The sequence below is a fragment of the Gorilla gorilla genome, chromosome 21, assembly GCF_029281585.2.
Source record: "Gorilla gorilla gorilla isolate KB3781 chromosome 21, NHGRI_mGorGor1-v2.1_pri, whole genome shotgun sequence".
Lineage (NCBI taxonomy): Eukaryota > Metazoa > Chordata > Mammalia > Primates > Hominidae > Gorilla > Gorilla gorilla.
The window spans coordinates 9,732,993-10,010,000 of NC_073245.2; the positions used below are offsets into that span (position 1 = coordinate 9,732,993).

Sequence of the window (277,008 nt, forward strand, 5' to 3'; positions counted from 1 at the left end):
TCTACACTGCTATCTGTATAAACATGGAAATATCTTTACCACCATCTGTATAAAGATGGAAATATCTACACCGCCATCTGTATAAACATGGAAATATCTACACGGCTATCTGTATAAGGATGGAAATATCTACACCTCCATCTGTATGAACACGGAAATATCTACACCGCTATCTCTAATAACATTGAAATGTCTATACCGCTATCTCTATAAACATGGAAATATCTGCACCGCTATCTGTACAAACAAGGAAATATCTACACCTCTATCTCTATAAACATGGAAATATCTACACCGCTATGCCTATTAACTTGGAAATATCTACACCGCTATCTGTATAAGGATGGAAATATCTACACCACCATCTGTATGAACATGGAAATATCTACATTGCTATCTATATAAACCTGGAAATGTCTACACCACAAACTCTATAAACATGGAAATATCTACACGGCTATCTGTATAAACAAGGAAATATCTACACCTCTATCTCTACAAACATGGAAATCTCTACACTGCTATGCCTATTAACATGGAAATAACTACACCGCCATCTCTATAAACATGGAAATAACTACACCGCCATCTGTATAAACATGGAAATATCTACACAGCTATCTGTATAAACATGGAAATATCTACACCGCTATCTGTTTAAACATAGAAATATCTACACCGCCATCTCAATAAACATGGAAATATCTGCACCAAAATCTGTATAAACATGAGAATATCTACATCGCTATCTGCATAAGGATGGAAATATCTACACCACCATCTGTATGAACATAGAAATATCTATACCGCTATCTGTATAAAGGTGGAAACGTCTGCACCGCTATCTCTATAATCACGGAAATATCTACACCACTATATGTATTAACAAGGAAATATCTACACCTCTATCTCTATACACTTGGAAATATCTACACCGCTATGCCTTTTAACATGGGAATGACTACACCACTATCTCTATAAACATGGAAATATCTACACTGCCCTCTCTATAAACATGGAAATATCTACACCGCCATCTCTATAAACATGGAAATATCTACACCGCCATGTGTATAAAGATTAAAATATCTACACAGAAGTCTGTGTAAACATGGAAATATCTCCACCGCCATCTGTATAAACATGGAAATATCTACACCGCCATCTCTATAAACATGGAAATATCTACACCGCCATGTGTATAAAGATTAAAATATCTACACAGAAGTCTGTGTAAACATGGAAATATCTCCACCACCATCTGTATAAACATAGAAATTTCTACACCGCCATCTCTATATAAATTGAAATAACTACACACCTATCTGTATAAACATGAAAATATCTACACATATATCTCTATAAACATGGAAATATCTATACCGCTATGCCTATTAACATGGAAATTACTTAACCGCTATCTCTACAAACATGGAAATATCTACTCCACCATCTCTATAAACGTGGAAATATCTACACCGCCATCTGTATAAACATGGAAATATCTACACCGCCATCTGTATAAACATGGAAATATCTACACCGCCATCTGTATAAAGATGGAAATAACTGCAGAGCTATCTGTATAAAGATGAAAATATCTAGACCGCCATCTGTATAAAGATGGAAATATCTACACCGCCATCTGTATAAACATGGAAATATCTACACCACCATCTGTATAAAGATGGAAATATCTACACCGCCATCTCTATAAACAGGGAAATATCTACACCGCCATCTGTATAAACATGGAAATATCTACACCGCCATCTGTATAAACATGGAAATATCTACACCGCCATCTGTATAAAGATGGAAATATCTACACCACCATCTCTATAAACATGGAAATATTCACACTGCCATCTCTATAAACATGGAAATATCTACACCGCCATCTCTATAAACATGGAAATATCTACACCGCTATCTCTTTACACATGGAAATAACTACTCCGCTATCTGTATGAACTTTGAAATAGTAACAGCGCTATCTCTATAAACATGGAAATAACTACACCACTATCTCTATGAACTTGGAAATATCTAGACAGCCATCTGTATAAACATGGAAGTATCTACACCGCCATCTGTTGGAACATGGAAATATCTACACCGATATCTGTATAAACATGGAAATATCTACACCGCTATCTGCATGAACATGGAAATATCTACTCCACTATCTGTATGGACATGGTAATATCAACATCGTTATCTCTATGAACATGGAAAAACTACACCGCTATCTCTATAAACATGGAAATATATAGACCGCCTTCTCTACAAACATGGAAATATCTACACCGCCATCTGTATAAACACGGAAATATCTACGCCGCCATCTCTATAAACATGGAAATATCTACACCGCCATCTGTATGAACATGGAAATATCTACACCACTATCTGTATGACCTTGGAAATATCTACACCACTATCTCCATGAACATGGAAATATCTAGACCGCTATCTCTATGAACATGGAAATATTAACACCGCTATCTCTATAAACATGGAAATAACTACACAGCTATCTCTATGAACATGGAAATATCTAGACCGCCATCTGTATGAACATGGAAATATCTACACCGCTATCTCTATAAACATGGAAATAACTACACAGCTATCTCTATGAACATGGAAATATCTAGACCGCCATCTGTATGAACATGGAAATATCTACACTGCTATCTCTATAAACATGGAAATATCTACACCGCTATCTGTATAATCAAGAAATATCTACACATCTATCTCTATAAACATGGAAATATCTACACCACTATGCATATTAACATGGAACTAAGTACACCGGTATCTCTATAAACACGGAAATATCTACAACGCCATCTCTATAAACATGGACATATCTACACCATGTGTATGAACATGGAAATAACTGCACCGCCATCTGCATAAAGAAGGAAATATCTACACCGCCATCTGTATAAACATGGAAATGTCTACACCGCTATCTGTAGAAGGATGGAAATATCTACACGGCCATCTGTATGAACATGGAAATATGTACACCGCTATCTGTATAAACGTGGAAATGTCTACACCGCTATCTCTATAAGCATGTGTATATCTACACCGTCACATCTATAAACATGAAAATATCTACACCGCCAGCTGTATAAACATGGAAATGTCTACACCGCTATCTGTACAAGGATGGAAATACCTACATGGCCATCTGTATGAACATGGAAATATATACACCGCCATCAGTATAAACATGGAAATATCTACACTGCCATCTCTATAAATATGGAAATATCTACACCAACATCTGTATAACATAGAAATATCTGCACCGCGATCTCTATAAACATGGAAATATCTCCCCCGCTATGTGTATAAGGAGGGAAATACCTACACCATCATCCGTATGAACATGGAAATATCTACAACGCTATCTGTATAAAGATGGAAATATCTACACCGCCATCTATATGAACATGGAAATAACTACACCGCCATCTGTATAAAGATGGAAATATCTACACAACCATCTGTATGAACATGGAAATATCAACACCGCTCTCTGTATAAACGTGGAAATGTCAACACCACTATGTCTATAAACATGGAAATATCTACACCGCTATCTGTATAAACAAGGAAATATCTACACCTCTGTCTCTATAAACATGGAAATATCTACATCTCTATGCCTATTTACATGGAAATAAGAACACCGCTATCTTTATAAACATGGAAATATCTACACCGCCATCTCCAAAAACATAGAAATATCTACACCGTCATCGGTATAAACATGGAAATATCTACACTGCTATCTGTATAAACATGGAAATATCTTTACCACCATCTGTATAAAGATGGAAATATCTACACCGCCATCTGTATAAACATGGAAATATCTACACGGCTATCTGTATAAGGATGGAAATATCTACACCTCCATCTGTATGAACACGGAAATATCTACACCGCTATCTCTATTAACATTGAAATGTCTATACCGCTATCTCTATAAACATGGAAATATCTGCACCGCTATCTGTACAAACAAGGAAATATCTACACCTCTATCTCTATAAACATGGAAATATCTACACCGCTATGCCTATTAACTTGGAAATATCTACACCGCTATCTGTATAAGGATGGAAATATCTACACCACCATCTGTATGAACATGGAAATATCTACATTGCTATCTATATAAACCTGGAAATGTCTACACCACAAACTCTATAAACATAGAAATATCTACACGGCTATCTGAATAAACAAGGAAATATCTACACCTCTATCTCTACAAACATGGAAATCTCTACACCGCTATGCCTATTAACATGGAAAAACCTACACCACTATCTCTATAAACATGGAAATATCTAGACCGCCATGTCTAGAAACATGGAAATATCTACACCACCATCTGTATAAACATGGAAATATCTATACCGCTATCTGCATAAACATGGAAATATCTACAACGCAATCTCTATGAACATGGAAATATCTACACAGCTATCTGTATAAACATGGAAATATCTACACCGCTATCTGTTTAAACATAGAAATATCTACACCGCCATCTCAATAAACATGGAAATATCTGCACCAAAATCTGTATAAACATGAGAATATCTACATCGCTATCTGCATAAGGATGGAAATATCTACACCACCATCTGTATGAACATAGAAATATCTATACCGCTATCTGTATAAAGGTGGAAACGTCTGCACCGCTATCTCTATAATCACGGAAATATCTACACCACTATATGTATTAACAAGGAAATATCTACACCTCTATCTCTATACACTTGGAAATATCTACACCGCTATGCCTTTTAACATGGGAATGACTACACCACTATCTCTATAAACATGGAAATATCTACACTGCCCTCTCTATAAACATGGAAATATCTACACCGCCATCTCTATAAACATGGAAATATCTACACCGCCATGTGTATAAAGATTAAAATATCTACACAGAAGTCTGTGTAAACATGGAAATATCTCCACCGCCATCTGTATAAACATGGAAATATCTACACCGCCATCTCTATAAACATGGAAATATCTAAACCGCCATCTGTATGAACATGGAAATATCTACACCGCCATCTGTATAAAGATGGAAATATCTACACCGCCATCTGTATAAACATGAAAATATCTACACCGCCATCCCTATAAACATGGACATATCTACACCATGTGTATAAACATGGAAATAACTGCACCGCCATCTGCATAAAGAAGGAAATATCTACACAACTATCTGTACAAACATGGAAATGTCTACACCACTATCTGTAGTAGGATGGAAATATCTACACGGCAATCTGTATGAACATGGAAATATGTACACCGCTATCTGTATAAACATGGAAATGTCTACACCGCTATCTCTATAAGCATGGGAATATCTACACCGTCATCTCTATAAACATGAAAATATCTACACCGCCATCTCTGTAAACATGGAAATATCTACACCCCAATCTGTATAAAGATGGAAATATCTACACAGCTATCTGTATAAACATGGAAATATCTACACCCCCATCTTTATAAACATGGAAATATCTACACCGCCATCTGTATCAACATGGAAATATCTACACTGCCATCTGTACAAAGGTGGAAATATCTACACAGCTATCAGTATAAACTTGGAAATATCTACACCGCTATCTGTATAAACATAAAAATATCTACACCACCATCTCTATAAACATGGAAATATCTACACCGCCATCTGTATGAACATGGAAATATCTACACCGCCATCCCTATAAACATGGAAATATCTACACCACCATCTGTATGAACATGGAAATATCTACACCGCCAACTGTATGAAGATGGAAACATCTACACCGACATCTGTATAAACATGGAAATATCTGCTCTGCTATCTGTATAAACATGGAAATATCTACACCACCCTCTCCATATACATGGAAATATTTACACCAACATCTGTATAAACCTGGAAATATCTACACCGCCATATCTATAAACATAGAAATCTTTACATCGCCATCTGTATGAACATGGAAATTTCTACACTGCCATCTGTATAAAGATGGAAATATCTACTCCACCATCTATATGAACATGGAAATATCTACACCGCCATCTGTATAAACATGGAAATATCTACACCGCCATCTATATAAACATGGAAATATCTACACCGACATCTGTATGAACATGGAAATATCTACACTGCCATTTCTATAAAAATGGAAATATCTACACCACCATCTCTATAACCATGGAAATATCTACACCGCTATCTGTATGAACATGGAAATATCTACACCGCTATCTGTATGAACGTGGACATATCTACACCGCTATCTCTATGAACATGGAAATATCTACACCGCTATCTGTATGAACATGGAAATATCTACACTGCTCTATGTAAGAATGTAGAAATATCAACACTGCTATCTCTATAAACATGGAAATAAATACACCGTCATCTGTATAAAGATGTAAATATCTACACCGCCATCCGTATAACCATGGAAATATCTACACCGCTGTCTGTATAAGGATGGAAATATCTACACCACCATCTGTATGAACATGGAAATATCTACACTGCAATCTGTTTAAACGTGGAAATGTCTACACCGCTATCTCTATAAACATGGAAATATCTACCCCATATCTGTATAAACAAGGAAATATCTACACCTCTATCTCTACAAACATGGAAATATCTACTCCCCTATGCCTATCAACACGTAAATAACTACACTGCTATCTCTATAAACTTGGAAATATCTACACCGCCATCTCTATAAACATGGAAATATCTACACCACCATCTGTATAAACATGGAAATATCTACACCGCCATCTCAATAAACATGGAAATATCTACACCGCCATCTGTATGAACATGCAAATATCTACACCGACATCTGTATAAATATGGAAATATCTAAACCGCTATCTGTATAAACATGGAAATATCTACACAGCCGTCTGCATAAAGTTGGAAATATCTACAGCGCCCTCCGTATAAACATTTAAATATCTACACCGCCATCTCAATAAACATGGAAATATCTACAAGACTATCTGTATGAACATGGAAATATCCACACCGCTATCTCTATGAACATGGAAATATCTACACCGCCATCTGTATGAACATGGAAATATCTACACCGCCATCTATATCCAGATAGAAATTTCTACGCCGCCATCTGTATAAACATGGAAATATATACACCGCCATCTCTATAAACATGGAAATATCTGCACCGCTATCTGTATAAAGATAGAAATATCTACACCGCCATCTGTATAAACATGGAAATATCTACACCGCTATCTGTATAATCGTGAAAATGTCTAAACTGCTCTCTCTATAAACACGGAAATATCTACACTGCTATCTGCATAAACAAGGAAATATCTACACCTCTACCTCTATAAACTTGGAAATATCTACACCGCTATGCCTTTTAACATGCAAATGACTACACCGCTATCTCTATAAACATGGAAATATCTACACCGCGCTCTCAATAAACATGGAAATATCTACACCGCCATCTGTATAAACATGGAAATAGCTACACCGCCATCTGTATAAAGATTAAAATATCTACACAGCGGTCTGCATAAACATGGAAATATGTACACTGCTATCTGTATAAACATGGAAATATCAACACCGCCATCTCTATAAACATGGAAATATCTACACCATCTGTATGAACATGGAAATAACTGCACCGCCATCTGCGTAAAGAAGGACATATCTACACCTCCATCTGTATAAACATGGAAATGTCTACACCGCTATCTGTATAAGGATGGAAATATCTGCACCACCGTCTGTATGAACATGAAAATATCTACACCGCTATCCGTATAAACGTGGAAATGTTTACACGGCTATCTCTATAAGCAAGGGAATATCTACATCGCTATCTGTATAAACAAGGAAAAATCTACACCTCTATCTGTATAAACATGGAAATATCTACACCGCTATGCCTATTGACATGGAAATAACTACACCGCTATATCTATAAACATGGAAATAACTACACCGCCATCTGTATAAACATGGAAATATCTACACCGCCATCTGCATAAACATGGAAATATCTACACCGCCATCTGTATAAAGATGGAAAAATCTACACAGCTATCTGTATAAACATGGAAATATCTACACCGCCATCTGTATAAACATGGAAATATCTACACTGCCATCTGTATAAACATGGAAATATCTACACCGCTATCTCTATGAACATGGAAATATCTACACCGATATCTGTATGAACATGGAAATATCTACATCGCTATCTGTATGAACATGGATATATCTACACAGCAATCTGGATGAACATGGAAATATCTACACCGCTATCTGTATGAACATAGGCATATCTACACCGCTATCTGTATGAAAATGGAAATATCTACACTGCTACCTGTAAAAACATGGAAATATCAGCACCGCTATCTGTATGAACATGGAAATATCTACACCGCTATCTGTATGAACATGGAAATATCTACACCGCTATCTGTATGAACATGGAAATATCTACACCGCTATCTGTTTGAACATGGAAATATCTTCACCGCCATCTGTATGAACATGGATATATCTACACAGCCATCTGGATGAACATGGAAATATCTGCACCGCTATCTGTGTAAACATGCATACATCTTCACCGCTATCTGTATAAACATGGAAATATCTACACCGCTATCTGTACATACATGGAAATATTCACACTGCCATCTGTATAAACATGGAAATATCTACATCGCCCTCTCTATAAACATGGAAATATCTACACCGCCATCTGTATGAACACGGAAATAAGTACACCGCCATCAGTATGAACATGGAAATATCTACTCCACCATCTGTATGAACATGGAAATATCTAGACTGCCATCTGTATGAACATGGAAATATCCACACTGCCATGTGTATGAACATGGAAATATCTTCACTGCCATCTGTATAAACATGGAAATATCTACACAGCCATCTGTATGAACATGGAAATATCTACACCGCCATCTGTAGGAACATGGAAATATCTACACCGCTATCTGTATAAACATGGAAATATCTACACCGCTATCTGCATGAACATGGAAATATCTACTCCACTATCTGTATGGACATGGTATTATCAACATCGTTATCTCTATGAACATGGAAAAACTACACCGCTATCTCTATAAACATGGAAATATATAGACCGCCATCTCCACAAACATGGAAATATCTACACCGCCATCTGTATAAACATGGAAATATCTACACCGCCATCTGTATAACCATGGAAATATCTACACCGCTATCTGTATAAACGTGGAAATGTCTACACCGCTATCTCTATAAACATGGAAATATCTACACCATATCTATACGAACAAGGAAATATCTACACATCTATCTCTATAAACATGGAAATATCTACTCCCCTATGCCTATTAGCATGGAAATAACTACACCCCTATCTATATAAACATGGAAATATCTACACCACCATCTCTATAAACATGGAAATATCTACACCACCATCTGTATAAACATGGAAATATCTACACCGCCATCTCTATTAACATGGAAATATCTACTCCGCCATCTGTATGAACATGCAAATATCTACACCGCCATCTGTATAAATATGGAAATATCTACACCGCTATCTATATAAACATGGAAATATCTACACCGCCGTCTGCATAAAGTTGGAAATGTCTACAGCGCCGTCTCTATAAACATGGAAATATCTACACCGCCATCTCTATAAACACGGAAATAACAACAATGCCATCTGTATAAACATGGAAATATCTACACCACCATCTGTATAAACATGGGAATATCTACACAGCCATCTGTATGAACATGAAAATATCTACACCGCCATCTATATAAAGATGGAAATATCTACACCACAATCTGCATAAACATGGAAATATCTACACTGCTATCTGTATAAGGATGGAAATATCTACACCGCTATCTGTATAAACATGGAAATATCTACACCGCTACCTGTATAAACATGGAAATATCTACACCGCCATCTGTATAAAGATGGAAATACCTACACCGCCATCTCTATAAACATGGAAATATCTGCACCGCCATCTGTATAAACATGGAAATATCTGCACCGCCATCTCTATAAACATGGAAATATCTACACCGCCATCTGTATGAATATGGAAATATCTAAATGCCTATCAGTATATATATGGAAATATGTACACCGCTATCTCTATAATCATGGAAATATCTTCACCGCTATCTGTATAAACAAGGAAATATCTACACCTCTATCTCTATAAAAATGGAAATATTTACACCGCTTAGCCGATTAACATGAAAATAACTAAACCGCTATCTCTATAAACATGGAAATATCTACTCCACCATCTCTATAAACATGGAAATATCTACACCGCCATCTGTATAAACATGGAAATATCTACACCGCCATCTGTATAAACATGGAAATATCTACACCGCCCTCTGTATAAAGATGGAAATATCTACACAGCTATCTGTATAAACATGAAAATATCTAGACCGCAATCTGTATAAACATGGAAATATCTACACCGCCATCTCTATAAACGTGGAAATATCTACACCGCCATCTGTGTAAACATGGAAATATCTACACCGCCATCTCTATAAAGGAGGAAATATCTACACCGCCATCAGTATAAACATGGAAATATCTACACCGCCATCTGTGTAAAGATGGAAATATCTACACCGCCATCTCTATAAAGATGGAAGTATCTACACCGCCATCTGTATAAAGATGGAAATATCTACACCGCCATCTCTATAAACATGGAAATACCTACACCGCCATCTGTATAAACACGGAAATATCTCCACCGCCATCTCTATAAAGATCTAAATATCTACACAACTATCTGCATAACCATTGAAATATCTGTACCGCTATCTGTTTAAAGATGGAAATATCTACACCGCCATCTGTATGAAGATAGAAATATCTACACCGCTTTCTGTTTAAACATGGAAATATATACACCGCTATCTCTATAAACATGGAAATATCTACACCGCTATCTCTATCAACATGGCAATATCTTCACCGGTATCTGAACGAACATGGCAATATCTACAACCCCATCTATGTAAACATGGAAATATCTACACCACCATCTGTATGAACATGGAAATATCTACACCGTCATATATATGAACATGGAAATATGTACACCGCCGTCTCTTTGAACATGGAAATATCTACACCACCATCTGCATGAACATGGAAATTTCCACACCGCCATCTGTTTAAACATGGAAATATCTCCACTGCTATCAGTATAAAGATGGAAATATCTACATCTCCATCTATAGGAACATGGAAATATCTACACCGCTATCTATATAAACATGGAAATATCTACACCACCATCTCTATCAACATGGCAATATTTTCACCGGTATCTGAATGAACATGGCAATATCTACAACCCCATCTATGTAAACATGGAAATATCTACACCACCATCTGTATGAACATGGAAATATCTACACCGCCATCTATATGAACATGAAAATATCTATACTGCCATCTGTTTGAATGTGGAAATATCTACACCGCCATCTGTATGGACATGGAAATATCTTCAACGCCATCTGTATGAACATGGAAATATATACACCGCCTTCTGTATGAACATGGAAATATCTACACCGCTATCTGTATGAACATGGAAATATCTACACCGCTGTCGGTATGACCTTGGAAATATCTACACCGCTATCTCCATGAACATGGAAATATCTACACCGCTATCTGTAAGAACATGGAAATATTAACACCGCTATCTCTATAAACATGGAAATAACTACACAGCTATCTCTATGAACATGGAAATATCTAGACCGCCATCTGTATGAACATGGAAATTTCTACACCGCTATCTCTATAAACCAGGAAATATCTACATCGCCATCTCTATAAACATGGAAATATCTACACAGCCATCTGTATAAACTTGGAAATACCTACACCGCCATATGTATAAAGATGGAAATATCTACATCGCCATCTCTATAAACATGGAAATATCTACACCGCCATCTGTATCAACATGGAAATACCTACACCGCCATCTGTATAAACATGGAGATATCTACACCGCCATCTCTATAAACATGGAAATATCTCCACCGCCATCTGTATGAACATGGAATTCTCTAAATGGCTATCTGTATATACATGGAAATATCTACACGGCTATCTCTATAAACATGGAAATATCTTCGCTATCTGTATAAACAAGGAAATATCTACACCTCTATCTCTATAAACATGGAAATATCTACACCGCTATGCATATTAACATGGAACTAACTACACCGCTATCTCTATAAACATGGAAATATCTACACCGCCATCTCTATAAACATGGAAATATCTACATCGCCATCTGTATGAACATGGAAATATCTACACCGCCATCTGTATAAACATGGAAGTATCTACACTGCCATCTGTATATAGATGGAAATATCTACACAGCTATCAGGATAAACTTGGAAATAACTACACCTCTATCTCTATAAACATGGAAATATCTACACCACTATGCCGATTAACATGGAAACAACTAAACCGCTATCTCTATAAACATGGAAATATCTACTCCACCATCTCTATAAACATGGAAATATCTACACCGCCATCTGTATAAACATGGAAATATCTACACCATCTGTATAAACATGGAAATATCTACACCGCCATCTCTATAAAAGTGGAAATATCTACACCGCCATCTGTATAAACATGGAAGTATCTACACCGCCATCTCTATAAACATGAAAATATCTACACCGCCATGCCTATAAACATGGAAATATCTACTCCGCCATCTCTATAAACAAGAAAATATCTAAACCGCCATCTGTATAAACATGGAAATATCTACACCGCCATCTCTATAAAGATCTAAATATCTACACAACTATCTGCATAACCATTGAAATATCTGTACCGCTATCTGTATAAAGATGGAAATATCTACACCGCCATCTGTATGAACATGGAAATATCTACACCGCTTTCTTTATAAACATGGAAATATCTACATTGCTATCTGTAAAAGAGGGAAGTATCTACACTGCAATCTCTATAAACATGGAGATATCTACACTGCTGTCTGTATAAACATTGAAATATCTACACCACTATCTTAATAAACATGGAAATATCTACACTGCCATCTGTATAAAGATGGAAATATCTGCACCACCATCTGTATAAAGATGGAAATATCTACACCACTATCTGCATAAACATGGAAGTATCTACACCGCTATCCGTATAAAAATGGAAATATCTACACCGCCATCTCCATAAACATGGAAATATCTACGCCATCTGTATGAACATGGAAATATCTACACCACCATCTGCATGAACATGGAAATATCCACACCGCCATCTGTTTAAACATGGAAATATCTCCACCGCTATCTGTATAAAGATGGAAATATCTACACCTCCATCTGTACGAACATGGAAATATCTACACTGCGATCTATATGAACATGGAAAGATCTACACCGCCATCTGTGTGAACGTGGAAATATCTACACCGCCATCTGTATGAACGTGGAAATAACTACACCGCCATCTGTATGAACGTGGAAATACCTTCAACGCCATCTGTATGAACATGGAAATATCTAAACAGCTATCTGTATATACATGGAAATATCTACACCGTGATCTCTATAAACATGGAAATATCTACACCGCCATCTGTATAAACATGGAAATATCTACACCGCCATCTGTATATAGATGGAAATATCTACTCAGCTATCTGTATAAACTTGGAAATATCTACACCTCTATCTCTATAAACATGGAAATATCTACACCGCTATGCCGATTAACATGGAAATAAATAAACCGCTATCTCTATAAACATGGAAATATCTACTCCACCATCTCTATAAACATGGAAATATCTACACCGCCATCTGTATAAACATGGAATTATCTACACCGCCATCTGTATAAACATGGAAATATCTACACCGCCATCCGTATAAAGATGGAAATATCTACACAGCTATCTGTATAAACATGAAAATATCTAGACCGCCATCTGTATAAACATGGAAATATCTACACCGCCATCTCTATAAACGTGGAAATATCTACACCGCCATCTGTATAAACATGGAAATATCTACACCGCCATCTCTATAAACGAGGAAATATCTACACCGCCATCTGTATAAACATGGAAATATTTACACTGCCATCTGCATAAAGATGGAAATACCTACACCGACATCTGTATAAACATGGAAATATCTACACTGCCATCTGTATAAAGATGGAAATATCTACACCGCCATCTCTATAAACATGGAAATATCTACACCGCCATCTGTATAAACATGTAAACATCTACACCACCATCTGTAAGAACATGGAAATATCTACACTGCCATCTGTATAAAGATGGAAATACCTATACCACCATCTGTATGAGCGTGGAAATATCTACAGCGCTATCTCTAAACGTGGAAATGTCTATACTGCCATCTCTATAAACATGGAAATATCTACACCACCTTCTGTGTAACATGGAAATATCTACACCGCCATCTCTATAAACATGGAAATATCTACATCGCTATCTGTACAACGATGGAAATATCTACACTGTCATCCGTATGAACATGGAAATATCTACAGCGCTATCTGTATAAAGATGGAAATATCTACACCGCCATCTGTATGAACATGGAAATATCTACACCGCCATCTGTATAAACATGGAAATATCTACACCGCTATCTCTATAAACATGGAAATATCTACACCGCTATGCCTATTAACATCGAAATATCTACACCACTATCTCTATAAACATGGAAATATCAACACCGCCATCTCTATACACATGGAAATATCTACACAGCCTTCTGCATAAACATGGAATTATCTATACCACCATCTGTATGAACATGGAAATATCTGCACCGTCGTCTGTATAAACATGGAATTATCTTCACCGCCATCTGTATGAACATGGAAATATCTACACCACCATCTCTACAAACATGGGAATATCTACACCACTGTCTTTATAAACATTGAAATATTTACACCTCCACCTCTATAAACATGGAAATATCTACACCGCCATCTGTATGAACTGGCTAGCCATATGAAGAAAGCTGAAACTGGACCCCTTCCTTACACCTTTTAAATTAATTAACTCAAGATGGATTAAAGACTTAAACATAAGATCTAAAACCATAAAAACTCTAGAAGAAAACCTAGCCAATACCATTCAGAACATAGGCATAGGCAAAGACTTCATGACTAAAACACCAAAAGCAGTGGCAACAAAAGCCAAAATTGAGAAATGGGATCTAATTAAACTAAAGATAGCTTCTGCACAGCAAAAGACACTATCATCGGAGTGAACACACAACCTACAGAGTGGGAGAAAATTTTTGCAATCTATCCATCTAACAAAGGGCTAATATCCAGAATCTACAAGGAACTTAAACAAATTTACAAGAAAAAAACAACCCCATCAAAAAGTGGGAAAAGGATATGAACAGACACTTCTCAAAAGAAGACATTTATGCGGCCAATAAACACATGAAAAAAAAGCTCATCATAGGCTGGGCGTGGTGGCTCACGCCTGTAATCCCATCACTTTGGGAGGCCAAGGCGAGTGGATCACAAGGTCGGGAGTTTGAGACTTGCCTGGCCACTATGGTGAAACTCTGTCTCTACCAAAAACACAAAAAAAAACTTTAGCCAGGCGTGGTGGTATATATCTGTAATCCCAGCTACTCAAGAGGCTAAGGCAAGAGAATTGCTTGAACCCATTAGGTGGAGGTTGCAGTGAGCCGAAATTGTGCCACTGCACTCCACCCTGGGTGACAGAGTGAGGCTGTCTCGAAGAAAAAAAAAAAAAGCTCATCACTCCTGGTCCAATGAGATACCATCCCTCGCCAGTTAGAATGGCAATCATTAAAATGTCAGGAAACAACAGGTGCTAGAGAGGATGTGGAGAAATAGGAATGCTTTTACACTGTTGGTGGGAGTGTAAATTAGTTCAACCATTGTGGAAGACAGTGTAGCAATTCCTCAAGGATCCAGAACTACAAATACCATTTGACCTAACAGTCTCATTACTAGGTACACATCCAAAGGATTATAAATCATTCTACTATAAAGACACATTCACACATATGTTTATTGCAGCACTATTCACAATAACAAAGACTAGGAACCAACCCAAATGCCCATCAATGATAGACTGGATAAAGAATATGTGGCACATATACACCATGGAATACTATGCAGCTATAAAAAAGGATGGATTAATGTCTTTTGCAGAGACATGGATGAAGCTGGAAACCATCATTCTCAGCAAACTATCACAAGAACAGAAAACCAAACACCACATGTTCTCACTCATAAGTGGGAGTTGAACAATGAGAACACATAGACACAGGGAGGGGAACATCACACACTGGGGTCTGTCAGTGGGTAGGAAGGAAAGAGGAGGGATAGCATTAGGAGAAATACTTAATGTAGATGACGGGTTGATGGGTGCAGCAAACCACGACAGCACATGTATACCTATTTCACAAAACTGCAAGTTCTGCATATGTATCCCAGAACTTAAAGTGTATGTATGTGTGTATATATATATACACAAATGTAAATGTAAATGTAAATAAATTGAAAATGGTAAAAATAGAAATATGTTTCCTACACAAATAGTGACATAATAAAGCAAGATAGAATGTATGTTTGAGTTAAAAAAAATTGCTTAGAAGACAACTTGAATTCCATTCCAAGGAACTAGTTTTCAAAAGTTTACAACCAGATTTCAGTTTGGCAAAAGGGAACAATGCTGTTTTGAAAATAATTTCTGAAAAGAGCTTCCCCAGCAGTTCCAAATGGCAGTCCTGATACAAGGAAGTAGGGGCAATTTTGTTACCACCAGGAACATTGAATTTATTTTCAGACCTTGAAATTCTGGGAGGCCCTCGAATAATAATCAACTACAATATTTTATTTTACATAGAAATATTGTTTTAATGTTAATATAAAAGCTTGTATATGAACTAAAATTGTCAATCTGCCACTTTTAAGAAAGAAGAATCCATTATGTCCCTAATCTATAGTGAGTTGATATGTTCCATAAGCAGTTCTGGAAGGAGGCTACACTTAGAGCATAAATTGGTATAGATCGCTTTGCTCTCACAGATAGCGACACAATATTTTCTGCTGAATGGGAAAAAGTTTGAAGGCATAAATCAAGATAAAGCGATCATCTGACAAAGAATTACAAAGAGGCCCCATACCTTTTTCTTAGTGAACGCCATGTGACACATTGATTTTCCACTGAAGATAAAAGCCAAAATCATGTGTCATCAATAGAAAGCAAGCAAAACTATTTGGTTCAATATGTTATGGTACTTAACAAAAAAAACTTCCAGAGAAAAGACAAATCTAAAATGTTGCACATGATTCAAACAAGTCTGGATCAGAAGAGACATTTCAGAGGTCACCGCTAGAGAGTCAAGGATACATTAGAGAGAAATAAACTCCTGCTTTTTTGTTTATCTACTTACATACACAGATACTGTCTGATGAAGATGATTGATATCAGGTATGGTATTTGATGGTATAGTCATTTACAAAATAATTCATCCCTTATGATCTAATGCAATTTTCTTCATATTACACGTGTATATTTAAATACTTCCTTGTGAAGTGGAGGCTAGCCAGGCTGCTGTTAGCATATCCAGTACATTTCTGCAAATTCCAAAATGGCAAATCCCACAGTTGAAATTTCAACCTCTCTAGCGTCCCTCGGCTGGAGTGCATAATCACGGCAAAAATCTGCAACATCAGAGGTGGCCGCCACAGACACAAAGTCTATGTTTCTCATTCCACTCTACCAAATCTAGTCAGCAGTCTGGGTGAGGGGGCTTGGCAGTACCTATGAGCAGAAAGCATTCAAATGGCTGGTATACGTGCTTCCGGGGAAACTAAGGGAAAAAAAGAGAGAGGGAGGGAGGGAGGGAACAAGAAAGAAGAAGGAAACTCAAGGAGAGAGGAAGGGAAGGAGGCTGGCGAGAAGGGATGGAGGGAGCAAGGGAGGGAGGAATAAAGGAAGGAAGTTACACCAAGTTTCAAAACTGGCCACGGACTGAGAAGGATTAAGAGACAAACTGAATTGAAAGCATTTATGTTCATACTCGGTATTTTTCTTACCCAGTCTTGCAAATTAGTAATTTAAAAATTTTCATTTCCACAAATCCACGTGTTTTCTTGTTCCTCTCTCTCCGCTCTTTTTCCTTCTTTCCTTCCTGCCTTTCTTCTTTCTTTTCAACATAGGTTATATAAATGTGTGAGAGCTATCACTAGTCTACATTAATCATCAGGATTTTCCTGTATATTTCCAATTAAGATGACCCATAATAATATTCTACTGTAATTTTGGAGGGTCCAAAATACTAGATGGCATTTAGTGTTTTGGAAGTCATGACAAGTCTAACAGGACTTTAAAAAACCTATCAAGACATCTGATGTGTTTTCTTGCCCATACACTCTTTAATGAGGTCTGCTTGACCCTTTCTTCTTCCCTTCTCTAGTCATGGGTTCTTCACACTGAAAACTAAGCTTTGCATCAGTGTTTGACGAACAGGTGACATAATAAACTGCAGTTACATTTTAAATTCAGCTCAAGATGGTAGATGAGAAATCTAAGATTGCGAAGTGAGATTTAGCATGCTGTTCAGTATGCAACAAATCTGAGTGTTGCTCACACAGGATTCATACCAACAGGCTCCTTCCAAAACCTTTCAATGCAAATTCTAGCAAATGCACACTTGGAAGAAAAATGTTCCATGAAGTTGTATATGTAAATTTATACTTTCAGCATTTATGTATATAATTTCAGGGGAAGTGGGATCAACTTAACATTATTAAACATAGTCCAATGATATTTACAACATAACTTCAGAAACATTTTATTACTAGAAGTATTTTAAAAAGGATGTACCATTTAGGATTTAAGACACACCCCACAAATGAAAAAACAAATGAGATTATAAACAACATTTTTTAAAAAAATGATGCCATCTCTTCCACTACAAAATCCTCCTGGGGGAAAAATATCTTTTCCTTCATTATTAAAGGATGTTATCAGAGCACAGTGGAATTCTTTCAGATTTAGTCAGAAGGTTCTCTGGAGTTGAGAGATCTATTGGAGAATATTTTCTTTGAAAGTCCATGTCCTTTCCCCAGGCCTACATCATATATAAATAAACATTTCAGAAAAGGGGCCATGTTAGGAAAAAGTGGGTTGAAGATTGTAAGACCTGGTTCCTGGGTGCCAAATAATTCACAAGTTGGAATAAGCTGGGTTTCTGTAACACTTCTCTATGACTGCCATTGATACTGAACTATGCCAAGGAACTAAGTCCTACCAAGGAAAAGCAGGAGGAAAACAGGTGTAAGAAAACATTTCCTGTCCATTCCACACCACTCCACTCCATTCCACTGCATAACTCTCCAGTCCATTCCATTACACTCCATTCCACTGCACTCCAATCTGCTCCATTCCACTCCATTCCATTCCACTCCATTCTATTCCATTCCATACACTCCATTGTATTCCACTCCACTGCCTCCGATTCCATTGCATTCGACTCCATTCCATTCCCCTCCATTCCATTCCATTCCATTCCATTCCACTCCAATCCACTCCATTCCAAGCCACTCCATTCCAAGCCACTCCATTCCATTCCCCTGCTCTCCATTTCCCTGAATTCCATTCCCCTCCACTCAACTCCACTCCACTCGACTCCACTCCACTTCATTCCATTCTACTCCATTCCATTCCATTCCATTCCCTTCCCTTCCATTCCATTCCATTCCATTCCACTCGATTTGATTCCATTCCATTCCATTCCACTCCACTCCATTCCATTCCAGTCCATTGCACTGCACTCCACTCCACTCCATTCCACTCCACTCCACTCCATTCCACTCCACTCCATTTTACACCACTCCATTCCATTGCACTCTATTCCACTACATTTGATTCCACTCCATTTCTTCACATTCCACTCCACTCCGCTCCACTACACTTTTTTCCTCTCCAGTCCTCTCCAATGCACTCCACTCTACTCCAATCCACACCATTCCATTCCGGTCCACCCCACTTTATTGCAGTCCATTCCACTCCACTCCATTCCATTCCACTACACTCCACTTCACTAAATTCCATTCCACTCCACTCCATTCCATTCCACTACACTCCACTCAGTTCCACTCCATTCCACTGCATTCTACTCCACTCCACTCCATTTCACTACACTTCATTCTATTCCACCCCATGCCATTGCACTCCACTTCATTCCACTCCACTCCACTGTACTCCACTCCACTCCATTCCATTCCATTCCACTCCATTACTTTCCCCTCTCATTCATTCCACTCTACTCCATTCCACTCCATTTCATTCCACTCCATTCCATTTCCATTCCATTCCACTCCATTCCACTGCACTCCACTCCACGCCATTCCATTCCACTCCATTCCATTACTCTCCACTCCAATCTATTACATTCTATTCTACTCCATTAAGTTCCACTCCACTCCATTCCTTTCCACTCCACTCCGTTCCTCTCCACACCACTCCATTGCACTTCATTCCATTACACTCCTCTCCTCTCCACTACACTCCTATCCACTCCTTTCCATTCCACTCCACTCCATTCCATTCCACTCCAATCCGCTCCACTCCATTCCATTCCACTCCACTCCATTCCATTCCACTACATTCCATTCCTTTCCATTCCATTCCAATCCATTGCATTAAATTCCATTCCATTCCATTTCACTCCACTCCTCTCCTTTCATTGACTCCACCCAACTGCACTCCATTCCATTCCACTCCATTCCACTACACTCCATTCCATTCCACTCCACTCCACTCCATTCCATTTCACTCCCTTCCACCCCACTCCTCTCCTTTACTCTCTACTCCATTCCATTCCTCTCCAGTTCATTGCATTCGACTCCATTCCACTCCTCTCATCTCCATTCCACTACACTCCACACCAATCCTCTCCAATCCATTCCGTTCAATTTCACTCCATTCGATTCCACTCCACTCCTTTCCATTCAACTCCATTCCACTCCACTCGATTCCATTCCACTCCTTTCCATTCAACTCCATTCCACTCCACTCGATTCCATTCCACACCACTCCACTCCATTCCACTCCATTACGTTCCAGTCCATTCCATTCCACTCCATTCCACTTCACTCCAATCTACTCCACTCCATTCCACTGACTTCATTCCATTCCATTCCATACACTCCATTTTATTCCACTCCACTGCCTCCGATTCCATTCCATTTGACTCCATTCCATTCCATTCGACTCCATTGCATTCCCCTCCATTACATTCCATTCGACTCCATTGCATTCCCCTCCATTCCATTCCATTCCATTCCATTCCATTCCATTCCGCTCAACTCCATTCCATTCCAATCCACTCCATTCCATTCCCCTGCTCTCCATTACCCTGAATTCCATTCCATTCCATTTCACTCCACTCCACTCCACTTAATTCCATTCTATTCCATTCCATTCCATTCCACTCCACTCCATTCCATCCCATTCCAGTCCATTACACTGCACTCCACTCGAATTCATTCCACTTCACTCCACCCCCTTACACTCCACTCCATTCGATTGCACTCCTTTCCACTCCATTCGACTCCACTCCACTCGATTATTTTCCATTCCACTCCATTCCACTCCACTACACTCTTTTCCTCTGCACTCCTCTCCACTCCACTCTTCTCCAATCCACACCATTCCATTCCAGTCCAGTCCACTCCATTCCTTTCCAGTCCATTCCACTCAAATTGATTCCATTCCACTACACTACACTTGACTCCATTCCATTCCACTCCAGTCCACTCCACTCCATTCCACTCCAATCCATTCCATTTCACTCCAATCCTTTCTATTCCACCCCACGCCACTGCTCTCCACTTCATTCCGCTCCATTCCACTCCACTGTACTCCACTCCACTCCATTCCATTCCATTCCACTCCACTCCATTCCATTCCACTCCATTCCATTCCTCTCCAATCCATTCTACTCTACTCCATTCCACTCCATTCCATTCCACTCCACTCCATTTGACTCCACTACATTCCACTCCACTGTACTCCGTACCACTCCACTCCACTGTGTTCCACTCCACTCTATTCCATTCCGCTCCAATCCATTCCACTCCATTTCTCTCTGTTCCATGCATCTCCACTCCATTCCACCCAATTCCATTCCACTCCACTCCTCTCCATTCCACTCCACTCCTCTCCATTCCACTCCAGTCCATTCCATTCCACTCAACTCCATTTTATTCCACTCCACTGCCGCCCACTCCATTTCATTTGACTCCATTCCATTCCCCTCCATTCCATTCCATTAAATTTTATTCCATTCCATTCCATTCCATTCCACTCCACTACTCTCCATTCCAATCCACTCCATTCCACTCAAGTTCATTCCATTCCCTTCCATTCCACTCCACTGCATTCCAATCCACTCTGTTCCATTCCCCTGCTCTCCATTCCACTCAATTCCATTAAACTCCACTCCACTCCACTTCATTCCATTCTATTCCATTCCATTCCATTCCTCTCCATTCCAATCCATTCCATTCCATTCCACTCCTCTCAAATCCATTCCATTCCACAACAATCTACTCCACTCCATTCCATTCACTTCCACTCCACTCCACTCCAATCCACTCTACTCGACTCCTCTCCATTCCACTCTTCCATTCCACTCTATTCCTTTCCATTCCACTCAACTCCATTCCATTCCAATCCACGCCACTCTCTTCCACTCCAGTCCATTCCATTCCTCTCCACTCCATTCCATTCAATTCCACTCCATTCCATTCCACTCCACTCCATTCCATTCCACTGCGTTCCATTCCACTCCACTCCATTCCCTTCCACTCCACTCCTCCCACTACATTCCACTCCATTCCATTCCATTTCACTCCACTCCACTCAATTCCACTCCATTCTATTCCATTCCACTCCATTGCATTCCAGTCCTCTCCATTGCACTACAGTTCCTTCCACTCCACTCCACACCCCTCCATTCCATTCCACCCACTGCACTCCACTCCACTCGACTCCACCTCTCTCCACTCTACAACATTCTATTCCTTTCCACTACACTCCACTCGATTCCACTCCACTCCACTCCATTCCATTCCACTCCATTCCATTCCACTCCACTCCTTTCTATTCCACTCCGCTCCATTCCATTCCACTCCATTCTATTCCATTGCATTTCATACTATTCCATACCATTCCTTTCCTTTTAATTCCACTGCACTCCACTGCACTCCTTTCTAAACCACTCCATTCCACTCCACTACATTCGAATCCATTCCATTCCACTCCATTCCATTCCACTAAACTCCATTCCACTCTATTCCTCACCATTCCATTCCACTCCACTCAACTTCACTCCTATCCACTCCATTCCATTCCACTCCACTCCACACCACTCCTCTCCATTCCATTCCATTCTATTCCACTCCACTCCACTCCTTTCCACTCCACTATATTCCACTCCACTCCACTCGACTCCCCTCCACTCCATTCCACTACACTCTACTTCACTCCAGTCTTCTCCATTGAATTCCGTTCCATTCCACTCCAGTCCATTCCATTCCACACCACTTCATTCCATTACAATCCATTCGATTCCTTTCAATGCCACTCCAATCCATTCCACTCCACTCCACTCCATTCCAGTTCACCGCATTCCAATCCTCTCCACTGTACTCCACTCCATTCCACTCAATTCCATTCCTCTCCATGGCATTCCATTCCTCTCCATTCCATTCCATGCCACACATTTCAGTTCGATTCCATTCCTCTCCATTCCATTAAATTCCATTCCATTCCATTCCACTCCACTTCACTCCATTCAACTCCAATGCATTCCACTGCACTCCATTCAACTCCATTCAATTCCATTCCATTCGACCCCACTCCATTCCTATCCACTCCACTCCACACCATTCCATTCCATTAAAGTCCAGTCGATTCCATTCCATTACCCAACACTCCATTCCACTACTCTCCATTCCACTCTACTCCACTGTACTCCACTCCACTCCAATCCGCTCCACTCAATGCCATTCCACTCTATTCCACTCCAATCCACTCGTCTCCAGTCCACTCCATTCTATTCCTCTCCACTCCATTCTACTCCACTCCACTCCATTCCACTCCACTCACTCCATTCCACTCCACTCCATTCCACTCCACTCCAATCCATTCCATTCCATTCCACTCCATTCCCATCCAATCCATTCCACTCCACTCCATTCCACTCCACTCCACTCGATTCCACTCCAGTCCATTCCACTGCACTCCATTCCATGAAATTGCATTTCACTCCATTGCATTCCATATCACTCCATTCCATTCCACTCAATTCCACTCCACTTATTTCCCCTCCTTTCCACTCCATTCCACTCCACTCCACTCCATCCCTATCCACTCCTCTCCACTCCATTGCATACCACTCCACTCCTTACCACTCCTGTCTTCTCCATTCCACTCCGCTCCCCTCCTTTCCTTTCCAATCCTCTTCCAGTCAATTCCATTCCACCCCACTCCATTCCTTTCCACTCCACTCCACTCTATTCCACTGTATTAAACTCCACTCCATTCCATTCCAGTCCATTCCACTAAACTCCACTCTATTCCACTCCACTCCATTCCATTCCACTCCACTCTACTCCACTCCATTCCACTCGTCTCCACTCCACTCTACTCCTTACCATTCCATTCCACTCAACTCCACTCCATTACATTCCACTTCATTCCATTCCAATCCCCTCCATTCCTCTGGACTCCACTCCATTCGACTCCACTCCATTCTGCTCCCATCCACTCCATTCCACTCCACTCCATTCCATTCCATTCCCTTCCTTTCCATTCCATGCCACTCCTTTCCGTTACACCCCACTCCACTGCATTCCACTCCTCTCCATTCCATTCCACTCCACTCCACTCCACTCCACTCCACTCCAGTGGAGTCAGAATGACAGTTTGGGTGAAGCAGTATGTCCATGTAAAACCACTTTTCCAAACCTTGCAAATCCACAGTGGTGAAATGTGATGCAGTTATGGTCAATGATACTAAGCATAATATTTTTGGTGGGGCACCTGGTAAGAACCTTAAAAGAAAGGAAAAAAGTAGTTAAGAGGCATTGTCCATTAGCCTTTGCCTTTCTGCTTTCTTCTGCATGAAGCATGGTCAAAATGTTGGAGTCAATGCAGCCATCTTGCAAACATTCAGCAAAAGCACAGTCTAGGAATGTACTTAAAAAAAGACTAGAAATTGCCTCATACTTGATATCATTGTGAAGCTATTATAGCATTCCTTGATTTTATGTTATATAAGAATAATAAACCCCTAATTTATAAAAGGCAACATTTTTCATGTTTTATGTTTCAGCCTATTGTACTTGTGAATAGATTATGTGTTATAGATCAAATGTGATTTAGAAATATAGCCCTTTCTCCAATCTATCATTGATGGGCATTTAGGTTGATTCTGTCTTTTATATTGGGAATAGTGCTGCAATGAACATACGCGTGCATAGAGGATCAGGAAAGATAAACAATGGGTACTAGGCTTAATACCTGGGTGATGAGATAATCGGAACAAACCCCCATGACACAAGTTTAGCTATGTAACAAACCTGTACATGTACCCCTGAACTTAAAAAAAGAAATATGGTCTTTTCTTAAAGTTATAAAAGTGTTGTTTTCTTTCTTCGTTTTCATTTTCTTTAGTGTCTTCAGTTAAATATGAGGGGTTATCAATTATTTTAGGGCACCTTTATATGAAAGGTTATATTATTAAGTGAAGAAATGTAACTTAATAACTTTAGAAAGAGTATCATTTCAATTTTGAGAACAAACTAAAACCAAAAATTAGATATCTAGAATCTATTTTGTGCATATTTCTTGAGGTAACAGATCTGACGTTTTATTTTCTTGTGTGTTAAACTTCATCAACTATTTCTGTTTTTATGACTACTTTGTCTCTAGCTCCTTGACCAGAATAGGTAGAAGTAGGTACTCAATAAATACTTGTTGAAACAATAAAAACATGAATGTATCATTATTATTTACACACACACACACATAATACTCTATATTAGGGTGTAAACAATACTTTGGGGGAAGTTACTCAATTTCTTTTAGCTTGCCTGTCTTTTCGTATTTTTTAAAATTGAACGAGTTTTATTTCTGTCAGAATAAAATAAATAAAAGAAACTTCATCATTAATGATAAATTAGAAGAAACTGGAAAAATTAGGTGATTCTTTATTCCATGTATTATTGATCTTATAAGAGAAGATTATAATAGTCACCCGCTTTCAGTTTCAGCACTTTAATTTCCTTCATCCTTTTACCAAAATTAATTTTAGATTGATTAAGAGTTAAATGTAAATAATAAAGCAGTTGAAGAGCCAAAAGATAAATGAGAAGATTTTAGAATAAAATAATTTTGTAAGATTTCTGGGTGTAACATTAATATAAAAATTAAACACTTTCTTTAATAAAAATCTAGAAAAGGTGGCGGGTAATAGTGGACTGTACATGCACTGAAGTCTTATCTTTCACTCGAGTATTCTAGAAATGACAATGAAAACATAAAAACAGGCTGGGCACAGTGGCTTATGCCTGTAATCCTAGCACTTTTGTTGGCCAAGGCAGGAGGATTGCTTGAGGCCAAGAGTTCAAGATCCACCAGGCCAACATAGCAAGAACCTGTCTCTTTTTATAAAAAACAAACAGAAAAAAACATAAATACAAGTAAATTAATATAAAACCATGCTTAAACATATTTGATAGGAATATCATTGAAGCAGAGAATGTTTTTGAAAACATAACATTGATGAGATCAGATTGAAAAGATATTCTGAAACCTAGGAGGATTATGACAGAGTGCAACTGTAGGAAGTGGAGAAGGTGCTCTATCCACAGAGATGACACATGTTTGGAGGAGGAGATGCTGCGGGACCAACAACAGGAAATTAACTGGAATACTGAAGTAGAATGCTGCAGTTTGAAATGAGCATATCAAGCCTTTTCCATGAGACACTGCAACAGAGAAACGGAAAGTAGCGTCTGTCTCCAAAAAGCAGCAGTGGTGGAGCTTGGATGGCTGACATGCCCAGAACAGGTCCCAAGTAACATCACTAAGCAGCCTTTATCTCTAACTTCCTCTTACTAAAAATAGTGCAGAATATAAGAGAACAATAGCTCCCACTCTCTCCCTCATTAATTAGGCATGTAATTAATATATTCAAAAGGATAAGAGGATAGTACATCCATGAAATAAACCAGGTGCTCATGAAAAGGACCAGTATTGAGATATTAGTGATTAAAAACTTAACTGTTAAAGTATAAACTTTAATATGTATGTTAATTTTGTAATAAAGCCAGCTAGAGAGTAACTTATTAGGAAAAGCTGGATGGAAAAAATGCAGATTAAAAAGGAGGAAATAGAATAGAAAGTATGAAAAAATGTTAAGAAGTATGAGGAACAGATCAAGAACTTTCTAAATCAATTAAATAGGAGAGTGAAGAGGGGAAAATGATAGAATGGAGTGGAAGAAATCCTTAAACAAGAAAGAAAAATTTACAGAAATAAAAAAATGAGTTATCAAATTGAACCTGTCCACTAAGAGTGTGATAGGAAAAACAAAAACAAAGCAAATAAAATTGACTTCCAGATCCACTAAGATGAAATAGGGCATTTTTCCTAAGTCCTCCCTTTTACCTCTCAAAAATCCTGAACATAATACAATAAACAAGCATAGGAATACTCTGAAATGTGGAAAGAATACAGTGGACTACTTATAGTCCTCAAGACTTAAGGAACTCCGTGGGTCTCAGTTCTCTGGGTTTCCTTATTGTCTTGCATATATCCAGGACAGGTGCTACAAATATTCCAATGCAGAACAGAAAGGAAGCATCCTTCTGTGTCTGTTACCCCATGCAACAATATCAAAAGTTGAAATTATCCCAGTCCAGGGGGAGGGGATAGAGAGGGTTGGGCATAAGAAGTATTTGAAAAGAATGTCAGCTGAAGTAGTCCCAAATGTGGCAAAAGACAAAAACCTACAGATTCAAGAAGATGATCAAATCCAAATAGGAAAATCCAAATAAATGTATGCCAAGACACAACCTAATAAACTACTGAAACCTAAAGACAAAGAAAAAAATTTTAAAGCAAGCAGAGGGAAACAACACATTACTTATAGGGGAATGCCAATTTAAATGACAGTGGATTTTGCCTCTGAAACCATATAGACCAAAACTACTGTGGCACAACATTTATCAAGTTATTAGAGATATGACAAACCCACAGCCAACATCATACTGAATGGGCAAAAGATGAAGCATTCCCCTTGAAAACCAGCACAAGAAAAGGATGTCCTTATTCATCACTTTTATTCAACATAGTATTGGAAGTTCTGGCCAGGGCAACCAGGCAAGAGAAAAAAATAAAGTGCATCCAAATGAGAAGAGAGGAAGTCAAACTATCCCTGTTTGCAGATCACATGATCCTATATCTAGAAAACCCCATAGTCTCAGCTCAAAAGCTTCTTAAGCTGATAAACAACTTCAGCAAAGTCTCAGGATACAAAATCAAAGTGTGAAAATCACTAGCATTCCTATACACCAACAGTCAAGCCAAGAGCCAAATCAGGAATTCTCATTCACAATTGCCACAAAAAGAATAAAATACCTAGGCATACAGCTAACTAGGGAGGTGAAAGATCTCTACAGGGAGAACTGCAAACCACTGCTCAAAAAAATCAGAGATGACAAAGACCAATGGAAAAACATTCCATGCTCATGAATTCTTCCTAGAATGGATTGATTCTTCCTAGAATCAATGTCATTAAAATGGCCATACTGCCCAAAGCAATTTATAGATTCAATGCTATTCCTATTAAACTACCACTGACATTCTTCACAGAACTAGAAAAAAACTATTTTAAAATTCATATGGAACCAAAAAAGAGCCCGAATAGCCAAGGCAATCCTAAGCAGAAAGAACAATGCTGGAGGCACTGTGCTACCCAACTTAAAACTATATTATAGGGCTACAGTAACCAAAACAGCATGGTAATGGTACAAAAACAGATGCATAGACCAATGGAACAGAATAGAGAACCCAGAAATAAGACCACACACCTACAACTATCTAATCTTCAACGAAGGTGACCAAAAAGAAGCAATGGAGAAAAGATTCCCTATTCAATAAATGGTGCTGGGATAACTGGCCAGCCGTATGCAGTATATTGAAACTGGATCCCTTCCAGTTTAATATACAAATATTAACTCAAGATGGATTAAAAGACTTAAATGTAAAACCAAAAAATATAAAAACCCTGGAAGACAACCTAGGCAATAGCATTCAGTACATAGGCATGGGCAAAGGATTCATAATGAAAACACCAAAAGCAACTGCAACAAAAGCAAAAATGGACAAATGGGATCTAATTAAACTGAAAAGCTAAATTAAACTAATTAAGCTAAAGTAAAAAGCTTCTGCACAGCAAAGGAAACTATCAACAGAGTAAACTGACAACCTATAGAATGGGAGTAAACTTTTGCAAACTATGCATCCAACAAAGGTCTAATATTCAGCATCTATAAGGAACTTAAACTAATTTACAAGAAAAAACCCCATAAAAAAGTGGGCAAAATACATGAACAGACACTTCAAAAGAAGACATACACGTGACCAACAATCATATGAAAAAACCTCAACATCACTGATCATTAGAGAAATGAAAAATCAAAACCACAATGAGATACCACCTAACACCAGTCAGAATGGTTATTATTGGTTGGTGGGAGTGTAAATTCCTTCAACCATTGTGGAAGACAGTGTGGTGATTCCTCAAAGACCTAAATACAGAAATACCATTTGACTCAGCAATCCTATCACTGGGTATATAACCAAAGGAATATAAATCATTCTATTGTAAAGATACATGCATGCATATGTTCATTGCAGCATTATTCACAAAAGCAAACACATGGAATCAATCTAAATGCTCATCAATCATAGACTGGATAAAGAAAATGTGTTACATATACACCATGGAAAGCTATGCAGCCATTAAAAAGAACAAGATCATGTCCTTTGCAGGGACATGGATGGAGCCGGAAGCCATTATTCTTACCAAGCCAACACAGGAACAGAAAACGAAATACTGCATGTTCTCATTTATAAGTGGCAGCTAAGTGATGAGAAAACTTGGACACATAGCAGGAAACAACAAACACTGGGCCTTTCGGAGGGTGGAAGGTGGAAAAAGGGAGAGAATCAGGAAAAATAACTCATGGGTACTAGGCTTAGTACCTGGGTGATGAAATAATCTGTACAACAAACCCCCATGACACAAGTTTACCTATGTAACAAGCCTGCACTTGTACCACTGAACTTAAAATAAAAGGTTTAAAAAAAAACAAAAGCTTAACTGTAAATTCTATATCTGGTGACAGAATCTTTCAGGAATGAAGGAAAAATAAAGACATTCTTATACAAAGTAAAATGAAGAATTTGTTGCCAACAAATCTATCATTAAAGAATGGGTAAATAAAGTTCTCTCATAAGACAGCTAATAATAAAGACAAAGGTGTCTACACCTTCAGACAGAAGATCAGTATAGGGAAAAATAAAATTACTACAATATACTATACTTCCTATGAGTTTCTTACATAACATTTGATGGCTGAGGCAAAAATTATAATACCAAGTAATGAGGTGTTCAATGTGTGTACAGGAAATATTTAAAATAAATGTACCTTAAAGGTGGAGAGGTAAGAGACATAATTGTAGAAAAGTTCTACAGTTCACTTGAAGTGCTGAAATGTCTATGTCAGTAGACGATGATAAGTACCTTATAATACCTAGAGCTAACACTAAAAAAACTATACAAAGTGATATACTCAAAATCAATGGAAATAAATCTAGCCTAAGTCTAGACAAATAATAAATTGGCAGGTTTAAGCCCTGAAAAAACAATAATTACCTCAGATGTGTATGACCAAAATTCACCAATTTTAAGAAAGACACTGAAATAAATGAAAAAAACATGGTTCAAAAACATATTATCTACAAAAACTCATTTCAAATACAACGACTTAGGTAAATTAAAAGGATTAAAAAAATAAAAGTAACAGGATGAAAAAAGATACATGCAAACTTTATACAAAAATCAGGAGTGGCTATATTAATACAAGATAAATAAATTTTGGAGCAAAGAGCATGATTAGAGGCACAGAAGGACTCACATAATGATTTTAAAAAGTTAATCCACCAGGAAGACATAATAATCATAAATGAGTATTACCAAAAATTATAGCCGCAAAAAACACAGAAGAAAAATGTCCAGAATTGAGGCCGGGAATGGTGGCTCATGCTTATAATCCCAGCACTTTGGGAAACCGAGGCAGGTGGATCACCTGAGGTCAGGAGTTCGAGACCAGCATGGCCAACATGGTAAAACCCCATCTCTACTAAAAATACAAAAAATTAGCCAGGCGAGGTAGCACGTGCCTGTAGTCCCAGCTACTCGGGAGGCTGAAGCAGGAGAATTGCTTGAACCCGTGGGGCAGAGGTTGCAGTGAGCTGAGATCAGACCACTGCACTACAACCTGAGTGACAAAGTAAGACTCCATCTCAAAACAAAAATCACAAGATAAAAATGTCCAGAATTGAAAGTAGAAATAGAAAAAATCCACAATTATACTTAGGATTTTAACATCCAACTCTCAACAGTTGATAGAAGTAGTACACAGCAAGAATACAGAAAAACTGAACAACGCTATAAACAGGAATTCTCCAAACTCTTGGGAAATCATAAAACACACTTCTACATAATCCATGGGACAAACAGGAGGTCTCAAAGAAAGTAAAAATACGTTTGAACCGAATAAAAAATAAAATAGACTCTACCAAAGTATGTGGGCTACAGCTAAAGAGGTAATTAGAAGAAAATTTATAGCACTAAACACTTATAATAAAAAAGAAATATTCCAATAATCTAAGATCCTATCTCAAAACTAGAAAAAAAGAGCAAAATAACCCAAAACAAGCAGAAGAAATAAAATAATAAATATAAGAGCGAAACAAATAAAATGAAGAACAAGAAAACAAGAAAAACATAAAAAGCTGGTTCTTTAGAAATCAATGATATTGAAAAATTCTCAATTCACCAATATCAGCAACGAAACTGTGGCTATCACTACAGACCCTGGAACCATTGAAACTCTACACATTCTCTGCTGCTATCCTCAGTTCCCTGGCTTCACTACAAACACTTGTACCTCACATATCATTACCAGTGCAGCAGTCAGAATGCCAGCACCCCAGGCATCAGTGCTATTACTTCTCTGGAATACAGAGCCTTATCCCTTCCATGTGTGTCCATGCTTCAAGCCTCAGCTCTGAAGTTACTCCACAAGCACCACTTATTAGACAATGATGTCACTGCTACCATGAGCTAGACCAATGCCATGAGAGAACCCCTCAGGGACAATTTCCTGGTGGGAGTGAAAGAGATCAGGAGCAGCCATTACCACTGAAGGCTCAAAACAGCTCTTGTTGCCACCGCAGATATGCACAGTATTGACTGCTGAGGGCACTTGCAATTATCATCAACATTGAACTCAGCTGACATAGTTGCACCATCACTGTTGTCAGAATTGTAGCACCTCACCCAGCAAGTAACCTCACACCCACAAAGGAAGGACTTTCCAAAGCAAATCCAGCCTATAAAATCTGCAAGGGGTGATTATTTCATTAAATGCTCAAATATCACATAAGGAAACAAGAAACATAAAAAAACAAGGAGACATATCACCATCAAAAGATTACAATAATTTACCAGTAGCTGACCACAAAGAAATGGAGATATATGAACGGCATGACAAAGAAACCGAGTGACTTCAAGAAAATACAAACAATGCAATAAAAATCAGGAAAATAATAATCAAATAAAATTAGAAATTCAACAGAGACATTGAAGCCATAAAAGAAGAAATATTTGAGCTGAAGGGTACAATGAATGAAATGGAAAATGCAATACAGAGTATCAACAGCAGACTTATTTAAACAGAAGAAAGAATCTGTGAACTTATAGTTTAATTAAAAATATACAGAGGGGAAAAATGAAAAGGAATGAAGAAAGCTTATGGAATTTGTGGGACAGCATCAAAACAGCAAATACTCAAATTATAAGATTCAAGAAAGAGAAGACAGATAAAGGAGAAGAAAACTTATTTTAAAAAATAATAGCAGAAGACTTTCCAAATCTGTGAAAAGATATAAATATTCAGGTACAATAAGATCCAAGGTCCCCATTCAGATTCAATCAAACTACGCTGACATAATCAAACGGTCAAAAATCAAAGGGGGAAGAGAAATCAAAGACAAAAGTTTCCTGAAACCAGCAAGAAGAAAGAAGCATATCAAATATCAAATATAAGGGGATTTAAATAAGGTTATTACTAGATTTCTCAGCAGAAACCTTGCAGACCAAGAAAAAGTAGCATTTTTTTTATTCAAAGTGCTGAAAGAAAAAAAAAAATACCAATCAAGAATGCATTGCCTGGCAAAGCTATACTTCAGAAATGAAGGAGAATAAGGATTTTCTCAGAAAAAAAAAAGCAGAGGAAGTTCATCACCACTAGACCTGCCTTACAAGAAATGGTAAGCTGAAAGAACAGGATGCTAATTATTAACATGAAAACATAGGAAAGTATAAAACTCATTGGTAAGAGTAAGTACATAGCCAAATTCAAAATATTCTAATACTAAAATGGTGGTATGCAAATCACATATACTTAGTATGAAGGCTAAAAAATAAAACTATTAAAAATAATTATAGTTACAATAATTTGTTAAGGAATACACAATATAAACAGATGCAAACTGTGACATCAGAAACATAAAAAATGGGGGTGGAATAAGAGTATAGAGTCTTTAATGTGGTCAGAATTAAGTTGCTATCAGTTTAAAATAGCCTGTTATAAGTGTATTTTATATAAGCCTCATAGTAACCACAAGCAAAATCTATATCAAATACAGAAAAGATCTTTTTAAAAAAGGTTTTAGGCCAGGCGTGGTGGCTTATGCCTGAAATCCCAGCACTTTGGGAGGCCAAGGCAGGTGGATCACCTGAGGTCAGGAGTCCAAGACCAGTCTGGCCAACATGGTGAAACCCCGTCTCTACCAAAAAATACAAAAATTAGCTGGGCACGGTGGCAGGTGCCTGTATTCCCAGCTATTTGGGAGGCTGACGCAGGAGAATCGCTTGAACCCAGGAGGTGGAGGTTGCAGTGAGCTGAGATTGCGCCATTGCACTCCAGCCTGGGCGACAAGACTGAAACTGCATCTCACAAAAAAAAAAAAAAGGCTTTAAATTATGCCCTATGGATATCATCAAACTACAAAGGAAAGTAGCAAAATAGCAAGAAAGGAATGAAAAATCTACAAAACAACTAGAAAACAATTAACAATGCAGCAGTAGTCCTAATCTATCAATAATTACATTGAATGTAAATGGATTAAATTATCCAATAAAATCACATAGAGTGGCTAAATGAATTTTTTTTAAAGACCCAACTATATATCTCCTACAAGAGACTCACATCACCTTGAAGGGCACACATAGGTTGAAAGTGAAGAGATGGAAAAATATTCCATGCAAATGGACATCAAAAGAGAGCATGGGTAGGTATACTTACAACAGATAAAATAGATATTAAGCCACAAATTACATAAAGATACAAAGAAGGTTGTTATATAACGACAAGGGGTCAATTTATCAAGAACACATGCCAATTGAAAATATTTATGCATACAACATCAGAACAATTAGATACAGAAAGTAAATATCCATAGATCTGAAGGGAGAAATAGATGGCAATGCAATAATAGTAGGGGACGTCAATATGCCATGTTCAACAACGAACAGATCGTCCAGGCAGAAGATCAGAAAGAGAACAATGGAGTTAAACTACACTTTAGGCCAAATGGACCTAACAGACAGAACAGTAGATCCAAATGCAGCAGAATACACGTTTTTCTGAACTGCTCATGAATCAATATCCAGCATAAGTCATATGTTAGGCCACAAAACAAGTCTCAACAAATAAGAAGACTGAAATCACATCAACTATTTTTTTCTGACCACATTGGTATGAAACTAGAAATTAATGATTATAGAAATATTGTGAAAATTACATATATGTGGAAATTAAACAACATTCTCCTGAACAACTAATGCATTATAGAATAAATTATAAAGAAAATTTAAAACTATCCACAGACACACAAAAATAGAGACCCAACATACCAAAACTTATGGGGTGTAGCAAAAGCAGTTTTAAGAAGAAAGTTTATACCAACAAATTCCTTCATCCAAAAAAAAAAAAGAAATCTAAATAACAAACCTGCTTTACACATCAAGGAACTAAAAAAAGAACAAACTAAGCCCAAAGTTAGTAGAAGGAAGGAAATAACAAAGATCAGAACAGAAATAAATGAAATAAACACTAGAAGAACAGTAGAAAAGATCAACAAATTAAGTATTAAAGTTTTTAAAAAGATAAGTAAAATTGACAAACCTTTAGCCAGACTAAGATAAAAGAGAGAAGACTCAAATAAAATCAGAAATGAAATGGACACATTACAACTAGTACCATGGAAATACAAAGATCTTAAGAGGCTACAATAAACAATTGTACACCAACAAATTGGATAACCTAGAAGAAAAGAATGAGCTCCTAGAAACACGCAACCATCAAGACAGAATCATAAAGAAACAGAACACTTGAACAGATTGATAACAACTAAGGAGGTTGAATCAGTAATAAAAAGTTTACCATCAAAGAAAGGCCGAAAATCACATGGTTTCATGACTGGATTATCCCAGACCCTTAAAAAAGAACTAATATCAATTCTTCTTAAACTCTTACAGAAAATTGAAGAGAAGGGAATACTTCCAAACTCATTTTACAAAGCCAGCATTACCATGATACCAAAGCCAGATAAGGATACTACAAGAAAAGAAAATTACTGGCCAATATCCCTGATAAATATAAATGCAGAAATACTCAAGAAAATACCAGTGTACTGAATTCAGCAGCACATTAAAAAGATTATTCATTATGGTCAAGTGGGACTTGTCCCTGGTATGCAAGGATGGTTCAACATATGTAAGTCAATAACTGCAATGCACCACATTAACAGAATGAAGGACAAAAACCACATGATCATTTCAATAGATGCAAAAAAGTCATTTAACAAAATTCAGCATCTTTTCATGATAAAAATTCTCAACAAATAAATATAGAATGTACCTCAACACAATAAAGGCTTTATATGACAAGATCACATATATCATACTCAAAGGTGAAAAGTTGAAAGCTTTTCCTCCAAGATCAAGAATAATACAAGAATACTCATTCTTACCACTTATTTTCAACATAGTTCTGAAAGTCTTAGCCAGAGCAATTAGACAAAAGAAAGAAAGAAAGGTCATCCAAATCAGAAAGGAAGAAGTTAATGGTCTCTGCTTCAGAACACATGATCTTGTATAAAGAAAACACTAAAGATTCCACCAAATAAACCTGTTAGAACTAATAAAGAAATTCAGTAAAGTTGCAGGTTACAAAATCAATATGCAAAAATCAGCAGAATTTCAGTACAATAAAACAATCTGAAAAAGAAATCAAGAGAAACTATTTACAATTGGTACAAAAAATTCTTAGAAATAATTTAACCAAGGATATAAAAGATCTGTTCACAGAAACTTTGAAAACATTGAAGAAATTGGAGACACAAATAAATGTAAAAATATTTCACATTCATGAATTGGAAGAATTAATATTGTTAAAATGTCAAAAGTGGGGGATAAGACAGCCAACCAGACACAGCTGGGAGAAGTGCGTCTCCTACCGAGAGAAACCAAAATATTGAGTAAACTATCCCACTTTGAACAGATTTTTTAAGAGAAAAAACTGAAAGTTAATAGAGAGGTGACTCAGATCCAGAGGTGGAAGAGGAAGGAAGCTTGGAACCCTATAGAGTTGCTGAGTGCCAGGACCAGATCCTGGCCCTAAACAGGTGGTAAGGAAGGAGAGAGTGAAGGAACTGCCAGGTGACACACTCCCACCATGGACCTCTGGGATCCTAGCTTTAAGAGATCCCATCACCCACATGAACGTTTGAATTGACAGTGGGAGCTGCCTGGAGAGTAGGCAGATGCAGAGCTCAAGCCTGTGCAGAGCCCAGGTTTTGTGAGTGTGACAGTTGCAGCAAAACACAACCATAGGTGCCCATCCACCAAGGCAGGCTCTTCATCTTGCTCAGAGTGGCTCTAGCCCTTGCTGACTGCTGGGCAGGGAGAGAGCAGAGCTAACTTCCTCATGGGACCTGGGTGTGTCTGATCTGTGCACACCACTATCCAACTGATCCCGAGGCTCCACCCTGGCCACTCTTGTGTGCACACAGCACAGCCTCTACTGCTACACCTGAGTACTTTGCCAGTGGCCTGGAAGCACTTTGTCCCCCCTGGCACAAATGGTGCTGGACCACGAGGGACCAGAGAACAAAACCTTGGGCGTGGTCCCAACTCCCAAATGTTTGAACACACAAGTTGGAATATTGGGCTGAGATCTGTGGCCAGGGCCTGAGTAGGGGAGAAGCTCCCACTCTCAGAACACTGAGAAAAGTGAGGCATGGGTTTCTGGGCTGGTACAGGAGCTCAATGTGCTTCTCTCTACTAGACTGGTGAGGGAAAGGTGTAACCTGTTTGTCAGCCACAACATCTTCCTAAGGGAGCCTTGTGTCCGGGAAAAACTGACAGACCAGTGATCTGGGTGCAGAAGGCTTGAGACAAAACTAGCTGGTTGGGCCAGCTATGGGGCAAATGCTGGAAAGAAACCTGGTCAGGGAGCCTGAGCTGAGTGGTCTCCACAGTCATCTGCTTGGCAAGAAACCCTAGGTCGCAGGTGCTAGACCAGCTGCACACCCACAGCAACACTGCCATGCCCAGGATCCTCTGCCCTTGATCCTGAATCAACAGACCATTTGCAGATATACTTCACAACCCACGCTGACTCTGCCAAGCACAGAGAAGCATTGGGCCCCAGGGGAGCTGCGGGTCTCCTGGTCACCTAATCTTTTTTTTTTTTTTATACTTTAAGTTTTGGGGTACATGTGCACAACGTGCAGGTTAGTTACATATGTATACATGTGCCATGTTCGTGTGCTGCACCCATTAACTCATCATTTAACATTAGGTATATCTCCTAGTGCTATCCCTCCCCCCTCCCCCCACCCCACAACAGGCCCTGGTGCCATGGAATAGTATGCAGCCATAAAAAATGATGAGTTCATGTCCTTTGCAGGGACATGGATGAAGCTGGAAACCATCATTCTCAGCAAACCATCACAAGGACAAAAAACCAAACACTGCATGTTTTCACTCATAGGTGGGAATTGAACAATGAGAACACATGGACACAGGAAGGGGAACATCACACATCGGGACCTAATCTTAAGCTAAGTGTGGCTAAGAGCCTATCTGCTGGCCTTTACTATTAAGCACCGCCCACTGGATTGCAGCCTGAATTACACCGCCAAACAAATACTGTTTCAGCACACATTACCAGTGAAACCCAATGCAGGAACATAGTCAAAAATAAAGACCTGGCATAGAGACTTGGCCCTCTGAAAACACCCAGAAAAAAGCCAGCTATATTCAACATACATCACTGTCAAAATATCAAGGAAAATGAAGAAGAATAAAACAAAAAGTCAAAACCAAATGATAGTAACTTCAAAAAGATAAAGTAACACCAGCTGTCTTAGATGAGAAAGAATCAGCACACATTCTTGCAATTCAAAAAGTCAGAATGTCTCCTTACCTCCAAACAATCATACTAGCTCTCATCAGATTGAAATGGCTGAAATGACAGACATAGAATTCATGATCTGGAAGGTAAGGAAGCTCAACAACATTCAGGAGAAAGTTGAAACCCAGTCCAAGGAAGCCAGTAAAGCAATCCAAAAGTACAGAGATAACATAGCCATTTTAAGGAAGAACCAAAAGAAACTTCTGCAATTGACAAATTCATTATAGGAATTTTGTAATACATTCAGAAGCATTAACAACAGAATAGATCAAGTTGAGGAAAGAATCTCAGAGCTCAAAGATCAGTCCTTTGAATCAACACAGTCAGACATAACTAAAGAAAAAAAATTAAAAATAAAACCTCTAAAAAATATGGGATTATGTAAAGATACCAAACTTACAACTTATTGGCATTCCTGAAAGAGGAGAAAGAATAAGTAACTTGGAAAACATATTTGAGGATAGTCCATGAAAATTTCCCCAATCTCCCTAGAGAGGCTGACATGCAAATTCAAGAAATGCAAATAACCCCTGTGAGATAACTACAAGATAACTATCCCCAAGACACATAGTCATAAGATTCTCCAAGGTCAACGTGAAAGAAAAAAATCTTAAGGGCAGCTAGAGAAAAGCCTGAGGTCACTTATGAAGGGAAGCTCATCAGACTAACAGCAGACTTCTCAGCAGAAACCTTACAAACCAAGCAAGATTAGGGGCCTATTTTTAGCATCCTTAAAGAAAAGAAATTTCAGTGAAGAATTCCATATCCTGCAAAACTAAGCTTCATAAAAGAAGGAGAAATAGGCTGGGCATGGTGGCTCACACCTGTAATACCAGCATTTTGGGAGGCTCAGGCAGGAGGATTGCTTGAGCTCAAGAGTTTGAGACCAGCCTGGGCAACATGGCAAAACCCTGTCTCTTCTAAAAATACAAAAATTACCTGGGCAAGACTCCATCACAAACAAACAAACAAACCAAAACTATCAGGTACTATGCTCACTACCTGGGTGACAAAATCATTTTTACACCAAACCCAGTGACAAGCAATTTACCCATGTAACAAACCTGCATGTGTATCCCCTGAACCTAAAATAAAAGTTAAAAAAAAAAGAACTTTCATCAACATTTCTTGCAGTGAAGGTATGTTAGTGATGAACATTCTCTGCTTTTATTGCCTGAAAATATCTTTATTTTATATTCATATTTGACATATATTCTCACTGGGCATAAAAATTCTAAAGTACAAGTTTTTCCCCTTTTTTCTATTAAAAATTTCATTCCAATATCTTTCATATTGCCTTATTTGTAATGATGCCTTCTATCCTTCTTATCTTTGTTCCATTTATAAGAAGTGTTCCCCAACCCCAGACTGATTTAAAACATTTTTTTAATTAAAAAAGCAAAAGAAAGAAACATTTTTATCTGAAGCTGTCTCAGACTCAGACACCACCCAATCTTCAGATTTCAAATAGCTTATACTCAAACATTTGGTAATATCAGCTCCTTAATGGTCTTCCTGGAGGGCAGATGCATTCTAGAGATGAGAACACGATCATGATTACGAATGCTACCACCACTACACAAGCACAAAAGTCACTGGTGTGATCCTTTCTCAGAACATTGTGGTAACTTCTGGACATTCTCTGCTGTTATCATTGCTTCTTCCTTCTGGGTTTTTCCCCCCCCCTTATATGGGCAGATAATTTTCTCCATTGGAATGAAAAAGTCTTGCTTCATGCTCTTTAACTGTGTGACCTTGGGCATATTACTTTACTTTGGGGCAAACCATTTTCCTTCTTGAGGACCAAATGTGCTCTTTTATAAAATGAGCAGTTAGAATTAGATTGTCTCTCTGGACACGGCTTATGTTGACAACCTGGATCACATTAGAGGATCACACTGAGACCTTTATGTCGGCCTCAGTTTCTCCATCTGTAAAGTAGAGGTTGGGCTTAGATTATAGATGATAAAGACACCAACTTTCCTGGAAAGGATTCTGGAAACGATTCTGAACTTAGGCTCAGCCTCAGTAAGAAGGAGTTCTGTGATTAAACAGGGATGCCCACACATCAGCAACAGAAATGGGCAGGTCAACCATGTATGCTGTGCCTCAGTGAAGATTTTATGCTATGCTGTGCATTCGATATCCATTCTGTATATTTGATATCCAATCTAAGATTATCTAGAAGGTCCTTTCCAAGACACTGGTGAGATACATCTGTATAAATATATAACTCAGGATAAAAGCAACTTTTAACATTTAGCGTGTGCCTCTGCCTCTGATCTGATTACAGCCCACAGAGAAATATAAACAATACACAATACAGGCTAATGAAGAAGGGTGATAAGATTTTTTTTTCTTTTTTTTTGAGACGGAGTTTCACTCTTGTCACCCAGGCTGGAGTGCAATGGTGCAATCTTGGCTCACTGCAACCTTTGTCTGCCGGTTCAAGCGATTCTCCTGCCTCGGCCTCCTGAGTAGATGGGATTGGAGGCGCCCACCACCACGCCCGGCTAATTTTTGTATTTTTTAGTAGAGACAGGGTTTCACCATGTTGTCCAGGCTGGTCTCGAACTCCTGACCTCAGGTGATCCACCAGCCTCAGCCTCCCAAAGTGCTAGGATTACAGGTGTGAGCCACTGCGACCGGCCAAGGGTGGTAAGATTTTAAAAATTTATTTAAAATACAGAAATTTCAAAAAAAGAGAAGTGCAGTGATAGCAAAATTGATGCAAACTGTGCAAGCATGAAATCTATTTTATAGCTGAATCTACTTTTCTTGGTCCCGAGATTTTATTTCCATTGGTTTTCAAATAGTTAATTCTATTGATTTTTCAGGGAGATTACTAAAATCACTAATAATTATTTTCTTAGTGACACAAAATCTAAAAAGCACCATATATACCTTCTCTCTCCATCTCCCCTTATCCTTATGTCACCTTACCCTACCCCAATACTCCAATGGCAGAGTATCTACCCATGGCAGAGTAGAGAATATGTACACTAACAAAACCAGATGCACAGAGGTGGGGTATCCATCTCTGACTTGGCTGAGCTAGTGTAAGGAAGGAAGGCTCTGTGGCCATTGTCCTTGGAAGTCATTCTCACAGGTTGGTGGTATTCTCAAGTAGGTGGTGCTTGACTGGCCCAAGAGCACCCACATGCTGCTATGCATTTTTCTGACAACCTCTTTATGATCTCTGACTTTGGCAGATCATCTTGCATCTCTCAATTGGAGAGTCACTTTTCTTATCTCCACAGAAAATTCTTAATCAAGCTCCTGGTTTTCCTTTATAGCTTCTACTTTTTAAACTCACTTCTCCAACTTCACCGCTACATCTCTGACAGATGAGAACATTAGAGATTCCTTGTTTTTCAAAAACAAAACAAAACTCAGCAAAACTATAAATATACTAAGGGTAAGTCTGTATTATCTCCTGCCAAAATACAGCACCCTGCATTTTTTTTAAATTTTTATCTTTTGTAGGTACATAGTAGGTGTCTGTATTTGTTGGGTACATGAGATGTTTTGATACAAGCATGCAATGCATAATAACCACATCATGGAAAATGGGGTATCCATCCCCTCAAGCATTTATCCTTTGTGTTACAAATAATCTAATTATACTTTTTTATTATTTTAAAATGTACAATTAAATTATTTTTGACTATAGTCACCTCGCTATGCTATTAAATACCAGGTCGTATTCATTCTTTCTAACTATTTTTTGTACCCAGTAACCATCCTCACCTTCCCACACACGCCCACCACCCTTCCCAGCCTCTGATAACCATCCTTCTACTCTCTATCTCCCTTGAATTCAATAGTTTTGATTTTTAGATTTCACAAATAAGTGAGAACATGCAATATTTGTCTTTATGTTCCTGGCTTATTTCACTTAGCATAATGGCCTCCAGTTCCACCCATGTTATTGCAAGTGACAGCATCTCTTTCTTTTTTATGGCTGAATAATACTCCACTGTGTATAAGTTCCACATTTTCTTTATCCACTCATTTGTTGATCGACACTTAAGTTGCTTCTAAATCTTGGCTATTGTGAATAGTGCTGCAACAAGCACAGGTGTGCAGATATCTATTCAATATTCTTATTTCCTTTTGGAGGGGAGTGTGTACCTAGCAGTGGGATTGCTGGATTGTATGGTAACTCTATTTTCAGTTTTTTTAGGAACCTCCAAACTGTTCTCCATAGTGGTTGTACTATCTTACGTTCACACCAGTAGCATACAAGGGTTTCCCTTTCTTCAAATCCTTGCCAGCATTTGCTATTGCCTGTCTTTTGGATACAAGCCATTTTAACTGGAGTGAGATGATATTTCATTGTAGCTTGATTTGCATTTCTCTGATGATCAGTGATTTTGAGCACCTTTTCATCTGCCTGTTTGCCATTTGTATGTCTTCTTTTCAGAATATCTATTCAGATACTTTGCCCATTTTTAAGTTGGATCATTAGATTTTTTTCCTATAGAATTGTTTGAGCTCTTTATATTTCCTGTTATTAGTCCCTTGTCAGAAGGGTCGTTTGCAAATATTTTCTCCCATTCTGTGGGTTGTCTTTTCACTTTGTTGATTGTGTGCTTTGCTGTGCAGAAGCTTTTCAACTTGATGTGATCCCATTTGTCCATTTTTGCTTTGATTGCCTTTGTTTGTGGGTTGCTACTCAAGAAATTTTTGCCCAAACATCCTGGAGAGATTCCCCAGTTTCTTATAGTAGTTTCATAGTTTGAGATCTTAGCTTTAAGTCTTTAATCCATTTGATTTAATGTTTTGTATATGGTGAGAGACAGGGGTCTAGTTTCATTATTCTGCATATGGATATTCAGTTTTCCCAGCACCATTTTTTAAAGAGACTGTTTTTCCCCCAAAGTATGTTCTTGGCAACTTTGTCAAAAATGAGTTTACTGTAGATGTGTGGACTTGTTTCTGTGTTCTCTATTCTTTTCCATTGCTCTATGTGTCTGTTTTTATACTAGTACCATGCTGTTTTGGTTACTATAGCTTTGTAGTATAATTTGAAGTGAGGTAATGTGATTCCTCTAGTTTTGTTCTTTTTGCTTAGGACGGCTTTGGCCATCCTGCATTTTTAACCCTTTTCCCATTTTCACCCAGAATACTCGCTGGTGGCACTTGCAGCTGCAGGGTTTACCCTGAGATAACTTTGCCACAAAATATCTTGCCTTTATTATTATTTTCACATCGTTCTAATATATCGACTTTGAAAACACAAATCATCATTCTATTTATAGCATCTTGTTGTTAGCAGTGGTATTTCCATTTACAAAATATAGAAATTCTTGATCGCTGAAAATGTCAAATTCTAGAAAGCGTAGCATTACCATGTTAACATTGTTCTCAAACAGTTTTTGGCCAAAGAGTCATTTAATGAATCCGTTTTTTTCCAAAATAGATGATTCTGATTATTCAGATGATTCTGATGTTAGTTCTGTTTAAAAATAATTCCAAGAACAGTTTGTATATTGTATTTTCACACTGAAAATCAGTCAGCCTCCAGAGCATGTTAATGTAAAATTAAATGAACACGGGCAGTGAGCTACAGTTTTTTTTCTAAACAGTGCAGCTGTTTAGAAAATTTTTTTAAATTTTCCTGATTTCCTTGGTATCTAGTGGTATTAAACATATGTGGGAGAAATACAGCTCAGCAAACTCTTCCAGGAGATAAAATGCTGATCACTCCTACTGGGCAATTTCACAAATGTCTCCTATATTTTTCTCCTTTGGTAGTGGGGATGGGGGGCATAATGTTACATTGGGTCTCTCTCCTCTCTCTCTTTCTCTCTCCCTCTCCTTTTAAAATGTTTCCTCTCTCTCAATATTTCATTTCTTATTTGTATTTCTGAATGAGGGAAAAGAGTTGATGGGACAGCGGAACGGGAAAAAGAAGAGCACCAATAAAACCTGTTTCCCTGTTTTCACTATTTTCATTCCAAATTCCTTCTGTCTCATAATTGATGGAATCTTATGAACTTATTAGTTAAAAAGTGTCTTTCTTGTTTCACAGGAATTCATATTGGGGTGATCACTCAGAAGAAAAGGTGAATACCGGATGTTGTAAGCTATTGGACTGCCACAAGTGATATCTTTACACACCATTCTGCTGTCATTGGGTATGTACAAAGTGCTGCATACAGACAGAGGAGAAGGACAATTGAGCCCATCTAAAGTTAACAAAAACTTCCTCTTGGGGCTGTTTCTTTCCATCAGACCTTACAGTTCTACGGGATAATAGCTTATCTCATAAGGCCTCAGCTTTCTTTAATAATTTCTAGAAGCAGACATTATTGTGTCATGCACACTCAGTGTTGCAAATTAATAGTCTGGTGATCTGGGTGGCATGGCATTTTCCCCTTCTCTGGTTCATCACCCATGATAGACCAGTAAAGGTGACCACTTAAATTCCTTGCTGTGTAGTGTTCTGTATTCCTCAGGACACAGAGCTTCCTCTCTCCCAGGAGCCATGAATATCCTGATGCTGACCTTCATTATCTGTGGGTTGCTAACTCAGGTGACCAAAGGTAATGGAACCCTATAAAGCAGAGATGATGACTAGGATGAGTTGTTGCCCTTGGGCTCCCCTGGTATCATGATGGGAAGAGAGGGAATCTGCAGGAAAAATCTGGGCCAACAAAGCAGCAGAATGCTCGTATTTTGGCAGCTCCATGCCCCTAGTCTCTGAGAATCTTTCTGTTAGGGGCATCTAGCAAGCTGTCCTCTGAGGCGTTTCTCCAAAGACAAGAATTTCCTTAATGCTCTGAGCCACCCTATCTCTCTCTCTACATAACTATCCAATGTTAGTTCAGCCTCACTTCACTTCCATTTTGATTATTCTGTTGTATCTATTTCATTGTTGTGTCCTATTAGTTCTCCTAGCATCTTGAATTCTTCTTTGCCCGGAGAGTACCTTCAGAGGGAGGCCCTCACTTTCATGTTCTTAGGTACGGTGAACAAGTCCATTGACAGTTTGTAGATTCTGTAGCACTATCATATGGAAGAGACAATATATATGTTTGGGGTAGAAGTGGAAATAAGTGGAGTGAAGACAGGATAGACAGACTAGTGACCAATGGGAACCTTCTAATTTTAGATGAATAGGAACAGTCTGTTTCCACTATTTAATAATGCTACTTTTGAAAATTGTTAACTTTTTATTAAAAAATAATACTTGCAATTGACTTATGTATCAAGCATTCGATAGATTTATAGGGTTTAAGGAAAAGAAAAATGTTTGTCTGTCCAAGAATACCAGTTCTTCAGTCTTCCCCTTCAGAATCAATGTTACCAATTTCTTATATATCCTAGCAAATACAAATGTATTTATATTTGCATGTGTATACCTTTTAGATTTTTAAAAAATGCAATTGCAAATGCACCATGTGAATTGTTCTGCAATGTACTAGCAATATATTAGAGACATCTTATCCATACATAAACCTAGTTCATTATTTTTAATCAATAAGTAAAACTTTGAGGAGGAGCAGATGAGTTGCCTCACATTAATTACTCCGCTACTGATGAAAAATAGGTCTTTAATTATCAAAAACAATTCAGCAAGAAAAATTTGTAAACAAATGTATGTCTTTTCATTTATGACTGGACACGTGGACACACACACACACACACACACACACACACACACACACACACAGTCAAACCACCTACCAGAAAAGCTGAACTATTCTTCTCTCCTATCACCAGTTGCAAGAGTGTCAGCTTCCCACACCCTCATCAGTCCTTTTTGTTTTTTCTACTACATTCAGTTTTCTACTACATTCAGTTTTACAGTCTAATATGTGAAAATGAGGTCCTGATGTTTGAATTCATGACACTTTAGTTATAAATCAGTTTGAACATCCAGTCCATTAGATTTCTAAACTTTCTTAATTATCTTTATATACTAAGAAATTTGGCTTTTGTTAAATTTGGAGGTGTTATATGTTGCCTAGAAAGATGCTATTCATGTCTTTAGGTGGTTATAACTGTGCCTATGATCTGTTATGTCTTGATTCACATGTTGATGTAATGTGAGTTACAGAATTAATATCTACATTCATTTCTGATTATAAACTGCTGTATTTGTTGAAAATTTGGAAATTTTGAAATTGTAAAGAAGTAAAAAAATTGTAAAGAAGTTAAAAGAGACCAAATATTTTTGGTCTATTGTTCTTCCTCAGTTTTCTTATTTGAATAAAAATGTATAGCATACTTATAAATTTTCTATTATACTATTAGTATTTTCCCATTTACTAAATATTTTCAAAAACTGTATTTCCAATGACTGTATAAATTTTATAGAATGGATACTGTTTAAATTACTTAGCCAAATTGTTTTTGCATAAATAAGTGCATTTACATTTTATAGACAAGGATGGCTAGTATAACCTTTCTTATACAAAATCATTCAGCATAAAATTCCTGGAGATGTACTTTTTTCTGTCTGCTTCATGTATTATCAATTTCTGAATACTTGCCAAGTCCTAAAAATGAAATATTATATATAAATATTTAATTTTTATTTATGTCTGTGAGTAATGGGGAAGTCGAACTTCAAATACATGCTTAATGTATATTTAACTTTTCTACAAATTGTCCATGTCTCTCTTTCCCTTTTATTTTGGAGAGGTAGTTTTCATTTCTTTTGATTTAGAGATTTTCATTTTTGTGTTCTCTTATAGGTTTTGTTTTGAAATTTAGCTATTTAGTCTCTCTGGGCTTTATATTATGTGTTTTCAAGTGAGATAGCACCTGATGGCTTGTGAAGCAACTTTTTACCAAGCCAAGCTATCAGTGGACTGCTATCCATAGATATATTTTAAGTTGATGCTAGCTGATTATATATCTGGTATGTTTTAGAAAGAACTCCACACATGGGATAATGTTTTGGCTAGATGGCTCCCCTACTTAGAAACATACAATTGCTAGTCATATTTCTAATTTTAGGATTTTGAGATACTGGTGATGAAGATCACATGTCCTAACAACGTAATAGTTCCAGACTGAAGTTCTTTGAAAAAAATGACTGTTGTCACTCTAGAAAAAAAAAATTATGAATTTTTCCCAATTGCCATCATTCCACTGCTAAAACCAAATTCTTGGAATTATCTTTGATTTTTCTATATCCTACGACACTCATATCTATCAGGAAGTCTATTACATCTGCCTGCAAATTATATCCAGAATGCAATTATTCTTGTCACCTCCATTGCTACCACTCTGATTCTAGTCACCATCATCTCTCACCTGTGTTATTGCCATAGCTTCCTCATGATATCTGTCCTTCTGCTCTTCACTTCTACCATCTTGTGAAGACACATAGTGCATGATCCGCTTACACTGGAAGTCAGATCACGTACTTTTGCTCAAAACTCTGCTAGGGCCCCCTCTATACTCAGAGCGGTAACAAGAGTCCATACAGTGGCTCACCTGGCCCTGCAGGATCTGGCCCTTATGACCTCTCTCACCTCATCTCCTACTATTATAGTCCTTGTTCACTCCACTACAGCCACACAGGCCCCAGTGCTCTTCCCCAAACATATCAGACTTACTCAACCCATAGAGCTTCGTTTGTTTCCTCTGCCTAGAATGTACTTGCCTCAGATACTGGTGTGACTAATTCCTTTACCTCCTTCAAGCTGTTTAATCATCACCTTGTTACACAGGCTTGTGCAACTCCTGTTTATGAATCTTCTATTACCCTTAAATCTATTCTCCCTTCTTTCTGCAAACCATTTGTCACCTTTTCATCTACAAAATAATGTACTTTTTTATTAAGGTAAAATATACATTTAAAAATTACCATCCTTACCATGTTTTTACCATATTTTTATGTATACCTGTTGGCTGTTTGTATGTCTTCTGTTGAGAAATGTCTATTCAAATCTTTTGCCTGTTTTAAAATCAGATTATTTGTTTTTGTTTGCAATGGAGTTTTTTGAGCTCCTTATATTAATATACTTTTGGTTGTTAATTCCTCGTCAGATGGATAGCTTGCAAATATTTTCTCCTACTCTGTGGGCTACATCTTCACTTTGTTGATTATTTCCTTTGCTGTGCACAAGCTTTTTAGTTTGATGTAATCCTAATTGCCTATTTTTGCTTTGGTTGCCCGTGCTTTTGAGGTCTTACCCAAGAAATCTTTGCCAAGACCAACGTCCTGAAGTGTTTCCCTAAGGTTTTCTTCAGGTAGTTCCATAGTTTCAGGTCTTAGATTTAACTCTGTAAACCATACAGTCTAGCAGGGAGTGCATTTACTTTTTATTATCTGTCTCCCTCTGCTAGAAAGTCACCTCCATGTGATTTTTGTCTGTTTAGTTCACAGATGTACCTCAAGGGCCCAAAACTTTGATGACTGTGTGACTATAGCCTAATTTAAGAATGGAGGGGATAATTTAAAAGCAGTAGAAAGAAATGTAAGTGAGAAACAATTTTGAAGAATAATTGACAGAACAAGGCAATTCAAAGACAAAGGAGAAGAAGAGAGCCAAGATGACATATTTCAAGTATGGATAATGCTGGAGGAAAAAAATTAAGGTATAAATCTTTGTAGATGTGAGGAACGAAGAAGCAAGGTTAGAGTCTGTCTTGCACAAAAGAAGTGGAAGGTCTAGACTTGAAACTTATAGAAAATTCCACGAAGTACAAAGTAAAATCGAGCCAGTAAAATAACAAAGATAGAATAAATGACTCTAGAAGAGTGAAGGTAGAATAAATAATTGGTGAAGTTGGACTAGAGCCAACATTCCCCAGAGGATAAAATATAAACCAAATTATTGTGAGCCTAATATATACATACATACATACGTCTATATATGTTTTATATATATTATCACATTCAGTTCAAATGAGGTTGTGTAGAAAATTACTTGCTCTTCTGCACATATACCAGCCTTCCTCCTCCATAGAGCCTTATCTCTAGCTGCTTCCTCTGCCTAGAATACACTTATCTAGGTACTCCTTGGGCAATTGTCTTCAGAAAGATGATCATGCCGTTTACTGCTTGATAAATGAACATACAATGCAGCACACTAGTTTCCCTTTAGATTTATATCCTCACCCCTCAAATGAGTAGTCACACTGCTTGGAAATCCTACTGCATTTCTCTTGTAAATAAACCTTCTTTCTTTTTCCTTTTTTTTTTTTTTTGAGACAGAGTCTTCCTCTGTCACCAGGCTGGACTGCAGTGGCCCAATCTCGGCTCATTGCAACCGCCAACTCCCTGGTTCAAGTGATTCTCCTGCCTCAGCCTCCCGAGGAGCTGGGATCACAGGCATGTGCCACCACATCCAGCTAATTTTTGTATTTTTAGTAGAGACAGGTTTTCACCAGGTTGGCCAGGATGGTCTCGATCTCCTGACCTTGTGATCCACCCACCTCAGCTTCCCAAAGTGCTGGGATTACAGGTTTGTGCCACCACACCCAGCCATCTTCCCTCTTTTTTAGACAACTATTTTGTCCTGACCTTTGTCTTTTATTTTCCTGCTCCTCTCCTCTACATGGCTCTCCCCCTCAGCTTATCCCATGCCCCATTTATTTAAACAATTCAAATAGGAAGTTTTCACTCATTTCCTCTGTCCCCTTTGCCATAAATGGAGAAACGTGTCTTCTCCATCTAAAGATCAGTCTGCTCTGTGTGAATTTGTGACTGTGCCCTTCTGTCATCTCATCACCCTATTCTATATTAATCTCTCCTTTTCTGCTTTTTTTTTTTTTTGAGATGGAGTCTTGCTCTTGTTGCCCAGGCTGGAATGCAGTGGCACGATCTTGGCTTACTGCAACCTTCGCCTCCCGGGTTCAAGTGATTCTCCTGCCTCAGCATCCTGAGTAGCTGGGACTACAGGTGCTCGCCACCTTGCCCAGCTAATTTTTGTATTTTTTAGTAGAGAGAGGGTTTCACCATGGCCAGGCTGGTCTCGAACTCCTGAACTCAGGTGATCTGCCCGCCTCGATCTCCCAAAGTGCTGGGATTACATGTGTGAGCCACTGGGCCCAGACTGCTTGTTTCTTTTCTCATTGCTTGCAAGCACCATTTGGTATTTATCGTTCTTCAAAACAAACCTGAAAGCTTTCCTTTAACCTTACATTGCTCTCTAATAAGTTATTTATTTCTCTGCTTTTCTTTGGAGCTAAACTTCTTAAGAGTCTCATCTACAGGTCCTGCATTCACTTCTCTCTCATTCACATTTTGACCAACTGCAATTTGGTTTCTTTTTTCATACCACTCGGAAGCTGCTCTCCTCAGTATGAAGTTACCTTCATACTACTAAAAGCATGGACATTTTCCTGCCTTCATCTTTTTTTTAACCTCTCAGCAGTATTTGACTACAAAATGACCACTCTGTCCTTTAAGAAACAGTCTCCTCTCCTGCTTAATGTAGTCACATCTGATACAACTTTCCCCATAACCTTTTATGCATTTTCTGTTTTCATGCATATCAGCCCGACTTGCAACTGTCAGTATCTCCAGTCTTTCAACAACTGCTTGTGAAATACCCCCGTACAGGGCAATCCAGAAATGCCAGAAAATTATCAGCTGTCTCTGGATCATCTGTCAACTACGGGGGAAGCTGGATAAATAGTCCAGGTCCTTTGAGCCTCATGTAGAATAACTTTGAGGCTTGGTAATATTTTTTTTTCCTGTGGTAATTCACTTATTTGCAGTTCAAGGCTATTATGGGAAGAAAACATAAATGGATGTTAGTTCTTCAAGGTTTTTACTGTAACTGTGCACCCTTTCATTCTTCAAGGTTTTTCTGTAACACTGCACCTTCAGGACCTGATGCCCAATTAAACATTTTTTTAAGTTTTTTGTTTTTTTTTTAATAAAAACTAAATGCTATTTTTTCTTCTACTTTTAGTTGATGTGTAATAATTATTCATATTTAGAAGATGCAGAGTGATATTTTGATACATGTATACAATGTGTAATGATCAAATCAGGGTAATTAGCATATCTATCACCTCAAACATTTGTCATTTTTTTATATTGGGAACATTCAGAATCGTCTCTTCTAGCTATTTGAAAATATACAGTAAATGATTGTTAACTACTGTCACCCTACAGTGCTATAGAACAGTGGACCCCTTTTGGCACCAGGGACCAGTTTTGTGGAATACAGTTTTTTCGACAAGGTGAAGGTGGTGGTGGGGATGGTTTCAGGATGAAACTGTTCCACCTCAGGTCATCAGGCATTAGAGTCTCACAACGAACACACATCCTAGATCCCTCACATGCACAGTTCACAATAGGGTTCATGCTCCTATGAGACTCTAATGCCTTGGCTGATCTGACAAGAGGTGGAGCTCAGGTGGTGATGCTTGCACACCTGCTTTTTACCTTTTGCTGTGCAGCCTGGTTCCTAACAGGCCATGGACCAGTATCCATTGGCTGCACAGGGGTTGGGGACCCCTGCTATAGGATGCTGGAACTTTTTCCTCCTATCTAGGTGTAATTTTCTATCTGTTAACCAACCTCTCTCTATCCTCCTTTCCCTTCCCAGCCTCTAGTAATCATTATTCTACAGTCTACTTCTATGAACTCAACTTTTTTAGCTCCTGCTTATGAATGAAAACATGTGGTATTTATCTTTTTGTGTCTACTTCACATAACGGAAAGTAACATGTCCCCCAGGCTCATCCATGAGTCTGAGGCTTGTTTGTAGCCTGGCTGCTGGGCTTCCCTGTGGGATTGTCCTCTGAGCAAACAGAACACAGCCATCCTGCTGGCCAGCAGTTGATAGATGATCTCATGATAATAACAGGTTATAACTCACCTTTTCTTGGATTTCTTGCTCTCCTGATTTCTACATTTCTCCACTGATTTTTTTTAAGGAGGAATTGTCTCTCAACTAAACTATTATATTCAAATCTTTGCTGGAGCTCTGCTCTGCTGGGGGTCTGCTTTAAGACTCTAGAGTCTTATTCTCCTGTTTTGATCTGACTTATCTTATTGGTCCTTTTAAGTCGTTTCCTCTTATCTGATCTCTTATCTCTTAATATTGAAACTCACTAGAATTTAATTCTAGTCCTCTTTTTTTCTCATATTATTCCAACCACCATGGTTTACCAATTTCTGTACTTTAAATGCTATCCATAAGCAATCACATTTATTGATTTGCATATGTCAAAACAACCTTGCATTCCAAGGATAAAGGCTACTTGATCGTAGTGGATAAGCTTTTTGATGTGCTGCTGGATTCAGTTTGCTACTATTTTGTTCAGGATTTTTGCACTGATGTTCATCAAGGATACTGGCCTGAAATTTTTTTTTTCTTGTGTCTCTGCTAGGTTTTGGTCTCAGGATGATGCTGGCCTCATAGAATAAGTTAAAGTTGAGTCCTGCCTTCTCAATTTTGGGTGAATAGTTTCAGTAGGAATGATACCAGCTCTTCTTTGTATATCTGGTAGAATTCAGCTGTGAATCCATCTGGTCCTGGGCTTTTCATTTTCATCCTTTCTTTCTAGGTTTCGTATCAGTCCCATTATGCTCTCTATCTCTCCATCCCTCTATTTTTCTACATTTCTCCTTTTCTCCATACAACTTCTTTGATGGCACATAGCACAGTTTTAATATACACTTTTTGTTCTCCTGTTTGTCTCTTTCAATGGCTTTTTGTACTTGACATCATATTAGTCTAGATGTCAGTCAGTGTAAATTTTTGAACGAATGAAAAGTTATGTTGATGCCAGAGTTAAAAATTTGACCTATATTTTATTCTCTACAGGTAGCTTTGAACCCCAAAAATGTTGGAAGAATAATATAGGACATTGCAGAAGACGATGTTTAGATACTGAAAGGTACATACTTCTTTGTAGGAACAAGCTATCATGCTGCATTTCTATAATAATATCACATGAATATACTCAACGACCAGCATTTCCTATGATTCACCTAGAGGATATAACATTTGATTATAGTGATGTGGACTCTTTTACTGGTTCCCCAGTATCTATGTTGAATGATCTGATAACATTTGACACAACTAAATTTGGAGAAACCATGACACCTGAGACCAATACTCCTGAGACTACTGTGCCACCATCTGAGACCACTACTCCCGAGACTACTATGCCACCATCTGAGACCGCTACTTCCGAGACTATGCCACCACCTTCTCAGACAGCTCTTACTCATAATTAATTAACATTTACTTCTGGTATGGAAGAACTAGAAATACTGCTGGAAATAATATGCAAAGAGCTGATTCTACCAATCCAATTTCACCAGGAAAATTCCATCAGGGATTGGATGACCATGGGGATGGACATAATTGCTACTACCAACACAACAGCCAAGAGAGTTGCCTTACAATTAGAAATGTATAGACAGAAATGTATAGAAGATACAAGGATTCTCTTAATTGGACTTAAATTCTTTATCTGTCTTCCTCCGATGTACTGAAATATACGAGCTAATTTTTGTCTTAAGTGAACATTTGTATGTCTATGTATTTTTCCATGCCAAAAACAAAAACGAAGACCATTGTTTGGAGCTGCCTATTATGACTAAGACATGAAGTTTTACTTTAACAGTGCCTGGCCCACTACTATCATATATAGGAGAACATATAAAAGCATATAGAAAGTTCCAGATGAATGTTCCCTTCTCTACCCTCCACCTTTTATTGTAAGTTCTGACCCTAAATACCTTTCTGTGTCATGACGTCAAATTTTGTTTAAGGTTCTAGCTGGTAACTAACAGAGTCAGAAGCTAATTCTTTCATTCAGCACAAGCACTGATCTAACTGGATAGAGATAAAAGTGGGACTTGCCTTGAGAGTACATCATATTAGATTAAAAGCTGCATCTCAAATTCTACTTATCTTTCCAATCTTCTTTCCACTTAGAATTCCAACTTCCAAGTATGGCAGCCTCATAACATGCCTCTTCAGGTCTCTGTGCTGTCCATGAGTGTTAGTTGTGTGCAGTGTTTCTATGCTTTCTATGGCTGTACACATGTGACTGCTGTTTGTATGGCAACAGGTGGGTCAGTAAGTGTCTTCTATGATACTACAGAGAAGCGGTTATTAACTATAAAGTTGATTAGGTTTTTTTTTTTTTTTCGAGACAGAGTCTAGCTCTGTCGCCCAAGCTGGAGTACAGTGGCATGATCTCGGCTCACTGAAAGCTCTGCCTCCTGGGTTCACGCCATTCTCCTGCCTCAGGCTCCCGAGTAACTGGGACTACAGGCACCCGCTACCACACCTGGCTAATTTTTTGTATTTTTAGTAGAGAGGGGTTTCACCATGTTAGCCAGGATGGTCTCGATCTCCTGACCTAATGATCCATCCGCCTTGGCCTCCCAAAATGCTGGGATTACAGGTGTGAGCTACCGTGCCTGGCTGATTATTATTTTTTTTAAGTTCCAGGATAGAAGTGTAGAACATGTAGGTTTGTTACATAGGTATACATGTGCCATGATGGTTTGCTGCACCTATCAATGCATCATCTAGGTTTTAAGTCCCGCATGCATTAGCTATTTGTCTTAATGCTCTGCCTCCCCTTCCCCACACGCCCTGACTGGCCCCCATGTGTCACGTTCCCCTCCCTGTGTCCATGTGTTCTTATTGTTCAATTCCCACTTATGAGTGAGAACACGTGGTGTTTGGTTTTCTGTTCCTGTGTTAGTTTACTGAAGATGATGGCTTCGAGCTTCATCCATGTCCCTGCAAAGAGCATGATCTCATTCCTTTTTATGGCTGCATAGTATTCCATGGTGTATATGTACCATATTTTCTTTATGCAGTCTATCATTGATGGGCATTTGGGTTGGTTCCATGTCTTTGCTATTGTAAATAGTGCTGCAGTAAACATACGTGTGCATGTGTCTTTATAATAGAATGATTTATATTCCTTTGGATATATACCCAGTAATGGGATTGCTGGGTCAAATGGTATTTCTGGTTCTACATCCTTGAGGAATTGCCACACTGTCTTCCACAATGGTTGAACTAATTTACATTCCCACCAACAGTGTAAAAGTATTCTTATTTCTCCACAGACTTGTCAGCATCTATTGTTTCTTGACTTTTTAATAATTGCCATTCTGACTGGCATGAGATAGTATCTCATTGTGGTTTTGATTTGCATTTCTCTAATGATCAGTGATGTTGAGCTTCCTTTCATATGTTTGTTGGCTGCATAAATGTCTTCTTTTGAGAAGTGTCTGTTCATATCCTTTGCCCACTTTTTGATGTTTTTTTTCTTGTAAATTTAAGTTCTTGTAGATTCTGGATATTAGACCTTTGTTAGCTGGGTAGATTGCAAAGCGTTCCTCCCGTTCTGTAGGCTGCATGTTCACACTGATGATAGTTTCTTTTGCTGTGCAGAAGCTCTTTCATTTAATTAGATCCCATTTGACAATTTTGGCTTTTGTTGCAATTGCTTTTGGTATTTTCTTCATGAAGTCTTTGACCATGCCTATGTCCTAAATGGTATTGCCTAGGTTTTCTTCTAGGGTTTTTATGGTTTTGGGTATTACATTTAAGTCTTTAATCCATCTTGAGTTAATTTTTGTATAAGGTGTAAAGAAGGGGTCCAGATTCAGTTTTCTCCATATGGCTAGCCAGTTTTCTCAGCACCATTTATTAAATATGGATCAAATTCACACATAACACTATTAACCTTAAATGTAAATGGGCTAAATGCCCCAATTAAAAGACACAGACTGGCAAATTGGATAGAGTCAAGACCCATTGGTGTGCTGTATTCAGGAGACCCATCGCACATGCAAAGACACACATAGGCTCAAAATAAAGGGATGGAGGAAAATTTACCAAGCAGATAGAAAGAACAAAATAGCAGGGGTTGCAATCCCAGTCTCTGACAAAACATACTTTAAACCAACAAAGATCAAAAAAGACAAGGGCATTACATAATGGTAAAGTGATCAATTCAACAACTAGAGCTAACTATCCTAATATATATGCACCCAATACAGGAGCACTCAGATTCATAAAACAAGTTCTTACAGGCCTACAAAGAGACTTAGACTCCCACACAATAATAGTGGGAGACTTTAACACTCAGTGTCAATATTAGACAGATCAATGAGACAGAAAATTAACAAGGATATTGAGGACTTGAACTCAGCTCTGGATCAAGTGGACCTAATAGACATCTACAGAACTCTCCACCCCAAATCAACAGAATATACATTCGTCTCAGTGCCACATGACACTTATTCTAAAATCGACCACATAATTGGAAGTAAAACACTCCTCAGGAAATGCAAAAGAACTGATTAGTTATTAATAAATTGGGCTGAGGCTTGGGCGCTACTGAAAGCCACAATATCAGATGGCAGAATGTCTCAAAATCAAAAAGGTTTTTTCCTCTAATTATTTTTTATGTGATCCAAGCCAAGCTGCCAGTGACTATGGCTATAGTTTGGATGTTGACCATCAGACCACTGACCTTTCAGTAGACCTCACATTCTAATAGGTCTTAGACCGCCAGTTAGGGTGTCCATCATTCAGATTTGACTGGGACTGAGGGGCTTCCCAGAACATGGGAATTAGAGAGCTAAAATTAAGAAAATCCAGAGTAAATTGGGACAAGTTGATCACCCTCACTTCAGTGTACTTCTGTCTAGCAAGCTATTTTTCCATTTTTCATGGCTATACCTCATCACATAGGTCATACATTGGCTTTTCACAGAAACAGTCTAGGGTGCTCTTTTTCCATATTTTTGCGTCAACTGTCATTTCCTGAAACACACTCCTTGAGCATGCAGAGCACCTTCCATTCTACTTTGTATTATTTTCTTCCCATCATTTGAACTCTGAAATCATTTTGAGTATTTACTTTCTCTCTGATTTTTTTACTAACTTATGGCCTAACACCCCTGCTATAATGTACATATAGTCCTCATCTCTTGGTCTTGTTGACATATGTGATGGTCCATAATGGGCTGGGCATGTCTTATACTTACTGAGGAAAGCAGCTTTAATACTCCTAGATCTAATGGGCAAGAATATTTAATGCCTTGTTTTTTTCTCTCCCATAAGGCCAGCATACTGGTATGACCTAGTAAAACCTAGGTTGAGTGTCCAGAGAAGCACTGCTGGAATATATTCTGCATTGATTTAGGGATCAATGCTGAGACTTAGGAAAAGAGAGTAAGAAAAAATTTTTAAAGCAATAAATATTTAATATGAATTTACTGAATTGATAAGAATGGATCCTACTATATGGTTAAATAGTATTACAATGAGGCAATGCGGTCTATTAATAAAACATAGGAGGTGGCACTGTTCTCTCACTTGGAGCTAGGGCACAAAAAACTCTTACAATCTAAGTATTTTTTTCTTATTGGCCCAAATGTGAATGGTGATGTGTGTGACGCCCCTGGCCCCTTTTGTACATGACTTGGCTGTGCTCTCTCTGCCAATGTCTGGCTTCCATTACAGTCAAAGTCATTAGTGTACTAGGATTGGGTTCTATCCATGCTAAATGAACGTAGTAAGATCTTCAGTTCTACCCATAACTGGCGCTACTACTTGCTAAACGATCCATCTATTGCAAGGTTGTTACATAAGAAAACAGGGTCTAAAATTTCTCTGGGTCATTGACTCTCAAATCAGCTCAGAATTTATTTAGCTTCCTAAGGATTTCATGTTTGACTAAAACCAGTCCAAAGTGATCTCTCAACTCATTAATTCAAGGCCTAGCATTCTAAGGCAAGCATAATGAATAGGCCAACCTAGCTGTGTCCATTAAGATTCTCATCTTCCTTCTTAAAGAAGAGACCATTTGCAATATTCTTTAGGAAATTCAGAGTGCATACTTTTGGAATGAGATAAAAGAGACATATCTTAAAGTCCAGAGAAGAACAGGAAACCCAGCATTCTCTTTAAAGCAGGGCTTTTGGAATTTATTTTTTCCCTCTTTAAAAACAGTAAGTTTTTACCATCCACTAAATACAAGTTTATGTCTGATTTTTTTTGTTTGTTTAACCCTCTTTGATTAATTATTTTTATATAATATTTCATGCCACATTTATTTAAACTAAAAAAGAAGTTAAGTGAATATTGATGGTTTGGTGGTTGCTATCTTACAAAGAAAAATTCATATAAACAGGTGGTATTATCTGATTGAGGCAGGGATAATAAATGACCAAATAACAAGAAAACCCATAATACTTGTCAAAAAGAGGCAGAATTATTTAAATAGAAATGTAAACCCTGGCATATTCATTGCTAACACATATTTATTGAACAAGTACTACATCCCAGAAATTTTGTTGGACCCTGTAGACGCAAAAAGTAAGGCATAATCCTGACCTCAGTAGTTTACATTTTAGAGTTAAAATATGCATTAGGAAAATATATGCTCATTAGGAAAAAAGAAAATTAAACCCCACCATTATGTGTCCTATGGCATAGGTGTGCAGTTTTCACCACTGAAACATATAATAGGGACACTAAGCTCAGACTTCTATGGAAAACGGAGAGTCTTGAGTAAAAAGCAGAATTAACTCAATAAAAAAAGATTATGGGATAGAGGAAGATTTTCTCTATAGAGCAAAAGATAAAGACAAAATAAGGTGGAAATAGAATATATACAAATTTAAGAAACTACAAATAATAATTTAATACGGAAGATGTGAGGACAAGAGAAAAAATATGTACAAATATTTTTGTAATTTTAGGTGGAGACAAATTTCTAAAATTCTGCTACCACACCATATTAGGCACCAAAGGATGGAGGGGAAGTACATAGACCTTAGAGCCCAACTGCTGTGGTTCATATCTCAACTAACAAGTGTAACCTGGACGAATAAACTTCTTATGACATCTACACTTCTTTCTATTTCCTTATGTGAAATTGGTAATAATAAAACAACTTTTTTTTGCTGCATGCAATGTTGTTTTGAGGATCAAATGGTTTAATAACTAAAAGTTATCCAGAACAATATCTCATACATAAGTATTTAATAAATGTTAGGTATTACTAATATTAAAACTAGAAATCATGAAAAAATGGATATAATTGTGTATAGCACAAAATCAAATTTTATAGACATAAAACTGTACTGGCATGTATTGATTGCACAGGATGGGATAACTGAAGGGATTCAGGGCAAAAGACTGAGAAGTTGTCTCAAAACAAATTATTTTTCAGAACAGTTTTAGATTTACAGAATATTAAGCAGAAAGTACAGAGTTCCTTTAAAGCCTCTTATCTACACCCTTCCATTCCAGTTTCTCCCTGTTGTTAGTATCTTGCCTTATGTGGTACATTTGGTACAAACGATTAGCCAATACTGATACATTATTATAAATTAAAGTTCACAATTTAGATTAGGTTTCATTCTGTACCATGTGTGAGTTTTCACACTGTACAATGACATGCATCCATCATTATGATATTATACAGAAACATTTCACTGCCCTAAAAATTATCTGTGCTCCATTTATTTATCCCTCCCTTTTCCTTCCAACCCCTTACTAACTTCTGATTTTTAAAATATTCTCCATAATTTTATCTTTTCTAGAATGTCATAAAATTAAAATAATACAACGTGTAGACAGATTGGCTTTTCTTACTTAGCAATATGCATTTACAGTTCCCCCAAGTCTTTTTGTGACTTGATAGCTCATTGGTTTTTATCACGAAAAAATATTCCATTTTATGAGTGACCACAGTTTGTTTATCCATTCACCTGCTGAAGAACATTTTGGTGGATTCCCAATTTGGGGCATTATAAATAATATTTTATTTTTTAGGAGTGTTTTGGGCATAGAGACGATTTATTATTAAACTCTATTATATACATTATTACATAATTATTACATATTTCAGTTAACATAATAAAAATAAAATATCCAGTCATTAAAAAGGCAATATATGTCTCTGTGTTCATATATATCCTTACATATATGTGTGTATACATATTATGGATTCTTAAAAATATATAAGTATATGTACATGTGTTGTATGTATGTGTACACTTATTGGCATGTAACATTTTCTTGGCATATAGTTAGTGAAAAAAGCCTAGTCGTTACTATAAAAGAGGGTTCATAACCATTACAATTTTTGTAGATACGTAGGTAGAGATACAGGTAGGTGGATATGTAGCTAATATCTGAAATTATGTTGACCCAAATGCTTATAATATCTGCCTTGCGTTGTAGTTTTAAAATAAATCTTAACTTTCTTCTTTCTTCTTTTATTTGTAGGATGAATTTTCACCAGTAATTATCCTTTACATTTGCAAATAAAATGTATTTTTATTAAAAATATTGAAATGTAAGAGAATAAACTAAGAAAAGAAAGCAGAGAAGATTCCTAAATGGACAAAATATAGAGACTGAAATAATGCTTTTAAATCACAAATTGAATGTTAAATGTTGATGGAGGATGAACCTTCCAGAAAAAAAGTTACATATTAGAATAACATATATATGTTAAAATAACATATATAATAACATATATTATATGTAATATGTTATTTTATATAACATATCAAATATATAATATATGATATATAAATAATACATAAAATATTAACAATATAATGAATTGTTTCCATTAGGTTCTTCTGGAAAATAGATAAAATCTGAAAAGGAGTGTAAGATGACTTGAGATAAATCCCAATTGCCAGATCTAAAGCTGATGGCTCTGCCTTCTAATAAACTGAAGAACTTTTCTTGGTTTGTGATTAAGAAGACAAAACATAACCCTGTGAATTGATTTTTAAAGGAATGTGATGTCAGATCTTCACACATTGACTTTGTCACTGATAAGAAAATTTTTATGAGATTTAGTTAATAAATAAATTTTTATAACTCATGTAATTAGGAAAGACATTATATGAAAACAAATAAAATACCTACAGAAAGAGATAAACGGCAATGAGGTGAAACTACTTGAGCAAAGAAAAGGACAACTTAATGTCTCCCTGACTCAGCTTCTCACATCAGATAGCTTTTTATTTCAGAAAATCTTCCTATACAAGACCATAGAGAAAAATCAGTGTGTCAAGCAGGAATTTTGTTCCTATTTCCATATTGAGACTACGTAGGAAATAAAACATGAATTAATTTGAAATATATTCAAAAATAGCATGAACACATTAATCATTTTTAAAAAGAGTTGATGTGAAAAATTAGAATTTTGTAACAAGCCAATGTTGTGGGTTGAATTGTCATAACTCCTAGTAACTCAGAATGTGACCTTATTTGGACATAGGGTCTTTACAGAGGTTAGCAAGTTTAAATGAGGTTAGTAGGGTGACCTCTAATCTGATATAACTAGATCTTTATACAAAGGGACAATTTGGAGACAGAGACACATAGTAGGGAGATCTGAAGACACAGAGAGAAGACGCCTATCTACAAGACAAGGAGAAGGGTCTGGAACAGATCCTTCCTTCCCTCAGCCCTCAGAAGGAAACAACCCTGCCAACATCTTGATTTTTGACTTCCAGCCTGTAGCACTGTGAGACAATAAATTTTTGTTATATAAGTAACTCAGATTGCGGTACCTCATTTTGACAGCCCTAGCATATTAATACAGCCAATATAAAAATTTACCTTGAAATTTTAAAGGATATAGAGTTTTTTTTAAAAAGGCAAACAACCCCCCCCCCAAAACTTTCCACCAGTTCTGAGGCATAATCAGTTTTCAGAAATAATCTACCAAACATTTTGATTTTTTTAGATATGTTATTTTACTTTTTATGCAATTCTCTAAAATATAAAGGCCACTATCCAAGAAAAAAAGGTTAGAAACACAATTAGATAGGAAGATATGGATTATCTGTAACTAATTCCTTACAAATAGGCAAAGCATTTTGAGAAAAAAAATAGCGTTCTATAAGCTGAAGATTACAAACATAAAGAAAAAAAGTACATAACCAAGGGCAACTAACTCCAAAATGTAATATCCTCCCGAGGAAACTAGTAAAACTGTCGTCGCTTTTACAATCTTAGCACATATGTGCCTTTGAGTATTTCCACTGCCTTCCCTCAGGATATATCTCCTTAATAAACCACAACAGATAGCATTAAGTGGATACCAGAGATCTTCAGCAGGCTTCTCTGCATTTTTGAAGTTAGATAATGGCATTTCAAATACACATTGAGTTGCACATTAAATAATTTTTTAAATGTCCATTGACACACACACACACACACACACATCCTCAAGTAATTATGAAACAAGCATTTACTAGCTCAAGTCAAAGACAACAAAACACCTCAACTAAAAGGATAAAAGGAACCCCATATTCACAGTAACTGAAATGGGAAAAACAAAGCTGAAATCATTGAACTATATAAAGTGTCATTGATAGGGTTTGGCTGTGTCCCCACCCAAAATCTCACCTTGAGTTGTAATTTCCATAATTCCCACATGTCAAGGGAGAGACCAGGTGGAGGTAACTGAATCATACGGGTGGTTTCCCCCATGCTGTTACTGTGATATTGAGTGAGTTCTCACAAGGTCTGACAGTTTTATAAGTGTGTGGTAGTTCCTCCTGGGTTCATTCTACTTCCTGTCGCCTGTGAAGAAGTTGCTTTGCTTCCCCTTTGCTTTCCGCCATGATTGTAAGTTTCCCAAGGCCTCCCCAGCCATGCTCAACTGTGAGTCAATTAAACCTCTTTCCTTTATAAATTACCCAATCTTGGGCAGTTCTTTATAGCAGTGTGAAAATGGACTAATACAGTCATTTCATGAAATTATGGCTGTGGAGTCATAGCATATTTTTGGTAAAAGGTGTCCTTAATCTCATCTCAATGGGATAATATCAACTCAACATATATTGATTCAGAAAATGCAATTTTTTTGCTTAACTCCACACCACTGCCACAGATTTCCTTGTTTGAACTTACAAATAAGTTATCCGTAGAAGAGACTAAAAGGCATTCATACAAAATCATTTTTAAGAGACTTTCATATACATATGATTGCTATGTAGAACATAAGATGTGTTACCACCAAGGCAGGAGGCTCAACTGAGCCCAGGAGTTTGAGACCAGCCTGGGAAACATGGCCAGACCCCATCTGTACAAAAAATACAAACATTAGCCGGGCATGGTGGTGACCCCCTTTAGTCCCAGCTACTTGGGAGGTTGAGGTGGGAGGATCACTTTAGCTCAGGAAGCGGAGGCTGCAGTGAGCCATGATGGTTCCACTGCACTCCAGTCTGGGTGACAGAGTGAGACCCTGTCTTTAAAAAAAAAAAAAAAAAGAGACCAGAGATCAGGAAGAGCCTAGAAGGTATGGGCCAAGAGCCTAGATTAATGTATTAGAAAGGCATTGGAGAGTTTAAACATGGGAATAATATTCTCTGATTTATGTTTTTAAGATATCGTCTTTGATGTTCTGAGGAGAATGGATTGTAAGGGCGTGGGGAATAGACATCAATTAGAACAGTGTTTTATTCACTGCTCTACGTTCAGTGGTCAGCATAGAACAGGTGCTCAGTATTTGTAAAATCACTAAATGAATGAATTCCTTGATAGCAAGTGGTTTTACGAACAATCTATGGAATTGTATGTTTAAGAACACGTAGTATTTTTAAGTGTATCAAGCCTATCTCTATATACATTGCATAAGTACCAGGACATCTTTGGTAATGTGGAGAAGTCATTTGAGCAATGCCAATTAACTCTCCTGTTGGCAAAAATATACAAAAGAAAATAAAAACGAAAAACAGGAAGAACATGACCAAAATACAACAGCAATGTACAAGACCTATGAGTCAGAGGGAGCGGCATGTGAATTTTTAAGTGACTATTACACGTCTCTGAAATTATGAGTCTGCTATCTATGTGTCCCTGGGGATAAAACAACTTTTCTGTTAATGATGATTAAAATAGAAAGCATAATTTATCTCATTAAAATTTATTTAACAATCATTCAGCCACTAATATTTTTCAGGGACTGTAAAAAGATGACTAAAACCCAGTCCCTATAGTCCGCATCTAGCTCAAGTTAGTGACACCTCCAGACCCGGTCACCAGGGGCTCGCCTCCTGTGTCCCAAGCCTTATAAAGTTCACAAGCTTTGAAACATAAGGACTTTAAAAGATGGTCTTGTGAGAAAGTTATGGAACCACTTAGCAACCTATTGAACCAAAAGAAAATGCCGGAGAGCAGAAGTGTACCTCCCCCAGCAGTAGGATGGGGGGGACTGGGTGAGGAAAATGAAGATGAGTGGGGAGGTGTTAAGAGTGGCCAGAGAGAGGATGACGATGTCTTTTACATCCAACCACCCCAAATTCCCCAGTGCAGGTATCTAAGCCGGCCATCTCCCAAGATCATCCTGTTTCTGCCCTCCCCTCAGGCCCGGTGGCAGTTGTTTGGGAGGCATTTAGAATTGCCTGGAAAACCTGTTTAAAAAGGGAAGTTGGAAGGATGGAAAAAGACCTGGCTCCCAGCCCCACATCCTGGTTCAGGCAGTTCTCACCCTAGGCCCAGGCCACCTTTATTCTACTCTGCCCCAGCCAATAATGGGTACCCTTGAGGCTCATAGGCTGCAGGGCTGGAGGGAGATGAGAGGTGGTAGAAGTTGCACTTTTAGCTTTAGCCTGAGAAGGATGAGGGTGATGCTGGTGGAGCTGTCTGCAGGGCCTCGGGCTGAACCTAGTCTGGGCATGAGAGATAATTTAGAACTTTAAATATTTCAAGTGTAAATATATGAATATCTTTCTTTGCACTCATAAACATTCAATGAGCCTACTAAGGCGACTGGAGAAAAATGATCTTAATAAAACGTAATCAGATGAAACTGCATAAAAAAGCTGCACAGGGAATCCTTTCCCCATTGCTTGTTTTTCTCAGGTTTGTCAAAGATCAGATAGTTGTAGGTAAGCGGTGTTATTTCTGAGGGCTCTGTTCTGTTCCATTGATCTGTATCTCTGTTTTGGTACCAGTACCATGCTGTTTTGGTTACTGTAGCCTTGTAGTATAGTTTGAAGTCAGGTAGTGTGATGCCTCCAGCTTTGTTCTTTTGGCTTAGGATTGACTTGGCGATGCGGGCTCTTTTTTGGTTCCATATGAACTTTAAAGTAGTTTTTTCCAATTCTGTGAAGAAAGGCATTGGTAGCTTGATGGGGATGGCATTGAATCTGTAAATTACCTTGGGCAGTATGGCCATTTTCACGATATTGATTCTTCCTACCCATGAGCATGGAATGTTCTTCCATTTGTTTGTATCCTCTTTTATTTTGTTGAACAGTGGTTTGTAGTTCTCCTTGAAGAGGTCCTTCACATCCCTTGTAAGTTGGATTCCTAGGTATTTTATTCTCTTTGAAGCAATTGTGCGCGGGAGTTCACTCATGATTTGGCTCTCTGTTTGTCTGCTGTTGGTGTATAGGAATGCTTGTGATTTTTGTACATTGATTTTGTATCCTGAGACTTTGCTGAAGTTGCTTATCAGCTTAAGGAGATTTTGGGCTGAGACGATGGGGTTTTCTAGATAAACAATCATGTCGTCTGCAAACAGGGACAATTTGACTTCCTCTTTTCCTAATTGAATACCCTTTATTTCCTTCTCCTGCCTGATTGCCCTGGCCAGAACTTCCAACACTATGTTGAATAGGAGTGGTGAGAGAGGGCATCCCTGTCTTGTGCCAGTTTTCAAAGAGAATGCTTCCAGTTTTTGCCCATTCAGTATGATATTGGCTGTGGGTTTGTCATAGATAGCTCTTATTATTTTGAAATACGTCCCATCAATACCTAATTTATTGAGAGTTTTCAGCATGAAGGGTTGTGGAATTTTGTCAAAGGCTTTTTCTGCATCTATTGAGATAATCATGTGGTTTTTGTCTTTGGCTCTGTTTATATGCTGGATTACATTTATTGATTTGCGTATATTGAACCAGCCTTGCATCCCAGGGCTGGGAAAACTGGCTAGCCATATGTAGAAAGCTGAAATGGGATCCCTTCCTTACACCTTATACAAAAATCAATTCAAGATGGATTAAAGACTTAAACGTTAGACCTAAAACCATAAAAACTGTAGAAGAAAACCTAGGCATTACCATTCAGGACATAGGCATGGGCAAGGACTTCATGTCCAAAACACCAAAAGCAATGGCAACAAAAGACAAAATTGACAAATGGGATCTAATTAAACTAAAGAGCTTCTGCACAGCAAAAGAAACTACCATCAGAGTGAACAGGCAACCTACAACATGGGAGAAAATTTTCACAACCTACTCATCTGACAAAGGGCTAATATCCAGAATCTACAATGAACTCAAACAAATTTACAAGAAAAAAACAAACAACCTCATCAAAAAGTGGGTGAAGGACATGAACAGACACTTCTCAAAAGAAGACATTTATGCAGCCAAAAAACACATGAAAAAATGCTCATCATCACTGGCCATCAGAGAAATGCAAATCAAAACCACTATGAGATATCATCTCACACCAGTTAGAATGGCAATCATTAAAAAGTCAGGAAACAACAGGTGCTGGATAGGATGTGGAGAAATAGGAACACTTTTACACTGTTGGTGGGACTGTAAACTAGTTCAACCATTGTGGAAGTCAGTGTGGCGATTCCTCAGGGATCCAGAACTAGAAATACCATTTGACCCAGCCATCCCATTACTGGGTATATACCGAAATGACTATAAATCATGCTGCTATAAAGACACATGCACACGTATGTTTATTGCAGCATTATTCACAATAGCAGAGACTTGGAACCAACCCAAATGTCCAACAATGATAGACTGGATGAAGAAAATGTGGCACATATACACCATGGAATACTATGCAGCCATAAAAAATGATGAGTTCATGTCCTTTGTAGGGACATGGATGAAATTGGAAACCATCATTCTTAGTAAACTATCGCAAGAACAAAAAACCAAACACCGCATATTCTCACTCATAGGTGGAAATTGAACAATGAGATCACATGGACACAGGAAGGGGAATATCACACTCTGGGGACTGTGGTGGGGAGGGGGAGGGGGGAGGGATAGCATTGGGAGATATACCTAATGCTAGATGACGAGTTACTGGGTGCAGCGCACCAGCATGGCACATGTATACATATGTAACTAACCTGCACAATGTGCACATGTACCCTAAAACTTAAAGTATAAAAAAAAAAAAAAAGCTGCACAGGGTGCACAATATGTCAAAAGTGATGGTGAATCATAGCTGCCCTGCTTAATAGAGCTTTTAACTTTTGGAACGCATATTGCCTTTCTGGGTGTCCATTTCTTTCACTGTATGGTGGTAGAAACAATATCTGCTTCACACAGTGTGGGGCTGAGGATTGCTATCACAAGGCTGATACCATGTATTAGTCTGTTTTCATGCTGCTGATAAAGACATACCCGAGACTGGGCAATTTACAAAAGAAAGAGATTTATTGGACTTACTGTTCCACATGGCTAGTGAGGCCTCACAATCATGGCAGAAGGGAAAGAGGAGCAAGTCACATCTTACGTGGATGGCAGCAGGCAAAGAGAGGGCTTCTGCAGAGAAATTACCGTTTTTCAAACCATCAGATCTCATGAGACCCATTCACTGTCACAAGAACAGCAGGGGAAAGGTCCGACCCCATGATTCAGTCATCTCCCACCCGGTCCCTCCTACAACATGTGGGAATTATGGCAGCTACAGGATGAGATTTGGGTGGGGACACAGAACCAAACCCTATCATACCACTAGCCCAGATACTGTGCTTGGTGCGTATGACTATGGCCACTAGTGCCACCTCCCCTAATATTGGTGCTATGGGAAATGATGGGAGAGAAGTTCATTTTCCCCTGGGGTCTGAAGTCATGGAAGTCTTCAAAGAAAAGAGGTCACTTAATGTTGTCTTAAAAAGCTTTAGAAGAGAAATAAAATGAGCTAAACTCTGAAGTATGCAAAATGCAAGTGATTAAACTTAGGGTTGATTGTGGGGCTAGTGTGGAAGTTAAAAGAATCACTGGTGTGTGAAATGACATTTTTATAACATATAACATTAAGATAATACCACGTGGGCAACTAGATATTATTAAAACTTGTAAAATAATAGTAATAATTTAACTGAGAAATTGTTTTAGAAAGATAATTTCCACCTCAGGTGGACTTCTCCAAAAATAATTGTCTAGAATCAGTCATTTTCCGAATGGTGAAACAATCACAGCACCTACATCAGAGTCCCTAAAAGGTGCCTTCCCGGCCAGGCGGGGTGGCTCACGCCTGTAATCCCAGCACTCTGGGATGCCGAGGTGGGCGGATCACGAGGTCAGGAGATCGAGACCATCCTGGCTAACACGGTGAAACCCCGTCTCTACAAAAAATACAAAAAATTAGCCGGGCGTGGTGGCGGGCGCCTGTAGTCCCGGCTACTCGGGAGGCTGAGGCAGCAGAATGGTGTGAACCCGGGAGGCGGAACTTGCAGTGAGCCAAGATCGCGCCACTGCACTCCAGGCTGGGCGACAGAGCGAGGCTCCGTCTCAAAAAAAAAAAAAAAAAAAAAAAAAAAAAAAAAAAAAAAAAGGTGCCTTCCTAAGAGAAAAAATAATGCCAATGGGTTGAAGTGGGAGTGGAACAATTATGTCCAGGTAAAACCCAAGAGTTATTTGTAGGATGTACAGTTGAGTACGATATTTACATTTGGTTCCTTTGGTTTACAATTATGGTCACAGTTAATTTCCATATAATTTGTGTTTTAGACCTGATACCAATAAGTTTTCTATTTTAGACTCTTTACAACAGTAAAATTAAAATATTAGAAACTCAAAAGCAAGTACTTTTACTGTGATTGCAGTAGATATGTAAACAGCAAAATATCTAAAATTGCCAAGAACACGTGTGTGGTTTGGTTCCTAGAGCATTTCAGTTGGATTGGATTTCAGAGATTTGTAAATACTCTAGATTTTAATGACAGCAGTTTTGTTGCCTTTTGCTCCTCTGGCGGAAATAAGTTGCTTCCTATTTTATTTACTTTTCCTTTTCACATTCCATTTTACATAGTTTAAGCCCTAGGTTTCGAGTATAGAAAGAAAGTAGCAAAGAGAAAGAGAGGGAAGAAAGAATACTTAGGACTTCAGTGCTTAAGTGTTACAACCCACTGGTTTTGAATAATTTATTGTCTATAATATAAGACCCTTGGCTGTTTTCTAAGCACTGGATGCCAAACAGCAGATACGAATAACAAAATCCAACTCATTTTTATCACAACTTTATTGCCCCTCTGTGGCACTTTTCTTGGCATTTTATTGCTTTTCCACTTTTGTCCAAGCTAATAAAAGGGTCTGATACTTCTTTCCTAGCTAAACAGTCCAGCAGCAACTGTGAGGATAATAAAAAAGATGATTTATCATGCATTTGGATAATTTCTTGAAGCAGGTTTAGAATTGTCTCATAAGTCTCATGCTAATGTGAAATAACATTATTCATACAATCTTAACACTGGAGTCGAATTGAGATAGAAGTCTAGCACAAAAGTACCCTGTTAGATCCAGGTGGAGTGATGCCTAAATCATTCTAAAGAAAATTATTCTCTATCTTTTGCAAAATAAAATGAAAATATTTTAGAAAGTTTTGCCAATATGTGAACAGATATTAGAAAGACAAGGAAATGTACTATCCAACATAGGAAATATTTTTTCTGGGACAACATGATATGTCATGGTAAATCCTAACAAAACAGTACTTGCCATTCTAACTGATATGCATTTCCAAATATGTAACTATAGTTCTCCTTTCCCCTCTTGTGCCCATATAGTTCCTTCTGCACATATCATTTTCCTACTTAAAATTCCTCAGTGGCATCTTATTGTAATTGGAATTTATATCCAATATTCAACCACGTCTATAAAACCTACGTGATCCATTTTGTTTGTGCTTTCCTTCCCTTGACTGTTGTCGCTAAGACTGTTCTAGCTATTGTGGCCTTTTTCTGTTCCTTGAATTAGTCAAGCTGATATTTGCCACAGTTCTTTGTATTATTTCTGTGTGAATTACAGTTCTTCCGGGACTTAGCATGACCCGTTTCTTTTTCTTATTCAAGACCCTCTCAAATATGAGGACTCTGACCACCCAGAAGTCTTCCTGCCCCCTCAGTTCTCAGGCTCTTTCTATCTCATTGCTTTGTTTACTTTTTTTTGGTCATACTTAACACTAAATGAACTTTTCTCATTCATTTACTTGTTTGGATTAAAATATCCACTAAATTAGGGCCATTGTCTACATGGTCTTCTGCTGAATCACAGGCACCCCTAATCTGAACCACAGGCACCCCTAATCTGAACCACCGCATCATGTTTACTTGCCAAAGAATGGCTACATTAGTGAGTCAGTGGGTGGATATTATATTGCTCTGCTCAGCAGGGTCTATAAAAACCTCTACACAAACCTAAAACTACAATGAGGTGATGGGAAAATGAAGATCATATTCAAATGTGGCAACCAATTTAATTTGTAAGCGCTAAAATACTAGAGTCAAAAACAAGGAATTTTAAGATGAGTGCATTCTACGAGCTAGTATTTTCTTTCATTCATTCGTTTACGTATACATACATAGAATGATATTCATTAAAAGTATACTAAAATGTTATAAAAGGGGGTGGACAAGAAGCATAGCTTTGAATTATTTCATACTCTGTGAAGTGTATTTCATACTTTATGAAGTGTATTTCAAACTCTATGAAGTGTATTCCCTAAAATGGTAGCAGATAGTAATAAAAGATTTGCATAGATAAATGTAAAATTAAAACCTTGTAAACGTGACAAAAAAGAGCTACATGAAACTATGAGATTATATAACATGTGGAATTGATCTATACCATAATATAAATTAATATAATAGCAATCTATTAATATAATTTAATAGATTGCTAAAGACTTATTTTTTATTAAATATTGAGTAGATACACACTGATATTTGTAACATATAAAGAGAATGTGAGGTACGATAGTAATAAATACGTATAGGCTCACTATTTAGGAAGTCTTCTATTGTGCTTCCCTAAAACCAATAAATTTTCTGTTCCCTTGAAGGGACCCCTATCATGAATTTGATGTTTACAATTTTATTGCTTTAATTTATAATTTTGCAACATATATTTGTAACCTGAATGTTTCTGTTGTTTAGTTTGTGAAGTTTATTAATCACATCTAAATAGGAACTATTCTAAGACTTCTATGAGATTTGCTTTTCTTCCTCAATATTGTTCCTAAGAATCATCTATATTGCTTCTTATAACTGTACTTCATTCATTGTGTGCTGATTGTTATTTCATTGTAGAAATTTGCCACAAATTAATTTATCCATTCTACTCTTAATGAGCATTTGGATTATTTCCAGTTTGGAACTATTATTCACAGAGGCAACTACAAACATTCCTGTATTTGAAGTGCAAATATTTCCTTACAGTATATAACTAGATATGGCTTGCAGAGTGATAGTATATGCCCATCTTCATATTTGTAAAATAATCCAGAATAGTTTTCTTAGGAGTTTATTTTTATTCCTATCAACAGTGCACAGTTTTATATGTTGTTTTTTACATATTTGGAATGCTTGATGGTGACAGATTTTAAAAATCAAAAATCAAAAGAAGTTCTTTGTTAAAAACACCATTTGGCTTTAATTTGCATTTTCTTGGGAGTTGCTCTTCTCAAGTCCATGTTACTACAGCCTCTGTCATTTTGCAGTTGCTATCTTATTTAATGTAGTAGCATTTGACAGAGCTGATTTTTACCCTTTTTGAGACACTTCCTTCACAAGACACCATATCACCTGGCTTTCCTCCTACCTTTCTGGTTATTCATATTGAGACTCCTTTGCTATTTTACTAATCATGTGTCAGTCTTTACATTCGGTATAACTATGATCTAAACTACTGACCTCTTTCCTTTTCTATCCACACTTACTCCCTAGGTATTCCATTTAATCTCATTGCTTTAAATATCATCTAGAACCTGAGCATTCCTACATTTGTATCTCAAGTCCACATGTCCTCCCGAACTTCAGTACCGTATGTCCAGTAATCATCTACAATAGTTGATATATCTACATGGATGTCTAACAGGCATCTTCAATTTAACAGATATTCCCATTCCTTTCCAGAAACTGCTCTACTCTCTACTGTCCATCTCTTAATAATGGCAATTCAATTTTTTCTATTTCTGATGCTAAGAACTTCGTAGCCACCTTTGGCTCCCTCTTTCCCTTCAAAAGCCCCACTTATTCCATCAGCAAGTCCTGTAAGCTCTATCTTAAATTCACAATTCTAACACCCGTCACCAACCCAAAAGGCACCACTCTGATCCCAGCCCAGTGTTCCCTCTCTTCATTTTTTAAAATAAGCTCCCGACTTCCGCTCTTGTCTCTCAAGAGTATTCATAACACCTCAGTCACAGTAACTGTGTTAAAAGGTAAGTCTCTGCATGTCACTCCTCTACTCAAAATCCTCTAGTGTCTTCCTGTCTCAGAGTAAAAGGTAAATTCTCTACCACAGTCCACTAGAATGTGCGTGTTCTGCACCTCATTGTCTATCTGATCTGATTTTACTTTTCTTTCTATCCAGCCACATTAGCTTCCTATCTGTTGGTAGAAAAATCAGCCACATTCCCTCTTCAGGGTCTTTGTACATAAACTTTCCTCCATCTAAGATGCTCTTCACCAATACCCACAAGACAGCGCTCTTGTTTCCTTCAGGTCTTTACTCAAAAGCCACTTTCTCAGTGAGGCATTTCCCCAGTCTCCATTGGCATTTTTGATTGCTCCTCTTTGATTGTGGTGATAAATGCTATCAGGACAAACAAAACAGAATCAAAGAAGAACACTTGAAAATGCCAATGGAAATTGTTGCATCCATAGGCACGCTATCTATTTGCCCACCTCCATTTTACTCTGCAGTCAGTCTGACTTCTGTTTACACCACTCACATATAAAGGTTGCTGGTTAAGGTCACCAATGAGCTACATACAGACAATCCCCATTCTAGAGTTTCCAGCCTTATTCTATTGATAGTTTTAGAATATTTCACACAGTTTACCACTTCTAACACTTTCCTTGGCTTCTGTGACACTATATTCTCCATGCTTCCAATCAACAATTCTGGCCTACATTTCTTAGTTTCCTTTGCCATTTTATTTCTTACCTGATGTATCAATTTTCAGGTTTCTCAAGCATCTTTCATGATTTTCTTTGTATAAACCCTCTGCATGTTATATATCACACATTTCAATTGCGTGAAATTCCATCTATATGATAAAATGTACACTTACATCTGTAGGCAATGAACTCCTCAGGAATGGCAAGAGCAAAATGCCATTGGGCTCTTCTGGTTTTTACAGCACCATATGTATTTCATCTTTTCATGGTAGTTGCCATTATTCTGCAATATCACAGGTGATTGAAAGATATGTTAACTTGGTTGGAGGCACCAAATTCCCTAGGGAAAAAAATTAAGCTATATTATTTTCTCAGTTGTGCCTTTTAGTCTTATAGAGAGTAACAAGAAATTCTGTGTGTTGAGTCAAAGAAATTATGACAAATGTCCAACGGGAATATAAATATACACCTGAAAAGCTGTCTCTGAGTTTTGACACTGGAAGACTATTTGAGACAAGATATTGTATGTGACCATTCTGTATCATGGATGTTGTTTTAAAAGAGCATAAACTTATTCAGAGGTGGTCTCCCATTTTTTCACTAACTCAATACTATGTGATGGAAGACTACAAACAATATATTTTTTAATTTCCTTAATATTCTAAAAGGCATTACATATTTATTTTACCATCAGATAGATTCAACTTATATGCTATTTAATTCCATCCCTTAGAGAAATATATCATGTATTTTTATTAAGCTGTTTATTTTACCAAGACACAATGTATGTTGCAAAACTAATATCTTCAGAAGTTTGGAAAATTAAAGAGGAAAGAGGATTCCAAAAATCTCTAGAGAAGCTTGTAAATAATTGACTTTCTCTTAGATAATTTTCAACGGGTCTTCCTTTTCATTTTTTTTTTGTTATTTTTTCCCCAACATGGAACTGAAAAAAAAAACTCAGACAAATAGAAAAAACTAAAATTAGTACGTATATTATTGTACATGAAATCAATATGACATTCTCATTAAATTTAAGTTTAATTTTCCCAAATAGGTGCATTAGAAATCTAGACACTTTCCTTCATTCTTGCCTTATATATGCTATTTCATCTATCTTGATTGAAGCAGAGCATAATCTAAACAAAAGTTCAAGTATTTCTCTGCTTCAAGAAGAAACAGGCAACTTGTAATTTCCTGAGTAGATAATGGGGTTTATGTGAACTATAAACTGACACTGTGGTATTGACAGTTGTCAGCACAGTTAGCTTAGACACTTTTGGAAACCTAATTCTAATGGAAGGTGGGCCAGTGGAAAGTGGCCAATGTAGAAACGTTGCTTTATAATGATCATTGCAGAACAGATTTCTGTTAGTCCACAGTGTACTGTTAAGTTTTCCACAATATCAGCCACAGGAACATGGAAGGATGGAACATAGAAAAAGAGGACCAAGCAAGGAAATGAATAAAGAAATTAGTCTTTTTCAGTGCAGTCATTCATCTAGGGCTCAATGGTCCACAGGGGTCTTGGTCTTCTGTATTTAAGCCAATAGGTGTGGTATTATAAATGGATTTTGCTGCCTAACGAATGGAAACAGAATACTCTTCATTTGCCCTCATGCTTAAACACAGATAGGTATTAGAAATATCTCCAATGAGCTTGGCCTGCCTCCTCCAAAAGATACATAAAATAGGAAACAAACTGTAAGCCAACCCTGGATTTGGTGGTGGTGAGAAACAAGGAAGTTGGAGAATAAAGTTTGCCTGACAGCAAATGCTCCTTATGATGTTCCAATTCAAAACTGAACCTTGGGCCAGTGGAGCAAGGTATGGGAACTAAACTTGAGAGTTTACATCATGCTATGGCTTGAAGAAGGATAAAGAGCTGCCGTTTTCTTCCTTCAAACATGCTGACTTGAAGTACCGCAACCTCTAGCAAGAGTGGACATGCAACTTTTCTGGAAACAACATGCCCAATATAGCAACTGAAGAGCACATAGATGGACAATCAGCAGATATGAGTTCACAAGTATCACCAAAAACATGGCAGGCAAGTCACAAGACTGAATATCAGCACAAACAATAAACAGCTGAGCAGGCCCACAAAGAAATTTTGGGGATCAAACTGTTAGCTAGACACTGGAGAATTGCAATATAGAATAATTATGCATAACATGATTAAAGAAATGTGAGGTAGCATTTAGAGATTATCAAGAAAGAACAGACCAGGCAGATATAGATATAGATATAGATATAGATATAAATATAGATATAGATATAGATACATAGATATAAAATATATAACTAAATATAAATATATACACACACATATATATGTATACATATATGTGTATATGTATACATACATATATACACATATATGTTAGTATATGTATACATACATATATACACATATATGTTAGTATATGTATACATACATATATACACATATATGTTAGTATATGTATACATACATATATACACATATATGTTAGTATATGTATACATACGTATATATACACACCCACATATATGTGTGTATATGAATATATATGTATACATACATAAAATAGAACTTCCAGGCCAGGTGCGGTAGCACTTTGGGAGGCCAAGGTAGGTGGATTGCCTGAGCTCAGGAGTTTGAGATCAGCCTGGGCAACACGGTAAACCTCCGTCTCTATTAAAAATATCAAAAGTTAGCCGGGCGTGGTGGCGTGTGCCTGCAATCCCAGCTACTTGGAAGGCTGAGGGAGGAGAATTGCTTGAACCCGGGAGCTGGAGGCTGCAGCGAACTGAGATCGTGCCATTGCACTCCAGCCTGGGTGACAGAGTGAGTCTCCAACTCAAAAACAAACAACAACAACAAAAAAATAGAACTTCCAAAAATGAAAAGTATAATTGTTTAAGAATTTTTAAAAAGCCTCAGTGGGAAGATTAAACAGAAGACGAAACTGAAGAGGGAATTATTGAACGTAAAGTTGTATCTGAAGAAATTAAGCAGAATGCAGTATGAGGGCAGAGTGAGAAAAAAGAGGAAACCAGGTCATGATTACTTAAAATGTCTAATATCCATCATATTGGAGTTTCAGAAGAAAGAGGCAATATTTAAACAGAAAATGATGGTTCAAAACCATTGAAATTTCTCTTTATATTGTTTAGACTAATTTCATTTGGGAATCTAAAATATGAACCTACTGAGTTAAACACAAAAAGGCAATGGAAAAATTATTCATCAATTTAAGGATGGCAGTATTTTTCTCAAAAAATTACTTGCCCACAGTATGAAGATTAATATGTAAGTAGTTTTTAAAAATAAACAGTGGTTAGCAAGGAAGATCACTGTGAATGTTTTAATTAATATTACTATATTATTTTTAATAGAAATAATTCTGGAGGAATTACTGTCTAGCATTTCATTGCTGGTACTCTAAAGAAAAGGCATCTATCACAGTCAAATTGTTGGAATGATTTTTTTGTCCATTAGAGAGCACTACACTTACTCATTAAAAATGTTCTCTATTTTTATGATCTCTCTTTGTGGTATTATACTTTTTCATTCCACATAAACAGACATTTGGTTCAATATTATTTACCAAAGTGTTTGATGCTGTCAGCAGAACTGGGATTTATAAGGAAACGTGAAGCTCCTCTACATTCTAATACAACTTAAAGTTATTCTCCATTCAAATTCACTCACATGTAGTTCATTCTTTGTTTCCAACAAAATAAATCAGAATGGTAGAAACTCAGATTATTTCAGTCATGCACTTTTCTAAAATAAAGATATTTTAGATCCTAAATAATTTAAGTCCTGCTGATGACTGATAATTATGCAAAGTTTTCAATAGTCTTTTAACCTTTCTTGTAAGGTGACAATTGTTGCTGATATGACCAGTGTAACATTTACTTAACGAGGTATTATCAAAATTACACACAATTCTCTAGATACAATGGGGTTAATTACAGTGAAAATAAGCCACATCATATGGGGAAATATAGAGCAAATACATTTTTTAGAAAAAAATCTGTACTTAAGCTTTAAGTCTTTATCATAGGCACTCAAAAGTATCTACCAAACTAATAAATTAGTGAAAAGTAATTAGTAATTAATATCACTTAAAATATATTACTTAGAGCAAATTATGATTAGTGTTTCTTAGATATCTCAAAGATAACTGTATCATTGTAGCTCTGACCTTTCAACTAAATGAGCAAAAAACCCAACAATTACTAAATGTTTATTATTTACTATGTACCAGGAAATATTATAAACATGTTAAATATATGAATTCTTTTGTCTTTTACAAACCCATGAAGAAAATATTACCATTATATGCACCTTAAAAAAAGAAAATTGTGATGTAGTGAAGTGAAATATTTGGTTCCATTAGTAATTTTTTATTTGTATTTGTAACAACTCTAAAAGGTCACTTACCAGTCTTCCGTAGTTTTGACTCACATGCTTACCCATTTTTATAACTCCAAGAAAGATACTTATGTGTTCTAATTATGAATTTCCTCATCATACCTCTCTCACTTTTTATATTTTTTCATAAGGAAGATTATGGTATGAGCTGATTCTGGTAATGCCTTAGTTCAGTGCCTTCCCCCTAAAAAGCAATTGCTCCATTGGTGTCTGTGATGTTGATGATAATGAGGATGATGATGGCAAAAATTAGGATAACATAGAAGTGTTTTTTAAGCCCTAAGTAAGGCTTTATATATATATATATATATATATTTTTCGAGGCCTGGTCTCACTCTGTCACTCAGTCCGGAGTGCAGTGGCGTGATCTTTGCAGCTTTGATCTCCTGGGCTAAAGCAATGCTCCTGACTCAGCCTCCCTAGTAGCTGGGACTACAAGCATGTATCACCATGGCCAGCTAATTTTTTATTCTTTGGTAGAAACAGGATCTAGCTGTGTTGCCCAAGTTGGTCTCAAACTCCTGGTTTCAAGCAATCCTGATGCCTTGGCTTCCCAAAGCACTGGGATTACAGGCATGAGCCACCATGCCTGGCCACAGTTCTAATAAGTTTTAAGCTTCAGGTAGACTCTCTACAAATGAATTCCCAGAATTCTACTAGCAGTGAGTCACCTTTTTATTCCCTTGAGTACAGAATGTGTGCTAATGTGTGCAGGATGGGTGAGTAAAGAATACATAAACAGCTGCCGTACTGCAGGTAAAATAAAATTACTTTATACAGGGTAGCCAAAAGAAGCCCCAGAATGCTACAAGGCAAGACACATTGTCAGCTTTCATAAGAACCCAAATTTAATGGATGCAAAGAAGCTGGGGCCAAACAGTAGCAGGAAGAACAACATGGCCCATAACCACTAGAGAACTCCATGGTTCACTGTAGGTAAACCTTGGAGACAAAGAGAAGGGTGACTGTCATTATGAGTTTAGAGACAAAGTAAAATCAGTTGTCATTTGTATGCAACTGGACACAACTGCCTGTCATCTTTGTGGGCCTTTTAAATTCTCCCTGCACATACTGATAGCAACATTATCTGTAGGATGCTATCTGAAAATGAAGGACAATGGTATGTATATCAGTCCTTCTATGTTTATGCCATCGTTTAGGACTTTTTTCAAAAATTATTAAACTCACCAATATTCTTCAAGTGCTGAGAAGATAAGGGAAGGCACTGTAGCCTGTACGACACTGGAAAGATAAGACTATTCTTGATTATATAACAGAGTGTAATGACAGACAAGAGACTTAACTGTTTAAGGAAGAATATAAATTACATTTGCAACTATAATAAGATTGTGGTCACATTCATACCATAATAAAAGATGACATCTCACTTTGCCCAAAGTTTTCGTTGTGCTTGTGAACAGTTGTTAAAATCAACTTATTTCTATGCAAATGTACAACTGCATTCTGACAGGGACTGTTTCTCCTTGAGCTGGGAAATAACATCCTTGCTAAATTTAAGGCCCCACAATGAGAGAAGACTAAAATGCAAATGATTATGACTGAGGAGAGGTGATCGACTCTGCCTTAATTTTCAAAGCATCAAAGGAAAAGATATGCCCAGCTATAGAGGAATCCCTAAATCATGCTGATAGTTAAGTCACCAGTAGTAGTACACGTACATCCAATGTCATCCATTTGTTCTGTGGCAAATTTTACAAGACAGAAGACAAAATTAAATGATGTGGATAATGTGACAATAATGCCTATTCATTTTTTATGAGTTTTTCCCTTCAGTGGGAAAGGTCTTCATTTATATGACGCAGAAGGTCCCTGTTTTCCTCTGACTGCAGGGTCTGGCCCATTCGCTGCTCAAGGGCTTTTAACTCCTGATTAATTGGCAATTGGACAAAATTATACTTTTAATCGTACTCTAGGCTCTCTATATCAATTTAAGATGAATTGTCTTCAAAACAAACAGAACATTAGTTGAAAGTAACACACAAAAAAGTGCTTTGTGTTCTATAAAAGCTCTTTTTCTCCGTAAATGTAACAAACGTATTAACAATAAAAAGGAAACACAAGGACTGTAACAAATTGTCCTGCAATGGTCTATTCAAAATTCCACCGAAAGCCAGATGAAGATGTCTGTAGTTTCAGGCCCCGGGAGGCAATGGCATGTTTCATGATAACACTTGCCAGCAGCTCATCGTTTGTGCTGAGGAAGTGGTGGCCTCAGCCACAATGATCCCCCTGCCTTGGCCTCCCAAAGCCCTGGGATTACAGACGTGAGCCACTGCACCCGGCCTAGTCTTATAGTTTTCCTATCAATGTTCAGGAAATATGAAAACATCCTAGTATGGGTTGCAATACTTCACAACTTTTAAGATCACTGTGCATGTAACAGAAGGAAAAAACAAAAATCAGAAGCAGGACCCCTGGGTCAGGAAAGTAACATTTAAATGAGGTTCAGAGAAGAGTGAAGTTATGCAAAGCCAGACACAACAGGTATGGGAAGATCACTTGTGCCTCAGAAGCTGTTCTTGCCATTTAAGCAGTTAATAGCTAACTCAAGAATGCTGCTAATTAGCATCTAGGTAGAGGCTCTCACTTACACAACTAACCACCTAACTATTCTAAGAGTAAACAAAACGGTGTACTCCCTGAAGATAAAAGCATTGTATTCTATCAGTCCCAATGTCATTTTAAGACTTCCTACTACAATAAGTGTATTCAATTACAGCATCCCAGGAGGATAGTTTCCACAGTCAAAACATTTGAGAAAGTATGAGACAAAGTCACACAGGTCTCTTTGCTTCCTGCAACTTGCCTCAAGTCTTTAAGATGTTCACAAACACTGAGAACCTCTAGGAGGGAGACACAGGATGCAGTTGACAAAAGCCTACCAAAATTAGCCGGGCACGGTGGTGCATGCCTGTAAGTCCCAGCGACTCGGGAGGCTGAGGTGGAAGGATCACTTGAGCCCAGGGAGGTCAAGGCTGCGGTGAGCCGTGATCGCGCTACTGCACTCCAGCCTGGGTGAGAGTGAGACCTTGTCTCAAAAAAAAAAAAAAAAAAAGAACAATATAAACTCAACCCTAATGTAAACTAAAGATTTCAAGTGAGTATGATGTGTCAACATATGTGTAAGTTCATCAATTGTCACAAGTGCCGTAGTCTGGTGGAAGAAGCTCATGATAGGGGAGTTTGTGGGAGAGGGCAGAGGGGTTGATGGGAACACTCTGCACTTTTCTTCTCAAGTTTGCTATGAACCTACAACTGCTCTAAAAAAGTATTTTAAAAAAAGTTCTGGAGATGCATATTGGTTTCTAGGGTTTTGTTTTGTTTGAGATGGGGTCTCGCTGTTGTCTGCCCGGGCTGGAGTGCAATGGCACGATCTCAGCTCACTGCAACCTCTGCCTTCTGGGTTCCAGCAATTCTCCTGGCTCAGCCTCCCGAGTAGCTGAGATTACAGGTGCCCGCCACCATGCCTGGCTAATTTTTGTATTTTTAGTAGAGACAGGGTTTCACCATGTTGGCCAGGCTGGTCTCAAATTCCTGACCTCAGGTGATCCACCCGCCTCGGCCTCCCAAAGTGCTGGGATCACAGGCATGAGCCACCGCACCCAGCCAGGATATTGGTTTTTGTTTTTTGAAATGGAGTCTCGCTCTGTTGCCCAGCCTGGAGTGCAGTGGCGCAATCTTGGCTCACTGCAACCTCTGCCTCCTGGGCTCAAGCGATTCTCCTGCCTCAGTCTCCTGAGTAGCTGAGACTACAGGTGCATGCCACCATGCCTGGCTAATTTTTATATTTTTAGTAGAAACAGGGTTTCGCCATGTTGGCCAGGCTGGTCTCAAACTCTTGAGCTCAGGTGATCCACCCACCTCAGTCTCCCAAAGTGCTGGTATTACAGGCGTGAGCCACCATGCCCGGCCTGGAGATGGATATTGTTGATGGTCACGTAACAGTGTGAATATATGTAATGCCACTGAAATGAACACTAAAAATGGCCAAAATAGTAAATTTTGTTATACATATTTTGTCACAATTTTAAAAACCACAAGGACCGGGGGTGGTGGTTCACACCTGTAATCCTAGTAATTTGGGAGGCTGAGGTGGGAGGATCACTTGAGCCCAGGAATTCGAGTCCATAAGATCTCAGAGTGAGAGCTCATCTCTACAAAAAATAAACAAAATGCGCCAGGGGTGGTGACTCACACCTGTAATCCCAGAATTTTGGGAGGCTGAGGCAGGAGGATTGCTCAAGTCTGGGAGGTTGAGGCTGCAGTGTGCCAAGATCGTGCCACTGCACTCTAGACTGGGCAACAGAGTGAGACCCTGTCTCAAAAAAAATCTATATATATGTACAAAAATTTAAAAATAAATATTTAAAAATAATTTAGAAAACACAAATGGGACATGCCCTGCCCCTCTCAGCCCATGGTACTTTCCTTTTCCAACAGCATCCACTTGCTCTTGCTTACGTCCAAGGCCTGCCTGCCATTTTCCTGCAGCTCATCCAATCCACTGTATGTGCTAGTGACACAGCCCCAAGATTTAGACCCACACAGGACCCCATGAAACACTACAAGGAGATGGAAAACCACAGTCAAACCTGACTTTGACTTGCTGTGAGAACAGGAGACAGGTAGTGCTTAAATTTCACATAGATGATGGCCCCTAAAACATGCTTGGGCCGAAGCAGACCTGATAGATATCTACAGAACTCCCCACCCCAAGTCAACAGAATACACATTCTTCTTAGCGCCACAGAGCACTTATTCTAAAATCGACCACATAAATGGAAGTAACACACTCCTCAGCAAATGCAAAAGAACAGAAATCATAACAGCCTCTCAGACCACAGTGCAATTAAATTAGAACTCAGGATTAAGAAACTCACTCAAAACCGCACAACTACGTGGAAACTGAACAATCTGCTCCTGAATGACTACTGGGCAAATAACGAAATTAAAGCAGAAATAATGATGTTCTTTGAAATCAATGAGAACAAAGATACAATGTACCAGAATCTCTGGGACACAGCTAAAGTAGTGTTTAGAGGGAAATGTATAGCACTAAATGCCCACAAGAGAAAGCAGGAGAGATCTAAAATCGACACCCTAACATCACAATTAAAAGGACTAGAGAAGCAAGAGCAAACACATTCAAAAGCTAGCAGAAGGCAAGAAATAACTAAGATTGGAGCAGAACTGAAGGAAATAGAGACATGAAAAAACCTTCAAAAAAATCAATGAATTCAGGGGCTGGTTTTTTGAAAAGATCAACAAAATTGATAGACCACTACCTAGACTAATAAAGAAGAAAAGAGAGAAGAATCAAATAGACACAATAGAAAATGATAAAGGGGCAATCACCACTGATCCCATGGAAATACAAACTACCATCAGAGAACACTATAAACACGTCTACACAAATAAACTAGAAAATCTAGAAGAAATGGATAAATTCCTGGACACATACACCCTCCCAAGACAAAACCAGGAAGAAGTCAAATCCCTGAAAAGACCAATAACAAGTTCTGAAATTGAGGCAGTAATAGCCTACCAACTAAAAAAATCCTAGACGGATTCACAGCCGAATTCTACCAGAGGTACAAAGAGGAGCTGGTACCATTCCTTCTGAAACTATTCCAAACAACAGAAAAAGAGGCCAGCATTATCCTGATTCCAAAACCTGGCAGAGACACAACAAAAAAAGAAAATTTCAGGATGAACATCTATGTGAAAATCCTCAATAAAATACTGGCAAACCGAATCCAGCAGCACATCAAAAACTTATCCACCATGATCAAGTCGGCTTCATCCCTGAATGCAAGGCTGGTTCAACATATGCAAATCAACAAACATAAACGATCACATAAACAGAACCAATGACAAAAACCACAATTATCTCAATAGATGCAGAAAAGGCCTTCGGTAAAATTCAACACCGCTTCATGCTAAAAACTCTCAATAAATTAGGTATTGATGGGACATATCTCAAAATAATAAGAGCTATCTATGACAAACCCACAGCCAATATCATACTGAATGGGCAAAAGCTGGAAGCATTCCCTTTGAAAACTGGCACAAGACAGGGATGCCCTCTCTCGCCACTCCTATTCAACACAGTGTTGGAAGTTCTGGCCAGGGCAATCAGGGAGGAGAAGGAAATAAAGGGTATTCAATTAGGAAGAGAGGAAGTCAAATCGTCTGTTTGTAGACAACATGATTGTATATTTAGAAAACCCCACGGTCTCAGCCCAAAAACTCCTTAAGCTGATAAACAACTTCAGCAAAGTCTCAGGATACAAAATCAATGTGCAAAAATCACAAGCATTCCTATGCACCAATAAAAGACAAACACAGAGCCAAATCATGAGTGAACTCCCATTCACAATTGCCACTAAGAGAATAAAATACCAAGGAATATAGACCAATGGAACAGAGCAGAGGCCTCAGAAATAACGCCACACATCTACAACCATCTGATCTTTGACAAACCTGACAAAAACAAGCAATAGGGAAAGGATTCCCTATTTAATAAATGGTGCTGGGAAAACTGGCTAGCCATATGCAGAAAACTGAAACTGGACCCCTTTCTTACACCTTATACAAAAATTAACTCAAGATGGATTAAAGACTTAAACGTAAGACCTAAAACCATAAAAATCCTAGAAGAAAACCTAGGCAATACCATTCAGGACATAGGCATGGGCAATAACTTCATGGCTTAAACACCAAAAGCAACGGCAACAAAAGCCAAAATAGACAAAGGAAATCTAATTAAACTAAAGAGCTTCTGCACAGCAGAAGAAACCATCATCAGAGTGAACGGGCAACCTACAGAATGGGAGAACGTTTTTGTAATCTATCGATCTGACAAAGGTTTAATATCCAGAATCTACAAGGAACTTAAACAAATGTACAAGAAAAAAACAACCCCATCAAAAAGTGGTCAAAGGATACGAACAGACACTTTTCAAAAGAAGACATTTATGTGGCAAACAAACATGAAAAAAAACCCATCAATACTAGTCATTAGAGAAATGCAAATCAAAACCACAATGAGATACCATCTCACGCCAGTTAGAATGGCAATCATTAAAAAGTCAGGAAACAACAGGTGCTAGAGAGGATGTGGAGAAATAGGAATGCTTTTACACTGTTGGTGGGAGTGTGAATTAGTTCAACCATTGTGAAAGACAGTGTGGCGATTCCTCAAGGATCTAGAACCAGAAATACCATTTGACCCAGCCATCCCATTACTGGTATATACCCAAAGGGTTAGAATTAATTCTACTATAAAGACACAGGCAAATGTATGTTTACTGCAGCACTATTTACAATAGCAAAGACTTGGAACCAACCCAAATGCCCATCAATGATAGACTGGATAAAGAAAATGTGGCACATATACACAATGGAATACTATGCAGCTATGAAAAGGATGAGTTCATATCCTTTGCAGGGACATGGATGAAGCTGGAAACATCATCCTCAGCAAACTAACACAGGAACAGAAAACCAAACACTACATGTTCTCACTCATAAGTGGGAGCTGAACAATGAGAACACATGGACACAGGGAGGGGAACATCACACACACACACCCCGGGGCCTGTGGGGAGTGGGAGGGGAAGGAGAGCATTAGGACAAATACCTAATGCATGCTTAAAACCTAGATGACAGGTTGATTGGTGCAGCAAACCACCATGGCACATGTATACCTATGTAACAAACCTGCACGTTCAGCACATGTATCCCAGAACTTAAAGTTAAAAATAAATACTTGGGCCGTTCAACAGTTCCCCTCCCCCACAAGCCTTTTTCCAGAACAGCATTGTTCAATAGGACCTTCTGAGATGAGGAAAGAGTTCTGTAACTTCACTGTCCCACCTGGGAGTTACTTGTGCCTAGGGAGCATGCATTTATTCGTTTATTTCGAGACAGGGTCTCGATCTGTCACCCAGGCTGTAGTGCAGTGGCATAAACACAGGTCACCGCAGCATCGACCTCCCGGGCTTAAGTGATCCTCCTGCCTCCACCTCCCAGGTAGCTGGGACCACAGGCACATGGGTGCCACCACATCTTGCTTTTTTTTTTTTTTTTTTTTTTTTTTTTTGCTCAGGATTGGTCTTGAACTCCTGTACTCAATACTCAAGCAATCCTCTCGCCTTGGCCTTCCAAGGTGCTGGGATTACAGGCATGAGCCACTGCACCTGGCCTATTGAGCGCCTTAAATGCCACTAGTGCAACTAAGGAACTTACCATTTTTACCGCATTCTAATCAGTTTAACTGTCAAGAGCCACCTGTGGCTAGTGGCTACCAAATTGGACAGAGTGGTTTTAGAATTTTTACAAAGAAGCCAAAGTGAGAGCTCTGTATCTTTTTGGTGGAAACATCAAAAAGCAGTGAGTGATGGAGGACGAATCCAGAAGACAGTGGAGGTGCTCATCTGTTTAGCCCAGGAACCCACTTACTGTGTATGTACTTTTTCAAACCTCTGAAAGCAATTCTAATGCACTGAGAAATGATTTACTCAAGACCAGGACAAGGTTAACCAAAGGGAGCTCATGGTACAGCCCAACATTCTAGGCCACCCAGGCCAGAGTGAGCCAAGGTGACGTGTCTGTTGTGTGGCTCCAGAATTGAAAGCCTGAGATTTGACGTCTGCATCTTCACAGTCAACCTGTTAGAAGGGCCCCCCGTGCACACACACTCCGCCCCAGGAAAAGCAAAAGCCACTGCACACAAATCTTTCAGAGGTGGCACCAGCAGGAAGGAGAGTGTTGTGTCTCATAGCAAAAGGAACATTTAACCGTTCAGAGAAGAGTCTGTTCAAACTCCAATTTTGGAGCAGAATGAATACAAGTTGAGAAAACGGCGTGGTTCTAGGTGAAGTGGACTCCTGAACGACTTTTCTAAAAAGATGTTGTGCTGAAGAGTATACTCAGTGTGGTCAGAAATGTCAGGAGAGTGCTTTCAATGGGTCCAGCTGCCACTTGTTTAAACAAGCCTGACTCCCCCCCTCCCCCGCCCTTCCAGCTGGGGAGAATTTGCTCTGCAAGAAAAACAGACCTGCGCTGCCTCCAGCAGAGGCTGAATCCTAATCATCCTAGCTTACTATTAGAGCACAGCAACTTCCCATATCCTATCTCATCAGCTTTTAGGTTTAGGGTAGGCACTGTTACTCCCTTTGACCAGAAACTGAGGCACAAGGACTCCCAGGTAATTACTGTCTCACATATAATGCTTCTGAGCTTCACCCAGGTGACAGAGGTTTGTCACCAAAGGTGCTGTAAGGGAAAAAACGTCAAGCAACAATTCATTCCACACCGAGAGAAACTCTTGCCAATCCAAAGTACGCTTCTTAAGGCTGGATTCTCAGGCACATTTATTATAGTGAGTTTAGAGACCTAGAGTCCCACTCCAGCAAAGGTGCCCCCGAACCCGTGAATGCTGTGCATTATGGGATAAAATATACGTCAACGCAGGGTGGTGGCTTACACTCCACCGTCAGTGTTTTGGGGACGAGAATTGAAGTGTGCAAAAGAACACTGGGTATTTCTAAGTAGAGGCAACACACACACACGTAAGACACCGATTTCCACTCCTGGCTGCAAAATGGAATCGCCTGGGAAGGATGACACTTCTAAGGCCTCGGTGCTTATGTCATTGGTCTGGGGTCCGATCTGGGCACGCAGAGTTTTAAAAGCTCCCCAGGTGATTCTAATATGTAGCCTGCGTTGGGACCCATGGCCGTAAGAGACCTGCCAGGAATGAGAAAGCAAAAGTTGGATAACTTGGGAGAAGGGGAGCTTGGTAGGGTCTGGGTTACAGGCTGTTTCTTGGGTTATCTGATGTTTAAGATGCCTGAAGAATCAAAGAGTCTAAATGCCCGTGGCCTCTATTTTCTTATCTGTAAAAGGGCACAATGTTAACGACTCTACCCTCCCCCAAAGGCAGGACGGTCCTGTTGGACGGATCAGGGGGCGAGAGGATAGGAGGGGGGCTAAGGGGAGGGGGATGAGAGGAAGGGGACTAGGGGAAGGGGAGGGGGACTAAGGGGAGGGGGACTAAGGGGAGGAGGGCCTGCGGGAGGGGGGACTGGGGGAGGGGGACTAAGGGGAGGGGGATAAGGGGAGGGGGACTAGAGAGGAGGGGGACTAGAGAGGAGGGGGACTGGGGGAGGGGAGGGGGACTGCGGGAGGGGAGGGGGACTAGGAGGAGGGGAGGGGGACGAGGGGGAGCGGGACGGGGGAGAAGGACGAGGGTGCGGGGCGGGTGCCCTGGCTCGTGTGAGGGTAGGTGAACTGGGACTGAGGTGGGGACGAAGCCGCTCTCACCTGCGTCGTAGAAGGCGTCGAGCACGGCCGTCTCCCCGAAGTCCAGCTCCCCGAAGGGCACGGAGGTGAGGTGACCGCCCTCGGCCTCGCAGGCTCGCAGCAGGCACTGCCGCGCCCCAGCCTCCGGGCCGCCGGCCGCGCCGCCCTGGGAGCTCTCACTGCGCACGTATACTGCCCGCAGAGCCCGCCGCGGCCCGCCCCCACTCTCGCCCTCGCCGCTGCCGCCTGGCGCGCCCTCCGCCGCCCCGTCGGGCTCCGCCGGCCCGGCCGCGCCCTCCACCCCCGGCGGCGGCGGGCACTAAGGGGACTCGCTCGCCGCCCCCAGGGCCCCCGCCGAAGCATTCCCACCGCCGCTCTCCATGTGCCCGCCTGCGCGCCCTTCCCCTGCGCGAGTGGCCAGCGGCTGCGATCCGCTAGGAGGCACAAGTTAGAGCAGCCGCGCAGGCGGTCCCGGCACCTGCTCCTGAAGCGCGGGACGCTGCGGAAATCGAGGGAACGGAGCGCACCGGGGGCCCCGCGGCGGGCCGAAGACGGCAATTCCCCTAGGCTGCAGCCTGAAGCTCAGGCCCCAAGGCCCCCAGCGCCCTTTGAAGGCCGGAGAGAAAGAGGCGGGGGCTGGGGACGTCAGGGCGAGCGAGGGGAGGGGAGGGGGCCGGGGAGGGCGGCGGGGCAGGAGCGGGGAGGGTGCCCCCTGCTGCCCCCTCCATGCAGCGCCCGCCCGCAGCCGGGAGACGCCGAACACGGGAACAGGAATTGGGGTTTTTGTTTTTTGTTTTTTGTTTTTTGTTTTGGCCATCCCTCTAGCCTGACCACCATTAGGAGCTCCAATTTCTTTTTTCTCAAAACAACTTGAAGCATTCGAGCAGGGTAAAAACTCTTTCAAAGCATCGGTTGGATGGAAATGTTCTATTCCCAACTCAATACAGACGTATTAATAGTTTTCACCCGGCATTGGGATGAACGGATGCTTCATCCCTGGTTGCCAAGCGCACGGCCCCCCGTGAGCCCTGTGCCGGAGGCGAGCTCGTCCTGGCTTTCGCCGTGACCTTGACAAGGCACAGGGAGGCACCAGCAACAAATTTTGTCTGGAAGATAGACTCCAAGTACGCTGCCTGCCTGACCTTTGAAAATGCCATGAACTCAAAGGGGTCCTCACTCGGATCTTAGGCACTTCACGAATTTGGACACAAATATTAAAAGAAAATAGTGTTACCACTGAGGGTAATACCATTATTCTTATTTTTTATCTTTTTTGAGACAAAGTCTGTCGCTATCGCCCAGGCTGGAGTGCAGTGGCGCGATCTCTGCTCTAGGCTCACTACAACCTCTGCTTCTCGGGGCTCAAGCGATCCTCCCACCTCAGCCTTCAGAGTAGCTGGGATTACAGGCACGCACCTCACCATGTCCGGCTAATTTTTTTTTGTTTGTTTTTTGTATTTTTAGTAGAGACGGGGTTTCACTATGTTGGCCAGGCTGCTGTCGAATTCCCGAGTTCAAGCGACCCGCCCGCCTCAGCCTCTCCAAGTGCTAGGATTACAGGCGTGAGCCACCTCACCTGGGTCATTGTTTTCTAAAAGATAGAATGCACCGGACGCTGTCACAGACTTGGAGGTTTTTCTTTTTTCAATTGCAATATTATTTTTAAACTTTATTTTTAATTGACAAATAATAATTGTATATATTTATGGAATACAATCTGTTGTTTTTCATTTAAGTTCAGGGGTATATATGCAGGTTTGTTACATAGGTAAACTTGTGTCATGGGGGGTTGTTGTATAGATTATTTCATCACCCAGGCATTAAGGCTAGTACCCATTAGTTATTTTTCCTGATCCTCTCCTTCCTCCCACCCTTCACCCTGTGATAGGCCGCAGTGTGTGTTGTTCCCCTCCATGTGTCCATGTGTTCTCATCATTTAGCTCCCACTTATGAGTAAGAACATGGGGTATTTGGTTTTCTGTTTCTGCATTTGTTAGCTAAGAATAATGGCCTCCAGCTCCATCCATGTTCCTGCAAAGGACATGATCTCATTCTTTTTTATGGCTGCATAGTATTCCATGGTGTGTATGTACCACATTTTCTTTATTCAATCTACCATTGGTGAGCATTTAGATTGATTTCATGTCTTGGCTATTGTGAATAGTGCTGCAATGAACATACACATGTATGTGTCAACAGAGTGAACAAACAACCTACAGAATGGGAGAAAATTTTTGCAAACTATGCATCTGACAAAGGTCTAATATCCAGCATCTATAAATAACTTAAATTTACAAAAAAACAACAAACAGCCCCATTAAAAAGTGGGCAAAGGACATGAACAGACACTCTTCAAAAGAAGACATACATGTGGCCAACAATCATATGAAAGAAAAGCCTCAACATCACTGATCATTAGAGAAATGCAAATCAAAACCACAACTAGATACCATCTCACACCAGTCAGAATGGCTATTATTAAAAAGTCAAAAAATAACAGATGGTGGCCAGGCTGTGGAGGAAAAGAAACATTTATACACTGTTAGTGGGAGTGGAAATTAGTTCAACCATTGTGGAAGACAGTGTGGCAATTCCTCAAAGACCTTATAACAGAAATAACATTCCACCCAGCAATCCCATTACTGGGCTTATACCCAAAGGTTTTCTTTTTTTTAATAACAGCTTTATTGAGCTATCATTCACATACCATACAATTCACCCATTTAGAGTGTACGATTCAATGAAAGTTTTTAGTATATCCACAGCGTTGTGCAGCTATGGCCATAATGAGTTATATAAAATTTTCATCACCCCACGCCCCAGTGCAAAAATCAATCAGTACCCATTAGAAACCACTCTCCCTCCTTCCCAACATCCCCAGCTCTAGGTAACCATAAGTCTACCATCTCTGTAGATTTGCCTATTCTGGACATTTCATACAAATGGAATCATGCAATGTGTGGACATAGGTTTTTGAGCATATACCTAGGAGCAGGATTTCTGGGTCACATGCTAACTCTACAATTTTTTTTAGAAAACTTTTTAATAGAGATGCGGTCTCACTATCTTGTTCAAGCTGGTCTCGAACTCCTGGCTCCTACCTCGGCCTCCTAAAGCACTGGGATTACAAGTGTGAGCCACCACACCAGGCTTACCTCTGTGTTTAACCTTTGGAGAAATTTCCACGGTTTTCCAAAGTGGCTGCACCGTTTTCCATTCTCACCAACCAGCAGTGTTCCAATTTCCCTACATCTTCACCAACACTTGTTATTGTTTTTGGATTATGACCATCCTAGCAGGTGTGAAATTGTACTTCATGATGGTTTTGATTTCTATTTCCCTGATGGATAATGACACTGGGCATCTTGTCATGTGTTAATTATTGGCCATTTGTATAACAACTTCTGAGTGATGTCTATTCAAATCCTTTGCCCATTTTTTAATTGAGTATTTGTCTTTTTATTATTGAGTTGTAAGAATCCTCTACATATTGTGGATAGAAGTTCCTTATCAGATATGTGATTTGCAAATATCTTCTTCCATTCTGTGAGCTGTCTTTTTACTTTCTTGAGGGTGTCCTTGGCAGCACATCACAAGCCATTTTGACACGTGCAGGATAGGACTTATAAAACATTTCAGCTTCTTTGCAAGCTTCAGTACTAATACAGTCCACCTCCCACCCCCAAAGAAAGCAGAAACTATCTGTATAAATCCATGAAGAAATCCTGCCCTCGTTCCAGCCCTGGCAGAAATCACAAGCAGCTTCCATGTGCATCCTCGTCTGTGGTCAACGAATGGAAAATGGGTTCTGAGGAAATCTGTGAGAACACACAGACCAGGCTGGGAAGCAGAAGAGCTCAGAAAAACTCTCCACACCTTGTTCTAAGACATTTTTTGTATGATGCTATAAAAGGACACATGTATTCTTTGTAACCTTGTAATGCATAATAATAGTAATTTTCCTAATATGCCTGTTCATCTGGAATTATTCCAGGGACTGCCACAGCCTTCAGAAGGGCAAAGATGCCCACTTAAAATCCCTTGCCAGCATCTTGCTGTTGTCCCCATCACAATCTTCGCGAATTCCTCTCAGCTCTCACTGGGGCCCTGCTGATGGAGTGAGACCCACGGGAGCTGTGAATTCTGGCTTGAATAAGAGCTTCCTCTAAATACAAACCCTGCTGAGTAAATGCTGAGAGAGCAGCATTTACCCAGCTAACGAGCACCTTCCCTGAAGTTGGGACACACAGCCCACCTTCTCATTGTGTGTAGCAATTTGCACACCTGAAGCATGCCCTGGCCTCTTCCCCCAACGTCCTTCCTACCTCCCCCCAGCCCCACTGAGAAGAAAATTGCAAAATGCTGGATTAATTCTGTTTAATTGAACAACTGTCTTGTTCTTACCTTCGCCTTGCCCCTTACTAAGTACATGCCCTGGAAACAACTTTGTCCGAATGTAGAGGTATCATGGAAAGTTCTTCCATATATTTAATTTTTTTTTTTTTGAGGCAGGGTCTTGCTTTGTCACCCAGGCAGGAGTGCAGTGGCGCGATCACAGCTCATTGCAGCCTCAACCTCCTTGCTCAAACAATCCTCCTACCTCATTTTTTTATTTTTTTTGTAGAGATGATGTCTCACTATGTTGCACAGACTGGTCTCCAACTCCTGGGCTCAAGCAATCCTCCTGCCTTGGCCTCTCGAAGTGTTGGGATTACAGACATGAGCCACCATGCCTGACCTCTTCCATATATTTAGAGGAAGTCCCTTTGTGAGTGCTACCCACTATTTTTTTTTTCAGACAGGGCCTTGCTCTGTTGCCCAGGCTGGAGTGCAGTGGTGTGATCATGGCTTACTGCAGCCCTGACCTTCTGGTCTGGGCTCAAGCAATCCTCCCGCCTCAGCCTCCCAAGTACCTGGGATCACAGGTGTATGCCACCATACATGGCTAATTGTTTCTGTAGAGATGGGTTCTTGCCATGTTGGCCAGGCTGGTCTCAAACTCTTGGACTCAAGCAATCCTCCCACCTCCGCCTCCCATAGTGCTGGGATTACAGTTGTGAGCTACTGTGCCTGGCCACACTCACTGGTTCCAATTTAATTATTCTTCCACATGGCAACTGTCCAAGAATTCTCCTTAAGTCTTCTCTTTTGCAGGTGATACCCCACCTCCCAGGCCCTTTGATCATTTCTCCATGGCATCATTTCCAGACTACTCTCCACCCTGATGACCCTCTCCTAGAGGATTCCATATTTGTCTCTATTGTTGTTTTGTGTATGTAAAAAACTTTTTTAATTAAAATGTTTTATTTTGAGATAATTGTAGATTCACATGCAATTATAAGAAATAAAACAGAGACATCTAGTGTACCCTTGATCCAGTTTGCCCCAATGTTAACATCTTGTTGTACACTACCATAACCGAGACATTGACCTTGATACAATCAAAATACAAAACAGGGCCGGGCACAGCGGCTCACACCTGTAATCCTAGCACTTTGGGAGGCTGAGATGGGCGCATCACCTGAGGTCAGGAGTTCAAGACCAGCCCGGCCAACATGGTGAAACCCCATCTCTACTAAAAGTACAAAAATTAGCCAGGCGTGGTGGCACGTGCCTGTAGTCCCAGCTACTCAAGGGGCTGTGGCATGAGAATTGCTTGAACCCGGAAGACAGAGGTTGCAGTGAGCTGAGATCATGCCACTGCACTCCAGCCTGGGTGATGGAGTGAGACTGTGTCTCAAAAAAAAATATATATATATATATATATGTGTGTGTGTGTGTGTGTGTGTGTGTGTGTGTATACACACAAGGATTGGTTCTGTCACCCTTTGATAGCCACACCCATCACCCTTCTCAACCCCCATCCCTAACTGCTGGCAAGCACTCATCTCTTCTTCCCCACTTGCCCCCTGTGACGGAGTCTTGCTCTGTCGCCCAGGCTGGAGTGTACTGGCGCGATCTCGGCTCACTGCAAGCTCCACCTCCCGGGTTCTAGCAATTCTCCTGCCTCAGCCTCCCGAGTAGCTAGGATTACAGGCGCCTGCTACCACATCTGGCTAATTTTTGTATTTTTAGTAGAGATGGAGTTTCACCATGTTGGCCAGGCTGGTCTCGAACTCCTGATCTCAAGTGATCCGCCCGCCTTGACCTCCCAAAGTGCTGGGATTACAGGCGCCCAGCCACATAACATTTTTGAAGTGGCAAAATTATAGAAATGAAAAAAAGGGCCGGGGGCATTGGCTCATGCCTGTAATCCCAGCACTTTGGGAGGACGAGGTGGGCGAATCACTAGGTCAGGAGTTCAAGACCAGCCTGGCCAACATGGTGAAACCCTGTCTCTACTAAAAATACAAAAATTAGCTGGGTGTGGTGGCACACACCTGTAGTCCCAGCTACTCGGGGGGCTGAGGCAGAAGAATTGCTTGAACCCGGGAGGCGGAGGTTGCAGTGAGCCGAGATCGTGCCACTGCACTCTAGCCTGGGCAACAGAGCAAGACTCCATCTCAAACAAACAAAAAGTTATGTAAATGGAATCACACAATATGTAACATTTTGAAATTCTTTTTTCATTCAGCATCATTCCTTAGGATTCATCCAAGTTGTTGCATGTATCCATAGTCCATTCCATTTATTGCTGAGTACTATTCCATGGCATGGATATACCACAGTTTCTTTAACCATTCACCATTTGAAGGACATCTTGGTTGTTTCCAGCTTTTGCCTATTATAAATAAAGCTGCTATAAACTTTCATGTACCAGTTTTTGTTGTTGTTGTTGATTCTTTGAAATGGAGTCTCACTCTGTCACCTAGGCTGGAGTGCAGTGGTGCAATCTCAGCTCACTGCAACCTCCACCTCCCAGGTTCAAGCAATTCTCCTGCCTCAGCCTCCTGAGTAGCTGGGACTACAGGCGCGTGCCACCACACCTGGCTAATTTTTGTATTTTTAGTAGACATGGGGTTTCACCATGTTGGCCAGGCTGGTCTCAAACTCCTGGCCTCAAGTGACCTGCCCACGTGGCCTCCCAAAGTGCTGGGATTACAGGCGTGAGCCACCATGCCTGCCCCCACTCTTTTTTTTTTTTTTTTTTACAGAGTCTCACTCTGTCACCCAGGCTGGAGTGCAATCTCAGTTCACTGCAACCCCCACCTCCCAGGTTCAAGCGATTCTCGTGCCTCAGCCACTGTGTAGCTGGGACTACAGGCGCCCACCACCACACCCTGCTAATTTTTGTATTTTTAGTAGAGACCGGGTTTCGCCATGTTGCCAGGCTGGTCTTGAACTCCTGACCTCAAGTGATCTGCCAGCCTCAACCTCCCAAAGTGTTGAGATTGCAGGTGTGAGCCACTGCGCCCAGCCATTTTCTAGTTGGATTTTTTTTTAACCCTTTAGTTTGTGTGTTCTTTGTATACTCTAGATACCAATCCTTTGGTGGATATGTGGTTTGCAAATATTTTCTCCCAGTCTGTAGCTTGTCTTCTCATCCTCTTAACAAGAACTGTCACAGACAGAACAAAAGTTTTTAATCTTGATGAGGTTCAATTTATCAATTTTTTTCCATTTATGGATTGCGCTTTTGGTTCCAAATTTAAAAACTTTTTGCGTAGCACTAGGGCCTGAAGATTTTTGCCTATGTTTTGTTCTAAAAAATTTTATAGTTTCACTTTTACATGCAAGTCCATGATCCATTTTGGGGTAATTTTTGTATAAGATGTGAGATATAGGTTGAGGTTTACTTTTTTGCCTGTGGATGTTCAAGTGCTTCAGCACCATTTGATGAAAAGCTTGTCCTTCCTTCACTGAATTGCTTCTTTGTCAAAAATCAGTTGTGCATGTGTATGAGTCTATTTCTGGGTTCTATATTGCATTGACCTGTCTATCCCACCACCATTACCACACTCTCTTCATTAGTGAAGCTATATAGTAGCTCTTAATACTGGGTAGAAGGATTCCTCCTTTACTTTTTTTCCAGGATTGTTTTAGCTATACTTGCACCTAGGTTCATGAGAAATATCGATCTGTAATTTTGTTTTAATTTTTTTGGTACTGCCTTTGCCTTGTTTGGATATCAGGGTAATACTAGCCTCATAAAATAGCTTGGAAACTATTCTGTTATCTTCTATCTTCTGGAAAAGATTGTGTAAAATTGGTGTCACTTCTTCCAATGTTTGGTAGAATTCTCCAGTGAGGTCATTGAGACTTGGAGATTTGCTTTTCAGGGTGATTATTTACAAGTTCAATTTTTTCTAATGGTTATATAACTATTCAGATTGTCTCTTCTATCTTGGTTGAGTTTTGGCCTATGTTTTTTCCATACGCATTTCAGAATAGGCTTGCCTATGTCTACAAAAAAAGTTTCTAGGATTTTGATAGGAAGTATATCAAACACAATAGATCAGTTCAGAGAGAATAAACATCTTTATTATGTTGAATCTTCCAAATTATGAGCATTGTATGACTCTCCATTTAGATGTTATTTGATTTCTTTCATTAGAATTTTTTAATTTTCAGCATACAGATCCTGTACACATTTTGTCAAATTTATACCCAAGAATTAAATTTTCTTTAGCGTGATTGTAGATGGTATGATGTTTAATTTCAGGCTTCACATGTTCATTGTTAGTATGTGGAAATGCAACTTTTTGTGTGAATTTGTATTACACAACCTTGCTGAGCTCACTTATTAGTTCAAGAGATTTTTGTTTTCTTGAAATTTACTATGTAGACAATCATGTAATCTGCAAGGGAGAGTTTTCTCTCTCTCTCTCTCTTTTTCTTTTTTTGTTGCCTTACTACTGTGGCTAGAACTTGCAGTACTATGTTGAAAAAGAGCAGTGAGAGTGGGCATCCTTGCCTGATCTTAGGGGAAAAACATTCAGGTCTTTCACCCTAAGGATGATGTTAGCTGTAAGTTTTTTGTAGGTGCTGTTCCCTCTGTTCCTAATTTGCTGAGAGTCTTTATCGTGCATGGGTATTGCATTTTTTTGCAAATGCTTTTTATGTATCAATTGATAGGACCATATGATTTTTTCTCTTTAGCCTGTTGATATGGTGGATTACACTGACTTTCAAATGTTGAGCCAACCTTGCATTCTTGGAATAAATCCCACTTAGTTGTGGCATGTCATTTTTGTTACACATTGCTGAATGTGACATGCTAATATTTTATTGAAGATATTTGCATCTAGGTTCATGAGAAATATTGATCTGTAGTTTTGTTTTCATTTTTTTTCGTATTGCCTTTGCCTTGTTTGTATATCGGGGTAATACTAGCCTCATAAAATAGCTTGGGAACTATTCTGTTGTCTTCTCTCTTCTGGAATAGACTGGGTAAAACTGGTGTCACTTCTTCAAATGTTTGGTAGAATTCTCCAGTGAAGTCATTGAGACTTGGAGATTTCTTTTTCAGGGTGTGTTAATTACAAGTTCAATTTTTTCTAATGGTTATATAACTATTCAGATTGTCCATTCTATCTTGGTTAAGTTTTGATAATTTGTGGTTTTCAAGGAATTGGTCCATTTGTTCTAAGATGTTGATGTCATAAAGATGCCCAAGATGTCATAAAGTTGTTCTTATTTACTATACTTTTAATGGCTGCCTTCTCTCTTTTTATCTTTTTCAGTTTTGCTATCTAGCCAAGTAAATGTAAATATTCAAGTCTACTGATGAGCCCATCAATGATAGTCTTCATTTCAGTTACTGTGTTTTTTTATTTCTAGCCATTTGATTCTTACAGTTCCCATCTCTGCTGAAATTACCTATCCGATTTTGCATGATGTCTACTTAGGTTGTGAGAGACTTTAACATAGTAATCGGGCTGGTCACGGTGACTCACACCTGTAATCACAGCACTTTGGGAGGCTGAGGCAGGCGGATCACTTGAGCTCAGGAGTTCGAGACCAGCCTGGGCAGCATGGCAAAACCCCATCTCTACAAAAAAATACAAAAAATTAGCTGGCTGTGGTGATGCATGCCTGTAGTCCCAGCTACTTGGGAAGCTGAGGCAGGAGGATCACTTGAGTCCAGGAGGTTGATGCTGCAGTGAGCCGTGATCACACCACTGCACTCCAGCGTGGGCTACAGAGTGAGACTATATCAAAAAAACAAAAACAAAAACAAAAAAAAACTAAAACTAAAACCATAGTGATCATAATTATTTAAAATTCCTGCCTGTAATCCCAGCACTTTGGGAGGCTGAGGCAGGCAAATCACCTGCAGTCAGCAGTTCGAGACTAGCCTGGCCAAAATGGTGAAACCCTGTCTGTACTAAAAATACAAACAAAAAATTAGCCAGGCATGATGGCATGCACCTTTAGTCCCAGCTACTCGGGAGGCTGAGGCAGGAGAATTGCTCGAACCTGGGAGGCAGAGATTGCAGTGAGCCGAGATCACATCATTGCACTCCAGCCTGGGTGACACAGCAAGACTTCATCTAAAATAAATAAAATAAAATAAAATTCTCTGATACTTTAATAGCAATGCCATATCTAAGTCTGAATCTGATCACTTGTCTCTTCAGAATGCTTTTTTTCTTTTGGCATGCCTTGTAATTTTTGGTCGAAAGGTGGACATTGTATATAGGGCAGCAGATACTAAGATAATAAACCTTTAGTGTGGGACTTTATGTTGATCCGGCCAGGAGTTGGGCTGTGTTGAGATTTGTTTTCCTATGTACATTACATACTTCAAATTCCTCTAGTGATCTTTTTTTGTCCCCCACCTCTCTTGGCTTTGGGGCTTCCCTTTGTGCTGCTCCCCAACGTCTGTCTCTTGCCGTCTTCCCTGCTATTGTTATTCCTGGAGGCTTGTTAGCATGCTGTTGGGGGATGGATTCTCTAATATTCTAAACTTCAGTCTTTGGAGTGCACAGTGGGCTTGTGTCTCGGGTGTAACTTTCACAGTTGTTTCTGTTTCTCCTCCAGGGACAGAGCTCCCTCCCATTCCCTTCTCCCAGCTGCAGTGGGTATCTACAAGTGTTTTCAGTCTATAGACTTGAAGCCCTTTTCTCTGAAGGTTGAATTGTTTTTAGTTGAGATGAAGAGCTAGAGTTGAGTGCAGTTCCCTCCCCTAGTTGCAATGGTAATTCACCAGGGCCCTCGGACCATGTCTTTCCCCATGCAGAATAGCCTTTTGTTCCTTAAGGGAGAAGGGTCTGAGTAGATTTCTCAGTGGTTCCTGAGCCAGCACCATGAGTTTTCTCTGGATTTCCCCTGATCTTCCCTGTGAGAACCAGGTGGGGTTCCTGGAGGAAAAGCCTGCAGAAGGATGACAGTCTTTCTTAGGAGCTGCACACTCTCAAGCTAGCCCACAGTTGGCTTCCAGAAATTGGTCAAATTTTCTAGCCTGACCTTTCTACCTAGTTCTATGGCATCTGGTGGTTTCTGCCCTTGGTAACCAAATGCTCAGATCCTGTGTCTTGCAGGAAGTGCCTAGCCTTTTTTTTTTTTTTTTTTGAGACAGGGTCTTGCTCTGTCACCCAGGCTGAAATGCAGTGGTGTGATCACGGCTCACTGCAGCCTCAAGGCTCGAGTGATCCTCCTGCATCAGTCTCTCAAGTAGCTGGGGCCACAGGCAGGCGACACTACACCTGGCTATTTTTTGTCCTTTTTGTAGAGACGGGGCCTTGGCATGTTGCCTAGGCTGGTCTTGAACTCACGGGCTGAAGCAATCCTCCCACCTCGGCCTCCCAAACTGCTGGGATTACAGGTGTGAGCCACCACACCTGGCCCAGATTTTCAAATGGCCATTTGCTCTTTGAACTTAGTTCTCTATTAATTTCCAGTCTGTCCAGATTTTTTCTTGTTGTTAGCACAGGAGGGGATTTCATGCAGCTCTTCCATATCTCTGAGCTGAAACTGGAAGTCCTATCTATTCAACCATATTTGATCTAAAAAAATGTTAGTTTCACATGTTTCAATCAAATAGACTACGGCATTATTTCTGAGTAGTGCACCTTGTTTTGCTTCAGCCAAGGACAATTAGAGATTTCTGGAAAAGATTGCTGTCAGCTACTCTACACACAACTCACTGGGAATGAGTTGATCCCCCCATGATGGTGGTCTTCAAACTTATGCATGCATCAGAATTACTGAGAGGACTTGTTAAAACACAGATTGTTGGGTTGCTTTCCAGAATTTCTGATTCAGTAAGTCTGGGACAGGGCGCAAGAATTTTCATTTCTACCAAGTTCCCCAGTGGTGATACTAATGCTGTTCTTTTGGGGATCACATTCTAAGAACCACTGCTCTATGGCTCTTCCTAGAAGCTCAGCGCTTATCTACCTTTCCCACTTACTCATCACTTTGAGAGCAGATGGTTTGCCCTGAGAGGGAGCAATTAGGTTCTCAGCTGACCTCAGAGAAGAATCAAGAGTCAGCAAAGAATTCCCTTTTTTTTTTGAGACAGAGTCTTGCCGTCACCCAGGCTGGAGTGCAGCCTGCAAGTCACCCAGGCTGGAGTGCGGTAGCATGATCTCAGCTCACTGCAACAGCCACCTCCCAAGTTCAGGTGATTCTCATGCCTCAGCCTCCTGAGTAGCTGGAATTACAGGTGTGTGCCACCATGCTGGGCTAATTTTTGTATTTTTTAGTAGAGACAGGACTTGTTGGCCAGGCTGGTCTCAAACTTCTGTCCTCAAGCAATCCACTCGCCTCAGCCTCTCAAAGAGCTGGGATTACAGGCATGTGCCACCATGCCCAGATAATTTTTCTATTTTTAGGAAAGATGGGGTTTCACCACATTGGCCAGGCTGGTCTCGAACTCCTAGCCTCAAGTGATCCACCTGCCTCGGCCTCCCAAAGTGCTGTGATTACAGGCTTGAGCCACCATTTTCAGCCCAGAATTCATTTCTTTTTTTTCCTCCAGAATGAGTATAGGAAAAAAAAAAACAACTTTACTTTCTAAAACAGAGGTAGCCACAGGTTTCTAAGTAGTGACTGGACGTCTTAGAGAAAATGGTGTTCAGATGACATGAACTTGGTTTTGAGAACCATCATAATGCAAGAAGCACTCTCCTTAGGATCTGGGTGTTGGCTGAGACTCATATAGAAGTAAAGTGCTCTGAAGGCTTTCTTTGTATCTGTTTCTTTTGCTGTGGAGCTTCCCTACTGCCCCAGTTTTGTACTAAAGTTTTAGTAAAGGTCAAACCGGGCTGCTCAAATGTATAGAATAAATTGTATTTGACATCAGTCACAATTACCAATTCATCTATTCAGTCAACTACATATCAAGTGATTACTATTAATATATATCTGTCAATGTTTTAGGTGCTGGGGATAGAGCAGTGACAGAAAAGTCACTATCCTCAGAGTGGTTTCATTCTAAGGGAGGGGAGATTGAAAACAGAAACAAAGCAAGCAAGGGAAAATAAATGAAGGAGGTATTGATATGGGGACTCTGGGGGTGGGTCAAGGCTAAAGTTGCTCTTTTATTTAGAGGGGTAGGGAGGGCCTCTCTGATGAGGTGACACTGGAGCAGTGACCAATCAGGAAAAAAGAGATCCTGACCTGACCCCCATCAGGATTTAGGCAAATGCAACTTTAAGGAAAGATGGGTGGTTAGTCACTTGTATATGCTAATGTTAATAATTAACTAAGTTTATAATTGGCCAAAAATGATTTTTGCTAAAAATATCAGGCAACTTATACTCACGTTCCACATTTTGGAATTATCTTAAGGATAGGTCAGAAATGTGGACATAGGCCAGGCATGGTGGCCCACGCCTGTAATCCCAGCACTTTGGGAGGCCAAGGTGGGTGGATTGCTTAAGCTCAGGAGTTCAAGAGCAGCCTGGGCAACACGGTGAAACCCTGTCTCTACCAAAAATACACACACACACACACACACACACACACACACACACACACACACACAAATGTAGCCAGGCGTGGTGGCGTGCATCTGTGGTCTCAGCTACTTAGGACGCTGAGGAGGGAGGATCCCTTGAGCTCAGGGGATGGAGGTTGCAGTGAGCCGAGATGGCACCACTGCATGCACTCCAGCCTGGGTGACAGAGTGAGACCCCATCTCAAAAAATAAATAAATAAATAAAAAGAAAAGAAAAAAGAAAAAAGAAATGTGGACATAGATTGATGCGTAAAGATGTCCATGACAACTTTATTTTAAAAAGAAAAAAATTAAGTTCGTGAGAAATGTGCTTCTTTCCCTGACCTTCCCTCCCCTCAAGGCTCCAGTGGGCGTGTCTCCTCTGTCACGCCAAAGCTCTGGGGGCTTTTCTATGTGGTTGTGTTTTGTATTGAGGAAGACTTGCCTGTTTACCTGCCTACTTCTGCCAATTTGACACCGAGCTCCTTCAGGGCAGGGACTCTGTCGCATTCAGCGCCTCTCATGGCATCTGGCACATCACCATAAGCACCCTATATATGTTAGATAAGAGATTGGTCAAATGCTTTCTGGAATATTTACAGATGGAATACTATGCAGCCATTACAAATTGTTTTCACAAAAAAAAGACAAAAAATGATATTAAGTATAAACAGCAGGCTATAAAACTATAAATACAGAATGACCTTCTTATCAGAGACCAAAATTAAAGGCTGTTTCTGAGAATGTCTGTCTTCTCTTTATATTTTGTATTTTCTACTTTGGGCATAAATATTCGCTTCATATTCAGAAAAAAAAGTTATCTAAAAATTATCAAGGTGACTTTGTTCTACATTTGAGACTACAGTCACCACTCTGGTGCTCTAAACTTTTTTTTTTTTGGCGGCGGTGGGGACACAGTCTCAACTCTCTCACCTACACTGGAGTGCAGTGGTGCAAACACAGCTCACTGCAGCCTCAACCTCCTGGGCTTAAGTGATCCTCCTGCTTCAGCCTCCTGAGTAGCTAGGACTTCAGGCACGCACCACCAAGCCTGGCAAATTTTTGTATTTTTTTTGTTTGTTTTTGTAGAGATGGGGTCTCCGTATGTTGCCCAGACTGGTACTGAACTCCTGAGCTCAAGCAATCCACCTCCCTTGGCCTCCCAAAATTCTAGGATTACAGGTGTGAGCCACCGTGCCCGGCCTAAACTTTTTTTTTTTTTGAGAGAGAGTCTCACTCTGTTGCCCAGGCTGGAGTGCAGTGGCACCATCTCAGCTCACTGCAACCTCTGCCTCCCACGTTCAAGCGATTCTCCTGCCTCAGCCTCCCAAGTAGCTGGGATTACAGGCACCCACCACCACGCCTGGCTAATTTTTGTATTTTTAGTAGAGACAGGGTTTCACCATGTTGGCCAGGCTGGTCTTGAACTCCTGACCTCAGGTGATCCGCCCGCCTCAGCCTTCCAAAGTGCTGGGATTACAGGCGTGAGCCACCGTACTCAGCCTGGCCTAAACATTTTTAAGACATGGAAGATTCATTGGTGACACTTTCATCGACAGGCCCATCCTCAGCATGTGAAGTGTCCTCAATTACCCTGAAAGTTGTCACCCTCAGCTGTACCGTTTTGTCTTCCTCATCACCCCTCCCAGATTCTCAGCACCACCCACACGCGTCCCTATCAAAGCAGATTAGTTCTACCTTCAGGCCTGAAGCTTCCTCTGATAATTCCTCTTTCAATTCATGTCCTTCTCCTCCTTCCAGATTCACTTCCTCCAAGAAGACTGCCCTGATTGAGAACAAAGAACATTTTCTGAGAGCTGCCTTGGGACGACAGCAGGGAAATGAGCAGGCATTTCACACAGGCATCCGTTTACTCCCTATTCATCTATTTCCCTTCGGCATTCAAGGGCAGAGCTTCAGCCCCAGCCAAATTCTTGGTTTTCTCAGATTGACTCTAAGAAATATTCATGAAGCTTGAAAAGAATCTGCTGTATGTCTCCTAAGACATCGCTGTTTTCTTTTTTTTTTTTTTTTTTGAGACAGGGTTTCACTCCAGTCACCCTGGCTGAGGTGCATTGGCACAATCTCAGCTCACCGCAACCTCCACCTCCCAGATTCAAGCAATTCTCGTGCTTCAGCCTCCCACATAGCTGGGATTATAGGCGTGCACCACCACATCCGGCTAATTTTTTGTATTTTAGTAGAGACAGGGTTTTACCATGTTGGCCAGGCTTGTCTGGAACTCCTGAGCTCAGGCAATCCACCCACCTTGGCCTCCCAAAGTGCTGAGATTATAGGCATGAGTCACCTCGCCTGGCCAGACATCTCTGTTTTTCTTTGGGGGAAATAACCTTGGAAATGTTATTGATTTCTTCATGTTTTTTCGTTTGGTTTCAGGATGGCTTTTACCAGCTGGGTTAGTTTAAAATTTGGTTTGTAAATCCCTTAAAACTTTTGTTTTTATTTATTTTTTTGAGACAGAGTATCACTCTGTCACCAGGCTGCAGTGCAGTGGCGTGATCTCGGCTCACTGCAACCTCCCCCTCCCAAGTTTAAGTGATTCTCCTGCCTCAGCTTCCCGAGTAGCTGGGACTACAGGCGTGCCACCACGCCCAGCTAATTTTTTTTTTTTTTGTATTTTTAGTAGAGACATAGAGTTTCACCATGTTGGTCAGGATGGTCTCGATCTCTTTGACCTCATGATCCGCCCACCTCAGTCTCCCAAATTGCTGGGATTACAGGCGTCAGCCACCATGCCCGGTCCTTTTTTTTTTTTTTTTTTTTTGAGATGGAGCTTCGCTCTTGTTGCTCAGGCTGGAGTGCGATGGCATGATCTTGGCTCACTGTAACCTCTGCCTCCTGGGTTCAAGCAATTCTCCTGTCTCAGCCTCCTGAGTAGCTACGATTACAGGCGCCCGCCACCACACCCAGCTAATTTTTGTATTTTTAGTAGAGACTGGGTTTCACCATGTTGGCCAGGCTGGACTTGAACTCCTGACCTCAGGTGATCCGCCCGCCTCGGCCTCCCAAAGTGCTGGGATTACAGGCGTGAGCCACCGCGCCTGGCCTTTTTTTTTTTTTTTTTTTTTTTAATAGAAGCTATAACGAAAATTTGCATTTCCAGGGCACCTTCCCATCAAAGAGCTCAAAGCTTGCAAACAAATCTTAGCTTTCTGAAGAACTGGTAATATTCTATGGGGTGGGTGGGAACAGGGAGCATTCAAGACTAAAATGACATTGTTACATAATTATCTGCATAATTTAATTAAACTTGTTGCCACTTAAAGAGAACAGCTCCATGAAGCTGGTTTGCCAGGAATTCAGTTTTTTTATTTTTGTTTTTGTTTTCTTTTCCCTCAGAAAATTCTAGCTACAACCTACTACATCACCTCGTTCTGTTGTTTGGTTGAAATAAGTTATCACCTATTGCTCCAACAAGAAAAAAGGAAGAGCCCATATTATTGTGAATTCCAAATTCACAAACACAGTGAGCACCCAATCATTTGTGGGAAGGGGCTGCCCCCACAGCCACTTCAATTTGGAATCAATTCAAAAGACATGAAATAGGCCGGGTGCGGTGGCTCACGCCTGTAATCCCAGCACTTTGGGAGGTCGAGGCGGGCGGATTACCTGAGGTCAGGAGTTCGAGACCAGCCTGGCCAACATGGTGAAACCCCATCTCTACTAAAAATACAAAAATTAGCTGGGCATGGTGGTGGGCGCCTGTAGTCCCAGCTACTCAGGAGGCTGAGGTGGGAGAATCACTTGAACCCGGGAGGCAGAGATTGAAGTGAGCCAAGATTGCACCACTGTACTCCAGCCTGGGTGACAGAGTGAGACTCCACTTCAAAAAAGAAAAAGGGCATAAAGTAAAACCACCATGTGGGAACCTGTACTGACTTCATGGATTCTTGTCAGTTGCACAGGCCGCCTCTGCTCCACATGTTGGGAACCAAGCCTTGGTGACCCTAGGAATAGGACTAGGAGTGACAGGAAAAGTTCATCCCCTTAAGAGACCTGGTCCCTGCCTGTCCTTACACCACTGATATTTATTTCTGGCTTGGCCGTTGTGCGCCTTCACTCGTGCTAATTTTGGGCACAGCATCTTCTTCCCTGGGTCCTAAGTGCCAAGGCTTCCCTCTGTCGGATGCCACAATCAGTCACGCTGAATGCCGGTCACCCACGCATGCGTGCTTTGTTATGGTTCTCGTTTGTACAAAATCAAAGAGGGAAGCTTTCACCAAGCCCCCTTGGTGCCAAAACATCTCGATGTTAATTTGTGCTAAAATAACTAGAGGACTAAAACCTAATCTCATACCACAAAAAGGAGACCAGGATGACCTCGTGTTACAATACAAAGGCCTTTGTGGGACCTGGGGATTATTTTTATACAGACCGTGGCGAATTTGAGCAATAAATTATACATCCTGCAGTTTTCCCATCAAGGAGCGGGTTATGAAAGGAAAGAAAACCCTGCGACTAATAAGCAAAGACACGTGTGAGGATACACACAGGATGTCCTTATGGAAGAAAACAAATTATGTACTTGAGTGTGCCACCTAGAGGACTGTGTGTGAATAAAAGTGGCTTGGCCAGGTGCGGTGGCTCATGCCTGTAATCCCAGCACTTTGGGAGGCCGAGGTGGGCAGATCACCTGAGGTCAGGAGTTCGAGACCAGCCTGGCCAACATGGCGAAACCTCGTCTCTCCTAAAAATACAAAAATTAGTTAGGCGCGGTGGCGGGTACCTGTAATCCCAGCTACTGGGGAGGCTGAGGCAGGAGAATCACTCGAGCCCAGGAGGCAGAGGTTGCAGTGAGCAGAGATCGCAACATCACACTGCAGCCTGGGTGACAGAGTGAGAGTCTGTCTCCAAAAAAAAAAAAAAAAAAAAAGTGGCTTTACACAGTTATTTGAATAATGACTTAAAATTTTTTACACTAAAAAAGAATTTATACCTAACTGGCATTTTCTGATTAGATATGAGTATAAAACTGAACAATTTAAAAAATAGAATTCACAGGCACAGATTTCACAGATTATTTCTGTTCACTTGGGAAAGATGGGGGAGAGGCACTATATTCCATGTCTTCTAAAGATATTTCTATAAGAGAAATCTAATTGTATAAAGTGGAGAAAAATGGTATTCCAAAAAAAAAAAATCATTCCTCTTGGACCATGACAACTTTGAACAAAACTATTCTCACAAAATTTCATTTTAATCATCTTCTTTACAAAGCACAATACTTAAGACTTTTCTAAATACAACTTTATAAAATGAAGCAAAAAAATAATCTCCATAGATGCCTGGTCGAGTCCATGCTGAATGCAAAATAATTTTTTTTTCAAAAGTGATACTTCCAAGCTTTTCAACATTCTCGATGGGTCCATTTTGTAAAGAGTAAAGATGGTGGCAGTTTGGGTAGTGGCTCCTCCAGTTCCTTGACACAGAATCCTCTTGCTGGGTAGCCCGAGGGGCAGCAATGAAGCTAGACATACCAACTTCTCCTTCCAGAATCACTTCTCCCTCTGCTTATACAAAGGAAGCCAATGGCCTCTATGAGGGGGAAGACATCAGCTCTCTACATTCCATGTTGCCAGTGCTCCATGAGGGTGATCCAACCTCTCAATTTCATCAACAATCCTACTCTGTATACACATTATATAAAACTATATAATTAGGGATTTTCATAAGTAGATGAGAAATTTGAACATCAAAGAATCCAATCTGCATTCTTAGATCATTAGGTCGTGGGGAATCTCTGGAATCTTCAAGTTTAACGCAGAAATGCTTATAACTGTCAAGGGGTACATGGATATTTTACGCTGCTCTTGGGAACCTGTCACTCCTGACCCCAAGCACACTGAACCCGAGGCTGCTGGAAAGGCAATATATCCAGGGATGGGAATGGAGGGTATGAGGTTTCCTTCCTTATACACTCCCTTCCCTTAATTATGCCCCCACCCAGGAAGACCAAGGTGTTTGGGCTCCTTAAATACTCGGAGGGAAATAACAGTCTCAAGTAGCAAGGATGAGCACATAGGTTAAGAGGAAGGCAGGAGGAGGGAGGGAGGAAGAGAAAGGAAGAGACATTTATTTGTAATACTATCAATGATCAATAATGTGATTTTTTGTTTTTGCATCGCTTCTTCAGTATTATCAACTCCCATTCTTTGTGGCTGTGCAAATCTATTAATGTTTAGTAGTTTCACTATTAAACTCAGGAAATAGACAAAGCAGCTTTTGAGAAACACATCCAACATCTTCAGGGGCCATTAAGGGACCACCCCCTCCATCCCTACCCCTGAACAGTCTCGCAATACAGTAGGCCCCTCATTTTCAGCTAAGGATGAGAAAACAGTTACATAGTCTAAGGCTGAACTGTTCATATACTACAAAGATAAAGCGGACAGGCAAACATCAGTTTCCTTGGGAAAGAAAAAGCAACTCCATAAATGCAAGAAAGTTCCAATGGCTACACTTCAACATGACCCTCCTCCCATTCTCTTGGACCTGAGGAAGGGGTTACAAGTGAGCAAGGCAAATGATATTATGTGAATACAGTTTAAACGATAACACACACGGGTAACCCAGTGCAGGAAATAATACAACTTTCCCTCCCTTGTTTTCATTTGCATCTTACTTTTATTTATTTTTGCTTTAATAATGCATATTCTGTTCACGCAAAAGGGGCAAAGGACAGAAAGCAGGGGTTTAACTTGGCTGATGAAAAATCAAGCAGGATGACATTTCTAGTTTCATGAACAACCTAAAAGTAGGAGAAATAGAAAAGTCACAGCTGGTACCACAGAGCACGCCCAACTTCACAGCTGTCTCCTCTTAGGACCTTTGGCTAGGGTGAGAGAAGCTTTGAAGACAGTGGCCTCTAGTGGACTTGGATAAGTGGCAGATTTTTTTTAATTTTTAATTTTTTTGAATCATGGTAGCTGCATCACAAAAGCTCCAATCAAGAGGGTGGTAAAAAGAAGGCACAGATCATTGCAAATACCAGACTTTCTCTTTCTCTTTTTGTAAATATACCATCATATATAAGCTAAAATTTCTCTTAGGGTGGTGGGGTTTGCTGGCAGGGAAAGGGACAGGTTGAACCTACAATTGCATATGTAATAGAATCCTAATGGGGGGACAAAGAGCGAGGCAGCTCTTAGCCTGAAGCAAAAGAAAAGGACACTCGCTTCTGACTACGTGTAGTACAAACACTAGGGAAGTCTGTGACAAAACGCGATTAAAAAATCATAAAATTATAAAGCTTGTAAATGAATAATCTGAAATTACATTTTATTAATGGAAAATATCATCAAAATAGTACCACTATGGACTAAACTGCCTGAGTTTTCATTTCACATTGAGATCTCAGAGTAGAAAAGCCTTTAGCACAATTTTGCTCTGTGTAAGTCACAACGAGTGCCAGCCCCAGGACTAAACCCTGGGGAAGATTCTCCTCTTGGATGGAATTTGTGTTGTGCTGTCAAGACTTTTGTGCTAATCTTTCAAACAGGGACATTTTGAGGCAAACCTTTAATCTTTTGGCACAAGATTATTTTGGCTGGGGCAGAAAATTTGAGTCTCGGACTCAGGATGAATAATGTGACATTTCATTGATCAAGTATTCATTTTGATTGTAGAGCTTTCTTTATGTCGTTCACTTCCATCTAGAAAGAGAAAAATAAGAATGGAACAAAGTCATAATGAATTGGCTGGTTTTATAGAAGCTGAAAGATTATCAACCTGGTCGACTGAAAGAAAACAATCAATCTGACAATTTTAAAGGTGACATGACATCTGAATAGACAATCAACAGCAATGCCAGAAGTGACATCAACACAGAACAGGCACACAGACACGAGGCACTAGGAAATGGTGCACATTTTGATTCTCAGGCTGCCAGGCTGCAAAGTTTGTCAAAAGCAACAATAATTCCAGTTTCTTAGCCAGAGGGTAGAGCAGGCGGTCTTAACAGGCTGGGCCATCTGGCAGTGTTGGAAGGCAGCTGTGGTTGGCCCAAGGGGGTGTCTGTCAGCACCCCCAAAATGATGGCAAGCAGCGACCTATCCTTTGTTAAGCAGCATGGGTCCCCATCACCACAAGGGCGCCAACTGGATGAAAGCTAAAAGTCTACCTTCGGTCAATCAGAACTCCCACGCATTCTCTGCCATTTGGTAACAGCAGTGTTGAATCAGAGGCTACAGGGGACAGAGCTCTAACACCCTGGCAGGACAGAAATGGCCATCACTGAGAAATCAAGAGCAAATGCCCCCGAACGTGGACAGCTGTGGCCCCTGGAGCCATAGTGACCACATATAGAGGCCTCTTGGAAATGGAGGTGGGAGAGGGGCTTTTCACAGAGATGTTTAAGATAAATTCCAGGCTGGGTGCGGTGGCTCACACCTGTAATCCCAGCACTTTGGGAGGCTGAGGCAGGCGGATCACCTGAGGTCAGGAGATCGAGACCATCCTGGCTAACACAGTGAAACCCCGTCTCTACTAAAAATACAAAAAATTAGCCAGGTGTGGTGGCACATGCCTGTAGTCCCAGCTAATCGGGAGTCTGAGGCAGGAGAATTGCTTGAACCCGGGAGGCGGAGGTTGCAGGGAGCCAAGATGGCGCCAGTGCACTCCAGCCTGGGTCACAGAGCGAGACTCCGTCTCAAAAAGAAAAAAAAAAAAAAAAAGATAAATTCCAAATGAGAAACCCAATTTGGGGCACATTTCCTAATGTTTCCCTTCCCCAAGACTTCCTGGGGAAACGATATGTAGTAAGCCCATACGATTCTAAGAAGATGGTCACAGGAAATGTATCCAGATCTGCAGAGAGGTGACAATCATTTATTTTTGAAATAAAAGCCCTGACAATGTCCTGCCCCACTGAGCCTAGGACTCACGGGCAGCAGAACCCAAAGGGACGCACCTGCAACCGAAGCCGGATTTTCTTCTCTTCATCCAACTCAGACAATAACTGTTTAATCTCTCGTCTGAAAAGCAAATGGCAATGAAATTAACCAAAATCCCAGACTTCCTTCATCAGAGATCAGAAATCTCTTATTATCACTACAAAATCCATCTGATCCTTTTTTACAAAGAAACTGTGGACAAAACATCATTATTTTCTTTGCATTGTTACTGCTTAAAATTTGTTTCAGACAGTAAGGCTCACCATTATTCTGGGGCCCCTAAAATATGTAGCCAGCAACTGGTGGGTGCGGAAGTGATCTTTGAAATCCCTTAGTCCAAACTTCTCTCAAAAGGATAAGATGGGGAAACTGAGGCCCAGCGTGGTGGCCTGACTTGCCCAATTACTAGACTTCACGTAACCTGTCAGAATATGACAGGTTCATATTCTGTCATCTTCCCCGTAACCATTCCTTTATTACAAAATCACTGGGCTTTAAATGTACTTATTATAATTTTTTTTTTTGAGACAAGGGCTTGCTCTATTGTTCAGGCTGAAGTGCAGTGGCACGATCACAGGTCACTGCAGCCTCAACCTCCCAAACTCTAGCGATCCTCCTGCCTCAGCCTCCTGAGTAGCTAGGACTACAAGTGCACACCACCATGCCAGGCCAATTTTTAAAATTATTTTTGTAGAGATGGGGGTCCATGTTGCCCAGGCTGGTCTTGAACTCCTGGGCTCTAGCAATCCTCCTGCCTTGGCCTCCCAAAGTGCTAGGATTACAGACATGAACCACTAAGCCTGGCTCTTCTTGTAATTTTTATTGCAGATGTTTTTACCACTCCATATATATTTCCTTTATTTTATTTATTTATTTATTTTTATTATTATTATTTTTTGAGATGGAGTCTCACTCTGTTGCCCTGGCTGGAGTTCAGTGGGGTGATCTCGGCTCACGGCAACCTCCGCCTCCTGGGTTCAAGCAATTCTCCTGCCTCAGCCTCCCGAGGAGCTGGGATTACAGGCACACACCACCATGCCTGGCTAATTTTTGTATTTTTAGTAGAGACAGGGTTTCACCATGTTGGCCAGGCTGGTCCCGAACCCCTCACCTCAGGTGATCAGCCCACCTCAGCCTCCCAAAGTGCTAGGATTACAGGCGTAAGCCACCGCACCTGGCCTAGTTCCTTTATTTTCAATAGGGTTTTTAATTGCTGAAAGGTTACTGGTATGTTTTCATGGATTCTCACAAAATCCTACACAGTAAGTCCCAAAAACTTGGGGGTAAAATAATTGGAGTAACGGTATGGCAATCATGTCTTAGAGAAACTGGCATGACTTAGGATCCACGGCCTAATGCCCTTTCCAACATGAAAAATAATGAAGTGCACAGCACTAACCATCCCACAAAGTTAGGGCTCTATACTTAGGACACTGCAACCATCCAAACACTGGGCAGAGAGCTGTCCTCCATTTTCAGGTATCCAACCCTCCATTTCACATGCATATTTTTACAGACTGGATTGGAAAATCAAGAAACAAAGATGCCTGAGACACCACAGTAAAATAAGGTGGAAGTTATATTGCATTTTCTCACTTCGGATGAGCACGATGATGGTCCCTATTCTCTGGAGCAGTGTCCCAGCTCTGCTGTCAACATACTGGGTTTATATCACAACGAATATGAACCAGTTGTGATTCATTACTGTATTTATTTAAGCACACATCATGCACCCATATCTCAGTGGGTACTACTTAGGGATTAGGAAGGAAGAAGGTGAGACTCCAAGCAAAGGCTCCAACCCCAGGAGACTGGCAGGCAAAGCCTCAAGCAGTCCAGCTGTGGGGAGTTAATTGGGGAAAGCAGTCCAAAGAAAGTCACTAAGTCTTGAACTAGTGAAATGAAAATGAGCGTAAGTCTATGAGGAGGAAGAAACACAGGGGAATTGACAGAGAAAAGCCAGAGAAAAGCAGGGAGGTGAGAACCAGCTTATTTGGGGATAAGGAGAGCTGGTGTGGACTTGAGTTGAAGGCTAACAGGAAACTGACATGAAGAACTAATACAAGAGACTAGTAGGGACCCACTGACTCTGGGCACGAAGGCCAGACTGACGTAGGCAGCAAAAGGCAGGCTTTGGGAGAGAGGCCACTGTGGGGTGTTGACTCAAGAGATGTTGGCTGGGGAAAGACAATTCCCACCAACTATTTGCAGGCTTCACAGTGTGGGAGAAACATGGTGTGGCAGCCCGGAAGCACAGGGCATTTCAGATGTTGCAGGCACCTCTCAGAGGGTCCAAACAGCTAAAGCCCTGAATTCAAGCCAGTCTGATGCCATGAAGGTCCTGTTCAGAAGGCAAGAACCAATGCTCTGGGGTATCCTGGGGCCTCTGGGATGTCCTGTCTAGGAAAGAGACACAGGTCACCTGGACGTGGATGGGGCCTTTGGGTACCCAAATGAGTAACCTCCAGAGCCAGATAGGAGCTGGGGACTTTAAGGGGTTAGAGGTAGCCTGGCTGGCCCCAGGATTCCTTCTCAAGTACCATCTGTCAGTCCTGTATATTAATCTGATGGATCTCTTCCAGGCTGGGGTAAGTCCAAGAGGCTTCAATTCCCTCCCAGCCTGAGTGGAACAGAACCCGCTTAGAGCCACATTACTCAAAGCGAATTCCATGGAACCCTCATCCTAGGATGCTCTGGAAAAAAAAGGTTCTGTGATTAAGCAGGTGTGGGACACCTTGCATATGCTATCCTCTCCATCCTCCCAATGCAAAGCGAAGGCTCTGAAGAGCCCTTCAGAAAAGAACTTAAGTTTGCTTAACCCAGTTATCCCCCCAAAGTGACCACAAAACACATTAGGACCCTCAAGCCACGTAGAGGGAGGCAGGTGACAGGGCTTCTGCTGACCCCAGACTGGCAGAGGGCTTCATCGCTGTAAGTCTCTGGCTGCATCTCCTGTCACCACCCCAGGCACCTCCAATCCAAGGAGGCCAGTCACCTGGGGATGTGTTGACCTCACCAGGCTGCCCCGTGTGGCCAGGAATCAACATGATGTTTTCGCTGCTGGAGTAGTGTGCTCTTGGCAATCCTAAATCATCGTTCAAAATCCTACCCGGGAAATAACTCTTTGAGATGCCTCCCTTGATTCTCTCAAGAAACAGCTAACTGATCCCTAAACTCCTCGAGCCTCAGTTTACTCAGAGCAGTGCCTCCCTACTTTTTTTTTTTTTTAGACGGAGTCTCGCTCTGTCACCCATGCTGGAGTGCAGTGGCGCAATCTTGGCTCACTGCAACCTCTTCCTCCTGGGTTCAAGCAATTCTCCTGCCTCAGCCTCCCAAGTGGCTGGGATTACAGGTGCACGCCACCACGCCCAACTAATTTTTTTGTATTTTTAGTAGAGACAGGGTTTTGCCATGTTGGCCAGGCTAGTCTCAAACTCCTGACCTCAGGTGATTCACCTGCCTTGGCCTCCCAAAGTGCTGAGATTACAGGTATGAGCCACCATGCCCATTCTCTACTTCTAATCCTCCTATGGGCTTTGTCATTGCAAACCACATCCTGGATGATAATGATGTATGATACTTATTTTTGTGTCCAGGTCTTTCTCCTCAACAAAGTGCTCCTTGAGGATTAGAGATGTGGCGAGAGTGTGTGTGCAGCCATGCAGGAAGAAAGACCCCCACTGCCCCGCCCCGCCCACTGCAGTCTCATGGTGAGAACATCTTACTGAGTGTAAAATCTTGGGCTTCAAGATTCCCTACATCTTCTTCATACATTACTTGTACCTCAATGCAGGCCAACTGCTTCATCTGGCAGCTAAGTGAAGAAATTGCCATTTTTCTGTTGCAAGAGGAAAAGCTAGCTGTTGAGCTTATTTAAGAAGTGGTTCATGTACATACTGTATTTTATGGGGGATTTAAATGCTTTTCTTCTTAGCAGCCTGCTGAGAGCATCAGTCCCTGCAATGGACTCATCCCTCTATGCCCCATGGCCAGCCCGTGCCCTTCCTGCACACAGTAAGTCCAGCAAAAACATGCAGCAAAATTTAGGTATAAATTAAGACTCTCGGGGTCTACACGCACTCCCACCATTGCTGCCACCATCACCGGGGAGACCAGGCCCGCCCTCCAAGGCAGGCTGGGATCCATGCTTTCAGAACTAGGTGCTGGCCTGGCAGAGAGCAACCTGGGTGACGGCCCCCAAGAGTCCCCAGGCACTCACTTCTGCTGGTCCTTCATGGTCTCGATGATGCTCCTCAGCTCGCGGACCTGTGTCCTTAGCCCCTCCATGGCCGCCTGGCTGCTGGCCGCAGGCTCCATCTTTGGTTTTCCTTCCGTGCCGAACAGAGACGGGGAGTTGGCTCTGTGTCCAGCTGTTCCCAAAGAGGATGACAGGGGGGAGGGCGCCGCTGAGGACAGAGGGGCTGGCCCACCGCCACCTGCTGCCATGGTCCCTGGCTTGGGCGGCAGGGATGCTTTGTTGTCAGACACCTGTGATGAGGGAAGGCAGGGAGGGTTCAGGGCCGGGGATTTGTGTGCTGCTTCTTTGTCCTGGTTAGTCAAACTCTCCGTTAACACCACTGTCCCCGCCTCTCTCCACACACTCCATTCACTTGTTCCTTCATCCACAAGCCACCAAGGGCCTGCTTGGTACAGGCATTTCCCCCTTACTCACATGCTGCCTTCTATGTATTTTAAATGTGACCTTCTTTCTGGACAGAGAGTTTCCGACTGGTTCAATATACACATTGAGATGCCCAACTACTTGCCAGGCACCACAAACTCTGAAGTGAACAAGACATGCCTTAATAGGCATTCTCCTGGTCTCCAGGGAGCTCAGAACCCAGTGGGGTGCAGACAGACAGACAGACCAACGCACTGAGATGGGGGGACGACTGCACAGAGGGAGGTGAGCATACAGAGCCCCAGAAACACAGAAAAGGGGCCAGCCATCCAGACGGGCAGGCATCGCAAGCAGGTGCTGACAGTCCCGTCTTGGAGGAGGACCAAGAAGTAGCCAGAGGAAAGGAGGGGCGCTTAGAGAAAGAAGCTGCAGCGGGAGGGAACACACCAGGCAAAGGTCTAGAGGCTGCAGAGCAAAATGCATTGGTGGGAAGTACTGCTAGACCGTCAAAGGGGGCAAGAGAGGGCCTTGGGGGCAGAGCTAAGGCTGGGAAGTACAAGCGGCTAGGCGAAAGGGTGAGAGGAGGGCACACGGTGCTGAGGACCATGCTGGCTGCAGAAAGGCTGAAGGGTTGGCAGATCTGGAGCTGGAGAGAACTGCTGGGAGAGTCTTACACAACGTAAGCTAGAAGCGGTCAGGGTTGGACCCAGGCAGTGGCTAGGAGGATAGACACAAGACAACTTTGAGTGATGTGGCGAAGGCAAGCACAGCCGACATAGAGCACCAGGCATTGTTCCCAGTGCTGGGGGCAGGAGTGGGCCAGGAGGATGGAGACCCTGCCCTCATGGAACAGGCGCCTTGTGAGCAGGGAGATGTGGTCCTGGACAGGATGCAGAGGGTGGAGGAGGAAGGACAGATCAGGGACCACGGGTGTGGTGCACACACCAGGCATCGAGATTGTACCTTTCATGGGAGAAACAGCAGATTGAAGAATCAGATAATGATTTCCGTTTTTGACACATTGGATTTTAGGAGCCCTTAGTGACTGGGAAAGAGGGGAGGAAGAGGGGATGAAGCAGAAGACAGGCCTGGAGGAGAGTCCAGAAGGAACGAAGTGGTTGCATGCGTGGGTGAAGGGTGCTGAGAGGAAAACTGGGTGGAGTCCACTTGATGGAGCCAGGGAGACAGAAAGCTGCTCCTGGCAGATGAGCACCTGGATGGGAGGTGAAGGTGTGGCCTGCAAGTTTAGGACTCTTTCCAGAAACTTGGTTAAGGCAGGAAGACGGGAGAGAGGGAGCATGCTCATGCGGAAGCTTCAGGGGGAGGTGGGATCAGGGAAGGGCTCTGTTCACTTTCCAGGACTGGGGAGATCCGAAGCTGCACGATACGCTGAGAGAAAGAGCCAGCGAAGGGCCAGGCTGAAGATGGAGGAGACTGGCGGGGGAGGCCTGATGGAGAAGTGTCCTGAGGAGGCCAGGAGGGCCGAGGAAGAAGGACAGTCATGGGCGAGAGAGAAGAGGGGTGCCCAGTAGGCCCCTGGGGGAGAAGGCACCAACAAGGGAGCTGGAAGGCAGGTGGCAAGGAGGGAAAAGAGTGGGACACGATGTTGGGAGGCGGGGGCGATGAGCAGCAGGGCAGAAGTAGAGGCTGGTGGTGAAGCTTGGCAACGCGGCCGTGAGACTCCCTCCAGCAGCAGGTACCCAGCAGGCTACCCCAGCGCAGGAGCCAAAAGGGGCTTGGCTGGCATGGCGAGGAGGCAGAGTCTGGATTCAGGCTGTGCTAGAGGGAGAGACTGGGCAGAGAAAGCCAAAAGCAGATGGGCCATCATTCCCAGCCTCTCTGCTCGCCTTTTTTCTGCCAAGTTACCATTGAGGAAAAGTGCTCTCTGCTGCCAGGAATAGCGCTCCGCCAGCCTGTGCTTTATCATTAGTAGGAGTCAGAGTAAGAGGGAAGAGGAACTGACATTTCTGGAGCAATGATCACATGCCGGACACCGGCTAGACAATTTGAGCAACGATCGGTTGGCACAAGCATTTTACCAAGCAGAAAACTGAGGCTTAGAGAAGTGGCTGAGTAGTTCCCCAAGACTCATAGGTAATAACTGGCAGAACAGGGGATCAATTCCCTATCAACTGGATCCCTCAAGTCCAGCACTGCGACTGTGGCTGCCTGAGTCTGAAGATTCGCACTCTCCTGTCCTCTCCTTTGCTTGTCACCTATTCCTGGGCTTATGCCTTTTCCTGTTGCCCATCCTGCATCCTTGCGGACCTCCCATACTCCTGTGACCCACCAATGCCTTTGCACTGACTGACTTCCAGACACTTCTTGAATCAATGCTTCTCTTGGCATTTCCTATATGACACGCTCTCCCGGCCCATTTCGGCTACTGAGCAATTTTAAAGCCCTCACAGAGTATAGGCCACCGCCCTCCCTGATCAAATTAGTTCAAGTGGAATTTCTAGAAGCACTGAAGAGCACAACATGACAACTCCGGGGAAGTGAAATAGGCTAATGGGATACAACTGTGTAAATCAGAACCACGAAAACCCACTGTCCAGCAGTAGATGTCACTGTAGAGACACCCCAGGGATGTCAAATGAAACTATACCTACGGTCACCAGAAAAAACGGGTCTAAATGCAATTTCTGCAGATGGAATCCTTTTATAAAGAAAGAATGCTTCGGTTTTTGAATAATTACAACTGATCTGTTGTATAGGATCACGTTTTGCTTACTGTATCAGATTTTTCAGAAAATCTATACATGTAAATTCTTAAATCTATGGAGAAGGAAAATTCCACGGTAACCTTTGATTTCTTTGTGCTATTCCTGCTTCAAGTGACTATAGTTTTCTGCTTTTAGACAGAAAGAAGTTGCTAATATGAAGAGAAAATAATTCCAATTGACTTGGTTTTCTTAGTGGGAGAAAATGGAATTTTAAAATCTTGGTTCGTATTCATAGGAAGAGAATTTGCACAAGATGCTCCTCAAAAGTTACATGCAGTAGCTAAAAGTTAAATGTCTTCCTTGTTTCTCATAAACTAATAAAGTATCTATACTATTCTCTGGGCATGGAATAAAATTAAAGTGTTTTTAGACTATAAATTTATCATAGAATGTGACTCCAAATCAATTTTCTTTAAGAGACCACATTAGTTATTTATATTTATGATCTTCCAACTATAATTTGTGACCAGCTTTGAACACAAAAGACAAGATCTGTGGGCAGAGGGCACAGCATTTAATATATTTAATGTCTTCTCTCTAGACGCCTCAAGGCATTTTAAATTGTTCTGGTTGTGGTGATGGTGGTAGTGTGTGAAGGTATTTGTGAATGTGTGTGTGATGGTATGAAGAGGAGATCAAACCACAAGAGAACAACATGGGAAATAAACAACTGAACTTGTATCTCAGGGATTCTGCCTAGTTTCGGAGACTGCAACATGCCTTGGGGATTTTGATGAGTAACAGAATCGCTGTCACTGAAGAATGACAAACACCTGCACTGTTTGTGTATCTTTGTTTGGTTTATAACCCATCATTAGCACATGCATGAAATGACAGGGACACCCTCGCCATGGCTGGTGACTCACTTGGGATATGGTAACAGTCTTGGAAGTTTTCTTTGACGCATCCACTCCTCTGTGCGCAAGTGAAATGTGTTCCTCCTTATCCTCTTCGGGACTTGGGGAATCGAAGATATCAGGGCTTGAAAGGGATGACTGATAAAGCCAAAAGAAAATGCTTTTGTCAGAATTACACCTTAGCTGACACCACTTTCGTTAATATAATGCTGTATGCTTTCCAAAGCACTCGACACTGCTATTTTGTCTTCTCACGATAACCCTGTGAGGCAAAAAAGTGTGCTGTTATCCACACGCTCAAGTCACATAGCTGATTAGTGGCAGAACTGCGACTAAGAAGCAAGGTTTCCTAAACCAGGGATCTTGCCACTGATGTCCATCAATCACTTCATCCTTGCAAGCATCCATCGTCCATCCTTTCCTGCTCCTTCCTCTAAACATTTGCTACCATGTGCCAAGCAGTGAGCTTGTACTGCAGACTTAGTGACATGCCACACAGGATGCCTGCCCTCACAGGGCTGACAGTCTACCAGGGAAGAACACACAGGTCAACAAGAGGCTGCTCTAATCTGCCTCTCCTCCATTCCCTCCTCTTCCTTTTCCTTGACCTTTTCCATGATCACTAAATCTGCTGCATACGGAAGTGCCCTAAAGGATGTGTCTGAGAGAAAACCATTTCCAGGGATAAGGGCTCACCAGGCTTGTGGTCCAGTGACCAGTGTTTCCTCAGCTTGAGAGCACAGCCCTGCTTGCTAGTGCAACAAGCTCATATCTCCTTTCGTACCTGCTGCTAAATCTCTGCCCTCATTATTGCTGACAGTCAACATTCATTTTGGAGTCTGTATTGCTATAGTATATTTACAGAATGGCAGCATCTTTTGGTAAAATATAGGACGACACCCCTGTTCTTTCTGCCTCACTGTGAAGATCACTATAAAGATAAAAAAGCCAGATGAGGCCAGATGCAGTGGCTCATGACCGTAATCCCAACACGGGGATTATGAGGCGGGAGGATCTCTTGAGCCCAGGAATTTGGGACCAGCCTGGGCAACATGGCGAAACTCCATCTCTACGAAAAATACAAAAATTAGCCAGGCATGGTGGTGTGCACCTGGAGTCCCAGCTACTCGGGAGGCTGAGGTGGAAGGGTCACTTGAGCCCCGGAGGTCGAGGGTGCAGTGAGCCATTGACATTGCACCACTGCACTCCAACCTGGACAAAAGAGTGGGGACCCTGTCTGGAAAAAAAAAAAAATTCTGGACCAATTCACTGGAATTCACCTGGTCACGGATGATCACTGGGCTAGAATTTCCCTATTTTGGAACAAAGCAAATTAAAATAAGAGTTCCTATAGCAAGGAATCCTTTATAATGAAGAATCTTCCACAGATCTCTTTGAGCAAGCTCATCTTCAGCTTCATCTCTATGCTTTCTACCCTGGTGGTAGAAAAACAATCCCATTTAAAGTCACCACTTGGCGTTATTATAGAAAAATTACACCCCAAAATATCGTATGTTTTCTTCTGTTTACTTAAGGCAGAAACCTAACGCATTTTAGGGAATTTTTAAGCAAATTTTTCAATTTAACAGGTTTTATTTGTTAATCTTCATTTAATCTGAAAATCCAATTACCTAGAATAACGTTTCCCCCACCACCAAGCCTTCTTATTAATCTAGGCTTAACTGCTTAGCCACCATACCATGCCTGAATCCTTTCATTTTGAGATTTTATTCAAAAAGCCAGTTCCCTCCATTACAACCTAGGGTTCATGAGCTGCCAATCAAAGCTTGCTCTTTGAGTCCTATAAACATAAAGAACTTCAGCTAGGGTCAGAGGCCCCAGGCTGGGGAATCATGACTGGTGCATTTCCTCCATCATTTCCCCCAGTGGCCTTTGAGGAATACGCCCATATCCACTAAGCCTCCACTTGCCTATGAAAAATCCACAGGTGCTAACTGAAGAAGAGTAAATAGGAATTCAATGTACACATCCAAGTAGGGATGAATGGGAATGAAGAGAATATAATATTTATACTTTAAAGCACAAATATATCCTTTTGTTTTAAGTCTGCAAATGAAATCACTTCATATAAAATGCCAAACTTCGAGTCATTGTGCCGTAAGCTTCCTGCAGGCAGTGACCATGTGCTTTTCATTCCAGTTGTATCTTTGGTACCTGGCACAGTGCCGAGCCCATAGGGGATAGATGTCTATAGAGTTGTTGAATGAATGAACAACTGTGTAGTCCGAAGGCAGTGAAGATGATATGTCCTCACCACATCCCCCAAATACATACGAACTCTCAGGCATGGGATGTATGGACCAAAGGTGGGACAAGAGATGGTAATTTAAACCTTTCTGTAATTCTGGAAGTCACAAGGCTCTCTAGACCTTGAAAAGTTGGGAAGAATTTGGAAGGAAGACAAAAATGATCAAGGATTTACAGAGAAGATGGAGGAGGTAGGATTGAAAAACAAAATATAGAGATACTAAGAACCAACTAAACAGGTCGTGGGTATAAGAGGGGTGTTGGGGTGGGGTGTGAAGAGGTGAGAGGGAGAAGGGAAAGAAGGTGGTGTTGACAGAGAAGTCTGTATAACAATAAAAAAAAGTCAGCTACTTTTAAAAGTGTTTCACCCAAAAAGTTGTCAATGCAGTTAGGTTTTTCATACTAAGAGGAAAAATAGGATGACTCAAACCATACTTCCATACTCTAGATATGAGAGAAGAGGTTCCAAGGAAGTGACATTCTTTTTCTTCTAAATGATGACACCTTAGGTGGGATCAGTGATGACATGAAAATAGGAAGTGTCCTGGGAAACCTGCAAAAGGTTAATTCCTTGGTTTATCTGGGTAGACGTTATAAGGACTTAGACTCACTGGAACAAGGCAATGTGCTATATGGAAATAAATAGAGAGAGAGAGAGAGAGAGAGAGATCGAACTTATACACAAACACAACTTGTGGAAGGTGAGCTTGGAGGGGACAGAACAACCTGTGGCAAAAGCAAAGCATACATTTCCCTTTGACCCACTTCCAGAAAATTTTTACCCAAGTCAATAATTTTAGAGCAGCATCAAGATTTTTCTGCAGTGGCATTCATTTGAGTGTTGTTTATAATGAGGAACTGGAAACAACATAAATGCCCAATAACAATACATTGGCTAAACGCTCACATACTCATAGGTTAGAAAAATGGGCAGCCATGAAATGTGATGTCAGGGAAGAATGTGTCATGACTGGGGAGAAAGGCACACAACAGAAGAGGAGAAAAGCAAGTTTCACAACGATGCGTACTACGTAATCCTATTTGTGAAGAAATAATTTTATATATACAAATAATTTTTTTTAAAAAAGCTAAGGCTGTATAACAAAAAGTTAACGGTTCTTTGCACTGGGGAGCAGGATTACAGATAACTTTCTTCTTTACACATTTTGTAGTTCAAATTTGGTACAATAAACGTGTAATAGGTTTGCAATAAAAAGTCATTCAAAACGACCAAAACAAAAATCTTCTATGGGTTATCCTGAGTGTTCCAATCAGTCTCTCCTTCATCACCAGGTGCCTCATATGTTTGAAAACAATCTCCTGAAGGTCTGTGTGGTATTCTGTGGAGGGGCACAGGCAACGGGGATTTGAGAGAGAAAGGTTCGGCTGCTGCCTGGCGCTATATAGGAGCAGATCTTTATTTAGTAAAGTTTTGTTTTGTTTACACACCAAACCAGCCTCATTCTCCTCTCCCCACCCATAAAACGTGATTTTTTTTCTTACCCATTTCATTTCAGGTTCAAATAACAATCAGTCTGGAAGGAAAGAAAAGGAAAGGGGGAATACAGAGCACCTACCTTGCTGGCAGAAACACAAAGAACAAATAGAAAGAAATGCCGCTCAAGTCAAGAAGACTGAAATCACTTTTGGTTGGCAGTGTATCTCATGGCCTCCCTCTCCCAGGGTGTCCACAAATCGGCTGCTTGCAGAAGAGTCCTTAGCTAGAGTTTCTAATCTGTCCTGCTTTTCCGCTGTAGAGAAGTAAGGGGACATACAGTTTGAGGAGACACTTACAGATGTGAGGGACTGGGACGGAGGCCGCCTCCCTGTAGCTTCTGGTCTGCTTGTGGTCGGATGACTGAGTTTCTCAGTAGATGATACCATGGAGTCAAAACCTTCTAAGTCTAAAACAAAAGTAAAACAGTTTTAAGAGCCAAAATAGGAGCAAAGACTCTTATGATATGTCATAAGCACCTCTCTTCCTCAATAATAATACTTTCTGTCTGGATTACACTTCATCTTTTACAAAGGCTGTTTACGTCCTTTGGTCATTCAGTAAACAGGATTCAAACTGAATGGAATAATCATGTCCTTCTTAGTTTAACAAGCTATTGCATGGAAGAGAGAGAAACAGGATTTTTCTTTTTCCCTTCTACAGCTATATCCATAAATCTTTAAAAAGCTACAGAAAGAGGATGAGAGGAAGAATCCTCTTTTTTCCACAAATCCAAGTCCATTTTAGTAGACAGAACACTCTGGCAGTCTCGACACAAAAGGCAGTTATTACAAGGTACAACAGCCACAAGCGAGTGGATGTCGGTCATTGATTCCAAAAGACAAGAAGAGATGGCAGTCCTGCTCCTCTGCATTTGTGACTGGTCTAGAGGCAGCTATGTAGTCCAATTTGAGTTACTGAGCAATATAGGGCAGTATACTGAGAGCCTGTGGGAAACAGATTTTTCTCTCTGTCCAGAGAGAGGCAAGTGAGAAGGCCTTTTGTGTTGCTGTTCCTCTTCTTTCCTGCTTGGGATGCTACTGTGTAAGGACAGGATGTCTGGAGCTGTGGCAGCCATCTGGTGACCATGTGGCCATCTAGTCACAGGATGGCAAGGGAGAAAAATGGAAAATGTTAACTGACAACCCCGATGGGTTGCAACCCTGGGATGATCTAGTGCCCAGACTTCTTGCCATGTGAAATTAACAAACGCCTGTTATTTCAGCCAGTTTTAATCAGATATTCTTTATTTGAAGCTAAAAACATCCTAACTGCCATAACTGCAGCTATACTGGCCCAGGACAGAGAAGTTAAAAAAAATGATGTGCATTTCCCCTCACTTTATTTTGGGGATAATTCTTTTGCTGATGGTTATAATAAGTGGTCTGGCTGTATGACAGCTTTATTCTATTAATGAACAGGCAGGTGTTATCTGCAAACTATTTTCTTTAGTACAATATGCAAAATCAAGCACAAGTCACTGGTCAGGAGAAGCCATTAAATTACACCTGGGATTATATTAAGTGACATTATCCTAGCACCTGATGATAACTCCTCTTATCAGGGCAAGGCAGGTATAATGAAAGGTTAACCATCCGCAGAGATGGCACAAAGGAAAACATCAGTGGTGCTCTGAAGCCAAGAGGGAGCCCATCAGCATCCAGTACCTGAATGAGGCTCATAAACACCCATCTCTCTAGCTGGGCTCAGCAGGGTGCCAGGAGGACCCTGGCCAGGGGAGGGCAAAGATTCCCCCTGCTAGAATGTGCTTCTCCAGTCCTGGCTCACTAAGCTGACCCCTCTCAGGGGCCTTCCCTTTAAGAGAACCTTATTATTATTTTTTCTTTCTTTCTTTTCTTCCCCTCCCTCCCTCTTTTTTTTTTTTTTTTTTTTTTTTTTTTGACAGGGTCTTGCTCTGTCTCCCAGGCTGGAGGGCAGTGGCACAATCTTGGCTCACTGTAGCCTCAACCTCCTGGACTCAGGTGATTGTTCCATCTCAGCCTCCCTACAGGCACGCAACACCATACCTGGCTAATTTTTGTAGAAATGGGGTTTTGACATGTTGCCCAGGCTGGAGAAACTTATTTTCTTAAAAGGTTCTCCTCCAGACTCTACCCTGGGACTCTCCTGTACTGAGTCCATGTTGTCTAAAATGAAAATTCCCCATTACACACTTGGATGGATGCTAAAAGCCACCATCTGACATGAACAACCCCCCCAATTCATCTTTTTAAATCACTTTCCCCTGATGATAAATGTAATACATGATCAGCGTATAATTTTTAAAAAACAAAACACGAAATTGTAACAATGAAAGAAAGTCAGCTATAATCTTACCACATCAAGACAAGCACTGTTAGTATTTTGGCATATTCTCCTCCAGGCTTCTTTTCCTGTAGATAGTATAGCTCATACTACATGTAATATTGCATTCTGCTTATTTCCCTTAACCGGATATGCCATGTCTCTAAAAATTCTTTGTAAATATTTTAATTGTTGTTGCACTGCAATTAATCAATCCCATTTGTTGGATAGCTAGTTTCCAAATCATTTCCCCCTCCTATGGTTTACCGTTTTGGAAGAGCGCCGCACAAATATCCTTGCATGTACTCTACACATAATGAGTTTAGCAGCTTATCCGTGCAGATCTCCAACTGTTCTGGAAGAAGGAAATAAGGCCCAGGACAGGGAGGTTTGTTGGGGGCCGGGCGGAGTGCTGGTTGGGGAGGACAGAGGCATAACGAGGGGCAGAGGAAGGCTCGGGGAGAGGAGAGAGGACAAAAACCCAAGAAGCAGATGCTGACTGGCAGCCAGTGAAGGAGATGGAAGAGGGGGCTGTTAAAGTTTCCAGCAAACAGGCAGCTGCCAACGGCCTTGGCTGGTAGCTACCAGGGGCAGAGCTGGACAAACCTATATCATGGCTCTGTCCAGGAAACTAAAACAAGCTCAGGAGCAAAAACTGAACAGGATGAAGTGATAAAAGAACAACGAAAGGCTAATTAACACTGCTTCTCCAACTCAGCTGCACAGAGGAATCACCTGGACAATTTAAAAAAACAAAACACCACTGCATCCCAGGAACTGACTCACCCCATCTAGGATGCATCCTGGGCACAAGCAGATGTCAATCTCCCCAGGGGATGTGAACATGCGGCAAAAGCTGAGAAGCACTGCTCTAGAAGAGGCTGGGGGCTGAGGGGAGGGAAGGGAGTGAGGATTTGGCCAAGCGGAGGAGTGGAGAGGCCACCAAGTGACTGAAGGGTGTTCCAGGGCCCAGTGAATAGAGAGCCTGCCTGGGCTCTCTAACAGTGGGTCCTCCCATGCTGGGCTGAGGAGCGCTGGCCCGATTTGGAGGGCCACAGAGGTGCTGGAGCACTTGACGAAAATGGTGGCCAAAGGCTCGAATAATTGGTGGCAGGTCAGACACACTGCAGCTGGAGCCAGGAAGAGGCCCGAGATGTGACCCAGCATAACAGTGGGGTGGGAGAGGAATGCAGGGAGCCAGGGGAGGGGATGGGACAGCTTTGGGCCCCTCTTAGGATGGACTTGGTAAGTCCACTTGTGTGCAGGGGTGGACAAGTTCACACCAGGAAACTTCTGCCAGGACTCCAGGGAGGATTCCATCTTTGCCATCCCCCGACCCTCCTGGGCCCACTGAATTAAGTCCACCTGGCAGTTTAGGATTTCAGAATGTGTGAGGTGGCAGTCTGTAATGAGTTATACTTTTAAAACAACCCAGAAGTATGATGTCTGTCTCCCGCACTTAGACTGTGAGCCCCAGGAGGGCAGGAACTCATCCTTGTGTTCTCAAAGTCTAGAATGTTCCTAGGGAAAACATGCTGGTTCCTCTGTCAATAAAGGAACAAGCGAACAAATGAACAAACTATCTCAAGAAAAAAACCAGGAATGTAGCTTATAGAAGTGGCTCCTAGCGGGATGTGAGTAGCTTCAAGGCTGAAGAAGCATTCTCTGCTATGGATGCAGAGAAGGCGGAATGGCCCATTCTGTTTTACTGGTTGAGGTTTGCACTAAGAAGACCTATGCACAGTGAAGCCTTGCCACGCTTAGCAAGAGTCTCCAGGACATATGGCAGAGAAGACTGCTCTATTTCTGTCACTCATGAGTAAGAGGAAGGTCCGAATACCTCAGTGGAAGCCACTCTTAACCTCTTAATGCATATATATATTATATATTAAAATATAATATATTAAATATTATATTTAATATTAAAATATAATATATTAAATATTATATTTAATATTTAAATATAATATCTAATTTAATATTTAATATTAAGTGAGTAGGGATGCACCCAACCCAGGTCTTAGGGTGCAGTCTGGCTTCTTGGAAGAGGCCTCAGTTGTGGCACTGAAGGAATTAGTCAGGAGAGGAAGCCCTGAAGGGACATACTCAGATGGAGACTGTACACCTCTCTGGTGGCAGCATGTGAATGGTAAGGGGCTTGAAGTGAGAAATCTATTAACAGTGGTTCCAGGCAAGAAATTCAGCGGCCTTAATAATCTGAGACAGGGTGTGGAGGAGAAGAGATGGCTTCCAGAGATATTGGGAGGTAGCGACATTGCCAGGTTTTAGCTGTAAGCAAACTTATATCCTAAAGCTCTGTTTAAAGTGCACAGCAACATGCTATAATGAATGCAGAGAACCATTTAGGAGCTCCCAAAGAACTCTGCTGGTGACAGCTAGCCTGACTTAGCCTTTTGACTGTTTCTCCTCTGTGCTTTCAGTGGATGTGCTTTACGTCACCTGCAGTCACTGGTACCATTGCTCCTATCCATGGAAAATGAGGCTACATTTTCTAATTGAACCAAATAGAGTGTGACTGAAGTTCATGGAAAATGAGCAACTTCATGTGCCATGAAGAGTCAAAGGCCCTTTCCAAGCCAACTCCATCGTGCCCAACATGAATTATCCCCGTATGTCTGCAGAGAGTTTGTTGTCCAAGTATCACAAAAGTAAAGGGCCTCTCGTCCTTATGAAACTAACTTCTTAAAAATACCCCAGCATTTGCCAGTTCAATAGTTTTGGAGTGACTTATGGGCATTAAAACCTTTTTCTCTTAAGAGGAAAAATTCCCAGCCAGGCCGAGAAAGCTCATATCAAGTTTCAGCTTGATTCATTTCAAAACCACCATGAAAATTGGGACATTTTCTCCACACCACAATGGGTTAGTCATGGAAATTCTGCCTTAATCGCAGCTACCATGGCCACAGCCAGGAAGCATGTGCTCTGTGCCTCTGAAAAGTGATGTGACAGTATTGGAGAATTTCTCCCCTTCGCTGTCGGAAAGCAGAAATGCATTACAGTTCATGGTCTATGGAAAAATGCCAGGGTAACCTGAGGTTCCGTTTTCAGCAAGCAATCTCATATTTGATACATTTTTTTTTCTGTATGGCAGTTTGGTTTGGTAGCTGTTTCCAAAAAGTGCTCTTTCCAAACTAAAACTATAGAAAGTTAAACTTAGCAGAAATGTGCATTAAGTTGGGTGTAGTGGTTCACGCCTGTAATCCCAGCACTTTGGGAGGCCGAGGTGGGTGGATCACCTGAGGTCAGGAGTTTGAGACCAGCCCGGCCAACATGGTGAAACCCCGTCTCTACTAAAAATACAAAAATTAGCCAGGTGTGGTGGCGCGTGCCTGTAATCCAAGCTCCTCGGGAGGCTGAGGCAGGAGAATTGCTTGAACCCGGGAGGCAGAGGTTGCAGTGAGCCGCGATTGTATCACTGCACTGCAGACTGAGGGACAGAGCAAGACTCTGTCTCAAAAATATATATATATTATATATTAATATAATATAATATATTATATAATATATAATATATTATATAATATATAATATATTAATATAATATATAATATATTGTATAATATATAATATATTGTATAATATATAATATATTGTATAATATATAATATATTGTATAATACATAATATATAATATATTAATATAATATATAATATATTAATATTACATATATTATAATATATTAAATATACTATATATTAAAATATATATTTAAAAAATATATTATACTATATTTTAATATAATATATATTATATTTTAATATATATAATATATTTTAATATAATATATATTATATTTTAATATATATAATATATTTTAATATAATATATAATATATTTTAATATAATATATAATTATATATTATATATATTATATATTATATTTTAATATTATATATAATATATATTATATATAATTATATATTATATAATATATATATTAATATAATATATAATATTATATTTTAATATAATATATATTTTAATATTAAGCTGAGTAGGGATTCTGAGTAGCAGAGTTCTTTGGGAGCTCCTAAATGGTTCTCTGCATTCATTATAGCATGTTGCTGTGCACTTTAAACAGAGCTTTAGGATATAAGTTTGCTTACAGCTAAAACCTGGCAATGTCGCTACCTCCCAATATCTCTGGAAGCCATCTCTTCTCCTCCACACCCTGTCTCAGATTATTAAGGCCGCTGAATTTCTTGCCTGGAACCACTGTTAATAGATTTCTCACTTCAAGCCCCTTACCATTCACATGCTGCCACCAGAGAGGTGTACAGTCCCCATCTGAGTATGTCCCTTCAGGGCTTCCTCTCCTGACTAATTCCTTCAGTGCCACAACTGAGGCCTCTTCCAAGAAGCCAGACTGCACCCTAAGACCTGGGTTGGGTGCATCCCTACTCACCCATCATCGTGATCTCGGCATTTAGTGCCCTGTACTGACATTTCCTGTTGACTTCTCTGCCTCCCCCACCAGCCAGGGAAGAAGCTACGGCTTTTCTCTCTGTTTCCCTGGACTTAAGATCACTCCTGGCTTGCAGCGAGTGTTCAAAAAATGATTATTAAATACATTAACAAACAACCTTTCTAGGCTTCAGATTTTCCAGCAGGAAAAAAATGAGAGAATTATCTGAGCCATCAGCTTCGTAAGGTTATTCTTTCGTAAATGAGAGACTATGTGAAAACCCTTTCAAATCATGCAGATAGAATTCTGTTTTCATACACCATTAACGGAGCTGTGGGATTTGGAAACAAGAATCTAAGAGCAAGGCTAGAAATCCCCTCTCCCCTACCTTTTTTTTTTTCCAAGGTCTAAGACGAGAAAACTCTAAACCCACAGGGCCGCAGGTACTTTCTCCGCATTGCAGAAACACCATGAGGTAGTCTGAATGGGAGGAGGAAGTCTTGCTCCATGCCTCAGTCATTTGACTAGTGTGGAAAATCTGTGCAGACTATCAAGATGGGCCCAATATTGGGGGGGGGGGGGGTCAAATGAGCACCTGTGTTAGCTGACTCACTAACTGAAATGATTAGCAATGATTAGATTCTGCAGGAAAATAAGCCCTCCAAAATGTGTAAGGATATAGGAGATCAGCTGTTGTGTTTTCATTTATAATCCAGGTGTGAAGTTTGCAGGACGCAAGCTGCTGAGAATAAATAAGTTTTCGGGGGTTTTGGTTTTTCTTTTTTTTAGAGACAGGGTCTTGTTCTGTCACCCAGGCTGGAGTGCATGCAGTGGTGTGATCATAGCTCATGGTATTATAGCTTCAAGCTCCTGGGCTCAAGCAACCCTCCTGCCTCAGCCTCCCAATTAGCTAGCTACCACACCCAGTTATTTTTTGTTTTGTCTTATTTTTTGGTAGAGATGAGATCTTGCTATGTTGCCCAGGCTGATCTCATACTCCTGGCCTCAAGCAATCCTCCTGCCTCAGCTTCCCAAAGTGCTAGGATTACAGACATGAGCCACCATGCCTTGCTATAAACAAGTTTGAGCTACTGTTTTGAACTCCATGTGCCAGCCATGCCATTACTAGATGCTTCGCATGCACACACCCTCATTTCATGTACACGAAACCCCATGCTGCGTGGGCATTACTATAATCCGCAAAGAAAGAGATGGAGGGCCAGAGGTTAGAAAACATGCCCAAGGTCACTACCAACAAGTAATAGGGTCCACACACAGATTCACATCCAAGGGATTCTTTCCACTGCAGAACGTTGCTTGTTTTTTTTCTATTTTATTCAAATGTGTTTTCAAATGGGCAGGAAAAGGGGCTGGCTTCTTCAAGCCACTCTGTGGCAAGAAATGTAATGTGTTAGGCAAGTTAAGAGAATGTTTGGCAATTTGGTACAAGCAACTTCTACATCAAAACGTGTAGCTCAAGAATAAGAGAGGGAGATACAGTGTTTATTTGCTCATTAATTCAATCAAACATTTCTTCAGTATTTACTTTGTGCCAAGCATAGGGATAGTTTTGAGAATGAATGTACAATCATCCTATATCAGCATTGTCCAGTAGAACTTGCTGTGATGATCTTCTATAATCTATACTATTCAAATCGTAGCCACTAGCCCCATGTGGCTACATAGTGCATAGATTATGGGTAAGTATAGCTATTTAATTAAATTTTAATAGTCACACGTGGCTAGTGGCAATGAAGATTGTGTATTATGATCCTGCATCTTGATATTTCCCCTCACTTAAACGCTCAGCCCATTCATTCAGTGGCTATTTTTCTGAGCATACACTATGAGCTAGGCACTGGGCTAGGCAAAGGGGGATACAGGGGTGGAAAATAGCCACATTCCCTGCCCACATGGAGCTAAGAACCCACTGAGGGAGACAGGCTTTTGCATGGATAATTACAAATTCTCTTAGTTACTATGAAAGAACGACAAAAGGTGAAATTAGCAATGATAGCATGGGGACCCAATTTAGATCAGAGAAAGGGGGGACACGTCTTACTGTAGTCTTGCTTCGAGGAGAGGTAGTGATTCACTCGGATTGATGACAAGCAATTCTAAGTGGGGAAAAGTAGCTCTCCACATTTGCATTCCTTTAAAAATTGCTCACTACAGGCCCAAATTTGCTATGCAAAGTGATCTGATAAATAATGTAATTCTCTATTGGAAACAGTAGTTACACTATTATCCACAGGAACATAAATTGGCACAAACTTTCTGTATGCCATTTGGCAATACCTATTACAAAATGTAAATGTGTACACCTTCAGATATATCAGTGTCACTTCTAGAAATTAATCCATAGAAATGTTTGTGTAAGTATAAAGTGATATATTTATGAAGCCAGTGTACTTGCTAAAATAATTTTGGAAACCCTTGTATATCCTCCTCACACATATCAAGTTGAAATCTAAACTTTTATGAAAGTTTTACTCACAAAGGATGTAATTTCTGTTATATTCTAAACATTGAGATTTTAAAATATAACTTACATAGATTTCTTAAATATATCCAATATATATTTGAATACTGCAGCAATTTAACCACCACCATCATCCATTTTAAAATATCATAAGATTTTAACAGTTGGAAATTTTACATCATTCCTTTTCCTCCTTAAATTCATATTTCCAACCCCTACTGCTGAATTTTATCCTAATCCATTTTCAAGTCCGTTGTTAACTATTTTATCATCTTTCTATTGTAAAAACATGTATAGAAATTGAAGTTTAAGATTTTTTCTTTCCTGAAATCTTAAGACTCTAAGTGTAAAAATTATTTTTCTTTTGGATTGAGTTCTCATTACATTATTATTAGTATACAAATGATCAGAACACATTTTGATAAATAATTTTTAAGCATGACAAAACAGAATTTTATTGGGCTTTTCCCTCAAACACTTCATGTGTGTATGATTATCACTTAATACCAGGAAGAGATGGTTTGGTATCAACTCTCTATTTTTCATTTTAGAGACGTAAGTGCCAAGAAAATTTGTTCACTTAAATAGAAGTAGATGGAATGGAGGCTGGGTGTGGTGGCCCATGCCTGTAATCCCAGCACATTGGGAGGTCGAGGCGGGTGGATCACTTGAGGTCAGGAGCTCAAGATCAGCCTGGCCAATAAGGTGAAACCCCGTCTCTACTAAAAATACAAAAAACATTTAGCTGGGTGTGGTGGCCCATGCCTGTAATCCCAGCTACTCTGGAGGCTGAGACAGGAGAATCGCTTGAACCCGGGAGGCGGAGGTTGCAGTGAGCTGAGATGGCGTCACTGCACTCAGTCTGGGTGACAGAGTGAGACTCTGTCTCACCAAAAAAAAAAAAAAAAAAAAAAAAAGTAGATTAAATGGAAACAATTTTTTTTTTCTTTTTGAGATGGAGTCTCACTCTGTCACCCAGGCTGGAGTGCAGTGGCACGATCTTGGCTCACTGCAACCTCCGCCTCCCGGGTTCAAGCAATTCTCCTGTCTCAGCCTCCAGAGTAGCTGAGATTACAGGCATGGGCCACCACACCCAGCTAAAAGTTTTTTGTATCTTTAGTAGAGACGGGGTTTCACCATATTGGCCAGGCTAGTCTCAAACTCCTGACCTCGTGATCCACCTGCCTTGGCCTCCCAAAATGCTGGGATTACAGGTGTGAGCCACTGCGCCTGGCCAGAATGGAAATAATTTTGTTATCAAGGTCACTCAATTCTCTGAACTCCTTGCAAATTATATACCAAAAACCAGACCGTAGTCTAGCATCACCAGGAATTATTATTTTTAATGGTCTACCACCAAACAACTTAGTGGGTACCTCCTTCAATGTCACTGGAAGCAAAGAATTACTAACCAACTGATTTGAAAATAGAATTTGCAACCTGGAACTTGCATCTATGTCAGGGTTTTCTCTAGGATCTCAAACTTATTTAGGAGGGCAAACATCCTACTCTTTTACATTTCCCTGTAATAACTTGGGTTAAAAAAATCAAAATAATTCTTTTAAAAGATGAATGAGTACTTTTTAAAACTTTACAAAAAGGTATGCTCATGAGCCAGGTGCAGTAGCATGCCTATAGTCGCAGCTACTCAGGAGGCTAAGGTGGGAGAATCACTTGAGCCCAGGAGTTCAAGTCTAGCCTGGGCAACATAGCAACACCCCATCACTAAAAATAAAAAAAAAACAGTTATGTTCATAACCCCTTAACAATTTCTTAAATCTCCATATGGCCAGCAAATCATTTAAAAGCAAAAAATCATTAAGCCAAAAAAAAAAAACCCTAGATTAGACCTTATAAAGGGCCAAATTATCAATTCTAGATTAAAAGGACTGACAGAACTAAAGAAAATGAAGTAAAGAGACAAAGGAAAGAATAAGCTGCTTAATTTCAAAGAGGATTCAGAGGCTACCAAGACAGCAGTTTTCTCAATGTCTAGAACACTCAGCTAAAAGAAATGGACAGGGTTAGAGAAACATAGACTGTGACGCTGTGCTGGGTCCTTTCTTTTTAGTATTTTTTGTAGAGACAGAGTATTTCCCTATATTGCCCAGGCTGGTCTCGAACTGCTGGCCTCAAGTGATCCCTCCTGCCTCCCAAAGTGCTGGGATTACAGGAATGAGACCCCATGCACTGCCTGAATTGGGTTATTTATGATCATGTCATCCAAGCCCCTGGATTAATGATGAAAAACCAAGATCCAAGGAGGTACAATGGTGTGCTTGATGGTCAGCTTCAGTGGGATGAGCAGCCAGAGCAGAGTGCACATTTCTTTTTGGAGAGCAAGATGTATGGGTCATTTCATCTTCTTTAACAGCACTTTATTTAGATATAAGAGGAGCAGGGCCAGGTGCAATGACTCATGCCTGTAATCCCAGCACTTTGGGAAGCGAGGTGGGAGGATTGCTTGAGCCTAGGAGTTTGTGACCAGCCTGTGCAACACAGTGAGATGCATTTTTACAAAAAATAAAAAATTAGCTGGGCATGGTGGTGCACACCTGTGGTCCCTGCTACTTGGGAGGCTGAGGTAGGAGGACTGCTTGAGCCTGGGAGGTTGAGCACGCAGTGAGCTGTGACTGTGCCACTGCACTCCAGCCTGGGCAACAGAGCAAGACCCTGTCTCAAAAAAAAAAAAAAAAAAAAGAGGAGCAGTCTGATACTCGTAATATAGAATTTTAATGCATATGTGAAACAATAATATTCTAATGTCCAGAATTACATGGAAGCCAAAATTACACTTACTACAAAATTTGAGGAGGAAAAACCTTCTGTCTCAAAGCCTAGTATGCTTTTTACTACCCTGGGAGAGACAAGAGTCCCCCAAAACTGCTAGAAAGGGCTGGCAGGCTCTCATTCACAAGCCTGGGTAACTTGATGAGCTATTTCTCATTTGTAGACATCAGGAGGGGGTAAAAAGGATTTAAAGTGCTCTGAAAAATCTGACACTCCATGACTTTTTCTTAGGAAAAAAATTACAAGTAATCCTATCTCTATCAAAAAAAAAAAGTTAATCTGCTAATTGTACATTTCTGGACACTAAGTTTTTACCTGAGCCACTGCTTCAACGCCTGACTCTCTCTAGGGCCTTTTCCTTGCCCCCAATATTTCTCTTTCCCGCCACCTTCCATCTTTGCAGATGTGAGCTGGACCTATGGTTTTCAAAAGAACTGGCATGTGTCTGCGCCAAGGTTATCACCAGTCATAATGCACTGAGAAAAAGGTCAACATTGTGAGTTTCCCATTAAGCTAAATTTGTTCAATTTTACACTTGGAGATTATACCCTTTCCAATAGGAGATGGCATTTGTTTATTTTGAATGTGCATCATTAATAAAAGAAAAATCAAGCCGTCTCCCAAATGAAAAGCCTTTTTTTTTTTTTTTTGATAAATGAGCCTGTGAAATTCCAAACAGTATGAACCTCAGGGAGACATGGCTAAGGCCTGGGGAGATGAAGAAAGTGTCACTATAGGTTATGCAAAGGTAAGCTTGGTTCTAAATCAGGGCATCCTGCTGACCTCCAACTCCAACCTTCGCTTGCCACCACCACATCCAATGACCTTTTAATGGGGCCCATCAATGTCACTCTCCAACTGCTAATCACTTTTCTCTTGCAATGAATCAAACTTTACAGGCTCCTAACCTTCGCCAAGGTTTCCAGAACATGCTTTAATGAGAGTCCATGGCTAAAAAAGGATTTTGATAATTTACTTAATAAAGTGATACCAGAACAAAATACTTAATAAAATGTCGTGTGTCCATAATGCTTTTAATGTGACAAAGGGATGCCTGAGCACAATTTTCTGGTAGATCGTACATTCCTCTGGATATTTGCAAGTAAAACGGAAGCCATAACCGGGCTCTGCCAATCCATGAGCCCACAGCCAGGGGACGGGGGGAGAGGGGCACCTCAAGCCAAATAAATGCCATGTGAGATCTGAGAGCTGAACATCACCTGTTCCCTTGCTTCCACATTCATTTTCAGTTCAGAGACCTCTGTGGTGTATACTGTGGATGCAGCAAAGGTCACTATATAAGTCTCTTTGTTCTATGAGACTACTTTGAATCCACTGGGTGTACCTCCAGATTTGCATTCTTAAATCTGTAGGTACACCCAGTACCTCCAGAATACGGCACTAGAATACGGTCTCAGCATGTAGCAAACATAGAGGCACTCAAGCCATCAGACTGAATGATGAACGAGAGCCCTGGCCACAGAGATGCAGGCGACATTACCAGGGGAGGGAGGACATGCTGACTCTGCACATAGGTGAGCATTTGGGGCTGCCTGCAAGTCCACACAGCTACCAGCCTCTGTGACCCTCTCCAAGCCAACAGCCATCTCAATTGATGCTCCCTAAATGTCCCTCCACCTCTCTCAGGTCAGCTATTTTGCAGGCTGGTGGGTATAGAGCACTAGGGTAGGACAGTATTAATTTGCTCTCTGTATATTGGAATAATTCATACCACCAAATGCACTGTTGCAGTGAGGTTCTGCAACATTTGCCATCATGTCCCCACTTTGACGTAACCTCCCCGTTTCTATAGCATTTGTGAGGCTTTTCCTACAGGCACTTTCAATGTTTACTGAGTTTGCGCTTATGGGATGTTATGGGGTAAAAGATGTTCGTGAAGACCCTCATAACTAAGCACAAAACCAGCCACCGTGATGGACCACCAAAGGCCAGCAGGACCGCCCTGTGCAAGGTGCACAGGCAGAGGTGAGCACCTCAGTTCTGGTGAGGATCAACATCTTTGAATGAGAAAGTCTAAGTGGAGATGCTCATTTTACACCCAAGATCAGGCCCTTCAAAGGGCCCTGAAGGACCATCTCCTGTAGGACTGGAGGATGCCTTTCGAAATGAGTGCTGGTTGCCAACTTGACCTTGTTTCCTCAGCAGCACAACTCCACTGTGAGCCTGAGAGGCTGGGAACCAGGGGAGGGCTCAAGGGCGATGCAGGGAGAAGGCCATCCACAGAAGCTGTTCTGAATTAGCTACGCCTCTGTAAGTTCGAGGAAGGAACCCAAAATGCTCAGAGGATTGCTTGGGTTAAAAATCCATCAATCAGAAGTGCAACCTGTTTCACTTCCTTTGTATAAAGCGTTTGACCCTCAGCACGATCTCTTTTGTTTTCTGTCATCACACTTGAGAAATGTATAGTGGTTTTCAGCTACTCCTGACAGAAATTTAAGTTTGATCACGATTTGTGTCCCTAGATAGGGACCGGAGCTGCACACGTCCACACATGGGCACCCCAGCCCGTCATATGCAGACTTGACTGTAGACCAGTAGCAACCATATCTCCTGTTCTTCAGCACAGGTAACATCAACCATGTCCTTGGTCCCATAGGCTGTGTCTGAAGGTTGCCAGTAAGGAGACAGTGTCTGTAGGAGCCAGCCATGGCTCTTCAGTGAAAGTTCTCATGTCTGAGCAACTAATCCCGAGAGAGCTGGAAGGTGCGGCTGTTGTTCACACACACGCTCAGCCAGTAGTCAATCTGGAACACTCCAAGTGTCATTCATGGGTTTTTGTGTTTTTTTTCAATGGCAGGCAGGACACAGTATATCTTGTTTTATTGAACCTGAGAAATTGCTCAATGATCTGACATGCTGCAAGGACCAATAACTGGCTCTCTGGCTCCAAAAGGGGAAGTTTAAAATATGTATTTTAAAAACAGGACAGAAAAACCAATAGCCCCAAGTCAGGAGATCTGAATTTTTCCTCAAAATTTGTATGAGAAACCCTTAGAAGTGATTTATTATCATAAAAGGTAGAAATTGCAAAATAAGGTAAGAATGTAATCACTTGTTTGTAGAGATTTGGTGTCACATTCACAAAAATGTTGTGTTAATGGTCGCTATTACAATTGCTCTCTCTTGCTCTCCTGTATAACTTTACCATACAGAGTACAGATTTAGAACTTAGTATTGATCAAATTTGTTATTGTCCTTTTATGTAATACCCGTTTAAACACTGGGTAGTTGATCTTTGGCAAATATCTAATCACAAATCCAATACTCTTTCTATTTGAAATCAGACTCAAATGGTATCATTTCACTTGCTGCAAGCCTTAAGATCTCCCCTCTCCCCTCTCTTCTCTCCCCTCTCTCTCTCTCCCCCCCTTCCTCTTTCTCTCTCACAAAGGTCACAGTCATGTCCTTGGTTGATGTTTAATTACTTCAAATATAATTACTTTTTTGTATATGAAATATTTTCAAACTAGGTTTTATAGAGATTCTCAGGAAATGAGACAGGCCACTCCAGGGAACACAAGTTGCACTTGCAGGGGAAGCCTGTCCTCTTCCTGTTCCTAACACAGACTGGGCTCTCTGGGCCTCGGTGCTATTGACATTTGGGGCTGGGTCAGTCTTTGTTGTCTATGGGGGCTATCCTACACACTGGTGGATGGTTAGCAGCATCCTTGGCCTTTATCCACTAGATGCCAGTAGCATCTCCACCCCCACCCCCACGATGTGACAGTCAAAAATGTCTCCAGACATTGCCAAATGTCCCCTTGGGGAGAGCAGTTGAGAAATGCTGATGTGGACCTAGAAGGTTTGGGCTCATGGGTCAGAGAGACCTGGCTTCAACTCCAAATTTTTTTTTTTTTTGAGGCGAAGTCTCACTCTTGTCCCCCAGGCTGGAGTGCAGTGGTGCAATCTTGGCTCACTGCAACCTCCGCCTCCCGGGTTCAAGCGATTCTCCTGCCTCAGCCTCCCAAGTAGCTGGGATTACAGGCGCCTACCACCACACCCAGCTAATTTCTGTATTTTTAGTAGAGACGTGTTTCACCATGTTGGCCAGGCTGGTCTCGAACTCCTGACCTCAGGTGATCTGCCCGCCTTGGCCTCCCAAAGCGCTGGGATTACAGGTGTAAGCCACCGCGCCTGGCCTTCAACTCCAATTTCTTACTAGCCAGATAATCTTGCTCAGTTTCCCCAGCTTGCTTTCTTCCCTGTTCCTTCACTGTAAAAACATGAGTCATTACACATCCTTCATAGGGCTATGGACGGTGAGAAAAAAATAGACAAAACATTTAGTGGGCACCCAGTGAATATTAGTTCTTTCTTTCCTTACTCTTGCTTGCTCTCACTGCTCTTATTTCAACACTAGAACCTCAGGACGATGGAAGAGGGGAGATGAAGGGGGAGGGTTTGTTCTCCACTATATTAGCAGAATGATTCTAACACGAGGATATTCCACACACAGCTCCTGTACTCACACTGTACCTCAACGAGGATTAAAAGTTATAAAGGCATGTTCTACCCCAAACATGCTTACAAAACACTCCTAATCCTTTCAAACGCTTTGGGATTATTGTTTCAACAGGGTTGTAATCAGCTACAGATCAATGCCCAGGTGGACCTTGATTTTTTTAAATGGTATAAAACAATACACACATTTAACACCCTAAGGGGACGTTTTACATTACAAAATGAACTAGGTTTTGGAGACCTTTTTTTTTTTTAAGATGGAGTTTTGCTCTTGTTCCCCAGGCTGGAGTACAGTGGTGTGATCTCGGATGACTACCAATCTCTTCTCTGTTGCTATAGACTAATTGTATTTTTTTAGAATTGTGTATAAAGAAAATCATATAGTAAGTTTTGTATCTGGTTCAGTGATTTTGAGACAGACGAATGTTGTTTTCTGATTCAGTATTACATTTCCTCTTATTGATTAGTGTTATTCTATTGTTAAAATCTACAAAATATTTTTATGCATTCTTTTGATGGACATTTGGGCTGCTACCAAATTTTGGCTATTACAAATAAAGCTTCCGTGAATATTCTTGTAGAAATCCATCTTTAGACATAAACTTTCATTTAATGCATTTATATTAATAGAAGTGCAGTTCTTACCTCAAAAAGTATGTGTATAATTGACTGTGTACGAAATTGCTAAAGCACTTCCAGAGTTTTAGTAATCTTTTATACAATCACCAGCAATCATCGAGAGTTCTATTTGTAACTTTTCACACATTTACTGTTGTCAATATTTCTAATTTTAGTCCTAGTGGGTGTTAGATGACATGTAACTATGACTTTAATTTACATTTTCTGATAACTCACATGCTTTTTTTTTTGGCCATTTGTGTATCTTCCTTTGTGAGAATGCTAACTCAAAGTCTAAAATAATCGCTCATTTTATATTGACTTATATGATAGTTTGGGCCTTCCAAAAAGCAAATGCTAAAATGAGATTAGACATGCAAGAGATTTATTGGGGAAACAACTGTGAAAAAAAATAGAGCCAAAGAAAGCAGGGCGATCTTTAGACCACAATGCTGGTCTGACACCGGTGAAGGAAAGGAAAGGAGAAGGAAAGTGAATTGGGTAGGAAGAATGTCAGACCACTGCAGCACCATATGGAAAAGACTCAGAAGAGTTGATGGGGAGTCCTGAAACCAAAGTAATCCACTAAGGAGTCCCCCATCTCATGGGAACAGGCCTGCATTAGCACAGCTGGTGTGCTCCATCACGGGTAGACACAGCAGTGACCAGCATAGCCTCAGGGAAAATGTGAGACAGCAGCAGGGGCCTGCAGTCAGTTGCACCTTCTCAGAAAGAGATTAGAGCCCCCACTTCCCACTCCACCCCACAAACCTTCTTTCTGCAGGTTCTAGCAATACTCCTGGTGCAAGTGCCTCTCCCTCTCTCTCTGAGGGAAAATGTAGAAGAGGAAAGTTGGTGGAACTAACTGCCGGCCTGTTTGAAAATTTATGCTCAGGGCCACACTGCTACTCCTTCTATTTCTCCTCCATTATCCATTTTAAAGTCTTATCCTCGTTCTCACCTTGGCAGGTCTTACTGGCTTATCTGGTGTAACCCAAACCATTTTCTCTGCAGTATCTGAGCCCTGGAAATCACACTCTTATCAGGCCAGTATTGCTATATGTATTTAGTACCCAGAGCCACCTAGTACATCACCTGGGTTCAGCACATCTACAGCCCCCTGCGCTCACTGCTTGGAAGCAGTGTTACGTCTTCTTGTCTACAAGAGTCAATTGCCTCTGATTTATGGTGACTCCTCTTCTCACCTGCTGGTTCCTCTGATTTATGGTGACTCCTCTTCTCATCTGCTGGTTCCTGGTCACAAAAAGTCCAAAGAGCCCTGGCAGTTGCCATAACTTGTGGCCCAGTGGAATTCTTTATTTGACTCTGGCAAGAGTGTGCCACACTGGGAACCACGACCTTCAGTTCAATGGAAATCGGAGTTGTGGGAATGCATAACACAAACCATCTCAGTCTTAGAGACTGATTGTATATCACTTTTCATTCCTTGGCATCCTTTTTTATTGAGGACAATGAACCATATAAATCTTTAATTTAATGCATGTAATGCACCCAGAAGGATAACACCCATTCTTTCAGAGTGTTGCCTCTAAACTGGCATTTTAACTGTGCTTTTAGAAGGCTGTGTCAGAGCTCTGTGGGGCCAGCTGCTTCAGGATAATGCATTATGTATTACAACCATTGCATTTCATGATCATAGACTACTTGAGGTCTTAGGCTGTGCAGTAAAGAAGGGAAAGCAATAATAGGCATAAAAATTAAAAAGGAAGATGTAAAAGTGTCTGTATAGAATGAATATGCTATCTTCTTAGTAGAATACGTTAAATAATCTGCTTAACGAAACCAATTGAAGCTATTAAGTTAGTTTAGCAGAGCAACAGGGCATAACAGCAATATACAAAAATCGATTGTAATTCTATATAGTGATAATAAACAAATGGCAATTTAAATTAAAATTACAACATAATCACATGAAAAAACATGAAATACTTAAAATATGCAACAAAATATGTGCAATGATATCAGCCAGCACAGTATTGACATAAGGCTATACATATAGAACAACGGAACAGGATGGAAGCAGTGATATGCAAAAAATTAACTTGAAAGAGATCATAGACCTGTTCAGAAAACCTAAAACTATAAATCTTCCATAAGAAAACACAGGAGAAGAGAATTGTCCTCAGCTTAGGCAAAGATTTATTAGGCAAAAAAAGCATTAAGTTAGAAAGTTAAAAAGCATTAATCATAAAAGAAAAAAATTATAAATTACACTCCATCAAAATTTAAAGCTCCTGCTTTTGAAAGATTCTAAACATGAAAAAGCAAAAGATATATCAGAGAAAATATATGTAATAATCTGTTAAAAAGCTCTAATCCAGAATAAAGACTTCTTTCTAACTCATTAACACGACAAATAATTTAAGAAAGAACTGGAGACAGAAAGAAGCAGAGATAACCAAGAAAGATATATAAATGGCAAAAAAAAAAAATCACACAAAACCCTGCTCAACTTCATTAGTTGAAATACAAGTTGAAACCTCAGTGAGATACCACTACACATGCTACAGAATGATTAAAATTAAAAAGACTGGTCAAGGCAAACATTGATAAGGATGACTTCTGGTGGGAATGCAAAATGGCACAGTCACTTTGGAAACTATTTTGTTAATTCCTTGGATAGTTAAACATATACTTGTCAAATGATTTACCAATACCACTTTTAGACATTTACCCAAGAAAAATGAACACACATATGCTCCCTAATGCATGTGAATGTTCATAGAACTAGAAAGTGGTGTGGGCATACCACAACTGGTCTATCACACATGAATAAGCAAAAAAAATGACACATCCATACAATGTAATACTGCTTAGCAATGAAAAGGAAGGGAATATTGATACGCACAATATCAATATCTTTTTGTGAAAGAAGCCTGACACATGAGACATTGCATTGTATAATTCCACTTATACAAAATTCTAGAAAAAGTAAAACTATAGTGAAGAAAGGTCATCAATTATTGCAAGAGATGGGAGTAGGACATTGACTAATGGGACGTGCAGAAACTAAGGGGTGATGGTAATTTCCCACATCTTTGATTCCGATGATATTTAACTGACGATATATATGTCACAAATCATCTAAACATATACATAAAATCGGTGAATATTTCTATGTATGTCAAACCACAGGAATGGTGATTTAAAACAAAAGCACATTATCAACACTGTCATAATGAACCTCCAGAGGGCTTCAGTTTAGCTAGAACTAATGAAAGCATACAAAATACCTTCCAGAATTACTGCCTAAGGACAGGTGACCAGAGCACTTCTCCAGCAGCTTTCAGCCCTTGTGTGGTTTGTTACTTAATCTTGTCCATCATAGCTATGTAGGTTCTTGGGACAAGGCCCTGGAGCAGACAGAAGAAAGACATCTGCTGTCCAGGGAGGCTAGATTCTTGTCTTCATGCTTGTCCTAATTAAAAAATATTATTTTCTTTCTTCCTGTTCAGAAAGTTGGCCCTTACCTAGATGAAGTCAGAGTCTTGGTTTATAGCCAAAATAAAAGAGGGTTAAAAATCAGGAGTTTTGCCACAATGAGATATCATCTCACACCAGTTAGAATGGCAATTAGTAAAGTCAGGAAACAATAGACGCTGACGAGGCTGTGAAGAAATAGGAAAGCTTTTACCCTGTTGATGGGAATGTAAATTAGTTCAACCACTGTGGAAGACCGTATGGCAATTCCTCATGGATCTAGAACCAGAAATACCACTTTACCCAGCAATCCCATTACTGGGCGTATACCCAAAGGAATATAAATCATTCTACTATAAAGACACATGCACACATATGTTTATTGCAGCACTATTTACAATAGCAAAGACATGGAACCAACCCAAATGCCCATCAATGATAGACTGGACAAAGAAAATATGGTACATATACACCATTCAATACTATGCAACCATAAAAGGGAATGAGATAATGTCCTCTGCTGGGACATGCACGAAACAGGAAACCATCATCCTCACAAACTAACACAGGAACAGAAAACTAAATACCTCATGTTCTCACTCATAAGTGGGAGCTTAACAATGAGAAAACATGGACACAGAGAGAGGAACAACACACACCAGGGTCTGTTGAGGGGTACGGGGCGAGGGGAGGGAACTCAGAGGATGAGTCAATAGGTGCAGCAAACCACCATGGCACACATATACCTATGTAACTAACCTGCATGTTCTGCACATGTATCCCGTTTTCTGTTGTTCTTGTTGCTTTTTTTTTTAGAAGAAATAAAAAAAAGAATCAGAAGTTTTGGTTGTAATATCAAATTTGCCACTAACTGGCTATATGTGTTGCAAGAAGTCAGTTTTATTTCTGTGTCAAATTTTTCTCATTTGTAAATACAGGGGTTGAGTAGTTGTTTTCAACATTTTTTAAAAAACTAATATTGGTGTGTTGCTCATCCAACCGAATTTACTCAACAATAATTTATTTGACCACCACTATTGAGGTGTGTGTTTGTGTGTGTATGTTTGTGTGTGTATATATATACACACACACAAATATATATACACATACATACATATATATTCACATATATACACACATGTGCAAATATATGCTAATGAGAACTTCAGATACGTGACAATTTTCATATTTCAGTGATATAACTACAGAAAAAAGCAAATAAACTAATCATTTAGTCTATACAGTTTTATCATGGCTAAATGTTCATTTTCCATTAGCGATTTTGAAATATTAAAAACCAGCTACTGAGCTCTTTCCATTAGTAATTATTGCCTTTCAGTAAGATCTTTCCACTTATAGAAACAAATATATTTGTAATCCCTAAAGACCCTTCCTCACATTTCTGATTATCTGCTTCTATGTCTCTTGATTGCTCTCCAAAGATAGATAAAAACAAAGTAAACTATGGATCTTATAAAATATAGCGTTTGTAATACAACAGTATTAGTAAATTCATGTAAAGAGGAAAACCATGAACCAATTCAATTGCATTTAATACAAAATGTCAACTATATTTCCAGTTTAGACACCCTCTGAAGAATAGATCAGAACTGTTTTGACTTGGACCGTTTGCTGTTACCTATAGGCTTTTGAGCATAGCATTATTTTCCCTCCTCTGTGACAAATTTCACAAGAGAAATGGAATTGTGGATGGGATTTTGTGTCATCTTCCATGCATTTGTTAAGTATAGATTTCCCATATTCTGCAACACCTTTGTGTTTTCAATTTCCTTATTTTCCTAAATAAAAAAGTGCTGCAGCTTATAATAATAAATACAGACAACTAAAAACTTGAGAACAAATCGGAGGATTATGCAGTGAGCTACAAAACCACTAACTGGGATTTTGGAGTGTGTGAATGGTTTTTCAAAAAACTAAAACGTCAAGCCAGATTGTAGTAGATAACTTCCATTACGACCCTCAGTGATCCCCACCCACTTCCTAGTATTCCCCTCTTTGTCACACCTCCTCCCTTTGAGTGTGGGCTACACCTAGTGACTTGCGTCTAAGGAGCAGGATTCAGCGTAAATGATTGGATGGCACTTCTGAGGTTAGACTTTTGCTTCTCTCTTAGATGATCTCTCTTCTTCTCTTAATTGCTTGCTTGGAGGGAAGCCAGTTACCATATTTTCACCTGCCCTACGGAGGGAAGCCAGTTACCATATTTTCACCTGCCCTATGGAAAGGCCACACAGCAGGAAATGAACTCAGAGAGATCTCCAGCTAATAACCAGCAAAATCCTGGTGTTTGACAGTAAGCATGTGAGTGAGCCTGGAAATGGGTCCTCTGAGGCCTGACAATGATCAGGTGAATAACCTTCAAAGCAGATCCTTCTTCTCCCAGGTGAGCCTTGAAAGGACTGTGGCCCTGGCCACAACCTTGATTTCGGCCTTGTGAGAGACACTGAACCACAAACACACAACTAAGCCACACACAGATCCCTGACCCAAAGAAATCATGAAACAATAACTGTTTATTATTTTAAGTTGCTAAGTTCAGGGATTATTTGTTCCACAGAAATAGGCAATGAATACACCTTGCTTCTCACAGCAAAAAAAAAATCACTCACACAAGATACATAGTTCCTGATGATAGCATCAGATACTGAAGTCTATTTCTGTATTAAAGAGACTGAAGCTTCAGCATTTTTATTCAGCCATTTGGGGCCAAGCAAAGAGAAAATGGCATTTAAGGCAGATTACTTTTTCTGTAAGTCTTAGCTCATTTGCTTTAACTGAGAGTTTGGCTAGTCTCAACCATTTTAGACCAATCTTAATTATTATAGTATTCTGTCAATAATACTTCGGTTCATTTATTGTAAATCTGAAGAAAGAAGCTATTTTTTGAAGATTCGTGTAGTTTCTCATAATTAGATAAATTAAACAGTCACCTGGAAAATAACTTGAGAATTTCTGCCTTTTAGCTTTCTTTTCCTAATAGATAAGGATAAATAATAATATTCCTTGTAATATTTTGGTGATCAGATATTCTATTTTATATAGAATGATTTAGACAAGTACTGGAAGTACATTGGAAGCTTCTGACCTTTTACAAGTACTCCCTGATCACCTAACTAGTGTGTATCTCTTGCAAAGTGTTTGTGTTGATTTGAGAATTAGCAAAGCTTAAATGACCTGCCCAGCTCTTACCATCACACTTTTCTGATTTTTAGCAGCTATGCTTTCTAACAATCAATGTTCACACTCATTCCCATTTGCGGCTCTATCATCATACCTGACCCTAGGAAAGCTAGTGGCAGGACACACACACACATACACACACATAAAGGAACACACAATCTTGTGCATTGCCTACAATCTCTACATTGAATCATTCTCCTATCTTGTCCCTTCTGACCTTGGGCACTAATTTCTAATTCTTCATTTCCTACTTTGTGTCCACATTACTTCTCCAAACTCTTCTCAATTATCAAGAGGTAGCATAAACATCACATGTTTTATTTGGCCTTTTAAAAATCTCCCACCCTCACACATAAAAAGAATTACTAAGTTCTCAGTACCCAGACATGTTTTTAAACTTTATTGTAGTATTTATAACATCTTGTCTTATTTTATAGATATTTACACATCTGTGTGTGTGTATATGTGTGTATGTGCGCATGCACATGCGTCCTGCATTAACCTATGAACCCCTTGAGGACAGGAACAATTTCTGAATCACTTTGTTTGTATTTGTATAGGTCAATTGTAGAGAGTTCCTTCTGATCACTCTTTTCTGTTCTATTTCTCCCTTTACTATGACATTGCATATCCTTCCATTTAAGTTTGTTCTTTTTGATTTTTTTCTAAACAACTTTGTGATTTTGGGTAAGAATTGTATAAAATGGCCTTCTTTTAGAAAAACACATCAGCTTGTGTTCTCAGTGCTCATAACTGGGACCCATCTCATCCACAATTTTTTTGTGCCATCTGTGATTCTTCAGCAACCAAAGTGCCTGCGCGTGTGGGTTAACCACAGATAATTCTTTGTCTTTTCCTATCAACTGCCACAAACTGCCTAATTACTGGGCCTGATCCTGTTACTATTGTCACAAGGCTGTCTTCAGCAATGTTGTCTTTATCTGCTTAGTAACTCCCTATGACCAGCTGAATGTCCTTTCTGCTATGCACTGATTACGATTTCTGGCTTCCCATAGGCACTGAACCAGCACAAATTCTAAAAATTACCTTACAGGCCTGTGTAGACTGTGTATGTCTCCTCATACTCTTCTGGGGTTATCTTTCAGAGCATCAATATGTTCTGCAAAAATAAGGGGTTAAGTAAATATATACATTTTTATTAAGAATAATCAATGTGACACAAAAACATGTCTTAGCCATTCTTAAAATTGGCACATTATAAATGCCAAGTGTCTTCCAATTCAGCAATTGGGTTATGAAAATTAAATCATGAATCTTATATTTTACATCAATTTCATTCTCAGTAGGGAATATTGCAATTGACATTAAAGCAAAATAGGAAAGAGTACACGGGGCATGGGAAGCACAAAGGAACAATTTATTAACAAGCACGTTACATTTTGCTGTTCTCTAATGTAAAATTGAAACATCATTTACAAAAAGAAATATGAAGTGAGGGATTTTACATGCTAGAATAAAGTAGTAGGGAACAAAGATTATGAAATCATATACACACGCATACATGTATATACATATATGTATATGTGTATAGCTATATAGATGATAAATAGGCAGATAGATACAAAATAATAAATAGATATTAAAGTAGGAGAGAGACACATCTGTCCCTGGCCTCCAGAGAGGATTGAAAATGAATAGATTAAGTTTCATAAATCTGAAGTCAAGGAAACGTGCCTGATGATTTTGTTCTTGAACAATGTTCCTGCAGAAGAAACTTCTCCATCTAACATGTTCATCCCTCTAGGGCAGGAGGCAACTGCATGAAATGGCATAGATGGAGGGCAGAGATGGCAGACGGGGTGTGGTGAGAGAAAACGCAGACTACAAGCTCCAATTCCTGACTGCCAGAAGCATCTAATGAAGGCTCTGTTTGCCTTGTTTGGGACCTTCTCGTCCATTACGTTTCTATTATAAGATGACATAAGCTTAGTTTTTGTTTTGTTTTGTTTTGTTTTTGTTTTTGTTTTTTGAGACAGAGTCTTGCTCTGTCACCCAGGCTGGAGTGCCGTGGCGCGATCTCGGCTCACTGCAACCTCCACCTCCCGGGTTCAAGCAATTCTCCTGCCTTAGCCTCCTGAGTAGCTGGGATTACAGGAGCCCGCCACCACGCCCAGCTAATTTTTTTGTATTTTTAGTAGAGACGGGGTTTCATCATTTTAGTCAGGCTGGTCTCGAACCCCTGACCTGGTGATCCACCCGCCTCGGCCTCCCAAAGTGCTAGGATTATAGGCGTGAGCCACCATGCCTGGCCGAAATAAGCTTAGTCTCTGAATAAGAGCAAGGTCTGGCCTGGGGATGCTCAACAGTAACACTCTGTAAAACTCTCTGGCAATGGCCATGCAATGATGAAAACAACTCATTGTATCCCTTTGCTGAAATCAAAGAAACCCCAGAATTCCCTTCAATATTTGAATGGCTCAAGCCATGCCAGTAGAACAACGGGGATTCTACTCCACAAAGCAATCTTGTAGTAGTATTAATAGTGAACATTATGAGTGCTCCTTTTTAGTATTATAGCCACGTCTCTATTATAATACAACACTTTATTGAAATTATTTGTGTATCTCAGGTAAGAGACTGCAAATTCTCAGGTATAGACCACTTCTAACTTATTTTCCTATTGTTGAAACCTAGTCTCTTCCATACATACAGTAGGGACTCAGTATTTCTGTTAAATGAATGAATAAAAGCTAGCTATGGAAGACAGGCATACCTCTCCCTGTAGATAAATATATACTCATATGTTTGCAGACCTTGCCCATACTGATGTTTCTACAATTGATAAGATTTTTATATTTGTAGTGTGTCTTTTTCTCTCAAAAAGTTGTTTTTAGATGGGTGGTAGCTTAGAGCCAGTATAATTAATATAGATATAAATAAATGAGGGAAAGAGATCATATGACTAATGAATATATCCATTTTTAGATTTTGTAAATATGAAAGTATTTACACAAATTTTTGTACATTTGTTTACTGGAAAATGACAGCACATTCTATACCATCAAATCCCACAAAATGCAGAATTAGAAAGATTTACAATTCATCTACTGCTAAAGTTAGATATAGTATGAACCTGATCAATTTGAAGAAATTGTTTCAGGCCAAAGAAAGTACCAATAGATGACTAAATAAAGAAAAATTATAGGCACAAAGAGTCTCAAATTTATAGACATACATAAATATTTTTAAAGTTTCAGGAACAATATTGTAAATGATCTAAGAATTTTCCACTGAGTCCTTTATTCAATGTTTAAGATATATTGTGTATAAATTATTCAAATATGTACTTTCATAATTTGTTATATATTTTACCTTATGGCATTTCCTTATTAGTGTGAACAAATAAATAGTATTTTCTGCTTCCCTTCCTACTAAATTTCTCTGTTCAATAAATACTTTCTTATTCCAACAATTTGTTCCTAGAATATTTATTATTAATGTGTTTCATTATAATGCCATAAAGCTGATATAAAACTTTTAATTTTTCATATACACATATAAGTCTAACAATATTTATAAAAATATGTATGTATATGCACCAGAATTATACATTATGCAACTCATGTATAAATTATTCCTAAACAATAAACATGGAGAGCGTATTAGAAGAAAAACTTAAAATTTATGAAAGTCTCTAAAGGACAAAGTAAAATGCAAATTAAATGCAGAGTTAATGTATTTTGAAAGTAATAAAAAGTATAGCAAGACAGAATATTAAGAAAAATTTTCCATTTAGTTTTTACTGTGTCAACAAAAAACAAATTTTTCATACTTAATTACTTTTCAGGCATTCTAATTCACTGGATTTTTTTAAATTATGGGAAATAAATAGTATTAATTACAGAGTAATAACATGTTTTTACAGTCTTTTTATGCACAGTGTGTTTCAAAATCCTAATTCCTTTTCTCTTGTAGAATTTAACTATATTCCCACCTAGAGACACTGTTGTCTACACACGACAATGCTATGAACTCCCGGATTCTTACTGATTAATAGCTTTTTATTTTGTTCCAGAAATAACAACAAAAGTAACCTGGAAAAAAAAATAAAGAGAAATGTTTTCCTCCTCCAATCTGGATAGCTCATTCTTTCTTATCCCCCTCTGGAAATTTTATTCTTATTTTTGCCAAAAATTCAGCTGACATTCAGCTTGATTTTTTTTATTTTAGGGAGCCCTTCTTCTACATGTATACATCATGTAATTGGACTTTCATTTAGCATTTTCCTTTCTTCTTTGTAATATGATTTCTATATCTTTTTATTCTTGGATTGCAAAGTCCAAAATGTCAGGCTGAACTCTTTTCCCTGTCCTTCCACATTTACTACACTGTGCTCCAAAGAGTTCATGCAATACAGATCTGCTGCATTCTTATTGCTATTTTATTTTTCCATCAGCATTGACGTGGAAAACATAAATTGTGCAAAGGATTTTAAGTACCATGAAAGAAAATTAAAGCAAAGCTCTTGCTTGAGAAGTTTACATTTTTCTTGGGTGACAAAGATACAAGAAAGAGTAGACAATATCGGTGCAATGTTCATTTAAAATAAAAACAGTATTATGATGTTAATTACAGGTTAATTGAATTGACCAGCATATCAAACTCTATACATGCTATGGTTAAATCTATAAAATACACATATGCATTTTAAATGTTTGTGATATAAAATTGAAGACACGGGGCCGGGCGCGGTGGCTCACGCCTGTAATCCCAGCACTTTGGGAGGCCGAGGCAGGCGGATCACGAGGTCAGGAGATCGAGACCATCCTGGCTAACATGGTGAAATCCTGTCTGTACCAAAAATACAAAAATTAGCCGGGCGTGGTGGCGGGCGCCTGTAGTCCCAGCTACTCGGGAGGCTGAGGCAGAAGAATGGCGTGAACCCAGGAGGCGGAGCTTGCAGCGAGCCAAGATCGCTCCACTGCACTCCAGAATGGGTGACAGAGCGAGACTCCGTCTCAAAAAAAAAAAAAAAAAAAAAAATTGAAGACATGAGGCACTATATTAGCTGTTGACTTTTTCTTTACTGTTAAAATGCATGTATATTTTAAAGTGTATTTACAGTTCATTAAATCAGTGTGCAGCGGGTTCAAAGAATCCAGGGAAGCCAGTCTCCATAGAGCATTATCTTTGGACTTAACAATTTGGAAATCCAAGATTCACTTGCAAAAACTATAAAAACTACATTATTTTTCCCTGACATTTCTGGGTCCTCACAGGTTACAGTGCCAGGACATTTTTTTTCCTGATTGCAAAACCCTCTCTAATCCAGCCAAATTCTTGAAAAACCCAGCCAGCATACGATGAATGGAAAACAATTGTGATATATTCCCTATCAATGAGATCCTTACTTTGACTTTCCCTGCTAGGGTAGATCCTCTAAATACCAATTACCTTGCTCTTGAGATAAAATACTTGATATGTGACCAAGGCTTTGTATGAACATCTTGTTATTGCACAATTGTGTTTCAAATATAATAATCTCAAATTCAAAATCTGATCTCTTGCAGTGAAACAATTAAGCCCCTTCTATCAACTAATATACCAAGATAACAACAAAATATAAATCTCAAAAATCATGTCTTTTTGTGGTCATACAGTTATATATTAGAAACATTTGAAAGAAAACAAGGAAGAGACTAGAAAAAGTACATTTGGGCCATTGAACACAACTAAAATAAGTAAGAATTTTATAAAAGTTCCACCAAGTAGAACAAATGAGATTAATGCCATATGTAGATATCAAAATTAACTAAAGTTGGAAGCTCTAAGTCTTAATCAATAGTATAGATTTCTTCATTTAGAAAAGAAGTATAGCATAGTATCAAAACACACTTAGTAATAATAATTTAAAAAAAACCTTTGGCTGCTTATATAGTAAAAAATTAAAGCTGTGTTTCAGCATACGGTTATCTCTAATTGGTGTGGTGTTTTATTTTTCCAAAGTTGTTATCACAAAACACTGATGTACCAAGATGTCTTCACAGCAGTGGTAGATACACTGCTATTTATTTCACCACCAGGGTAAAGTTCAAATAACTTAGTGAAATTGATTTAGGGCTCTGTCTGGGTCAAGTAACCTCTGTGATTGGTCAATTTACAGGTAAAAGGGGAACCATAAAACATAAATTTCATGTGGCTACAGTGTCAATAAAGTTGTCACGTAGCCGAGTGGGTGATATTCTTTTTAAAAATAGTACAGAGAGTGTTTCAAACCATCTATCCACATCCAAGAAAATGTTTCAGTGACTTTCCTCACCTATCAAATGGGAATTGGAAAGCTTATCATATAGATGTGCCGAGAGGAATAATAAGCCATCGGAATCGGTAAGATTACTTCATGTCTGTTATTCAAAATAGGTAACTGGGAAAAAATATGGACTCTTCTTGAAAGCATGTTAATCTTGGTAACAAGTTCACAAGTTTGGCTTTCTGCAAAGTCAAACCGAGACCTTTCCATTCAAGACGTTATGTTCTATTCACAACAGAATATGTGGTTATACAGGGGCTGTAAACTAAGTTCTAACTCTGAGGACGACCTCTGTTTTCTTGAAACGTTTTGCATGCCTGTCTGATGGCAAACACTGTAACTTTCTCATTTTCCCATCCGGGATCTCACTGTTAATCTCTCTCTTTCTCTGCCATGGCAGGTTTTTGATCAATTAAAGCATTAAGCATTCAGTAATTATTTCAATCCACAAGTGTTTACTGATTGTCACTTGCCAGCAACAGTGGCAAACAAAGCCAACTCATGAAGCTTACAGTCAAATGTGGAGACGGGTTTAAACAAAAATCACCAAAAAAAGTGACTAGTGCAATAAAATAGCAGTAAAGGGCATCATATGTTAAGAGCTCTACACTGCTGCCCGCAACTTTGGAGCATTCCCTTCGCACTCAAATAGCTTTATTTGACTATACAACATGAGCATAGTTTAGCAGTTATCAACAGAGATATTACTTTCCCCGAGGTGCATTCAGAAATGTGGGGACCAGCTTTCAGTTGTCGTAATGATTAGGATACAATTATTTTGTCACTCGGTGGGAAAATCCACTAATAAAATTGTACTGTAATGTGCAGAATTAACAAAGATGTGAAACAAAGGAAAATTTTATCCTTACTAGTGGAAATATGGATTAGTTAATCCACTTTGGAAAATTACTTGCCAGTATTTACTAATCTGAAAATGTTGCCGGTGGGCCGGTTCAGGTTCTTGACTTCATTCACCACACAAAGAATTTGATACCAAGTCCAAAGTAAGAGTAGGCAAAGAAGTTTACTGCAAAGCAAAAGTACACTCTGAGAGGCAGAGTGGGCTGCTCAAAGGGAGAGATAACAGCTAGTATCCTAAGAGGAATTCCTTTCATGGGAGTTGTACACAAACATTCATAAAATACCGGTGAGGTCAAGTATGCAAAGGCAGACCTGTGGTTGGTGAATGCGCTCAGCATCTAAATGCTCTCACATGCATTGCACGTATCATTAGCAGATAAAAATCTCCACGTAGGAGTGCGTTTTTTACCATTAAAATGAGGGAAAGGTCACTATAAGCTAAACCTTGAGCCTAGCTGCACATGTGGGATCCCGGAGACAACCCTACCCCCCCAAGGCAGGAATTGGTAGCTAATAGTTTCCTGGGCTTTTAGTGCTGACTGGCTGGAGATTGTGGGAGCTACATCAGGAGTAAGGGACTTCTGTTCTCTTTCCCAGGACATACCAGGTATCAGGAACTTGTAACCATTTGGTAATCTGCTGGTATACTGTAGGACTGGTTATCTTGCAAAAGAGTTACTTGCTGACGCAGGAAGGTGCAAGAGATGCAAAGCTTCCTCCAAAAGGGGTCCGTGGGGCATTACACAAGGGGACAAGTCAGCATGGCTCTGTAATCTTACTTATCCTGCCCCAAAAATACACGTAGCCAGTGAACCATCATTTTTCCTCCCATGTACATGCCTGACTAAAATGCATTAATTTGAAACCTCCACATACACAGGGTGAAACTCCAAGAAACCCAATGGAAAATAGCATCTGGGAGGCTGAGCAGGGATTGCAGCAGCCACATGATCTGAAAAGAAAGAGATTAGTCCAAGCCTTGTAAAGATGACGATATCTTTATAAATACAATGAGCTTTTACGTGAATCTCGAGAAGGACCATGACCCTGGAGATAGGGTCATCATCTATGATTATGACCCATGACTTCAAAGTAAGAGGAAATTTATAGGAACAACTCTAACAAAGTCTAAAATCAAACTTTGACAGAAGCAAGGTGACACACTGCTACTTTATCTCCTTGTTACAAAAAAATTTTCACATTCTCAAGTAAAAATCTAATGCCATGCAGAGATGCTACAGTTTCTTATTCTCAATGTCTGAAATCCAATAAAAATGTATGAGGCATGCTAGAATCCAAAATAACTAAAAACCAAGAGGAAAAAGCACATATTTTTGGGTATGTAATGGACTGAATGGTCCTGTCATGCTCAAAATTTATAGGTTGAAATCCAAACCACCAAGGTGATGATGGTAGGAGATGGGGCCTTTGGGACACCTCCCAAAGATTAAGGTCATGAGGGTGAAGCCTACAGGAACGGGATTAGTACCCTTATAAAAGAGACTCCAGAGAGTGTATGGGCCTCTTCCATTATGTGAGGACACAGCAAGAAGGCAATGTCTGTGAGCCAGAAAGCAAACCCTCAACAAACACAGAATCTCCCTTGATCTTGGGCTTCCCAGCTCCTAGAACTGTGAGAAATCAATTTTATTGTTTATAAGCTACTCAGTTTATGGTATTTTTTATAGTAGACTGAACAGACTTATGGTACAACATAATGAAGAGATCAAGAATGTCAATGGAAAATTGGAGTCTACATAAAAGCAATCTAATGAGTATTACATAAGCAAAAAATAAAATATCTGCAATAAATACACAATGGATGGGTTAAAAACAGTTTGAACACAGTTGAAGATAAGAGTAGTAAACTAAGAAAGTTCAGTAGCAAATAATCCAATTGAGGTACAGAGATAATAAAGGTACAGAAAAAAAGAAAAAATAACAGAATGAGAGAAACATATGGAATGCTGTCAAAAGTTTTATCAAAAATGTAATTGGATCTCAGAAAGAAAAAAGTAAATAGGCAAGAACAATATTAAAGACACAAAAACAATCTTAAAAGTACCCAGAGAAAATAGAAATGTTTTCTTCAAAGGAAAAGCAGTAAAACTTATGGCTCATTTTTCATCTGAAAAAGTAAAAAAAAAAAAGGGAATAATATCTCAAAGTGATAAAAGAAAAATAATCTTCTATATTTGAATCAACTACCCAGAGAAAATATCTTTCAAAACAAGAAAAGGTATGTTAATGTATTGCTAACAGATCTACTACAACAATACTAATAATAATAATACTGAAGGACTTGCTTCAGACTGAAGATAAATGATCCCAGATAGAAGTATGAACACGCAGGAAGGAAGAAAGTGTGAACACACAGGAAGGAAGAAAAGAGCACTAAAAAGATTTTTTTAAATGAGTAAATATAAACAATTTTTAACAAGATAAAACAAACACAATAATAATGTCTCATGGGCTTTACAACATGCAGATGAAAAAGAAATGACAAGGACAATGAGAGTGCAAAGGGTGAAAAGGAATAAACAATTGACTTAAACTATTGTAAGATATTTACATGTTTCAGTGAGTAGTAAATGTACCAATTTAATTAGACCATACTAAGACAAGAATCCACACTGAAATCTCCAGGATGACCACTCAAAATAATATAAATGTGCCTAACTTACAAGATTAAGGAAAAAATTGAATAACAGAAACATATTTGATTAATCTGAAAGAAGGCAAGAAAGTAGAAGTAAAGGAACAAGGAATGGACACTACAAATAGAAAACAAATAGCTAATTTTCAGGCTTAACCATACTTCTATCAGTAACTTTATTAAGTGTAAATAAAGTAAATGTCCCAAATAAAAGACTGTCAGATAAGATTTTAAAAAATGATTCCAATATATGCTGTATACGAGAGACATACTTTATAAATACAGCCATGGAAAAAGTTGAAAGAAAAAGGATGGAAAATGATGATAAGTTATATCTTGAAAAACATAAACAAGTGTGTATACCTATTCTGATATCATGTAAACTAGAATTTAAGGCAATAAGTATCACTGGAGTTTAAGAGAGTCATTTTTAATAATAAAACTTTCAATGCCACAGCAAGACATACTAATACTAACATTGAATACATGTGATGCCACAGCCTTAAATTAGATAAAGCAAAAGTTGACAGAACTAAACATAGAAATAGATAAGTTCAATGTCACAGGTGGATATTTTCATACATTACACTCAAAACGATATAAACAAGTAAGTAAAAGATCAGTAAGGGTACAAAATATTTAAACACAAAGTTGGACAAATTTCCATATGTAGAACCTTATATTCAACATTTACCTAATACACATTCTTTATAAGTACATGTGTGACATTTGCCGATGCGGACCATTTACCAAATTGACTATTCACCAATACTCTGCGATGCTCCAAGACATACAGAGATATTATACTTTACCATACACTAAGTTTCAACAAATTTTAACAGACTGAAATCATGTAGAGCATGTTATGTGACCACAGTGGAATTAAACAAGAAATCAATACTAGAAAGATAACTAGATCTTTAACAAAGGATTTCTATTTTGATAGTAGCCACACACTACCAAATAATTAATTAATTTGTTAAAGGGAAAATCAGCCCTGGTTGTTGTTATAATTTATATGACATCAATAAGAGTTTCTGTTGTTCTGCTTTCTTAATATTAATACTGTGAGAAATTTTAGCTTGTAATAATCCAATAGAGTTTAAATTATCAATATGGCTTTAATGGGCATTTAGTGATTAAGCAAAAATTAATATATTTATGCACTGAAAACTGTAAGTTTCCCTCTAAGCTCTGTTTTTTAGATGCATACTACACATTTTGATATCTTGTCTTTTCATTTAGTTCAAAAATATACATAATTTCATTTATGATTTTTTATGATTTTCCCTTTAACACATGAATTTTGCTCTATTTCCAACATATTGTGTTAAGAAAGTGACAATATCCTTGCAAAATGAAGTAAAAATGTTTTCACATTTTTCTAATATTAAGTAAATATTTATACAATATTTTATAACAGATGAATATTCATTCTGAGAATTATTTTCTAATTCAGATTTTAGTAGTCCTTTTGTGCACAAATTTAAATTTATCATACAATTGGTTCATGATACATTCTCATCGTTGATAATAAGTATGTCCCTCATTTTCATTCGTTGATCAACAATAAATAAACCTCATTTATCACCCATCACTCAGGATGAAAAACTTAACAAGAATTTATATCCACTTCTCTGCCCATTCCTCAAACTAGCCATCCTCCCAACCTAGTCATTCTTCTGTAGCCTGTGTTTGTGATTTGGTTTTAGATTACGATTTTCAAAGTCATGTCACTTTGCTTCTAAAAAATCTGCTGCTCAGTTTTAGTTTTTTTTTCTCTTTACAAAAAAAAGTTTCACATTTTAAATAACTCTGTTACTTTCTTCAATCAGTAAAACGAAAATAGTCACTTGTATTCTTTAATGCAGTTATATTCATTCATTTTGACTGCCATGTAACATTCAACTGTGTGAGCATACTAGGTTGTATTTACTCAGTTGCTTACCAATTGCATTGGAGTGATTTACTTTTTATATTTAAAGAAAATAAACTTGAAAAGCTATCTGCTCCCTATGTTAGCTTTGATAACATGTCTCAGATAGTTTTTAAGACGATTTATGCTCATGAACCTACTTTGACTCATATTTATTACTAAGTCCATCAAAATATGCATTAGTTTCATTCAAATGTGCACAATGGTCTTACAGAACATTGGTTCACATACATTACTTTTTGAAAATTTAAAAACAGGCCAGATGCAGTGGTTCATGCCTGTAATCCCAGCACTTTGGAAAGCCGAGACGGGTGGATTGCTTGACGTCAGGAGCTCGAGACCAACCTGGCCAAATTGGTGAAACCCCGTCTCAGCATGATGGCGCACACATGTAGTCCCAGCTACTTAGGAGGCCGAGGCAGAGAATCGCTTGAGCCTGGGAGGCAGAGGTTGCAGTGGGCCAAGATGGTGCCACTGCACCCCAGCCTGGGCGACAGAGCAAGACTCCATCTCAAAATAAAAAAAGATAATAATAAGGAAATTGAAAAAATATTGTCAAGCGCAAAAACAAAAACAGCTGTAATCATCTCATTTGGAGTTTCATCCTCCAAATTCATTAAGAAACATGTTGTTTCATATCTTTCCTGGCCTTTCTCTATGCATACATGTTTTTTTGTCGAAAAACTAAGTAATAGAAAAAATATAGTTTTTAAAAATAATATTTACTCCTTTAAAGAATAAAACTCCTGATTTAATTTTTCTTTGCTAATATCAGTGCAGTTTGTAATATTCGTGACATTGCAGGATTTAACTGTATGGATACAGCATAGCAGGGGAAATGTTATCAGACTTAGCTAGTTCTTTGATTACTAAAGCAGCTGAACATGTTTTTGTTATTTGTATTTATTTTGTGAATAGCTTTGTCATACACATTACTCATTTCCTTTTGTTATTACTTTTTAAATATTTAATGACTTTATATTTGAAGATATAGCTTCATATGTGTGGAAAATATTTACAGACTCTCCATTTGTTAATTTTCTGTAACTATTTATTTTTGTGATAGTTAAATATCTAGCTTTGTGTAGCAATACACAAATAATTTTAGTTATAATTTTGGATTTTGGTATCTGATTTACAATAATTATCAATACGTTTGCTTGTAGTAATTATGTAGGCAGGCTAAGAGAGGGATATGTCTCATTTAAGTCTGGATTCCATCAGCAGCTCAACCTCCATTCCAAGTGTGAGTCTGCCCCTCTCTGAAGTCTGCTGTCTGGTGTGTCAAAGAGTCATTGCCAGATCCATAGGTACAGCTGCAGCATCTCTCCTGGGGCCACAGTGCTGTTGCTCTTAAATGAAACTCTAAGATGACAAAAACATGCCAACAGTGGGTTCCCAATTTTGCCACAGCCTGCCCTAATCTGTAGCTCACACCTCCAGCTCCAGATTTTCAAGAATTAAAGACTTTCTGCCACACCCTTTAATATATCTCCCCCTGAATCTAGCACTTCAGCCATTAGTACTAAATTCATCCTCCAAGTACATTGTATCTAACAGGAATTCTTTTTCAATCCTCTCCTCTGGATAGCATTTAAGCTGATATATATGACACAGAAATATCTGACGCTTAAATTCCTACAGTTATTTCTATAGTTATATTTCTATCGAAATGATATATTTCTATTGATACATGTCATGTAAAACGTATTTGCCCTGCCTCCTTTTTCTCTTATTATATGCAAATGTGAAAATGGAAACGTTAAAATTTCATACTGAAATGCTAAGAGAGATTAGAAATTGGAAGAGTATTTTATACATCAAGGGAAAAGTTCAACAAAGATATAAAAATGAGCTCATTTAGTCTCAGAATAAGAATTTTTCAAAAACACTATAGTGAAAGGAAAGGAGAGGAGAAAATATAGAAGGGTGAAATCATTGTTTTACAAAGATCTTGATGTATTATTGAATGTTAAATTATATACATTGATGCAAACGATAAAAAACAGCCAAACATATATAGTAATTGTTTTGATTCCGTAACTAATTTATGTACATGTGCTATGGTTAAGGGACATAGATTTATATAAGAAGGCCCAAAATGGAGTTTTTTAAATTGAATCTGAGCTAAGGGAAAAAAATTAAATTTCCACATGTCTATTCTCTCTATCATTTTTCCACAACAAGACAATGTCCTTTTCAACAAATTTCTGCCCAATTTATCTAAAAGTAATGTGTGAGATATTTGTCCATATTGAAAAGAAAATCTCAGGCTGTTTCAGTTTTCACAGCTCCTGAATCTATAGAGATATCTTTGAGAGTCATGTAATGGTGGGACTGAAATGGTTCATAGAGGTGACAGTTTGCCTGAGCACACATGGAAAGGAAGTAATCTTGCTAAGACATAAATCCAGATCCTCTGCCCTGAGTCATATCTAACTGGTCAGCTGGTATTCACCTTTCTCCATATAGATTCTAATTTAATTGTTCATAACACATTTTCTAAAGAATGCATCAGAAAATTTGAATTCTGTAATTTCAAATGAGAGTTTTGCAGATAGTGTTTTGCAATTAAGTTTGTAACCACTTGTATAAAGTTAAATATTCTTTCCCATAGAGATATTCAGCAAGTCTCTAGGGATGAGCACTACGAAATCATTTAAGAGGTGCATGCAACATATTATGTTTTTGATATTTTGCTACTACAGAGAACTATTTCCGTCAAAGGACCACTTAACCTAAGGTACGTCTGGTCATATTGATACTCAGTAGAACACTCTTGGGATGTTGTCCAGTAGATCATGTGCACACTCCGATTAAAAGAGGATTCATCATACCATCTCAAAGGAACCTGTTTACTAAATTTTGAATTCAGATCTTCGACAAAGTACATTTTGTAAGTGCTTCTGACACAGGAGAAATTTTGAAAGTGAAAGAGGCTACTTAGGATATAACTATGAATAAATCACACACAGTTTCAGCCTTCATGGAGCAAATCGTTTAGCAAAGGACACAGACAGGAAACAATCTCACAAATCAGCATTTCGACAGAAAAATGCACAGATTAGTTGCACCATGAAAGGCTTGAAATATTCAGGTGCAATGATTCCAGTATATCTCAATTTACTATCAACACTTTAGCCCATGATGCAGAGTATACATTTGGGAAATTGCTAGTGGATTCTTATAATTTGAGTCAGCTGGGGACGCTACTTACAGCCTTGCTTTAGATGTTGTAGACTTTTTGGAGGATATTAATACAATCCCTCATAGCTGATATGCAGCTATTAACCTGACCCATGCATTTTTGTGCATTTTAAAAAACGGAGGTCATAAAAATTAGTTTCCTTTAACTGGTAGGAACAGCCATATACCATTAACATCTCATCTGTATAAACATGGAAATATTTACACCGCTATCTCTATAAACATGGAAATACCTACACCGCTATCTCTATAAAAATGGAAATATCTTCACCGCTATCTCTATAAACATGGAAATATCTACACCACTCTCTGTAAAAAGATGGAAACATCTACACCGCTATCTCTATAAACATGGAAATATTTACACCGCTATCTCTACAAGTGTGGAAATAACTACACCGCTATCTCTATAAACGTGGAAATAACTACAACGCTATCAGTATAAACGTGGAAATATCTACACCGCTATCTCTGTAAACGTGGAAATATCTACAGCGCTATCTGTATAAACTCGGAAATATCTACACAGCTATCTCTATAAATGTGGAAATATCTACAATGCTATCTCTATGAACATGGAAATATCTACACAGCTATCTGTATAAACATGGAAATATGTACACCGCTGTCTCTATAAACATGGAAATATCCACACCGCTATCTGTATAAACATGGAAATATCTACACCGCAGACTGTATAAACATGGAAATACCTAGACCGCTATCTGTATGAACATGGAAATATCTACATCGCTGTCTCTATAAACATGGAAATATCTCCACCACTATCTGTATAAACATGGAAATCTCTACACCGCTGCCTCTATAAACATGAAAATATCTACACCGCTATCTGCATAAACATGGAAATATCTACATCGCTGTCTCTATAAACATGGAAATATCTACACCGCTATCTGTAAACAAGGAAATATCTACACAACTGTCTCTATAAACATGGGAATATCTACACCGCTTTCTCTATGAACATGGCAATATCTACACCGCAGTCTCTATAAACATGGAAATATCTACACCGCCATCTGTATGAACATGGAAATATCTACACCGCTGTCTCTATAAACGTGGAAATATCTACACCGCTATCTGTGTAAATGTGGAGATATCTACACCGCTGTCTCTATAAACAAGGAAATGTCAACACCGCTATCTGTATAAACATGGAAATATCTAAACTGCTGTCTCTATAAACATGGAAATATCTACACCGCTATATGTATAAACAGAAATATCTACACTGCTATCTGTATAAACGTGGAAATATCTACAGAGCTATGACTACAAACGTGCAAATCTCTACAACGCTATCTGTATAAATGTGGAAGTATCTACACCGCTATGTGTATAAACTTGGAAATATCTACACCGCTATCTGAATCAAAGTGGAAATATCTACACTGCTGTCTCTATAAACATGGAAATATCTACACCGCTATCTGTATAAACACGGAAATATCTACACCGCTGTCTCTATAAACACGGAAATATCTACACCGCTGTCTCTATAAACACGGAAATACCTACACCGCTATCTCTATAAACATGCAAATAACTACACTGCTATCTGTATAAACATGGAAATATCTACACCACTGTCAGTATAAACATGGAAATATCTACACCGCTATCTGTATAAACATGGAAATATCTACACCGCTATCTGCATAAACATGGAAATATCTACACCGCTGTCTCTGTAAATATGGAAGTATCTACAATGCTATCTGTATAAACATGGAAATATCTACACCACTGTCTCTGTAAACATGGAAATATCTACACTGCTATCTGTATAAACATGGAAATATCTACACCGCTATCTGTATAAACATAGAAATACCTACACCGCTACCTCTATAAACATGTAAATATCTACACCGCTATCTGTATAAACATGGAAATATCTACACCGCTGTCTCTACAAAAATGGAAAAATCTACACCGCTATCTGTATAAACATGGAAATATCTACCCCACTGTCACTATAAACATGGAAATATCTACACCGCTACCTCTATAAACATGGAAATAGCTACACCGCTGTCTCTGTAAACTTGGAAATATCTACACCGCCATCTCTATATACGTGGAAATATCTACACCGCTATCAGTATAAACATGGAAATATCTACACTGCCTTCTCTACAAACTTGGAAATATCTACACCGCCATCTCTATAAACATGTAAAAATCTACACCGCCAACTGTATACACATTGAAATATCTACACTGCCATCTTTACAAACTTGTAAATATTAACACCGCCATCTGTATAAACATGGAAACATCTACAAAGCCATCTCTATAAACATGGAAATATCTACACCGCCATCTGTATAAACACGGAAATATCTACAACGCCACCTGTATAACATGGAAACATCTACAATCCCATCTGAATAAACGTGGAAATATCTACACCGCTATCTGTATTAACATGGAAATATCTACACCGCTATCTCTATAAACATGAAAACATTTACACCGCTCTCTGTATAAACATGAAAATATTTACACCGCTATCTCTATGAACATGGAAATATCTACAACGCTATCTCTATAAACATGGAAATATTTACACCGCTTTCTCTATAAACAAGAAAATATTTACACTGCTATCTCTAAAAACATGGAAATATTTACACCGCTATCTGTACAAACATAGAAATATGTACACCGCTATCTCTATAAACATGGAAATATCTCCACCGCTATCTCTATAATCATGGAAATATCTACACCGCTATCTATATAAACAAGGAAATATCTACACCGCTATCTGTATAAACATAGAAATATCTACACCGCCATCTCTATAAACATGGAAATAACTACACCGCTATCTCTATAAACGTGGAAATATCTACACCGCTATCTGTATAAACATGGAAATATCTACAATGCTATCTCAAACATGTAAACATTTACACCGCTATCTGTATAAACATGGAAATATCTACACCATCTCTATCAACATGGAAATATCTACACCGCTATCGCTGCAAACATAGAAATATCTACAGCGCTAATTGTATAAACATGGAAATGTCTACACTGCAATCTGTATAAACATAGAAATATCAACACCGCTATCTGTATAAACGTGGAAATATCTAGACCGCTATCTGTGTAAACATGGAAATATCTATACCGCTGTATCTATAAACATTAAAACATTTACACCGCTATCTGTATAAACATGGAAAAACCTACACTGCTATCTGTATAAACATGGAAATATCTACAACTCTATCTGTATAAACATGTAAACTTTCACACCGTTATCTCAATAAACATGGAAATATCTACACCGCTATCTGGATAAACTTGGAAATATCTATGCCGCTATCTCTATAAACATGGAAATATCTACACTGCTACCTGTAGAAACATTGAAACATCTACACCGCTATCTGTATAAACATGGAAATATCCAGAACGCTGTCTGTATAAACATGGAAATATTTACACACCTATATCTATAAACATGGAAATAGCTACACCGCTATCTCTATAACCATGTAAATATCTATATCGCATTCTGTAAAACATGGAAATATCTACACCGCTGTCTCCATAAACAAGGAAATATCTACAATGCTATCTGTATAAACATGGAAATATCTACACTGCTGTCTCTATAACCATGGAAATATCTACACCGCAATCTCTATAAACGTGGAAATATCTACACCGCCGTCTCTACAAACCTGGAAACATCTACACCGCTATCTCTATAAACGTGGAAATATCTACACCGCTATCTCTATAAACATGGAAATATCTACAACGCTATCTCTATAAACGTGGAACTATCTACAGCCCTATCTGTATAAACGTGGAAATATCTATACCACTATCTAAACGTGGAAATATCTACACCACTATCTGTATAAATGTGGAAATATCTACACCGCTATCTCTATAAGCATGGAAATATCTACACCGCTATCTGTATAAACGTGGAAATATCTAAACCACTATATCTATAAACATGGAAATATCTGCACCGCTATCTCTATAAAAGTGGATATATCTACACCGGTGTCTCTGTAAACATGGAAATATCTACACCGCTATCTCTACAAACGTGGAAATATCTACACAGCTATCTCTACAAACTTGGAAATATCTACACCGCTATCTGTATAAACCTGGAAATCTCTACATAGCTATCTGTATAAACGTGAAAATATCTACACCGCTATCACTATAAACGTGAAAATATCTACAACGCTATCTGTATAAACGTGGAAATATCTACACCGCTATCTCTATATACGTGGAAATATCTACACCGCTATCAGTATAAACGTGGAAATATCTACACTGCTATCTGTATAAACATTAAAATATCTACACTGCTATCTCTATAAACGTAGAAATATCTACACCGCTATCTGTATAAACGTGAAAATATCTACACCGCTATCTGTATAAATGTGGAAATATCCACACAGCTGTCTCCATAAACATGGAAATATCTGCACCGCTATCTGTATAAACATGGAAATATCTACACTGCCGCCTCTATAAACATGGAAATATCTTCACGGCTATCTCTATAAACATGGAAATATCTACACCACTGTCTCAAAAAACATGGAAATATTTACACCGCCATCTCTGTAAACATGGAAATATCTACACCACTATCTGTATAAACGTGGAAATATCTACTTCGCTGTCTCTATAAACATGGAAATATCTACACCGCTATCTGTAAACACATGGAAATATCTACACTGCGGACTGTACAAACATGGAAATATCTACACCGCTATCTGTATACACATGGAAATATCTACACCTCTGTCTCTATAAACATGGAAATATCAACACCGCTATCTGTATAAACATGGAAATATCTACACCGCTGTCTCTATAAACATGGAAATATCTACACCTCTATCTGTATAAACATGGAAACATCTACACCACTGCCTCTATAAACATGGAAATAACTTCACTGCCATCTGTACAAACATGGAAATATCTACACCGCAGTCTCTATAAACATGGAAATATTTACACCGCTATCTCTATAAACATGGAAATATCTACTACACTGTCTCTATAAACATGGAAATATCTACACCGCTATCTCTATAAACGTCGAAATATCTACACCGCTGTCTCCACAAACGTGGAAATATCTACACCGCTATCTCTATTAACGGGGAAATATCTACATCACTGTCTGTATAAACGTGGAAGTATCTGCACCGCTATCTCTATAAACGTGGAAATATCTGCACCGCTGTCTCTACAAACGTGGAAATATTTACACTGATATCAGTATAAACGTGGAAATATCTACACCGCTATCTGCATAAACGTGGAAATGTCTACACCGCTATCTCTGTAAACTTGTAAACATTTACACGGCTATCTGTATAAAGATGGAAACATTTACACCGAAATCTCTATAAACATGGAAATACCTACAACGCTATCTCTATAAACATGAAAATATTTACACCGCTATCTGTATAAACTTGGAAATACCTACAATGCTATCTCTATAAACACGGAAATATTTACACCGCTACCTCTATAAACATGGAAATATATACACTGCTATCTCTATAAACATGGAAATATCTACACTGCTATCTCTATAAACATGGAAATATCTACACCACTGTCTGTATAAACATGAAAATATCTACATCGCTATCTCTACATACATAGTAATATCTACACCGCTATCTGTATAAACGTGGAAATATGTACAATGCTATCTCTGTAAACATGGAAATATCTACACAGCTATCTGTATAAACGTGGAAATTTCTACATCACTGTCTCTATAAACATGGAAATACCTGCACCGCTATCTCTATAAAAGTGGAAATATCTACACCTGTGTCTCTGTAAACATGGAAATATCTACACCGCGATCTCTATAAACGTGGAAATACCTACACTGCTATCTGTATAAACGTGGAAATATCTACACCGCTTTCTTTATAAGCGTGGAAATAACTACACCGCTATCTCTATAAACGTGGACATAACTACACCGCTATCAGAATAAACGTGGAAATATCTACAGCGCTATCTCTGTAAACGTGGAAATACCTACACCGCCCTCTGTATAAACTTGGAAATATCTATAGAGCTATCTCTATAAACAGGGAAATATCTACACCTCTATCCCTATAAACGTGGAAATATCTACACTGCTATCTGTACAAACATGGAAATATCTACACCGCTGTCTCTATAAACACGGAAATATCTACACCGCTATCTGTATACACGTGGAAATATCTACACCGCTGACTGTACATACATAGAAATGTCTACACCGCTATCTTTATAAACATGGAAATATCTACACCGCTGTCTCTATAAACATGGAAATATCTACACCGCTATCTGTATAAACATGGAAATATCTACACAGCTGTCTCTACAAACATGGAAATATCTACACCTCTATCTGTATAAACATGGAAATATCTACACCGCTGCCTCTATAAACCTGGAAATAACTTCACCGCCATCTGAATAAACATGGAAATATCTACACTGCAGTCTCTATAAACATGGAAATGTCTGTATCGCTATCCCTATAAACATGGAAATATCTACTACACTGTCTCTATAAACATGGAAATATCTATGCCCCTATCTCCATAAACGTGGAAATATCTGCACCGCTGTCTCTACAAATGTGGAAATCTTTGCACTGAAATCAGTATAAACGTGGAAATATCTACACTGCTATCTGTATAAACATGGAAATATCTACACCACTATCTGTATATACATGGAAATATCAACACCGCTCTCTGAATAAACATATAATATCTACACCGCTATCCGTATAAACATGGAAATATCTACACCGCTATCTGTATGAACATGGAAATATCTGCACCGCTATCTGTATATACATGGAAATATCTTCACCGCTATCTCTATAAACGTGGAAATATCTACACCGCTATCTGTATAAACGTGGAAATGTCTACACTGCTATCTCTATAAACATGGAAATATCTACACTGCTATCTCTATAAACATGGAAATATCTACACCACTGTCTGTATAAACATGATAATATCTACACCGCTATCTCTACATACATAGAAATATCTACACCGCTATCTGTATAAATATGGAAATATATACACCGCTATCTCAGTAAACATGGATATCTCTACACCGCTATCTGCATAAACGTGGAAAAATCTACACCGCTGTCTCTATAAACATGGAAATATCTGCACCGCTATCTCTACAAAAGTGGAAATCTCTACACCGATGTCTCTGTAAGCATGGAAATATCTACACCGCTATATAATCATGGAAATAACTCCACTGCTATCTGTTTAAACGTGGAAATAACTACACCGTTATCTGTATAAACTTGGAAATATCTACCCAGCTATCTCTCTAAACATGGAAATATCTACACCACTATCTGTATAAACATGGAAATATCTACACCGCTCTCTGTATAAAAATGGAAATATCTACACCGCTATCTGTATAAACATGGAAATATCTACACCACTGACTGTATTAACATGGAAATATCTACACCGCTATCTGTATAAACATGTAAATGTCTACACCGCTGTCTCTATAAACATGGATATATCTACAACGCTATCTGTATAAACACGGAAACATCTACACCGCTGTCTCTATAAACATGCAAATATCTACACCGTTATCTCTATAAACGTGGAAATATCTATACCACTATCTCTGTAAACATGGAAATATCTATACCGCTATCTCTATAAACGTGGAAATATCTACAGCCCTATCTGTATAAACATGGAAATATCTATACCATTATCCAAACGTGGAAATATCTACACCGCTATCTGTATAAACGAGGAAATATCTACAATGCTATCACTATAAACGTGGAAATATCTACACCCCTGTCTCTATAAACATGGAAATATCTACAATGCTATCTCTATAAACGTGGAAATATCTACACCGCTTTCTCTGTAAACATGGAAATATGTACACCGCTATCTCTATAAACGTGGAAATATCCACACCGCTGTCTCTATAAACATGGAAACATCTACATCACTGTATCTATAAACACGTAAATATCTACAACGATATCTACATAAACGTGGAAATATCTACACCGCTGTCTCTAGAAACCTGGAAATATCTACAACGCTATCTCTATAAACGTGCAAATATCTACACCGCTGTCTCTATAAACATGGAAATATCTACACCGCTATCACTATAAATGTGGAAATACGTACAGCACTATCTGTATAAACGTGGAAATATCTACACCGCTATCTGTATAAACGTGGAAATTTCTATATCAATGTCTCTATAAACATGGAAATAACTGCAAGGCTATCTCTAAGAAAGTGGAAATATCTACACCGGTGTCTCTGTAAACATGGACGTATCTACACCGCTATCTCTATAAACGCGGAAATAACTACACCGTTATCGGTATAAACCTGGAAATATCTACACCACTATCTCTGTAAATGTGGAAATATCTACATCGCTCTCTCTATAAACTTGGAAATATCTACACAGCTATCTCTATAAACATGGAAATATCTACACCGCTATCTCTATAAATGTGGAAATCTCTACACCGCTATCTGTACAAACATGGAAATATCCACACCGCTGTCTCTATAAACAAGGAAATATCTACACCGCTATCTGTATACACATGGAAATATCTACACCGCTGAATGTACAAACATGGAAATATCTACACCGCTATCTGTATAAACATAGAAATATCTACACAGCTGTCTGTATAAACATGGAAATATCAACACCGCTGACTGCATAAACATGGAAATATCTACATCGCTGTCTGTATAAACATGGAAATATCCACACCACTGTCTCCATAAACATGGAAATATCTACACCGCTATCTCCATAAACATGGAAATATCTACACCGCTGCCTCTATAAGCATGGAAATATCTTCACTGCTATCTGTATAAGCATGGAAATATCTACACCGCTGTCTCTATAAACATAGAAATATCTACACCGCTATCTCTATAAAAATCAAAATATCTACACCGCTGTCTCTATAAACATGGAAATATCTACAACGCTATCTCTATAAACGTCGAAATATCTACACCGCTATCTCAGTAAACATGGAAATATCCACACCGCCATCTGTATAAACGTGGAAATATCTACACCGCTGTCTCTATAAAGATGGAAATATCTGCACCGCTATCTCTAAAAAAGTGGAAATCTCTACACCGGTGTCCTGTAAACATGGAAATATCTACACCGCAATCTCTATAAACGTGGAAATATCTACACCGATATCAGTATAAACGTGGAAATATCTACACTGCTATCTGTATAAACGTGGAAATATCTACACCACTGTCTCTATAAACATGGATATATCTACACCACTATCTGTATAAACATGGAAATATCTACACCACTGAGTGTATAAACATGGAAATATCTACACCACTGTCTCTATAAACATGGAAATATCTACACCGCTCTCTCTATAAACGTGAAAAAATCTACACCGCTGTCTCTATAAACGTGGAAATATCTACACCACTATCTCTATAAACATGGAAATAACTACACCGCTATCTGTATACACGTGGAAATATCAACACCGCTATCTCTATAAACATGGAAATATCTACACCGCTACCTGTATAAACATGGAAATATCTACACTGCCATCAGTATTAACATGCAAATATCTACACCGCTATCTCTATAAACATCGAAATATCTACACAGCTGTCTCTATAAAAATGGAAATATCCACGCTATCTCTATAAACGTGGAAATATCTACACCGTTTTCTCTATAAACATGGAAATATCTACACCGCTTTCTCTATAAACGTGGCAATATCTACACCGCTGTCTCTATAAACATGGAAATATCTACACCGCTGTCTCTATAAACAAGTAAATATCTACAACGCTGTCTCTATAAACGTGGAAATATCTACAAAGCTGTCTCTATAAACACGGAAATATCAACACCGCTGTGTCTATAAACAAGTAAATATCCACACCGCTATCTCTATAAACATGGAAATATCTACACCGGTGACTCTGTAAACATGGAAATATCTTCACCGCTATCTCTACAAACGTGGAAATATCTACACCACTCACAGTATAAACGTGGAAATATCTACACTGTTAACTGTATAAACGTGGAAATATCTACACAGCTATCCCAGTAAATGTGGAAATATCTACACCACTATCTCTATAAACATGGAAATATCTACACCGCTATCTGTATAAACAAAGAAATAACTACACAGCTTTCTGTATAAACATGGAAATATCTACGCCGCTGACTGCATAAACACGGAAATATCTACACCGCTGTCTGTATAAACATGGAAATATCCACACCGCTGTCTCCAGAAACATGGAAATATCTACACTGCTATCTGTATAAACATGGAAATATCTACACCGCTGTCTCTATAAACATGCAAATATCTACACCGCTATCTGCATAAACATGGAAATATCTACACCGCTGACTGTATAAACATGGAAATATCTACACCACTGTCTCTATAAACATGGAAATATCTACACCACTATCTCTATAAATGTGGAAACATCTACACCACTGCCCCTATCAACATGGAAATCTCTACACCGCTATCTCTATAAACGTGGAAATATCTACAATGCTATCTGTATAAACGTGGAAATATCTACACCGCTATCACTATGAACGTGAAAATAATGACACCGCTATCTCTCTAAACGTGGAAATATCTACATCGCTATCTGTACACACGTGGAAATATCTACACAGCTATCTCTATAAACATGGAAATATCTACACAACTATCTCTATAAACATGGAAATATCTACACCGCTATCTGTATAAACATGGAAATATCTACACAGCTGTCTCTATAAACATAGAAATATCTACACCGCTGACTGTATTAACATGGAAATATCTACACCGCTATCTGTATAAACAAGGAAATATCTACACCGCTGTCTCTATAAACATGGAAATATCTACAACGCTATCTGTATAAACATGGAAATATCTACACCGCTATCTCTATAGACATCAACATATCTACACCGCTGACTGTATTAACATGGAAATATCTCCACCGCTATCTGTATAAACTTGGAAATATCCACACCGCTGTCTCCATAAACATGGAAATATCTACACCGCTATCTGAAAACGTGGAAATATCTACACCGCTATCTGTATCAAAGTGGAAATATCTACACACCTATCTCTATAAACATGGAAATATCTACACCGCTATCTCTATAAAGGTGGAAATATCTACAGCCCGATCTGTATAAACGTGGAAATATCTATACCACTATCTAATCGTGGAAATATCTACACCGCTATCTGTATAAAGGAGGAAATATCTACACCGCTGTCTCTAAAAGTGTGGAAATATCTACACCGCTATCTGTATAAACGTGGAAATATCTACACCGCTATCTCTTTAAACATGGAAATATCCACACCGCCATCAGTACAAACGCAGAAATATCTACATCACTGTCTCTATAAACATGGAAATATCTGCACCGCTATCTCTATAAAAGTGGAAACATCTACACCGGTGTCTCTGTAAACAGGGAAATATCTACATCGCTATCTCTATAAACGTGGAAATATCTACAACGCCATCTGTGTCAACTTGTAAATATCTACACCGCTATCTTTATAAGCGTGGAAATAACTACACCGCTATCTATATAAATGTGGAAATATCTACACCGCTATCTCCGTAAACGTGGAAATATCTACAACGCACTCTGCATAAACTTGGAAATATCTACACAGCAGTCTCTATAAACACGGAAATATCTACACCGCTATCTCTATAAACGTGGAAATATCTACACTGCTATCTGTATACACATGGAAATATCTACACCGCTGTCTCTATAAACATGGAAATATCTACACCGCTATCTGTATACACATGGAAATATCTACACCGCTGATTGTACAAACATGGAAATATCTACACCGCTATCTGTATAAACATGGAAATATCTACACCGCTGTCTCTATAAACATGGAAATAGCTACAGCGCTGCCTGTATAAACATGTAAATATCTACACCGCTATCTGTATAAACATGGAAATATCTACACCGCTGTCAATATAAACATGGAAATATCTACACCGCTATCTGTATAAAGATGGAAATATCTACACGGCTGTCTCTTGAAACATGAAAATATCAACACCGCTATCTCTATAAACATGGAAATATCTACACCGCTGTCTCTATATATGTGGAATTATCTACACAGCTATCTCTATAAATGTGGAAATATCTAAACCACTGTCTCTATGAACATGGAAATATCTACACTGCAGTCTCTATAAATGTGGAAATATCTACACCGCTATCTCTATAAACGTGGAAATGTCAACACCACTATCTCTATAAACATGAAAATATCTACACCGCTATCTCTATAAACGTGGAAATATCTACAGCCCTATCTGTATAAACGTGGAACTATCTATACCACTATCTAATCGTGGAAATATGTACACCGCTATCTGTATAAACGAGGAAATATCTACACCGCTGTCTCTAAAACTGTGGAAATATCTACACCGCTATCTGTATAAACGTGGAAATATCTACACCGCTATCTCTGTAAACATGGAAGTATCTACACCGCTATCAGTACAAATGCGGAAATATCTACATCGCTGTCTCTTTAAACATGGAAATATCTGCACCGCTATCTCTATAAAAGTGGAAATATCTACACCGGTGTCTCTGTAAACAGGGAAATATCTACACCGCTATCTCCATAAACGTGGAAATATCTACACTGCCATCTCTGTCAACTTGTAAATATCTACACCGCTATCTTTATAAGCGTGGAAATAACTACACCGCTATCTATATAAATGTGGAAATATCTACACCGCTATCTCCGTAAACGTGGAAATATCTACAACGCACTCTGTATAAACTTGGAAATATCTACACAGCAATCTCTATAAACATGGAAATATCTATACCGCTATCTCTATAAACGTGGAAATATCTACACTGCTATCTGTAAAAACATGGAAATATCTACACCGCTGTCTCTATAAACATGGAAATATCTACACCGCTATCTGTAAACACATGGAAATATCTACACCGCTGACTGTACAAACATGGAAATATCTACACCACTATCTGTATAAACATGAGAATATCTACACCGCTGTCTCTATAAACATGGAAATATCTACACCGCTCTCTTTATAAACATGGAAATATCTACACCGCTGTCTCTATAAACATGGAAATATCTACACCTTTATCTCTATAAACATGGAAATATTTACACCGCTGCCTCTATAAACATGGAAATAACTTCACCGCCATCTGTATAAACATGGAAATATCTACACCGCAGTCTCTATAAACCTAGAAATATCTACACCGCTATCTCTGTAAACATGGAAATATCTACTACGCTGTCTCTATAAACATGGAAATATCTACACCGCTATCTCTATAAACGTCGAAATATCTACACCGCTATCGCTATAAACGTGGAAATATGTACAGCACTATCTGTATAAACGTGGAAATATCTACACCGCTATCTCTATAAACGTGGAAATATCTACACCACTATCTCTATTAGCATAGAAATATCGACACTGCTATCTGTATAAACGTGGAAATATCTACACCGCTGTCTATATGAACATGGAAATATCTACACAGCTATCTGTACAAACGTGGAAATAGTTACACCGCTGTCTCTATAAACGTGGAAATATCTACACCGCTATCTCTGTAAACATGGAAATATCTACACAGCTATCTAAATAAATGCGGAAATATCTACATCGCTGTCTCTATAAACATGGAAATATCTGCACCGCTATCTCTATAAAAGTGGAAATATCTACACCGGTGTCTCTGTAAACATGGAAATATCAACACCGCTATCTCTATAAACGTGGAAATATCTACACCGCTATCTGTATCAACTTGGAAATATCTACACCGCTATCTTTATAAGCATGGAAATAACTACACCGCTATCTCTATAAACGTGGAAATAACTACACCGCTATCTGTATAAACGTGGAAATATCTACACCGCTTCCTCTATCAACATGGAAATATCTTCACCGCTATCTGTATAAAGACGGAAATATCAACACCACTGTCTCGATAAACATGGAAATATCTACACCGCTATCTCTATCAACATCGAAATATCTACACCCCTGTCTCTATAAACACAGAAATATCCACACCGCTGTCTCTATAAACAAGTAAATATCTACAACGCTGTGTCTATAAACGTGGAAATATCTACAAACCTGTCTCTATAAACATGGAAATATCAACACCGCTGAGTCTATAAACAAGTAAATATCTACACCGCTATCTCTATAAACATGGAAATATCTACACCGGTGACTCTATAAACATGGAAATATCTTCACCGCTATCTCTATAAAACTGGAAATATCTACGTTATCAGAAAAAACGTGGAAATATCTACACAGCTATCTGTATAAACGTGGAATATCTACACCGCTATCTCTGTAAACGTGGAAATATCTACACCATTTTCTGTATAAACAAATATCTACACCGCTATATCTGTAAAGGTGTAAACATTTACACCGCTATCTATATAAACATGGAAGTATTTACAAAGCTATCTCTATAAACATGGAAATATCTACTCCGCTATCTCTATAAACATGGAAATATTTACACTGCTATCTGTATAAACATGCAAATATCTACACAGCTATGTGTATAAACATGGAAATATCTACACCGCTATATCTATAAACGGAAATATCTACACCACTATCTGTATGAACTTGGAAATATCTACACCGCTATCACTATAAACATGGAAATATCTACACCGCTATCTGCATAAACATGAAAATATCTACACCACTATCTCTATAAACATACAAATATCTACACTGCAGTCTGTATAAACATGGAAATATCTACACCACAATCTGTATAAAAATGGAAATATCTACACAGCTGACTGTATAAACAAGGAAATATCTACACCACTGTCTCTATAAACATGGAAATATCTACACCGCTATCTGTATAAACATGGAAATATCTACACAGCTGTCTCTATAAACATCGAAATATCTACACCGCTGTCTTTATAAACATGGAAATCTCTACAACGCTATCTCTATAAACGTGGAAATATCTACACCGCTTTCTCTATAAACATGGTAATATCTACACCGCTATCTCTATAAACGTGGAAATATCTACACCGCTGTCTCTATAAACATGGAAACATCTACACCGCTGTCTCTATAAACAAGTAAATATCTACTCAACTATCTCTACAAACATTGAAATATCTACACCGCTGTCTCTAGAAACCTGCAAATATCTACAACGCTATCTCTATCAACGTGGAAATATCTACACCGCTATCTCTTTAAACATGGAAATATCTACACCGCTATCACTATAAACGTGGAAATATATACAGCACTGTCTGTATAAACGTGGAAATATCTACACCACTATCTGTATAAACGTGGAAATATCTACACCACAATCTCTATAAGCGTGGAAATATCTACACCTCTATCTGTATAAACATGGAAATATGTACACCGCTATCTCTGTAAACATGGAAATATCTACACCACTATCTGTATAAACGTGGAAATATCTACAACGCTATCTGTATAAACGTGGAAATATCTACACCACTATCTCTATAAACGTAGAAATATCTACACCGCTATCTCTATAAACGTGGAAATATCTACAACGCTATCTGTATAAACGTGGAAATATCTACACCGCTATCTCTATAAACGTGGAAATAACTACACTGCTATCTGTTTAAACGTGGAAATATCTACACCGCTATCTCTGTAATTGTGGAAATATCTACACCGCTATCTGTATAAACTTGGAAATATCTACACAGCTATCTCTATAAACATGGAAATATCTACACCGCTATCTGTATAAACATGGAAATATCTACACCGCTGCCTGTATAAACATGGAAATATCTACACCGCTATCTGTATAAACATGGAAATATCTACACCACTGTCCCTATAAACACGGAAATATCTACACCGCTATCTGTATAAACATGGAAATATCTACACGGCTGTCTCTATAAACATGGAAATATCAACACCGCTATCTGTATAAACATGGAAATATTAACACCGCTGTCTCTATAATCATGGAAATATCTACACCGCTCTCTCTACAAATGTGGAAATATCAAAACCGTTTCCCCTATCAACATGGAAATCTCTACACCGCTATCTCTATAAACGTGGAAATATCTACACCGCTGTCTCTATATACGTGGAATTATCTACACAGCTATCTCTATAAACGTGGAAATATCTAAACCACTGTCTCTATGAACATGGAAATATCTGCACTGCAGTCTCTATAAACGTGGAAATATCTACACCGCTATCTATATAAACGTGGAAATGTCAACACCGCTATCTCTAAAAACATGGAAATATCTACACCGCTATCTCTATAAAGGTGGAAATATCTACAGCCCGATCTGTATAAACGTGGAAATATCTATACCACTATCTAATCGTGGAAATATCTACACCACTATCTGTATAAACGAGGAAATATCTACACCGCTGTCTCTAAAAGTGTGGAAATATCTACACCGCTATCTGTATAAACGTGGAAATATCTACACCGCTATCTCTCTAAACATGGAAATATCCACACCGCCATCAGTACAAACGCAGAAATATCTACATCACTGTCTCTATAAACATGGAAATATCTGCACCGCTATCTCTATAAAAGTGGAAACATCTACACCGGTGTCTCTGTAAACAGGGAAATATCTACACCGCTATCTCTATAAACGTGGAAATATCTACAACGCCATCTGTGTCAACTTGTAAATATCTACACCGCTATCTTTATAAGCGTGGAAATAACTACACCGCTATCTATATAAATGTGGAAATATCTACACCGCTATCTCCGTAAACGTGGAAATATCTACAACGCACTCTGCATAAACTTGGAAATACCTACACAGCAGTCTCTATAAACACGGAAATATCTACACCGCTATCTCTATAAACGTGGAAATATCTACACTGCTATCTGTATACACATGGAAATATCTACACCGCTGTCTCTATAAACATGGAAATATCTACACCGCTATCTGTATACACATGGAAATATCTACACCGCTGATTGTACAAACATGGAAATATCTACACCGCTATCTGTATAAACATGGAAATATCTACACCGCTGTCTCTATAAACATGGAAATAGCTACAGCGCTGCCTGTATAAACATGTAAATATCTACACCGCTATCTGTATAAACATGGAAATATCTACACCGCTGTCAATATAAACATGGAAATATCTACACCGCTGTCTGTATAAAGATGGAAATATCTACACGGCTGTCTCTTGAAACATGGAAATATCAACACCGCTATCTGTATAAACATGGAAATATCTACACCGCTGTCTCTATAATCATGGAAATATCTACACTGCTATCTCTATAAATATGGAAATATCTACACCGCTTCCCTTATAAACATGGAAATCTCTACACTGCTATCTCTATAAATGTGGAAATATCTACACCGCTGTCTCTATATATGTGGAATTATCTACACAGCTATCTCTATAAACGTGGAAATATCTAAACCACTGTCTCTATGAACATGGAAATATCTACACTGCAGTCTCTATAAATGTGGAAATATCTACACCGCTATCTCTATAAACGTGGAAATGTCAACACCACTATCTCTATAAACATGAAAATATCTACACCGCTATCTCTATAAACGTGGAAATATCTACAGCCCTATCTGTATAAACGTGGAACTATCTATACCACTATCTAATCGTGGAAATATGTACACCGCTATCTGTATAAATGAGGAAATATCTACTCCACTGTCTCTAAAACTGTGGAAATATCTACACCGCTATCTGTATAAACGTGGAAATATCTACACCGCTATCTCTGTAAACATGGAAATATCTACACCGCTATCTGTATAAACGTCAAAATATCTACACCGCTGTCTCTAAAAAGATGGAAATATCTGCACCGCTATCTCTATAAAAGTGGAAATCTCTACACCGGTGTCCCTGTAAACATGGAAATATCTACACCGCTATCTGTATAAACGTGGAAATATCTACACCGCTATCTGTATAAATGTGGAAATATCTACACCGCTATCTCTATAAACGTAGAAATCTCTACAACGCAATCTGTATAAACCTGGAAATATCTACACCACTATCTCTATAAACGTGGAAATAACTACACCGCTATCTGTATACACGTGGAAATATCAACACCGCTATCTCTATAAACATGGAAATATCTACACCGCTACCTGTATAAACATGGAAATATCTACACAGCCATCAGTATAAACATGGAAATATCTACACCGCTATCTCTATAAACATCGAAATATCTACACAGCTGTCTCTATAAACATGGAAATATCCACAACGCTATCTCTATAAACGTGGAAATATCTACACCGTTTTCTCTATAAACATGGAAATATCTACACCACTTTCTCTATAAACGTGGCAATATCTACAATGCTGTCTCTATAAACATGGAAATATCTACACCGCTGTCTCTATAAACAAGTAAATATCTACAACGCTGTCTCTATACACGTGGAAATATCTACAAAGCTGTCTCTATAAACATTGAAATATCAACACCGCTGTGTCTATAAAGAAGTAAATATCTACACCACCATCTCTGTAAACGTGGAAATATCTACACCGGTGACTCTGTAAACATGGAAATATCTTCACCGCTATCTCTACAAACGTGGAAATATCTACAATGCTTATCAGTATAAACGTGGAAATATCTACACTGCTAACTGTATAAACGTGGAAATATCTACACTGCTATCCCTGTAAACGTGGAAATATCTACACCACTATCTCTATAAACATGGAAATATCTACACCGCTATCTGTATGAACACAGAAATAACTACACAGCTGTCTGTATAAACATGGAAATATCTATGCCGCTGACTGCATAAACACGGAAATATCTACATGGCTGTCTGTATAAACATGGAAATATCCACACCGCTGTCTCCATAAACATGGAAATATCTACACCGCTATCTGTATAAACATGGAAATATCTACACGGCTGCCTCTATAAACATGGAATTACCTTCACCGTTATCTGTATAAACATAGAAATATCTACACCGCTGTCCCTATAAACATGGAAATATCTACACCACTGTCTCTATAAACATGGAAATATCTACACCGCTATTTCTATAAACATTGAAATATCTACACCCCTGTCTCTATAAACATGGAAATATCTACAATGCTATCTCTATAAACGTGGAAATATCTACACCGCTTTCTCTGTAAACATGGAAATATGTACACCGCTATCTCTATAAACGTGGAAATATCTACACCGCTGTCTCTATAAACATGGAAACATCTACATCACTGTCTCTATAAACACATAAATATCTACAATGATATCTCCATAAACGTGGAAATATCTACACCGCTGTCTCTAGAAACCTGGAAATATCTACGCTATCTCTATAAACGTGCAAATATCTACACCGCTGTCTCTATAAACATGGAAATATCTACACCGCTATCACTATAAATGTGGAAAAACGTACAGCACTATCTGTATAAACGTGGAAATATCTACACCGCTATCTGTATAAACGTGGAAATTGCTATATCAATGTCTCTATAAACATGGAAATAACTGCAAGGCTATCTCTAAGAAAGTGGAAATATCTACACCGGTGTCTCTGTAAACATAGACGTATCTACACCGCTATCTCTATAAACGCGGAAATAACTACACCGTTATCGGTATAAACCTGGAAATATCTACACCATCTCTGTAAATGTGGAAATATCTACATCGCTCTCTCTATAAACTTGGAAATATCTACACAGCTATCTCTATAAACATGGAAATATCTACACCGCTATCTCTATAAATGTGGAAATCTCTACACCGCTATCTGTACAAACATGGAAATATCCACACCGCTGTCTCTATAAACAAGGAAATATCTACACCGCTATCTGTATACACATGGAAATATCTACACCGCTGAATGTACAAACATGGAAATATCTACACCGCTACCTGTATAAACATAGAAATATCTACACAGCTGTCTGTATAAACATGGAAATATCAACACCGCTGACTGCATAAACATGGAAATATCTACACCCCTGTCTGTATAAACATGGAAATATCCACACCACTGTCTTCATAAACATGGAAATATCTACACCGCTATCTCCATAAACATGGAAATATCTACACCGCTGCCTCTATAAGCATGGAAATATCTTCACTGCTATCTGTATAAACATGGAAATATCTACACCGCTGTCTCTATAAACATGGAAATATCTACACCACTATCTCTATAAATGTGGAAACATCTACACCGCTGCACCTATCAACATGGAAATCTCTACACCGCTCTCTCTATAAACATGGAAATATCTACAATGCTATCTGTATAAACGTGGAAATATCTACACCGCTATCACTATGAACGTGAAAATAATCACACCGCTATCTCTCTAAACGTGGAAATATCTACACCGCTATCTGTACACACGTGGAAATATCTACACAGATATCTCTATAAACATGGAAATATCTACACAACTATCTCTATAAACATGGAAATATCTACACCGCTATCTGTATAAACATGGAAATATCTACACAGCTGTCTCTATAAACATAGAAATATCTACACCGCTGACTGTATTAACATGGAAATATCTACACCGCTATCTCTATAGACATCAACATATCTACACCGCTGACTGTATTAACATGGAAATATCTCCACCGCTATCTGTATAAACTTGGAAATATCCACACCGCTGTCTCCATAAACATGGAAATATCTACACCGCTATCTGAAAACGTGGAAATATCTACACTGCTATCTGTATCAAAGTGGAAATATCTACACACCTATCTCTATAAACATGGAAATATCTACACCACTATCTCTATAAACATGGAAATATCTACACCACTATCTGTATAAACATGGAAATATCTACACAGCTCTCTCTATAAACATCGAAATATCTACACCACTGTCTTTATAAACATGGAAATATCTACAACGCTATCTCTATAAACGTGGAAATGTCTACACTGCTTTCTCTATAAACATGGTAATATCTACACCGCTATCTCTATAAACGTGGAAATATCTACACCGCTGTCTCTATAAACATAGAAACATCTACACTGCTGTCTCTATAAACAAGTAAATATCTACTCAACTATCTCTACAAACATTGAAATATCTACACCGCTGTCTCTAGAAACCTGCAAATATCTACAACGCTATCTCTATCAACGTGGAAATATCTACACCGCTATCTCTTTAAACATGGAAATATCTACACCGCTATCACTATAAACGTGGAAATATATACAGCACTGTCTGTATAAATGTGGAAATATCTACACCACTATCTGTATAAACGTGGAAATATCTACACCACAATCTCCATAAGCGTGGAAATATCTACACCGCTATCTGTATAAACATGGAAATATGTACACCGCTATCTCTGTAAACATGGAAATATCTACACCTTTATCTCTATAAACATGGAAATATGTACACCGCTGCCTCTATAAACATGGAAATAACTTCACCGCCATCTGTATAAACATGGAAATATCTACACCGCAGTCTCTATAAACCTAGAAATATCTACACCGCTATCTCTGTAAACATGTAAATATCTACTACGCTGTCTCTATAAACAAGGAAATATCTACACTGCCATCTCTATAAACATGTATCTACACTGCTATCTGTATAAAGATGGAAATATCTACACTGCTATCTCAATAACCGTGGAAATATCTACACCGCTATCTGTACAAACATGGAAATATCTACACTGCTATCCGTATAAACATGGAAATATCTACACCGCAATCTCTATAAACATGGAAATATCTACACAAGTGTCTCTGCAAACATGGAAATATCTACAACGCTATCTCTACAAACGTGGAAATATCTCCACCGCTATCAGTATAAATGTGGAAATATCTACACCGCTATCTGTATAAACATGAAAACATCTACACCGCTATCTCTATAAAGGTGGAAACATCAACACTCCTACCTGTATAAACGTGGAAATACCTACACAGCAGTCTCTAAAAACATGTAAATATCTACCCCGCAATCTCTATAAATGTGGAAATATCAACACCGCTGTCTCTATAAACATGGAAATACCTACACCGCAATCTCTATAAACGTGGAAACATCTACACTGCTATCTCTATAAACCTGGAAATATCTACACCTCTATAAGCATAAATGTGGAAATATCTACACCGCTATCTGTATAAACATGGAAATATCGACACCACTATCTCTATAAACGTGGAAATATCTACACTATCTCTATAACCACGGAAATATCTATACCGCTGTCTAAACATTGAAATATCTACACCGCTACCTGTATAAACGTGGAAACATCTACACCACTAGCTCTATAAGTGTGGAAATATCTACACCGCTATCTGTATAAATGTGGAAACATCTACACCGCTGCCCCTATCAACATGGAAATCTCTACACCGCTATCTCTATAAATATGGAAATATCTACACCGCTCTCTCTATAAACGTGGAAATATCTACACAGCTATCTCTACAGACGTGGAAATATCTAAACCGCTGTCTCTATGAACATGGAAATATCCACACTGCAGTCACTATAAACGTGGAAATATCTACACCGCTATCTCTATAAACGTGGAAATATCTACACCGCTATCTGTACAAACGTGGAAATATCTACACCGCTGTCTCTATAAGTGTGAAAATATCTACACCGCGATCTGTATAAACGTGCAATTATCTACACCGCTATCTGTATAAACGTGGAAATATCTACACCGCTATCTCTGTAAACATGGAAATATCTACACCACTATCTGTATAAACGTGGAAATATCTACATCGCTGTCTCTATAAACATGGAAATATCAGCACCGCACTCTCTATAAACCTGGAAATATCTACACCGCTATCTCTATAAACTTGGAAATATCTACACCACTATCTTTATAAGCGTGAAAATAACTACACCGCTATCTCTATAAATGAGGAAATAACTACACCGCTATCTGTATAAACGTGGAAATATCTACACAGCTATCTCTGTAAACGTGGAAATATCTACACTGCTCTCTGTATAAACTTGGAAATATCTACACAGCTATCTCTATAGACATCGAAATATCTACACCGCTATCACTATAAACGTGGAAATATCTACACCGCGATCTGTATAAACATGGAAATATCTACACCGCTGTCTCTATAAACGTGGAAATATCTACACCACTATCTGTATAAACGTGGAAATATCTAAACCGCTATCTCTATAAACATGGAAATATCTACACCGCTATCTCTATAAACGTGGAAATAGCTACAGCCCTATCTATATAAACGTGGAAATATCTATACCACTATCTAAACGTGGAAATATCTACACTGCTATCTGTATAAACTTGGAAATATTTACACAGCTATCTCTATAAACATGGAAATATCTATACCGGTATCTGTATAAACATGGAAATATCTACACTCCTGACTGCATAAACATGGAAATATCTACACTGCTATCTGTATAAACATGGAAATATCCACACCGCTGTCTCAATAAACATGGAATTATCGGCACCGCTATCTGTATAAACATGGAAATATCTACACCGCTGCCTCTATAAACATGGAAATATCTACACCGTTATCTATATAAACATGGAAATATCTACACCGCTGTCTCTATAAACATGGAAATATCTACCCCGCTATCTCTATAAACGTGGAAATATCTACACCACTTTCTTTATAAACATGGAAATATCTACACCGCGATCTCTATAAACGTGGAAATATCTACACCGCTGTCTCTATAAACATGGAAGTATCTACACCGCTGTCAGTATAAACAAGGAAATATCTACACCGCTGACTCTATAAGTGTGGAAATATCTACACCGCTATCTGTATAAACGTGGAATTATCTACACCGCTATCTGTATAAACGTGGAAATATCTACACCGCTGTCTCTATAAACATGGAAATATCTACACCGCTATCTGTATAAACATGGAAATATCTACACCGCTGTCTCTATAAACATGGAAATATCTACACCGCTATCTGTATAAACATGGAAATATCTACACCGCTGTCTCTATAACCATGGAAATATCTACACCGCTATCTGTATAAACGTGGAAACATCTACATCGCTGTCTCTATAAACATGGAAATAGCACCGCTCCCTCTATAAAAGTGGAAATATCTACATCGCTATCTCTATAAACATGGAAATATCAGCACCGCTCTCTCTATAAAAGTGGAAATATCTACACCGGTGTCTCTTTAAACATGGAAATATCTACTCCGCTATCTCTATAAACGTAGAAATATCTACACCGCTATCTGTATAAACTTGGAAGTATCTACACCACTATCTTTATAAGCGTGAAAATAACTACACCGCTATCTCTATAAATGAGGAAATAACTACACCGCTATCTGTATAAACGTGGAAATATCTACACAGCTATCTCCGTAAACGTGGAAATATCTACAATGCTCTCTGTATAAACTTGGAAATATCTACACAGCTATCTCTATAAACATGGAAATATCTACACCGCTATCGCTATAAACATGGAAATATCTACACCGCTATCTGTATAAACATGGAAATATCTACACCGCTGTCTCTATAAACATGGAAATATCTACACCGCTATCTGTATAAACTTGGAAATATCTACACCGCTGACTGTATAAACATGGAAATATCTACACCACTGTCTCTATAAACATGGAAATATCTACACCGCTATCTCTACAAATGTGGAAACATCTACACCGCTGCCCCTATCAACATGGAAATTTCTACACCGCTATCTCTATAAACGTGGAAATATCTACACCGCTGTCTCTATAAACGTGGAAATATCTACACAGCTATTTCTGTAAACGTGGAAATATCTAAACCGCTGTCTCTATGAACATGGAAATCTCTACACTGCAGTCTCTACAAACGTGGAAATATCTACACCGCTATCTCTATAAACGTGGAAATATCTACACCACTATCTACATAAACATGGAAATATCTACATCGCTATCTCTTTAAACGTGGAAATATCTACAGCCCTATCTGTATAAACGTGGAAATATCTATACCACTATCTAAACGTGGAACTATCTACACCGCTATCTGTATAAACGTGGAAATATCTACACCGCTGTCTACACAAGTGTGGAAATATCTACACCGCCATCTGTATAAACATGCAAATATCTACACCGCTATCTCTGTAAACATGGAAATATCTACACCACTATCTGTATAAACGTGGAAATATCTACATCGCTGTCTCTATAAACATGGAAATATCTGCACCGCTATCTCTATAAAAGTGGAAATATCTACACCGCTGTCTCTTTAAACATGGAAATATCTACACTGATATCTCTATAAACGTGGAAATATCTACACCGCTATCTCTATAAACGTGGAAATATCTACACCGCTATCTCTATAAACGTGGAAATATCTACACCGCTATCTCCATAAACGTGGAAATATCTACACCGCTATCTCTATAAACGTGGAAATATCTACACCGCTATCTCTATAAACGTGGAAATAGCTACAGCCCTATCTGTATAAACGTGGAAATATCTATACCACTATCTAAACGTGGAAATATCTACTCCGCTATCTGTATAAACTTGGAAATATTTACACAGCTATCTCTATAAACTTGGAAATATCTACACCGCTATCTGTATAAACATAGAAATATCTACACCGCTGACTGCATAAACATGGAAATATCTACACTGCTATCAGAGTAAACATGGAAATATCCACACCGCTGTCTCCATAAACATGGAAATATCTGCACCGCTATCTGTATAAACATGGAAATATCTACACCGCTGCCTCTATAAACATGGAAATATCTTCACCGCTATCTGTATAAACATGGAAATATCTACACCGCTGTCTCTATAAATATGGAAATATCTACAACGCTATCTCTATAAACGTGGAAATATCTACACCGCTTTCTTTATAAACATGGAAATATCTACACTGCGATCTCTATCAATGTGGAAATATCTACACCGCTGTCTCTATAAACATGGAAATATCTACACCGCTGTCAGTATAAACAAGGAAATATCTACAACGCTACCTGTATAAACATGGAAATATCTACACCGCTGTCTCTATAAACATGCATATATCTACACGGCTATCTGTAAACATTGAAATATCTACACAGCTGTCTCTATAAACATGGAAATATCTACACCGCTATCTCTATAAACATGCAAATGTCTACGCCGCTGTCTGTATAAACATGGAAATATCTACACCGCTATCTCTATAAACGTGGAAATATCTACACCGCTGTCTCTATCAACATGGAAATATCTCCACCGCAATCTCTATGAACGTGGAAATATCTACAACACTGTCTCCAGAAAGCTGGAAATATCTACAATGCTATCTCTATAAACCTGGAAATATGTACACCGCTATCTCTATAAACATGGAAATATCTACACAGCTATCACCATAAACGTGGAAATATGTACAGTACTATCTGTATAAATGGGGAAATATCTATACCGCTATCTAAACGTGGAAATATCTACACCGCTATTTGTATAAACGTGGAAATCTCTAAACTGCTATCTCTATAAGCATGGAAATATCTACACCGTTATCTGTTTAAAGATGGAAATATCTACATCGCTGTCTCTATAAACATGGAAATATCTACACCGCTATCTCTATAAAAGTGGAAATATCTACACCGGTGTCTCTGTAAACATGGAAATATCTACACCGCAATCTCTATAAACGTGGAAATGTCTACACCCCTATCTGCATAAAAGTGGAAATATCTACACCGCTATCTCTATAAACGTGGAAATATCTACACCGCTATCTCTATAAACGTGGAAATATCTACACCGGTGTCTCTGTAAACATGGAAATATCTACACCGCAATCTCTATAAACGTGGAAATGTCTACACCCCTATCTGCATAAACGTGGAAATATCTACACCGCTATCTCTATAAACGTGGAAATATCTACACCGCTATCTCTATAAACGTGGAAATATCTACACTGATATCTCTATAAACGTGGAAATATCTACACCGCTATCTCTATAAACGTGGAAATATCTACACCGCTATCTCTATAAACATGGAAATATCTACACTGATATCTCTATAAACGTGGAAATATCTACACCGCTATCTCTATAAACGTGGAAATATCTACACCGCTATCTCTATAAATGTGGAAATATCCACACCGCTGCGCCTATGAACATAGAAATCTCTATACCGCTATCTCTATAAACGTGGAAATATCTACACAGCTATCTCTATAAACGTGGAAATAACTAAACCGCTGTTTCTATGAACATGGAAATATCTACACTGCATTCTCTATAAACGTGGAAATATCTACCCTGCTATCTCCATAAACGTGGAAATATCTACGCCACTATCTCATTAAACATGGAAATACCTACACCGCTATCTCTATAAACGTGGAAACGTCTACAACCCTATCTGTATAAACGTGGAAATATCTATCCCACTATCTAAACGTGGAAATATCTACACGGCTAACTGTATAAATGTGGAAATATCTACACCGCTGTCTCTATAAGCGTGGAAATATCTACACCGCTATCTGTATAAACATAGAAATATCTACACCGCTATCTCTGTAAACATGGAAATATCTACACCGCTATCTGTATAAACGTAGAAATTTCTACATCGCTGTCTCTATAAACATGGAAATAACTGCACCACTATCTCTACAAAAGTGGAAATATCTACACCGGTGTCTCTGTAAATATGGATGTATCTACACCGCTATCTCTATAAACGTGGAACTATCTACAATGCTATCTGTATAAACGTGGACATATCTACACCGCTATCTTTATAAGCATGGAAATAACTACACTGCTATCTCTATAAACGTGGAAATACCTCCACCGTTACCTGTATACACGTGGAAATATCTACACCGCTCTGTAAATCTGGAAATATCTACACCGCTCTCTGTATAAACTTGGAAATATCTACACAGCTATCTCTATAAACATGGAAATATCTACACCGCTATCTCTATAAATGTGAAAATATCTACACCGCTATCTGTACAAACATGGAAATATCTACACCGCTGTCTCTATGAACATGGAAATATCTACACCGCTATCTGTATACACATGGAAATATCTACACCGCTGACTGTACAAACATGGAAATATCTACACCACTACCTGTATAAACATAGAAATATCTAAACAGCTCTCTGTATAAACATGGAAATATCTACACCGCTGACTGCATAAACATGGAAACATCTACACCACTGTCTGTATAAACATGGAAATATCCACACCGCTGTCTCCATAAACATGAAAATATCTACATCGCTATCTCTATAAACATGGAAACATCTACACCGCTGTCTCTATAAGCATGGAAATATCTTCACCCCTATCCGTATAAACATGGAAATATCTACACCGCTGTCTCTATAATCATGGAAATATCTACACCGCTATCTCTATAAACATCAAAATATCTACACCACTGTCTCTGTAAACATGGAAACATTTACAACGCTATCTCTGTAAGTGTGGAAATATCTACACCGCTATCTCTCAAAACATGGAAATATCTACACCGCTATCTGTATAAACGTGGAAATATCTACACCGCTGTCTCTATAAAGATGGAAATATCTGCACCGCTACCTCTATAAAAGTGGAAATCTCTACACCAGTGTCCCTGTAAACATGGAAATATATACACCGCTATCTCTATAAACGTGGAAATATCTACACCGCTATCTGTATAAACGTGGAAATATCTACACCGCTATCTCTATAAACTTGGAAATATCTACAATGCAATCTGTATAAACGTGGAAATATCTACACCACTATCTCTATAAACGTGGAAATAACTACACCGCTATCTGTATACACGTGGAAGTATCAACACCACTATCTCTATAAACATGGAAATATCTACACCGCTACCTGTATAAACATGGAAATATCTACACCGCCATCAGTATAAACATGGAAATATCTACACCGCCATCAGTATAAACATGGAAATATCTACACCGCTATCTCTATAAACATCGAAATATCTACACAGCTGTCTCTACAAACATGGAAATATCCACAACGCTATCTCTATAAACGTGGAAATATCTACACCGTTTTCTCTATAAACATGGAAATATCTACACCTCTTTCTCTATAAACGTGGCAACATCTACACCGCTGTCTCTATAAACATGGAAATATCTACACCGCTGTCTCTATAAACAAGTAAATATCTACAACGCTCTCTCTATAAACGAGGAAATATCTACAAAGCTGTCTCTATAAACATGGAAATATCAACACCGCTGTGTCTATAAACAAGTAAATATCTACAACGCTATCTCTATAAACATGGAAATATCTACACCGGTGACTCTCTACACATGGAAATATCTTCACCGCTATCTCTACAAACGTGGAAATATCTACACCGCTAACAGTATAAATGTGGAAATATCTACACTGCTAACTGAATACACGTGGAAATATCTACACCGCAATCCCTGCAAATGTGGAAATATCTACACCACTATCTCTATAAACATGGAAATATCTACACCGCTATCTGTATAAACATAGAAATAACTACACACCTGTCTGTATAAACACGGAAATATCTACGCCGCTAACTGCATGAACACGGAAATATCTACACCGCTGTCTGTATAAACATGGAAATATCCACACCGCTGTCTCCATAAACATGGAAATATCTACACCGCTATCTGTATAAACATGGAAATATCTACACCGCTGCCTCTATAAACATGGAAATATCTTCAGCGTTATCTGTATAAACATAGAAATATCTACACCGCTGTCTCTATAAACATGGAAGTATCTACACTGCTATCTCTATAAACATCGAAATATCAACACCCCTGTCTCTATACACATGGAAATATCTACAACGCCATCTCTATAAACGTGGAAATATCTACACCGCTTTCTCTGTAAACATGGAAATATCTACACCGCTATCTCTATAAACGTGGAAATATCTACACCACTGTCTCTAGAAACCTGGAAATATCTACAACGCTATCTCTATAAACGTGGAAATATCTACACCGCTATCTGTATAAACATGGAAATATCTACACTGCTGCCTGTATAAACAAGGAAATATCTACACTGCTATCTTTATAAATATGGAAATATCTCCACCGCTGTCCCTATGAACATGGAAATATCTACACCGCTATCTGCATAAACATGGAAATATCTACACCGCTGTCTCTATAATCATGGAAATATCTACACCGCTATCTCTATAAATGTGGAAATATCTACACAGCTCCCCTATACACATGGAAATCTCTACACCGCTATCTCTATAAACGTGGAAATATCTACACCGCTGTCTCTAAATATGTGGAATTATCTACACAGCTATCTCTATAAACGTGGAAATATCTAAACCACTGTCTCTATGAACATGGAAATATCTACACTGCAGTCTCTATAAACATGGAAATATCTACACCGCTATCTCTATAAACATGGAAATGTCAACACCACTATCTCTATAAACATGGAAATATCTACACCGCTATCTCTATAAACGTGGAAATATCTACACCGCTATCTCTATAAACGTGGAAATATCTAAAACGCTATCTCTATGAACATGGAAATATCTACACCGCAATCTCTATAAACGTGGAAATATCTACACCGCTATCTCTATAAACGTGGAAATAACTACACTGTTATCTGTTTAAACGTGGAAATATCTACACCGCTATCTCTGTAAATGTGGAAATATCTACACCGCTCTCTGTATAAACTTAGAAATATCTACACAGCTATCTCAATAAACATGGAAATATCTACACCGCTATCTCTATAAATGTGGAAATATCAACACTGCTATCTGTACAAACATGGAAATATCCACACCGCTGTCTCTATAAACATGAAAATATCTACACCGCTACCTGTATACACATGGAAATATCTAAACCGCTGACTGTACAAACATGGAAATATCTACACCGCTACCTGTATAAACATAGAAATATCTACACAGCTGTCTGTATAAACATGGAAATATCTACACCGCTGACTGCATAAACATGGAAATATCTACACCGCTGTCTGTATAAACATCGAAATATCCACACCGCTGTCTCCATACACATGGAAATATCTACACCGCTATCTCTATAAACATGGAAATATCTACACCACTATCTGCATAAACATGGAAATACCTACACCGCTGTCTCTATAAACATGTAAATCTCTACACCGCTATCTGGATAAACATGTAAATATCTACACCGAAATCTCTATAAACGTGGAAATATCTACACCAGTGTCTCTGTAAACATGGAAATGTCTACACCGCTATCTCTATAAACGTGAAAATATCTACACTGCTATCTGTATAAACGTGGAAATATCTACACCGCTATCTCTATAAACGTGGAAATATCTAAAACTCTATCTGTATAAATGTGGAAATATCTACACCACCATGTCTATAAACGTGGAAATATCTACACCGCCAACTGTATGAACGTGGAAATATCTACACCGCTATGTCTGTAAACGTGGAAATATCTACACCACTATCTGTATAAACGTTGAAATATCTACACCGCTATCTCTGTAAACGTGTAAACATTTACACAGCTATCTGTATAAACATGGAAATACTTATACCGCTGTCTGTATAAACATGGAAATATTTACACAGCTATCTCTATAAACATGGAAATAGCTACACCGCTATCTCTATAAACAAGGAAACATCTACATAGCATTCTGTGCAAACATGGAAATATCTACACCGCTATCTGTATAAACCTGGAAATATCTACACCACTGTCTCTGTAAACACGGAAATATCTACACCGCTATCTGTAAACATGGAAATATCTACACCACTGTCTCTATACACATGGAAATATCTACACCGCTATCTCTCTAAACATGCAAATAGCTACACCGCTGTCTCTATAAACGTGGAAATATCTTAAACACTATCTCTATGAACATGGAAATCTCTACACCGCAATCTCTATAAACGTGGAAATATCTACACCGCTGTCTCTAGAAACCTGGAAATATCTACACCGCTATCTCTATAAACCTGGAAATATCTACACTGCTATCTCTATAAACGTGGAAATATCTACAGCCCTATCTGTATAAACGTGGAAATATCTATACCACTATCTAAACGTGGAAATATCTACACCACTATCTGTATAAACTCGGAAATATTTACACAGCTATCTCTATAAACATGGAAATATCCACACCGCTATCTGTATAAACATGGAAACACCTACACCGCTGACTACATAAACATGGAAATATCTACACTGCTATCTGTATAAACATGGAAATATCCACACCGCTGTCTCCATAAACATGGAAATATCTGCACCGCTATCTGTATAAACATGGAAATATCTACACCACTGCCTCTACAAACATGGAAATATCGTCACCGCTATCTGTATAAACATGGAAAAATCTACACCGCTGTCTCCATAAACATGCAAATATCTACACCACTATCTCTATAAACATGGAAATATCTACACCGCTATCGGTATAAACGTGGAAATATCTACACAGCTGTCTCTATAAACATAGAAATATCAACACCGCTGACTGTATTAACATGGAAATATCTACACCACTATCTGTATAAACATGGAAATATCCACACCGCTGTCTCCATAAACATGGAAATATCTACACCGCAATCTGCAAACGGGGAAATATCTACACCGCTATCTGTATCAATGTGGAAATATCTACACAGCTATCTCTATAAACATGGAAATATCTACACAACTATCTCTATAAACATGGAAATATCTACACCGCTATCTGTACAAACATGGAAATATCTACACAGCGGTCTCTATAAACATAGAAATATCTACACCGCTGACTGTATTAATATGGAAATATCTACACCGCTATCTGTATTAAAATGGAAATATCTACAACGCTGTCTCTTTAAACTTCGAAATATCTACAACGCCATCTGTATAAACATGGAAATATCTACACCGCTGTCTCTACAAACATGGAAATATCTACACCGCTATCTGTATAAACATGGAAATATCCACACCGCTGTCACCATAAACATGGAAATACCTACACCGCTATCTGTATAAACATGGAAATATCAACACCGTTGTCTCTATAAACATGGAAATATCTACACCGCTATCTCAATAAACATCGAAATATCTACACTGCTGTCTTTATAAACATGGAAATATCTACAACGCTATCTCTATAAACGTGGAAATATCTACACCGCTTTCTCTATAAACATGGCAATATCTACACCGCTATCTCAATAAACGAGGAAATATCTACACCGCTGTCTCTATAAACATGGAAACATCTACACCGCTGTCTCTAGAAACAAGTAAATATCTACACAACTATCTCTACAAACATGGAAATATCTACACCGCTGTCTCTAGAAACCTGCAAATATCTACAACGCTATCTCTATAAACGTGGAAATATCTACACCCCTATCTCTTTAAACACGGAAATATCTACACCGCTATCACTATAAACGTGGAAATATGTACATCACTGTCTGTATAAACGTGGAAATATCTACACCGCTATCTGTATAAACGTGGAAATATCTACACAATCTCTATAAGCGTGGAAATATCTACACCACTATCTGTATAAACGTGGAAATATGTACACCGCTATCTCTGTAAACATGGAAATATCTACACCGCTATCTGTATAAACGTGGAAATATCTACACCGCTGTCTCTATAAGCATGGAAATATCTGCACCGCTATCTCCATAAAAGTGGAAATCTCTACACCAGTGTCTCTGTAAACACGGAAATATCTACACCGCTATCTCTATAAACGTGGAAATATCTACACCGCTATCTGTATAAACGTGGAAATATCTACACCGCTATCGCTATAAACGTGGAAATATATACAACTCTATCTGTATAAAGTTGGAAATATCTACACAGCTATCTCTATAAACACGGAAATATCTACACCGCTATCTGTATAAACATGGAAATATCTACACCGCTGCCTGTATAAACAAGGAAATATCTACACCGATATCTGTATAAACATGGAAATATCTCCACCGCTGTCCCTATGAACATGGAAATATCTACACCGCTATCTCTATAAACATGGAAATATCTACACTGCTGTCTCTATAATCATGGAAATATCTACACCGCTATCTCTATAAATGTTGAAATATCTACACCGCTTCCCCTATAAACACGGAAATCTCTACACCGCTATTTCTATAAACGTGGAAATATCTACACTGCTGTCTCTATATATGTGGAATTATCTACACAGCTATCTCTATAAACGTGGAAATATCTAAACCACTGTCTCTATGAACATGGAAAAATCTACACCGCTGTCTCCATAAACATGCAAATATCTACACCACTATCTCTATAAACATGGAAATATCTACACCGCTATCGGTATAAACGTGGAAATATCTACACAGCTGTCTCTATAAACATAGAAATATCAACACCGCTGACTGTATTAACATGGAAATATCCACACCACTATCTGTATAAACATGGAAATATCCACACAGCTGTCTCCATAAACATGGAAATATCTACACCGCAATCTGCAAATGGGGAAATATCTACACCGCTATCTGTATCAATGTGGAAATATCTACACAGCTATCTCTATAAACATGGAAATATCTACACAACTATCTCTATAAACATGGAAATATCTACACCACTATCTGTACAAACATGGAAATATCTACACAGCGGTCTCTATAAACATAGAAATATCTACACCGCTGACTGTATTAATATGGAAATATCTACACCGCTATCTGTATTAAAATGGAAATATCTACAACGCTGTCTCTTTAAACTTCGAAATATCTACAACGCCATCTGTATAAACATGGAAATATCTACACCGCTGTCTCTACAAACATGGAAATATCTACACCGCTATCTGTATAAACATGGAAATATCCACACCGCTGTCACCATAAACATGGAAATACCTACACCGCTATCTGTATAAACATGGAAATATCAACACCGTTGTCTCTATAAACATGGAAATATCTACACCGCTATCTCAATAAACATCGAAATATCTACACTGCTGTCTTTATAAACATGGAAATATCTACAACGCTATCTCTATAAACGTGGAAATATCTACACCGCTTTCTCTATAAACATGGCAATATCTACACCGCTATCTCAATAAACGAGGAAATATCTACACCGCTGTCTCTATAAACATGGAAACATCTACACCGCTGTCTCTAGAAACAAGTAAATATCTACACAACTATCTCTACAAACATGGAAATATCTACACCGCTGTCTCTAGAAACCTGCAAATATCTACAACGCTATCTCTATAAACGTGGAAATATCTACACCCCTATCTCTTTAAACACGGAAATATCTACACCGCTATCACTATAAACGTGGAAATATGTACATCACTGTCTGTATAAACGTGGAAATATCTACACCGCTATCTGTATAAACGTGGAAATATCTACACAATCTCTATAAGCGTGGAAATATCTACACCACTATCTGTATAAACGTGGAAATATGTACACCGCTATCTCTGTAAACATGGAAATATCTACACCGCTATCTGTATAAACGTGGAAATATCTACACCGCTGTCTCTATAAGCATGGAAATATCTGCACCGCTATCTCCATAAAAGTGGAAATCTCTACACCAGTGTCTCTGTAAACACGGAAATATCTACACCGCTATCTCTATAAACGTGGAAATATCTACACCGCTATCTGTATAAACGTGGAAATATCTACACCGCTATCGCTATAAACGTGGAAATATATACAACACTATCTGTATAAAGTTGGAAATATCTACACAGCTATCTCTATAAACACGGAAATATCTACACCGCTATCTGTATAAACATGGAAATATCTACACCGCTGCCTGTATAAACAAGGAAATATCTACACCGATATCTGTATAAACATGGAAATATCTCCACCGCTGTCCCTATGAACATGGAAATATCTACACCGCTATCTCTATAAACATGGAAATATCTACACTGCTGTCTCTATAATCATGGAAATATCTACACCGCTATCTCTATAAATGTTGAAATATCTACACCGCTTCCCCTATAAACACGGAAATCTCTACACCGCTATTTCTATAAACGTGGAAATATCTACACTGCTGTCTCTATATATGTGGAATTATCTACACAGCTATCTCTATAAACGTGGAAATATCTAAACCACTGTCTCTATGAACATGGAAATATCTACACTGCAGTCTCTATAAACATGGAAATATCTATACCGCTATCTCTATAAACTTGGAAATATCTACAGCCCTATCTGTATAAACGTGGAAATATCTATACCACTATCTAATCGTGGAAATATCTACACCGCTATCTCAATAAACATCGAAATATCTACACTGCTGTCTTTATAAACATGGAAATATCTACAACGCTATCTCTATAAACGTGGAAATAACACCACTATCTCTATAAACATGGAAATATCTACACCGCTATCTCTATAAACTTGGAAATATCTACAGCCCTATCTGTATAAACGTGGAAATATCTATACCACTATCTAATCGTGGAAATATCTACACCACTATCTGTATAAATGAGGAAATATCTACACCGCTGTCTCTAAAAGTGTGGAAATATCTACACCGCTATCTGTATAAACGTGTAAATATCTACACCGCTATCTCTGTATACATGGAAATATCTACACCACTATCTGTACAAACATGGAAATATCTACATCGCTGTCTCTATAAACATGGAAATATCTGCACCGCTCTCTCTATAAAACTGGAAATATCTACACCGGTGTCTCTGTAAACATGGAAATATCTACACCGCTATCTTTATAAGCGTGGAAATAACTACACCACTATCTGTATAAATCTGGAAATATCTACACCGATATCTCCGTAAACGTGGAAATATCTACAACGCACTCTGTATAAACTTGGAAATATCTACAAAGCAATCTCTATAAACATGGAAATATCTACACCGCTATCTCTATAAACGTGGAAATATCTACACTGCTATCTGTATAAACATGGAAATATCTACACCGCTGCCTCTATAAACATGGAAATATCTACACCGCTATCTGTATACACATGGAAATACCTACACCACTGACTGTACAAACATGGAAATATTTACACCGCTCTCTCTATAAACATGAAAATATCTACACCGCTGTCTCCATAAACATGGAAATATCTACACCGCTATCTGTATAAACATGGAAATATCAACACCGCTGTCTCTATAAACATGGAAATATCTACACCTTTATCTCTATAAACACGGAAATATTTACACCTCTGCCTCTATAAACATGGAAATAACTTCATCGCCATCTGTATAAACATGGAAATATCTACACCGCAGTCTCTATAAACCTAGAAATATCTACACCGCTATCTCTATAAACATGGAAATATCTACACCACTATCTGTACAAACATGGAAATATCTACACCGCTGACTGTATAAACATAGAAACATCTACACCGCTATCTGTATAAACATGGAAATATTTACACCGCTGTCTCTATAAACATGGAAATATCTACACCACTATCTGCATAAACATGGAAATACCTACACTGCTGTCTCTATAAACACGTAAATATCTACACCGCTATCCGGATAAACATATAAATATCTACACCGAAATCTCTATAAACGTGGAAATATCTACACCAGTATGTCTGTAAACATGGAAACGTCTACACCGCAATCTCCATAAACGTGGAAATATCTACACCGCTATCTGTATAAACGTGGAAATATCTACACCGCTATCTCTATAAACGTGGAAATATCTACAACTCTATCTGAACAAACGAGGAAATATCTACACCACCATGTCTATAAACGTGGAAATATCTATACCGCTATCTGTATAAACATGGAAATATCTACACTGCTATCTCTATAAACATGGAAATAACTACACCGCTTTCTGTATAAACATGGAAATAGCTACACCGCTATCTCTATAAACATGGAAACATCTACATCGCATTCTGTGTAAACATGGAAATATCTACACTGCTGTCTCTATAAACAAGGAAATATCTACAACGCTATCTGTATAAACATGGAAATATCTACACCGTTGTCTCCATAAACATGGTAATATCTACACCGCTATCTGTAAACATGGAAATATCTACACCACTGTCTCCATAAACATGGAAATATCTGCACCGCTATCTCTATAAACATGCAAATATCTACACTGCTGTCTCTATAAACGTGGAAATATCTAAAACGTTGTCTCTATGAACACGGAAATATCTACACCGCAATCTCTATAAACGTGGAAATATCTACACCACTGTCTCTAGAAACCTGGAAATATCTACACCGCTATCTCTATAAACGTGGAAATATCTACACCGCTATCTCTATAAACATGGAAATATCTACACCGCTATCTCTATAAACGTGGAAATATCTACAGCCCTATCTGTATCAACGTGGAAATATCTATACCACTATCTCAACGTTGAAATATCTACACCGTTATCTGTATAAATGTGGAAATATCTACACCGCTGTCTCTAAAAATATGGATATATCTATACCGCTATCTGTACAAACATTGAAACATCTACACCGCTATCTCTGTAAACATGGAAATATCTACACCGCTATCTGTATACACATGGAAATTTCTACATCACTGTCTCTATCAACATGGAAATATCTGCACCGCTATCTCTATAAAAGTGGAAATATCTACACCGGTGTCTCTGTAAACATGGAAATATCTACACCGCTGTCCCTATAAACATGGAAATATCTACACCTCTTTCTGTATAAACATGGAAATATCTACACCGCTGCCTCTACAAACATGGAAATAACTTCACCACCATCTGCATAAACATGGAAATATCTACACTACAGTCTCTACAAACATGGAAATATCTACACCGCTATCTCTATAAACATGGAAATATCTACTACGCTGTCTCTATAAACATGGAAATAACTACACCGCTATCTCTATAAACGTCGAAATATCTACACACCGCTGTCTCCATAAACGTGGAAATATCTACACTGCTATCTCTATACACGTCAAAATATCTACACCGCTGTCTCCATAAACGTGGAAATATCTACACCGCTATCTCTATTAATGTGGAAATATCTACATCGCTGTCTCTAAAAACGTGGAAGTAGCTACACCGCTATCTCTATAAACGTGGAAATATCTGCACTGCTGTCTCTACAAAAGTGGAAATATCTACACTGATATCAGTATAAACGGGGAAATAACTACACCGCTACCTGTATGCACGTGGAAATATTTACACCGCTCTCTCTATAAACGTGGAAATATCTACACCGCTATCTGTATAAACGTGGAAATATCTACACCACTATCTGTATAAACATGGAAATATCTACACCGCCATCTCTATAAACAAGGAAATATCTACACCGCCATCTCTATAAACATGTATCTGCACTGCTATCTGTATAAAGATGGAAATATCTACACCGCTATCTCAATAAGCGTGGAAATATCTACACCGCTATCTGTACAAACATGGAAATATCTACACCGCTATCTGTATAAACATAGAAATATCTACACCGCAATCTCTATAAACATGGAAATATCTACACAAGTGTCTCTGCAAACATGGAAATATCTACACCGCTATCGCTACAAACGTGGAAATATCTACACCGCTATCAGTATAAATGTGGAAATATCTACACCGCTATCTGTATAAACATGAAAATATCTACACCGCTATCTCTATAAAGGTGGAAATATCAACACTGCTATCAGTATAAACGTGGAAATACCTACACAGCTGTCTCTATAAACATGTAAATATCTACACCGCAATCTCTATAAATGTGGAAATATCAACACTGCTGTCTCTATAAACATGGAAATACCTACACCGCAATCTCTATAAACGTGGAAACATCTACACCGCTATCTCTATAAACCTGGAAATATCTACACCGCTATAAGCAAAAATGTGGAAATATCTACACCGCTATCTGTATAAACATCGAAATATCTACACCACTGTCTCTATAAACGTGGAAATATCTACACCGCTGTCTCTATAAACGTGGAAATATCTACACAGCTATTTCTGTAAACGTGGAAATATCTAAACCGCTGTCTCTATGAACATGGAAATATCAACTCTGCAGTCTCTACAAACGTGGAAATATCTACACCGCTATCTCTATAAACGTGGAAATATCTACACCACTATCTCCATAAACATGGAAATATCTACATCGCTATCTCTTTAAACGTGGAAATATCTACAGCCCTATCTGTATAAATGTGGAAATATCTATACCACTATCTAAACGTAGAACTATCTACACCGCTATCTGTATAAACGTGGAAATATCTACACCGCTGTCTATACAACTGTGGAAATATCTACACTGCTATCTGTATAAACGTACAAATATCTACACCGCTATCTCTGTAAACATGGAAATATCTACACCACTATCTGTATAAACGTGGAAATATCTACATCACTGTCTCTATAAACATGGAAATATCTGCACCGCTATCTCTATAAAACTGGAAATATCTACACCGGTGTCTCTTCAAACATGGAAATATCTACTCCGCTATCTCTATAAACGTGGAAATATCTACACCGCTATCTCTATAAACATGGAAATATCTACACCGCTATCTCTATAAACATGGAAATATCTATACCGCTATCTCTATAAACGTGGAAATAGCTACAGCCCTATCTGTATAAACGTGGAAATATCTATACCACTATCTAAACGTGGAAATATCTACACCGCTATCTGTATAAACTTGGAAATATTTACACAGCTATCTCTATAAACATGGAAATATCTACACCGCTATCTGTATAAACATGGAAATATCTACACCGCTGACTGCATAAACATGGAATTATCTACACTGCTATCTGTATAAACATGGAAATATCCACACCACTGTCTCCATAAACATGGAATTATCTGCACCGCTATCTGTATAAACATGGAAATATCTACACCGCTGCCTCTATAAACATGGAAACATCTTCACCGCTATCTGTATAAACATGGAAATATCTACACCGCTGTCTCTATAAACATGGAAATATCTACCCCGCTATCTCTATAAACGTGGAAATATCTACACCACTTTATAAACATGGAAATATCTACACCGCGATCTCTATAAACGTGGAAATATCTACACCGCTGTCTCTATAAACATGGAAATATCTACACCGTTGTCAGTATAAACAAGGAAATATCTACACTGCTGTCTCTATAAGTGTGGAAATATCTACACCGCTATCTGTATAAACGTGTAATTATCTACACCGCTATCTGTATAAACGTGGAAATATCTACACCGCTATCTCTATAAACATGGAAATATCTACACCACTATCTGTGTAAACGTGGAAATATCTACATCGCTGTCTCTACAAACATGGAAATATCAGCACCGCTCTCTCTATAAAAGTGGAAATATCTACATCGCTATCTCTATAAACATGGAATTATCAGCACCGCTCTCTCTATAAAAGTGGAAATATCTACACCGGTGTCTCTTTAAACATGGAAATATCTACTCCGCTATCTCCATAAACGTGGAAATAACTACACTGTTATCTGTTTAAACGTGGAAATATCTACACCGCTATCTCTGTAAATGTGGAAATATCTACACCGCTCTCTGTATAAACTTAGAAATATCTACACAGCTATCTCAATAAACATGGAAATATCTACACCGCTCTCTCTATAAATGTGGAAATATCTACACTGCTATCTGTACAAACATGGAAATATCCACACCGCTGTCTCTATAAACATGAAAATATCTACACCGCTACCTGTACACACATGGAAATAGCTACACCGCTGACTGTACAAACATGGAAATATCTACACCGCTACCTGTATAAACATAGAAATATCTACACAGCTGTCTGTATAAACATGGAAATATCTACACCGCTGACTGCATAAACATGGAAATATCTACACCCCTGTCTGTATAAACATCGAAATATCCACACCGCTGTCTCCATAAACATGGAAATACCTACACCGCTATCTCTATAAACATGGAAATATCTACACCACTATCTGCATAAACATGGAAATACCTAAACCGCTGTCTCTATAAACATGTAAATCTCTACACCGCTATCTGGATAAACATGTAAATATCTACACCGAAATCTCTATAAACGTGGAAATATCTACACCAGTGTCTCTGTAAACATGGAAATGTCTACACCGCTATCTCTATAAACGTGAAAATATCTACACCGCTATCTGTATAAACGTGGAAATATCTACACCGCTATCTCTATAAACGTGGAAATATCTACAACTCTATCTGTATAAATGTGGAAATATCTACACCACCATGTCTATAAACGTGGAAATATCTACACCGCCAACTGAATGAACGTGGAAATATCTACACCACTATGTCTGTAAACGTGGAAATATCTACACCGCTATCTGTATAAATGTGGAAATATCCACACCGCTGCCCCTATAAACATGGAAATCTCTACACCACTATCTCTATAAACGTGGAAATATCTACACAGCTATCTCTATAAACGTGGAAATATCTACACCGCTGTCTCTATGAACATGGAAATATCTACACTGCATTCTCTATAAACGTGGAAATATCTACCGTGCTATCTCTATAAACGTGGAAATATCTACACCACTATCTCATTAAACATGGAAATACCTACACCGCTATCTCTATAAACTTGGAAACGTCTACACCCCTATCTGTATAAACGTGGAAATATCTATCCCACTATCTAAACGTGGAAATATCTACACCGCTATCTGTATAAATGTGGAAATATCTACACCGCTGTCTCTATAAGCGTGGAAATATCTACACCGCTATCTGTATAAACATAGAAATATCTACACCACTATCTCTGTAAACATGGAAATATCTACACCGCTATCTGTATAAACGTAGAAATTTCTACATCGCTGTCTCTATAAACATGGAAATAACTGCACCACTATCTCTACAAAAGTGGAAATATCTACACCGGTGTCTCTGTAAATACAGAGGTATCTACACCGCTATCTCTATAAACGTGGAACTATCCACAATGCTATCTGTATAAACGTGGATATATCTACACCGCTATCTTTATAAGCGTGGAAATAACTACACCGCTATCTCTATAAACGTGGAAATAACTACACCGTTATCTGTATAAACGTGGAAATATCTACACCGCTATCTCTGTAAATGTGGAAATATCTACACCGCTCTCTGTATAAACTTGGAAATATCTACACAGCTATCTCTATAAACATGGAAATATCTACACCGCTATCTCTATAAACGTGGAAATATCTACACCGCTATCGGTACAAACATGGAAATATCTACACCGCTGTCTCTATGAACATGGAAATATTTACACCGCTATCTGTATACACATGGAAATATCTACACCGCTGACTGTACAAACATGGAAATACCTACACCGCTACCTGTATAAACATAGAAATATCTACACAGCTCTCTGTATAAACATGGAAATATCTACACCGCTAACTGCATAAACATGGAAATATCTACACCGCTGTCTGTATAAACATGGAAATATCCACACCGCTGTCTCCATAAACATGAAAATATCTACACCGCTATCTCTATAAACATGGAAACATCTACACCGCTGTCTCTATAAGCATGGAAATATCTTCACCGCTATCTGTATAAACATGGAAATACCTGCACCGCTGTCTCTATAATCATGGAAATATCTACACCACTATCTCTATAAACATCAAAATATCTACACCACTGTCTCTATAAACATGGAAATATCTACAACGCTATCTCTATAAGCGTGGAAATATCTACACCACTATCTCTTAAAACATGGAAATATCTACACCGCTATCTGTATAAACGTGGAAATATCTACACCGCTGTCTCTATAAAGATGGAAATATCTGCACCGCTACCTCTATAAAAGTGGAAATCTCTACACCGGTGCCCCTGTAAACATGGAAATATCAACACCGCTATCTCTATAAATGTGGAAATATCTACACCGCTATCTGTATAAACGTGGAAATATCTACACCGCTATCTTTATAAACGTGGAAATATCTACACCGCTATCTCTATAAACGTGGAAATATCTACAATGCAATCTGTATAAACGTGGAAATATCTACACCGCTATCTCTATAAATGTGGAAATAACTACACTATCTGTATACACGTGGAAGTATCAACACCACTATCTCTATAAACATGGAAATATCTACACCGCTACCTGTATAAACATGGAAATATCTACACCGCCATCAGTATAAACATGGAAATATCTACACCGCTATCTCTATAAACATCGAAATATCTACACAGCTGTCTCAACAAACATGGAAATATCCACAACGCTATCTCTATAAACGTGGAAATATCTACACCGTTTTCTCTATAAACATGGAAATATCTACACCTCTTTCTCTATAAACATGGCAATATCTACACCGCTGTCTCTATAAACATGGAAATATCTACACCGCTGTCTCCATAAACAAGTAAATATCTACAACGCTCTCTCTATAAACGAGAAAATATCTACAAAGCTGTCTCTATAAACACGGAAATATCAACACCGCTGTGTCTATAAACAAGTAAATATCTACAACGCTATCTCTATAAACATGGAAATATCTACACCGGTGACTCTGTACACATGGAAATATCTTCACCGCTATCTCTACAAACGTGGAAATACCTACACCGCTAACAGTATAAACGTGGAAATATCTACACTGCTAACTGTATAAACGTGGAAATATCTACACCGCTATCCCTGTAAACGTGGAAATATCTACACGACTATCTCTATCAACATGGAAATATCTACACCGCTATCTGTATAAACATAGAAATAACTACACACCTGTCTGTACAAACACGGAAATAACTACGCCGCTGACTGCATAAACACGGAAATATCTACACCGCTGTCTGTATAAACATGGAAATATCCACACCGCTGTCTCCATAAACAGGGAAATATCTACACCGCTATCTGTATAAACATGGAAATATCTACACCGCTGCCTCTATAAACATGGAAATATCTTCACCGCTATCTGTATAAACATAGAAATATCTACACTGCAGTCTCTATAAACATGGAAATATCTACACTGCCATCTCAATAAACATCGAAATATCTACACCCCTGCCTCTATAAACATGGAAATATCTACAACGCTATCTCTATAAACGTGGAAACATCTACACCGCTTTCTCTGTAAACATGGAAATATCTACACCGCTATCTCTATAAACGTGGAAATATCTACACCGCTTTCTCTGTAAACATGGAAATATCTACACCGCTATCTCTATAAACGTGGAAATATCTACACCACTGTCTCTAGAAACCTGGAAATATCTACAACGCTATCTCTAAAAACGTGGAAATATCTACACCGCTGTCTCTATAAACATGGAAATATCTACACCGCTATCACTATAAATGTGGAAATACGTACAGCACTATCTGTATAAACGTGGAAATATCTGCACCGCTATCTGTATAAACGTGGAAATTTCTACATCACTGTCTCTATAAACATGGAAATAACTACACGGCTATCTCTACGAAAGTGGAAATATCTACACCGGTGTCTCTGTAAACATGGACGTATCTACACCGCTATCTCTATAAACGTGGAAATAACTACACTGTTATCTGTATAAACGTCAAAATATCTACACCGCTATCTCTGTAAATGTGGAAATATCTACACCGCTCTCTGTATAAACTAAGAAATATGTACACAGCTATCTCTATAAACATGGAAATATCTACAGTGCTATCTCTATAAATGTGGAAATATCTACACAGCTATCTGTACAAACATGGAAATATCCACACCGCTGCCTCTATAAACATGAAAATATCTACACTGCTACCTGTATACACATGGAAATATCTACACCACTGACTGTACAAACATGGAAATACCTACACCGCTACCTGTACAAACATAGAAATATCTACACAGCTGTGTGTATAAACATGGAAATATCTACACCGCTGACTGCATAAACATGGAAATCTCTACACCGCTGTCTGTATAAACATCGAAATATCCACACCGCTGTCTCCATAAACATGGAAATATCTACACCGCTATCTCTATAATCATGGAAATATCTACACCGCTGCCTCTATAAGCATGGAAATATCTTCACCGCTATCTGTATAAACACGGAAATATCTACACCGCTCTCTCTATAAACATGGAAATACCTACACCGCTATCTCTATAAACATCAAAATATCTACACCGCTGTCTCTATAATCATGGAAATAGCTACACCGCTATCTGCATAAACAAGAAAATATCTACACCACTATCTCTAAAAAAGTGGAAATATCTACACCGCTGTCTGTATAAACATGGAAATATCTACAGCACTATCGCTATAAACATGGAAATATCTACACCGCTATCTGTATGAACATGGAAATATCTACACCGCTATCTGTGTAAACATGGAAATATCTACACCACTATCTCTATAAACATGGAAATATCTACACCGCTATCGGTATAAACGTGGAAATATCTACACAGCTGTCTCTATAAACATAGAAATATCAACACCGCTGACTGTATTAACATGGAAATATCTACACCGCTATCTGTATAAACATGGAAATATCCACACCGCTGTCTCCATAAACATGGAAATATCTACACCGCTATCTGCAAACGTGGAAATATCTACACCGCTATCTGTATCAATGTGGAAATATCTACACAGCTATCTCTATAAACATGGAAATATCTACACCACTATCTCTATAAACATGGAAATATCTACACCGCTATCTGTACAAACATGGAAATATCTACACAGCGGTCTCTATAAACATAGAAATATCTACACCGCTGACTGTATTAACATGGAAATATCTACACCGCTATCTGTATTAAAATGGAAATATCTACACCGCTGTCTCTATAAACTTGGAAATATCTACAACGCCATCTGTATAAACATGGAAATATCTACACCGCTGTCTCTACAAACAAGGAAATATCTACAGCGCTATCTGTATAAACATGGAAATATCCACACCGCTGTCACCATAAACATGGAAATATCTACACCGCTATCTGTATAAACATGGAAATATCAACACCGTTGTCTGAACATGGAAATATCTACACCACTATCTCTATAAACATCGAAATATCTACACTGCTGTCTTTATAAACATGGAAATATCTACAATGCTATCTCTATAAACGTGGAAATATCTACACTGCTTTCTCTATAAACGTGGCAATATCTACACCGCTATCTCAATAAACGAGGAAATATCTACACCGCTGTCTCTATAAACATGGAAACATCTACACCGCTGTCTCTATAAACTTGGAAATATCTACACAACTATCTCTACAAACATGGAAATATCTACACCGCTGTCTCTAGAAACCTGCAAATATCTACAATGCTATCTCTATAAACGTGGAAATATCTACACCCCTATCTCTTTAAACACGGAAATATCTACACCGCTATCACTATAAACGTGGAAATATGTACATCACTGTCTGTATAAACGTGGAAATATCTACACCGCTATCTGTATAAACGTGGAAATATCTACACCACAATCTCTATAAGCGTGGAAATATCTACACCACTATCTGTATAAACGTGGAAATATGTACACCGCTATCTCTGTAAACATGGAAATATCTACACCGCTATCTGTATAAACGTGGAAATATCTACACCGCTGTCTCTATAAGCATGGAAATATCTGCACCGCTATCTCTATAAAAGTGGAAATCTCTACACCGGTGTCTCTGTAAACACGGAAATATCTACACCGCTATCTCTGTAAACGTGGAAATATCTACACCGCTATCTCTATAAACGTGGAAATATCTACAACGCTATCTGTATAAACGTGGAAAATCAACACCGCTATCTCTATAAACATGGAAATAACTACACTGCTATCTGTTTAAATGTGGAAATATCTACACCGCTATCTCTGTAAATGTGAAAATATCTACACCGCTATCTGTATAAACTTGGAAATATCTACACAACTATCTCTATAAACATGGAAATATCTACACCGCTATCTGTATAAACATGAAAATATCCACACCGCTGCCTGTATAAACAAGGAAATACCTACACCGCTATCTGTATAAACATGAAAATATCTCCACCGCTGTCCCTATGAACACGGAAATATCTACACCGCTATCTCCATAAACATGGAAATATCTACACCGCTGTCTGTATAATCATGGAAATCTCTACACCGCTATCTCTATAAATGTGGAAATATCTACACCGCTTCCCCTATAAACATGGAAATCCCTACACCGCTATTTCTATAAACGTGGAAATATCTACACCGCTGTCTCTATGTGGAATTATCTACACAGCTATCTCTATAAACGTGGAAATATCGACACCGCTGTCTCTATAAACATGGAAATATCTACACCGCTGTCTCCATAAACAAATATCTACAACGCTCTCTCTATAAACGAGGAAATATCTACAAAGCTGTCTCTATAAACATGGAAATATCAACACCGCTGTGTCTATAAACAAGTAAATATCTACAACGCTATCTCTATAAACATGGAAATATCTACACCGGTGACTCTGTACACATGGAAATATCTTCACCGCTATCTCTACAAACGTGGAAATACCTACACCGCTAACACTATAAACGTGGAAATATCTACACTGCTAACTGTATAAACGTGGAAATATCTACACCGCTATCCCTGTAAACGTGGAAATATCTACACCACTATCTCTATCAACATGGAAATATCTACACCGCTATCTGTATAAACATAGAAATAACTACACACCTGTCTGTATAAACATGGAAATAACTACGCCGCTGACTGCATAAACACGGAAATATCTACACCGCTGTCTGTATAAACATGGAAATATCCACACCGCTGTCTCCATAAACATGGAAATATCTACACCGCTATCTGTATAAACATGGAAATATCTACACCGCTGCCTCTATAAACATGGAAATATCTTCACCGCTATCTGTATAAACATAGAAATATCTACACTGCAGTCTCTATAAACATGGAAATATCTACACCGCTATCTCTATAAACTTGGAAACGTCTACACCCCTATCTGTATAAACGTGGAAATATCTATCCCACTATCTAAACGTGGAAATATCTACACCGCTATCTGTATAAATGTGGAAATATCTACAACGCTGTCTCTATAAGCATGGAAATATCTACACCGCTATCTGTATAAACATAGAAATATCTACACCACTATCTCTGTAAACATGGAAATATCTACACCGCTATCTGTATAAACGTAGAAATTTCAACATCGCTGTCTCTATAAACACGGAAATAACTGCACCACTATCTCTACAAAAGTGGAAATATCTACACCGGTGTCTCTGTAAATACAGAGGTATCTACACCGCTATCACTATAAACGTGGAACTATCCACAATGCTATCTGTATAAACGTGGATATATCTACACCGCTATCTTTATAAGCGTGGAAATAACTACACCGCTATCTCTATAAACGTGGAAATAACTACACCGTTATCTGTATAAACGTGGAAATATCTACACCGCTATCTCTGTAAATGTGGAAATATCTACACCGCTCTCTGTATAAACGTGGAAATATCTACACCGCTATCTTTATAAACGTGGAAATACCTACACCGCTATCTCTATAAACGTGGAGATGTCAACACCACTATCTCTATAAACATGGAAATATCTACACCGCTATCTCTGTAAATGTGGAAATATCTACACCGCTCTCTGTATAAACTTGGAAATATCTACACAGCTATCTCTATAAACATGAAAATATCTACACCGCTATCTCTATAAACATGGAAACATCTACACCGCTGTCTCTATAATCATGGAAATATCTACACCGCTATCTCTATAAACATCAAAATATCTACACCACTGTCTCTATAAACATGGAAATATCTACAACGCTATCTCTATAAGCGTGGAAATATCTACACCACTATCTCTTAAAACGTGGAAATATCTACACCGCTATCTGTATAAACGTGGAAATATCTACACCGCTGTCTCTATAAAGATGGAAATATCTGCACCGCTACCTCTATAAAAGTGGAAATCTCTACACCGGTGCCCCTGTAAACATGGAAATATCTACACCGCTACCTCTATAAATGTGGAAATATCTACACCGCTATCTGTATAAACGTGGAAATATCTACACTGCTATCTTTATAAACGTGGAAATATCTACACCGCTATCTCTATAAACGTGGAAATATCTACAATGCAATCTGTATAAACGTGGAAATATCTACACCGCTATCTCTATAAACGTGGAAATAACTACACCGCTATCTGTATACACGTGGAAGTATCAACACCACTATCTCTATAAACATGGAAATATCTACACCGCTACCTGTATAAACATGGAAATATCTACACCGCCATCAGTATAAACATGGAAATATCTACACCGCTATCTCTATAAACATCGAAATATCTACACAGCTGTCTCAACAAACATGGAAATATCCACAACGCTATCTCTATAAACGTGGAAATATCTACACCGTTTTCTCTATAAACATGGAAATATCTACACCTCTTTCTCTATAAACGTGGCAATATCTACATCGCTGTCTCTATAAACATGGAAATATCTACACCGCTGTGTCCATAAACAAGTAAATATCTACAACGCTCTCTCTATAAACGAGGAAATATCTACAAAGCTGTCTCTATAAACATGGAAATATCAACACCGCTGTGTCTATAAACAAGTAAATATCTACAACGCTATCTCTATAAACATGGAAATATCTACACCGGTGACTCTGTACACATGGAAATATCTTCACCGCTATCTCTACAAACGTGGAAATACCTACACCGCTAACACTATAAACGTGGAAATATCTACACTGCTAACTGTATAAACGTGGAAATATCTACACCGCTATCCCTGTAAACGTGGAAATATCTACACCACTATCTCTATCAACATGGAAATATCTACACCGCTATCTGTATAAACATAGAAATAACTACACACCTGTCTGTATAAACACGGAAATAACTACGCCGCTGACTGCATAAACACGGAAATATCTACACCGCTGTCTGTATAAACATGGAAATATCCACACCGCTGTCTCCATAAACATGGAAATATCTACACCGCTATCTGTATAAACATGGAAATATCTACACCGCTGCCTCTATAAACATGGAAATATCTTCACCGCTATCTGTATAAACATAGAAATATCTACACCACAGTCTCTATAAACATGGAAATATCTACACCGCTATCTCTATAAACATCGAAATATCTACACCCCTGTCTCTATAAACATGGAAATATCTACAACGCTATCTCTATAAACGTGGAAATATCTACACCGCTTTCTCTGTAAACATGGAAATATCTACACCGCTATCTCTATAAACGTGGAAATATCTACACCGCTGTCTCTAGAAACCTGGAAATATCTACAACGCTATCTCTAAAAACCTGGAAATATCTACACCGCTGTCTCTATAAACATGTAAATATCTACACCGCTATCACTATAAATGTGGAAATACGTACAGCACTATCTGTATAAACGTGGAAATATCTGCACCGCTATCTGTATAAACGTGGAAATTTCTACATCACTGTCTCTATAAACATGGAAATAACTACACGGTTATCTCTATGAAAGTGGAAATATCTACACCGCTATCTCTATAAACGTGAAAATATCTACAACTCTATCTGTATAAATGTGGAAATATCTACACCACCATGTCTATAAACGTGGAAATATCTACACCGCCAACTGTATGAACGTGGAAATATCTACACCGCTATGTCTGTAAACGTGGAAATATCTACACCGCTATCTGTATAAACGTTGAAATATCTACACCGCTATCTCTGTAAACGTGTAAACATTTACACAGCTATCTGTATAAACATGGAAATACTTATACCGCTGTCTTTATAAACATGGAAATATTTACACAGCTATCTCTATAAACATGGAAATAGCTACACCGCTATCTCTATAAACAAGGAAACATCTACATCGCATTCTGTGTAAACATGGAAATATCTACACCGCTATCTGTATAAACATGGAAATATCTACACCACTGTCTCTGTAAACACGGAAATATCTACACCGCTATCTGTAAACATGGAAATATCTACACCACTGTCTCTATAAACATGGAAATATCTACACCGCTATCTCTCCAAACATGCAAATATCTACACCGCTGTCTCTATAAACGTGGAAATATCTAAAACACTATCTCTATGAACATGGAAATATCTACACCGCAATCTCTATCAACGTGGAAATATCTACACCGCTGTCTCTAGAAACCTGGAAATATCTACACCGCTATCTCTATAAACGTGGAAATATCTACACCGCTATCTCTATAAACATGGAAATATCTACACCGCTATCTCTATAAACGTGGAAATATCTACAGCCCTATCTGTAAAACGTGGAAATATCTATACCACTATCTAAACGTGGAAATATCTACACCACTATCTGTATAAACTTGGAAATATTTACACAGCTATCTCTATAAACATGGAAATATCTACACCGCTATCTGTATAAACATGGAAACACCTACACCGCTGACTACATAAACATGGAAATATCTACACCGCTGTCTGTATAAACATGGAAATATCCACACCGCTGTCTCCATAAACATGGAAATATCTGCACCACTATCTGTATAAACATGGAAATATCTACACCGCTGCCTCTATAAACATGGAAATATCGTCACCGCTATCTGTATAAACATGGAAAAATCTACACCGCTGTCTCCATAAACATGCAAATATCTACACCACTATCTCTATAAACATGGAAATATCTACACCGCTATCAGTATAAACGTGGAAATATCTACACCGCTATCTGTACAAACATGGAAATATCTACACAGCGGTCTCTATAAACATAGAAATATCTACACCGCTGACTGTATTAACATGGAAATATCTACACCGCTATCTGTATTAAAATGGAAATATCGACAACGCTGTCTCTATAAACTTGGAAATATCTACAACGCCATCTGTATAAACATGGAAATATCTACACCGCTGTCTCTACAAACATGGAAATATCTACACCGCTATCTGTATAAACATGGAAATATCCACACCGCTGTCACCATAAACATGGAAATATCTACACCGCTATCTGTATAAACATGGAAATATCAACACCGTTGTCTCTATAAACATGGAAATATCTACAACGCTATCTCAATAAACATCGAAATATCTACACTGCTGTCTTTATAAACATGGAAATATCTACAACGCTATCTCTATAAACGTGGAAATATCTACACCGCTTTCTCTATAAACATGGCAATATCTACACCGCTATCTCAATAAACGAGGAAATATCTACACCGCTGTCTCTATAAACATGGAAACATCTACACCGCTGTCTCTATAAACAAGTAAATATCTACACAACTATCTCTACAAACATGGAAATATCTACACCGCTGTCTCTAGAAACCTCCAAATATCTACAACGCTATTTCTATAAACGTGGAAATATCTACACCCCTATCTCTTTAAACACGGAAATATCTACACCGCTATCACTATAAACGTGGAAATATGTACATCACTGTCTGTATAAACGTGGAAATATCTACACCGCTATCTGTATAAACGTGGAAATATCTACACCACAATCTCTATAAGCGTGGAAATATCTACACCAATATCTGTATAAACGTGGAAATATGTACACCGCTATCTCTGTAAACATGGAAATATCTACACCGCTATCTGTATAAACGTGGAAATATCTACACCGCTGTCTCTATAAGCATGGAAATATCTGCACCGCTATCTCCATAAAAGTGGAAATCTCTACACCGGTGTCTCTGAAAACACGGAAATATCTACACCGCTATCTCTTTAAACGTGGAAATATCTACACCGCTATCTGTATAAACGTGGAAATATCTACACCGCTATCGCTATAAATGTGGAAATATATACAACGCTATCTGTATAAAGTTGGAAATATCTACACAGCTATCTCTATAAACACGGAAATATCTACACCGCTATCTGTATAAACATGGAAATATCTACACCACTGCCTGTATAAACAAGGAAATATCTACACCGCTATCTGTATAAACATGAAAATATCTCCACCGCTGTCCCTATGAACATGGAAATATCTACACCGCTATCTCTATAAACATGGAAATATCTACACCGCTGTCTCTATAATCATGGAAATATCTACACCGCTATCTCTATAAACATCAAAATATCTACACCACTGTCTCTATAAACATAGAAATATCTACAATGCTATCTCTATAAGCGTGGAAATATCTACACCACTATCTCTTAAAACATGGAAATATCTACACCGCTACCTGTATAAACGTGGAAATATCTACACCGCTGTCTCTATAAAGATGGAAATATCTGCACCGCTCCCTCTATAAAAGTGGAAATCTCTACACCGGTGCCCCTGTAAACATGGAAATATCTACACCGCTATCTCTATAAATGTGGAAATATCTACACCGCTATCTGTATAAACGTGGAAATATCTACACCGCTATCTTTATAAACGTGGAAATATCTACACCGCTATCTCTATAAACGTGGAAATATCTACAATGCAATCTGTATAAACGTGGAAATATCTACACCACTATCAGTATAAACGTGGGAATACATACAGCACTATCTGTATAAACGTGGAAATATCTACACCGCTATCTGTATAAATGTGGAAATATCTACACCACTATCTGTATAATAGTGGAAATATCTACACCGCTATCTGTATAAACGTGGAAATATCTACACCGCTATCTCTGTAAACATGGAAATATCTACACCGCTATCTGTATAAAAGTGGAAATATCTACACCGCTGTCTCTATAAAGATGGAAATATCTTCACCGCTATCTCTATAAACGTGGAAATATCTACACCACTATCAGTATAAACGTGGAAATATCTACACTGCTATCTGTATGAACGTGGAAATCTCTACACCACTATCTCTGTAAACGTGAAAATATCTACACCATTATCTCTATAAACATGGAAATATCTACACCGCTATCTGTATAAACGTAAAAATATCTACACAGCTGTCTGTATAAACATGGAAATATCTATGCCGCTGACTGCATAAACACGAAAATATCTACACCGCTGTCTGTATAAACACGGAAATATCCATGCCGCTGTCTCCATAAACATGGAAGTATCTACACCGCTGTCTGTATAAACGTGGAAATATCTACACCGCTATCACTATAAATGTGGAAATACGTACAGCACTATCTGTATAAACGTGGAAATATCTACACCGCTATCTGTATAAACGTGGAAATATCTACACCACTATCTCTATAAGCATGGAAATATCTACACCGCTATCTGTATAAACGTGGAAATATGTACAGCGCTATCTCTGTAAACATGGAAATATCTACACCGCTATCCGTATAAACGTGGAAATTTCTACACCGCTATCTATATAAACGTGGAAATATCTACACCGCTGTCTCTATAAACATGGAAACATCTACACCACTGTCTCTATAAACAAGTAAATATCCACAATGCTATCTCTATAAACGTGGAAATATCTACACCGCTGTCTCTATAAACATGGAAATATCTACACCGCTGTCTCTATAAACGAGTAAATATCTACACCGCTGTCTCTATATACATGGAAATATCTACACCGCTGTCTCTATAAACGAGTAAATATCTACACCGCTATCTCTATAAACGTGGAAATATCTAAAGAGGTGTCTCTGTAAACATGGAAACATCTACACCGCTGTCTCTATAAACGTGGAAATATCTACACAGCTATCAGTATAAACGTGGAAATATCTACACTGCTATCTACATAAACATGAAAATATCAATACTGCTAACTCTATAAACGTGGAAATATCTACACCGCTATCTGTATAAACGTGGAAATATCTACACCGCTATCTGTATAAAGGTGGAATATCTACACCGCTATCTCTGTACACGTGGAAATATCTACACCACTTTCTGTATAAACGAAGAAATATCTACACCGCTATCTCTGTAAATGTGTAAACATTTACACCGCTATCCGTATAAACATGGAAATATTTACACCGCTATCTCCATAAACATGGAAATATCTACTCCACTATCTCTATAAACATGGAAATATTTACACCGCTATCCGTACAAACATGGAAATATCTACACCGCTATGTGTATAAACGTGGAAATATCTACACAGCTATCTATATAAACATGGAAATATCTACACCGCTATCTGTATAAACATGGAAATATCTAACCCTAACCCTAACCCAACCCTAACCCTAACCCTACCCTAACCCTAACCCAACCCTAACCCTAACCCCTAACCCTAACCCTACCCTAACCCTATCCTAACCCTAACCCTCCCACTAACCCTAACCCTCACCCTAACCCTAACCCCAACCCCTAACCCTACCCCTACCCCTAACCCTAATCCTTAAGCCTTACCCTAACCCTAACCCTAACCCCAACCCCAACCCCAACCCTAAACCCTAACCCTAGCCCTAGCCCTAACCCCTAAACCCTAAACCCTAAACCCTAACCCTAAACCTTAACGCTGACCCTGAACCTGACCCTCACCCTGACCCTCACCCTGACCCTGACCCTGACCCTAAACCCTGACCCTGACCCTGACCCTACCCCTACCCCTGACCCTGACCCTGACCCTGACCCTAACCCAACCCCAACCCTAACCCCTAACCCAACCCCAACCCCAACCCTAACCCCTAACCCTAACCCAACCCCAACCCCAACCCTAAACCCTAACCCCTAACCCTAACCCTAAACCCTCACCCTCACCCTCACCCCTAACCCTAACCCCTAACCCTCACCCTCACCCTCACCCCCACCCCCACCCTAACCCTACATGAGGAATATGGCTGTTATATTTTGTGTGTCATGTGTGCATTAGGAATGCTACATTTGTGTTCCGACGCTGCAGTTGGACCCTGCAATGCAGCCCCTCGCCTTATGAGAATCTCGGTGCGCACGATTCAGAGAGGCTTTTGGTTTCCCCTTTTCCACACTGAACCGTTCTAACTGGTCTCTGACCTTGATTATTCAGGGCTGCAACCGTGAAAGATTTTATTCACCGTCGATGCGGCCCCAAGTTGTCCCAAAGCCAGGCAGTGCCCCCAACGTCTGTGCGGAGGAGAATGCTGCTCCGCCTTTCCGGTGCCCCCCAGGTCTGTGCTGAGCAGAACGCAGCTCCACCCTCGCAGTGCCCTCCGCCCGCCCGCCCGGGTCTGACCTGAGAACAACTCTGCTCCGCCTTCGCAGTACCCCCGAAGTCTGTGCAGAGGAGAACGCAGCTCCGCCCTCGCGATGCTCTCCGGGTCTGTGCTGAGGAGAACGCAACTGCGCCCTCGCAGGCGCAGAGAGGCGCGGCGCCCCGGCGCAGGCGCAGAGAGGCGCGGCGCGCCGGCGCAGGCGCACACAGCCGCGGCGCCCCGGCGCAGGCGCAGAGACACATGCTAGCGCGTCCTAGGGGGAGGTGCGGCGCAGGCGCAGAGCCCACGCCTATGGGCGAGGGTTGCGGGGCGCGTGATGCAGGAGCAAAGTCGCACGGCGCCGGGCTGGGGGCAGGGGGGGCCCCGTGCAGGCGCAGAAACGCACGTCGCGGCGGCGCGGCGCTGAGACGGGTGGATCCTCAGTAATCCGAAAATCCGGGCTCGACCGCCCCCTGCTTGCACCCGGGCACTACAGGACCCGCTTGCTCACGGTGCTCTGCCAGTGCGCCCCCTGCTGGCAACTAGGGCAACTGCAGGGCTCTCTTGCTTACTGTATAGTGGTGGCTTGCCACCTGCTGGCAGCTAGGGACATTGCAGGGTCCTCTTGCTCCAACAGTAGTGGCGGATTATGGGGAAACACCCGGAGCATATGCTGTTTGGTCTCAGTAGGCTCCTAAATATGGGATTCCTGGATTTAAAAGTATAAAATAAATATGTTTAATTTGTTAACTGATTACCATCAGAATTGTACTGTTCTGTATCCCACCAGCAATGTCTAGGAATGCCTGTTTCTCCACAAAGTGTTTACTTTTGGATTTTTGCCAGTCTAACAGGTGAAGCCCTGGAGATTCTTATTAGTGATTTGGGCTGGGGCCTGGCCATGTGTATTTTTTTAAATTTCCACTGATGATTTTGCTGTATGGCCGGTGTTGAGAATGACTGTGCAAATTTGCCGGATTTCCTTTGCTGTTCCTGCATGTAGTTTAAACGAGATTGCCAGCACCGGGTATCGTTCACCATTTTTCTTTTTCTTAACTTGCCATCAGCCTTTTCTTTGACCTCTTCTTTCTGTTCATGTGTATTTGCTGTCTGTTAGCCCAGACTTCCCGTGTCCTTTCCACCCGGCCTTTGGGAGGTCACAGGGTCTTGATGCTGTGGTCTTGGTCTGCAGGTGTCTGACTTTCAGCAACTGCTGGCCTGTGCCAGGGTGGAAGCTGAGCACTGGAGTGCAGTTTTCCTGTGGAGAGGAGCCATGCCTAGAGTGGGATGGGCCATTGTTCATATTCTGGCCGCTGTTGTCTGCATGTAACCTAATACCACAACCAGGCATGGGGGAAAGACTGGAAGAAAGATTGGAGAAAAGATGAGTGACAGGATCAACTTCTCCGACAGCCTAGGCCAGTAAGTAGTGCTTCTGCTCATCTCCTTGGCTGTGATACGTGGCCGGCCTCGCTCCAGCAGCTGGACCCCTACCTGCCGTCTGCTGCCATCGGAGCCCAAAGCCGGGCTGTGACTGCTCAGACCAGCCGGCTGGAGGGAGGGGCTCAGCAGCTCTGGCTTTGGCCCTGGGATAGCAGGTGGAAGATCAGGCAGGCCATCGCTGCTGCAGAACCCAGTGAATTGGCCTAGGTGGGATCTCTGAGCTGAACAAGCCCTCTCCAGGTGGTGGGTGCAGAGAGGGGAGGGGCAGAGCCGCAGGCACAGCCAAGAGGGCTGAGGAAATGGTAGAACGGAGCAGCTGGTGATGTGTGGGCCCCAGGCTCCTGTCTCCCCCGAGGTGTGTGGTGATGCCAGGCATGCCCTTCCCCAGCATCAGGTCTCCAGAGCTGCAGAAGACGACGGCCAACTTGGATCACACTCTTATGAGTGTCCCCAGTATTGCAGAGGTGAGAGGAGAGTAGGCGGTGAGTGGGAGTGGCGTCGCCCCTAGGGCTGTGCTGGGCTGGCGTCTCCTGTCTCCTGGGGAGGCTTGGATGCCCCTCCACACCCTCTTGATGTTCCCTGTGATGTCATCTGGAGCCCTGGTGCTTGCGGTGGCCTATGAAGCCTCCCGGTCTGGCTCCAAGGCCTGGCAGAGTCTTTCCCAGGGAAAGCTACAAGCAGGAAACAGTCCGCATGGGTCATCCCCTTCACTTCCAGCTCAGAGCCCAGGCCAGGGGCCCCCAAGAAAGGCTCTGGTGGAGAGCCTGTGCATGAAGGCTGTCAACCAGTCCATAGGCAAGCCTGGCTGCCTCCAGCTGGGTGGACAGACAGGGGCTGGAGAAGGGGAGACGAGGAAAGGGGGGCTGCCTGCCCTGTCTCCCACCTGAGGCTGAGGAAGGAGGGGGGGATGCACTGTTGGGGAGGCAGCTGTAACTCAAAGCCTTAGCCTCTGTTCCCACGAAGGCAGGGCCATCAGGCACCAAAGGGATTCTGCCAGCATAGTGCTCCTGGACCAGTGATACACCCGGCACCCTGTCCTGGACAAGCTGTTGGCCTGGATCTGAGCCCTCGTGGAGCTCAAAGCCACCTTTGGTTCTGCCATTGCTGCTGTGCGGAAGTTCAGTCCTGCCTTTTCCTTTCCCGAGAGCCTCCACCACCCCGAGATCGCATTTCTCACTGCCTTTTGTCTGCCCAGTTTCACCAGAATTAGGCCTCTTCCTGACAGGCAGCTGCACCATTGCCTGGCGCTGCGCCCTTCCTTTGCTCTGCCCGCTGGAGACGGTGTTTGTCATGGGCCTGGTCTGCAGGGATCCTGCTACAAAGGTGAAACCCAGGAGAGTGTGGAGTCCAGAGTGTTGCCAGGACCCAGGCACAGGCATTAGTGCCCGTTGGAGAAAACGGGGGAATCCCGAATGGTGGGTCCTGGCCATCCGTGAGGTCTTCCCAGGGCAGCTCCCCTCTGTGGAATCCAATCTGTCTTCCATCCTGCGTGGCAGAGGGCCAGGCTTCTCACTGGGCCTCTGCAGGAGGCTGCCATTTCTGTCCTGCCCACCTTCTTAGAAGCGAGACGGAGGAGACCCATCTGCTTCTGCCCTTTCTATAATAACTAAAGTTAGCTGCCCTGGACTTTCACCCCCTAGTCTCAATTTAAAAAGATCCCCATGGCCACAGGGCCCCTGCCTGGGGGCTTGTCACCTCCCCCACCTTCTTCCTGAGTCACTCCTGCAGCCTTGCTCCCTAACCTGCCCCACAGCCTTGCCTGGATTTGTATCTCCCTGGCTTGGTGCCAGTTCCTCCAAGTTGATGGCACCTCCCTCCCTCTCAATCACTTGAGCAAACTCCAAGACATCTTCAACCCCAACACCAGCAATTGTGCCAAGGGCCATTAGGCTCTCAGCATGACTATTTTTAGAGACCCCGTGTCTGTCACTGAAACCTTTTTTGTGGGAGACTATTCCTCCCATCTGCAACAGCTGCCCCTGCTGACTGCCCTTCTCTCCTGCCTCTCATCCCAGAGAAACAGGTCAGCTGGGAGCTTCTGCCCCCACTGCCTAGGGACAAACAGGGGCAGGAGGCAGTCACTGACCCCGAGACGTTTGCATCCTGCACAGCTAGAAGTCCTTTATTAAAAGCACACTGTTGGTTTCTGCTCAGTTCTTTATTGATTGGTGTGCCATTTTCTCTGGAAGCCTCTTTAGAGAAGAGAAGAACACACTGGCGCAGGCTGGCTGGAGCCGTCCCCCCATGGAGCACAGGCAGACAGAAGTCCCCACCCCAGCTGTGTGGCCTCAGGCCAGCCTTCCGCTCCTTGAAGCTCGTCTCTGCACAGTGCTGGTTCTGTCACCCCCTCCCAGGGAAGCAGGTCTCAGCAGCTTGTCCTGGCTGTGTCCATGTCAGAGCAACGGCCCAAGTCTGGGTCTGGGGGAGGAAGGTGTCATGGAGCCCCCTAGGATTCCCAGTCGTCCTTGTCCTCCTCTGCCTGTGGCTGCTGCGGTGGCGGCAGAGGAGGGATGGAGTCTGACACGCGGGCAAAGGCTCCTCCGGGCCCCTCACCAGCCCCAGGTCCTTTCCCAGAGATGCCTGGAGGGAAAAGGCTGAGTGAGGGTGGTTGGTGAGAAACCCTGGTTCCCCCAGCCCCCGGAGACTTAAATACAGGAAGAAAAAGGCAGGACAGAATTACAATGTGCCGGCCCAGGGCGGGCAGTGGCCCTGCCTCCTACCCTTGCGCCTCATGACCAGCTTGTTGAAGAGATCCGACATCAAGTCCCCACCTTGGCTCGTGGTTCTCACTGCAACGGGAAAGCCACAGACTGGGGTGAAGAGTTCAGTCACATGCGACCGGTGGCTCCCTGTCCCCAGCCCCATGACACTCCCCAGCCCTCCAAGGCCACTGTTTCCCAGTTAGCTCAGAGCCTCAGTCAATCCCTGACCCAGCACCGGGCGCTGATGAGAAAGCGGCTGTTTGAGGAGCCACTTCCCAGCCACCTCGGGGACAGGGCCAGGGTGTGCAGCACCACTGTACGATGGGGAAACTGGCCCAGAGAGGTGAGGCAGCTTGCCTGGGGTCACAGAGCAAGGCAAAAGCAGCGCTGCGTACAAGCTCAAAACCATAGTGCCCAGGGCATTGCCGCTGCAGGCGCAGGCATCGCATCACACCAGTGTCTGCGTTCACAGCAGGCATCATCAGTAGCCTCAAGAGGCCTCAGATCCAGTCTCTAAAAATCTCAGGAGGCTGCAGTGGCTGACCATTGCCTTGGACCACTCTTGGCAGTCGAAGAAGATTCTCCTGTCACAGTTTCAGCTGGGTGAGCTTAGAGAGGAAAGCTCCACTATGGCTCCCAAACCAGGAAGGAGCCATAGCCCAGGCAGGAGGGCTGAGGACCTCTGGTGGCGGCCCAGGGCTTCCAGCATGTGCCCTAGGGGAAGCAGGGGCCAGCTGCCAAGAGCAGGGGGTGGGCAGAAAGCACCCGGTGGACTCAGGGCTGGAGGGGAGGAGGCGATCTTGCCCAAGGCCCTCCGACCGCAGGCTCCAGGGCCCGCTCACCTTGCTCCTGCTCCTTCTGCTTCTTCTTCTCCAGCTTTCGCTCCTTCACGCTGCGCAGCTTGGCCTTGCCGATGCCAACTTATCGGATGGACTCTAGCAGAGTGGCCCGGCCACAGGAGGGGTCGACCACTTCCCTGGGAGCTCCCTGGACTGGAGCCGGGAGGTGGGGAACAGGGCAAGGAGGAAAGGCTGCTCAGGCAGGGCTGGGGAAGCTTATTGTGTCCAAGAGCCTGCTGGGAGGGAAGTCACCTCCCCTCAAACGAGGAGCCCCGCGCTGGGGAGGCCGGACCTTTGGAGACTGTGTGGGGCCTAGGCACTGACTTCGGCAACCACCTGAGTGCAGGCATCCTGTGTGCAGATACTCCCTGCTTCCTCTCTAGCCCCCACCCTGCAGAGCTGGACCCCTGAGCTAGCCATGCTCTGACAGTCTCAGTTGCACACATGAGCCAGCAGAGGGGTTTTGTGCCACTTCTGGATGCTAGGGTTAGACTGGGAGATACAACAGTGAAGCTGAAAAGAAAAATGTGTTGCTGTAGTTTAGTTTGTTATTAGACCCCTTCTTTCCATTGGTTTAATTAGGAATGGGGAACCCAGAGCCTCACTTGTTCAGGCTCCCTCTGTCCTAGAAGTGAGAAGTCCAGAGCTCTACAGTTTGAAAACCACTATTTTATGAACCAAGTAGAACAAGATATTTGAAATGGGAACTATTCAAAAAATTGAGAATTTCAATTTCACTTAACAAATCCACAGAAAATCCACCCGAGTGCACTGAGCACGCCAGAAATGAGGTGGCCTCAAAGAGCTGCTCCCACCTGAAGGAGACGCGCTGCTGCTGCTGTCGTCCTGCCTGGCGCCTTGGCCTACAGGGGCCGCGGTTGAGGGTAGGAGTGGGGGTGCACTGGCCAGCACCTCAGGAGCTGGGGGAGGTGGTGGGGGCGGTGGGGGTGCTGTTAGTACCTCATCTTGTAGGTCTGAAACACAAAGTGTGGGGTGTCTAGGGAAGAAGGTGTGTGAGCAGGGAAGTCCCCAGCCCAGCTCCCATCCCAGAACCCAGCTCACCTGCCTTGAGAGGCTCGGCTACCTCAGTGTGGAAGGTGGGCAGTTCTGGAATGGTGCCAGGGGCAGAGGGGTCAATGCCGGGGCCCAGGTCGGCACTGTACATGAGGTCGTTGGCAATGCCGGGCAGGTCAGGCAGGTAGGATGGAACATCAATCTCAGGCACCTGGCCCAGGTCTGGCACATAGAAGTAGTTCTCTGGGACCTGCAAGATTAGGCAGGGACATGTGAGAGGTGACAGGGACCTGCAGGGGCAGCCAACAAGACCTTGTGTGCACCTCCCATGGGTGGAATAAGGGGCTCAACAGCCTGGACTGGAGAGGAGCTCTGGCAAGGCCCTGGGCCACTGCACCTGTCTCCACCTCTGTCCCGCCCCTCCCACCTGCTGTTCCAGCTGCTCTCTCTTGCTGATGGACAAGGGGGCATCAAACAGCTTCTCCTCTGTCTCTGCCCCCAGCATCACACGGGTCTTTGTTACAGCACCAGCCAGGGGGTCCAGGAAGACATACTTCTTGTATCTACAGGAGCGACATGGGGGTCAGGCAAGCTGACACCTGCTGTCCTGAGCCCATGTTCCTCTCCCACATCATCAGGGGCACAGTGTGCACCGTGGGGTCCCAGGCCTCCCGAGCCGAGCCACCCGTCACCCCTGGCTCCTGGCCTATGTACTGTACCTGTGTCTGATGCCCTGGGTCCCCACTGAGCCAGGCCGGGCCTCCTGCCCACACCCCTCGGCCCTGCCTTCTGGCCATACAGGTTCTCGGTGGTGTTGAAGAGCAGCAAGGAGCTGACAGAGCTGATGTTGCTGGGAAGACCCCCAAGTCCCTCTTCTGCATCGTCCTCGGGCCCCAGCTTGGTGCTCACGCACACAGGAAAGTACTTCAGCTTCTCCTGGGAGGGCCAGGATGGCCAAGGGATGGTGAATATTTAGTGCCGGGCCTAATCAGCTGCCACCCCATCCCAGTCAGCCTCTTCTGGGGGACAGAACCCTTGGTGGCCCCGGCTCCTCCCCAGTATCCAGTCCTCCTGGTGTGTGACAGGCTAAGTTATGTGTGCGGCCAGCAGACCTGCAGGGCCCGCTCGTCCAGGGGGCGGTGCTTGCTCTGGATCCTGTGGCGGGGGCGTCTCTGCAGGCCAGGGTCCTGGGCGCCCGTGAAGATGGAGCCATATTCCTGCAGGTGCTCTGGAGCAGGGTACTTGGCACTGGAGAACACCTGTGGACACAGGGACAAGTCTGAGGGGGCCCCAAGAGGCTCAGAGGGCTAGGATTGCTTGGCAGGAGAGGGTGGAGTTGGGAGCCTGGGAGAGAAGAAAGCCCAAAGTACAGGTGGGCAGCAGGGCAGAGACTGGGCAGCCTCAGAGGCACGGGGAAATGGAGGGACTGCCCAGTAGCCTCAGGACACAGGGGCATGGGGACTACCTTGATGGCCTTCTTGCTGCCCTTGATCTTCTCAATCTTGGCCTGGGCCAAGGAGACCTTCTCTCCAATGGCCTGCACCTGGCTCCGGCTCTGCTCTACCCGCTGGGAGATCCTGCCATGGAGAAGATCACAGAGGCTGGGCTGCTCCCCACCCCCTGCACACCTCCTGCTCCTAACAGCAGAGCTGCCAGGCCAGGCCCTCAGGCAAGGGCTCTTAAGTCAGGGTCACCTGCTTGCCAGGGCTGATCTTGGTGCCATCCAGGGGGCCTCTACAAGGATAATCTGACCTGCAGGGTCAAGGAGTTGATGGTACTGAGTTCCCTGCACTCTCAGTAGGGACAGGCCCTATGCTGCCACCTGTACATGCTATCTGAAGGACAGCCTCCAGGGCACACAGAGGATGGTATTTACACATGCACACATGGCTACTGATGGGGCAAGCACTTCACAACCCCTCATGATCACATGCAGCAGACAAAGTGGCCTCTGCAGAGGGGGAATGGAGACCGGAGGCTGAGACTGGCAAGGCTGGACCTGAGTGTTGTCACCTAAATTCAGACGGGGAACTGCCCCTGCACATAGTGAACGGCTCACTGAGCAAACCCTAAGTCCCGACCACCGCCTCAGTGTGGTCTAGCTCCTCACCTGCTTCCATCCTCCCTGGTGCGGGGTGGGCCCAGTGATATCAGCTGCCTGCTGTTCCCCAGATGTGCCAAGTGCATTCTTGTGTGCTTGCATCTCATGGAACGCCATTTCCCCAGACATCCCTGTGGCCGGCTCCTGGTGCCCGAGGCCCAAGTGTCTGATGCTTTAAGGCACATCACCCCACTCATGCTTTTCCATGTTCTTTGGCCGCAGCAAGGCCGCTCTCACTGCAAAGTTAACTCTGATGCGTGTGTAACAACATCCTCCTCCCAGTCGCCCTTGTAGCTCCCCTACCTCCAAGAGCCCAGCCCTTGCCCACAGGGCCACACTCCACGTGCAGAGCAGCCTCAGCATTCACCGGGCACGAGCGAGGCTGTGTGGTGCGCAGGGATGAGAAGGCAGAGGTGCGACTGGGGTTCATGAGGAAAGGGAGGGGGAGGATGTGGGATGGTGGAGGGGTTGCAGACTCTGGGCTAGGGAAAGCTGGGATGTCTCTAAAGGTTGGAATGAATGGCCTAGAATCGGACCCAATAAGCCAAAGCCACTTCCACCAACGTTAGAAGGCCTTGGCCCCCAGAGAGCCAATTTCACAATCCAGGAGTCCCCGTGCCCTAACGGGTCTGCCCTGATTACTCCTGGCTCCTTGTGTGCAGGGGGCTCAGGCATGGCAGGGCTGGGAGTACCAGCAGGCACTCAAGCGGCATTAAGTGTTCCATGACAGACTGGTATGAAGGTGGCCACAATTCAGAAAGAAAAAAGAAGAGCACCATCTCCTTCCAGTTAGGAAGCAGGGCCACCACCCAGCGTGTGCTCCATCTTTTCTGGCTGGGGAGAGGCCTTCATCTGCTGTAAAGGGTCCTCCAGCACAAGCTGTTTTAATTTACCCTAGTTCCCAAGGCAGCCTCATTCTGCCTTGGGTGCTGACACGACCTTCGGTAGGTGCATAAGCTCTGCATTTGAGGTCCACGGGGCAGTGGGAGGGAACTGAGACTGGGGAGGGACAAAGGCTGCTCTGTCCTGGTGCTCCCACAAAGGACGGAAGGGCTGATCACTCAAAGTTGCAAACACCAAGCTCAACAATGAGCCCTGGAAAATTTCTGGACTGGATTATTAAACAGAGAGTCTGTAAGCACTTAGAAAAGGCCGCGGTGAGTCCCAGGGGCCAGCACTGCTCAAAGTGTACAGCATTTCTCTTTGTAACAGGATTATTAGCCTGCTGTGTCCGGGGAAAACATGCAGCACAGCGCATCTCCAGTCAGCAGGATTTTGACGGCTTCTAACAAAATCTTGTGGACAAGATGGAGCGATGGGGGTTGGAGGAGAGAACATATAGGAAAAATCAGAGCCAAATGAACCACAGCCCCAAAGGGCACAGTTGAACAATGGACTGATTCCAGCCTTGCATGGAGGGATCTGGCAGAGTCCATCCAGTTCCTTCAACACCTGGTTAGAAAACTGGGGCCAGCACACAGGGGAAGGGTAAGCTGGTTTCATGATCGAATCAAGGCTCAGACAATTTTCAAAGGCCAGAGGGTAGACTGCAATCACCCAGATGAAATTTACAAGGAACAAATGTGAAGCCCAACATTTAGGTTTTAAAAATCAAGCGTATAAATATAGAAGGTGGAGGGAACTTGTTTTAGACACAGTTCAGGTGAAGAAAGACCTGGAAACTTCTGTTAACTATAAGCTCAGTAGGGGCTAAAAGCATGTTAATCGGCATAAAAAGGCAATGAGATCTTAGGGCACACAGCTCCCCGCCCCTCTTCTGCCCTTCATCCTTCTTTCAATCAGGAGGGACCGTGCACTCTCCTGGAGCCACCACAGAAAACAGAGCCCTGGACTCATGAACGAATCCATGCCAGGCACCAGTCTCAGCCACAGTCACATCCCTTTAAACTGGATCCACACAGTAAGAGGACTCTGAACTCCCCTGCAGACTGCAAAGTCTGCCTCATTCACTGCTATGTCTCTAGCACCTGAGATGGGGCCTGATGTGTAACAGCCGCTGGCTGAACAGAAAATGACAAATGAGCAAACATCTCAAGGAGGGTGATGAGGATGGTGATGAGTGAGAAACTCCCGACATGTGAAGATAACTGAAGGATGTTCTGGCTAAAGATCAGAAGACTTTGAGAATATGATCATTCCCTTCGAATATCAAAATATCAAAAGAGCTGTCAGGTGGAGAAGTGAGTAAACTTGTATCAGGAATAACAGGCAGAGTTGCAAGGAAACAGATCTCTGTTCTGTTAAAAAAAAAAAAAAAAAAAAATTCCATAAACAACTGCATCACTTTGCAGAGCAATTAGGTTCCAGCTCACAAGCGCCTCCCGGGGGTGCCCCAAGGGTGAATCCTGCCTAAGGTGGAGGTAGAAGACATGACCCTGGGGCTCTTTCCTTAGCCAAGAGCCCATGAGACTAATGAACATCGTGCTTGTTGACAAAGCCCCCGGACAGTCTATTCTCTTACAGTCACAGGCTATGGTGCCGAGGACAAGTGCAGACTCAGGATCAGAAAGCTTGCAGCATATCTGCTATCTCCATGGACTAGCAGGATGGTCTGGAAGGCTGTGTCGGGAAGGCCCGTAGGCCTCACTGGGGCCAGGCCGTTGATGAACAATGTCCACCCTGAGGGTGGGGGAATGGTGCCATTTGTTTGTCATTCCTGGTCCAGACGCCCTTGGCTTGGTGGCCTACTTCAAGGTAGGTCAGTTTACAAGCTCAGTGCTGAAGCCATACCCTATGGCACGCTCGCCCAGCACTAGAGAGGAAGCTGCCTCTGTGGACATCAGGGACGGAAGTGGCTCACCCAGCCTGTTCTGTGCGTGGTCTCACTACGGGTCCATCTTCCTCTATCTGCCCCGGAGGGGACCAACTCCAAGCATCCCTTGCTTTCCTTCTCCCCCCTCCACCCCTCACTGTTCAATAACTTGAGTGCATCCCATTTGTAGAGCACATGCTGGGGCCGTGGGAGTGAAAGACAAATCAGACGACACACATCCACATTCAAAGGGACTCAGGGCTCCTGGGGAAGTAAGAAATGAATATCAATAACCACAACAACCCACAGGCCTGGGTTTCACATCTGTTTAGCAGCAGTGTGACCCTGGGGAGGTCACTAACTGGTCTTTGCCTCAGCTTCTTCCACTGAAAAACAGGAATGGTCCCTTCTACATCATGGGATTACTGTGAAGGTGAGAAGGAGCTGATCATGGCCCATCAACGTCAACACACCAGTCCCCCTAGAGGCTGCTGGGGAGGAAGAAGCAGGGAGCACCCACTCCTGACCCAGATTCACATTCACTGCTTCTCCTCCCCTGCCTCTCTCATGACCCCAGGGAAGCAGACGCTGAACCTGGGCTCTTGCTTTCACCTTTATCTTCTCCACTCTGGGATAATTAAGAATGACTTGCTAATTATGCAGTGATCTAGTGCAATGTGTAACCTTCGGGGCCACCAGGTGCCAATTGGTAGAGAGAACAGGGGAGAAGGAAGGATGAAGGAAGCGAGGACAAGGGGAAAGGGGAAAGGAGGAAGGGGAGAAGAAAGGAAGAGGTGGGGAAAAGGACAAAGAAAGAGATGGAGGAAAGGACCAAGAGCTTCGCAGAGAAAATCACCCTTCCCAGGGGGAAGGTGCTGGGCAGTGGCACTGCCTCTTGGGGGAAGAGATTGGGCAGGGGCTGACGGGCAATGGCAGATGACAGCATCCAAACTTCCACAAACACAGTCTGTTCCTTCCTCTTCCCCGTGCCATCCCAACTCCCTTCTGCCTTGTCATCTACGTCATGGGAAGCAGGTGACATATCTGGCAAGTTATTTTGGGGGCCTGGCTTCTCCCAGATGAAGAGGGAGCAGCTGGAGGGACAGAAAGAGGGGGCAGGGAGGGGATGGAGGGCACAGCTGAAGACAGCCTGGGAGGTGATTGTCATCCCCTCCAGTCTCTGCACACTCCCGGCTGCAGCAGAGCAGGAGGAGAGAGCACAGCCTGGAATGCTAATTTGCCAGGAGCTCACCTGCCTGCATCACTGGGCACAGACGCCAGTGAGGCCAGAGGCCAGGCTGTGCTGGGGCCTGAGATGGGGTGGTGGGGAGAGAGTCTCTCCCCTGCCCCTGTCTCTTCCGTGCAGGAGGAGCATGTTTAAGGGGAAGGGTTCAAAGCTGGTCACATCCCCACCAAAAAAGCCCATGGACAATGAAAAGCCCACTCGCTTGTCCAGTGCCACAGGAGGGGGCAAGTGGAGGAGGAGAGGTGGCGGTGCTCCCCACTCCACTGCCAGTCATCACTGGCTCTCCCTTCCCTTCATCCTCGTTCCCTATCTGTCACCATTTCCTGTCGTCGTTTCCTCTGAATGTCTCACCCTGCCCTCCCTGCTTGCAAGTCCCCTGTCTGTAGCCTCACCCCTGTCACATCCTGACTACAATAACAGCTTCTGGGTGTCCCCAGCATCCACTCTCTCTTCCTTCTTGTCCCTTCCGTGATGGATGCTTGAGGAACCTTCCCCAAACTCTTCCGTCCCATCCCTGCCCTGCTCAAAATCCAATCACAGCTTCCTAACACTCCTGAATCAACTTGAAGTCCTGTCTTGAGTAATCCGTGGGCCCTAACTCACTCATCCCAACTCTTCACTCACTGCCTTGCCCCACACCCTGCCAGGGAGCCTCCCGTGGCACCGTGGGGACACAAAGGAACCAGGGCAAAGCTCCCTCAGCCCCATTCAAAGAGGCCTGGCCCACAGGCTCACGGAAAGTCAGCCTCTCATGCCCCGAGAGCTGAGTGCAAGGCAGAGGCAGCGCTGTCTGTGCTTCCCATGCAGAAGCACCCCCCTCCCACCCCTGTGCAGGCCGGCCTTCGCGGCAGACCACCATACACCACGTTCCAAGCCACACTGAGGCCTCTCTCCAAGCCTGCGGCCCCCATTTCCAGACCCCACCAGGGCAACCTGCATATCCACCTCCCTACCCTGCCCCCCTCTTCCAGGAGTCTGCCCTATGTGGAGTAAGCACGTGGTTCTCCTCTTCAGCAACTATTTCCTTTGTACTCAAGCAATGGCCCCATTTCCCTTGGGGAATCCATCTCTCTTGCAGGCTTAGTCCCAGAGCTTCAGGTGGGGCTGCCCACAGAGCTTCTCAGTCTAAGCCAAGTGGTGTGTCATAGTCCCCTGGCCCCAGTAATGGATTCTGGGATAGACATGAGGACCAAGCCAGGTGGGATGGGTGAGTGTGGCTTCTGGAGAAAGTGGGGACACAGGAGAGCATTCTTTCCTGCTGGACCTGACCCTGTGTCATGTCACCTTGCTACCACGAGAGCATGGCCTGTCTGGGAATGCAGCCAGACCCAAAGGAGCAAACTGACATGGAAGGAAAGCAAAACCCGGCCCTGAGGACATCATTTTAGCCCTTACTCCGAAGGCTGCTCTACTGATTGTTTAATTTTTGCTTAGCTTGGTCTGGGGAGTTCTGACAGGCGTGCCACCAATTCTTACCGACTTCTCTCCACTCTAGACCCTGAGAAGCCCACGCGGTTCATGCTAGCAATTAACAATCAATCTCGCCCTATGTGTTCCCATTCCAGCCTCTAGGACACAGTGTCAGCCACATAATTGGTATCTCTTAAGGTCCAGCACGAGGTGGAGCACATGGTGGAGAGACAGATGCAGTGACCTGGAACCCAGGAGTGAGGGAGCCAGGACTCAGGCCCAAGGCTCCTGAGAGGCATCCGGCCCTCCCTGGGCTGTGCCAGCAGCTTGGAGAACCCACACTCAATGAACGCAGCACTCCACTACCCAGGAAATGCCTTCCTGCCCTCTCCTCATCCCATCCCTGGGAAGGGGACATGCAACTGTCTACAAGGTGCCAAGTACCAGGACAGGAAAGGAAAGATGCCAAAAATCCAGGGCTGCCCTCAGAGAAGGGCAACCATGCAGTCCCCGTCTTGGCAAGGAAACACAATTTCCGAGGGAATGGTTTTGGCCTCCATTCTAAGTGCTGGACATGGGGTGGCCACAATCTGGAGCTGATGGCTCTTAAAGACCTGCGTCCTCTTCCCTAGGCGTCCCTTGGGCACATCTAGCACAACGATAAGCACAAAAGGTGCATCCAGCACTTTCTGTTACTATTGGTGGCAGGTTCATGAATGGCAACCAAAGGCAGTGTACGGGTCAAGATTATCAACAGGGAAGACACAGCATTTCCTGAAGGCTTCCTAGGTGCCAGGCACTGTTCCATTCCTTTGCATGTTTTGATTAATTTAATATTTACAATAATTCTACCAGGAAGCTACCATTATTACCACAACTTCACAAATGAGAACACTGAGGCTTAGAGGGGTTGGGTTGTCCAAGGTTACAGAGGAAGAAAACAGGGGAGCTGGATCTGAGCCAAGGCATCAACTCCAAGGTAACCCCCCAGTCACTTCAGTGGGTGCCCCCTGGTTACTGGGACATTCTTGACAAGCTTGGGGCAAGCCGGTGAGTCAGTGGGGCAGGACTTTCAGGAAGAGGTGGGTTCCCAGTTGGTGACAGAAGAGGAGGCTGCAAAGTGAAGGAGCAGGGGCTCCAGGTCTGGCGACAACCAGGGAAGGGACAGGGCAGGGATGACTTGGACCATGAGAGGCACCCGAGTCAGGCAGTCACATACTTCCCGCTGGGGTCTACCATGTGAGGCATGGTGTGGGATCCTGGGAAGGAGACCAAGCCTCATTTCAGGTTGCTTATGGCCAAAGACAGGACCTGTGTACCCGACAACCCCTGGGACCTTTGCCAAAAAAACAGCAAACACCATTCACTCACTCATGTTAGATAAACACTGAGTGAAGTCACTGGAGCCCAAGGACTGTGCGAGGTCAGCGCTCCCAATACAACAAGCTGCACCCCTCCAGCTTGCCTCCCTCAATGGCCACTCCGTGCTCCAGCCATGCTGGCTTCCTTTTAGGTCCTCCACCTCCAGGCTGTAGTTCATGTGCTTCTTTCTGGAATGTTCTTCCCAACCTACCCACTCAACCCTCAGACTTTACCATAAATGTCATTTCCTCACATCTGCCTTCCCTGACCTGAGACCAAGCCAGGCTTCCCATGACGAGCCTCACAGTACCCCATCTCCCCTGAACAGATGCAGTAATAACCTACATAACCCGGGGCCATGATCTATGGCTTTGAATCCTGGCTCTGTCACTTGGCCAGGTCTCTCAGCCTTTCTGTGCCTCAGTTTCCTCATCTATAAAATGAGATGACGGCAGTGCCTGCTCATGAAGTGTGAGTTAATGCACTCAAATCAATGGTGGTGCACAGTTTATACTATATGAATATTAGTGATTACAAAATATTATCAATAGACCTTGTCACAACTGTTATTGAAGAACTAATCATGTATTGGTTATTTAGGTCTTTCTCTCCTGCCAGAATGTGCGCTCCAGGTGGAGAGGTATGTTGTCTTATCCGTGGCTGGATATATAGAGATTCCCACACTGCCTTGCACACGAGCACTACTGGGTAAATATTTGCTGGCTGCAGGAAAACGTGAAGGAATAGGCCCTCCAATGGGAGGAAAAGCACGAGTTGTGAGAGCAGAGCCACCACAGGAAACCAGGAGGCTAAGTGGGGTGGAGGGGACTGAGCTCTTGGACTCCCAGGAGTAAAAGCTTCCAAGTTGGGCTCTCACTTCAGCCCCTCCCACACAGGGAAGCCAGATGGGTTCCCCAGGACCAGGATTCCCCAAGGGGGCTGCTCCCAGAGGGTGTGTTGCTGGGATTGCCCAGGACAGGGATGGCCCTCTCATCAGGTGGGGGTGAGTGGCAGCACCCACCTGCTGAAGATGCCTCCAGAGACCTTCTGCAGGTACTGCAGGGCATCCGTCATCTGCTGGATAGCCTCCTCTCGCCGCAGGTCTGGCTGGATGAGGGGCACGGCATAGGTCTGACCTGCCAGGGAGTGCTGCATCCTCACAGGAGTCATGGTGCCTGTGGGTGGGAGCCGGAGCATCAGAGCCATCCACGACCACCTGCACCCACCCACCACAGGGCAGGGTGGTGTTGAGACAACACAGCCCTCATCCCAACTATGCACATAGCTTCGGCCTGCACAGATAGGGGAGTAGGGGACAGAGCATTTGGTGAGAGGCCAGGAGCGCATAGATGGGATTCTGCTGATGCCTGCTGAGTGAATGAGGGAAAGGGCAGGACCAGGGACTGGGGAATCTGTAGGGTCAATGGAGGAGTTCAGAGAAGGTGCAACATTTCTGACCCCCTACAAGGTGCTTGCTACCTGCCAGGCACCCTTTCCATACATTGTCTCAGTTCAGCTCCCCACCTTGGATAAACAAGAAACCTTGGTTGCAGAGGAAAAAAGAGGCTGGAAACAAAAGGGGTAGAAATGGGGTAGCGGGGGAGATTGCCTGATCAACTGCCAAATGGTACCCAGTTCTGGAAAAGCACAAAAAATGTGCACACATGGGTTCTTCCCACTTTAACCCCTGAGGAATTTGAGGCCTGCTCCTGAAACAGACTGGGCAGTGGCTAGTGACTCTAGGTATAGGCGTATCCAGCCCTGCTCACCCAGGCTAGAGCTTAGGGGGCCAAGAGGAAAGAGGTGCCTGTGGGGGTGGAGGACAGGAAGGAAAAACACTCCTGAAATTGCAAAGTGAGGGCAGAGTCTATTTATATTGGGTTTAATTAACTCCTCTCCCTGGTGCCACTAAAGCAGCAATCACACTGCAGACAGCACTGATTTGATTGGCAAGAGATGCACCAGGCAGAATATTAAGGGACCAGGCCCCTATAAACAGGCCTAATCACAGCCCCTCGCTGGAAAATGCTAAGGAAGACATTAATCAGGCCTGGCACTGTGCCCTAGGCCTGCTCCCCTAGGCACTACAGTGGGGCCCTTGGTTGCAACACAAGTAGGTAGGGATGGATGAGTGCGGCATGAAGGGGCCTAGGAGATCTCATTTGGGTTTAAAATGCTGTGACCTTGAGTAAGTTGCCGTCTCTGAATCTGATCCTTTCCATTTCCCATTCTCCAAACTGAGAACTAGCACTGCTGAGATGTGGTTATTCCCAATAACTTGTATATTTTACATAACGTACCACACCAACATCTTCACCCAGCTGGAGCCTACTCCTTTGCTCCCCCTGCTGGCTTCCCCAGCCCTCCCTTCTGCCCTCCTCAGGCCAGCACTTTTCAGTGAGTTCCTCCTTTGCATCCAGGCTTTCCAGATCTGTACTTGCCTTGAATACTCATCAGAGCCCAGGAGTTACTGAGGAGTAATAAGTGGGCACCTCCCACTCATTTTTCCTCCCATCAAATAACTAAAGCATGGCCAGCTGCTGCCCAGCCAACTGAGAAACCTAACCCTCTGAGACCACCACACGCCTTTCAAGCATGTTCCTCCCTCCCCTTCTTTGTATTTATACTGATGCAAGTTTGCTGGCTGTCCTAACTTATTTCTGTGCCTCAGTTCTCCCATATGTAAGATCACAAAGGGGGTAAAGATGCAGGATATTTCCTGTGCACATCTTCAGATGAATTTTTTGTTAGTGTGTGTGTGTTTGCTCACACATATGCGTGAAAGAGTACATACACAAATCTCCTCAAAAAGGAGGCAGCAAGCCCGTTCAAGAATGGGACTGAATACACCTGATGAGTGGTTTACTTTCTGTCTGCAAACATCTACTGATCATCTATTAGGTGCAGGCCATGATCACAACAAAGACGAATAAGACACTACACTAGCCAGGGAGAGTCTCAAAAACAACTAAACTCAAATTAAATTCATTCTACTCCCGTCATGAGTACAAAGCTAAGGAGTGACAAATCCCTTTTGGAGTTAGGGGAGTCAGGAAAAAGCTCTTAGCAGAATGTGTGCCTCTCGGCCGGGCACAGCGGCTCACGCCTGTAATCCCAGCACTTCGGGAGGCGAAGGCAGGCAGATCACCTGAGGTCGGGAGTTCGAGACCAGTCTGACCAACATGGTGAAACTCCATCTCTACTAAAAATACAAAATTAGCCAGGCGTGGTGGTGCATGCCTGTAATCCCAGCTACTTGGGAGGCTGAGGAAGGAGAATCACTTGAACCGGGGAGGTGGAGGTTGCAGTGTGCCGAGATCACGCCATTGCACTCCAGCCTGGGCAACAAGAGTGAACCAGGTCCAGGAAGAAGGTGCAAAGACAGCATTCCAGGTAAAAGAAACAGCTTGAAAAATAAGTGTATAGGGGAACAGCAAGCGGTCTTGAGTGCTGAGGGTACAATCATCCTTGGGGAAGTACTAGAAGAAACAATGATAAACAGAGGCCAGTTTGTTAAAAACACTCAAAGTTAAAGCTAGGAGTTTGGACTTGTGGCAGGAATGAAATCCTTAGACCTGTGCTGTCCAATATGGTAGCCACCAGGCACATGCAGCCACTGAGCACTTGAAATGTGGATAGCCTGAATTGAGATGTGCCATAAGTGTAAAATATGCACCAAATTTCAAAGACTAGAAAAAAAGAACGTAAAATATCTTATTATTTTATATTGATTACATGCTAAAATAACCATATTTGGGATATACTGGATTTTAAAAATATATTACTAATTTCATCTGTTTCTTTTTACTTTTAGAAATCACATATGTGATTTAAATATTTCTTTTCTTTTTCTTTCCTCTCACTCAGCATCCTGTGATTCCAAAGAAATGAGTCTCTGCTCTTTTTGGGCAGGAGATATCCTAGAATGGACTCTGACCTAAGCATCAAAATTAATCATCATAACGTTATCATTTTATGGCCCCTTCTTCCTATATCTGGTAGCTTTTAAATGATGACCATGTAGATAATCTTTATTGTCCCTCTTTCAGCAGACGGTATTTTCTTATGCTACAGTATGACTGCTAATAATACCTACATACGTTAGAACCATTCTGACTCCTCAAGAATCTCATTTAACTCTTATTATCAGTGAATTTATCATCATCCCCAATTTTAGATAAGGAAATGGGGTTAGAAAGACCAAATAACATTTTTTCAACATCAAAACACTAGCTTGAGATCAAGCCCAGACTTGGATCTGTTGTCTGAATTCCAAGCTTTTTGTTATTGATATGTTTTGTTGTTTTCATGCAATAATGCAAACCTTAGCCCAAACATTTTGTTAGTAGTACCAACTGTAAGTCACCTTATCTTGATACTTTGTCTTTATGTAAACCTAAATTAGATCTGTTTTTGATACTGAGGGAAAAACAAGGGAATCTAACACTAACCAGCCCGTAGTGTGTGGTCAACACTTTCGTTACTTTAGTATACATCACCCCAATTGTTTGTCTTCACCACACACTTTGGAGTTAGGTAGTACTATCTATTTTTACAAATAAGAAAATCCAGGCACAAAGGGGTTGATTAGCAATTATCTTTTGAAAAGCCTGTAGTGCTCATCTGAAGAAGTGACGGACCACCTCTTATTTAGTGGACAGACAATAACTAGTTGAGAAGACAGGGGATTTTGTTGGCGGAAAAAAAAAATTTATCAAAAGTCGTCTTCTATCGGAGTTTTATGAGAAACCCTAGCTCCTCAGTTCCACAGTGGGTAACTGCAATTCATTCTAGGCCTGCGATATTTCCTGCCTATCCACTTTGTTAACTCTTCAATGCATTCCACAAATGCCTAAGTATTCTTTAATAATGGTGTTTTGGTTTTTTTTGCATCTATGAAGTTTTTTCAAATTCTTTTTAAGTGACAAAACTTGTACATGTGTATCGCACAATATTTCTAGTCGACATCACTGCTTTCGAGAATGTAAACCGTGCACTCCCAGGAAAATGCAGACACAGCACGCCTCTTTGGGACCACGGTTTATAATTTCGTAGTGCTCGGAGCCCTTCCTCCAGACCGTTCTCCCACTCCCCGCTCCAGGGTCTCTCCCGGAGTTACAGGCCTTGCTGTAGGCCCCGGGAACCCAACGCGGTGTCAGAGAAGTGGGGTCCCCTACGAGGGACCAGGAGCTCCAGGCGGGCAGCAGCTGCGGAAGAGCCGCGCGAGGCTTCCCAGAACCCGGCCTGGGCGGGAAGACGCAGGAGTGGGGAGGCGGAACCGGGACCCCGCAGAGCCCGGGTCCCTGCGCCCCACAAGCCTTGGCTTCCCTGCTAGGGCCGGGCAAGGCCGGGTGCAGGGCGCGGCTCCAGGGAGGAAGCTCCGGGGCGAGCCCAAGACGCCTCCCGGGCGGTCGGGGCCCAGCGGCGGCGTTCGCAGTGGAGCCGGGCACCGGGCAGCGGCCGCGGAACACCAGCTTGGCGCAGGCTTCTCGGTCAGGAACGGTCCCGGGCCTCCCGCCCGCCTCCCTCCAGCCCCTCCGGGTCCGCTACTTCGCCCCGCCAGGCCCCCACGACCCTACTTCCCGCGGCCCCGGACGCCTCCTCACCTGCGAGCCGCCCTCCCGTGAAGCTCCCGCCGCCGCTTCCGCTCTGCCGGAGCCGCTGGGTCCTAGCCCCGCCGCCCACAGTCCGCCCGCGCCTCCGGGTCCTAACGCCCCCGTTAACCCTCCGCTGCGCCCTCCCCCAGCGCGGCTCCAGGACCCCGTCGACCCGGAGCGCTGTCCTGGCGGGCCGAGTCGCGGGCCTGGGCACGAAACTCACGCTCACTCCGAGCTCCCGACGTGCACACACGGCTCCCATCCGTTGTCTTCCGAGCGCAGGGCCGCCCCTACCCGTGCTTTCTGCTCTGCAGACCCTCTTCCCAGACCTCCGTCCTTTGTCCCATCGCTGCCTTCCCCTCAAGCTCAGGGCCAAGCTGTCCGCCAGCCTCGGCTCCTCCGGGCAGCCCTCGCCCTGGGTGCGCCCCGGGGCAGGACCCCCAGCCCAGGCCCAGGGCCCGCCCCTGCCCTCCAGCCCTACACCTTGACCCGCTTTCCTGCCTCTCTCAGCCTACCTGACCTTGTCTTTACCTCTGTGGGCAGCTCCCTTGTGATCTGCTTAGTTCCCACCCCCCTTTAAGAATTAAATAGAGAAGCTAGACGCAAAACTACAGATATCGTATGAGTCCACTTTTGTGAAGTGCCTAGAATAGTCAAAATTCACAGAGACAGAAGCAGTGGTCGCCAGGAATGGGGAAGCAAGGCGGAGATGGGCAGCTTGTGTTCAATGGGTAGAGTTTCAGGCTGGGGTGATGGAAGGGTGCTGGAAATGAGTGGTAGTGATGGCGGCGCAACAGTGTGAATCTACTTAATCCCACTGAACTGTATGCTTAAAAATGGTTTAGACGGTGAATTTTAGGTTATGTATGTTTTACCACAATTTTTAAAAAGCTAGTGAAAAGCTGGTAAAAAGAAAGAAAAGAGGCTTTCTTAAAAAGTTAAATATATAAAAAGAGCATCATCAGTCCAAAGTCCAGCAGTTGTCCCTCCTGGAATCCGTTGGCTTGCCTCCGGCATTTTTGGCCCTTGCCTTTTGGGGTTGCCAGATTAAAATACAGGATGCCCAGTTAGTTTGAATTTTAGATAAACAACGAATAATTTCGTAGCATAAATATGTCCCAAGCTTAGTTTGGGACATACTTATGCTAAAAAACATTATTGGTTGTTTATCTGAGATTCAAAATTAAGCATTTTATATTTTATTTGCTGCCTCTGGCCACCCTACTCTCTTCCTAACACTCTCTCCCTCTCCCAGTTTTGTCCGCCTTCCCTGCCTCCTCTTCTGGGGGAGTTAGATCGAGTTGTAACAAGAACATGCCACTGTCTCACTGGCTGCAGCGTGTGGTCCCCTTACCAGAGGTAAGGAAGAGATGGATCTCCACTCATGTTGTAGACAGAATGTTTATGTCCTCTCCAAATTCTTATGTTGAAACCCTAACCCCTAATGTGATGGTATGTGGAGATGGGCCTTTGGTAGGTAATTACGGTTAGATGAGGTCATGGGGTGGGGCCCTCATTATAGATCTGGTAAGAAAAGAGAGCATTGTCTCTGTCTCCCTCTCTCTCTCTCTCTCTCTCTATCTCATTTCTCTCTCTCTCTCTTTCTCTCCTCTGTCTTTTCCCACCAAGTGAGGATGCGAAGAGAAGGTGGCTGTCTGCAAACCAGGAAGAGAGCCCTCACCAGGAACCCGTCCAGCTGCCACCTTGAACTTGGACTTCCAAGCCTCCAGAACTGTGAGGGATAAATGTATGATTTTAAAGTCACCCAGTGTGTGGTATTTTGTTTTGACTAATACAACCTGAAAACATTTTCCCCTCACTCCACCTGAGCAATATCTGAGTGGCTTAATGTACTCAGGACACAACAAAGAAATGTCCCATGCACAAGGTGCACCCATGCCTGGGTAAAGCAGCCTGGCACAGAGGGAAGCACACAGGCTCAGGGCTCTGCTATTCATTCTTTGTGTGACCCTGGGCAAGCCATGAATGGAGCTTCAGTCACCCCATTTGTAATGGGATTTAACTGTGCTTGCCCTGCCTCCTTCTGAGGGCTGTAGAGAAAAGATGTCAAAGTATTTTGTAATCTGGCTGGGCATGGTGGCTCATGCCTGTAATCCCAGCACTTTGGTAGGCTGACGCGAGAGGACTGCTTGAGCCCAAGAGTTTGAGATCAGCCTGGGCAATATTGTGAGATTCCATCTCTACAAAAATAAAATAAAATAGCCAGTCATGGTGTCACACACCTGTAGTCCCAGCTACATGGGAGGCTGAGGCGGGAGGATCACTTGAGCTTGGGAGATCGAGGCTGCAGTGAGCTATGATTGTACCACTGCACTCCAGGCTGGGCGACAGAGAGAGACCCTGTCTCAGAAAAAAAAAAAAAAGTACTTTGTAATCTGTAAGGTTTATTTCAACACACACAAATAAAGTGTATATGCTCCACGATGCCTGTGAATATACACACACACCACATCATATACCAAGCCTGGCTGTGTCTTCTCACAAATACGCTGCTAGGCACCACCCCCAGTTCTAGAATCACACCAGCCAGTTCACCCTCCAGATGGTTAACCCTCAACTTCATAAAAGTTCTTTACCTAATCTACTGACAGGCTCATCCCCGACCTAATTTTAAAGATTTCCTAGGAGCTGCAATGGGAATTCTGGACCTCAGCCTGGACAAAGAACAGCTGCAGGTCATTCTCATGTGTGGACATGGAAGCCCTGCCTGCCTTTGCTGGCCAGCTGGGCTGAGTGGGCCTGGGAAATTAAGGCTGCAGGGTTGGTCCCAGGCAGTCTTGCTAAAGCTTGCCACATCCCCCAGCCTCCTGGATTTGCCAGGATCCAAGAGCATGGACTTTAGGAATTCCTGGTGGAGGAGTGAAGAAAATGTGACAGGGTGTCCTAAGCCCCGATCTACAGGAAGAAAACTGGAAATAAGACTGAGGACTTAGTTTAAGATGTTCCTACTCAGCCTCTAGCTTTTGTGCTACAGTTCCGGGAACAGACTCCTCTCTCCTGAAAACCACTTCCCTCTGCAGCATTAAATTTCACCAAGATGTCCTGCTTGTGGGAAAGACTTCCAAGGATGCCTGGAGAGAGGAGGATGGAAATGTCCCGCTCTCTAAACGGATAGACAGATGCAGCCAGACAGAAAATAGTTTATCTTGCTGAGGTTTCTAATGTATTTGAAAGAGGCCTGGGTCTAGAAGTCTACCCAGAGGGCTCTGTGTTGTGCAGGCAAAGATAAGAACCTTCCCTGTGGGAGTTCCAGAGCCAGTTTTCATAAACACCCATCGGTGACTGTGTTCAGAGTGAGTTCACACCATCCTGACCTGCCCTGAGTTAGACCTTACATGGTCTTCCTCCTCTAGGAAGCCTCTGCAGCCCAGGAACCTCCCCTTATCTGAAATGAACAGCATTTGAAGCTTCACCAGACAGACCAGACAGCTTAGCCCTCGTGTTGTGCCATGTGGGTTGTTCTCTGAGAGGCAGGAGAGCATAGTGGTTACTAGGAAGGGGAGGACTTTGGGACTAGACTGCCTCGGCTGGAGTCCTCTTTCTGTTTCATAGCCACGTGATCCTAGGCATGTTACCTGTGCCTCAGTTTTCACTCTATCAATATGTAATAACTGAATCTGTCCTTGTGGTGAGGATTCAGTGAGTTAACATATTTGAAGTGCTTAAAAATGAGGCTTGTGTCCATAGATTAATGAGTGAATACACACATGGTGATATGGACATACAGTGGAGTATTAGTCATAAAAAGGAAAGCAGAGCTGATCCATGGCACCAAGTGACTGAACCTCAAAAGCATTAGGTTAAGTGGAAGAAGCCAGACACAGGTCACCTATTGTGTAATTCCATTTATAGGAAATATACAGAATATGTAAATCCATGGAGAAAGAAAGCCGATTTCCAGGGGCTAAGGGGAGGGGAGAATGGGAAGTGGCTGCTTCATGGGTACAAGGTTTCATTTTGAGGTGATGAAAATGTTTTGGAACTACACAGAGATAGTGTTGGCACAACATGGTGAATGTACTGAATGCCACTGATTGTTCACTTTAAAATGGTCAAACTTATGTGAATTTCACCTCCATTAAAAAAAAAAAAAAAAGGACCAGATGTGGTTGCTCACAGCCATAATCCCAACACTTTGGAAAAAGGTGAAAGATTTTTTTTCTTTTTTTCTTTTTTTTTATATACTTAAGTTCTAGGGTACATGTGCATAATGTGCAGGTTGGATACATAGATATGCGTGTGCCATGTTGGTTTGCTGCACCCATCAACTTGTCATTTACATTAGGTATTTCTCCTAATGCTATCCCTCCCCCAGCCCCCCACCCACTGACAGGCCCCAGTGTGTGATGTTCCCCTTCCTGTGTCCATGTGTTCTCATTGTTCAATTCCCACCTGTGAGTGAGAACATGCAGTGTTTGGTTTTCTGTCTTTGTGATAGTTTGCTCAGAATGATGGTTTCCAGCTTCATCCATGTCCCTGCAAAGGACATGAACTCATCTTTTTAATGGCTGCATAGTATCCCATGGTATATATGTGCCACATTTTCTTAATCCAGTCTGTCATTAATGGACATTTGGGTTGGTTCAAAGTCTTTGCTATTGTGAATAGTGCCACAATAAACATACATGTGCATGTGTCTTTATAGTAGCACGATTTATAATCCTTTGGGTATATACCCAGTAATGGGATTGCTGGGTCAAATGGTATTTCTAGTTCTAGATCCTTGAGGAATCACCACACTGTCTTCCACAATGGTTGAACTAATTTACACTCCCACCAACAGTGTAAAAGCGTTCCTATTTCTCCACATCCTCTCCAGCATCTGTTGTTTCCTGACTTTTTTTTTTTTTTTTTTTTTTGAGACAGAGTCTTGCTCTGTCGCCCAGGCTGGAGTGCAGTGGCGTGATCTCACCTCACTGCAAGCTCCGCCTCCCGGGTTCACGCCATTCTCCTGCCTCAGCCTCCGGAGTAGCTGGGACTACAGGCACCCACCACCAAGCCTGGCTAATTTTGTTTCCTGACTTTAATGATTGCCATTCTAATTGGCGTGAGGTGGTATTTCACTGTGGTTTTGATTTACATTTCTCTGATGGACGAGTGATGATGAGCATTTTTTCATGTGTCTGTTGGCTGCATAAATGTCTTCTTTTGAGAAGTGTCTGTTCATATCCTTTGCCCACTTTTTGATGGGGTTGTTTGGTTTTTTCTTGTAAATTTGTTTGAGTTCTTTGTAGATTCTGATTATTAGCCCTTTGTCAGATGAGTAGATTGCAAAAATTTTCTCCCATTCTGTAGGTTGCCTATTGACTCTGCTGATAGTTTATTTGGCTGTGCAGAAGCTCTTTAGCTGAATTAGATTGCATTTGTCTGTTTTGGCTTTTGTTGCCATTGCTTTTGGTGTTTTAGTCATGAAGTCCTTGCCCATGCCTATGTCCTGAATTGTACTGCCTAGGTTTTCTTCTAGGGTTTTTATGGTCTTAGGTCTAACATTTAAGTCTTTAATCCATCTTGAATTAATTTTTGTATGAGGTGTAAGGAAGGGATCCAATTTCAGCTTCCTGCATATGGCTAGCCAGTTTTCCCAGCACCATTTATTAAATAGGGAATCCTTTCCCTATTTCTTCTTTTTGTCAGGTTTGTCAAGGATCCAATGGTTGTAGATGTGTGGTGTTATTTCTGAGATCTCTGTTCTGTTCTGTTGGTCTATATCTGTTTTGGTACCAGTACCATGCTGTTTTGGTTACTGTAGCCTTGTAGTATAGTTTGAAGTCAGTTAGCATTATGCCTCCAGCTTTGTTCTTTTGGCTTAGGATTGTCTTGGCAATGCGGGCTCTTTTTTGGTTCCATATGAACTTTAAAGTAGTTTTTTCCAATTCTGTGAAGAAAGTCACTGGTAGTTTGATGGGGATGGCATTGAATCTATAAATTACCTTCTCATGATATTGATTCTTCCTATCCATGAGCATGGGATGTTCTTCCATTTGTTTGTGTCCTCTTTTATTTCGATGAGCAGTGGTTTGTCGTTCTCCTTGAAGAGGTCCTTCACATCCCTTGTAAGTTGGATTCCTAGATGTTTTATTCTCTTTGTAGCAATTGTGAATGGGAGTTCACTCATGATTTGGCTCTCTGTTTGTCTGTTATTGGTGTATAGGAATGCTTGTGATTTTTGCACATTGATTTTGTATCCTGAGTGTTTGCTGAAGTTGCTTATCAGCTTAAGGAGATTTTGGGCTGAGACGATGGGGTTTTCTAAATATACAGTCATGTCATCTGCAAACAGGAACAATTTGACTTCCTCTTTTACTAATTGAATACCCTTTATTTCTTTCTCTTGCCTGATTGCTCTGGCCAGAACTTCCAACATTATATTGAATAGGAGTGGTGAGAGAGGGCATCCTTGTCCTGTGCTGGTTTTCCAAGAGAATGCTTCCAGTTTTTGCCCATTCAGTATGACATAGGCTGTGGGTTTGTCATAAATAGCTCTTATTATTTTGAGATACATTCCATCAATACCTAGTTTATTGAGAGTTTTTAGCATGAAGGGCTGTTGAATTTTGTAGAAGGCCTTTTCTGCATCTATTGAGATAATCATGTGGTTTTTGTCATTGGTTCTGTTTATGTGATGGATTACATTTATTGATTTGCATATGTTGAACCAGCTTTACATCCTAGGGACGAAGCTGACTTGATCCTGGTGGATAAGCTTTTTGATGTGCTGCTGGATTTGGTTTGCCAATATTTTATTGAGGATTTTCACATCAATGTTCATCATGGATATTCATCTAAAATTCTCTTTTTTGGTTGTGTCTCTGCCAGGCTTTGGTATCAGGATGATGCTGGCCTCATAAAATGAGTTAGGGAGGATTCCTTCTTTTTCTATTGATTGGAATACTTTCAGAAGGAATGGTACCAGCTCCTCTTTGTACCTCTGGTGGAATTCGGCTGTGAATCCATCTGCTCCTGTACTTTTTTTGGTTGGTAGGCTATTAATTATTGCCTCAATTTCAGAGCCTGTTATTGGTCTATACAGAGATTCAACTTCTCCCTGGTTTAGTCTTGGGAAGGTGTATGTGTCCAGGAATTTATCCATTTCTTCTAGATTTTCTAGTTTATTTGCATAGAGGTGTTTATAGTATTCTCTGATGGTAGTTTGTATTTCTATAGGATCCGTGGTGATATCCCCTGTATCATTTTTAATTGTGTCTATTTGATTCTTCTCTCTTTTCTTCTTTATTAGTCTTGCTAGCAGTCTATCCATTTTGTTGGTCTTTTCAAAAAACCAGCTCCTGGATTCATTGATTTTTTGAAGGGTTTTTCGTGTCTCCATCTCTTTCAGTTCTGCTCTCATCTTAGTTATTTCTTGCCTTCTGTTAACCTTTGAATTTGTCTGCTCTTGCTTCTCTAGTTCTTTTAATTGTGATGTTAAGGTGTCAGTTTTAGATCTTCCCTGCTTTCTCTTGTGGCAGAGTAGAAGGAAGTCCTGGGTTCCTGAAGGCATCACGGAGCCACCACGTCAGCCCCGTGCTGCCGACCTCCTTTCTCCTGTTGTGTGGAGAATACGAACCCCGGTGCTTGAGCTCGCAGTCGGGTTTCTTTTGGCCACAGCTGGAAGTAATCTTAACTGGACGAGCTCCTCAAAGTCTCACTATGTTGCTCAGGCTGGTCTTGAACTCCTGGCCTCAAGCAATCCTCCCACCTTAGCCTCCCAAAGTGTTGGGATTATAGGCATGAGCCACTGCACCTGGCCGACCTGGGAGGCATTTAAAGCAGTGTGTAATGAGAAATTTATAGCACTAAATGCCCACAAGAGACCTCTGCCTGAGAACGTGGGTTTCAGCCTAAGAGTTGTAATATGTGTGCCCATTCACAGGTGCTGCATCAGAGTCCCAGGTGGGAAGAAGGCAAGCATACACAAAAATGGTAAAAGGCAGAAAGGAGCCCAGTCTCTTTCTTTTTAAGAAGTTTTCCTAAGAATCTCCACCCAGCGACTTGCTCTCACATCTTCTTGGCCAGCACTGGACCACACGACTCCTTCTAGATGCACAGGAGTCCTAGGATTCTAGGAGAAAGAAGGGGAGGGTGGGCAAAGGGCAGCCAGCTGTGCAGCATCTGCTGGAGACACCTAACCCGTGGTGGAGGGGTTGTGGTGCTGGGAGAAGGCTTTCTGGACGGTGTGACAGCAGAGATAAACTTAAAGGCCAAGTAGGAGTTACCCTGGTGAAGCAGGGCAGGGTTACAAGCATTCCAGCAACATGAAGCAGCAGGAGTGTTTTAATTAAAAGAAGGGAGTTGCTGTAACCAACTATAAACAAATAAAGGCTTAAACACAATGGAAGTTTATTTCTCACTAAGGGAACATCCAAATCCATGATACTTTAAGTCAGGGACCCAGGTTCCTCCCATCTATGGCTCTGCCATCACTAATCTGGGTCTTCCACAATTGCCGTGCTCCTTGGAAGTGGGAAGAGCAGGTGGAGGACACGTGGGAGGTTTTAGGGACAAGCCTGGAGGCAGCGTGCGTCACTCCCATGCAGAGTCCATTGGCCAATGCTGGCTCCGATGGCCACATCTCACTGCAGGGGCAGCTGGGAAATACAGTCTGGCTGTCTACCCAGGAGGAAGAGCAGCCAGTTTCTGCTGCTGATGATCAGGAGGTGGAGAAAATGTTCAGTCGGGCAGGGAGTGGGAACAGACAAGACCACAAGCAGCTTGGTGCCTCTGAAAGGGAGAGGGGTGGAGGGGAGACCAGAGAAGTGGGTAGGAATACTGGATTCCACTGACCACGTGCTGGATGTCATGCTTAGCCCTCCTGCTCTGTGCCGGGTTAGGCACCTGGTGTTTTACATATATTATATTACATTCTATTACAGACAACTCCATAGCAATCCTTTCCTCTCCATTCCATTTCTGTCCACTCCATCCCATCCCATTCCACTCCCTTCATTTCCATTCCAGTCCATTCCATTCCATTCCACTTCACGCCACTCCACTCCACTCTACTGCATAGCACTCCACTCCATTACATTCCACTCCACTCCACTCAAATCCATTCAATTCCATTCCACTAAGCTCCTTTCAACTCCACTCCACACTATTCCATTCCCCTCCATTCCACTGCACTCCTCTCCATTACTTTCCATTCACTCCACTCCACTCCATTCCACTCCATTCCTTTCCATTCCTGTCCACTCCACTCCATTCCACTCCACTCCACTCCATTCCACTCCATTCCATTCCACTACAATCCATTCTACTCTACTCCATTCCAGTCCACAGTACTCCATTCAACTGCATTTCACTCCACTCCATTCCGTCCCAATCTACTCCATTCCATCGTATTCCACTCCACACCACTCCGTTAAATTCCTTTCTATTGCATTCCATTCCGTTCAACTCCATTCCATTCCACTCCGGTCCATTCCATTCCACTCCACTCCACTTCATTCCACTCCATTCCATTAAATTCCACTCCATTCCATTCAACTCCACTCCATTTCACACCACTAAATTCCACTCTACTCCATTCCACTCCACTCTTTTTCATTCCATTCCATTCCACTCCATTCCATTCCACTCCCCTGCATTCCACTCCACTCCACTCCATTACACTCCATTCCACTCCATTCCATTAAATTCCACTTCATTCCACTCCACTCCATTTCAATCCACTCCACTCCACTCCATTCCATTCCACTCCATTCCATTCAATTCCTTGCCACTCCATTCCATTCCACTCCACTCAATTCCATTCCACTCCACTCCATTCCAATCCACTACACGCCATTCCATTCCACTCGATTCCATTCCATTACACTCCACTCCATTCCATTACCTTCCATTCGACTCAGTTAAGTTCCACTCCACTCCATTCCATTCCACTCCACTCCATTCTGTTCCACTCTACTCCTTTCCACTCCATTCCACTTCATTCCATTCCACTACTCTCCACTCTACTACACTCCAATCCACTCCTTTCAATTCCACTTCACTCCACTCCATTCCATTCCTCTCCAATCAGCTCCACTCCATTCCATTCCACTCCACTCCATTCCATTCCACTACATTCCATTCCTTTCCATTCCATTCCATTCCATTTCACTCCACTCAACTCCACTCAATTCCATTCCATTCCATTCCACTACACTCCATTCCATTCCACTCCACTCCACTCCACTCCATTCGATTTCACTCCCTTCCACTCCACTCCACTCCTTTCCACTCTACTCCATTCCATTCTTCTCCAGTACATTTCACTCAACTCCATTCCCTTCCTCTCCTCTCCATTCCTCTACACTCCATACCATTCCTCTCTACTCCATTCCATTCAATTTCACTCCATTCCATTCCCCTCCACTCCTTTCCATTCCAATCCATTCCACTCCACTCCATTCCATTCCACACCACTCCACTCCATTCCACTGCGTTAGTCTCCAGTCCATTCCATTACACTCCATTCCACTGCAATCCAATCTACTCCACTCCTCTCCATTCCATTCCACTCCATTCCATTCCATCCCATACACTCCATTTTATTCCACTCCACTGCCTCCGATTCCATTGCATTCGACTCCGTTCCATTCCCCTCCATTCCATTCCATTCCACTCCACTCCATGCCATTCGAATCCACTCCATTCCATTCCCCTGCTCTCCATTCCCCTGAATTCCATTCCCCTCCACTCCGCTCCACTCCACTCCACTTCATTCCATTCTATTTCATTCCATTCCATTCCATTCCATTCCACTCCATTTCATTCCACTCCATTTCATTCCATTCCATTCCATTCCACTCCACTCCATTCCATTCCATTCCAGTCCATTGCACTGCACGCCACTCCACTCCATTCCACTCCACTCCACTCCATTCCACTCCACTCCATTCCACACCACGCCATTCCATTGCACTCCATTCCACTCCATTCGACTCCACTCCATTCCTTTACATTCCACTCTACTCTGCTCCGCTACACTCCACTCCTCTCCACTGCACTCCACTCTACTCCAATTCACACCGTTCCATTCCAGTCCACCCCATTCCATTCCAGTCCATTCCACTCCACTCCATTCCATTCCACTACACTCCACTTCACTACATTCCATTCCACTCCACTCCATTCCATTCCACTCCACTCCACTCAGTTCCACTCCATTCCACTGCATTCTACTCCACTCCAGTCCATTTCACTCCACTCCATTCTATTCCACCCCACGCCACTGCACTCCACTTCATTCCACTCCACTCCACTGTACTCCACTCCACTCCATTCTATTCCATTCCACTCCATTCCTTTCCCCTCTAATCCAGTCCACTCTACTCCATTCCACTCCATTTCATTCCACTCCATTCCTTTCCATTCCACTTCACTCCATTCCACTCCACTCCACGCCATTCCATTCCACTCCATTCCATTCCTTTACACTCCACTCCATTCCATTACATTCCATTCTACTCCGTTAAGTTCCACTCCACTCCATTCCGTTCCACTCCACTTCATTCCATTACACTCCTCTCCACTCCACTAAACTCCAATCCGCTCCTTTCCATTCCACTCCACTCCACTCCATTCCATTCCACTCCAATCTGCTCCACTCCATTCCATTCCACTCCACTCCATTCCATTCCACTACATGCCATTCCTTTCCATTCCATTCCATTCCAATCCATTGCATTAAATTCCATTCCATCCTATTCCGTTTCACTCCACTCAACTCCATTCCACTTGACTCCACTCAGCTCCACTCAATTCCATTTGATTCCATTCCACTCCATTCCACTACACTCCACTCCATTCCACTCCACTCACTCCATTCCACTCCACTCCATTCCACTCCACTCCAATCCATTCCATTCCATTCCACTCCATTCCCATCCAATCCATTCCACTCCACTCCATTCCACTCCACTCCACTCGATTCCATTCCAGTCCATTCCACTGCCCTCCATTCCATGAAATTCCATTTCACTCCATCCCATTCCATATCACTCCATTCCATTCCACTCAATTCCATTCCCTTCAATTCCACTCCACTTATTTCCCCTCCTTTCCACTCTATTCCACTCCACTCCACTCCATCCCTATCCACTCCTCTCCACTCCATTGCATACCACTCCACTCCTTACCACTCCTTTCTTCTCCATTCCACTCCGCTCCCCTCCTTTCCTTTCCAATCCTCTCCAGTCAATTCCATTCCACCCCACTCCATTCGTTTCCACTCCACTCCACTCTATTCCACTGTATTAAACTCCACTCCATTCCATTCCAGTCCATTCCACTAAACTCCACTCTATTCCACTCCACTCCATTCCATTCCACTCCACTCTACTCCACTCCATTCCGCTCGTCTCCACTCCACTCTACTCCTTACCACTCCATTCCACTCAACTCCACTCCATTACATTCCACTTCATTCCATTCCAATCCACTCCATTCCATTCCACTTCATTCCATTCCAATCCACTCCATTCCTCTGGACTCCACTCCATTCGACTCCACTCCATTCTGCTCCCATCCACTCCATTCCACTCCACTACATTCCATTCCTCTCCACTCCGTTCCATTCCATTCCATGCCACTCCTTTCCGTTACACCCCACTCCGCTGCATTCCACTCCTCTCCATTCCATTCCAATCCACTCCACTCCAGTGGAGTCAGAATGACAGTTTGGGTGAAGCAGTATGTCCATGTAAAACCACTTTTCCAAACCTTGCAAATCCACAGTGGTGAAATGTGATGCAGTTATGGTCAATGATATTAAGCATAATATTTTTGGTGGGGCATCTGGTAAGAACCTTAAAAGAGAGGAAAAAAGTAGTTAAGAGGCATTGTCCATTAGCCTTTGCCTTTCTGCTTTCTTCTGCATGAAGCATGGTCAGAATGTTGGAGTCAATGCAGCCATCTTGCAAACATTCAGCAAAAGCACAGTCTAGGAATGTATTTTTAAAAAGACTAGAAATTGCCTCATACTTGATATCATTGTGAAGCTATTATAGCATTCCTTGATTTTATGTTATATAAGAATAATAAACCCCTAATTTATAAAAGGCAACATTTTTCGTGTTTTATGTTTCAGCCTATTGTACTTGTGAATAGATTATGTGTTATAGATCAAATGTGATTTAGAAATATAGCCCTTTCTCCAATCTATCATTGATGGGCATTTAGGTTGATTCTGTCTTTTATATTGGGAATAGTGTTGCAATGAACATACGCGTGCATAGAGGATCAGGAAAGATAAACAATGGGTACTAGGCTTAATACCTGGGTGATGAGATAATCTGAACAAACCCCCATGACACAAGCTTAGCTATGTAACAAACCTGTACATGTACCCCTGAACTTAAAAAAAGAAATATGGTCTTTTCTTAAAGTTATAAAAGTGTTGTTTTCTTTCTTCGTTTTCATTTTCTTTAGTGTCTTCAGTTAAATATGAGGGGCTATCAATTATTTTAGGGCACCTTTATATGAAAGGTTATGATATATTATTAAGTGAAGAAATGTAACTTAATAACTTTAGAAGGAGTATCATTTCAATTTTGAGAACAAACTAAAACCAAAAATTAGATATCTAGAGTCTATTCTGTGCATATTTCTTGAGGTAACAGATCTGACGTTTTATTTTCTTGTGTGTTAAACTTCATCAACTATATCTGTTTTTATGACTACTTTGTCTCTAGCTCCTTGACCAGAATAGGTAGAAGTAGGTACTCAATAAATACTTGTTGAAAGAATAAAAACATGAATGTATCATTATTATCTACACACACACACACATAATACTCTATATTAGGGTGTAAACAATACTTTGGGGGAAGTTACTCAATTTCTTTTAGCTTGCCTGTCTTTTCATATTTTTTAAAATTGAACGAGGTTTATTTCTGTCAGAATAAAATAAATAAAAGAAACTTCATCATTAACGATAAATTAGAAGAAACTGGAAAAATTAGGTGATTCTTTATTCCATGTATTATTGATCTTATAAGAGAAGATTATAATAGTCACCTGCTTTCAGTTTCAGCACTTTAATTTCCTTCATCCTTTTACCAAAATTAATTTTAGATTGATTAAGAGTTAAATGTAAATAATAAAGCAGTTGAGAGCCAAAAGATAAATGAGAAGATTTTAGAATAAAATAATTTTGTAAGATTTCTGGGTGTAACATTAATATAAAAATCAAACACTTTCTTTAATAAAAATCTAGAAAAGGTGGCGGGTAATAGTGGACTGTACATGCACTGAAGTCTTATCTTTCACTCAAGTATTCTAGAAATGACAATGAAAACATAAAAACAGGCTGGGCACAGTGGCTTATGCCTGTAATCCTAGCACTTTTGTTGGCCAAGGCAGGAGGGTTGCTTGAGGCCAAGAGTTCAAGATCCACCTGGCCAACATAGCGAGAACCTGTCTCTTTTTATAAAAAACAAACAGAAAAAAACATAAATACAAGTAAATTAATATAAAACCATGCTTAAACATATTTGATAGGAATATCATTGAAGCAGAGAATGTTTTTGAAAACATAACATTGATGAGATCAGATTGAAAAGATATTCTGAAACCTAGGAGGATTATGACAGAGTGCAACTGTAGGAAGTGGAGAAGGTGCTCTATCCACAGAGATGACACATGTTTGGAGGAGGAGATGCTGGGGGACCAACAACAGGAAATTAACTGGAATACTGAAGTAGAATGCTGCAGTTTGAAATGAGCATATCAAGCCCTCTCCATGAGACACTGCAACAGAGAAAGGGAAAGTAGCGTCTGTCTCCAAAAAGCAGCAGTGGTGGAGCTTGGATGGCTGACATGCCCAGAACAGGTCCCAAGTAACATCACTAAGCAGCCTTTATCTCTAACTTCCTCTTACTAAAAATAGCACAGAATATAAGAGAACAATAGCTCCCACTCTCTCCCTCATTAATTAGGCATGTAATTAATATATTCAAAAGGATAAGAGGATAGTACATCCATGAAATAAACCAGGTGCTCATGAAAAGGACCAGCATTGAGATATTAGTGATTAAAAACTTAACTGTTAAAGTATAAACTTTAATATGTATGTTAATTTTGTAATAAAGCCAGCTAGAGAGTAACTTATTAGGAAAAGCTGGATGGAAAAAAATGCAGATTAAAAAGGAGGAAATAGAATAGAAAGTATGAAAAAATGTTAAGAAGTATGAGGAACAGATCAAGAACTTTCTAAATCAATTAAATAGGAGAGTAAAGAGGGGAAAATGATAGAATGGAGTGGAAGAAATCCTTAAACAAGAAAGAAAAATTTACAGAAATAAAAAAAAATGAGTTATCACATTGAACCTGTCCACTAAGAGTGTGATAGGAAAAACAAAAACAAAGCAAATAAAATTGACTTCCAGATCCACTAAGATGAAATAGGGCATTTTTCCTAAGTCCTCCCTTTTACCTCTCAAAAATCCTGAACATAATACAATAAACAAGCATAGGAATACTCTGAAATGTGGAAAGAATACAGTGGACTACTTATAGTCCTCAAGACTTAAGGAACTCCGTGGGTCTCAGTTCTCTGGGTTTCCTTATTGTCTTGCATATATCCAGGACAGGTGCTACAAATATTCCAATGCAGAACAGAAAAGAAGCATCCTTCTGTGTCTGTTACCCCATGCAACAATATCAAAAGTTGAAATTATCCCAGTCCAGGGGGAGGGGATAGAGAGGGTTGGGCATAAGAAGTATTTGAAAAGAATGTCAGCTGAAGTAGTCCCAAATGTGGCAAAAGACAAAAACCTACAGATTCAAGAAGATGATCAAATCCAAATAGGAAAATCCAAATAAATGTATGCCAAGACACAACCTAATAAACTACTGAAACCTAAAGACAAAGAAAAAAATTTTAAAGCAAGCAGAGGGAAACAACACATTACTTATAGGGGAATGCCAATTTAAATGACAGTGGATTTTGCCTCTGAAACCATATAGACCAAAACTATTGTGGCACAACATTTATCAAGTTATTAGAGATATGACAAACCCACAGCCAACATCATACTGAATGGGCAAAAGATGAAGCATTCCCCTTGAAAACCAGCACAAGAAAAGGATGTCCTCATTCACCACTTTTATTCAACATAGTATTGGAAGTTCTGGCCAGGGCAATCAGGCAAGAGAAAAAAATAAAGTGCATCCAAATGAGAAGAGAGGAAGTCAAACTATCCCTGTTTGCAGATCACATGATCCTATATCTAGAAAACCCCATAGTCTCAGCTCAAAAGCTTCTTAAGCTGATAAACAACTTCAGCCAAGTCTCAGGATACAAAATCAAAGTGTGAAAATCACTAGCATTCCTATACACCAACAGTCAAGCCAAGAGCCAAATCAGGAATTCTCATTCACAATTGCCACAAAAAGAATAAAATACCTAGGCATACAGCTAACTAGGGAGGTGAAAGATCCCTACAGGGAGAACTGCAAACCACTGCTCAAAAAATTCAGAGATGACAAAGACCAATGGAAAAACATTCCATGCTCATGAATTCTTCCTAGAATGGATTGATTCTTCCTAGAATCAATGTCATTAAAATGGCCATACTGCCCAAAGCAATTTATAGATTCAATGCTATTCCTATTAAACTACCATTGACATTCTTCACAGAACTAGAAAAAAACTATTTTAAAATTCATATGGAACCAAAAAAGAGCCCAAATAGCCAAGGCAATCCTAAGCAGAAAGAACAATGCTGGAGGCACTATGCTACCCAACTTAAAACTATATTATAGGGCTACAGTAACCAAAACAGTATGGTAATGGTACAAAAACAGATGCATAGACCAATGGAACAGAATAGAGAACCCAGAAATAAGACCACACACCTACAACTATCTAATCTTCAACGAAGGTGACCAAAAAGAAGCAATGGAGAAAAGATTCCCTATTCAATAAATGGTGCTGGGATAACTGGCCAGCCGTATGCAGTATATTGAAACTGGATCCCTTCCAGTTTAATATACAAATATTAACTCAAGATGGATTAAAAGACTTAAATGTAAAACCAAAAAATATAAAAACCCTGGAAGACAACCTAGGCAATAGCATTCAGTACATAGGCATGGGCAAAGGATTCATAATGAAAACACCAAAAGCAATTGCAACAAAAGCAAAAATGGACAAATGGGATCTAATTAAACTGAAAAGCTAAATTAAACTAATTAAGCTAAAGTAAAAAGCTTCTGCACAGCAAAGGAAACTATCAACAGAGTAAACTGACAACCTATAGAATGGGAGTAAATTTTTGCAAACTATGCATCCAACAAAGGTCTAATATTCAGCATCTATAAGGAACTTAAACTAATTTACAAGAAAAAAACCCCATAAAAAAGTGGGCAAAATACATGAACAGACACTTTTCAAAAGAAGACATACACGTGACCAACAATCATATGAAAAAACCTCAACATCACTGATCGTTAGAGAAATGAAAATCAAAACCACAATGAGATACCACCTAACACCAGTCAGAATGGTTATTATTGGTTGGTGGGAGTGTAAATTCCTTCAACCATTGTGGAAGACAGTGTGGTGATTCCTCAAAGACCTAAATACAGAAATACCATTTGACTCAGCAATCCTATCACTGGGTATATAACCAAAGGAATATAAATCATTCTATTGTAAAGATACATGCATGCATATGTTCATTGCAGCATTATTCACAAAAGCAAACACATGGAATCAATCTAAACGCTCATCAATCATAGACTGGATAAAGAAAATGTGTTACATATACACCATGGAAAGCTATGCAGCCATTAAAAAGAACAAGATCATGTCCTTTGCAGGGACATGGATGGAGCCGGAAGCCATTATTCCTACCAAGCCAACACAGGAACAGAAAACGAAATACTGCATGTTCTCATTTATAAGTGGCAGCTAAGTGATGAGAAAACTTGGACACATAGCAGGAAACAACAAACACTGGGGCCTTTTGGAGGGTGGAAGGTGGGAAAAGGGAGAGAATCAGGAAAAATAACTCATGGGTACTAGGCTTAGTACCTGGGTGATGAAATAATCTGTACAACAAACCCCCATGACACAAGTTTACCTATGTAACAAGCCTGCACTTGTACCACTGAACTTAAAAGGTTTAAAAAAAAAAGGAAAGCTTAACTGTAAATTCTATATCTGGTGACAGAATCTTTCAGGAATGAAGGAAAAATAAAGACATTCTTATACAAAGTAAAATGAAGAATTTGTTGCCAACAAATCTATCATTAAAGAATGGGTAAATAAAGTTCTCTCATAAGACAGCTAATAATAAAGACAAAGGTGTCTACACCTTCAGACAGAAGATCAGTATAGGGAAAAATAAAATTACTACAATATACTATACTTCCTATGAGTTTCTTACATAACATTTGATGGCTGAGGCAAAAATTATAATACCAAGTAATGAGGTGTTCAATGTGTGTACAGGAAATATTTAAAATAAATGTACCTTAAAGGTGGAGAGGTAAGAGACATAATTGTAGAAAAGTTCTACAGTTCACTTGAAGTGCTGAAATGTCTATGTCAGTAGACGATGATAAGTACCTTATAATACCTAGAGCTAACACTAAAAAAACTATACAAAGTGATATACTCAAAATCAATGGAAATAAATCTAGCCTAAGTCTAGACAAATAATAAATTGGCAGGTTTAAGCCCTGAAAAAACAATAATTACCTCAGATGTGTATGACCAAAATTCACCAATTTTAAGAAAGATACTGAAATAAATGAAAAAAACATGGTTCAAAAACATATTATCTACAAAAACTCATTTCAAATACAATGACTTAGGTAAATTAAAAGGATAAAAAATAAAAGTAACAGGATGAAAAAAGATACATGCAAACTTTATACAAAAATCAGGAGTGGCTATATTAATACAAGATAAATAAATTTTGGAGCAAAGAACATGATTAGAGGCACAGAAGGACTCACATAATGATTTTAAAAAGTTAATCCACCAGGAAGACATAATAATCATAAATGAGTATTACCAAAAATTATAGCCGCAAAAAACACAGAAGAAAAATGTCCAGAATTGAGGCCGGGAATGGTGGCTCATGCTTATAATCCCAGCACTTTGGGAAGCCGAGGCAGGTGGATCACCTGAGGTCAGGAGTTCGAGACCAGCCTGGCCAACATGGTAAAACCCCATCTCTACTAAAAATACAAAAAATTAGCCAGGCGTGGTAGCACGTGCCTGTAGTCCCAGCTACTTGGGAGGCTGAAGCAGGAGAATTGCTTGAACCCGTGGGGCAGAGGTTGCAGTGAGCTGAGATCAGGCCACTGCACTACAACCTGAGTGACAAAGTAAGACTCCATCTCAAAACAAAAATCACAAGATAAAAATGTCCAGAATTGAAAGTAGAAATAGAAAAAATCCACAATTATACTTAGGATTTTAACATCCAACTCTCAACAGTTGATAGAAGTAGTACACAGCAAGAATACAGAAAAACTGAACAACACTATAAACAGGAATTCTCCAAACTCTTGAGAAATCATAAAACACACTTCTACATAATCCATGGGACAAACAGGAGGTCTCAAAGAAAGTAAAAATACGTTTGAACCGAATAAAAAATAAAATAGACTCTACCAAAGTATGTGGGCTACAGCTAAAGAGGTAATTAGAAGAAAATTTATAGCACTAAACACTTATAATAAAAAAGAAATATTCCAATAATCTAAGATCCTATCTCAAAACTAGAAAAAAAGAGCAAAATAACCCAAAGCAAGCAGAAGAAATAAAATAATAAATATAAGAGCAGAAACAAATAAAATGAAGAACAAGAAAACAAGAAAAACATAAAAAGCTGGTTCTTTAGAAATCAATGATATTGAAAAATTCTCAATTCACCAATATCAGCAATGAAACTGTGGCTATCACAACAGACCCTGGAACCGTTGAAACTCTACACATTCTCTGCTGCTATCCTCAGTTCCCTGGCTTCACTACAAACACTTGTACCTCACATATCATTACCAATGCAGCAGTCAGAATGCCAGCACCCCAGGCATCAGTGCTATTACTGCTCTGGAATACAGAGCCTTATCCCTTCCATGTGTGTCCATGCTTCAAGCCTCAGCTCTGAAGTTACTCCACAAGCACCACTTATTAGACAATGATGTCACTGCTACCATGAGCTAGACCAATGCCATGAGAGAACCCCTCAGTGACAATTTCCTGGTGGGAGTGAAAGAGATCAGGAGCAGCCATTACCACTGAAGACTCAAAACAGCCCTTGTTGCCACCACAGATATTGCACAGTATTGACTGCTGAGGGCACTTGCAATTATCATCAACACTGAACTCAGCTGACATAGTTGCACCATCACTGTTGTCAGAATCGTAGCACCTCACCCAGCAAGTAACCTCACACCCACAAAGGAAGGACTTTCCAAAGCAAATCCAGCCTATAAAATCTGCAAGGGGTGACTATTTCATTAAATGCTCAAATATCACATAAGGAAACAAGAAACATAAAAAAAACAAGGAGACATATCACCATCAAAAGATTACAATAATTTACCAGTAGCTGACCACAAAGAAATGGAGATATATGAACGGCATGACAAAGAAACCGAGTGACTTCAAGAAAATACAAACAATGCAATAAAAATCAGGAAAATAATAATCAAATAAAATTAGAAATTCAACAGAGATATTGAAGTCATAAAAGAAGAAATATTTGAGCTGAAGGGTACAATGAATGAAATGGAAAATGCAATACAGAGTATCAACAGCAGACTTATTTGAACAGAAGAAAGAATCTGTGAACTTATAGTTTAATTAAAAATATACAGAGGGGAAAAATGAAAAGGAATGAAGAAAGCTTATGGAATTTGTGGGACAGCATCAAAAGAGCAAATACTCAAATTATAAGATTCAAGAAAGAGAAGACAGATAAAGGAGAAGAAAACTTATTTTAAAAAATAATAGCAGAAGACTTTCCAAATCTGGGGAAAGATATAAATATTCAGGTACAATAAGATCCAAGGTCTCCATTCAGATTCAATCAAACTACGCTGACATAATCAAATGGTCAAAAATCAAAGGGGGAAGAGAAATCAAAGACAAAAGTTTCCTGAAACCAGCAAGAAGAAAGAAGCATATCAAATATCAAATATAAGGGGATTTAAATAAGGTTATTACTAGATTTCTCAGCAGAAACCTTGCAGACCAAGAAAAAGTAGCATTTTTTTTATTCAAAGTGCTGAAAGAAAAAAAAACTACCAATCAAGAATACATTGCCTGGCAAAGCTATACTTCAGAAATGAAGGAGAATAAGGATTTTCTCAGAAAAAAAAAAGCAGAGGAAGTTCATCACCACTAGACCTGCCTTACAAGAAATGGTAAGCTGAAAGAACAGGATGCTAATTATTAACATGAAAACATAGGAAAGTATAAAACTCATTGGTAAGAGTAAGTACATAGCCAAATTCAAAATATTCTAATACTGAAATGGTGGTATGCAAATCACATATACTTAGTATGAAGGCTAAAAAATAAAACTATTAAAAATAATTATAGTTACAATAATTTGTTAAGGAATACACAATATAAACAGATGCAAATTGTGACATCAGAAACATAAAAAATGGGGGTGGAATAAGAGTATAGAGTCTTCAATGTGGTCAGAATTAAGTTGCTATCAGTTTAAAATAGCCTGTTATAAGTGTATTTTATATAAGCCTCATAGTAACCACAAGCAAAATCTATATCAAATACAGAAAAGATCTTTTTAAAAAAGGTTTTAGGCCAGGCGTGGTGGCTTATGCCTGAAATCCCAGCACTTTGGGAGGCCAAGGCAGGTGGATCACCTGAGGTCAGGAGTCCAAGACCAGTCTGGCCAACACGGTGAAACCCCGTCTCTACCGAAAAATACAAAAATTAGCTGGGCACGGTGGCAGGTGCCTGCATTCCCAGCTATTTGGGAGGCTGAGGCAGGAGAATCGCTTGAACCCAGGAGGTGGAGGTTGCAGTGAGCTGAGATTGCGCCATTGCACTCCAGCCTGGGCGACAAGACTGAAACTGCATCTCACAAAAAAAAAAAAGGCTTTAAATTATGCCCTATGGATATCATCAAACTACAAAGGAAGGTAGCAAAATAGCAAGAAAGGAATGAAAGATCTAAAAAACAACTAGAAAACAATTAACAATGCAGCAGTAGTCCTAATCTATCAATAATTACATTGAATGTAAATGGATTAAATTATCCAATAAAATCACATAGAGTGGCTAAATGAATTTTTTTTAAAGACCCAACTATATATCTCCTACAAGAGACTCACATCACCTTGAAGGGCACACATAGGTTGAAAGTGAAGAGATGGAAAAATATTCCATGCAAATGGACATCAAAAGAGAGCATGGGTAGGTATACTTACATCAGATAAAATAGATATTAAGCCACAAATTATATAAAGATACAAAGAAGGTTGTTATATAATGACAAGGGGTCAATTTATCAAGAACACATGCCAATTGAAAATATTTATGCATACAACATCAGAACAATTAGATACAGAAAGTAAATATCCATAGATCTGAAGGGAGAAATAGATGGCAATGCAATAATAGTAGGGGACGTCAATATGCCATGTTCAACAATGAACAGATCGTCCAGGCAGAAGATCAGAAAGAGAACAATGGAGTTAAACTACACTTTAGGCCAAATGGACCTAACAGACAGAACAGTAGATCCAAATGCAGCAGAATACACGTTTTTCTGAACTGCTCATGAATCATTATCCAGCATAAGTCATATGTTAGGCCACAAAACAAGTCTCAACAAATAAGAAGACTGAAATCATATCAACTATTTTTTTCTGACCACATTGGTATGAAACTAGAAATTAATGATTATAGAAATATTGTGAAAATTACATATATGTAGAAATTAAACAACATTCTCCTGAACAACTAATGCATTATAGAATAAATTATAAAGAAAATTTAAAACTATCCACAGACACACAAAAATAGAGACCCAACATACCAAAACTTATGGGGTGTAGCAAAAGCAGTTTTAAGAAGAAAGTTTATACCAACAAATTCCTTCATCCAAAAAAAAAGAAATCTAAATAACAAACCTGCTTTACACATCAAGGAACTAAAAAAAGAACAAACTAAGCCCAAAGTTAGTAGAAGGAAGGAAATGACAAAGATCAGAACAGAAATAAATGAAATAAACACTAGAAGAACAGTAGAAAAGAACAACAAATTAAGTATTAAGTTTTTAAAAAGATAAGTAAAATTGACAAACCTTTAGCCAGACTAAGATAAAAAGAGAGAAGACTCAAATAAAATCAGAAATGAAATGGACACATTACAACTAGTACCATGGAAATACAAAGATCTTAAGAGGCTACAATAAACAATTGTACACCAACAAATTGGATAACCTAGAAGAAAAGAATGAGCTCCTAGAAACACACAACCATCAAGACAGAATCATAAAGAAACAGAACACTTGAACAGATTGATAACAACTAAGGAGGTTGAATCAGTAATAAAAAGTTTACCATCAAAGAAAGGCCGAAAATCACATGGTTTCATGACTGGATTATCCCAGACCCTTAAAAAAGAACTAATATCAATTCTTCTTAAACTCTTACAGAAAATTGAAGAGGAGGGAATACTTCCAAACTCATTTTACAAAGCCAGCATTACCATGATACCAAAGCCAGATAAGGATACTACAAGAAAAGAAAATTACTGGCCAATATCCCTGATAAATATAAATGCAGAAATACTCAAGAAAATACCAGTGTACTGAATTCAGCAGCACATTAAAAAGATTATTCATTATGGTCAAGTGGGACTTGTCCCTGGTATGCAAGGATGGTTCAACATATGTAAGTCAATAACTGCAATGCACCACATTAACAGAATGAAGGACAAAAACCACATGATCATTTCAATAGATGCAAAAAAGTCATTTAACAAAATACAGCATCTTTTCATGATAAAAATTCTCAACAAATAAATATAGAATGTACCTCAACACAATAAAGGCTTTATATGACAAGATCACAGATATCATACTCAAAGGTGAAAAGTTGAAAGCTTTTCCTCCAAGAACAAGAATAATACAAGAATACTCATTCTTACCACTTATTTTCAACATAGTTCTGAAAGTCTTAGCCAGAGCAATTAGACAAAAGAAAGAAAGAAAGGTCATCCAAATCAGAAAGGAAGAAGTTAATGGTCTCTGCTTCAGAACACATGATCTTGTATAAAGAAAACACTAAAGATTCCACCAAATAAACCTGTTAGAACTAATAAAGAAATTCAGTAAAGTTGCAGGTTACAAAATCAATATGCAAAAATCAGCAGAATTTCAGTACAATAAAACAATCTGAAAAAGAAATCAAGAGAAACTATTTACAATCGGTACAAAAAATTCTTAGAAATAATTTAACCAAGGATATAAAAGATCTGTTCACAGAAACTTTGAAAACATTGAAGAAATTGGAGACACAAATAAATGTAAAAATATTTCACATTCATGAATTGGAAGAATTAATATTGTTAAAATGTCAAAAGTGGGGGATAAGACAGCCAACCAGACACAGCTGGGAGAAGTGCCTCTCCTACCGAGAGAAACCAAAATATTGAGTAAACTATCCCACTTTGAACAGATATTTTAAGAGAAAAAACTGAAAGTTAATAGAGAGGTGACTCAGATCCAGAGGTGGAAGAGGAAGGAAGCTTGGAACCCTATAGAGTTGCTGAGTGCCAGGACCAGATCCTGGCCCTAAACAGGTGGTAAGGAAGGAGAGAGTGAAGGAACTGCCAGGTGACACACTCCCACCATGGACCTCTGGGATCCTAGCTTTAAGAGATCCCATCACCCACGTGAACGTTTGAATTGACAGTGGGAGCTGCCTGGAGAGTAGGCAGATGCAGAGCTCAAGCCTGTGCAGAGCCCAGGTTTTGTGAGTGGGACAGTTGCAGCAAAACACAACCATAGGTGCCCATCCACCAAGGCAGGCTCTCCATCTTGCTCAGAGTGGCTCTAGCCCTTGCTGACTGCTGGGCAGGGAGAGAGCAGAGCTAACTTCCTCATGGGACCTGGGTGTGTCTGATCTGTGCACGCCACTATCCAACTGATCCTGAGGCTCCACCCTGGCCACTCTTGTGTGCACACAGCACAGCCTCTACTGCTACACCTGAGTACTTTGCCAGTGGCCTGGAAGCACTTTGTCCCCCCTGGCACAAATGGTGCTGGACCACGAGGGGCCAGAGAACAAAACCTTGGGCGTGGTCCCAACTCCCAAATGTTTGAACACACAAGTTGGAATATTGGGCTGAGATCTGTGGCCAGGGCCTGAGTAGGGGAGAAGCTCCCACTCTCAGAACACTGAGAAAAGTGAGGCATGGGTTTCTGGGCTGGTACAGGAGCTCGATGTGCTTCTCTCTACAAGACTGGTGAGGGAAAGGTGTAACCTGTTTGTCAGCCGCAACATCTTCCTAAGGGAGCCTTGTGTCCGGGAAAAACTGACAGACCAGTGATCTGGGTGCAGAAGGCTTGAGACAAAACTAGCTGGTTGGGCCAGCTATGGGGCAAATGCTGGAAAGAAACCCGGTCAGGGAGCCTGAGCTGAGTGGTCTCCACAGTCATCTGCTTGGCAAGAAACCCTAGGTCGCAGGTGCTAGACCAGCTGCACACCCACAGCAACACTGCCATGCCCAGGATCCTCTGCCCTTGATCCTGAATCAACAGACCACTTGCAGATATACTTCACAACCCACGCTGACTCTGCCAAGCACAGAGAACCATTGGGCCCCAGAGGAGCTGCAGGTCTCCTGGTCACCTAATCTTTTTTTTTTTTTTTTATACTTTAAGTTGTGGGGTACATGTGCACAACGTGCAGGTTAGTTACATATGTATACATGTGCCATGTTCATGTGCTGCACCCATTAACTCATCATTTAACATTAGGTATATCTCCTAATGCTATCCCTCCCCCCTCCCCCCACCCCACAACAGGCCCTGGTGCCATGGAATACTATGCAGCCATAAAAAATGATGAGTTCATGTCCTTTGCAGGGACACGGATGAAGCTGGAAACCATCATTCTCAGCAAACCATCACAAGGACAAAAAACCAAACACTGCATGTTTTCACTCATAGGTGGGAATTGAACAATGAGAACACATGGACACAGGAAGGGGAACATCACACATCGGGACCTAATCTTAAGCTAAGCGTGGCTAAGAGCCTATCTGCTGGCCTTTACTATTAAGCACCGCCCACTGAATTGCAGCCTGAATTACACCGCCAAACAAATACTGTTTCAGCACACATTACCAGTGAAACCCAATGCAGGAACATAGTCAAAAATAAAGACCTGGCATAGAGACTTGGCCCTCTGAAAACACCCAGAAAAAAAGCCAGCTATATTCAACATACATCACTGTCAAAATATCAAGGAAAATGAAGAAGAATAAAACAAAAAGTCAAAACCAAATGATAGTAACTTCAAAAAGATAAAGTAACACCAGCTGTCTTAGATGAGAAAGAATCAGCACACATTCTTGCAATTCAAAAAGTCAGAATGTCTCCTTACCTCCAAACAATCATACTAGCTCTCATCAGATTGAAATGGCTGAAATGACAGACATAGAATTCATGATCTGGAAGGTAAGGAAGCTCAACAACATTCAGGAGAAAGTTGAAACCCAGTCCAAGGAAGCCAGTAAAGCAATCCAAGAGTACAGAGATAACATAGCCATTTTAAGGAAGAACCAAAAGAAACTTCTGCAATTGACAAATTCATTATAGGAATTTTGTAATACATTCAGAAGCATTAACAACAGAATAGATCAAGTTGAGGAAAGAATCTCAGAGCTCAAAGATCAGTCCTTTGAATCAACACAGTCAGACAAAACTAAAGAAAAAAAATTAAAAATAAAACCTCTAAAAAATATGGGATTATGTAAAGATACCAAACTTACAACTTATTGGCATTCCTGAAAGAGGAGAAAGAATAAGTAACTTGGAAAACATATTTGAGGATAGTCCATGAAAATTTCCCCAATCTCCCTAGAGAGGCTGACATGCAAATTCAAGAAATGCAAATAACCCCTGTGAGATAACTACAAGATAACTATCCCCAAGACACATAGTCATAAGATTCTCCAAGGGCAACGTGAAAGAAAAAAATCTTAAGGGCAGCTAGAGAAAAGCCTGAGGTCACTTATGAAGGGAAGCTCATCAGACTAACAGCAGACTTCTCAGCAGAAACCTTACAAACCAAGCAAGATTAGGGGCCTATTTTTAGCATCCTTAAAGAAAAGAAATTTCAGTGAAGAATTCCATATCCTGCAAAACTAAGCTTCATAAAAGAAGGAGAAATAGGCTGGGCATGGTGGCTCACACCTGTAATACCAGCATTTTGCGAGGCTCAGGCAGGAGGATTGCTTGAGCTCAAGAGTTTGAGACCAGCCTGGGCAACATGGCAAAACCCTGTCTCTTCTAAAAATACAAAAATTACCTGGGCAAGACTCCATCACAAACAAACAAACAAACCAAAACTATCAGGTACTATGCTCACTACCTGGGTGACAAAATCATTTTTACACCAAACCCAGTGACAAGCAATTTACCCATGTAACAAACCTGCATGTGTATCCCCTGAACCTAAAATAAAAGTTAAAAAAAAAAAGAACTTTCATCAACATTTCTTGCAGTGAAGGTATGTTAGTGATGAACATTCTCTGCTTTTATTGCCTGAAAATATCTTTATTTTGTATTCATATTTGACATATATTCTCACTGGGCATAAAAATTCTAAAGTACAAGTTTTTCCCCTTTTTTGTATTAAAAATTTCATTCCAATATCTTTCATATTGCCTTATTTGTAATGATGCCTTCTATCCTTCTTATCTTTGTTCCATTTATAAGAAGTGTTCCCCAACCCCAGACTGATTAAAAACATTTTTTTAATTAAAAAAGCAAAAGAAAGAAACATTTTTATCTGAAGCTGTCTCAGACTCAGACACCACCCAATCTTCAGATTTCAAATAGCTTATACTCAAACATTTGGTAATATCAGCTCCTTAATGGTCTTCCTGGAGGGCAGATGCATTCTAGAGATGAGAACACGATCATGATTACGAATGCTACCACCACTACGCACGCACAAAAGTCACTGGTGTGATCCTTTCTCAGAACATTGTGGTAACTTCTGGACATTCTCTGCTGTTATCATTGCTTCTTCCTTCTGGGTTTTTTTCCCCCCTTAAATGGGCAGATAATTTTCTCCATTGGAATGAAAAAGTCTTGCTTCATGCTCTTTAACTGTGTGACCTTGGGCATATTACTTTACTTTGGGGCAAACCATTTTCCTTCTTGAGGACCAAATGTGCTCTTTTATAAAATGAGCAGTTAGAATTAGATTGTCTCTCTAGACACGGCTTATGTTGACAACCTGGATCACATTAGAGGGTCACACTGAGACCTTTATGTCGGCCTCAGTTTCTCCATCTGTAAAGTAGAGGTTGGGCTTAGATTATAGACGATAAAGACACCAACTTTCCTGGAAAGGATTCTGGAAAGGATTCTGAACTTAGGCTCAGCCTCAGTAAGAAGGAGTTCTGTGATTAAACAGGGATGCCCACACATCAGCAACAGAAATGGGCAGGTCAACCATGTATGCTGTGCCTCAGTGAAGATTTTATGCTATGCTGTGCATTCGATACCCATTCTCTATATTTGATATCCAATCTAAGATTATCTAGAAGGTCCTTTCCAAGACACTGGTGAGATACATCTGTATAAATATATAACTCAGGATAAAAGCAACTTTTAACATTTAGCGTGTGCCTCTGCCTCTGATCTGATTACAGCCCACAGAGAAATATAAACAATACACAATACAGGCTAATGAAGAAGGGTGATAAGATTTTTTTTTTTTTTGAGACGGAGTTTCACTCTTGTCACCCAGGCTGGAGTGCAATGGTGCAATCTTGGCTCACTGCAACCTTTGCCTGCCGGTTCAAGCGATTCTCCTGCCTCAGCCTCCTGAGTAGATGGGATTGGAGGCGCCCACCACCACGCCCGGCTAATTTTTGTATTTTTTAGTAGAGACAGGGTTTCACCATGTTGTCCAGGCTGGTCTCGAACTCCTGACCTCAGGTGATCCACCAGCCTCAGCCTCCCAAAGTGCTAGGATTACAGGTGTGAGCCACTGCGACCGGCCAAGGGTGGTAAGATTTTAAAAATTTATTTAAAATACAGAAATTTCAAAAAAAGAGAAGTGCAGTGATAGCAAAATTGATGCAAACTGTGCAAGCATGAAATCTATTTTATAGCTGAATCTACTTTTCTTGGTCCCGAGATTCTATTTCCATTGGTTTTCAAATAGTTAATTCTATTGATTTTTCAGGGAGATTACTAAAATCACTAATAATTATTTTCTTAGTGACACAAAATCTAAAAAGCACCATATAGACCTTCTCTCTCCATCTCCCCTTATCCTTATGTCACCTTACCCTACCCCAATACTCCAATGGCAGAGTATCTACCCATGGCAGAGTAGAGAATATGTACACTAACAAAACCAGATGCACAGAGGTGGGGTATCCATCTCTGACTTGGCTGAGCCAGTGTAAGGAAGGAAGGCTCTGTGGCCATTGTCCTTGGAAGTCATTCTCACAGGTTGGTGGTATTCTCAAGTAGGTGGTGCTTGACTGGCCCAAGAGCACCCACATGCTGCTATGCATTTTTCTGACAACCTCTTTATGATCTCTGACTTTGGCAGATCATCTTGCATCTCTCAATTGGAGAGTCACTTTTCTTATCTCCACAGAAAATTCTTAATCAAGCTCCTGGTTTTCCTTTATAGCTTCTACTTTTTAAACTCACTTCTCCAACTTCACCGCTACATCTCTGACAGATGAGAACATTAGAGATTCCTTGTTTTTCAAAAACAAAACAAAACTCAGCAAAACTATAAATATACTAAGGGTAAGTCTGTATTATCTCCTGCCAAAATACAGCACCCTGCATTTTTTTTAAATTTTTATCTTTTGTAGGTACATAGTAGGTGTCTATATTTGTGGGGTACATGAGATGTTTTGATACAAGCATGCAATGCATAATAACCACATCATGGAAAATGGGGTATCCATCCCCTCAAGCATTTATCCTTTGTGTTACAAATAATCTAATTATACTTTTTTATTATTTTAAAATGTACAATTAAATTATTTTTGACTATAGTCACCTCGTTATGCTATTAAATACCAGGTCTTATTCATTCTTTCTAACTATTTTTTGTACCCAGTAACCATCCTCACCTTCCCACACACACCCACCACCCTTCCCAGCCTCTGATAACCATCCTTCTACTCTCTAACTCCCTTGAATTCAATAGTTTTGATTTTTAGATTTCACAAATAAGTGAGAACATGCAATATTTGTCTTTATGTTCCTGGCTTATTTCACTTAGCATAATAGCCTCCAGTTCCATCCATGTTATTGCAAGTGACAGCATCTCTTTCTTTTTTATGGCTGAATAATACTCCACTGTGTATAAGTTCCACATTTTCTTTATCCACTCATTTGTTGATCGACACTTACGTTGCTTCTAAATCTTGGCTATTGTGAATAGTGCTGCAACAAGCACAGGTGTGCAGATATCTATTCAATATTCTTATTTCCTTTTGGAGGGGAGTGTGTACCTAGCAGTGGGATTGCTGGATTGTATGGTAACTCTATTTTCAGTTTTTTTAGGAACCTCCAAACTGTTCTCCATAGTGGTTGTACTATCTTACGTTCACACCAGTAGCATACAAGGGTTTCCCTTTCTCCAAATCCTTGCCAGCATTTGCTATTGCCTGTCTTTTGGATAAAAGCCATTTTAACTGGAGTGAGATGATATTTCATTGTAGCTTGATTTGCATTTCTCTGATGATCAGTGATTTTGAGCACCTTTTCATCTGCCTGTTTGCCATTTGTATGTCTTGAGAATATCTATTCAGATACTTTGCCTATTTTTAAGTTGGATCATTAGATTTTTTTCCTATAGAATTGTTTGAGCTCTTTATATTTCCTGTTATTAATCCCGTGTCAGAAGGGCCGTTTGCAAATATTTTCTCCCATTCTGTGGGTTGTCTTCTCACTTTGTTGATTGTGTGCTTTGCTGTGCAGAAGCTTTTTAACTTGATGTGATCCCATTTGTCCATTTTTGCTTTGATTGCCTTTGTTTGTGGGTTGCTACTCAAGAAATTTTTGCCCAAACATCCTGGAGAGATTCCCCAGTTTCTTATAGTAGTTTCATAGTTTGAGATCTTAGCTTTAAGTCTTTAATCCATTTGATTTAATGTTTTGTATATGGTGAGAGACAGGGGTCTAGTTTCATTATTCTGCATATGGATATCCAGTTTTCCCAGCACCATTTTTTAAAGAGACTGTTTTTCCCCCAAAGTATGTTCTTGGCAACTTTGTCAAAAATGAGTTTACCGTAGATGTGTGGACTTGTTTCTGTGTTCTCTATTCTTTTCCATTGCTCTATGTGTCTGTTTTTATACTAGTACCATGCTGTTTTGGTTACTATAGCTTTGTAGTATAATTTGAAGTGAGGTAATGTGATTCCTCTAGTTTTGTTCTTTTTGCTTAGGATGGCTTTGGCCATCCTGCATTTTTAACCCTTTTCCCATTTTCACCCAGAATACTCGCTGGTGGCACTTGCAGCTGCAGGGATTACCCTGAGATAACTTTGCCACAAAATATCTCACCTTTATTATTATTTTCACATCGTTCTAATATATCGACTTTGAAAACACAAATCATCATTCTATTTATAGCATCTTGTTGTTAGCAGTGGTATTTCCATTTACAAAATATAGAAATTCTTGATCGCTGAAAATGTCAAATTCTAGAAAGCGTAGCATTCCCATGTTAACATTGTTCTCAAACAGTTTTTGGCCAAAGAGTCATTTAATGAATCCGGTTTTTTCCAAAATAGATGATTCTGATTATTCAGATGATTCTGATGTTAGTTCTGTTTAAAAATAATTCCAAGAACAGTTTGTATATTGTATTTTCACACTGAAAATCAGTCAGCCTCCAGAGCATGTTAATGTAAAATTAAATGAACACGGGCAGTGAGCTGCAGTTTTTTTTCTAAACAGTGCAGCTGTTTAGAAAATTTTTTTAAAATTTTCCTGATTTCCTTGGTATCTAGTGGTATTAAACATATGTGGGAGAAATACAGCTCAGCAAACTCTTCCAGGAGATAAAATGCTGATCACTCCTACTGGGCAATTTCACAAATGTCTCCTATATTTTTCTCCTTTGGTAGTGGGGATGGGGGGCATAATGTTACATTGGGCCTCTCTCCTCTCTCTCTTTCTCTCTCCCTCTCCTTTTAAAATGTTTCCTCTCTCTCAATATTTCATTTCTTATTTGTATTTCTGAATGAGGGAAAAGAGTTGATGGGACAGCGGAACGGGAAAAAGAAGAGCACCAATAAAACCTGTTTTCCTGTTTTCACTATTTTCATTCCAAATTCCTTCTGTCTCATAATTGATGGAATCTTATGAACTTATTAGTTAAAAAGTGTCTTTCTTGTTTCACAGGAATTCATATTGGGGTGATCACTCAGAAGAAAAGGTGAATACCGGATGTTGTAAGCTATTGGACTGCCACAAGTGATATCTTTACACACCATTCTGCTGTCATTGGGTATGTACAAAGTGCTGCATACAGACAGAGGAGAAGGACAATTGAGCCCATCTAAAGTTAACAAAAACTTCCTCTTGGGGCTGTTTCTTTCCATCAGACCTTACAGTTCTACGGGATAATAGCTTATCTCATAAGGCCTCAGCTTTCTTTAATAATTTCTAGAAGCAGACATTATTGAGTCATGCACACTCAGTGTTGCAAATTAATGGTCTGGTGATCTGGGTGGCATGGCATTTTCCCCTTCTCTGGTTCATCACCCATGATAGACCAGTAAAGGTGACCACTTAAATTCCTTGCTGTGCAGTGTTCTGTATTCCTCAGGACACAGAGCTTCCTCTCTCCCAGGAGCCATGAATATCCTGATGCTGACCTTCATTATCTGTGGGTTGCTAACTCAGGTGACCAAAGGTAATGGAACCCTATAAAGCAGAGATGATGACTAGGATGAGTTGTTGCCCTTGGGCTCCCCTGGTATCATGATGGGAAGAGAGGGAATCTGCAGGAAAAATCTGGGCCAACAAAGCAGCAGAATGCTCGTATTTTGGCAGCTCCATGCCCCTAGTCTCTGAGAATCTTACTGTTAGGGGCATCTAGCAAGCTGGGATGTCCTCTGAGGCATTTCTCCAAAGACAAGAATTTCCTTAATGCTCTGAGCCACCCTATCTCTCTCTCTACATAACTATCCAATGTTAGTTCAGCCTCACTTCACTTCCATTTTGATTATTCTGTTGTATCTATTTCATTGTTGTGTCCTATTAGTTCTCCTAGCATCTTGAATTCTTCTTTGCCCGGAGAGTACCTTCAGAGGGAGGCCCTCACTTTCATGTTCTTAGGTACGGTGAACAAGTCCATTGACAGTTTGTAGATTCTGTAGCACTATCATATGGAAGAGACAATATATATGTTTGGGGTAGAAATGGAAATAAGTGGAGTGAAGACAGGATAGACAGACTAGTGACCAATGGGGAGCTTCTAACTTTAGATGAATAGGAACAGTCTGTTTCCACTATTTAATAATGCTACTTTTGAAAATTGTTAACTTTTTATTAAAAAATAATACTTGCAATTGACTTATGTATCAAGCAATCGATAGATTTATAGGGTTTAAGGAAAAGAAAAATGTTTGTCTGTCCAAGAATACCAGTTCTTCAGTCTTCCCCTTCAGAATCAATCAATGTTACCAATTTCTTATATATCCTAGCAAATACAAATATATTTATATTTGCATGTGTATACCTTTTAGATTTTTAAAAAATGCAATTGCAAATGCACCATGTGAATTGTTCTGCAATGTACTAGCAATATATTAGAGACATCTTATCCATACATGAACCTGGTTCATTATTTTTAATCAATAAGTAAAACTTTGAGGAGGAGCAGATGAATTGCCTCACATTAATTACTCCGCTACTGATGAAAAATAGGTCTTTAATTATCAAAAACAATTCAGCAAGAAAAATTTGTAAACAAATGTATGTCTTTTCATTTATGACTGGACACGTGGACACACACACACACACACAGTCAAACCACCTACCAGAAAAGCTGAACTATTCTTCTCTCCCATCACCAGTTGCAAGAGTGTCAGCTTCCCACACCCTCATCAGTCCTTTTTGTTTTTTCTACTACATTCAGTTTTCTACTACGTTCAGTTTTACAGTCTAATATGTGAAAATGATGTCCTGATGTTTGAATTCATGACACTTTAGTTATAAATCAGTTTGAACATCCAGTCCATTAGATTTCTAAACTTTCTTAATTATCTTTATATACTAAGAAATTTGGCTTTTGTTAAATTTGGAGGTGTTATATGTTGCCTAGAAAGATGCTATTCATGTCTATTAAATGGTTATAACTGTGCCTATGATCTGTTATGTCTTGATTCACATGTTGATGTAATGTGAGTTACAGAATTAATATCTACATTCATTTCTGATTATAAACTGCTGTATTTGTTGAAAATTTGGAAATTTTGAAATTGTAAAGAAGTAAAAAAATTGTAAAGAAGTTAAAAGAGACAAAATATTTTTGATCTATTGTTCTTCCTCAGTTTTCTTATTTGAATAAAAATGTATAGCATACTTATAAATTTTCTATTATACTATTAGTATTTTCCCATTTACTAAATATTTTCAAAAACTGTATTTCCAATGACTGTATAAATTTTATAGAATGGATACTGTTTAAATTACTTAGCCAAATTGTTTTTGCATAAATAAGTGCATTTACATTTTATAGACAAGGATGGCTAGTATAACCTTTCTTATACATAAATCATTCAGCATAAAATTCCTGGAGATGTACTTTTTTCTGTCTGCTTCATGTATTATCAATTTTTGAATACTTGCCAAGTCCTAAAAATGAAATATTATATATAAATATTTAATTTTTATTTATGTCTGTGAGTAATGGGGAAGTCGAACTTCAAATACATGCTTAATGTATATTTAACTTTTCTACAAATTGTCTATGTCTCTCTTTCTCTTTTATTTTGGAGAGGTAGTTTTCATTTCTTTTGATTTAGAGATTTTCATTTTTGTGTTCTCTTATAGGTTTTGTTTTGAAATTTAGCTATTTAGTCTCTCTGGGCTTTATATTATGTGTTTTCAAGTGAGATAGCACCTGATGCCTTGTGAAGCAACTTTTTACCAAGCCAAGCTATCAGTGGACTGCTATCCATAGATATATTTTAAGTTGATGCTAGCTGATTATATATCTGGTATGTTTTAGAAAGAACTCCACACATGGGATAATGTTTTGGCTAGATGGCTCCCCTACTTAGAAACATACAATTGCTAGTCATATTTCTAATTTTAGGATTTTGAGATACTGGTGATGAAGATCACATGTCCTAACAACATAATAGTTCCAGACTGAAGTTCTTTGAAAAAAATGACTGTTGTCACTCTAGAAAAAAAAATTATGAATTTTTCCCAATTGCCATCATTCTACTGCTAAAACCAAATTCTTGGAATTATCTTTGATTTTTCTATATCCTATGACACTCATATCTATCAGGAAGTCTATTACATCTGCCTGCAAATTATATCCAGAATGCAATTATTCTTGTCACCTCCATTGCTACCACTCTGATTCTAGTCACCATCATCTCTCACCTGTGTTATTGCCATAGCTTCCTCATGATATCTGTCCTTCTGCTCTTCCCTTCTACCATCTTGTGAAGACACATAGTGCATGATCCGCTTACACTGGAAGTCAGATCATGTACTTTTGCTCAAAACTCTGCTAGGGCCCCCTCTATACTCAGAGCGGTAACAAGAGTCCATACAGTGGCTCACCTGGCCCTGCAGGATCTGGCCCTTATGACCTCTCTCACCTCATCTCCTCCTATTATAGTCCTTGTTCACTCCACTACAGCCACACAGGCCCCAGTGCTCTTCCCCAAACATATCAGACTTACTCAACCCATAGAGCTTCGTTTGTTTCCTCTGCC

General features: G+C 40.2%; 3 protein-coding genes and 1 pseudogene across 3 annotated transcripts in view; 2 read left to right on the top strand and 2 right to left on the bottom strand.

Moving 5' to 3' along the window:
* The first annotated feature begins 45,663 nt into the window (after positions 1 to 45,663).
* Positions 45,664 to 54,339, top strand: LOC129528989 (beta-defensin 125-like). The gene is made up of 2 exons (XM_055372367.1): positions 45,664 to 45,721; positions 53,924 to 54,339. The coding sequence occupies exons 1-2, from the start codon at positions 45,664 to 45,666 to the stop codon at positions 54,337 to 54,339; spliced, it is 474 nt and encodes a 157-aa protein (XP_055228342.1).
* Positions 54,340 to 108,013: 53,674 nt separating this feature from the next.
* LOC115933187 (SH3 domain-containing kinase-binding protein 1-like) lies at positions 108,014 to 220,535 on the bottom strand. Its single transcript, XM_063702347.1, has 7 exons — positions 220,374 to 220,535; positions 148,491 to 148,558; positions 123,993 to 124,102; positions 119,940 to 120,068; positions 115,946 to 116,214; positions 111,744 to 111,807; positions 108,014 to 110,487 (listed from the first exon to the last, which is right to left on the bottom strand). The coding sequence occupies exons 2-7, from the start codon at positions 148,519 to 148,521 to the stop codon at positions 110,446 to 110,448; spliced, it is 645 nt and encodes a 214-aa protein (XP_063558417.1). The 5' UTR covers positions 148,522 to 148,558; positions 220,374 to 220,535; the 3' UTR covers positions 108,014 to 110,445.
* Positions 220,536 to 223,876: 3,341 nt separating this feature from the next.
* Positions 223,877 to 240,904, bottom strand: LOC115932955 (WAS protein family homolog 2-like; annotated as a pseudogene).
* Positions 240,905 to 273,904: 33,000 nt separating this feature from the next.
* Positions 273,905 to 277,008, top strand: part of LOC129529096 (beta-defensin 125-like) — an 8,638-nt gene continuing 5,534 nt past the window's right edge. Inside the window, exon 1 of the mRNA XM_055372846.2 lies at positions 273,905 to 273,962. Within this exon, the coding sequence (XP_055228821.2) occupies positions 273,905 to 273,962 (58 nt within the window). The remainder of the gene's footprint in view (positions 273,963 to 277,008) is intronic.

Excerpts from the sequence above, each read along its gene's own strand:
- LOC129528989 (XM_055372367.1), top strand. The coding sequence starts at position 45,664 with ATGAATATCCTGATGCTGACCTTCATTATCTGTGGGTTGCTAACTCAG. Across the intron at positions 45,722-53,923 it reads GCTAACTCAGGTGACCAAAG|GTAGCTTTGAACCCCAAAAA; the intron begins GTAATGGAACCC and ends TATTCTCTACAG.
- LOC115933187 (XM_063702347.1), bottom strand. The coding sequence starts at position 148,521 with ATGAGGAGACATACACAGTCTACACAGGCCT. Across the intron at positions 124,103-148,490 it reads TACACAGTCTACACAGGCCT|ACTTAGAAGGTTTTGACTCC; the intron begins GTAAGGTAATTT and ends CTTTTGTTTTAG. Across the intron at positions 116,215-119,939 it reads AGACTGTTACCATATCCCAA|GTGTCTGACAACAAAGCATC; the intron begins GTGAGTCACCAG and ends CCCTCATCACAG.